The 281941-nt window shown below is 44.5% G+C and overlaps 8 protein-coding genes and 1 long non-coding RNA gene across 21 annotated transcripts in view; 4 read left to right on the forward strand and 5 right to left on the reverse strand.

The window, feature by feature from the left end:
* Dbnl (drebrin like) overlaps nucleotides 1-2889 on the reverse strand; it is a 13355-nt gene extending 10466 nt beyond the window's left edge. Inside the window, exon 1 of the mRNA XM_059275503.1 lies at nucleotides 2721-2889. Within this exon, the coding sequence (XP_059131486.1) occupies nucleotides 2721-2803 (83 nt within the window). The 5' untranslated portion in view covers nucleotides 2804-2889. The remainder of the gene's footprint in view (nucleotides 1-2720) is intronic.
* A 3356-nt stretch (nucleotides 2890-6245) lies between these two features.
* Ube2d4 (ubiquitin conjugating enzyme E2 D4 (putative)) lies at nucleotides 6246-25217 on the reverse strand. 9 transcript variants are annotated; one of them, XM_059275513.1, is made up of 8 exons: nucleotides 25104-25217; nucleotides 22083-22146; nucleotides 16346-16377; nucleotides 16174-16251; nucleotides 11107-11212; nucleotides 9230-9323; nucleotides 7065-7106; nucleotides 6246-6663 (listed from the first exon to the last, which is right to left on the reverse strand). In XM_059275513.1, the coding sequence occupies exons 1-8, from the start codon at nucleotides 25125-25127 to the stop codon at nucleotides 6540-6542; spliced, it is 564 nt and encodes a 187-aa protein (XP_059131496.1). In that variant the 5' UTR covers nucleotides 25128-25217; the 3' UTR covers nucleotides 6246-6539. The 9 variants fall into 9 exon arrangements, with proteins under 9 accessions (XP_059131496.1, XP_059131493.1, XP_059131494.1 ...); XM_059275510.1 differs by having other exon boundaries at nucleotides 21996-22146; XM_059275511.1 differs by having other exon boundaries at nucleotides 6539-6663; nucleotides 9151-9323; nucleotides 21996-22146.
* A 13-nt stretch (nucleotides 25218-25230) lies between these two features.
* Urgcp (upregulator of cell proliferation) lies at nucleotides 25231-73045 on the forward strand. Of its 4 annotated transcripts, XM_059275506.1 has the most exons (8): nucleotides 25231-25467; nucleotides 32317-32392; nucleotides 44535-44997; nucleotides 46048-46125; nucleotides 63994-64064; nucleotides 66307-66357; nucleotides 66602-66640; nucleotides 70230-73045. In XM_059275506.1, exons 6-8 carry the CDS (start codon nucleotides 66324-66326, stop codon nucleotides 72812-72814), a joined length of 2658 nt encoding a protein of 885 aa, XP_059131489.1. In that variant the 5' UTR covers nucleotides 25231-25467; nucleotides 32317-32392; nucleotides 44535-44997; nucleotides 46048-46125; nucleotides 63994-64064; nucleotides 66307-66323; the 3' UTR covers nucleotides 72815-73045. The 4 variants fall into 4 exon arrangements, with proteins under 4 accessions (XP_059131489.1, XP_059131490.1, XP_059131488.1 ...); XM_059275505.1 differs by lacking the exon at nucleotides 32317-32392 and having other exon boundaries at nucleotides 25232-25467; XM_059275507.1 differs by lacking the exons at nucleotides 32317-32392; nucleotides 44535-44997.
* A 7815-nt stretch (nucleotides 73046-80860) lies between these two features.
* On the forward strand, nucleotides 80861-85934 carry Mrps24 (mitochondrial ribosomal protein S24). Its single transcript, XM_059275519.1, has 4 exons — nucleotides 80861-80944; nucleotides 81018-81086; nucleotides 81171-81282; nucleotides 85530-85934. The coding sequence occupies exons 1-4, from the start codon at nucleotides 80906-80908 to the stop codon at nucleotides 85811-85813; spliced, it is 504 nt and encodes a 167-aa protein (XP_059131502.1). The 5' UTR covers nucleotides 80861-80905; the 3' UTR covers nucleotides 85814-85934.
* Nucleotides 85935-93896: 7962 nt separating this feature from the next.
* On the reverse strand, nucleotides 93897-230309 carry LOC131920884 (ankyrin repeat domain-containing protein 26-like). The gene is given in 33 exon segments (XM_059275347.1): nucleotides 93897-94280; nucleotides 94282-94431; nucleotides 96832-97023; nucleotides 102693-102822; nucleotides 108121-108224; nucleotides 114982-115075; nucleotides 115477-115547; nucleotides 121621-121795; nucleotides 123328-123538; nucleotides 129911-129992; nucleotides 132494-132527; nucleotides 138905-139077; nucleotides 142745-142966; nucleotides 145692-145765; nucleotides 147949-148042; nucleotides 149655-150716; nucleotides 157481-157568; nucleotides 159291-159327; nucleotides 162480-162541; nucleotides 164352-164458; nucleotides 175395-175452; nucleotides 183962-184056; nucleotides 184152-184274; nucleotides 202472-202538; nucleotides 206387-206423; nucleotides 208121-208179; nucleotides 215317-215420; nucleotides 219200-219272; nucleotides 221172-221309; nucleotides 223601-223707; nucleotides 226117-226290; nucleotides 226629-226743; nucleotides 229073-230309. Coding segments are annotated over 33 exon segments (4569 nt in total). The 5' UTR covers nucleotides 229282-230309; the 3' UTR covers nucleotides 93897-94232.
* A 6895-nt stretch (nucleotides 230310-237204) lies between these two features.
* LOC131920587 (uncharacterized) lies at nucleotides 237205-239199 on the reverse strand. The gene is made up of 2 exons (XR_009381713.1): nucleotides 238973-239199; nucleotides 237205-237646 (listed from the first exon to the last, which is right to left on the reverse strand). It is a non-coding gene; the product is annotated as an uncharacterized LOC131920587 (long non-coding RNA).
* Nucleotides 239200-247640: 8441 nt separating this feature from the next.
* LOC131920698 (protein FRG2-like-1) lies at nucleotides 247641-249723 on the forward strand. Its single transcript, XM_059275113.1, has 4 exons — nucleotides 247641-248006; nucleotides 248379-248453; nucleotides 248694-248759; nucleotides 249023-249723. The coding sequence occupies exons 1-4, from the start codon at nucleotides 247910-247912 to the stop codon at nucleotides 249472-249474; spliced, it is 690 nt and encodes a 229-aa protein (XP_059131096.1). The 5' UTR covers nucleotides 247641-247909; the 3' UTR covers nucleotides 249475-249723.
* Nucleotides 249724-254974: 5251 nt separating this feature from the next.
* Nucleotides 254975-267105, forward strand: Ccdc117 (coiled-coil domain containing 117). 2 transcript variants are annotated; one of them, XM_059275520.1, is made up of 5 exons: nucleotides 254975-255316; nucleotides 255760-255810; nucleotides 260157-260381; nucleotides 260752-260889; nucleotides 264384-267105. In XM_059275520.1, the coding sequence occupies exons 1-5, from the start codon at nucleotides 255135-255137 to the stop codon at nucleotides 264619-264621; spliced, it is 834 nt and encodes a 277-aa protein (XP_059131503.1). In that variant the 5' UTR covers nucleotides 254975-255134; the 3' UTR covers nucleotides 264622-267105. The 2 variants fall into 2 exon arrangements, with proteins under 2 accessions (XP_059131503.1, XP_059131504.1); XM_059275521.1 differs by lacking the exon at nucleotides 254975-255316 and adding an exon at nucleotides 255552-255616.
* Nucleotides 267106-270309: 3204 nt separating this feature from the next.
* Xbp1 (X-box binding protein 1) lies at nucleotides 270310-275845 on the reverse strand. Its single transcript, XM_059275523.1, is given in 6 exon segments — nucleotides 270310-271500; nucleotides 271784-271867; nucleotides 271870-271929; nucleotides 272908-273042; nucleotides 274803-274899; nucleotides 275617-275845. Coding segments are annotated over 6 exon segments (1140 nt in total). The 5' UTR covers nucleotides 275823-275845; the 3' UTR covers nucleotides 270310-270942.
* Nucleotides 275846-281941: the final 6096 nt, after the last annotated feature.

The following is a 281941-nucleotide window of genomic DNA, read 5'->3' on the forward strand; positions in this document are numbered from 1 at the left end:
GCTCTTCCAGAGGTCCTGAGTTCAATTCCCAGCAACCACATGGTGGCTCTCAACCATCCGTAAGGAGATCTGGTGCCCTCTTCTGGTTTGCAGACATACATGTAGGCAGAACACTATATACATAATAAATAAATCTTAAAAAAAAAAAATCTTAAAAAAATAATAATAAAGTAAGGCAGAGAGTGAGTGAGGAAGACTGACATTGATCTCTGGCCTCCACACACACATTCACATCCATTTGTACTTGTGAATACACGCGCGCGCACACACACACACACACAAATTTTCCAGTTCAGAGGCTTTTTCTTACCTCCGACAGAGTTCCACCCTTCTTTCAAATCAATGTGAAGATGCACAGTGCACTGGGCTTTGAACGATAAGAAAGCATCTTATCATCCAGTCCCTCTCCAGATGTGTGTACTGATATCAGAGCTGCAGCTATGAACACTCCCTGAAAGGTCCTCCCCATGGAATTCACCCTCCGACAGGAGAGACATTCATACACCTAATGCTAATGGGCTGTCAGGGAGTAAAGTATGCACAGGGTAAACTAGGAACCATATGAGCACAGGTCACACCAAGCTCACTGGGGAGGAAGCTGAAACTAGATTACTGATGGGGAACTACAGCTGTGGCTCTGACCTATAGTGCGATGGTACCAGCTCTGTGTGTAGCCTTTTGTGACTACCAAACTGAAGAGCATCTCTTTTTGACAGTCTATTTCTTTTTCTACATGGCTTAATCCATTCACCAAAAATGTAACAACTCATCACTGGGGACAGAAACAGGCCTACCCCACCACTTTAGGGAAGAGATAAAGACACACAGACACACACTCTGTGAAGGTTTCCAGCATGCATCTTATTTATATCACAAGGAAGTGAAACTGGGGGAGATGAAGAGGTGACTCTATCTTTAGTTTTGGGGGACCCCACAGCCTCTTCCAGATACTGAAGGCACCAGGCATATACGTGGTCCACATATGAGGAATCCTGGAGGCCTCCCTGAGAAGACAGCCTCAGTGCAGAGAGACGAAGGACAAGAAGCCATCAAGTGATGTGGAAGTATGCTCCATTCAGGGAAGCAGTGAGATAAAAGGCTGTGATGAGGAACGAGCTTGCAATTTTGAGGAAGAGAAAGACTTCGGTACGAGGGTGGTCAACAGGTGTGGCCAGCGTAGGAAGCAGGAGGGCAACAGGAACCAGGTCAGGCAGGGCAAGAGTCTGGGCTTTACTCAAAGTGCAACAGGAAGCCAGTGCAGTTATGGGCAGGGAAGTTGAGATGGCTGAGATATTTTCTCAGCGAGTGGGGACCTGCCACCCAATCTTGTGAGTAACTACTGAGATGGCTATGGCAGGGAGGGTGGAGGTCAGAGACTCGTTCAGCTGGAGTGGCAGTCTGCAGGGCTGTAGGAACCCTGGCAGTGACATGGCTGCTGGGCAGATGAACACTGTGAGGAAAGAGAAGTCTCTGCACCCTCAGAAGGGACAGCGAGTGGATGAGGCAGGGCAATGCCTGACCAAAGTGGAGCAGGTGATTCCAGTACGGGACGTAATGAGCACTTGGGAAACAGAGGCAGGTGAGCTCAAGGCCAACCTGGTCTACACAGTGAGTTCCGGGCCGGCCAGCGCTACACAGTGAGGCTTTGTCTCAAAAGCAACCAAGCTAGCTGGCTCAACGAAGCATGGGAGAGGAGCACTGCTAGCTAGGCTGGGCGTATCACTCCCAGAGACGGTTTCTGAGAAGACTGAAGGGCAGGGAGATTGAAGAGATACGAAGCAGTAGAAAGGAAGAGATCACAGGACCACGCAATAGGGGAAGTCTCCACGGAAGACTCAACCGGGCAGACTCAGTATGATGCCCCTCAGTGCTGACCACAGGGTAGTGGCGATTCTACCAGAACTCCAAGGTGCAGTTTGTCTTCCCCAGAATTTGTTCACCTTAACCTGCCATACTCAACATACTTCTCAGAAATACAAGCCCTATAAACTGACTAAGTGGGGAAAGTGAAAGAGAATTACCATATACAGATATGCATAAAGCTGAAGGCGGGGGTGGGGTGGTGGGGGGGGGGTGGAGGTGGAGGGGGTGTCAGCAGGGTCCCTCCTGAAACTCCCGATCCAAGCTCCCAGTACTGCAAAGCCCGAGTAAATTGCAGGATGAAACCTAAACACGGACAGCCTAGCAGAGGATGTCCTGGGGTGGTGGAGCCTTTCTCAAACAGGTGACAGTTTTCAGTCCCCTTCCTATAATTCAGAAATGTGATCGGTGAAGAGAACCAGGGACCCAGACCACTGACATCTCTGACTGAACCTTCACTGTGAGCTCATGACCTCAACCCCACCGTCGCACCGCTTCCAAGTCCTATTCCTGAATCAGGGTTTAAAAGGCCAGGGCGCCGCTTCCGCCCTCTAAGGAGCTGGGGAGCTGCGCGGGACCCCTTTGTCCAGGGAAGTCCCAAAAAAGGCAAGAGCCTGGCGGACAGCAATCACAACCAGGCAGAAACCTTTAAGAGACTCCCAGGGAAGAACCGACCACTAGGCGGCAGAGGAAAGGTCTGGGTGTATTCGCTGGGTCCAGCTGGGGGACAGCGGTGGCGAGGGCGGGGTAGCACCTCGCTAGAGTGCAGGGAGCCGGGCAGGTGATCCAGCAACACCACGGCCACGCCGCGCCCCGACCTTCCAGCTCCAGCGCCTCCCCGGACCCGGCTCGCTGCCTACCAGTCGGTCGGGGACTTCTCGGTGACTACGCGCACGTAGGCCTCCTGCAGCGCCGGCCCGTTCCGGCTCAGGTTCACCGCCATGGCACGCCCCACGGTCCCAGCGATGCCGCAGCCTCAGCTTTCCACCGGCCTCCGCGGACGACCGGAAGCTCCGCCCCGGGCGGCCGGAAGCCTTGCCTCGGACGTGCGGAAGCCGCGCCCAGGAGGCCGGAAGCGGAAGTAGAGAATTTGCGAGCTAGTTTGCCGGTAGAATTGAGGTGGAGTGGCTGTTGGAGAATTAGAATCCAGGAGAGGCGGGTGGGGCCTTGTGTCCTCGTCCGCAGTCCCCAGGGCGTGACCTCGAGTCAGAGCACCGGGCTTATTCTTTTCTCATTCTTGTTTTAGTGTATTTTGTTTGAGAGCAAGCTTAGACTCCCAAGTCTCTCCAGACGTGTACTCCTGAACCTGTGTGTGCACTCGCGCCTCAGAAATTTAATCTGATAGCTCGCCCGGTGGCGTACACCTTTAATCCTTGCACTCGGGAAGCAGAGGCAGGTGGATCTCCTAAATTCAGACTAGCTTGGTGTAGTGTACAGAGCAAGTTCCAGGACAGCCAGGGCTGCCCCGAGAAACCCTGTCTGGGGGCGCGGGGTGGAGGGGTGGGGGGTGGGGGAGAGACTGAAAAAGAAAAAAAATTAATCTGCGGTATCCGGCGTGGTGGTACCCGCCTGTGATCCTAGCACTCAGGAGGCAGAGGCAGAAACTTGAGTTCTAGGTCGGCTTGGGCATCATGTAGATCACCTAAAAGAAAAAAAAAAAAATAGCTCGATAGTGGGATAATGAAGAGAACCTGCTCTGTGCCTCAATTTTTCTTCAAAAATAGTTGACTGAACGTCCCTGTGATGGATCATAATCTGTAACTGTAAACTAAAATAAGCCCTTTCTTATATAAATTGCTTTTTGTCACGGTATTTTATCACAGCAAGAGAAATGAAAGTAAAAGTTACTACATTTAAAATGTTGCAAGAATGGGGCGCTGGTGGTTAAGAGCACTGGCTGCTTTTCCAGGAGACCCAGGTTCAATTCCCAGCACCGATACAGCAGCTCACAACCCTCTGTATCTCCAGTTCTACTGTGCCCGATGCCCTCTTCTTGTCTCTGCTGATACAATGCATGGACATGGTGCTCTTACACAATCACACAAATGTATAAAAATAAGATGGGTGTTGGGGAGGCAGAGGCAGGTAGGTCTCTTTGAGTTTGAGGCCAGCCTGGTCTACACAGTGAGTTTCTGGCTACAAGTGAGACCTTGTCTCAAAAAAAGTATTAAAAAGAAACTTAAACTCCATTTAGCAAACCCAAATCTTCCAAGAGAGGTAACATATTGTGTGTGTGGTACATGTACAGGTGGGGGTGTATGCATACTTGTGTGCTTTGTGGAGGCCAGAGGACAATGTCAAGTGTCCTGCTCTTTCATTCTCCACCTTATTCCTTAGAGGCAGGTCTCTTACTGAACCTGGAGCTAGGCTGGTGGCCAGCAAGTCATAGTGATCCTCCTGTCTCTGCCTCCCCATAGTACTGAAGTTATAGATGTACAGAGCCAAACCCAGCTTTTTAAGCAGGTACTGGGTGCTTGAGCTCAGGTCTTCAAGCTTGTGAAAAAGTGCTCTTTCCCACTGAGCCAGATCCTCAGCCCCAACAGGCATTTACTCTTCACAGATCATTTAAACCAGTGGTTCTCAACCTTCCTAACGCTGCAGCCCTTTAATATGGTTCCTCATGTTGTGGTGACCCCAACCATGAAATTATTTTGTTGCTACTTCATAACTGTAATTTTGCTACTCTTATAAATGGTAATGTAATTATCTGATGTGTGATCCCCAAAGGGTCCCCACCCACAGGTTGACAATCCCTGACTTAAACCCATGCATCTCTCTGATCGCTTACGGTCCTGGGGGGTGGGTGGGTCACATAATTCCACATTTGGCTTTACAGGATCTGCTGCTCAGTTACTGACCTAGGACTGGACGTGGGTGGCACATGACCAAACACACTATGGTTTATCTTCAAAATAAGGCTTTCCCAAAAGCCTACTCCCCAGGTTGACCAGAGCCCTGGGAGCATGACAAATAGGTGGGCTCCCGTCTCAGTGGCAGAGAATCCAAGGGATTTGCCTGAGCACAAGACTGTCCAAGTGGTCTGGCAGGTATGAAGCTCATTTTAGGTTTGCAATCAATTAGTAATTGGCACTGGTAACATCAAAGGGCCAATTTTACTTTTGCTACTATTCATTCTCCAGCAGAGGACTGGCTTGGGGATACTCTAGATCTAGAAATGTTTGCTTGGAGTTATAAACTACTAAGCTTGAACGACTAAAATATAGATGATCATAGCCCTAACACCATGTTGGGCCAGGACTTTGCTGTCTGCCTGCCTCTGATGTGAAACTATGTCCCTTTCCTGGCTGGATTATCATCTACAAAGTGCTGTGTTCTGCTGAGCTGAAGTGCATAACTTCACACAGCACACGGTGTTGCAGCTTGTGAGAGTGGTAACAGCCTTGCAGAACACTTCAGTAGGAACATTCTTTCCCCTAACATTTAAGAAACAGAAATTTAAAGAGCAACTCTCAACAGAGTGAGATGCAAAAAACTAAGTCTAAGAGCTCCAAAGACTGTAGTCCGAGATCCTAAATGACAGCAAATGCAGGACTTCCCTCCAGTGGTGGGAATGAGCTCAGAATCCTGTTGACACTGGCATTGGTTGACTTTTCCATTTTAGAGTCTTAAGTGGCTGAGGCTGGCCTTGAATCTCTTTACTCCACTTCCCCACCATGCTGGAATTACAGGTGTACACAGCCATGCCTGCCTACTTATTTTCAGAGCAAACCAATCTCCCTTGGCTGATCCTCAAGTGTTAGATCAGCACTTGTTCCTCCTTGCCCTCATAGGCCTCACCTGGTCTTTGGGTGGCAGTTTTTCTCTTCTCTCCCTGTTCTGGTTCACCAACCATTACTCCCTGAGAATAGACCAGCTTTATAACTAATTCAGAAGATTAAGTTAAAGCTAGGTGTCATGGATAACTGTTATCTCTTAGTGCTTAGGAGACCAGGACGAAGAGATCTCTAGTTTTAGAGTCCAGTCTGGACTATATTGTGAGAGCTCATCAACCCAAAACAAAACAACCCCAAAACACAAAGCACTCGCTAGAGAAACTCCTTAGTTCTCCTCCCACTTTGAAGACCTTTCTAGAAGTTTCTTTCTTAGGCAGCTGTGGTGGCAGATGTTAATAAGTCCAACTTTCAGAAGACTGAGACAGGAGGAACCAGAATTTAAGTCCAGATTGGGCTATGTAACAAAACTCTCTTCAAAAAAACACGTTCCACACACACTGATGCTGCTCTCAAAGCCCCGGACTTAAGAGCAAACCTTGCTCCGTCAGAAAGCCCACAGAGGAAGCCAAGCACTTAAAACCTAATCAAATCTCTGGAGAACCTGTTAAGTTTATTCTGAAAGAAGAAAAAAATGTCAATTGTCATTCATAGTTCTGAGGGAATTTCATTTTTTATTTGCATTTAAAGTCCCTCTCCTTCCTTATGTTCCCATCTGTGAATGGCTTATACTTGAACTTCCTGTTAAGTTCCCAGTGGGAGAAGAGTGGGGAAAGCCTCACCACATACAAAGCACAACCCCAATCTCTCCACGTCGATAATGACATCTTCTTTCTTGGGGAGTTACGTGCTTTATAGAACCTGATGTTTCCCAGCTGCTGTCTGGTGTGAGGAGAGAAACGCGGCATATAGCACTACAGAGGGTGGTGGAAGAGAGCAGAAGCACTTTCACGATGCTGTTCCAGTTCCCAGGAGCCTCCAGGATGCACTCGGACTCCTGAGGACATGGCTCTGTGGCAGACAGTACGAGGAAAGCCCACTCTGCCCTGGGCCCTCAGGACTGCACTGTGTTCTAAAGGCAAAGGGCATGTGGTTAGGGAGCAGACCAGGCCCCCTACAGTGCCATAGTGACTAGTGCACCATTTGAGGACAAGTAGGGGAGGCATGCATGGCTTGATTCCCCAGAGACAAGCAGAAAAGCTGGGGATAGACCAATTCTAGTGTAACAGGAAGACTGCAGATCATAACGATGGTTGCTGATTTGGCATCAAAGGTGTGATACTGTCAAGGCCACAATGGCTGAAAGTGGCACCACCAACATGCTGCAGCCAGAGAGTGAATGGCCGACACGTGTGTGAACGGAGGATGTTCTGTGAGTGCCTTAGCCAATAGCTCAGAGCTTCACAGGAAGGCCACTCTGCCTGGCAAGCTTCTCTTGGATACTGTCTCCCATGGAGCCTTCGAGGCACTTACATAGCATATTTCTGTGTCCACTCTCTTGCTAGTCTGTTGTATCTGGAAGAAAAAGCAGATGGAGTGACACCCTCACTTGGAATGTTATCCTTTCGATGTGGAGTAGGGAACATAAAGCTGTGCTGGGCAGGCCTGGGGACTGATGGGTGAGAGAGAGAGAGAGGCTTTCTTTGGAACAGAAGCACTTCAGTCATGGGGGTAACCCGTTAGCTTGGTGGTTCCTGTTGCTCCTCCATAACTACCTGTGGTGGAACATACACTGATGCAAACCCCATCTTTTCTCCCCTATGCCCTTCAGTATGAATGCAAGATGTGGAAAGAGTTCAGCTTGGAATATTCCAGCTGTCCGGCACACAAACTCCAGAACGCTGGCATAATCTGTGAATCCATATGACCTCTGTAGCTGGATCACCTCTCTGTGAATGGCTTATCACATCCCTTGACTGTTTACCATGAAACATAAAACACCATCTGCTTTGTGGGGCCGAGGGGAGGACTGGACAAGCCTGTGCAAATCTCAGGGGCCACACCTGGTATCTAGTGGGGCTCTGTAGGTATGTGCATTTGGCTTCATACTGTAATGAGAACTGATGCCATACATACAACAGTAAATTAGAAATGTGTAATTAGAGGATACTGAAAAAATAATTTTGTTCTATCTAAAATAGTTCCCACTAAATATTAAAATAAATACAGCTTCAGCTGGGCATGGTGGTGCACTACAATCCCAGCACTCAAGAGACAGAAGTAGGTGGATCTCCGAGTTTAAGGCCAGACAGGGTTACTCAGTGAGACCCTGTCTCAAACTTAACACCAACAAAACAAACAAGTAAAACCTTAAAGTCCAATCAGTTCAAACTCACTTTGACTGGTCTTGGTAAACTTCATTAAGGAAAACAGATTTATAAAGGCTTCAAGAAAAAAAGCTTGAAAAAAATCCTTTCTATCCTAATCTCTTCAGACAAAACTAACCGATGAGCTAAGACTTACTAATCTTTTTGTTTATTTGGTTTGCTTTTTTGAGACAGGGCTTCTCTGTGTAGCCCTGGCTGTACTGGACTCACTCTGTAGACCAGGCTGGCCTTGAACTCACAGAGATCTACCTGCCTCTGCCTCCTGAGTGCTGAGATTAAAGACGTGCGCCACTACTGCCCAGCTTTTTTGCTATTTTTTTAAAAATTAATTTATTTCATGTGTGTTGATGTTTTGCCTGCATATCTTGTGTGAAGGTGCCAGATCCTCTGGAACTGGAGTTACAGACAGTTGTGAGCTGCCATGTGGGTGCTGGGAATTAAAACTCTGTGTCAAAAAACCAAAACCAAACCAGACAAATAAACAAACAACCACCACAGAGCACTGGCTACTCTTTCTAGAGGATCCAGGTTCAATTCCCAGCACCTCCATGACAGCTAACAACCCTCTGTAACTCCAGTTCCAGGGGAGCCAATGCTATCTTCTTGCCTCTGTGGGCACCACATATGTACGTGGTACAGAGACATGTATACAGGCAAAATACCCACACACATAAAATTAAAAAAAAGACAAAGAAGATGCAGCTCTAGAGCCGCACCCGGGCCTGTACCATCAGTAGGTCTGCCACACTGGACCCAGCTCAGAGACTGACCCATGCTAGTGACTCCTGCGGATGCTTTAGCAACCCAGCTTCAGTATAAGGGAGGGAGTCCTATGATCTGGGTCTGGAAATTAGTCGTAAACAGCTGGCAGTGAGGGCTGGGTCTGCTGATCACACAGCCACACACTTTGGATTTCTAATTTGCACCAGCAAACTAACCTGGGCAGTGCTGCCCACCTTGACTGGTTCAGCCTCGTTCTGGGCTTTTCCAAGCAGACAACCCCTTATTTTCTGTCATAAACCTTCTAATTTAATGCAGAATTTTCTCGTCATAGTCTTCAGTCCTTTGCTGGCTGACCACTGACTTAAGCTTGACACTATTTTAGGATTCGGCAGTGGTAGCTGGTGAGCTATCCAGGAGGGCAAAGTGCTTTTATCCCTTCTCCCTCCTCTGAGTCAAAGGATGTGTTAGGAAGAGCCAGGAGGCTACGCCCAGGGCACACCACTGCATACATGGGCTTGGCTTGGGCAGGAAGATGTCCGTGGGAACCTGGGCAGCCGCACACAAAGCCAACCCAAAGAGGACGCATACTTCTCTCTGTCGGCCTTGTAGGTGTGGGCTATTTCTGGCACCAGAGGGTCATCAGGGTTGGGGTCGCAGAGCAGAGAGCAGATGGATAAGAGAACTAGGAAGAAAAGAAAGGGTCAGTCAGCGGAGGCCACGAGCCTGTGGGTCATCTGCGGGTCCAGTGAAGCTCCTCCACTGCACTGTTCCCTCAACACTCCAATGGAATGATTCTATCTGCTGCTAAAACACCAGCATGATGCACATCACAGTGTAGTTCCAGCACGCTGTTCTAGGACACCTCCCTCCTCTGTGTGGTCCTGGTCTTTACCTCCCTACTTCCTGGAAGCCCCTGAAGTCTTAGCTCTCGCACTCTTCCCAAACCCCCAGTCTGTGCCCATACCACATATCTTTAGTGCCCCAGAAGTCTTTGTTTACTGGTAAGAAGACAGGAATCAGAATATTGAAGTTCAAGTAAAATCTGAACCAGGACTGCAAAGCCAATGCATCCTCCTGCTTCTGTGCTCTCCTGTGTGGAGACAGTGCCAAAGGCCTTGAACAAAAGAAGTCATTTACCAGGGCTTGCCAAGGAGCGGGTGAAACTGTGAGAGCTGTATTTGTGCTTTGCCTTAAATCTACCATGACTCAAAACAAACTTGCTTCAGTGAGTCTGAAGTCCTGACAACAGTTTCCTACGGGTAAAGCTACCTGTGGGAAGGGCGGGTCCCCTTTAATGAAGAAACTCAATTCCAGTGTTCTGAAAGCCTGCCACTTGAGGGCTGTGGACCTCTCTCCATCCACTCAGGGCTGCCTGTCCTTTCTCAAGTGCCCCTTGCCGCCATTCTCCTCTCTGCCCTTTTCTGACTCCTTGTCTAAGACGCCACTGGCCCTGGGGGCTGGCAGACTCTGATGGCTGCTCCTGACTTGCTGGACAGTGGGAGAAGGCCGCCTACCTGAGGTACAACCCAGAGAAGAGACATTTTGACAGAATGTTGGCCTGTTTCCTAGATGTGTTAGTCTGACAGAGTGCACTGCGACCCTGCACAGGACAGAGGCAGTGCCTCTGTCCTGGATTACCATATCCACCTGCAGGCCTTTTCTGCCTTCCAAAGGCCACCCTGCCAGTTGTCCCAGGCAGTTTGGTGCCTCTCCCAATGCCCAAAGCTCTGCCATTTGCTTGCCTTATGTCCCACTTATAAGGGGGGGGGAGGGGCTTTTGTTGTCCCACCTACCCATACTGTACTCAATCTTAGTTCAGGAGCACCTATACTTCTGTAGCATAGTTTAGATTAGATTGTTTTGTTTTTTTGAGACAGGATTTCACTGTATAGTCCTAGCTGTCCTGTAGACCAGGCTGGTCTTGAACTCACAGAGATCTGCCTGTCTCTGCCTCCCAAGTGCTGGGATCAGAGGTGTGTGCCACCACACCCAGCTAAACTGAATTCTTAATCTCACTCACTGCAAGCTCATTATCACTTGTTTTGGGAAGGGAAAATGCCTTAACAGATTCTTGAGATCAAGAGATCTCAAGAGGTCCTGTGTCTGTCCTTTCAGAGATGACTCCCAGTCTGTGTTGGTCCTCCTTGGATCAATGAAGGAAGGAAGAGAAAAGTTGAATATTTGCCTTTTGACTTTTAGGTGAAAAATGCAAGTTGTCTTCTTGTACCCATTTGGCAGTTTTGAGCATCACACGGCATCTCAACTGACTGCTGAGAACTACTAGGACATAGGTGCTGTGCTTTACATGCTGTCTCCTTACAGTGTGGAGAGTGAGGTGGCACAAGACAGGGCAGGACTCTGTGATCTGGGGAAGTTGTCTGTTCTTCCTGAGCTTCCATGTACACTAGCCAGCAAAGGGGTAAAAGTACATGAGACAGACATGCTGAGAACATGTCAGTCTCTACCTTTGGACACAGTCAATGCTGGGGACCACTGTGACCTCAGGATGTCCAGGCAGATGCTGCCATTGCTGTTGATATTGGGGTGATAGATTTTGGTAGTGAAAGCAACCTGTGAAAATAAGATATCAAGTCAGATAAGCCACAAGGAACTCTGGAAACTAATCCAAGTGAAGAGCAGCTTCTGCTGAGCTGCCAGCAGTGCACCCACCCCAGCTCCTACAGGGCCCAGGCAGGCAACCCTAAGAGAGCAATGTTAGTATTCTGACCAGTTTCCAAGGGGTTAAGATTCTGACTCGCTCTCAGGCTCGAATGGGCGGGCCCCGGAGACCTATCCCCCCACATGCTGGTGATATAGCCAACTTGCCAGCCCATTTCATTGCCTGACTCACTTGTGGGCAGAGGCAACACACTCCTAGGCTGGGATAATGTAACAATAGTAATGCCTAAGAGATTTTAAATCTTTTTAAAATGCCATGTACTTCATTTTTTATATTGTAAGAAGACATTTGAGAGATCTTGAACCTTTCCTTGGGAGCAGTTTTTAGAAAGTGATTCAGGATATAAAAACCAGTTATACATACCTTTTAACACATATCTATAATTCTGCTAGGACTCAAGAGTATGAGTCTACTTCTACTGTTTTGCAGATACCCATTGTCTGCTCTTCTACGATATGGAGTTCAGTATTGATTGATAATACTAATTTATCTAAAACTTTTATTACCTTTTATAAGATCCACTTCACAGAGGTCAAATGAGCTCCAGATGAATGAGTTTTCAGTTTTCCCCACCCATCTATTCCTGAGGATGGTATTTTGCTCCCTCTTGGTCTCCCTTTCCCAATTACTAAGACCATGGGCCAAGAGGTTCCAAATAAATTCATAAATTTTCACTCTTGTCTCTAGTCTGTATCTGTTTCAGTGGGCTTCCATCTGGATGACTGACACATCCAGGCATCAAGCTACTGACTTCAACCTGTGAGACAACATGGACCTGCTGAAGGCTGATGTCAACCAGTCCAGCCAAACGTAATTATTTCCTGTCTCTACAGCTAGGCCAGATGACCACATGCCTGGGTTCCCTTCTTATCTTTAACTAGCCAGAGTTCTGACCACTTGTGCTCCATTTCTGCTTGAAGCAGCTATGGAGAATACATCATCCTATGCTCCCTGTTCTCAGGACAGGCTAGAGGGCTAGGTTAAGGATGGAACCCCTGGCATAGAGTCCACCAAGAGGGTCTTTTTCCTTTGCTCAGAGGGTCCTTTTCTCAGAGTTGGGCCGTACCCTGACTCACAAGCCCCTTTTCTCCTGTTTTCAGCCTTGGGATCTTTCCCCTGTCACTCTTCTTTGCCTTCTAAGGAGACAGTTTAAGAAATAATTATTTCTATAAAAGCCATTCAGGATTCTAGTCTGGCTGTACTCAGGGATCAGAACTATAGCTATAGGGCATTAAAAATGGTGGTGGATTCAGATATCACTGCCAATGGCTTAGAGAATGTCTCTCCTTACTCAGGATCTATTCAGGCTTAAGAATGTGAGCCTCCCTGTCCTTGCTGACTTCATTGGGCTGTGACCAACTGGGAAAACTGTATATTCAGATTTAATTTATATATGGTTTCAAAGTTAATTTAATTTATACTTTTAACAGATTTTGTTCCTCCAGTCATCAAACACCTGTAGAGATCTGAGAATATGGCATTTAATACAAAAGCTTTTGACGATAGCTGCTGGCAGCATCCTGTATCTCCTCCAAGAATACAGATGGCCACAGAAGAATTTCCACCCGGAAGCTCATGGCAAGGCTGGCCATGCAGAGAAAAGCTGAGATCCTGTCCAGGCTGTGAATAAGAGGAGCAATAGGGATCGGTTGTCCTCTCTGCCAAGACAGGTAGGATGACCTCCCCAAACTTCTACTTCACAGAAAAAAAATCTGTCAGATCTTCTGGGCTTATCAGCTGAACAAGTGCTGCCTTTGGGGCTTCTTTCCCCTCAATGACCACAGAGAGACTGGAAAGCTGTCTCACTTCTTAAATTTATCCTTCTCAGATCTGACGATGTTTGATGACTAGGATATCAGTTTAACTGCCCCTTTAGCTTTTTAACCCTTTTGCTATGATAAAAATCTATTCCAGCTGTCTTACAGATACTACAGGCTCCTGGAAAAGTTCGGCTACTGTATCAAGAAATCTGGTCTGATGAAAACTAACAGTCTCCAGAGCCCATTTTGACCTCACCCATTTTTGAGCATATTTTGCAGTTTCCCTCCTCTGCTTGGGCCAAGAGGCTCCCCAGACACGCCAGCCCCTGCAGCAGCTGATACCAGCTCTGAGGATGCCAACTGGGATAGATGCACCCCACCTCCTGAGAAATGGCAGATGTGATGGCTCCTACACTCCTAAAGAACACGTCATCCCTCAATTCACTGCTGGTACCACCTCTCCAGGCTCAGGCGGGCACCTGCCCAGCAACTGGAACCTGGTTTTCCAAGCTGTCCCAATAAAGGGCATATTCATTCACTCTCATGTTTCACTCATTCACCCTTGCCTCTTCTGTACTACCAGGGCACTTCTCTGTTCCATTCTCTCTGGCAGTTATCACTCTTCCCATGGCTAGCCCAGCTCATAAGGCCAATGATAATAATCTATTTTTTCTCCTAACAACCTCAAGGAACAGACGCCCGAGATCTCCTGCTGCCATGTGTAATTCCCGGCTTCCCCCTCCCCACTTCACCCCTTGTCAGCTTGAAGCAGTCTTGAGAATGCAGCACCCTTGTTCCCCCACTTGCTATCCATAACTCACCTTTTTATAAGAGTCAAAATGGAGGAATATTAATATTCTGATCCGCCCCTTGGAAACCAATGTATTCTGACCCACTCCTTGGTGCAACCCTGCGTCTGATGTAAAAGCCTCATTTTAAGGAAAACCCCCTCCCCTTCCTCCCTCTCTCTCTTCTGCCTTTCCTCCCATGAGGTGTGCACCTTTGACCCCCTCTGTAGGGAAAGGGGCTAAAGAAACCCACCCTGACTCTGGAGCCCAGAACCAGGGAAAGAAACACAGCCTGGGTTTGGGACTTGAGCCAGAGAAATGAACACTTCATCTCCAAACCCAGAACCAAGGAAACATGCCCTGACTCTGAAACTAGTACCAAAATAACACTCTTGGTCCCTAGAATCAGAGTCAATGAAAGAAATGTGCCCTGGCCTTAGAGGAAGTGTCAAAAAACCAAGAAAGGCCCGTGAAAGAAATACAGTTTGGCTCTGAAATCAGAGCCATCCCTGCTCCTAGCCCACAAAACTGACCAATCCCTGGGCAGACAAAAACTAACCAATCACTGGTTGACTCCGCCCCCAAGACATCCTATATAAACTGCCCTGGTCAGTTGTGGGCTGTTCTCTCCACCCCGGTAGAGGCAGCTACTCTCCTGGACTCCTCCTTCCCAAATAAATCTCTTTTTCAAGAGTTTTGGGTGTGAAGATCTTCATTCACTGGCATAGAGAAGAACCTTGCTGAGATGTCCCTCAGTGGATAAAGCAAGGGAGAGATGAAAAACTAACTTTTCTCATTTCTGCAGGGGTTTCCCCTTTTGCAGAGTGAAGCAAAAGAAGCAACATCTTAGGCTGGAGAAGCAGAGCTCTGCTAGGAAGCCCCCTTAAATGAGGGCTGATTTGCTCAGCTGTAGTGGCTCTCCAGGAGAGGAGCAGGATTGCTATATCCTGCAGTGAGACCATCCCCCACCACACCAGGTATAGCCTGACTCTCCTGAACAGTCAGGATACCCTTCCTGTCCTAGCAGCTCAGGCCTGACTCTCCGGAGCAGTCAGAATAACTTCCCCTCCAGGACAGAGCTGTCCTAAGTGGCTCCAGGTATCTGGGATACCTCACCCTCCAGGGCTGCAGTCTCATTGCAGCTCCAGCCATCACCTGACTCCCCAAGTGGTCAGGATACTTCTCTCCCAGAGTTGTAAAACTTACACCCTCTCTCTCTTTCTCTTTCTTCTCTCTCTCTTTCCTATCTTTCTCTTTGTCTATTAAAATAAACCATTTCTGTGCGGATGCAGTGTCTGGGTCGTGAATGAATGGCCACTGCCACTGCCACTGCCATGCCTATATGATATGTCCCGCCCACTGCCACATTTGTCCAGCGTGCCCACCATGTTTCCCTGCATGCGTGGGATACCCGCCTGGGTCAGCCCATTTCTTGCTGGATTCTCATTTTGAACATGGGGACTGATGGCAACTTTCCTAAGCACTGTGCTGTGAAGAGTAACAAGCAGGGTGGTAGAACCCCAAAACTCAAATATCTGCGCTAAAACCAACTTAATATCTGCGCTAAAACCAACTTAATTATGGTTGTGACGAGGAAGCAATCCTCACGAGAAACAGCCAGATAAAATTCACTCTCACTCTTTGCTTAGCTACTTTGGTCTGGGTGACTAGGATGAAGAAGAATTTGTCTGTTTATCAAGAAAGAGTGTTACTATGTAGCTCTGGCTGTCCTGGAACTCACTCTATAGACCAGGCTGGCCTTGAACTCAGATATCTGCCTGCCTTTGCAACAGAGTGCTGGGATTAAAGGCATGTACCACCACCACCACCACCTGGCTGTAGGGCATTTTCTTGATCAATGATTGGTGTAGGAAGACCCAGCTCACTGTGGATGGTGGCATTCTGGGGCCTGGGTTGTGTAAGAAAACAGTCTGAGCAAGCCATGAGAAGCCAGGCCAGTAAGCAGCACCCCTCCACAGTCTGCACATGTCCTGTCTCCAGGTTCGTGCTTGAGTTTCTTCCCTGACATTCTTTGCTGATGGAGTATAACCTAAGAGTCATAAGATGAAATAAACCCTTTTTTCTCCAAGGTGATTGGTCATGACATTTTATTACAGCAAGAGAGACCGTAAGACAAGGACTAATCGTGAATATCTGCAGTTTAATGTCCCAGCAGGTTGTAATCATTGATCTGGAATGGAAGCGCATTGGGAGAGGTACACATACAGCTATTTACTTGTGACACAGAAGGTCATTATAAGCTGTCCTTTTATCAAAACATTATGAGAGTTGGGGGCAGCTCACCTTTGGGGGCTTGAAAGGATAATCTGTAGGGAAGTGGATGGTCAGGAAAAAAACACCTCCTTGGTAAGGACTGTCATTCTGGAAGGCCAAGGCAGAGGAAGAAATCAGTGCCTACAAGAATCATGAAGTACTAGAAACAAACTAGAGCTGTGCATGCAGCAGCACTACCTACCGGGCCCATGATGGTGGCCTGCCAGTGGAACACTGCAAGACAAAAGAGAAGGGCATGTAAGAGACTCCTCAGTGAAGGGTGTCTGTTCTACCAAGAAGGTGCCACTAAGCTCAAGGCAGAAGGTCCACACAGAACCGCCTCATTTCTGACACTGACTACAGGTTTGGGGCTTTGAAAAGCGTGCTCCCCCCCTTCCCCCAGGGTTTCTCTGTGTAGTCCTGGCTGTCCTGGAACTCACTCTGTAGATCAGGCTGGCCTCAAACTCACAGAGATCCACCTGCCTCTGCCTCCCCAGTGCTGGGATTAAAGGCAGGTGCCATTGCCACCTGGCTGAAAAGCACTCTCAAGCTCCATAACTCACCAGGACTCCCAGGAATCCCTGGAAGCTACTGGATCCAGGGTTATAGTTACTAAAGTGACACAGATCCAAATTAAATTTCCTGGACACAGTCACTGCCCATCGGGAATGCTTACCAGGGCAGCAGTGTAAGACTCCACCGTGACATGACTGATGCTCATCAGTCTCAGAGACCGGGCTCAAAGATCTCAGATCTTTTTTGGTTAAGACTAATTCTTTTGTTTTTTTCAAGATTTATTTTTATTTGATGTGTATGGGTATTTTGCCTGCAGGTATGTATGTGTACCATGTATGTGCCTTGTGGTGAGAAGGCTATAACAGCGTTGGATCCCCAGGAACTGGAGTTGAAGACAGTTGTGGATGCAACATGGTGCTGGGAACTGGAATCAGGCTCTCTGAAAGAGCAGCAAGTGCTCTTAACTGCTGATCCCTTTCTCCAGCCTCATGACTAACTACACAGGTATAACTACTCTCTCTGCACAGAACTACACCTTAGCTAGTCTTTTGCCAATTTCCACGTTACTGTTGACAAGCTTTTCTGTCCCTACTTTTTCCCTTGATTCATTTTGAAGCCCTTTTGGAGAGACTCTCTCAGGCTGGGGACCTCTTGGTCCCTCACCTCATCTCAGGCTGGGGACCTCTTGGTCCCTCACCTCATCTCCCCCAGTGGCCCAAGCAGTGTTCTGAGGACACGATGACAAGTCAAGACGGAGCCTTCCTGTTCTTCTCAAGTTCCTGCTCTTCAGCAGCCAGACTTTGTTACCAACCCTCTGTTCTCTGCAGGGCCTTGGGCTGTCTTCACTGCTCTGCCTGTGCCCAGAGCGGCTCCTGTGTGTGTGCTCATCAAGGCTGCCCTGAATGCCCCAAATAGCCATATCCAAGGCTGCAGAGTACCTCAGGGCAGTAGACTCCAGAGCCTCTGTGGAAGCTGTCTTCTCACTCATGGGGTGGGCTTCCGAGTTTTTAGAGGTCTTCCTCTCAAGAAGATTCATCTCATACAAATCCATGACAGGTACTGAAGGTGGGCAAAGTCTAAGGCCTGGACCTGTCCTGGTTTTCCCGTCACCTGTCGGTCCATGGCAGGGACAACACTCATGTTTTGAACACAAGGACTAAAGAGAAGCTTCTGAAACTTTCTCCTTGGCTGCAGAAAGGCAGCCAAGCAGCTCACAGATCTTCCTCAATATTTCAATCAAATGCTCACTTACAGTTGCCTGAGCTAATGAAATATCACTTCTTTAAAGCATTTTAAACTGATTGTTGTTGTGTGTGGTGCCACAGTGCACATATAGAGGTCAGAAGATGACTCTGTGGAGTCGCCGCCTTCCTCTCATCTGTGAGTTCTGGGGACTGAACTCAGGCCATCAGACCACCTGCTGAGTCACTCCCGGCTTGAAAGTATCACTTCTTTTGCTTTTGACTGTTTTAATTCCATCTCATGCTAATTATTTGGTTCTTAAATTCTTATGTATTCTTATTGTGTATATGATGTCTGTGTAGGGCTGCTCATGTGCCATGGTGTGCATGTGGAAGTCAGAGGACAGTATTCTGTGGGGTCAGTTTTCTCCTTCCACTTTTACAAGCACTCTGGGGATCAATTCAAGTTGATCAACTCTCCAGTCCTTATAAAGTAATAGTAAAATATACATAACATAAAAATAATCATTTACAAGAGGCTCAAAATTTAAGGCTATTTACATGGTCTAAAAAAAAATTATGGGGCTAGGGAGATGACTGTGTGTGTGTGTGTGTGTGTGTGTGTGTGTGTGTGTGTGTGAGAGAGAGAGAGAGAGAGAGAGAGAGTGAGAGAGAGAGAGAGAGAGAGAGAATGTGTGCATTTAGATAGGTGCATCTTAGGGGCTAGGTAGTTAACTAGCCAGAGAGAGAGAGAGAGAGAGAGAGAGAGAGAGAGAGAGAGAGAGAGAGAGAGAATGTGTGCATTTAGATAGGTGCATCTTAGGGGCTAGGTAGTTAACTAGCCAGAGAGAGAGAGAGACAGAGAGAGACAGAGACAGAGACAGAGAGAGAGAGACAGTTTAGATAGGTGCATCTTAGGGGCTAGGTAGTTAACCAGTCTAGCCAAAAAGGTGAGTTCCAGGTTTAGTGAAAGACTCTGTCTCAGAAAATAAGATGAAGGGGCTGGAGAAACAGATTGGTGTTAAGAGCACTGACTGCTCTTCCAGAGCACCCAGGAGCAAGTCCCAGCACCCACACGGCAGCTCACAACTGCTGGTAACTCCACTTCCAGGATCTAATGTCCTCTTCTGGTTTTTGAAGGTACTGTTGTGAATAGACATACATGCAAATAAAATAATAAAGTATATATAAAATAATAATAAAATAATTAAAAAGTAAAGTGGGAAACATCTCTGGCCCCCACATGTACACACTTACACAATTTGTATAAATAGCTTTGTGTGCATGGGATTTACTTATATATTTATTTGGTTTTTCAAGACAGGGTTTCTCTGTGTAGCCCTGGCTGTCTTGGAATTTGCTCTATAGACCAGGCTGGCCTTGAACTCAAGAGATCTACCTGCCTCTGCCTCCTGAGTGCTGGGATTAAAGGCGTGTGCCACCACTGTCCAGCTTTGTGTTTTATGTTTTGAAACAAAGTCTACTATGTAACCCAGGCTGGCTTTGAACTTCTGAATCTCTTACTTCAACCTTCCAAGCGCTTGAATTACTGGTATACATCACTATGCCTGGCCATTTATACAACTTTTAATTGTATAATCCAGTGGCATTATATGCATTAATATTCTTTTTTTTGAAAGATTTATTTATTTATTATATATACAGTGTTCTGTCTGCATGTATCACTGCCCGCCAGAAGAGGGCACCAGATCTTGTTATAGATGGTTAATGAGCCACCATGTGGTTGCTGGGGATTGAACTCAGGACTTCTGGAAGAGCAGTCAGTGTTCTTAATCTCTGAGCCACCTCTCTAGCCTGTATTAACATTTTTTTTGTAAGATTTACTTTTATTTTCTGTGTGATTGTTTTGCCTGGATATATGTATGAGTACCACGTGCGTGTCTGATGCCTGCAGAGTCCAGAAGAGGGCTGGACTTGGAGTTAGGGGTGGTTGTGAGCCATCTTGTGAGTGCTGGCAATCAAACTGGGTCCACACTTTATCCATTCACCTGACAGGCACTGGAACTGTATTAGCTGCTGTCCACATCGCTGCAACAGAACACCTGAGAAAAGCAACCTAAGGAGGGAGGGGCTTACTACAGCCCACAGTTCTAGGGTACAGTCCATTATGGCAGAGAAGTCACGGCAGCAGGCGCTCCAGGCAGCTGACCACTGCCTCCCCAGTCAGGAAGCACAGACAGACCAATGCTGAAGCTCAGCTAGCTTTCTTCTCATTTATTCTGGGACTCCCACCCATGGAATGGTACCCCCACATTTAGGGTGGCTCTTCTCGCCTCAACCTAACCTAGAATTTCTTACAGGCAAGGCTGAGGTCTGTTTCTATAGCAATCCAATCCAGCCATAGCTATCATAGGGTGTCCACTGGATTAGACCAATCCAGCCATAGCTATCATAGGTGTCCACCTGATTAGACCAATCCAGCCACAGCTATCATAGGGTGTCCACTGGATTAGACCAATCCAGCCATAGCTATCATAGGGTGTCCACTGGATTAGACCAATCCAGCCATAGCTATCATAGGGTGTCCACTGGATTAGACCAATCCAGCCATAGCTATCATAGGTGTCCACCTGATTAGACCAATCCAGCCATAGCTATCATAGGTGTCCACTGGATTAGACCAATCCAGCCACAGCTATCATAGGGTGTCCACTGGATTAGACCAATCCAGCCATAGCTATCATAGGTGTCCACTGGATTAGACCAATCCAGCCACAGCTATCATAGGGTGTCCACTGGATTAGACCCCGCTCTTCAATTCTTTGCAGTGTGGAAGATTCCACCCTTCCTTACAGTCTTCCTTCACTGTGCAGTCACTGTGACCTCAGTCACTGTACAGTGAGGAGGACTGTCCAGAGGCCCAACAGCCCACAAGCTGAAGTGAGATGTGAGCAGGACAAGGGTTTGGAAACCCTAGTGGTGGGTGACTCAGCCTCCAGGCAGCCTGCTGTGAGGGTGGTGGAGGTCTGGCCAGAGCTGCTTCTCTAGTCTCCTTGTGGAGGAGCACAGAGGTGGAGAACAGTTACTCATGCTCTCCCCCGTGGCAGAGGCGTGTGGCAGCTACCACAGCCCTTGCCAGTCTCCTGCCAGCGTAGCTCACAGGGATAGTCCTCTTCAACCAGCTGGGGACCACTGTACTAGTAGCCCATGTCTGATCTGGGACAACCTGTCTTCCTTATGACTCAGTAGAAAAAGAATGACTTCTGACCCTGCAGGCTCCATTTGGAACGGAACCTGACCAGTCACACAGAGGTGAGCTCATGAGCCCCTGAAAAAGCAATTCCGGCAGTAGCCTTCAGATAGATCTTCACTGCTTAGCCTGCCCACTTTCCTGAGTTCGAAAACTTTCCCCTTCCTTCCTTTCTTATATATGTGTGTGTGTGTGTGTGTGTGTGTGTGTGTGTGTGTGTGTGTAATATATATATATATATTTATTTTGGTTTTTCAAGACAGCATTTCTTTGTGTAGTTTTGGTGCCTGTCCTAGATCTCGCTCTGTAGACCAGGCTGGCCTTGAACTCACAGAGATCCACTTGGCTCTGCCTCCTGAGTGCTGAGATTAAAGGCGTGCGCCACCACCGCCCGGCCCTTCCTTCCTTTCTGTCTTTTTGGATACTGGCCAAAATCCTAAGCATGCTCGAACTGCCTCTTCTCTGGACTTTCTCACCATGTCTCTGAAGAACCCAGTTTCCAACTTCATACAGAGGCTGAGCTACATTGCTGAACACACCTTTCATGAACTCTAACTTAATAGGCAACTATTTCTCCTCTTCTCCGTCTCTCTCCTCCTTGAAATTGATGAAATTTACAGCTCAGCTGTCCTGTTGTTATTGTTCTCAAATTCTATTATAAGGGATAATGTTTTTGAGCTTCAAAAACATCAAAACAAACAAACAAAAAACAAAGAAAAGAAAGAAAAGGAAAAGTAGTCCACACTAGACAAGGTGGCACACACTTATAATTCCAGCAATCTGGAAGATAAGACAGGAAAATTAATAGTTTGAGGCCAATTGGGCTACAATTATTTATTCCAGGCCAGCCTCAGCTGTCTCAAAAGAAAGCAAAAACAAACTAACAAAAAGCAATTTGTAAGCATGTGAAAGAAAACAATTAGATCTCTTAAAAACTACTCAACTGAGGAGAGTGGGAATGAAGTCTGGTCCCTGATAACACTGGAGGTTTTGGTTGCAAGCCTTCTGAAATCTTCTGGAAAAATACTTACAGTCATCACCTACAGGTCCTGCAGAACACTGAGCAGGAGGATCCCTCTGTAAGTCAGTCAGTTCCTAGAATACAAGAAAGGAGTTAGGTTGCTATATGGCTAGGGAGCTGCATTTATACACTGGTCGTCTGGCTATGACTAATTCTGCTGGCACAAGTCCTTCAGAGACAGCTGGAAGGAAGGCCAGGCAGGAGCCTACTTACAGAGGTGGATACAAATGGTAAAGAGTTCATGGTGACAGACTAGGGAGATGGCTCAGCACTTAAGAGCACTGGCTGCTCTTCCAGAAGACCAGAGTTCTGACCCCAGCACCCACTTCAAGGGGCTTCAGGGGATCCAACACCCTCTTCTGGCCTCCAAGGGCATCCTTCCACATGTGACATAGACATACACAAAGACACACAGACATATGAACAAAGTAAAAATATAGAGTTCAAGGTGAGCAATAGTTTGTACATAGGAACCAAAGAAAGATCAAACTGAGATCCAGATGACATCTTTTGGGGTTCCTGGTTACAACTTGTTATTTTGAATTTTTTTTTTTCAAGAGCTGAGGACCGAACCCAGGGCCTTGCGCTTGCTAGGCAAGTGCTCTATCACTGAGCTAAATCCCCAACCTCCCTGGTTACAACTTGTGAAGCCACCTATGATGGCTAACCTTGGTTGTCAACTTGACTATATCTGGAATCAATTAAAATGCAAGCAGCTAAACACACCTGTGAGAGATTTTCTTGACTGGATGATGTGAGGTGGGAAGACCCATGCTGGCCACACCACCTGGTGGCAGCCCACATAAAAGGACATGGGAGAAGGAGGCTTTTACTGTTTTCCTGCTTGACCTCACTCTTGCTGGCTCATCTATCCTGCAATCCTTTGCTAGTGGTAAAACCTACTTCTGTGGGATTCCAAGAGACAGAAGACTAGCTGAGACATCCAGCCTGGTGATTAAAACAACCACCAAATTCTTCACTTTTCCACACAGAGACAGTCACTGTTGGACTAGCCAGACCACAGCCTGTAAGCCACTCTAAGTCCCATAGATATTTTCCCATTCTATCAGTTCTGCTCCTCTAGAAAACCCCAGCTAATACACCATTGAGAGGAATGTCACACTGTGAGCCTAGCTAGTCCAACACCTATCAAATGGCCTAAAAGCACATCCTGGTATCACCATTGTGGAGTCAAGCCTTAGAGACCAGAGAGAAAAAACAGCCAAGGAGGAGCCTAATATTAGAATGCCCGTTCTTGTGAGTCTATCAAGGGATTCTAATGGACTCTGGACATTTTTTTTTTTTTTTTTTTTTTTTGTGGTTTTTCGAGACAGGGTTTCTCTGTGTAGCTTTGCGCCTTTCCTGGAACTCGCTTTGGAGACCAGGCTGGCCTTGAACTCACAGAGATCCGCCTGCCTCTGCCTCCCGAGTGCTGGGATTAAAGGCGTGCGCCACCACCGCCCGGCTGACTCTGGACATTTTAAAATGACCTCTTTTCTGTCTTCTTGGATGTCTGTCTAGAGCCTATAACCCTAAGATGTTATTCTAGCTCATGCCTGATCTTGGGGAACGGAATCATTTTCTCTGCCGAAAGGGCTCCAGTTTCACCTCTCCCTCATGTTTCTTTCCAGGCACTAGTCAAGAACTTCCTTTCCTCACTACATCCGACTGCTGTACAATGGGACCATTAGTATACTTTCAGGGTCCCCTAGATAGGGCCACTGGAAAGGTAACCCAACTGCCACACCTGATGACCCCAATCAGTTCAAAGAAGCCATCTAGACTGTCGTCCTAATTCCCTAATGATAGTTGGGGTTAATTCTTCAGGAGGGGGAAATGAGAGCAGGAAATAGCACTTGTTACTCTTACAGAGGATACAGGTTTGATTCCTAGCACCCAAATGGTGGTTCACAACTGTTCATACTCCAGTTCCTGGGGATCACATGTCCTTTCTTCCTTCCTTTCTTTTTTGTTTGGTTTTTCGAGACAGGGTTTCTCTGTGTAGTTTTGGTGCCTGTCCTGGATCTCGCTCTGTAGACCAGGCTGGCCTCCAACTCACAAGATCCGCCTGGCTCTGCCTCCCAAGTGCTGGGATTAAAGGTCCAGCTTTTCTTTTTTTAAAGATTTATTTATTTATTATTTATACAGTGTTTTGCAAGCAAAAAACCCATACACATAAACTAAAAATAAATACATCTTTTGTTTGGTTGGTTTTTTTGTTTGTTTTTTTCTTGACAGGGTTTCTCTGTGAAGCCCTGGCTGTCCTGGATCTCGCTCTGTAGACCAGTATGGTCTCGAACGCACAGAGATCCACCTGCCTCTGCCTCCCGAGTGCTGGGGCCACGTCTTTTTAAAAAAGGGGTTATAAATATTATTTTGCAGTATAGAAAATTAGAACTTTTAATGCTATGTGCACATGTGTATCACTAAGTACAGCATATCTTTATTCCCAGTTCTCTGGAGGTAGAGGCAACTCCGTGAGTTCAAGGTTGGCCTGGTCGACATAGCGAGTTCCAGGCTTGTTAGGACTGCATAGAGACCCTGTCTCGAAAAACAAACCAAAACAGAATTACAGCAATTTTTTTTTTTTTTTAAGGAACTGAAAAAAAACCGAAAAGTAGATATGTTAAAATGTTTACAAATGATAACGGGTGGTGAGGGGGAACAGAACTAGGTTTTATTTTATTTTTCTGCGATGCATCTCCCAAATTCTAGGTTAACGGACTAATAGCAGACTGTTACCTACAGGCTGAGGGACTCCAGCGCCTCACCCTCACTAGTTACCTTGCTAGGCATTCCCACGCCTCCCTGAACTCCAGCCCGCAGCTGCGCGCGCACGTGACACGGTCGCGTGACCCCGCCCCCGCGCGCCGCCCGCCTGCCCGGCGCACGCACCCACCTCCTAAATCCGCGCCGGCGGCGGTTCCGCCTCGCGCGGGGCAGGTGTCAACGCGCCCCGCCGCGGGTTTCTAGTCGCTGCGGCAGCCCGCGGAGTGGAAGGGCGGGAGGATCCCGTGTCCGCCACTCTTACCTTCTGGATCCGTTTCAGCGCCATGCTCCCGCTGCTCGGGCCCGGCCGGCCCCGCGGGGCTGCCTGAGGCGGCCGCCTGGGCCGCAGCGCTGCACGCCGGGAGCGGCGGACTGCGCGTGCGCGCCGCGGGGCACTGTGGGGCGGTTGTCGTACGCGCCGCGGGCCCGCGCCGGAGAACTCGGTGGCGCACGGTCAGTTACTCGGCCACTGTCACCGGGCCCTGTGGCGCTGGTTTCGGCTAAGCGAGGGCCTAGGCACCGGGACGTGCCTGACACCGCAGGTGCCACACGCAATGCTCTCTGCCCCCGCCTGGGCTCCTCCCCAGGCTGTCACATAACTCCTGAGCTTAGTGGTTCTCAGCTCTGTAAGTATTCACTCGCTTTTATACGCTTTCTGGGCAGAAGTGTTAGAGCTATTTCCGAATACGCGTAGGTGCTGAGTACAAATACATCTACATGTCTGGAGAGCTGCATTTTCAGTAGTACTTAGGTAGTTTTCACGCACTGCCGAGGTTGAGACTCAGTCTGAAAGAGCACACCCCAAGCGAAACTGTTTCCCCAAGACATCCGAGGTGTCGAAGACCGAATAGTTACAAACTAATCAGTATGTCACAAAATCAGCGTGTGATAGATTGTAGCAAAAAATCTTAAAAATGAAGTAGGATACAATAAAATACACTGTATCAGCGTATCTCATACAGTAAAGAATCGGGAAGGTTCTGTTACTGTGTCTGCAAATACCATATATTTATCTAGACATATACTTAATAGGGTATGTTAATACAATAACTCCAGGACCAAAGGTGTTCCAAGGTCAGCCTGGGCAACATAGTGAGTTTGAGGCTAGCCTAAATTGCAGAGTAAGAGCATGTTTTTAAAAAGGGGGGGAATGCCAAAAGGAATGTTTAAAACGCATTGGAGGAGTTGAGATGACTTAGTGAGGAAGAGTGCTTGCTGTGCAGGCTTGAGGACCTGAGTTCATGAGCACCCACATAAAAAGTGGAGCATGGCTGTTCATGCCTGTAATCGGAGGTGGTGGTGACAGGAGGATCCCCAGAACTAGCTTAGCCTAGACAGTGAGCTTCCAGTTAAGTGAGAGACCTTGCGTCAAAGGCAGTAATGTAGAGAGCAGTGGAGAGCGACGCCTGACCTTCTACTCTGGCCTCTTGTGTTCCTGCACCACATGCGTACAAACCCTGCCCCAAACGAAAACAATGTCTTGAACACTTAATGTGCTTTCCCAGCCAGGTCCCTGCAGTCCGTTCTCCTATTCCCCTAATCTGTCTTAAACACATGTCCTCCAAATGTAAGCTGTCCTCCAAATGTAAGCCTTGCCTAGCTTCATCCTCTTCCAAACCCATTAAGGAAGCCCCATGGCCTATAGGAATACATTTAGGGCTCTCTGTGATCCCTCAGGATCTAGTGTCCATGAGCTTTACTTCCTTACCTCTGGTTCTGCAATTTCTCTAGGGCCAGGCACTGGTGGCTCACACATTTAATCCTAGCACTCAGGAGGCAGAGGCAGGCAGATCTCTGAGTTCCAGGCCAGCCTGGTCTACAGAGTGAGTTCCAGGACAGCCAGGGCTACACAGAGAAACCCTGTCTTGAAAACACAGGAAGCGGAGGGAGGGTGGGTGGGGGGAATGGATGATGATTGATTTTTACAGGTACTTCTTTTGCATTATTTATTTGGAGACAGGGTCTCTCTACATAGCCCTGGCTGTCCTATAACTCACTCTGTAGACCAAATTGACCTCTAATTCACAGAGATCCACCCACCTCAGTGTCCTGAGTGCTGGGATTAAAGGCATGTGCTATCATGTCCTGCACCTTCTACATTTGAAAATCTTGGCTTACTTTTTTTTTTCTTTAGATTTATTTTATATGTATGAATGTTTTGCTTGTATGCTTGTATGTATGTGTCCACAGAGGTTTGAAGAAGATAGAAGGGTTGGATTTCCTAGAACTGGAGTTAAAGGTGGTTGTGTGCTGCCGTGAGCCACCATGTGGTCCTTGGTCCTTTGCAAGAACAAATGCTCTAAACCACTGAGCCATCTCCCTAGCACCTTGGCCTGCTTTCATCTTTTGTTTTTCTTGAGCAATCTTCCAAAGCCAGTTTGAGCATCACTCAAATGCTTAGGTAAAAGGTCTTCCTTTTCGAGTCATATTTTCACAGCACACATTTCCAGCTGGGTACAGTGGCTGTCACTTTTACTCCAGTGACTTTGGAAGCTGAGACAGGAATATTGTGAGTTGGGGGCCAACCTGGGCAGTGTATAAGAATCTATCATTTTAAAAAAATGTAAACAAATGTAATGGGGGTTGGTGCCTTGCGCCTGATATCCCAGCACTTAGGAGGCTGAGACAAAAGGATTGCTGTTAGTTCCAGGCCAGACTGGGCTACAAAGTGAAACCGTTTTTCAAAAAAACCAAAAAGAACCAGGCATGATGGCACACACCTATCACTTAGTCCTAGCACTTAGGAGGCGGAAGCAGATCTCTGTGAGTTTGAGGCTAGCCTGGTCTATATAGCACCAACCAGGGTTACATAGTGAGATATTGTCTCCCAAAAAGCAGGCAAGGAAACAACAATAAAACAACCCCTCCCCCAACGTTGGTCACCTTGCAGAGAATAAGAGACTTTGGAACACTCAGCCCTAAATAGGACATCTGTATACTGTCTCCTCAAAGTTCAGAGATCTATGTGGATGAGGGGCAGAAAGATTGTCAGAGCCTGAAGTGATGTATAACTTCAAGGGAAGAGCTTTTTCCAGACACGCCGGGCAGGTGCATGTGTGAGCTCACAGACTCACAAGGAGGCCAAGGCAGGCAGATCTCCGAGTTCCAGGCCAGCCAGGGCTACACAGAGAAACAAGACTCGCACAAGCTCAAGTCAGACAAGTCCAGCACTGAGAGCGGAAGTGGACACCCTAGCCAAGAAGCTCTTTGCAAGAGATCGCTGTTGGGAGAGGGAAGACCAGTTCCCTTCAGTGGAGTGACGCTGGGTATGTCAGCCACATTCAAGTCAGTCAACACAATTTGGACTTCATGTATGTGTGTGTGTGTGTGTGTGTGTGTATGTGTGTGTGTTTACATTCAAAAAGGGACAAATACTATAGAATTGTATTACATGAAATATATAAAATATACAAATTTATAGAGACAGAAAGATTAGACATTATCCCAAGATGGAGAAGAAAGGAGTATAGAGCAATGATTTCCTAAGTACAGAATCCCAGTCTTGTGTGATGGAAAAGTCCCACAAATGGACAGTAGTATCAGGACATAATATCATGAATGTAATAAATCAATACAATTAATGTAATTAATGAATATCAAATATAATTATTGAATACTGCGAATGTAATCAATGAATACCACAAATGTAATTAATATCATGAGTGTAATTAATGAATATCATGAGTGTAATTTTAAAAAAGCAAATAAATAAAATATTTAAAGAAAAAGAAAAAGAGGGCTGAAGAGATGGCTCAGTGATTAAGAGTACTGGTTGCTCTTCCAGAGGTTCTGAGTTCAATTCCCAGCAGCCACGTGGGATCTGATGACCTCTTCTGTCATGCTGTACAGGAAGACAGATCACAGATATACATAAATAAATAATTTTTTTTCTTTTTTCTTTTTTTTAAACATTTTTAACTATAACTTCTCTGCTTTGGGGGGAAGAAAGGGTTTATTTAGCTTACACTTGAGCATTGCTGTTCATATTGAAGGAAGTCAGGACAGGAACTCAAACAGGGCAGGAACTTGGAGACAGGAGCTGATGCAGAGGCCATTTAGGGGTGCTGTTTACTGGCTTGCTTCCCATGGCTTGCTCAGCCTGCTTCCTTAAAGAACCCAGGACTACCAGCCCAGGGATGGCCCTGCCCACCATGGGCTGGGCCCTCCCCCATTGATAACTAATTGGGAAAATGCCTTACAGCTGGATCTCCTGGAGGTATTTCCTCAACTGAGGCTCCTTCCTCTCTAATGACTCCAGCTTGTGTCAAGTTGACATACTAAACCTGCCAGTACAACTGACCCGTTGTCAACTTGACACACAAACCATCACTATTAAGTCACATCTCTTCCATTCTTACTCATCCCCAAGATCTCACATTAAAATCATAAATAATTTTAAAAGTCCCACAGTCTACAAATTCAAACACATTAAAACTTCAGTCTCTTTAAAACATCCAATCTCTTTTTAAAGTTCAAGTCTTTCATCTGTGGGCTCCTTTAAAAATCAAACTTAAATACCTTCTTCAAGTGGGAAGAACCAGGGCACCTTATCTGAACCAAGCAAAACAAAGCTCCAACAGTATAAATAACTCAATGTCCGATTATCTGGGATTTACTCACGATCTTCTGGATTCCTTTAAAGGGCTTGTATCACTTCTCTGGCTCTGCCCTCTGCAGCACACACAGCTCATCTTCTAGGCTCCAGCTGGCTCCACTGCACTGCTGCTGCTGTTCTTAGTGGTCATCCCATGGTACTGGCATCGCCAAAATGCTGGAGTCTTCTACTCAGACTGGGCTGCACTTCTATCAACAGCCTCTCATCGGCTCTTTTCATATTGCCAAGCCTCAACTTCTTTGCATGACCCCTTCAGTCCTGTGCCTTCAACTGCTACTAAGGCTGCACCTTCACCAATGGCCACTTCTGGTCTCTCATAGTGCCATATCTCAGCAACTCTCCATGATCCCTTCGTGCCTTCAAAACCAGTACCAACCACCTGGGTGACTCTACACATTACCAAGTCCTGCTGCCAGCATGAGGTACAACCTTGGCTATCCCTGGAATACAGCTTCTCTGTGCTTTCAGCAAACACTTCCCACAGGAGTTCACCTCAGTGATGCTGGGCTCTTCTTAATTACCACTAATTTCTTAGCTCCAGCTAACCAGCATCAATTGTCCTAGTAACGTAAAGGTTTCACTTCAGTAGTTCTGGTACCTTGTTAATCAGATTCATCTGGTTCTTCAGCCCCAGCTAACCAGAACCACAGAATCTTAAATCAAATTAGCAAACATCCCTGGTAGAGTCTTTAATATTTCCTCTGAAATTTCACAAGCCAGGCCTCCATCTTCTTCATTGCTCTCAATATTCTTACCTTCCAAGTTCCCACAGAGCTCTTTATACTCAATGGCTCTTCCAGCCCAAAGTTCCAGAGTCCTTCCACAATCCTCCCCAAAACATGGTCAGGTCTGTCAAAGCAATACCCCACTATGCTGGCACCAATTTGTCTTAGGGTTTCTATAGCTGTGATAAAACATCATGACCATAAAAGAAGTTGGGGAGGAAAGGGTTTATTTGGCTTACAGTTCAACATTGCTGTTCATCACTAAAGGAATCCAGGACAGTAACACAAACAAGGCAGGATCCCAGAGGCAGGAACTGATACAGAGGCCATGGACAGGTGCTGCTTACTAGCTTGCTTCTTTTTTAAAAAGAAAAAAAGACTGTGAAGTTGGATGTGTAGGGAGGTGGGGAGGTGGGGGAGGGGAAAGAATATGATCAAAATACAGTGTATGAAATTCTCAAAAAATAAAAATCATTTAAAAAAAAAAAGAAAAAGACCAGCTCACTCCTTGTAATCTTAAGTACTTGGGAAGCAGAGGCCAGAGGATAACTGGGTTTAAGGGCAGTTATGACTACACAGTGAGACCCTACCCAATAAAACAAAACCCTGGAATAAAAATAAATAAATGTTAGTTCATGGACCACCCATCCCATATTATTTAGCACCCCCTGCACATACCTTGGAACAACTGACTCCAAATTTTTGTAATAGTTGATATATTTGTCTGATAAAAGACGCCTAGTGAACCTGAGTGAATGATAGCTGTTCCTGGGTAGTGGCTTTATTAATGACTGATTTTCAAGGTCTTCTACAGAGAATTTGATTATTTTCATAATCCAGGAAAAAAAAACCAACCCAGACCTCCCTAGAATAAAAAAGGAAAACTTTGACTGCTACTTTCTGTTGGTGACTTAGCCCATAGCTGTCTAAACTTTTTATTATGCATATGCATAATATTTAATATTTTGCCCTCCGAAATAATGTTAGGTATATAGATGCATTGCAGAAATAACACAAAAGGCTAGGTATGGGCCTAGAGAGATGGATTAGTGATTAAGAGTACTGGTTGCTTTTGCAGAGGATCCAGGTTCTATTCCCAGCACTCCCATGTGGCTCACAACCATATGTAATTCCAGTTCCAAGGGATCCATGCCCTCTTTCTGGCCTCTGGGCACCAGGCATGCACATACTACACATACATGAATGCAGGCAAAACAGGCATAAAATAATCTAAAAAAAAAATTAAACAAGCCAGGCAAGATGGCTCAAACCAGTAATCCTAGCACTTAAGATGTAGAGGCAAACAGATCTGAAGTTCAAGGTCATTCTTGGCTGCATAGCAAATTTGAGGCCAGCCTGGGCTATATGAGACTCTATTTCAAACAAAATCCAATAACAACAAAACACCTGTGGGAAGGGGAGAGTTACTACTTTATTAGAGTTAACACATATATAAAGAAATCAGAAGACATACAAAGAGAAAAATATGGCCCATTCAGAAGGGGGGAAAAGTATATTCCTGAAAAAAGCCCCACAGCAGCTCTACATAACAAAAATTCAAGCAAAAACTGGCATTGTGGTGCAGATCTGTGACCTCAGCACGGAGGAGAGATGTGGGAGCAGGAGAAGCAGAAATCCAACATCATTCTTTGCTGTATAAGAAGTTAGTCGGGCCAAATGAGACCATGTCTCAAACAATAACAAGCTCAAAGATAGAGTTTTGGTGGCTGGAAAGATGGTTTAGTAGTTAAGGGTACTTGTTGCTCTTGCAGAGGACCCAGGTTTGGTTCTCAGCACTTACACAGAGGCTCACAGACATACTCATCTCCAGTTCCAGGGAATCCCAATGCTTTCTTCTGGCTTCCACGGTCACCAGGCATGTACATACATACATGCAGGCAAACATTTTTTTTTTTTTGAAAGATACATGATGTGGTAGTTTGATTGGGAGGTGATTGAAATAATTGGCCCCCACAAGCTCATAGGGAATGGCACTACTAGGAGGTGTGGCTTTATTGGAGTAGATATGGCCTTGTTGGAGGAAGTATGTCACTGTGGGGGTGGGCTTTGAGGTCTCATATATGCCCAAACCATGCCCAGTGTCACAGTCCATTTTCTGTTGCCTTCTGATCAAGATGTAGCCAGCACCATGTCTGCCTGCATGCCACCATGCTCCCCGCTGTGATGATAATGGACTGAACCTCTGAAACTGTAAGTGAACCACTCCAATTAAATGTTTTCCTTTATAGGAGTTGCCGTGGTTATGGTGTCTCTTTACAGCAATAGAAACCCTAAGACACATGAAAAACAGTTTCTTATGTGTATGTTATGTTTGTGTATCACATGTGTGTCTGGTGCCTGAGGAAACCAGAAAAGGATGTTGGATTTCCTGGAACTGGAGTTATAGATGGTTGTGAGCTACTCTGTGGGTACTGGGATTGTAACCCATGTCCTCTGCTGGAGCAGCCAGTGTTCTTAACTACTGAGCCATCTCATAGCTGCTAAAAAGATACATTTTTAAAATTACATTTTTTTGTGGGTGGATGTATGGGTAGGTATGTGAGACAGTTCTCTCTTCCCATCATGTGGGTCTTGGGGATTCAGTTTGGGTCATCAGGCTTGAATTTGGTTGGTGGCAAGTTCCTTTACCTATTGAGCTAGCTCATTAGCTCTCTCAAAGATAAATTCTTAAAGATGTTCAAAGAATTGATAATGTGGAAAAATTTAAGAAAAGTATGTGTGTATAAGATACCAAGTCGACTAAAGGGATTCAGATGCTGAAAAGAAGCCAGGGGTGGTGGGGCATGCTTGTCCTGGTTAGCTTTGACTATCAACTTGACACCGACTAGAATCACTTGAGAAGAGCTTCAGTTGAGAAGTTATCTAGATCAGTTTGGCCTGTGGCTATGTCTGTGGATATTGTCTCGATAATTGCTATAGGAAGGCCCAGCTCACTCTGGGCAACTCCATTCTCTAGTCAGGCGATCCTCAAGTCTCTAAGAAAGCTTAAGCATGAGCCTGTGTGGCAGCCAACCAGCAACCATGGTCCCTGCTTTATTTATCTCTTTGGGAAGTGAGTCCCATGGCTGGAGGTAATGCTGTGTGGGATAGCAAGCAGGCCTGCGTCCCATGCTGTCTTGACTTCCTTCAGTGATAAACTGTGACTTGGAGTTTTAAGTCAGTGAGCCTTTCCTAAATCACTTTTGGTCAGAGGGTTTCATCACTGAAATGAAATCACAACAATGCTTGGAAGCCTAGCACTTGAAGTGGAGGCATAGGGATCTTAAACTGGAGTTCAGCCTAGACTGTTAGGAGACCTGGTTTTTTTGTTTTTGTTTTTTGAGACAGGATTTCTCTCTGCGTAGCCCTGGGTGTCCTGGAACTCACTCTGTAGACCAGGCTGGCCTTGAACTCAGAGATCTGCCTACCTCTGTCTCCTGAGTGCTGTAATTAAAGGTGTGCGCCACCACCACCCAGCCGGGTTTTTTTTTTTTTTTTCTTTTCCCGAGACAGGGTTTGTCTGTGTAGCTTTGTGTCTTTCCTGGATCTCGCTCTGTAGACCAGGCTGGCCTCGAACTCACAGAGATCCGCCTGCCTCTGCCTCCCGAGTGCTGGGATCTTGTGCCACTACTGCCCGGCGGTTTTTGTTTTTTTAGTGTAGCTTTCACTTAATTCACAGTTCTAACAATTAGACACATAAGGTTGGATGGCTGTAACTGCTCAATTTCTCCTCATGGTGCTCCATGGTGAAAATCTCCAAGGTAAGCAATAGTGCAAAAAGACAAAGGTGCTGAACTCCTATGACTGTTAACTCATTCCCTCAAGAAAAGCATTCTAGAGCTAGAGAGATGGCTGTGCTCTAAGTCACCTATATTGTGTAAAATAGTGGCACAGCCTGTGGGTTGCCCTGAGAACATTTTATAAGCAGCCTTTGACTGGCTTTTGAAGTTGGAGGATCTTGCTCTGGATGCACAAGTAAATACCACCATCTGCCAACAATAGGGGTAGGTATCATCCACAGAGCACAGACTGATTAATGACTTACTCCTGGAAGAAGAGAGGGAGCTATTTTGTAAATTTACTGGGGCAAATGGAGACTTTGGGGGTATGTGGGCAGATTAAAATCATATCAAACAAATCAGGCCCAAGAACTTATCTGACATGCTAGCCACTAGCCTGGAGAAAGGGTGTAATTCCCTCAACCTGGACCTCAGAAAGTGGTAGATACCTAGTGGCAATGGCCCCATCTACCCTATCATCTGATCCTTGGGGTATGACAGATAGAGAACTCTAGACTACCCTTGGAGCCTCAGTTAGTCTTGGTCCACTACCGTTGACATGCTCTACCTGCTTGCTTCCTGTATACCTGAACTTGGCATTTCTTGCTCTTAGCCCTAGTTCTGCCTTTGACCTTGGAGCTGGAACGCTGCAGCTTTACTTTCAACCCTGTCAACAGCTTCTTCCATTGTCTTAGTCACTGTCCTACTGCTGTAAAGAGACACCATGACCAAAGCAACTCTTATAAGAGAAAGCATTTAATTGGGACTTGCTTACAGTTTCAGACGTTTAGTCCATTGTCATCATAGTGGGAGCATGGCAGCAGGAAGGCAGACATGGTGCTGGAGAAGTAGCTGAGAGTTCTACATCTTGAGCTGCAGGCAGGCAGGAGGAGAGAGACACTGACTGGGCTAGCTTGGGCTTTTGAAACCCCCAGACCCACCCCTAGTGACACACTTTCTCCAACAAGGTGCCACCTCCTAATCTTTCTCAAGTAGTGCCCCTCCCTGATGACTAAACATTCAAATATATGAGCCCTATGAGGGCCATTCTTAGTCAGACCACCACACCAGTGGTTGGTTTGGGTTCATTGTGTTAGCAATGTAGATTCTACTTGCATTTCTCTTAGTCTACTTGAACTCTAATGTAGCCTCCTTAACTTGTATTCTTTCTGTAAACCATGTATGTGCATGTATATAGGTATATTTACTCTTGTGCTATGTGATATGAGAGTTAGTAATGAAGATTGGAATAAAGGAGCTGAGGAGATGATCCAGTGGTTAAGTGCCTGATATTCAAGTGCAAAGACAGGAATTCAGATCTCCAGAACCAAGGTAAATGCCAAGTGGGTGTTGCAACTGTAATTTCAGCCTCAGAAGGCAGGGACAGATTGTGCACAGACAAGCTGACTAGGGAGACTAGCCATAGTGGCCTGAGCTCGGGGTTTGACTGACAGACTCTGCCTCCTTGAATAAAAATAATCGATGGTAACTGGACGGTGGTGGCACATATTTGTAATCCCAGCACTAGGGAGGGCAGTTCAAGGCCAGCCTGGTCTACAAAGCAAGTTCCAGAACAGCCAGAACTGTTACACAGAGAAACTGTGTCTTGAAAAACAAAAACAAACAAAAATGATGGTGATGATTTCCAACATCAGTGTCAGGATTCTACATGCACAAATGTATGCCCACACATGCATGCACCCAAGGAAAAAAATATTGTAATGAAAGGCTCTGCATTTGCCTTGGCCAGATTACCAAGGTAAATAGGATTATCTAGTTGCCACTGAAACCATTGAATCTTGTGAATTTACCCATAGTTGATAAATTCTGACACTGTAGAAAGATACATGTTTGACTGCGTTTCTAGCATAGTATGCTTAGCACTCACTATATAGAGGATGACCTTGAACTTTTTACTCTCCTGCCCCCTCTGAGTGCTGGGATTACAGGGTTTTGCTACCACATCCAGTGTTTTCCCATTTGTAAGCTTTTCTTTTTCTTCTGTAAATGGTTTTTGTATGTGTGTCTAATTGCCTTGATAGAATTTTTAGTCCTATTCTATAGTACTAACTCACTATAGAAGTGATTAAAATAGGCTTCTCTTCCTCTCTCTCCTTCCCTCTTTATTCCTCCCTCTCCTTCCTCTCTTCCCTCTTTTCCTCTTCTCCTTCTCCTTTCTCCCCATCTTTCCCTTCCTTTTCTTTTCTTTTTGTGACAGGGTCTCACTAGGAAGCTCAGACTTATCTCAAACTCACTAAGTATTGCCCTGGCTGGTTGTGAATTCAGTCCTCCTGCTTCAACCCCCTGAGTGCTGGGATTACTGATGTGAACCACCATTTAGTTCTGGAGACCTAACCCAGGCCGGCAGTGTCGGTGTTCTGTCTTAGGAGGATCGGTTGAAGAAAGAGGGTCACTACAGAATGTAATTCAGGCTTTCTGCAGTAGGGAGGAACCGTTTCTGTGAACTGAAACCTGAACAGCTGTGCAAAGGCGTATTTATTGACTGTTACACGAAAGTTGTTTTTTGGGTAAAACAAGATCTTCATACCCCTGATCTAATCTGTATGTTTTCTGAGTGAAAATATCACACCCTGCAACTTTAGTCCTTATTGTATACTGCTTGAAGTACCCAATAATGCAAGACATTCCAGGTGTGCCAGGACCATCTTATGACCAAAGTCATGCAAAGGCTGTAAAGCTCCTCCGGAAAAACAGCTCTATAGATAACAGAAAACAATCACTGATTTCCACAATGATTTCTTCAAGGTCTAGGTACTTAGAGAAAACAACTGTTTCATTCTAATGTTCACCCTAGATACAATGACTCTACTGTTTTTCCCTCTACAGGCGATCTACAAATTGAGTATATCCCCAGCCTAGTATACATCCCTTTAATATGCTGCTGGATTAGATTTGCCTGGGTTTTTTTTTCTTTTCTTTTCTTTTTTTGTTTTTTAAGAGTTTTCACTATGTAGCCCAGGCTGGCCTCAAATTTAGGATCCTTCTGCCTCCTTCTGAGTGCTAAGATTGTAGGCAAGCCGCTACTCTTGAAGAGAGGGTGGGGAGTGGGAGAGAGAAACTGAGACTGAACCCATAGCCTCACATATGGTAGGTATTCCAGCCTGTATTTATTTATTTATTTAAAAACTATGTGTATGTCTGTGTGGGTATGTGCACAAGTGCAGGTGCCCATGGAGGTCAGAAGGTGGCACTGATCCTCCAGATCTGTAGTTACAGGGGTTTGTGAGCCCCCAATATAGGTGTAGGGGGCCTCTGGAAAAATTGTGCTGTGCTCTTAACTGCTCAGCTCCAGCCCCTACCCAGGCCATTTTTAAAAACCACTTTTTCTTTCTTTCTTTCTTTTTTCTTTTTCTTTTCTTTTCTTTTTTTTTTTTTTTTTTTGAGCTAGGGTCTCACTATGTAGCTCTGGCTGTCATGTAACTCACAATATAGATCAGGCTGGCCTCAAACTAGCAGAGATCTACCTGCATCTGCCTCCCAAGTGCTGGGCATATGAGGATTTCTGTAGCTAAATTCTGAGGGATATCCGTCAGTAGGTTACTTTCTTTATCTAGTTTTATTTTATTTCAACTTCCCTCCCCTTTCTTTCCTGGACTTATTATTAGAGTAATGCTGGCCTTATGCAGTGAATTAGAAACCTATCTTTGTTTTAAAAATATAAGCGGCACTGGTTAACATGCGGAAAGGTCATGAGGCACGAGCCACGACAAAATCAGAGCTTTATTAGGAGGAAGGGGGGACAAAAGAACCAGGCCTGGGGAAGAAGCACATGCAGAGAGCAGAGAGAGAGATAGTGGGGGAGGAGAGAACAGAGAAGAGAGAGGAGGAGTCTGTGTCCTGCTTTTTAAGGATTCCTGTGTACATGCGCAAGTGGGCTTACTGAGCTATGCCAGGCATGTGCTGATTGCGTGACCGTGCTGCGTGCATTTGCGCAATCACACAGCACACGGATGACGTAAGACCTCTTGCTTAGCTCCTGAACTGCTCATGTGTGGTCATGCAGCTGGAGTGGTAGCAGAATCCTAACACCTATCCTTTCTCTTGTGTTTTTTAAGCAGGATTGGTGTTAGCTTTCTAAACACTTGGAAGAACTTACTAGTGAAGACATTTGGTCCTAGACTTTGGAAGTTTTTGATTAGTGATTCAATGTTTTTACTTCTTGCAGGATCATTTAGATTTTCAGGGTTTTTCTTTTATTTATACATGTGTCTGTGTGGGCATGTCCATGAAGGTCAGAAGACAGCTTATGGGGATTGGTTCTTTCCTTCCACCATGTGAGTTCTGGGGATCCAACTTGGGTCCTCAGCCATGGGAACAGGTACCTTTACCTGTTGAGCCATCTTGCATGCCCAGATGTTCAGGTTTTTGACTTGGTTTATGTTATAGTTTGAATGTGACATGTCCCCCATGGCTTATGTGTTTGCATACTAGGGACACTGTTTGGGGAGTTGTAGAACCTTTAGGAGATGGGGCCTGGCCTAGGTAGAGCAAATGGGTTATGAAGTTCCAAGGGACCTTATGGATTATAGCTTAGCTTAGCTTCTGGCCAGGCTCTGTGTCCTGATAGCCAATACAATGTAAGCAGCTGTCTCATGCTCCTGGCACCATGCCATGCATGCCATGATGGACTTACTTTTGAACTATAAGTCAAAACAAATTCTTCCCCTCTTAATCTTGCTGTAAGGTATTTTGTCACAGTGATAAGAAAAGTAACTAGTAACTTCAAAATAATTTATATTTCTGGGAATTTGCTCATTTCATCAGGATTATCTAATTTGTTGGTGTTCAACTCTTCTTTTCATTCTTTTTTCCATAAGATTAATAGCAATGTCTCCATTAATATTTCTGAATTTAGTTGTATATGCTTCCCCCCCTCTCCCCAGCCCCCGCTTTGTTAGTTTGGCAAATTGTTAACTTTTTTTTCCCCAAGAAACAAAACCTGTTGTTCAATTGTGTGTGTGTGTGTGTGTGTGTGTGTGTGTGTGTGTGTGTGTGTATACGTGCACATACATTTGGGTGCCCAAAGAGGCCAGAGGCACTGGCTCTTCCAAGAGCTGGAGTTGTTTCAGGCTGCTGTGAGCTGCCTGACATCGGTGCTGGGAACTGGACTCAGGTCCTCTGGAAGAGCAGTATGTGCCCTTATCTGAGCCATAGCTGGCCCCAGGAAACAACTTTGGGGGCTGGTAATACAGTTCAGCTGCTAGAATCTTGACTTAGCACACATAAATCTGTTGTGGTGGCACATTCTTGTAACCCCAGCACTGGGGAGGTGGAGGCAGGAAGATCAGAAGTTCGAAGTCATTCTTGACTTAGAGCAAGTTGGTAGGGCTGGATGATTAAAAAAAAAAAAAACAAAAAACCATTTGAGTCTAATAGCCGGGTGGCAGTGGTAGCACACACCTTTAATCCCAGCACTTGGGAGGCAAATGCAGGTGGATCTCTTGAGTTCGAGGCCAGCCTGGTCTACAGATCAAGTTCCAGGACAGCCAGGACTGTTACACAGAGAAACCTTGTTTTGAAAAACCAAAACAACCAAAATGAAACAAAAAATTTGGGTTTAAAGGGTTGGCTCTGTGGTTAAGAGCACTGTTGCTCTTCCAGAGGACCCAGGTTCAAGTCCCAGCACTCATATGGCAGCTCACAATGGCTTGTAACTCCAGTTCCAAGGGATCCATGTGGTATACAGATATGCATGCAGGTAAAACACTCATACACATAAAATAATACATCTTTTTAAAAAGTTTAATAAAACATTCATTGAGTTGTGCAGCAGCAGACTATTTGCTTAGCTTTCAAAAGGTCTTGGGTTCAATCTTACCACTACAAATTAAACAAATAAACTTTGTTGATTTTTTAAAATACTAATTCAAGTTAACTGAAATTATTTCTCACTGTAAGTTTTTGTGGGTTTTTTTTAACTTTTTATTTGTTTATTTGGGGTGGGGCAGAAACCCTGTGTGTGGGTGTGCAAGGTCCATGTGGAAAGGTCAGAGGACATCTTGTGGTAGTATATTCTCTTATACCATCACATAGGTCTTAGGGATTGAACTCAGGATGACAGGCATGGCAGCAGGTACCTTCACCCACTGATCCATCTCACCAGCTTCTTTTGAGACAGAGGCTTATGTAGCACGTAGTTCATGCTAGCATCAGACTCCTTATGTAGCAGAAGCTGGCCTTGAATTCCTGATTTTCCTTCCTCCATCTCCCAACAAGTGCTGATTATAGGTGTGTGCCCAGTTCCATCTTACCATAAATTTTAAAGCATTCTACAACGTGGAGAACTCTCATGTGTTTTACAAGTTTTCTGAGAATAAATATTGCTGTCAGTATTTTATTTTTTATAAAGAGCAAGGTCCATAAATGTCCTTTTAGTCAAGCATGGTAGCACAACACATCTGTGATCCTTGTACTTGGGAGGTAGGGGTAGACGATCAGGCGTTTGAGGCAAGTCTCATTTAGCTACATAGTGAGTTTTAGGCAAACCTATGCTACAAATGACCCTGTCTCAAAACATCAAAAACATTCTCTTTTTCTTTTTTTATTCCTCATGCATTCTTGGAGGTTGAAGCAGGAAGATAATGAGTTTGAAGAGGCCAGCCTGGGTTAAACAAGATCTTTCTTTAAAAAAAGAAAGAAGGGCGCTGGAGAGACGGCTCACAGGTTGAGCACTGGCTGCTCTTCCAGAGGTCCAGGGTTGAATTCCCAGCAACCACATGGTGGCTCACAGCCATCTATAATGGGATCTGATGTTCTCTTCTGGCATACAAGTGTACATGTTGATAGAGCACTATATACATAAATAAGTCTTTAAAAAATTATTTTAAAAAAAAAAAGGGCTGGGTAGTGGTGGCACATACCTTTAATCCCAGCACTCTGGGAGGCAGAGGCAGAGAGGAAACACTAGAATGTTCTAGACTAGATTCCTAACTTTAAACAGGACTCTATGACTTCCCTTTAAAGAGGTAACTTGTATTAAATAAAATCATAAGAGAAAGATTCTGATCTTATAGGGTAGGTGTCCTTATAAGAAAAGAAGATGCACTGGAAAGATGGGTTGGTGGTTAGAAGCTCTTGCTGCTGGTGGTTTGAATGAGAGTGGCCCCCATAGGCTCTTACGTTTTTGTTTTTTTTAATTTTTTTTTTTTTTCATTTTACAAACCAACCCCTGTTCCCTCTCCCTCCCTGGCTCACATGTTTTAATGCTTGGTCTCCAGTTGGTAGAACTGGTTAGGAAGGATTAGGAGGTGTGGCCTTGTTGGAGGAGGTGTGTCACTAGGGGTGGGCTTGGAGGATTCAGCAGACCATTCCCAGTCTCTCTCTGCCTCATGATTGTACCTCAAGATGTGAGCTCTCGGCTACTGCTTTAGGGCCATGTCCTCTGCTATGATGGTCATGGACAATATAAGCCTCAAATAAACTCTCTCCTATAAGTTGCGTTGGTCATGGTGTTTTATCACAACAATAGAAAATTAAGACAGAAGCTGGTAGCAGGGGTGGGATATTAATGGACAGGCTCAACTATGCTATTTTCGGAGGAATGTGGACATTCCTCCAAATGTGAGACTTTGGACAGGGAGAGTGATTGGAGCTGTAATGGGGCTTAACAGGCATAGTAGGAGCTTAGAAGATGACAATTTTGAGAGCCACGTGGACTGTGGAGGCCCACTTACAACATTTCAGAGGGGAACAGTATTAGCAACTGCTGGAGATCATTCTTGTGATATTTCAGCAAAGAATATGCTTTTTGCCTATGTCCTAAGAATCTGTCTTAGACTAAATTGAAATGTAATGAACTCATTTTTTTTTTCTTTTTGGTAGAGATTTCAAGACAGCCTAATATTGCCATTGTCATGTGGTTATTTGTAATCATTCTTATGCAGGTATACAATGAAAAGGACATACAAAATGTACAGTATAAGTTAAACAGAACACTTGGAAATTTAATGATAAAGGAAGTCGCGCCCTTAGGGCAGACCCTACCCAACTAAGCTTCTAACTTGTGAAAAAGAAAGGCCTGAGGAATTTTCACTCCTAAAAAGCAACAACAGCCGGGCGGTGGTGGCGCACGCCTTTAATCCCAGCACTCGGGAGGCAGAGCCAGGAGGATCTCTGTGAGTTCGAGGCCAGCCTGGGCTACCAAGTGAGTTCCAGGAGAGGCGCAAAGCTACACAGAGAAACCCTGTCTCGGAAAAAAAAAAAAAAAAAAAAAAAAAAAAAAAAAAAAAAAAAAGCAACAACAAATTGGAGCTTGAGGCTGCTCTTGTAGAGGATGAGGGTTTGTTTCCCAGCACTCCTATGGTACCTCACAACTGTATGACTCCAGTTCCAGGGAATCTGATGCCTTCTTCTGGCTTCCACAGGTACTTCACACATGTGATACAGTTCCATATCTATAAAAATCAAATGATGTGAGAAGCTAAAAAACGAAACACAAAGGCAGGAAGACATCTTAGAGAATGCCTGCTCTCATCCTCCCATGCATATGCAGAAGAGGCTCTACAGGGTACAAGAATCAACTATCCAATCAGAAAACAACCACAATAAACAGATCTTGGACCTCTAGCCATCCCAACATCAAGAAAATAAATTCCTGTTGTTTCTGGCACCCAGTCTGCTGATAGTTTTGGTAGTCTGAGCAGATAAACACAAAAAAATGAACCTTGAATACATTGTGCTAAGTGAAACTAGCTGGTCATGAAGTGCAGCTATGATCCCATTAAACAGATCCATAGAAAAAGAACATTCAAATAGCCACAACAGAATAGAGTTTATAAGGTAGGGAAAGTGGGAATGGAGAGTTACTGTCTAAAGGATAAGTTTCTGTTCCAGATGATGACAGAGTTCTAAAAATGAAAATGGTGATCGTTACTTAATGTTGTCAATTTACTTCATAGCACACTTGGATTAGCATGGTAAGGAATGGGTAAAAGTCTTTTTTTAAATTGATTTCCTTTCATTACAGATTATGTGTATCCATATTTAAGATGTTATACTTACTCAGAAATTACTTATTGTAAACTGACACAATTCACATATGAAGACTTCAAGTGAACTGAAATGTCAAAAAGAAACCATGGAAATATGAGACTGGGAATGGATAGCTAATATATTTGTAAATAATAGCATTTGTCAATTAAAATGAATACTACACTTTACCAAATACCAAGATATTTTTTCATTTTACTCTACATGAAGTGTATAAGATGGGATACTTTTTTCTCATATATGTCTCTGTTGTCTGGGCAATAGACGTAGCTCTGTCACCACTAAGAATGCAACACAGGGGGCTGGAGAGCAAGCTCAGCAGTTTAGAGCACTGGCTGCTTTTCCAGAGGACTTGGGGTGGGTTCCCAGCACCCATATGATTTCTCATATTTGTAACTCTAGTTCCAGGGAATCTAATGCTCTCTTTTGACCTTTGTGGACACTGCATACATATGGTAACACAGACATACATGCAGACAAAACACTCATCTGCATAAAAAAAATCTAGAAAAAATGCAACCAAAGGGCTTGAAAGACGAGATGCCTCAGCAGTTGAGAACACATACTCTCCTCGCAGAGCACCCAAGTTGTGTTTCCATGTCCACAGCTCTCAACCAATTCCCTGTGACTCCAGGTAAAGGGGCCACAGTACCTCTGGCTGTGTACATGCAGTCATGTGTACATGCCCATACACAGATACACGTACACTTAATTTAAAATAATTTTAAAATCCTGAAGGAAAATCTTAAAACAAAAACTGGGAGTGGTGGTGCATTCCTTCAATCCTAGCACTAAAGAAGGTAGAACCAGGCAGTTTAAACAAAGTTTAAAAATTAAGTTGAAAATATGATGCTGTGGGATGTTCTGTATGGCAAATGTGTTGCTAATTAGTCAATAAATAAAACACTGATTGGCCATTGGCTAGGCAGGAAGTGTAGGCGGGACAAGGAGGAGAATAAAGCTGGGAAGTGGAAGGCTGAGTCAGAGAGACACTGCCAGCCACCACGATGAGAAACAGCATGTGAAGATGCCGGTAAGCCACGAGTCATGTGGCAAGGTATAGACTTATAGAAATGGATTAATTTAAGCTATAAGAAAAGTTAGCAAGAAACCTGCCATGGCCATACAGTTTGTAAGCAATATAAGTCTCCGTGTTTACTTGGTTGTGTGGCTGTGGGACTGGCAGGTGAGAGAGATTTGTCCTGACTGTAGTCAGGCAAGAAAACTCTAGCTACAATATGAGGTGGTTTACTTATTTCTGTTATTTTGTTTTAGTTTTTGAGACAAGGGTCTCACTGTATAGCCCTGCCTAGTCTAGAGCTCACTATGTAGATCAGACTGTGTGGGGGTCTGTGCGACCTTCATGGCCAGCAGTGACAAGTTGAGGGAGTCAAGAAGGTAGTTCTGTTCAGCATGACTCAGTAGCCTGTGTCGGTTCAAACTTCTAGGGTCTGACTTCAAGTGGTTCATTTCAGGCATATATAAGCACAGCACAATTTGGTGAAAACTATCCTGGTGATTGATTAAGTGGAAGCTCTACCTTGGCTCCATCTCTTTTTCTCTAGACCCTGCCCAAGAAAGCCTACCAACTCTCTGAGGAAGTTGAAATTCTCTTGACCGCATCTAAAAAGAAAAAAGAAAACAAAAGCTAAATCATTATTGAGGGCTACAGAGTTTTCAGTGGTTGTGAACACTGACTACTCTTCCGAAGGATTCTCATTCGATTCACGGAATTCACCTGACTGCTCACGTGGCTGTGTGTAACTCCAGCTCCAGAGGCCTGAGATGAAAACACTCTACTCCTAAAACAAAATAAAAATTAAGATTTTTTTTAAAAAGTAAAAAAAAAAAAAAAAAAGAAAGCCTACCAAGCAGCGACTTCTCCGGAAGGCACTTAAGGCCCCTCCCTTGGAAGCAGCCTCATGATTTCCCCTCCTCCCCTGAGACCACCTGGGAATGCTTTGCTCAGATTAAAACCTGGACCAATTCAGCCTGATTTATTGCATTGGCGGAGAAACCAGTATTGGGGTAGGGAAACCTTTCGGTGATAATGAACTCAATCCTGTGTACACAACAAACCATACTTAGATCTCCTTGAGGAACAAACAAAGTAAAGCTAAATACAGATCAGACATGACTACATTGAAACTCTTTGTAAAGTTCATAAAGATAGGTTCTATAGATTGGCTAGGGGAGGGTCCAGTGCTGGGAAAAGTCTCTGGCCACGCATATAGCGAAGAGGTCACCAGGCTGGGAAGCATGTTGTTTCAGCCTTCTGACCAGGCAAAAGGTATTGCATCCCTTCTCTTGAAGGAACAATCCTGATGTTTAACATTCCAGGTTCCTCTAGTGCTCATCTGTGAGCATACAGACCTCCACGCCTCCTGTGAGGCTGTTCTTGAACTCACTTCTTCCTGTGCCTCCTGAGGGCTAGGATTTATGGTGTGCACCACCACACCCCACATTTTAAAAAATTTGTTTTAAAGAATTTCCTTTTGTAAATAAAATTGTAAACTCTGTGTGTGTGTGTGTGTGTGTGTGTGTGTGTGTGTGTACACGCGCACACATTATTTGGGCTTAGAGAGGAGAGAGAGGAATGCTGCTTTGGCTAAACCCAAGATTACATACATTGTAGTCCTAAGTAAACATAGTTGACTTCTTGTTTTGACCATCCTTACTTAAGAATCCCTAGGAGAAGGAGCATTATCAGCTTTCCTTTGTAGATCTTTAGATGTCTTCTGAACTCAGGCAGTAATTGTTAGCTTTGTTTTCCTGAAGAGGACAAGAAGGCCCAGAAGCACTGCATGGCTTCTCCTAGGATGGAAAGAGACCCTGTACCAAGCGAATATTCATTTAGTTAACTCTCACAGAGAAGAAGGGAATGAGGACCCATGGCCCTGGAGAGGTTCTGTCTTACCTGGGCAACTATAGTTAGTAGATTGTGGAGCCCAGTTTCCAGCCTAGATATTCTGGCAGCTGAACAAAGGTTTATCTATTTAGTGTTTGATATTCTTAGTGGTGAAAAGAATATTAATGTTGGGCCCTGCACTACATGGTGGTGCACACTTTTAATTTCAGCAGTCCGGAGGCAGAAGCAGGCAGACGGAATTCTGTGAGTTGAAGGCCATCCTAGTCTACACATCAGGTTTTTGGCAGGTCAGTATTACACAGTGAAAACTTGTCTCAATAAAAATAAAAGAACACAAAGTTAGAAAGGTGGGAGGATCTGGGAGGGGAAAGAATATGACCAAAATATATTGTATGAGAAAATTTTTAATAAACCCTTAATGCGATAACACAAAAATGCCACCAGAAATGGTTTGCATTGCATAGTCCAAAGCTTTTTATTAGGTATTTTCTCTTAGAAGATACTAGTTTTTGAAACTAATTTGGTAGGGACTGGAACCAAGGCTCAAAATTTTACGTGTCCAAGTATTCATAGCTTGTAGGTGAAGCTAGGAAATCCCACTGCACAAGTTCTAAACTCTGTACTTCTAAGTAATACAATATTCACACGTTTTTAAAAAGGGGGTAACCAGTTCTGAAGCCAAGCAGTACACCAAAACACCACTGGGAACTAGTAGCAGGGAAGACATTGTTTTCCTTAATAATAACAGTAATAACAATTTACACCCCAGAGCTAGAGAAAGTGCTTTTCTTACAGAAATTAAGGTCCGAATGCGGGGGTTGGGGGTGACGTCCCCCAGTCTGGCAGCCAGTCAGTGGCCCCGGGGCAGGTTTGGCTCTGCAGGTGAGTTCTAGCCTCCGGGCGGCGGGCCGGGCTAGAGGCTGCTGTCGCCAGTCCTCGGGGCCCTGGGCGTCCTCTCCCTCGCCCCAGGCGCCGGCCTGCCCTCCACCCGGAGCTCGGCCCACGGCGCCCGACGCCCTAGCGGAGCAGGCGGGGGCGGCCTGCAGGCCCCTCCCCGGCGCCCAGCGGCAGCCGCGCAAGCAGCGGAGGAGGCGGGAGCGCCCAGGCCGCTGCGCTCATGGCGTCGCCCGGGTGAGTGAGGCGCTCCGGCTGAGCAGGGGGCGCCTCTTGGGCGAGGGGCGGGCCGAGCCGTGCGTGTCCGCGACCCGGCGCCCCCTCTGCCTCAGCCTCGGCCAGACCCCGGTGACCCTGTCCCGCCAGGTGCCTGTCCGCGACCCGCGGCCTCCCCCGCCGACCTTGGGCGGTCGTGGCCGGGCCAGGGTCTCCCCGCGGGGTCGCGGGCGGGACCAGCCAGGACAGCGGCTGATCAGGGCCCGGGAGCCCAGGAGATGGAGCCTGGATCAGCGCCGCGGGGAGGCTGAGGGAGGAGGGGACTCGGGGTCCTAGGTCTCGGCTGAGGCCGCAGAGAGGCTTAGCAGGCCTGACGTGTGTTTCTGGCGTCTGTACTTGCTTGCGTTGGAAGTGGATGCTCGAGTTCACTGTCGTTAGGACATAGCTAGGATGTCTCACAATGTTAGGGTAAGGGGGAGGCAGCCGGACCCTTGTCCAGAGTCGGAAAGCGGATCCTGGAGCCAGGGCCCTCCCTGCCTGTGTTTGAGTGGGGGTGGGGGGACTCCTGTGGGATGGCTACACTTGTTCTGGTATTACCTCTTTTCTAGTGCCTTTTCTCTCTCCTTTTTAAAATAATGCTATTTCTTAGGAAATTACAGTGACACATAGAGTTTGTATTTATTTGATGAAAAACTACCTCAACAGTTCATTACTACCGTTGTGTTTGATTTTACTAGTTACGAGATCTGAAATGACATAATTAGACTAATGCTTTTATGTCACAGAAAGGAAAAAGGGACTCAAGGTCATAGCTTTAGTTGGTAAACATATTTTTTGACTGTACTCCATCATTCAGAGGATCTTAGATCCAGTAGTACTGGTAGTAATTCAAGCTGTGTATCTTTGCAGTTCACAGGGCTTACAGGTGCAGGAGGACTTTTAGGGTGGAGCCTGTAGAAGTTAAACCTCCTACAAAGGAGGTCTGCATTGTGCTATGGAGAGATTTGGCTCAGTACAGTGGTCTGAATGAAGGTGAATGAAGCAATCTGAACTTGATCCAGGCCTGCAGGCGCCAGCCAGATCCTGGGCAATTTCCACCTGCCTAATGCCTTTCTAGGCCTGAGGGCCAGCAGGCACTTCTGAGACCAGGCCTTTCCATTGCCAGCTGAGTATCTAGTACTTTGAGCTCATAAGGAGAATAAACAATGACCTGTCCTGGGAAGGCCAGGCTGATGGACCCAGAGGTTCAAGGTCCCCCTGCGTTCTTATCCTGCCTGTTAGGAAAGTGTAAGACAGGGCCTCTTGGAAGGAAGCAGTATGAAAATGCTGGAGCCTTTTGGGGGCTTCCATTAGGCTTGTAAGAAATCATAGCAAATTTCGTGTCTAAGCACACTGCTTTGTAGACGTGAGTCAGAGGAGGTTGGAGCAATAATTCTGTGGATCAGTAATGCCTGAACCGTGGTCTGTATAGTGGGTATTTAATGTTTGTGGTTCTAGTTGTGAATGTCATTTCCTAAGGGGTGTCTATTAACAAAACTGAGGTCACAAAATTTTTAATAGACTTAAAAACTCTGTGCTTACTTACTTTGATATGCATACACTTATTGCCTATAGTTCATATCGCTAGATTTTACACCCAAGTATCTTCTTTAATAGGCTTCTCTGGTAGGTGAGAGAATGCCTCCTGGACTCCTGACCTGTCACTCAGCTAGCTGTTTTTTTTTTTTTTTTTTCAGAGCTGAGGATCGAACCCAGGGCCTTGCACTTGCTAGGCAAGCACTCTACCACTGAGCTGAATCCCCAACCCCCCCCCCCTTTTTTTTTAAGCCAGGGTCTGGCTAATGTAGCCATGGCTGGGGCCTCAAGCTCACAGAGATGTACCTGCCTCCAGATGTTACCATTAAACCATCTTACTGCATGAGATGTTTTAGAGAGTAAATGCAGAGCAGTACATGGCAGAGATGGGAGGAGCTAGTCACAGGGTTGGTGGTGTGGGGGGTGGTGGGGTGGTGGTGGTGGTGGTGTCTCTAAATCTGTTGTTCTTTGCTAAGTGGCAATCTCAGTGATAGGATGATAAAGCTAGCGAGGAAAGAAAACAAATCTGAACCTGTTTTGAGGACCTTACAGATGTGCTAGTGGTATTAAAAGAAAAGATGTATTTGAGAAATGACCCATAACCCACTGTGTCTTGAACTAAGTGGAATCAAGACCAGAAGAGAAGGTGGGGACCATGGGCTCTGCCTGCCGCTACTGCTGTCAGCATCATCCCAGCTCTGGGAGAGTCCTGTAACAGCAGTGTAGGGGAGAGGGAGGGAGCGCAGACACGACACAGAGCTTGTCTGCTGCCATCTTGCCCATTCTGGACAGGCCTCCCTCCTGTTACTAGTCAGCTGGCTAGGCCCTTTGCTCTACTTGACTAGAGATCATCGACGGTGACTTGACTCTTCAAGGGTTAGTCTTCAGCAACTTTGATTTATGTTTGCTCACAGCAAATGGTAGCAGTTAGGACGGGGGGGGGGGGGGGGGGGCAGCAGGTGGGACCTTTTCGTGTTGGAGCCCTGGGCAAGCTTGAGGTGTTGGGACCCTTGTGCTTACGGCCACTTAGGCCTAGCTTCTGCTGTCGTTGCCGTGAGGACAGCTCCCTGGAACTCTGCTGGCCACCAGGGCCTGCTGCTTTCTCCTGACTTCCTAAGCCTTTTCATCCTTGTTCCGTCTTCACCTCTGCCGCTCTTGCTGCTCTGTCTGCTCTCCTGTCTGCCTGCTTCTTCATCTGCTGGGCAGCCGCCTTGCTCCCCAGGGTCCAGCTGACTGTTGAGGTGTCCCTGTCCGTGGAACCATTTCCTTGCTGTCACTGGTATTTATTCCTGTCACCAGCTCAGCCCAGACTATTGAAAGTGGGTAAGAAAAGAAAAATACTCAAGAGAAACCTTTTATTGAGCTTAATGTCCCAAATCAGGGAGGCCGCACTGGAGAGTGACTCTGACCACTAAGTGAGCCCGAGTAGCCTGTGTAAGGAAGAGGCTAACAACCACTACTTAAAGAGTCACACTGCCCCATCTCCCAGTGTCTTTATTTCCTTGAAAATGAAGGTGTGCTCACACGAACTTAAAGTGCTTTTGAGTAGGACTAGAGATACAGTTTGGTTGGTAGAAAGCTTCCCTGGCATGTACATAGTCCTGGGTTCAGTCCTCAGCAATGCATAAACTGGGCCTCGTGGCTCATGCTTCTAATTCTAGCACCCTGGAAGTAGAGGCAGGAGGCAAAAGTTCAAGGCCACCCTCTGTTAGGTCAGCCTAGAATACATGGGAACCTATCTTAAAATAAAAATGGGCTTTGGAATGAATGTTAATAGTGATTTTAACAGTGCTTACATTTGTCCACTGCCCAAAAGAGAGGTGGTTGGATATTTGCCAGTCTCTCTCTTTCCATCTCTTGTCTTCACCCCGTGTGGATTTCTGACCTACCTGGATCTTCCTGTCTTGTCAGGGGTGCCTTCCCGTTGATAGCTGGGGTGTCCTCGGGCTTTGTAGTCCATCTCTGCTAACCTCAACACATATATTCTGCATTGTCATGTCTTCCTGTGAGTTTAACTGTTGATTCATAATTCACATGTAAGTTTCTAGGAGTCTCTGTGTTCTCTGAAATTGGGTGCAGTATTGGGGTGGTCTATTTTTTGTTGTTGTTGTTTAGTTTAGTTGTTGTTTTGTTTTGTTTGTTGAGACAATTTTTCTGTGTAGCTTTGTTCCTTTCCTGGAACTCACTCTGTAGATCAGGCTGGCCTCAAACTCACAGAGATCCGCCTGCCTCTGCCTCCCGAGTGCTGGGATTAAAGGCATGCGCCTCCACTGCCTGGTGGGGTGATCTGTTTTTTCCTGGGATCAAAATCTAGTTATTGTGGGGTTCCAACAAGGTATGACTGTGTAGCTCAGGCAGGCCTTGGATTTATGATCCTCCAGCCTCGATCTCTGGAATGCTGGGACTACTGACCTTCCCTCTGTGCTCTACCCATCCTATTTTCAAAGACATTCTCACTCTTAACAGTGTTACAGCCATCCATCTGGAATTCCCGGGTTCTTCGTAATTTCTTTTTATTGTTATTTTCTGTTTGGGTGTGGGGTGTCTATGCCACACTTTTCATAGGAGTCAGAGGAGAACTTAGAGCCATCCTTTCCTTCCACCTTTCCATGAGTTCTGGAGTTGAACTCAGGGTGCCAAGTTTGCATACAAGCATCCTTCAACTTTTTGTAAGACTGTCTGTCTTAAAATAATAGTGTAGGGGCTGGAGAGATGGCTCAGTGGTTAGGAGCACTGACTGCGCTTCCAGAGGACCTGGGTTTAGTTCCTCGCACCTACATGGCAGCTCACAACTGTCTGTAACTCTAAGATCTGACACCTTCACACAGACATACATGCAGGCAAAACACCAATGCACATAAAATAAAAATAAATAAATTATAAAATACTAGTGTCAGTTTTCCCATTATCTTGAGAAGATTTCTTCCAAGAAACCCAGAAAATCTCTGAAACTGTGGCTAATATCAAACTGTTTGAGACAGGGTCTCATGCAGACTGGGCTGGTCTCAAACTCACTGTGTGCCTTAGGATGCCCTTGATGTCCTGATTCTCTTGCCTCTACCTCTTAAGTACTAGGATTACAGACATACACTATCACACCCAGCTAATACAGCAAACCTTTAAAAAAACTTTTCTTTTTAGATTTATTTGTGTATGAATGTTTTGCCTGCATATATGTATATGCACCACACGCATGCCTAATGCCTAAGGAAGTCAGAAGAGAGCTTCACAGTCCCTGGAACTGGAGTTATGGATGGTGTAAGTCACTGTGTGAGTGCTGGGACTTGAACCCAGGTCTTCTGCAAGAATAGTAAATGCTCTGAACCCCTGAGCCATCTCCCCAGCTCCTAGCAAATTCTTGTAGATGTTTTTTTCTTATACACAAACATCCCTTTGATAAAATTTAATTTGTAAATTAATAACTAGTAATAAAAATAGAACATTCATAACAGTATACTGTAGTAACAGTTTGTAGTTGGAGCCATTAGTAAGTAAAGTAAGAGTCACTTGGACACAAGCTGTGATACTGTGACAGTTGACCTAGTAATCAGGAAGATTTTTAAGTGACTAACAAGTTGGTGACATATATCAAGATATGCTAGCAAAAGGGATGATTCATGTCCTGGGTGTGACTGGACTGGAGACAGAAGACCTTCATGCTCTTCAGAACAATATGAACTTTGAAACTTAGCAATTCTTTATTTCTTTATTTTTCAGTTAGTATCTCTAGCATACAGTTGGCCACAAGTAACTAAAACTCTAGAAAGTACAACTACAGGGTGTGTGCGTGTGTGTGGTAGTTTATGTAGTCTGCTACACTCACAGCCTTGCAAATGAAATTAGATGTCTCCCTGTACCTCATCTGAGTTTGGGGATTACTCTACCAACTTTCCTTTGTTTTCATTGCTCGGTTGTTTTTTTTTTTTTTTTTTTTTTTTGGTGTGTGTGTGTGTGTGTGTGTGTGTGTGTGTGTGTTTTGTTTTTTGTTTTTTGAGAGGGGTTCTGGGGAACTGAACACATGGAAACTAAGTAAGCCCTCTATGTCTGAACTACATCTTACTTAGGTCTCTTTTTACTTTTTATTTTGAGACAGGGTCTCACTACATGTTCAGACTAGCCTTGAACTCACTCTGTAGCCTAGGCAGGCCTTGAATTTGTGATCCTCCTGTATCAGCTCTGGTGTGGCTGGGATTACAGGCTTATGCCACCCAGGCCTGCCTTTTAATCTGTCTGGACATAAGAGCATAATAGTGTCCATATTGTCATATTGTTCCATGCTCATTCTATTTGGCCACCAATATGTCTTTGTTTTTCAAGACAGGGTTTCTCTGTGTACCTCTGGCTGTCCTGGAACTCTAGATCAGGCTGGCCTCGATCTCAGAGATTCTCCTCTGCCTCTGCTGGGATTAAAGGCATGAACCACCACGCCTGGCTAACAATATGTCTTGGAATTCGTTCTATGACAAAAGAAACAGATACCTAAAAATTGACAGTTGTGTACTAGTCTGTGGCGTGGTTATAATACTCAGTTAAGATGGTTAATTTTGTCTGAGGTAATGCTGCCTGCCTGTATCCCTAGACGGTTCAAGAGCAGATGCAAAGAACTGTCCTTTCTGCCGAAATCTGGTGACAGGACAGCCTTCGTCCCAGCACTCTGGATGCTGAAGCAGGTCGATCTCTGAGAGTTTGAGGCCAGCTTGGTCTACAGAGTGAGTTCTAGGCCAACCAGGGCTACATAGTGAGACTTTATCTCATCCCACTCCTCACCCCCCCAAAAAGAGTTGACTTTCCTGGTTGGAGATCGTGGCCATTTCAAAATAGCTACACCAAAGTATCCTATAAATGGCACTATTTTGCCCTTTGCTGTTGATTTTACGAGTTCCTTAGACCTCCACACACGTAATAGCCTCCCTAAGAAGTAGGAGCTTCCTCCCTGGCCCCTTGTATTTCCTCAGTAATATTCAGTCCCAGTTTATTTGATCTGATTGGCAACATTGAATTCTAAGGGCTCACATTCCACAACACTTGATTTTTATGAAAGTGAACTCATACTCGTCAACTTTTGGTTTGGGCTGAGGTCATCACACACACTGAGAAAGGAAGATGTTCTGGCTGAGGGAGAAGCCAAGGATGTAGATGTCAGGGGTGCCAGGTTAGACAGGAGGAGGAGGCCTGGCCGAGTGGGGCTGTGGTGAGGAAACTTAGCAAAGGCAGGAAGGAGTGTGGCGCTCGGGGTGGAGGGGATCAGCAGTGGACAGGAATCCAAGGCTGGTGCCCGAGCCGGAAGGAACCTAAGCAGGGCTTCCTCCTCTGTCCCCTCTCCTTCCTTCCTTCCTTCCTTCCTTCCTTCCTTCCTTCCTTCCTTCCTTCCTTCCTTCCTTCCCTCCCTCCCTCTTCAGCCTTCTCTCTCTGCCTGTCTTTAGGAAAGGTCTGTTACTTGTTCTGTGTGTGTGAACATTTGCCTGCACTGCACCACAGGGAGGCAGATGAGGGTGGCAGATCCCCCGGAACTGGAGTTCATGGTTGCAAGCTGCCATGTGGGCGCTGTTCATCACTGGGCCAGCTCTCCACTCCTCCTCTGCCTTTCTTCTTCCTTCCTCTCTCGTCCTTTCTCCTCGCCTGCCTTCTCCCCTTCTTTCTCCTTACTGTCTTCTCAGGCTCCGATCTTACTTGATCTTCAGAATCTCAACTGGAGACCTCGTGTCTAAGTTGCTCACTCCCCCCAGGATATCCCCACTGCTTGGAATCCTCGGAGCAGTTAAAAGCAGTTGCACTAACATTTACTGACATTAAAAAGTAACTGAGGCTTTTTTTAATCTCTTGTGTTTCCTGAAGATCCTCAACACGCATCTGTGGGGTGGAAGGGCTTGTCTTTCCCACTGAAGTCTGGTCTGGACTGAGTGGGCCAGATACTGGGGGTTGGAGAAAGGAGAGAGACGAACTTGCCACACTTGGAGAAAACAGAACATTTGTCACGCTTTGAGGAAAATCTGACAGGAACACTTTGGTTGTGCAGCTGCTGCCATGGCCTCTGCATAAGGGGCACGGCTGGGTGAGCCTTCAGCACTCAGGCGCCAGGAGTCCAGGACACCCGGATGAGTGCACTTGGAGATCCAGCAGGGATCGTGTAGGCTGGAGTGTCCTGGCTCCGTGGGGTAGTTCTTCATCATCAGTCCTGCTGTTGACCTCTCTGTACCTAGAAACAAACCAGAATCTCTGAGTCAGGGACTTTCCAGGTCAGAGAGTGCTCTTAAATTTAGATCCGGCCCACTTCCAGCAAGTGTGCTGTCAAGCCCTGTTCTGAGTCTTGACTGTTTCATCTTCATAGCAAGCTTATGCAGTGGGTGCTGTTACGGTCCCCTTCCCACAGACCGGGAAATCAAGTCTACCAGAGCTTCAAGGTAAAATTTGATCCAAATGAATTTGCCTCTGTGTGTGTGTGTGTGTGTGTGTGTGTGTGTGTGTGTGTGTGTGTGTGATGTGTGCCTGTGTTCTGTGAAGGCCCACAGTTGGTACTGAGTGCCTTTCTTCAGTTGCTTTGTACCTTTATGTGTTGAGACAGCATCTCTCACTGAACCTGAAATTCATCCATTCAGCTAGGCTGGCTGGCCAGTGAACTTCAGGGATCTGCCTGTCTCAGCCCCCATTTCCCTCCAAGGCTGGAGTTGCAGGCATGTGCCTGATGGACAGACCAAAGAAGCGGGTTCACTCAAGTTTATTGGGTTAATTACAGGAACATGGGTAAGAGTTTACTTAGAGGAACATGGGTGATTCAAAAGCAGCTGTTCCACTGAAAGGCCACGGCAGCATGGGTGGTGACTCATAAAGCTGCATTGCTGGAGCCTCCTGCAGTTTGCAGGAGCTCCACTTGGCAGTCTCCTGGCTACTGCTTTTATTCTTACTTACTTTGTATTTTTATTGGTTTTGTATGGGGGCCCGCCACTCAGCTCCCCAATAAATCACACACGAAGGCTTATTCTTAATTATAAATGCCTGGCCTTAGCTTGGCTTATTTCTAGCCAGCTTTCCTTAACTTTAAATTATCCTGTCTATCGTTTGCCTCTGGGCTTTTATCTTTCTCTATTCCTGTATACCTTTGTTTCTTACTCCATGGCTTGCTGGGTGGCTGGCCCCTGATGTCCTCCTCCTTCCTCTTGTTCCTTCTTTCTTTGCTCCTCCCAGATTTCTCCTTTTATTTCCTCTCTCTGCCTGCCAGCCCTGCCTATCCTCTCTCCTCCCTCACTATTGGCCGTTCAGCTCTTTATTAGCCCATCAGGTGTTCTAGACAGGCACAGCAACACAGCTTCACAGAGTTAAACAAATGCAACATAAACAAAAGTAACACACCTTAAAATAGTATTCCCCAACAGTATGTATGTATGCATGAGTGTGTGTGTGGTGGTAGTGGGGGACATGCCACAGGACACACGTAGAGGTCAGAGGACAACTTGTGGAAGTTGCCTCTCTCTTTCCACTGTGTGAGTACCAGGGATCAACTCAGGTTATCATGCTTGACAGCAAGCACTTTTACCAGCTGAGCCATCTCAGTTGCCCCTTATTCTTACGCGCGCGCGCGCAGCGCGCGCGCACACACACACACACACATTCACATATGTATGTGGTATATGTGTTTGTGTGGTGTATACACATATATGTGGAGACTAGAGGTCCATACTGGGTGTTTCTTTAATCAATTAATTTTTAATTTTAATTTTTAATTGTGTATATATGGCTGGCAGAGTGTGGGTTTGTGCCCAAGTGCAATGCCTGAAGAGGCTAGAAAACCAGGGTCCCCTGGTTCTGAGGTTAAAGGTATTTGTGAGCCGCCCCATGTGGCACTGGGAACCTAACGCGGGTCTTCTGGAAGAGCACTATATGCCTTTAACCTTTGAGCCATCTCTCTAGCCTTCTCGATCACTTTTCACTGTATTTTATTAAGTCAGGATCTCTGACTGAACCTGGAGTTCAATGATTCAGCTAGACTGGTTAGCCACTGAGCCTCAGGGATCTGCCTGTCCGTGCTCTCATAGTGCAGGGGTTACAGATGTGCACTGCTGTGCCTCGTTTTCACATCAATACTTGTGTGGCAGGCACTTCTGGGCTTCCTGAGCCTTGTAAGCACCCCTTCCCTCCAGGAGAGAATGTCTCAATTTGGAGGAAATAGACACAACAAATGACTTCACCCCAGACTTAGTGCAGGTGCTGTCGTATGCTGAGTAATGTCCTCCCAATGAGGTATGTTGAAGTCGGAGCCCCTGTGAATGTGACTTTGGAAACTGGATCCTTGTAGATGTGATTAGTTAAAATGAGGCTTACACAGGATTAGGGCAGGCTCTGGACAGTATGACCATTGTTTTCATATGAAGCAGAAGAGAATCAGGCACATAGGCAGAAATCTGTAAAGACTGAGGTGAATGAGGTGACAGCTGCTGAGCCACACATACACTGTGCTAGTTCCCTTTGGCTGGTGTCACAAGGCACTACTGTTGTGTGATAGACTTTTCCTAGGGAGATGCAGCACACACATCTACTCACCCCATATCATGGAGCCCATGACAGACCAAGTATTGATACCATGGAAGTCTAATTTGATGAACCAGTCAGTTTTATTGGGGTTGCTTACAGGAGCAGAAATGACTCAAAGACAGCTGCATCACCAAAGTCCACCCCAGCATGAGTGACAGCTCTCAAAGCTGGGAACCTGGAGCGCACTCATAGCTGCAGAAAGCTCAGCAGATAAGACTGTCCTTTGCAGGTGCCTCAGCTGGTCTGAGCTCTTCCAGGAAGCTGGGTTTGCTCCCTGCTTCTTCCAGCTGCTGGGCTTGTCTCAGAGTCTTGTGTGCAGCGTGGCTCCTCAGAAAGTGGCTCCCAGCAGTCCTTTCTGTTTATTCTTGGGAGGGAGGGGCCCAGTGAATCATCTCAGTTTCAGGGACTTCCTGAATCTATTTTGGGTTGTTTACTTTTTGTCTTAAAGGAGCTTTTCTGAAGGATAGGGTGTTCCACCTGGTTCCAGAATATTCTCTTTTCCCTTTCTCTTTCCAACCATGCCTTAAGAAGTTTCCTTCCAAGATGGAAGGTTTTAATCTGGGAGGAAACTGCTGTACACCAACTACAGAGAGGTAATCTGGGAGGAAACTGCTGTACACCAACTACAGAGAGGTACCTGACAACATGTTTATTCTCTCACCGTTCTGGAGGCCTTAAAACCCCAAAGTTCTGATGGCTGCTGACAGTACTTGGCTTTTTTGAATTGCACGTGTGTCATTGCGGTCTCCACCCTGTTGCCATATGCCATCCTTCACGTGTGTCCAAGTCTCCCTCTCTTCACAAGGACAATGCCCATTGTATTAAGGGCCCACTTTACCCCATCATGAGTTACTCTTTTTTTTTTTTTTTTTTTTTTTGAGTCAAACTCTTACTCTATAGCTTAGGCTGGACTTGAACTCACTAGATAGTTCAGGCTGTCATCAAACTAGCCATAAACCCCTTGCCTCAGCTTCCTAAGAGCTTAGATTACAGACATGAGCCTCCTTACCTGACTGACCTTATTTTAATTTAGCTAATTAGGCTTGCAAGGATCCTGTTTCCAAGTAGGGTCACACACAGTTCAACCCACAACCCACATCCAGAGGGATTTTAAACATACATGTCTCATAAAGTAAGGCTTTGGAGGCAGAGCAAATGTCTTGGGATATTGTTTTGGTTTAGGATGAGGGTCCCCAGTAAGCACCCTAGGAGGAGAGGAACCTTGCCACTTTCTGGAAATGTAGGGCATAAGAGGAAGGGAACTTCAAAAATAAAGGTGTTCTTTATAATCCAAGGCAGTTAGTAACCTTGATGTTTACAGTTGATGAGTGGTTAGTTGTGCTTACGCTAAGTCAAGCTCCTTTGTTCGTTTGTGCCTACTGTGGGCTGATGGGTACACGTACACACTCACTGTGGGCTGATGGGTACACGTACTCACTCACTGTGGGCTGATGGGTACACGTACTCATTGTGGGCTGATGGGTACACGTACACACTCACTGTGGGCTGATGGGTACACGTACACACTCACTGTGGGCTGATGAGTACACATACACACTCAGTGTGGGCTGATGGGTACACGTACACACTCACTGTGGGCTGATGGGTACACGTACACACTCACTGTGGGCTGATGGGTACACGTACTCACTCACTGTGGGCTGATGGGTACACGTACTCACTGTGGGCTGATGGGTACACATACACACTCACTGTGGGCTGATGAGTACACGTACACACTCACTGTGGGCTGATGGGTACACGTGCACACTCACTGTGGGCTGATGGGTACACGTACTCACTGTGGGCTGATGGGTACACGTGCTCACTGTGGGCTGATGGGTACACGTACACACTCACTGTGGGCTGATGGGTACATGTGCTCACTGTGGGCTGATGGGTACACGTGCTCACTGTGGGCTGATGGGAACACGTACACACTCACTGTGGGCTTAAAAGCTGAAAAACTTTGCAAAATCATCAATAACGACGTGTACTAGAAAGGAAGTAGCTCATATTTGATGATGTGGACAGTCTTTATCCCACTTCTCTGAACCCTGCTTTCCACCTTGTAGTATGGGTTTGGGAGCCACGGGAGCTGCTCTAGGATACCATAAACTGGACGCATCAGTCACAGCCGTTGACTTTTCACGTAGATCTTGAGATAGCAGGTTAGGTTCATGGGATTTGGTTTCTGGTGGGGGCCTTTTCTCTGTGTCTTCAGGGGAGAGCGGCCCCCCCTTAGAGGTCACCAGTCCCATCACACGAAGGCCTCACCTTGTAGCCTTCTTTGATCTTAAGTTACTTATAGAACTCAAGTCCAAATATAATCACGTTGGTGAAGACTTTAGCATAAGAATTTTGAGGACACAATCAGTCCATTAAACTATTAGAAGGCATCATATATTTAGTGAAGCTGTAGGTTGAAGGCTGTAGCCACGAGCCTGGCTCTGCCTCCAGTTAAACCTGGTATTTCAGGAGCAGTGATGGATCCACAAGCCATGGTTTGTATATCTCAGTTGTGACGTGGTTTGCCAGTGAGAATGGAGCCCAGAGCTTGCCAACACACACTTTCCTGTGAGCGCGATTGCAAGGCCATCCTTTGCTGCTTGCTTACTGTTCCCTGTGTGGAACAGAAAGGGTGAAGTCAAATTTCTGTCTTGAGTACTGGCCAGAATACATGTCCTAGGGTGAGTGTCCAGCCTCGGAACATGGCTGGACCAAAGTCCTGAGCTGTAGAAACCTGTTGTCTGGTTCATCCCTGCTGAGATCCTCTGGCAGTGTCTTCGGGCCTCTGAGCCAGGCTCAGTTTCTGTTCTGAGGAACTATGTTTAACCAGACACACTTCTTTTATGTTTTAGTTATTTACTGTATTTGTGTGTGTACCTGCATGAGTGCATGTGTACTTGTGTGTTTACCTGTGTGCATGCAGGCATGTGGAAGTCAGGGGACAACTTGTTCTCTCCTTCCATTACGTGGATTGAAGGGCTTGAACTCAGATTGTCAGACCTGGCAGCAGGTACCTCAACCTGCTGAGCATCTCGCTGACCTACTTACTCTATTCCTTTTCTTCTTGGAGACAGGGTCTCACTCTGTAGTCCTGCTCTCACACCAGGGCTTTGTACATGCCATGCAGTGCACTCCATTGGCCTACATCCCAGCCAGGCTCTCCTTTTCGCCGAGGGCCTCTTTTGTAATTCAGTAATCCCATTCTTGAGAGTTTTTCTAATCGCCTTCCCAAAGCCCAGCTCCAAATACCATGACATTGGTTTTAGACTTTCAGCATACTGAACTTGGAGAGACCAAGTACATCCAGCCTGTAGGGAGAATCGGTTGCTGTCTTCCTGGTGTGTTCCCTTAAGCAATTCGGTGTCTGTTTCCTAAGAAACAAGATACCCTGTTATATAACCATAGCATAGTTACCGTTGATTAGACCCATATTTTTATTTCACCCCAAGATTTCTTCTTCAGGATATACTCTAGGATCAGCTGTTGTGTTTGGTTTTCTGGAATGTTTCCTTTGTCTTATGACATTTGAGATACTTTATCTCTCACCCTCTGGTATAATGTCATTTGTTTTCAGTTTGTTATGATGGCCCAGTTTTGCCTTCTTGACAGAACACTGCCAGGGTATTAGGTCCTTCCTTTGGAGACCACAGTGGGTACACACTAAGGCCTGACTTAATTATTAAGATTAGTGTGGATCAACTCAGGAAGTGTCACGTGAGCGCTGTTGAAATTACCGGTGGCTTTTCTTCCCTTCCTAGGGACACTCTAAGACTGGGTGAGCAGCTCGCTCCTCATGAGCCCTGTTGACCATTCACTTTGACTTGACTCCACTCTGATTTCAGCAGTTGAAGGGTCCTATTCTGTTTTGTTAGTTGGTTGGTTGGTTTTGGAGACAGGATTTCTCAGTGTAGTCCTGGCTGTCCTGGAACTCACTCTGTAGACCAGGCTGGTCTAGAAATCAGAGATCCACCTGCCTCTGCTTCCCAAATGCTAGGATTAAAGGTGTGTACCACCACCGCTGGGCTTGATGGCACAGTTAATGTCAAAACTCCTCCATATTTATTATTCTGTTGTGAGCAAGAGTGCTTGAGATTTTTTTAATATTTATTTATTTATTTATCTATTATCAGCTTGATACAGTATAAATCCTTGTCCTAATAGTGAAATGTTTTACTGAGGCTTACCCAGTAATTGAGTAAAACCAAAACTTATTATAAGCCACAGTCATCCTAGGGTCCCCCCTGCTATATAGAGTGCTTGAGCTATTTATTGCCTGTACGGACTGATTCTTTTCTGTGTTTTGTTTTTGGGTTCTCTTGTTTGTTTCACTGTGAAGCCCTAGGTGAACTCACAGAGATCTGCTTGCCTCTGCCTTCTGCATGCTGAGGTTAAAGGCGTGCACCACCACTACTGAACTGGTCTTTAGTGTTTTCTTTTTTAGATTTATTTATACATGCGCCACCACTACTGAACTGGTCTTTAGTGTTTTCTTTTTTAGATTTATTTATACATATGAGTGTTTTCCCTGCGTATGTGTCTTATATGCACCATATGCCTGTTTGGTGTTAGAAGAGGGCCCCCTGGAACTGGAGCACCATGTAGGTTTTGGGAATAGAACCCAGGTCCTCTACAAGAGCAGTGAGTGCTCCTGATCACTAAGCCATCAATCCAGCTCTGTCATTTTAATTACTGTATTTCATTCTTTTCCTGCTTGTGTTATTCCAGCTTTGGCCAGTGGGAGTCCCTTGAGCGACTGCATGAATCCAGAGATGTCCCCAAGACTTGGCAGAGTTTCTGTTGTTTACACCTAGACGCTCTGGTCCTTTTCTCCCCCTCAGTTGGGTGTTAGTCAGAATCTCCAGGGGTCCTGAGTTCTCCTGTGTGGAGTGACGTTAGAGGACACCACAGTGCCAGCATCTCCAGGGGTTCTGAGTTCTCCTGTGTGGAGGGACGTTAGAGGACACTACAGTGCTCTGCTCTGTCTTTGCTTGCCGCCTCTTTCAGCAGACACGGTTAGGAAACAGACACATATAGCAGACGTGCAGAGACATAGGCATGTGCACACACTTGAATATGAATGTAGAGGTCACAGTTCAACCCAGCGCCCTTGCAAGTTTTGTAAATTCTGCCCAGTATTTGTGTGTTCATCTTCAGTCAGAATCTTCACCTCAGGTTTGCTTGTTCCCACTTTTCTTTTCTTTTCTTTTCTTTTCTTTTCTTTTCTTTTCTTTTCTTTTCTTTTCTTTTCTTTTCTTTTCTCTCGTTTTCTTCTAAGTTTCTCTGTGTAGCCCTTGGCTGTTGTGGAACTCACTCTGTAGACCAGGCTGGCCTTGAACTCAGAGATCCACCTGCCTCTGCTTCTGTGTCCATGCCGCCTCTCGCCCGCCCCACTCTCCAGTGCTGGGATTAAAGGTGTGTAACACCATTGCCCGGCTACTTGCTCTCGTTTTTAAAAAATTGTGTGTGTGAATGCATGTATGCACTTGTGTTTATGTGTGTGTGCACGTATGCATGTATGTGTGCATGTGTGCTCATGTGGGTGGCCATGCATGAGTGTGTGTGTGTATGTATGTATGTACAGGCACTCTCATGCCACAGTGCTCATGTGGAAATCAGAGGACAGCTCTTCCAGAGTCTGCTTTCTTCTTCCATCTTGCTTTTGAGATGGGGTCTCTCCTCTGCTGTTTTGTTACCATAGACTGGCTGGCCTAGTCCCCTGTCTCTGCCTTAGATCTCACCTCTTGCCAGAGGACTTCTGGGGTGTAGGAATGTCGCTGCGTGGGTTGTCAGGATGGAACTCAAGTGTCAGGTTTGTGTGGCAAGCACTTTGACCTGCTGAGCCATCTCTCTGGCTCGTGTTTGTTATTTCTATGATAAAATTTTTATTTTATTTTTGGATACAAGGTCTATCTTTGTAGCCTTGTTTGGGCTTGGAACTCATAATTCTCCTTCCTCAGCTTCTATAGTGTTGGGTTGCGGGGGTTATAGATTAGTGGTAGAACATTTAACATGTGGATAGCCCTGGATTTGTACCCCAACAACACACATGCACACAAGGAAAACAAACAAGATCACCCCTTCTTGTCTGCACTGTGTGTTTGTTTGAGACAGGGTCTTGCTATGTCACCAGGCTGGCCTTGAAATTGAGATACTCCTGCCTCAGCCTTTTGAGTGCTGGGGTTACAGGTCTGTGCTACCACACATAGTTCACACTATAGACATGTTTGTTTGTGTTCCCTAGCTTGTGATGGACACACTTCTAGATCTCTCTCTAAACGTACGTCATTCAATCATACTTATATTACATTATTCTGTAACTTAGTCCCTACTAATTTGCATGCCTTTAGTGTCTTCCCATAATAGTTCATCTAAAATTGCTCTGCTCACAAAAAGAAGCCCAGAGAATGTTGTGTGCTGATTGCAGAACAGGACTGAGGTTCCTGCCACTGGACTTGGGCAGCTTTTGCTATTGCATGTCAAGCTCACAGCAGCCTCTTTGTAACTAAGTCTTCATTTTTCCCTTAGGATAGAAGTGGAATTACTGGTCAAAGGGTATGTATGCTTTTACGTCTCTCTGAGTGGCCAGCAGCCGTGGGTCTATTTCCAGGCTAGTGTGTCTCTATTGGGCTGTACATTGGAGTCCTAGAGAGTACTTCAGAAGCAGAGATGCCCAGGACCAGCTCTCAGGGGCTGATTCATGGATCTGGGATGGACCCAGAGTTTACAGTTTGAAAAGATTTTATTCTTATATGTGTATGTGTGGGTGTTGGGAACTGTAGAAGAGCAGTATGTGCTCTTTACCACTGAGCCATTTTAACAGCCTGAGTTTATAGTTTTTAAAGGTTTCCCAGAAGATTTTTCTATGCAGCCAGTTTGATTAGGTGAAAGTGGCAGTACATTATTTTAATGATCATTTTCTTCTGAAAAATTTTCAGGCATTCAGATCTGGGAGAAGTGGCCCCAGAAGTAAAGCCTTCCGAGAGCCAGACATCCGTGGCAATTGCAGGTAAACTCTGACTGGGGCCCGTTTTGAGACTGATAAGTTTCTTCTGTCTATTGGGATTCTGGAGTCTACACTCTTCCTGAGCTGGATTGTGGACCTCTCAAAGAAGCTTAAGGCTTTTCTTTTTCTCTCTATAAAAAGATTCCATCTCAAGATGCTCAAATCTTTGTATGCTTTTTATTGGCGTTATTGTTTCTTTTGTTATAAAGCTATTAAGTTCTGCAAATACTAACTAGACCTTTCCTGGAAACACAGATACATACTGTGTAAATGTTTTGTCCCATTGTGTTTACCACCCACCGTGCGTGCATGCGTGCGTGCGTGCGTGCGTGCGTGTGTGTGTGTGTGTGTGTGTGTGTGTGTGTGTAAATTCAGGATTTCTCTGTGTAGCTGTCTGTCCTGGAACTTGCTTGCTCTGTAGGCCAGGCTGGCCTTGAACTCAGCCATCCACCTGCCTCTGCCTCTGAGTGCTGGGATTAAAGGCGTGTGCCACTACCACCCAGCTTTGAGTTTCATGATGTTTAATTCTTACATTTAGATTATTTATCCATTTTAGGTTAATTTGTTGTGTATGGTGTGAGATAGGGGGACCATCTATGAGCTTTATTCTAACCAGTGCTAACAGCCTCAAGGTGTCACGTGGTAGATGTCCATTTACTGCTCAGTAACAAATGTCCTACACCTTGATGGACAACTAGTGAGTGTGTGTTGGGCACTAGAGTAAATCGGGAGGGAAAGATCACTTGGTTCTGGTGAAAATGCTTTAACGCTCCACCTGGGCTTGGGACAGTTCTTACAGGATGGCATTTCCGTGGTAGAGCCTGGGCCATACTCTGCCCTGTGCCCATTAAGACCTGATATGTACGACTCGTCACTGAGTCACATTCACACCCCCTCCTTGCCTTTTTTCAAGACGTTGTTAAAGTGTACATATTGGTCTGAAGCCCAGTGTAACCCAGTTGGTCCTTTAACTTGCTGCCTTCCTGATGGGCAGCCTAGGATTACAGACATGTGCCATCATGCCAGCCTCTTTTTTTAAATATATAATTTATTTTTATTTTATGTGCATTGGCATTTTGCCTGCATGTATGTCTGTGTGAGGGTGTCAGATCTTAGAGTTACAGACAGTTGTGAGCTGCCACGTGGGTGCTGGGAATTGAACATGGGTCCTCTGGAAGAGCAGTCAGTGCTCTTAACCGCTGAGCTATCTCTTCAGCCTCTCATGCCAGCCTCTTAAAAAAACTATCAACCTTGCATAGTGGTGCACACCTATAATCCCAATACTCAGGAGGCAGAGGCAAATGGGTCTTTGTGAGTTCAAGACCAGCCTTGCCTACATAGCAAGTTCTAGGACAGCCAGAGCTGCATAGAGACCCCTTCTCAGAAAAACAAAAACATCAAACAAAAACATCAAAACCAAAATTATGTAGATGAGTGTTTTGCCTGCATGTGTGTACACCACATGTGTGCAGTGCCCGCAGAGGCCAGAGGAGGCGTTGTACCCCTGGAACTGGGGTAACAGACAGTTATGAGCACCTTGTAGGTGTTGGAAATTGAACCTTGGTCTTCTCTGTAAGAGTATCAAGTGCTTTTAACCTCTGAGTTGACTTTCCAACCCCTATATTTGGCTGTTATTTTCTTCTCTAGTTATTTTTTCTCTTCACACTGCATTTTGAATTCTTTGGGAAAAAAATTTTTTTTAGAATCTTCTTTTCACTGAGTAAGTATGTTTTTAATTACTGGACATTGTGATTTGATTCTTGAGTCCTTTTGTGTTTTCACTCAAATCATCCTGCTTCCAAAAGCACCCCTCCATTTTTGTCTCTCTTGTCCCTATATTCATCTCCAGAAAACTCATCAAAAAAGACAGTTTAGAATGTTAGCTTTATCCAGCAATTGGGCGCCAGAGGCAAGTAGATCTCGGTGAGTTTGAGGCCAGCCTGGTCTTCCAGGACAGCCAGTGCTATGTAGAGAAACCCTGTCTCAAAAAAACAAACAAAAACATTTATCTATTAATTATGGGGGGAATCATAAGGTTGGTAAATAAAAAATATTATAGCTGTAGCTATATTTCCAGCCTTTGTGTTTGTTTAAACTTGGCTTATTCCAAAATCTAACCTGGAGACACTTGCGATCCTGAGTGCTCAACCTGTAGTACCAACAGTCAACAAAAGCCACTCCAGACTTCTTCGTGGAAAGGCTCTAACTTGCTGCTGAGGTGAAATGTCTGTACCTTTCTTTCTAGATTTGGAATGGAGAGAAATGGAAGGAGGTGACTGCGGGTTCCACTATGGAGGTAGAAACTATGGGACTTGGAACAAACTGGGTTGGGGAAGGAGAGGGTATAAGTACAAAGTGAAAAATAACTAGGACCTGATGGTTTTATATTTTTATATTGTTAAAATTTCAAGGAATTGCCATTTTGGTTTAAAAAAAGGGTTTGGGTTTGTTTCACTTAATTTACTTTTTGTCAGTCTATTTGACATTATTATCATATTATTAGATTAATTCTCTTTATTTTCCTTTGCTTTTTCTCATAGATGGTACAAACGAAGCTCAGGACAATGACTTCCCAACAGGTATACATTTTCTCTTTCTTTTTCAGCTTTCCATTCTACCGGAGGAGAGTACCGTATAGGTAGCTAGTTCTTAAACTTGACTGTATCAAATCATGTGGGTATTTGACTCTGACCCCTCTTGTCTATGACTATTAGTAATGTTGCTAAAAACCAAACCACTCAGGAACTTACTATGGAGTAACCATTTCTTCCTTTAACTTGTCTATACTGCCACTGTGAGTTACTGTCTTTGTGAGTGGAGGCTTTCCCATTATCTTATTTTTAACAAGTTCCTGAAGTGATTCTAATGCCTAGCTATCTAGATTTAGAAACTCTAGCAATAGCTTCGTTGGCATATTGGCAGACTTGGACCTAGAGTTGCTGAATGGTCTCCTATGGGCCAGATGCCAGATATGGATACATATGTAGAAAGAGGTTGTTTTTGTGGTTTTCCCAAGCGGCTTTGATAATCATGCTACTTAAACAGCAATGGTTGTTGTGTATCCCTGGCTTCATTTGGGCATAACAAGGAAACCTGAGGAAGAGCGATGTAGAATTTCTGCCATAGAGCAGTCCTCCTGTGTAGTTTTTCTTTATTTTTATAATTATATTTATTTGGGGCTGGAGAAATGACTCAGTGGTTAAGAGCACTTGTTGCTCTTGGAGAGGACCTGGGTTTGGTTTCTAGAACTCACTTGATGGCTAGTAACGCTGTTATTCCAGTTCCAGAAGGATCTGATGCCCTCTTCTGGCCTCCTTGGACACTGCATGCACATAATACAGGCAAAACACCCATTCATATATAGAGAAAATAAAACTAAATCTTTTTTAAAATTAAGGTTTTTTTATTTATGTGTGTGTGCGCATGTGGGGGTGTATAGAGGTTAGAGGACAATTTGGGGATCTGTTTTCTCCTTCTGCCATGTGGCTTCCAGGGATCAAACTCAGATCATCAGGTTTGGAGACAAATGGTTTACCTGCTGAACAATAATACCAGGCTAGTTGTTCTGTTTTAAAAACAATTTACAGGCCCCCTGTAACTTCTCAAGTGGTCCTTCTACCATATTGCTGTAGAACTTGGAGCCCTGAGCTGGCAAGATGCCTCAGAGGTAAAAATGCGAGCTACCAAGTTGGATCCCCAGGATTCCTACAGGTTTTTCTCTCACCTGTATTCATGTGCCATAGCTCATGTGTGCAAATAAGTTTAGAGTTCTGAGCCCTAGAACTAATGCTATTGGATACTTACAGTGTTGTATGCCTGTAGTCCCAAGGTAGAGGCGAAAGATTGAATCTGTTCACAGATTTGAGACAAGACTAGGGAACACCCTCACCTCCTCCCCACCTCCATCTTGAAAGAAGAAGAAAAAAGAGTTATGGATATAGCTCAGTGGTAAAGTACTGCCTAGCATGTGAGGTCTATTTCAGTACTGCAAAATAAATAAATACATAAATAAGAAGTGAACCACTTATGTTGGATATGAACATTGGTAAGATGCCAGGCCAAGATCTGGATACAGTTAGAACTTTTATGATCATTAACTTATAAAGTTTGCATTATATAGGGTGACATTTGAATATCTAAACATTCAGTGTGTACCAGGCATCAGTCAACACCAGATGTTTTGTTGTTACTGCATTAGTCAGGGATCTCTAGAGTAACAGAACTTACAGAATTATATATAGAAATGGTAGACAGCAAAACTTTCCTTCTTCCATGTCTTTATATAGGCTTCTAGCAGAAGGCATGGTCCAGATCGGATGTGGGTCTTCCCACCTCAAGAGATCTGGATTAAAGGTGTGTTTTACCACCTCAAAGATCTAGATTAGAAGTGGGTCTTCCCACTTAAAATTAAGCAAAAATCCCTTAAGGTGTGCCCCTCCATTTTTTGGTTTTAGTTAATTCCAGATGTAGTCAAGTTGACAACTAAGAATATTCTTCACAGTCACTAAAACTCAAGTAACTATACAGGGAGTGATAGTTTACAGGTACACTAATAATTTTGAGGTTAGTATGAGGTACATAGTGAGACTGTCTTAAAAATATCAAGAGCTCACTGGGTGTGGTGGTGTACACCTTTAATCCCAGTGCTCAGATAGATCTATAATTTTGAGGCCATCCTGGTCTACATAGATTAAGGATAGCTAGGGCTATATAGTGAGATCTAGGAGAGCTAGGGCTATATAGAACAATCTTGTTTCAAAACAAACAAAAATAAAACTTTAAAACTTAAGAATAAAAATGTAAATATATATATATGTTTATATATCTTGATACATGAATAAAGCTGGAGATATAGCTTCATGGTAGAGCATTTGCCTGGCATGCAGAGGGCTCCCCCATCTTCAGCACCACAAAAGTCCCAAATCACAACACAAGCCAGTCCAGTTTTGGTCTTGGATTTGCAAAAGGGTGCTGAGCAGTGGTTGCTCTTTTCCTTTAAAAATAGTCTCTAGTTTATTAACAAAGATAAAAACAAACACCCCCCCCCAAAAAAAAACCCCAAAAAAATCCCCAAAATCATTTACCGGCAACCCAGAGTGTAAATAGTGGTTGTTACCCTCATGGGAATTTCTTGGTGACATTTTTTTCCTCCAGATTTTGAGGCAATTTTTTGCTATGTATCCCATGCTCATCTTGAATTTGCATCAATCTTCCTGTTTCAACTTCTTGAGTGCTAGAGTTCCAGGCATGTTCCAACATGCCCCCCAGATTCCTGACTGGGCTAGAGCATGAGGGGTAGATGACCTTGTAGCTGGTTTGAGGTCTGAGAAGTGGAGAGGTCTGAGAAGTGGAGAAGGTCTAAGAAGTGGAGAAGGTCTGAGAAGTGGAGTTCAGCACCTAGAGAACATGTGCAGCTCATTTTAATTGCTTATGTTTGAGCTCAGAGTTAGATGTTGCAGCTATCTAGAAAAACTAAAAATCACTGCATTAACATGAACTCTCTTGACTTCTAAATATAACTCCTCAGTTTCTCTGTTCCCCCTCACTTCTCTCCCTCCCTTCCCACCCCATCTCTGTTTTTCTTTCTTTCTTTAAGATTGGGTCTTTCTGTTTGATCCTGGCTGGCCTGGGATGCTCTGCGAAGACTAGGCTAGCCTTGAATTTGTAAGAGATCTGTCTGCCTCTGCTTCCCTATAAAGACATGAATCATCATGCCTGGCTGTGGGTTAGTTTTAGTTATGTGTCTGGTTGTTTGTGTCTGTGTGGGGATGTGGATGTGGATGTCGGTGCCTGCAGAGGCTGTGGGATCCTTGGAGCTGGAGTTATAAGGAGGGTTAGCTACCTAAAGAGGGTGCTGAGAAATGAACTCTGGCCTTTTGCTTTGCTCTGGAGAAGCAGTATGTGCTTTAAACTACCCAGTCATCTTGCCAGCCTATCTTCCTTCCTATGTAGTTCATGTCTGATACATTTTAGTTAGGTGATTTTACCTTCTTATGTAGAGGGTTTTACCTTGTGCCCTGATTCCCAGCATATCCTGGTCCCCTGGACCTGCCTCCTATTCTGAGGAATGTCTTCTCCAACCCTTCCCTGCTAGGCTTTTCTCCAGCTCTACCTAGATCCTGACTTGAGAACAAAGGCTGAACATTGATGTCTTTGTTTTTCCTGCAGTGGACAGAAGCAGGCTTCAGGAAATGCTGTCCTTGTTGGGACTGGAGACATACCAGGTCCAGAAGCTCACCCTCCAGGACTCCCTGCAGATCAGCTTTGACAGCATGAAGAACTGGGCTCCTCAGGTCCCCAAGGACCTTCCCTGGCATTTCCTCAGGAAGCTGCAGGCCCTTAATGCCGAGGCCAGGAACACCACCATGGTGCTGGACATGCCTCCAGATGCCTGGCCGGCAGAGAAAGAGAGCCAGATGGAGGAGGAGATGATCTACTGGGACCCAGCTGAGGAGATTGCTGCCGATGACATCTACTCCTTTTCTGAGCTGCCCATGCCTGACACGCCTGTGAACCCCCTGGACCTCCTCTGCGCCCTCCTGCTGTCCTCAGACGCCTTCCTGCAGCAGGAGGTCCTGCTGAAGATGTCCCTCTGCCAGTTCGCCCTCCCGCTTGTGCTGCCCGACTCAGAAAACCACTACCACACCTTTCTGCTCTGGGCCCTGCGGGGGGTTGTGCGGACGTGGTGTTTCCAGCCCCCGCGGGGCCTGGGGAGTTTTCGAGAAGACAGTGCGGTCCTGTCCAGGGCGCCCACCTTTGCCTTCGTGCGCATGGATGTCAGCAGCAACTCCAAGTCCCAACTGCTCAATGCCATCCTCAGCCCGGCCCGCCGGCAGTGGGACTGCTTCTGGCATCGGGACCTCAATTTAGGCACCAATCCTCGAGAGATTGCCGATGGGTTAGTAGAAATCTCCTGGTTTTTCCCCAGTGGTAAGGAGGACCTGGATGTTTTCCCAGAGCCAATGGCCTTTCTGAACTTGAGAGGTGACATTGGGTCTCACTGGCTGCAGTTCAAGCTCTTGACAGAAGTCTCCTCCGCTGTGTTTATTTTGACTGACAACATCAGTAAGAAGGAATACAAACTGCTGTACTCCATGAAGGAGTCAACCACAAAGTACTACTTCATCCTGAGTCCCTACCGCGGGAAACGGAACACCAACCTGCGCTTCCTCAACAGGCTGATCCCTGTGCTCAAGATCGACCACTCTCACGTCCTCGTGAAGGTCAGCAGCACCGACAGCGAGAGCTTCGTGAGGCGGATCCGAGCGATCATATGCGGTGTGGCCCGCTCTCCCTGCAGGCGGGTGTCTGTGGAGGACATGGCACACGCGGCCCGGAAGTTGGGCCTCAGGGTTGACGAGGACTGTGAGGAGTGTCAGAAGGCCAAGGACCGGATGGAGAAGATCATCAGGAAGATCCAAGATGTGGATGCCTACAAGAGGGACGAGCTGAGGCTGCAGGGGGACCCTGCCAGGAAGGCAGCCCAAGTTGAAAGGGAGTTCTGCCAGCTCCAGTGGCTTTCGGAGCCCCCGGAGAAGCACCGGGCTGAGCTGAGACGGCGGGTCCTGGAGCTCCGGGTCCAGCAGAATGGCCAGGAGCCCACCTCAGGGGTGCGGGAGTTCATCCTGGGGATAAGCAGCCCCTCCCCGGGTGAGAGGCAGTACTTCCTGAGGTGGATGGAGTGGGGGCTAGCCCGACTAGGCTCACCTCGGCCACGACAGCCTCCAGAGACCCTCCTCACCCTGAGACCGAAACTTGGTGGGGCCTCAGACTTGAATGAGCCGCTCTGGCCTGAGCCCTTGGGAGTGGAGCACTTTCTGCGGGAGATGGGGCAGTTCTATGAGGCCGAGAGCTGCCTGGTGGAGGCAGGGAGGCTGCCTGCTGGCCAGAGGCGCTTTGCCCACTTCCCAGGCCTGGCTGTGGAACTGCTGCTGGGTGGGCTGCCTCTGGAGCTGGTCGATGGGGCCACCCTGAGCATCCCTGTTCGCTGGGTCACTGGGCTTCTCAAGGAGCTGCATGTTCGCCTAGACAGGAGATCTCGATTAGTGGTTCTCTCTGCTCTGGGGGTGCCAGGCACAGGGAAATCTACACTCCTTAACACCATGTTTGGCCTGCGGTTTGCCACAGGGAGGAGCTGTAGTCCCCGGGGGTCCTTCATGCAGCTCCTCCCTGTAGCTGAGGGCTTCAGCCAGGACCTGGGCTGTGACCAAATCCTGGTAATCGACTCTGGGGGTTTGATCAGTGGGGCCTTGGCCTCTGCTGGAGACAGGTTCGAACTGGAGGCTTCCTTGGCCACGCTGCTAATGGGGCTAAGTAATGTCACTGTGGTCAGTTTAGCTGAGACGAAGGACATTCCACCAGCTATTCTTCATGCTTTTCTAAGGTTAGAAAAAACGGGGCACATGCCCAACTATCAGTTTGTGTACCAGAACCTTCATGACTTCTCCGTCCCCAGTCCCAAGCCGAGAGACAGGAGGCAGCTCCTGGATCCGCCCAGCGACCTGAGCAGGGCTGCTACCCACATGGAGAAGCAGGGTGGTAGCTTCCGGACACTGGCAGGCCTGGCAGAGAGGCAGCACGTCTGGCACATCCCAGCCCTGTGGCATGGAGCACCACCCATGGCCGCTGTGAGCCTGGGCTACAGTGAGGCCATCTTTGAATTGAAGAGATGCCTGCTAGAAAACATCAGGAATGGCTTGTCCAACCAAAACAAAAACATCCAGCAGCTCATTGAGCTGGTGCGGAGGCTGTGAATGTCTTGAGGGTAGGGCCTCCTGCTGTGGCCTGTTGTGACAGCAGCCAGCAAGGCTGTATGTAATTGGCACCTGAGAAGGAAGACTAGTGACAGACAGGAATTAAGGGCCTCTCCACAGTGTTAAGAAGCAGTCTCAAACCCGCTCAGAAACACTGAGAATAGAGGCCCAGGGCCGGGTGGTACAAGCAGTGAGTTCTCTGTTCCTAGCCCATCAAGGCTCCTGGAAGTTGCCCCCTGGGTAGCTGCCCCTTCACTGGCCCCTGGAATTAGGGAACAGCTCCCTCAGTCACCGCAGGTGCTGGCAGGCAGGGATGCTGAGGGCTGTTCCTGGGAAGCAAAAGAGGCTTTGCTTCCATTCAGTCCCCAGGTCCTTTGTGGACCAGCCTTCAAGGTTTTGGTGATGTTGCGCCAAGGTGCAAGGCACTGCCATGGCACTGAGCTTGTCCCCGACCCTTGCCCAGGAAGTGTTCAGCAGTCACCCTGTGTGCTCCAGCACTCTGTCATCCTTCCTCCACACTTCATGGCACATTGTCACTTGTGTGTTTACTGTCTGCCCCTAGACTGTGAGCTGCTTGAGGGCAGGACCTAAGCACCGTACAGCTCTGGGTCCCTAGGACCTGGCACACATAGGCGCTTAATAAATGTTTGTTGAATTGATGAGTTGGGTGAATGCTCAAACGACAATAGTGTGTAGGTTTTGCCTGTCTGTGCCTTCATTGTCCTTGTACTCAGGACAACAGCCTCTGCCTGAGGAGGGTCTGGGGACAATGCCTTCAGCACTTCAGCACTTTGGTCCCTACCCATCTTGTGGTTGACAGAGAAGGAAGCCCCAGACCGCAGTACCTGCATGGCAGGGCATGAGTGGAGAGGACCTGCTGTGCATCCTCAGGTCTCCCAGCAAAGTGGCCACCGTGTGAGACAGATACTTGGTGAGGGCTTGAGCTTTCACCCTGCTGGCTCTTCAGCTGGAATCAGCCATCACTAAGTTTCAGAGCCCCACTCCACCTACATCTCAGGCCTAGGGGGTTCTGCTTAACTGTGCCTTGCTGAGGCTTTGGGGTTTCCTTTTGTCTATGTTTCTTGTCTTCAGAGAAGTCAGGCAGTGGCCTGAGAGAGGCCCCCCCCCCCCCCCCCCCCCCCCCCCGTGAGTCTTGTCCCTTTATTAGACCCAGCAAAGGTGCCCTTGGTCCCAGGGTACTCAGCCATCCTCTGGTCTGGAACCTTTTCTTGAACTGAAGGCCTGCTGTCTCTCTCCTGCTGGCCTGGCTCCCTGGGTGTCCTGGGATGACCCTTGGTGCCCTGTGATCTGGTAGTGGGACTGAACACATGGGAAGAGGGAAGCAATCCTGAAACTTCGCAAACCTGCTCTTAGACCAGGTTTGGAAAAGGGGAATCTGACTCTCAGATCTAGAAACTGTGATCTGCCTAGAGTGTTAAAATGACTCAACACGCTGATTCAGTTGGAAGTAACAAACCTTTCTTCTCCTTTTTAAAAATTTCACTTCTGCCAGCTGGGCGTGGTGATGCACACCTTAATCCCAGCACTCAGGAGGCAGAGGCAGGTGTATCTCTGTGGGTTTGAGTCCAGTATGGTGTACAGAGAGGGTGCCAGGACGACAAACAAACAAAAACAAAACCCAAACCAACCAAACAACAACGGTAAACACACACACACACACACACACACACACACACACACACTTTTCCTACCAGAGCCGCAGAAACTTCCCTGGCACCCTCCTGCATTGCAGGAATTTCACTCAGCATATTCCTAGCTCCAAGTTCAAGTTTGAGCACAGGAAATACCTCTTAGAATTGTTGCATGTAGAGCCTGTGAGATAGTTCAGTGGCTACAAGCACTTGGAGCAAAGCATGGCAACTTAAATTTGATCCCTGGAACTCACGTAAAATTGGAGGAAAGAATCAACTACAAAAAGCTGTCCATTGACCTCCACAATGCCATCCCATGCTGCCTCCCCTGTGTACACATCATAGGCACACACAATAATAATAAAACTAGGGTAGTTACCACCTCCACACAATGCTATCCCATGCTGCCTCCCCTGTGTACACATCATAGGCACACATGCTAATAATAAAACTAGGGTAGTTACCACCTCCACAATTCCATCCCATGCTGCCTCCCCTGTATACACATCATAGGCACACATGCTAATAATAAAACTAGGGTAGTTACCACCTCCACACAATGCCATCCCATGCTGCCTCCCCTGTGTACACATCATAGGCACACATGCTAATAATGAAACCTTCAGAGTCCCACTCTTAGAAGTTCAAGAGTTGTTGAATTTCAACCAGTATCCTTAAAGATTGTTTCATACTGTCCCTAAAATCTGGAACAAGGAAGGCAGGATTCATTACAGTTTAGAAAAAGATTCTTTAGCTGGGATTGCTGGTGCATAGCTGTTGTGCCAGTGCTTGAGAGACAAGGATCCAAAGTTCAGGGTCAGTCGGGCTATATAGCAAGACCCCCCCCCCATCTCCGAGAAGATAAAGGGTTTTTACATGAAGTCTCTCCACAGCCCAGAAATTAAATTCATTCTGGATTCCTAAGATTTAGATATATGCAGAGTTTGTAATTTTATAAATTTCATCGAAGTTTCAAGGGACACATAGGACAGCGTGTGGTAGGTAGCACATATTTGTATTCTGAGCATTTGAGAAACTGAGGAAAGAGGATAGTTCAAGGCCAGCTTGGGCCACATAGTGAGAACCTATCTAAAAATAGCTCAACCACTCAAGAGGCAGAGGCAGGGAACTTCTGACCCCTGTAAGTCCAAGGTCAATCTGGTCTACATAGTGAGCTCCAGACCCTGTCTCCAAATGAAACAAACGGCCAAACAGCAATAAACTCATTAATGAAGTTACTCCATATATCGTTAGGACCCATCCGCTTTATGTGTCAGCCTGGACAACAGGTGACTCTCGGTGAGATGTTGGGGAGGCTCCCCTGAAAGCAGGACATGTTAGAAGAATTCCGTGACTGTTAGAGTCAAGCTGAGACCATTGACACTTAGATTTAGGAACAGAAGAGGTCAGCCTGAGCTGGGTGACTTCCAGGAAGTCTCTTGCATGCTCACCATGCACATTTGAAGGGCTGATGTTTCTAGGCCAAGACCTATGAGGGTTTCAGATCTGCTCTTGACAGTCAAACTTCAGCTGGACTCAATGTGACTCCTTGGCTCTGATGTCGGTCAGGAGAGAGCATTCTCAGGGCCTCAGAGCTGAAGTCAACTGTAGTGTGCTAAGCCACACACTGGCCTCTTTTCCCTGTGCCTCCACAGGAGGAAGAAGGAGGAGGCTGGCTGCACAGCCTCCTGTGGCACTCCTTTAACTTGTGAGTTTCAGTGGTCAGCTTCTCAGGAAAAGCACTGGGTTGTTTACTGGCTGGGTAAGATGAATGACCAGGAAGCAGGTTGACAAAGTGAGTGTCAGCCCTTCTGAGTTGATTTAAGTCCGTTGTAAAGAGAAGCAGTGACTGGGTTTGATGGTGCACTTGGGAGGCCGAGGTGAAATGATACGAACTAGAGAGCAGATTGGACCACACTGGGAAAGTGAGAAGGACACCACAGAAGCTGTTGCCTCTGCTGACTGGATTCTAGTGATCCCAGGAAATACTCCCTGTGTTCCTGGCTGGATTGTTGGTTCTTGCACAAAGTCACTCCATAGCTCAGTCTTTGAACACTGTTGCACATGCAGAGATAGATAATTTTTAAGATGTCTAGACTACAGCTAGGGCCTTCCTCTACCTGGCGGACCAGGTAGAAGAGTGCCACAGTCTTTCCCTCAGGAAGGCCTGCAGATAGCGGTTTCGGGGTTTGGGACATCCTCCTAAAAAGATAAGTTAAGACTAGTTGATGGGCTGGAGAGATGGCCCTGTGGTCTGGAGCACTTGCTGCTGCAGAGCACATGGGTTCTGTTCCAGCACTTACATGGTGGCTCCTAACCAATGCTCATTTCTGGCCTCCCACCCAGTTACCAGGCACAGATGTGGTGGGTATACATACATGCAGGCAATAATCACACACATAAAATAGTAATCATCATCGTCATCACCATCTAACTAGTTCACAACTCAACTGCAAACTGTAATCTCTGAGGGGATTTCAAAAAGCACATGCACCTGCTTTCTCGCAGAGATGAGGCTGGTTGGGCTCTCGGAGTCTGGAACTTCGGACCATGTAGGCTACTTAGGCTCCTGTCATGTGGAAAACAAGAACTCACATCAGAGAAAGCAGTGCATACCTCCAGCTTGGCATTGGGCCTGGAGGGGTGTTGTGGCCATATGTGTGGGGATCGCTGCTGGCTGAGGCTGCTCCATACCCAGCAGCCACTCACCTAGCCACAAAAAGCCGGGATCACCCCCCTCATCCTACCATGGTTCTGAACTTTCACCCTACCAAAAGTGGTGCAGGAACTCCAGATACAGGAAGAGCATATGCTCTGACAAGGCCTGCACCTGGCTACTGTGAATCTGGAGACTCCATCGTCTCATCTGTAAAGCCTGGTTTTACTGCTTCAGCATGATGGATGGGAGCAACGGAGAGCAATAAAACAAGTGCATGCCATAGAGAAAAAATGTCTCCCTTAAAAAGTTCCCACCTGGACGTAGGGAAATGGCTCAGCAGTTAAGAGCACTTTCTGCTCTTCCAGAGGACCTGCACTTATAGCATCCATACCAGGCAGCTCACAACTCCCTAGCTCCAGGGGATCCTCTTCTGGCCTCCACCGCACCTGCACACACCTGGCATACACTCACAGACACACACAAAAATAAATGTTAAAAATGAAATTTCCACTGGTTGGGCTGGGGAGATGACTCAGTAGGTAAAGTGTTGGCTGTGTGTGAGGATCAGAATCGGGAGGCCTAAAATCCACACCAAAGCTTGTCATCCCATTGCTTAAGGGAGGGAGATGGGCCTGGCTCGGTGGTGCATGTCTTTAATCTCAGTATTTGGGAGGCAGAGGCAGATGGTCTTTGTAGGCCACTTAGAGCTTCACAGCCTCCTACAACGAACAAAAGACAAAAGTAAGAAGACGGGACCCCTGAAGCCAGCTGCCAAGCTAGACTAGCTGAATTGATGAGCTCTGCTCATGCTTCAGTTAATATAATGAGGAATGATCGAGGAAGACCCCCAGCATAATGTGGCTTCAATAGAGAGAACACATTTGATTGTGCTAATGTCTTTTGCTTGGAGGGGACACAGAACTTCAAGCAGTCTTCATGCCCTGCTCATTAGCTGGCCCCACCTCCTGCTGCCAGCTGAGCTGAGGGAGTCTATGACTTTGTCATTTCACCTTTTTGAGACTCAAGGGTAGCCCAAGGCTTTGTTCTTTCTCTTTTCACTTCAGAGGACCAATAAAACAAAAACAAGCAAAGGAAACAATAAGGCCCTAACCAACCAGCCAAACAAACCCAGACATTAAATTTCTCACTCTGGGAATATGGTTTTCACATTTTTCTTTAATTTTTCTATTTTATGTGCATTGGTGTTTTGCCTGCATGTATGTCTGTGTGAAGGTGTCAGATCCCCTGGAGGTGGAGTTACAGACAGTTGTGAGCTGCCTTGTGGGTGCTGGGAATTGAGCCCAGGCCCTCTGGAAGAGAAGTCAGTGCTCTTAACTGCTGAGCCATCTCTCCAGCCCCCACATTTTTTTTCAAGTGCTTGGGATGGAGCCCAAAGCCTTACATATGTGCGCTCCCACAGAGCTACACCCCCAGCCCCACCATTACTGACTCTATTTTACATATGAGGAAGCGTGCACAGAGGGAGGTTGTCATTGCTCGTGTTACACAGCTAGGAAGTGAGTTTGGATCCGGATAGTTCAGATGCTGGATACTCTCTCCCTCTCCCTCTCTCTCTCCCTCCATGTTGGAGCAAATTTGTATAATTTGTCAAACTATAAAATCATCACACTTTATGCCAACTTTTAAAAGGAAAACAGCTTAAAAGAATTATTTAGGAAAAATTACAAGATTTTACATTTGCAAGTATATGGATTTGAAAAAGGCCACATCCCTGTAAGTCCCCTTATCCAATATTTGGAACAGTTGGAGGCTGTAGTCTAAAAAAATTAAGAGTAAAACATTCCCAGTGAGGTCCAGATGAAGGACTCCAGATTCAAGTGGTCAAAGAAATTTCAACCCTCAAAACACAGATGGGAGCCAATAGACTGGTCACTCTGCCTCTGCAAGAACTAAGACCATCCACCTTTGTTTCCATTTCCCATGCCGTAGGTCTAATCTTCCTCCCTCAGGAAACACTAGGGTACTATTACCATCAGGTGACCCGTGCATATCCCAACAGGCAGATGGTGGCAGCTTCACAAGGTTCAGCAAATGGAACCAATACCAGCTGCCATTCACTAAATGCTCTCTTCTGTTTGTTTTTGAGACAGTCTCTCTATACACGAGGATAGCCTTGAACTCAAAGCAGTCCTCCTGCTTCAGCCTCCCAAGTGCTGGGATTATAGGAGTGAGCCACTATGCCTGACTATTAAAAGCCTTCCTCATCCTAACAGCTCAAAGAAGTGTTTTTTGTTTTGTTTTGTTTTTTAAAATTGTGTGTGTATGTGTGTGTGTGTGTGTGTGTGTGTGTGTGTGTGTGAACTCAAGGATGCATGTGGAGCTTTGTAGGGGAGTGTCTTAGTTACTGTTCTATGTGAAGAGTCACCATGACCAAGTCAACTGGGGGCTGGTTTACAGTTTCAGAGGTTTGCCATTATCATCATGGTGGGGAGCATGGCAACATGCAGTCAGAGAGGTGCAGGCATTGTGCTGGAGCAGTAGCTAAGAACTTACATCTGATCCCCCAGTTGGGGGTGGGTGGGTGGGGAGGCTGGTGTGGGCTTTTGAAACCTCTAAGCCCACTCCTAGTGACACACCTCCTTCAATCAGGCCACACCTCCTAATCCTTCCCCCACAATGCCACTCCCTGGTGATTGGAGCCTAAGGGGGCCATTCTCATTCATACCACCACAGGGAGGTCCTCTCCTTCCACCTTTACAAGGGCTCTGGGGATAGAACTCAGGGAAACAGGCTTTATCAGCTGAGCCGTCTCACTAGCCCTTTGGTGAGATGTTCGTTTTCTGTATAATGGAACTGAGGGTGAACTGTACAAATGTAACATTGTTTGCCTTTGGGTGAGTGCAAAGTCAAAATAAATATAGCCAAGACATAAAGGTTTTTCTTTTTTTAGACAGGATTTCTCTGTAGACCAGACTGGCCTCAAACTCAGAGATTTGCTTGCTTCTGCCTCTTGAGTGCTGGGATTAAAGGCTTATATCACCAACCCCGGAGGGAAAGGATGCCTTGAAGGTGCTATTTAAAAAGAGTTCACTTCTGAAGGCGCCTGTCATTCTTAGTAGATTTTGTTATCATGAGAGTCAGACTGTAGAGCCCATGTGCTTTCTTTAGTACAGTGAGTTCTAAAATAAAATATCCACGGTGCTAATTCCCTCCCCTGCCCCTCTCCCCTCCAGTAATCACTTCTAGATACTAATTACATCTGCATCGCTCTAGCTTGAGCATTAGCAGGCCCTGCCATAGCTTCATAAATTTCCTTGCCATTTAAAAATTTTCTTTCTCGGCTGGCTCTACCGCTGAGCTACATCCTCAATACATTGTCTCTCTTTCCCCTTACTTTAAAAGATTAGGAGCCAGCCCAGCAACCTCTTCTCTGGGATCTGTTCAGATGAAGGTCAACATCTGTATTCCCAGCCCAAGGGTGATTGATGCTGGAGTTTCAGGAAAAAAAGCTGGCGCAGGTGGGAGCGGGAGCTTGGAAGGGCAGGCTCTGAGGGCCGGCGCGTTTCCTCAATTCTCTGCAGGACGCGAAGCCTCTCCTCCTACCAGCTCCTTGAGGGTAAAAACCTCGCGTTTTACAGCACCACCAGGGAAATTGCGGGGCACCCGCCTCACCCCGCCCACGCCCCGCCCTCTCCCTCACCCACGCCCCGCCCTCCACATCTCGCCCCGCCCCCTGCCCGGGTTCCTATTCGTTCTTGCCCCGCGGCTCCTCCTTCCTGCGGCTGCGCGTTGACGCGTCCCGCGCTGCGCCGGTCCAACATGGCGTCGCCCGCGTCCGTCCGCGGGCTGGGGCTGCGGGTGAGTGGGCTGCGGGCGGGAGGGCTGGGGGCGCCGCGGGGTGTCCGCTCACGCACGTCCCGTCCCTCCGCAGGTGCTCGCGTGCAGCCGGGAGCTGCCTGGCGCCTGGCGCGCCCTGCACACCTCCGCGGTCTGCGCCAAGGTGAGTGCAGCGGGCCGCCCCGCAGGCGGGGGGGGGGGGGCCGCGCTGGGGACGGCTGCCCCACGATGGCCCTTTTGCTCCTAGAACCGGGCGGCGAGAGTCCGCGTGGCCAAAGGGGACAAGCCCGTGAGCTACGAGGAGGCGCACGCCCCGCACCACATCGCGCACCGAAAGGGCTGGCTGTCGCTGCACACAGGTGAGGGCACCTGGGAAGGACCACCACCCAGTCCGACTGAAACGTGGCACGGGTGACACTTTAACCTGCTCTTTAAGGCTGAGATCCGAATTTTTGGTTAGGGGCCTGGGCGTGATGGCGAACGCCTTTAATCCCAGCACTCAGGAGGCGGAACTCAAGTTTAAGGCCAGCCGGGGTTACGAAGTGAGACCATGTCGCAAAAAAGAAGATAATAAAAGACATTTAGTTATGGGGCTGGAAAGATGAGTAAGGATTAGTAAAGTGCAGTATCGCTTACTCATGCCAGCCCTCGCCAGCTCCCAAATGAAAACCTGGTGGGGCTGTAACCACTGCTCAGGGGTGCGAGGATGAAGGAGACAGGCCGTCCTGGGGTCACTGGACAGCTAGTCTTGAAAGAGCAGCTGCTTTGCCAAAAATAAATAAACAACAAGTAAATAAGTGGAAGTGGAGAGTGACAGAGGAACACGTTGGCTGTTCACTCCTGGTTTCCTCCATACATCCATTGAGGGAGCACACCCACAATTACAGTGTGACCCACAGATTAGGATGTTGGAAGGAATTTGAACATTCCTTGGTCTGTGAGAGTTAAAGTCTCAATTGGGCCTCCAGAGAACACGTTATTTACATGCCTACAAACCAGATTTGACATTGCTATGGTCAGCTGTAATTTACAGAGATGTGTAATAACTCAGCGGTAATGAGGGAGTGAAGTCTACATAGAATCCTAGACCAGGGAGGAGTGTGCCCTAAATAATGCAGCATTCACCAAAGCACAGACTCTGCACAAATGTTCCAAATTCAGCCTTCATTGCTCATAGAACCTGTATTTGCAGACTTCTATTTTCTCTTCCTCTCCTCACTAGTTTGTTTTTCTTATTCATTTACATTTCGTATGCATGGTGTGTTTGTGTGTGTATCTACAATTTGTCCGAGTCAGTTCTCTCCTACCATATAGGTCCCAGCAATCAAACAAGCACCCTTACCTGCAGAACCATCTTTAAGTGAGTGTGGCAGTATATCTCAGGCTGGCCTGGAGCTCACATACTTCTGCCTCATTTTTATCAGTGCTGTGAGTATAGGTGTACACCCTATCACCAGCCTATTTATTTTCTGAGATACTGGAGTTTCAACTCCCAATCTGTCTCTGTGTGTGTGTGTGTGTGTGTGTGTGTGTGTGTGTGTGTGTGTGTAATTTAATAATCTGTATATATGGTATTCATGTGTAAAATGTCTATACATGTTCATGTGTGAATGCAGATGTCCATGTATAACACTGCATGTATGTGAAAGTCAAGACATCCTCAGGCCAGTCCTTGCCTTCATCTTGTTTGAGACAGGTTTCTTTGTCACCACCTGTGTGTGCCAGGCTAGTTGGCATGCGAGCTTCTGGGGTTTCTCCTGCCTCTGTACTCCATCTCACAGTAGGAGCATGGGGATTGCAGATGCTGTTATCCACAGGTGAGACCTGTGTGTGAATCCTCATAATAGTACAGTAAACTGCCCACCAATGAGCCGCCTGCCCATGCAGTAGACTGTCCACCAGTGAGCCACCTGCCCATGCAGTAGACTGTCCACCAGTGAGCCATCTGCCCATGCAGTAGACTGTCCACCAATGAGCCGCCTGCCCATACAGTGGACTGTCCACCAGTGAGCCGCCTGCCCATGCAGTAGACTGTCCACCAGTGAGCCGCCTGCCCATGCAGTAGACTGTCCACCAGTGAGCCGCCTGCCCATGCAGTGGACTGTCCACCAGTGAGCCGCCTGCCCATGCAGTAGACTGTCCACCAGTGAGCCGCCTGCCCATGCAGTAGACTGTCCAGCAGTGAGCTGCCCGCCCATGCAGTAGACTGTCCACCAGTGAGCCGCCCGCCCATACAGTAGACTGTCCACCAATGAGCTGCCCGCCCATGCAGTAGACTGTCCACCAGTGAGCCACCTGCCCATACAGCAGACTGTCCACCAATGAGCCGCCTGCCCACACAGCAGACTGGCCACCAGTGAGCCACCTGCCCACACAGTAGACTGTCCACCAATGAGCCACCTGCCCACACAGTAGACTGCCCACCAATGAGCCGTCTGCCCATGCAGTAGACTGTCCACCAATGAGCCGCCTGCCCATGCAGTAGACTGTCCACCAGTGAGCCACCTGCCCATGCAGTAGACTGTCCACCAGTGAGCCATCTGCCCATGCAGTAGACTGTCCACCAATGAGCCGCCTGCCCATACAGTGGACTGTCCACCAGTGAGCCGCCTGCCCATGCAGTAGACTGTCCACCAGTGAGCCGCCTGCCCATGCAGTAGACTGTCCACCAGTGAGCCACCTGCCCATGCAGTAGACTGTCCACCAGTGAGCCACCTGCCCATGCAGTAGACTGTCCACCAGTGAGCCGCCTGCCCATACAGTGGACTGTCCACCAGTGAGCCGCCTGCCCATACAGTGGACTGTCCACCAGTGAGCCGCCTGCCCATGCAGTGGACTGTCCACCAGTGAGCCGCCTGCCCATGCAGTGGACTGTCCACCAGTGAGCCGCCTGCCCATGCAGTAGACTGTCCAGCAGTGAGCTGCCCGCCCATGCAGTAGACTGTCCACCAGTGAGCCGCCCGCCCATACAGCAGACTGTCCACCAATGAGCCGCCTGCCCACACAGCAGACTGGCCACCAGTGAGCCACCTGCCCACACAGTAGACTGTCCACCAATGAGCCACCTGCCCACACAGTAGACTGTCCACCAATGAGCCGCCTGCCCAGCTCAGCCCTTGCAGATTCTTACACTGATTAAAATTTATCTGTAACCTCAAAGTCACTCAAGGTCGTTCAGGGATGTGGGCAGAGTGAGGCTCACCTGTGGGTTCCCAACTGGGTAGAAGAAGCTCATGTAAGAAGTGCCCTTTTGGTAGTCTAGAGCCATATTTCAGACATTACTGTGCCCTGTGCTGGGGCTATGGCACTTTGGCCTTGAAATGCTGTCTAGTGTTCTGTGAGCTGAAGAAGACTGACATGCCTTATGGAGAAAGTTTTGTTAGATAAACTGTACTTGGGCCTGTGTTATCAGAGCTCAGTATTAATGAGTCAACCGTATATATTAATAGAAGGACACATAAAATTAGTTATGTGTTAATCTGTTGATAAAATATTGTGACTGTACAAACCTTGCTGTGCATTACCACAGGGAGCAGTGGCCCAGAACTCACTAGCTCAGTGTAGTGATGTAGACAACAACTGTTGTGAACCAATGAGGATCTGTATTTTTGTTCAGCATGTGAGCTCTCACCATAACATTCAATAGGATGCACATGTAAAACATTTAAAATACAGATTCTTGGGTTCAATGCCCAGCCCCTTCCTTCCCAAAAAGATGTTAAGATACAGCCGTGGGTTCCTGCGGTCAGAGTCTTGAAAATTCACTGCATGGCTGCAGGTACCCGGGGCTCAGACTGCAGATCCATCCACAGGTGGACGTGAAGTCTAACAGAGCTAGTTCAGAAGTAGATAGTGGCCTTGTCTGTCTGGCCGTGGGATTACTCACGCAGTTGAGGAAGATGGGAGGAGGCTAACTCTAGGTGGGGGGTTGTACCCAACTTTGTGCTCTGGCTTGTCTCAGCCTTTTGTAAAATGAGGATGGTGATACACTGACTTCAAAGGACTGATTGGGGAAATGATGTGGTGCTTTGAATTTTATTTCAATTTGTATTGTGTGCAAGTGCATGCCCCTATGTGCCATTGTCTCTGTGGAGGGCAAAGGGCAACTTTCAGGGGCCAGTTGTCTCTTTGCACCTTGTCGACAGGGTGTCTCTGTGTCTGCCTGCTGTGGTTTGTACTTCAGGCATCTGTTTGTTGAGGTCCTGGGCAATTCTTGTCTCCACCTGTCACCTCCCTGGGAAGAGTGCTGGCTGGGCTTACAGATGTGCGATTGCATCAGGCTTTCCTGTGGGAAGGTGTGGACTAGAGTTCAGTGGGATTACTCGTGGTCGAGAGCAGAGGGACCCAGCATTGGAAGTGCTGCTGGCTTCTTACGGTGTGCTGAGGGATTGAACTCGGGTCGTTAGACTGTCACAGCGAGCACTGTTACCTGCTGAGCCATCTTGGCATCCTTGTGCTTTGAATTTAAGATATTAGTCTTCCTCCATTAGAAGAAAAGGGAAATGGCTGTGGGCAAGGGATGGAATTGAGTGTCTAGTCCTGTTGAATGTGAGGTCTGGAGTCTGTGCAGCTCCCTTAGCCGACTCTTCTGTGACATCCTCTTCAGGTAACCTGGATGGAGAAGATCATGCTGCAGAGAGAACACTGGAAGATGTTTTCCTTCGGAAGTTCATGTTGGGCACCTTTCCAGGCTGCCTGGCTGACCAGATCGTTCTGAAGCGCCGGGCCAACCAGGTGGACATCTGTGCCGTGGTCCTGAGGCAGCTGCCAGCACACAAATTCTACTTTCTTGTGGGCTACAGTGAGACTCTGTTGTCACACTTGTACAAGTGTCCTGTGCGACTCCACCTTCAGACTGTGCCCTCCAAGGTCGTGTACAAGTACATATAAAAGGGTGCTCTTTCCTGTATCAGGCTGGAGCCTGCAAAGACCCGGAGAAGTGAAATGTCTGCTCTCAGAGGATGGAGGCATCAGTTCCAAGCTGCTGTTGAATAAAGAAAGACCCCGCTAATGTCTTGTCCCTCTGTGTTTGAAGATTTGACCTTTAATTATATGTGTGTTGGCAGGCCTGTGTGTATGTGCATGTAAGTGGAAGGCATCGGCTGTTCCTGGAGCTGGAGTCACAGGTGACTGAGCTGCCCGGCGTGGGTACTGTGTTGAGGTCTAGACTGGATTGGAGACCACCTGGAGGCCCTGATGTTGGGATGCAGGCATTTCGCCCCGCAGCTGGGGTGGTGCCAGCTGTGGACTGGTACCAGGGTCTGGGGGGGCTGTAGTGTGGGAACTGGCCCTTGACATTTCCCACCTATGTATGTGATCAGATGTTCCAGACACAGATGTGAAATGCTCCATTTGCTGTCCCATAGTGCACCTTGCTGAGGGGGAACCTGACATATCTAAGCTCTAATTCTGTCAGAAGCTCTTTACTGACTTTTCTGCTTCCTCGAGTGAGAGGTACGAAGAGCTGTGTCACTGGTAGCTCTCCTGACCCCAGCTTTTGACTCCTGTTACCTCTCTTTTTTTGGTCCCCCGTCCTCTCCCTGGGACTGTGTCTGGAACCCTGCTCCAGCTGGTCTGGACCAGTGCTGAGAACTGAACTGGGTCCTCTGCAATAGTCCTTAGCTGACATGATGAGCCATCTCTGCAGCCCTGCCTCCTTTTAGGGAGAGCATGAGTGAGGGTCTAGGAGGCGCTTCAGGGTTTGCAGGAACTTGAGTAAAGGGCTACACAATTCATCGACATCCTTGTGCAGATGCTTGACCTAAGCTTGTTTTCTGTCCAAATGAAAAGGTCCCCTTACCCAATAGCTCTTGCTGTTTTATTTATTTTTATTTTTTGGTTTTTCGAGACTGGGTTTCTTTGTGTAGCCTTGGCTGTCCTGGAACTAGCTCTGTATATCAGATCCACCTGCCTCTGCCTCTGCCTTCAGAGTGCTGGGATTAAAGGTGTGTCCACCACTGCCTGGCAACCCTTGCTTTTTTAATGAATGGATTTCTACAGTGGGGGCAAAAACCCCAAACCCTTAAAACCCCTAAAAGGCTTGGATGCTCTTTCTTTGGGGCCTTAAGGAGACAGTTTGTAGGTTCTGCAAAGTCTACTAAACTGAAGTCAAATATTAAATAGGTACGCTTCCACTATGAGTTGATTTCGACTATGTCTTGGGGAATGGGACCCAGCACACTGACAATAGGTGACAGTAACCTACAGGGTTGTGTGCTAGCCCGAGGGAACATTTAATTTTTAATTTTTGAGACAGGATTCAACTATATAGACCTGGCTGGCGTTGAACTAACCAGTCCTCCTGCCTCTGCCTCCCTAGTACTGGGACTAAAGGCTGGTGCCACCACACCTGGCTCTGGGATACGCTACTCCCTACTTTTTTTTTTTTTTTTTTTTTTAAAGATTTATTTATTTATTATGTATACAGCATGTATGACTGCAGGCCAGAAGAGGGCACCAGATCTCATTAAAGGTGGTTGTGAGCCACCATGTGGTTGCTGGGAATTGAACTCAGGACCTCTGGAAGAACAGTCACTGCTCTTAACCTCTGAGCCATCTCTCCAGCCCCCCTACTTTCTATCTTAAGCATCATTCCCTCCTGGAGAAGAGAGCAAATGTGTTTTTTGCATCTGCTTTAAGATGTTGTGTAACTTAAGACAGAATTGCTAGAAGAAGATGAGAAAAGCGGTCTTTCTTGGGTGTGAGTGGATGAGGGGTGTGCAGCCAGTACGGGTCATTCAGGGTCATTCGAAGCTCCAAGAAGCACTTAAGAGATCTGCACCTCAAAGACCAGGGAAAGCTGGGCAGATGGCAGAGGAGGGAGGAAGCTCCAGGCTATTGCCCAGGCTTATCGGAAAGACAGCAGAAAGATACAGGAAGGGAAGTGTGGCCACGTGGGTGTGCCCACATTGTTTTCACCGAAGGAAAGAAATTTCTCCGGTTAATTTTCTAGAAAGCCCTCCCAATGTGCTTGTCCCAGATATATTCCAGTGCCCACAAATAACAAAGTGTGGTGTTCAGTTTTCAAATATTGAGACTTCTAGAGATACATTTTTTTTGTTGAGTGTATCCCCCCCCCCCCCCCCCCCCGCCAAAAAAAAATTTTGAAGGCTGGGCAGTGGTGGCTCATTCCTTTAATCCCAGCACTTGGGAGGCAGAGGCAGGTGGATCTCTGTGAGTTAAGGCCAGCCTGGGCTACAGAGCCAGTTCCAGGACAGCCAGGACAGACAAGTTTTTTTTTTTTTTTTTGGAGACAGGGTCTTTGGATAACCCTGGCCAGCAGATAGGAAGCTCCCTGGTCAGTATCAACTTGATTTCTCCACATCCTGTGACCAAAGCATGTAGTCAGACATACTTTTTAATTTTTCTCTTACCACCACTTCCTCCTCTACCCACCCCCTTCCCTCCCCTCTCCCCATAACGACCCCTCTCTTGTGTGATAGATTTATGCAAGACTTATTTAGAGACAGGATCTTGTTTTTAGCCTAGGCTTGCCTGGAAAGACTTGAGACCCTCCTGCCTCCATCTCCTGAGCTGAGAGCCTGGATTACAGGCATGTGCTGTTTATAACCTTCCTTCCTCCCTTCCTCCCTTTTTCAGTGTGTGTGTGTGTGTACACATGTATGTGTTCAGTTGCCTGCAGAGACCAGAGAATTTCCTGGAGCTAGAGTGGCATGCAGTTTTGAGTCGCTGATACTGTTGGCTGAAGCTCGTATTTAAAGAGCCTGGATGTCACTCCCATCTTAGGAAAATATCATCCAAATGATGGTGAAACACTTCATTTTAAAAATGAGCAAAAAGGGCCGTGTTAGAAACATCACTTGACTTCAAGCTACAGTGCAGAGCCATGGTAAGAAACAAAAAAACCGAACCAGCATGGTACTGGCTCAGAAACAGACATGTAGACCAGTGGGATGGAAACCAGATGTTAGCCCACAGCAATACAGCTGTTTGAGGCTCAACAAAAGCACCTGGAACACACAATTGGAAAGAGGAGCAGGTGTGCTGGGAAAAGTGGAGACGTACAAGACTAAGATGAGATCCCTGTGATCCATGCTACACAAAAAGCATCTCGAAATGGAACAGATGTTAGTGTAAGATTGGACCAGTGGGAAGGCTTCACTGTAGAGGGAGAGACAACGCTGTTCTGGATAGGCTCTGAGGAGCTCAGGGAAGAGCAGCAAGAATCACCCAACCAGATTGTGTAAAATTTAAAAGCTCCCACATGGAGAAGGAAGGTGATTGACAGACTGAAGATGTACAAATGGGAGAAATATTTTCCAGATATTCAACAGAGGATTGAGACACAGCGCATATAAATAACTCAAAAACTTAAATGCCCAAAGAACAAACATTCCAATAAATACATGCACAAAACCAGAGAAACTTTTCAGGTGAGGATGTAGAAACTGCCAGCAAATGTAGGAAGAAATGTCCACTATTCTCAGCCACCAGGGAAATGCAAATCAGAGCTACATTGAGAGTCCATCTCTCCCATTCAGAACGGCTATCATCAGTAAAACCAAGTAACAGGGGCTGGAGAGATGGCTCAGAGGTTAAGAGCACTGGCTGCTCTTTCAGAGGTCCTGAGTTCAATTCCCAGCAACCACATGATGGCTCACAACCATCTGTAACGAGATCTAGTGCCCTCTTCTGGCCTGTACACATACATGCAGACAGAACACTGTATACATAATAAATAAATAAACCTTTAAAAAAAAAAACCAAGTAACAAACAACTATGAAAGCATTTGTTGGTGAGGAAGCAGGAAAAGATCTCTTCTACATACTTGGGGGAATGTACTTTGTTTCCTATGCAAATTACTGTGGAACACCCCTATGTATTTTATTACAATTACATATTATATAATAACCAGAGCTGGCGTTATGGTTTCCTGGTTAAGAGCACTGGCTGCTCTTGCAGAGGACCTACTTTCAATTCCCAGCTCCAATAAGATGGCTCACAGCCAGAGCCAAGAGATTCAATGCCCTCTTATTCCCTCCGCCGGCACTGCATACACAGGCTGCACAAACATATATACAGTCAAAACACCAATACTCATATAACGAACTCAATGAATAATAAGTAAATGAATATAGAACTATTGGCAGATACAGCTGTGCCTCTTCAGGGTGTGTACTAAAAGGAATAAAAGCTGAAGATACAAAATCTTGCTTGCATCTGTCTACAGTGGCACCAATCACAGGACTCAAGATACAGAATCAGCCTGGGTACCTGTCAACAGATTAATTGGTAACAAATACTATGTATGTGCATGATAAAAGTTTATTTTTCCAGAAATAAAAATGAAATCATGTGCTATTTATTTTTTGCAGGAAACAGAAAAAATTGACTGAGATCATTATCTTAAGTGAAATAAGCTACACCAATGAAGACATGTATTACAAGTTTTATTTCAAGTGTGAAATTTAGGTGTGTTGCTTGTGTGTGTGTGTGTGTGTGTGTGTGTGTGTGTGTAGGACAGTAAAGTAACAGAGGACTACTAAGGATGCAGAAGGGGAAAAGGATGAAGAGGAGGTATGAAAAGGTTAATACAGGGGTGGATATTGTCAGAGTGTCAAAGTTATGTGGTTGTATGATCATGTCATACTGTACCTCAGTTGTTTGTACAATTATAGATAAAATTCAAATATATGCTAACTCAGGTATCCAAATTCCACTACATCAACAATGAATGTGTACAGCAATGATTACAAAATGAGATAAAGTTGCAATAGCATAATATAGCAATTAATGATATACTTGTATTTAAAGAAACTGAAAAACAAATGTAAAAAGAATTTAGTTTTTTAATGTTATATGTGTTTTTTTACTTCATATAATACATTTATATCATTTTCATTTAAATTAAAACTGTGTGATTATATGTTTGGTTGGGAATCATTCACTTCTGATTGGGGTGTCAACCTTTCACGCTGCAGGAAAACTCTAAAGTGTTATGACTCACAGCCAACTTCAATTACGTGGAAGTCAACCTAAAGCATCATGCATTATACCGTTAACTAGAGGCAGTAATATTCATTTCCTTGAGCCAAATTTCACTGCAAGTTATAGCACTTGGTTTTCATTTATGAATAAAGTTAACATAATTATTTTTAAAATATTTTTAAAATTATTTCATTTTTCATTTATGTGTATGCATGGCTGTCTTCATGTGTGCACACACATGCATGAAGATGCCTGTGGAGACCAGAAGTGGGTGATAGACCCTTGGGAGCTGGAGTTACAGATGGTTATAAGACCACCTGATATGGGTGCTGGGATCCTCTGAAAGAGCAGCAAATGCTGTATTATTTAATTTTTTTCATAAAATATATTTTGATCATATTCTTTCCCCTTTCCCAGTTGCTTTCAGATCTTCCCCCTCCTCCCAATCCACCCAATTTCATGTTTTCTCTCTCTCTCTAAAAAAAAAACAAAAAACACCAAAAACAATAAAAACCAACCAATAAAAAAAAGCACAAACACAAAAACATGGAATTTGTTTTGTATTGGCCCTTGTATCATAAACTGGCTACTTACACACATACACACACACACACACACACACACACACACACACACATTATATATTCAACACAATTAAGATATCAACCTTTAGCTCTACATAAATGTGTATTAATGATTTGATTCATATGATCTAGAGTCAGTGGGAATGTGATGGCTAATGGAAATGCACTCTATGCTAGGCATCCATCTTGGTACTCACCAGCCAATCATCTCTGACTCTAGTCCCTAGAAGATAAGTTCCCAGCAACCTTGACTTAGTGATCCCACCCCAAATTGTACAGGCATGACCATCTACTTGCTATGACATGACTAACTGCTTTTTTGGTTTCTGTAACTTTCTTAAACAGATAACCAAAGATGGTTTTCGCCTTAACCGCTTAAACTTGGGCAGAACAGACCAGCTTTGGCTTGCTTGAACGTCTTCTTGTGGTTTTGCCCTTAAAAACTTTTCCCCAGGCCCCTCCTTCATGACATGCCCAAGATTCAGCTCTAAGGCTGTCATCTTGCTAGCAGCTAATCAATAAATCTTTTAACTCTAATTGGATTGAGTCTACAGTCTTTTCCCAGGGGTCACAAACTCCATAACAACATTACAAGGGCACTGAGGACAGGCTTCCCCTCAGAATACTTGGCCAACTTCTGTCCTACTGTTAAGCCACGGAGGTTGTGGACTGGCCACCTCCAGCCTCTCTCTAGTCGCAGGAAGACTGCAGACTGCAGAACGCAGCTCCTTCCCCAAGTGACTGTTTCCTAAAAGGAGTCATACAATTAAACAGAATTTCCATTCAGACAGTGCCTTAAAGGTGAAAATGCCACTGAACACATTATAGATTTAAAATTATTTTAAATAAACATTTCTAGAGGGATTCTGAACTAACTGGTGACTCTAACAAAGCAAGAGAGGCGATTTAACAGGAAGGTAATACTGACTTCTGGAAGGAAGGGATCCACCGACAACATTCTTGAAGATGGGGCTGGAGAGATGGGTCCAGAGTTAAGATCACATACTGCTCTTCCAGTGGACTCGAGTTCAATTCTCACCACCCACATCGAGTGTTCACAACCAATTGTAACTCCATCCCAGGGGGATCTGACTCCTCTGGTCTTTGAATACCTGATCTCATGTGCACATACCCACACATGTACACATAATTAAATTTAAAAAATCTTAGGTGGTGGTGGCACATGCCTTTAGTCCCGGCACCTGGGAGGCAGAGACAGGCAGATCTCTGTGAGTTCGAGGCTAGCCTGGTCTACAGATAGAGTTCTAGGACAGCCAGGGCTACACAGAGAAACCCTGTCTTGAACGCCCCCCCCCTCAAAAAAAAATCTTAATGATGCCATGAAAATGTTTGTATTAGGGATTTTTGTTCCTTTAATTTGTATGTGTACGGGTATTTTGTCTGTGTGTATATCCATGTACTATGTGCATGTAGTGCCCTGGGATGCCAGAAGAGGGCATTGGATCCCTTGGGACTGTAGCTATGGTCATGAGCGCCCTATGGATGCTGGGACTTGAACCTGGGTCCTCTGGAAGAGCAGCAAATGCTCTTAACCACTGAGCCATCTCTCAAGCCCTAATACTTGTTCTTTAAAGAGTAAAATTATGTGAATGATGGGTATAATAATCTGTTTAACTGCAAAAAACATCATGCTGTACATACATTTATTAATTATTGTGATCTTAAGTGTATTTAATTAAAAATAAAACTGAAAACCAATCTAGAAGTAACTTGTGTTTTGTAAATTGGCTTAGGACTTAAAAAACCCTTTCTTAAAGTCATTTCAAGGTTTTTGTTTGTTTGTTTGTTTTTTGTTTTTTGAGACAGGGTTTCTCTGTGTAGCTTTGGAGCCTGTCCTGGAACTTGCTTTGCAGACCAGGCTTTCCTGGAATTCACGGAGATCTACCTGCCTCTGCCTCCCAAGTGCTGGGATTAAGGTCATGCACCACCGTTGCCTGGCCATTTCAAAGTTTTGCTTTTACTAGCTGCACAATTCACCTGAAACCTGGGCTAAAGTCCTTTTTGACACCGGGGGATGATTGAGGGATGACAGCAACTCTGGGGGAGGAGGAAACAACTGGATTTGGTGATCATCGGGAGTGAGCGTGGCTGAAGTCCATTGTTGTGACATTACCAAGCCATCCAGGGTGGGGCCGTTCTTTCCGAGGTTCACACCCCTTCACACCAACCATGCAGTTATTCTGATGATTTTCTGAATTATCCTTTCCTTCATTTGTTTCTTTCCTGTGTCATAAGCATGTCTTAAACAGTCTCGAAAACCTGTCAGTGACAGCTTGTCAACAGGGACCCTTCCATAGGTGACACCAAAGATCCCAATCCAGGAAAGTCTGCCCCATGTCAGAACATGCCAGGGCAAGTCTGTCATTACTCCCTGTCCACCCCGTTCAAGTTGTAATACTTCCCAAATAGTTAACACATGTTAAGATTTCTATTAAAATGGCAAAGAGTAGTTTAATAAGCATATAAATGCCTTATATAGAAAGCTTTCGAATACTAATCTAAAAGACTCACGAATCAGGTTAGCTACATGAGAGCATTGGGGAGGGGCAAACGGGCACAGAAATCCAAACTGAAAAGGAAGAAACAAGAGCCTCCCTGAAGGGCAGGCAGTTCAAGTGCACATCCATTTTCTAACTCCGAGTCTGTTGTGCGATCTGTTCCCTGGTACCTGTCAGCCTGCCGCAGAGGTAAGCCGAGCTCCACTATTTCCGTGGACTCCGTGGACTCTGCCTGGCTTGCTCACTCAGCTCTTTTCTCAATGGCTGCGTCGGGCCACTCTCTTCTGCATAATGGTGCTCGGATTTCAGCCTTCCTCCTTCACGGAGACTTTGCTGAGCTCCCCTCGTGGCTAGCTGAGATTCCAAGTTTTTAATTCTGAGTTCCATCTGGCTTATCGTTACCACATCATTAGTGTCTCTTAAATCCTCAGTGTTGTTTTCATCTCTTGCTTGGGTCTAAAACAAAAAGTACAAAATTCCAAAATAATTAACCTTCGATCAGTCACTTTGCTCTTGTTCCCTTTCGTTAAGAATCGTCAACTCACAGGCAGTTGTAAATGTGTTAAATAAGATGCTGGGATTTACAATTTTTATTACTAGTGTCAACTGTATTACATTTAAAACATAAAGCCAGGCACATGGGAGGCAGAGGCAGATAGATCTCTGAATTTAAAGTCAGTCTGGTCTATAGAATGAACCCTTGTCTCAAACAAATTCAAACAAACAAAAAACAAAACCTGATTAAAAACTTTAAAACCTAAAATTAGTATATTGTTTTCCTTTGAATGGTGCTAGAGTTGAACCCGGGGTCCTGTGTTCGCTACCTCAGCTCTGCGTCACCCTCATGCCAGCTCCAATGCAGTTTCCTAAGTCACAGAACAAAAGAATCAACTCAAAAACATTTAAAAAACCTATCTGTAACGGAAGGAAATATTTAGGAGTATGTTTTAATTTTTCCTTTCCTCTCAATTGTCTTAAAATGCAAATGACTGTCTAATTAAAATATTGTGGAAGACCCTGCTCCTTTTAGCTACAGGCCATAAGTTACTGGAACAGGCCAGAAGTTTCTGAAACCAGTCAGTTCAGATTCCAGAAACCAGGAAGTGTAAAAGTACAGAGTTACAAGGTAGTCAGGAGGTAATGACTGCTGGAGTATGGACTGTCCTCTCCCTGGCCCCCTAGGCAACTGCTTGACCATAGAATGCCCCAACCCTAGTTTCCATAGTGACTGTGTAATCACCGGATGCCCCCATCTGGGGGCAGCCAATGAGAAATGGTGGCGGGCAACTACCTCCTTAGAAGGAAAATTGAATTGTGATTTCTGGAATTCCTAGATACAAGCCAATCAGAATTGTACCCGTACTAGCACCTCTAAATGATGTAACCTTGTGATTTTTCCCTTTAAAAACTGAGCTTGCAGATAGGTGGGCACTTCCTCCAGCCTCCATTGCATTGGATCTGTTGGACGAAGTCCCTGCCTAGGCTTATATTGCATTTGGATATCCCGAAATTAAACCTTGCTTTTGCATTCTGGGAAAAAAAATATTGTGGAAGACCATTTTTTTTTTTTTTTTTTTTTTTTTTTTGTCAACTTGATACTAACCTAGACATATCTGGGAAGAAGGAACCTCCCTTGAGGAATTTCCTCCATCAGATGGGCCTGTGGGCAAGTATATATGGCATTTCCTTGATTAGTGACTGATGTAGGAGGGCCCAGCCCAGCCCACTGTGGGCGGAGGCATTTCTGTGTTGTATAAGAAAGCAGACTGAGTGTGCCTGGAGGTCCAGCCAGGAAGTAGTGTGCCCCCACTTCTGCTTCCTCAGTTCCAGCCTTGGCTTCTCTCTGTGACGGCCTGTGAGCAGGACATGTGCGCCTATTACGAACACTTTCCTCCTGTCTTAGGGTTCCTATTGCTGTGATAAACACCATGACCAAAAGCAAGTTGTAGAGGAAAGGTCTATTTGGTTTACGATTCCAAGTCCATCACTGAAGGAAGTCAGGACAGGAACTCACACAGGACAGGAACCTGGAGGCAGGAGCTGATGCAGAGGCCATGGAGGGGTGCTGCTTACAGGCTTGCTCCCCATGGCTCGCTCTTATAGAACTCAGGACCACCAGCCCAGGGATGTCACCACCCATAATGGGGTGGGTCCTCTCCACCAATCACTAAGAAAGCCAGATCTTATGGAGGCATTTTCTTTGTTTTGGTTTGTTTGTTTTTCAAGACAGGGCTTCTCTGTGTAGCTCTGGCTGTCCTGAAACTCACTCTGTAGACCAAGCTGGCCTAGAACTCACAGAAATCTTCCTGCCTCTCCCTCCCTCTCTGCTGGGATTAAAGGTGTGCACCACCGCCTAGCTGGAGCCATTTTCTTGAGATTCCCTCCTCTTAGGTTACTTTAGCGTATGTCAAGTTAATGTGGAAGGAGCCGGTACACTCCCCTAGTTGTTCTTAGTCAGTGGTTTGTTTTTTTAAATTTATTTTTGTTTTTGTTTTTTACAGCCATAGAAAAGCAAACCAGAACAGTGACATACTTTAAACTTTAAAACATACTGAAAACTTTAAAGAAGGACGATGCCATTCAGAAATCTGCAGTCAGCCGCTATTGGAAGAGGAGGAAACACAAGGGATATAATCCACATTACCCGTTCAGAAATCTACAAAGTCAACTGCTATAGGAAGGGGAGGAAACGCAAGGGATAGAATCCGCATTACCGCTGTGCTGAAATGAATTCAAGCATGTTGCAGATTAATTAAAAAAAAAAAAAAAAAGGAAAAAGAAAAAGAAAAAAGCTCCCTGCAAATTGCCTGCTCTTCTCAGGCTCTGTTCGGGTTACATTGTTCTCATACCACCTACCACGTTCTCTCGCATCCAGCTTTTGAGGTGAAGAACTTCTTCTTCTAAGTCCTTGTGGTTCGTGAGTAGGTGTCCACACTTCTTTTGTTCTGTTTTTATTGCTATTAGCTCCTGCTCGATAAACTGAAGTTTTACAACCATGTGTAGATATTTGTAATATGTAGTTTCCCAATTTTCTTTCAGCTTGTACAACTGCATGAATAAAAAATATGGTTTCATGGTGAAGGATATGAACTGAGACTGGTCTAGCGTAAAGCCAACTGACAACTGATACCAGTTCAGCTGTAATAAGCTAAAGCCATACTCTACAGCAGACTACTAGAATGTACTCCATCGAATTATCCAGAAAATAAGCAAAGTTAAATCCAGCAGGAATGACACAAATGTGCTATTTACACACATCCTCTTTGTCAGACACACCTCAACCACGGCTGCTGTCATTTTTCCATGCCTAGTTCATTCCTTCCTCAATAACATGACGAGAAATCACATACCAGCAGAAGTCTCTGATCCTTTCCTCCCACGTTCAGTGCCTGTAATTTTTCTTTTTTCTTCTCTCTTTCTCTTTCTTCTTTCTTTTCTGTCCTTTCTTTCTTTCTTTCTTTCTTTTTTTTTTTTTTTTTTTTTTGTGTGTGTGTGTGTGTGTGTGTGTGTGTGTTTTGAGACAAGGTTTCTCCGTGTAGCCCCGGCTGTCCTGGAACTCACTCCGTAGCCTAGCTGTCCCTGAACTCAGAAATCTGCCTGCCTCTGCCTCCTGAGTGCTGGAGTTAAATGCATGCACCACTACCACCTGGATAGTAACATGATTTTTGTTTGTTTGTTTTTAAATATTCTGATTCAAGAGCATTGACTTGTAAACTTTTGACTCATTTCACAAAATACAAGAGCACATTCAACAACAATAGTGACCAAATTTAGCTGGCTGAATTGGGATGACTTCTCTTTAGTTATAATAGTTCTATGGTTGTGGTTTTAAAACACGGTTCCATTCTCCCATGGAACTCATCTCCTGAGTGTGAGCTTGTTTTGGTAACTAGTTTCTAGTATGGGTTTTGTTTAGACAGGGTCTCACTGTGTATCCCTCACTAGCCTGGAACTATTGGCCTGGCCTCGAACTCACAGAGATCCATTTGCTTTTGCTTCCCAAGTGTAGAAGAATGTTATTTTAAGGTGTGTTACTTTTGTTTATGCTGCATTTGTTTAACTCTGTGAAGCTGTGTTACTGTGCCTGTCTGAAACACCTGATGGTCTAATAAAGAACTGGCCAATAGCAAGGCGGGGCGGGGGTGGAGGTGGGGGGAAGGATAGGTGTGGCTGGCAGGCAAAGAGTAAATATAGAAGGAGAAAACTGGGAGGAGAGATCTAAGATCTAGGAGCCAGAGAAGGAGGAGGTCTCCAGGGGCCAGCCACCCAGCCACCCAGCCACCCAGCTATACAGCTACACAGCAAGTCCCAGAGTAAGAGTAAGATTTACAGAAGTTAGAGGATGGGAAAAGTTCAGAGGTTACAGGTAGATGGGATAATTTAAGGTAAGAACAGCTGGCTAGAAACTAAGCCAAGCTAAGGCCAGGCCTTCATAAGTAAGAGTAAGCCTCTGTGTGTGATTTATTTGGGAGCTGGGTGGCTGGCGCCCCAAACAAGTAAAAAAAACCCAACACCACCCAAGTGCTGGGATCAAGACTAAGTTTGACAGAGCTTGCACACAGACTTCTCTAGGGGAGCAATACTTAGTAAGTTACTGCTATGATCACAATTTCATTGCTGTGTTCCCTGGATGTTTAGAGGCTATGCTCTGGACATGGATTTCTTCTAATGGGCTGAGCTATTGCCCTGTGGATCTTGGGGTGGGCTGTGTACCTCTAGTGGTTTAGGTGCAGGGGGTGAATATAGGAACCGTGGTGTCTGAGAATCAAGTTTGTGCTGTGAAGAGGATCAACTTTGGTTCCAGCACAAAGTCAGATACCAGGTGTTGGTCTACTTCCTCCAAGCTGGAGCACCCCTTGCTGGAGGGAGAAAGAGGTTCCTGGGGCCCAGGAAGCTAGGGAAACCCACGGGCTTAGGAAACCCACTCAGGTTACTTGATGGGCAAGGCCTTTCCCAGAGTTGTGAAAGCAGTAATTACTGGGGAGCGGGTACTATCCAGCAGAGCTGCTGTCAAGCTGTGAGAACTCCTGGGGTGCGGCTTTCCTGAGTCATTACTCATGCTGAGACGGGCCTTTTGAGTCACCCAGGTTCACAACACACCCATTAGGCTTGGGTGGACTCATTTCTTTTTCTTTTCATTTTTGGTTTTTGAGATAGGGTCTTTCTGTTACGTAGCCACGTCTATCCAGGAACTCACTATGTAGACCAGGCTGGCCTCAAACTCACAGAGAACCACCTGTTAGGATCCTGTACTTGCGCAGCTCGGGGTCTTGCATCTTACATCATCAATGGGCACTGGCGACTACATACCCGCCTTAAAAAGCCAGATGTGGACCCCCACCCTCTCTCTGTGCTCTCTCTCTCTCTGTTCCCGTTCTGCTCCCGCCATCTTTCTTTCTCTCCAGGCCTGGCTCTCCTCCCTCCTATCCCTTCCTTCCTTCTAATAAAGCTCTTTGTAACTCTGGTAGTTGTGGCCATGGCCCGTGACTTTTCTGCCGGTAACCAGCGATACCACCAGCACCGTTTGTCATAACCGTCACCACCTGCTTCTGCTTCATGAGCGATGGGATTAAAGGTGTGCTCCACCATGCCCAGCTTTGGATTTGGTGGTTTTTTGGTTTTGATTTTGGTCTATCATCATACCCTGTCTTCCCAGAAAACTCACTCAGCACATCAAAAGAGACTCTCACTGCCAACAGTAAGATGACCATTGGTTTAATTTCCAATGAGACAAGCTGATGTCATGTCCCTTTTCTTAGTTGGCAAAAACACTGATGTGAGCTAAAATGAAGTGATAAAACTTAAATGCTGTCAGAAGTGAACTGGGTCAACAGATTCTGTGGCCACGATTTGAGGAAATGAGAGCAAGAGGAAGTACTAGGTGAGCGTCTGACTGTTTCAGAGCAGGAGGAGAAAACCAGCTGTCTCTGAAGGCCCCAGCTTACTGTGTTGTGGAACCAGCAAGGCGTAAGCGGCCACATTAACCCCCCCCCCCCCCCCCCCCCCCCCCCCCCGGATAAAGAGCTTCCCATTCCACATGGGATTCCCTGGGAGCAAAGGGACTGCAGGGGAGCTAACCCCTCCTCAGCTGCATGCAGGGGAGCTAACCCCTCCTCAGCTGCATGAAGGCCCAGGCTTTTGACAGTCAGAGCCCAGGTGGGACCAGGTTAGAAAAGTAATAGGAAACACCATAGCAACTGGAGCTGCTGATAACTTTTTGAGAGCTCTTCCTTGATTGGCCCCATTTCTAACCTTATTTGAGTGCCAATCAGGGCCCAGGGCCCATCATTTCTGATGTTCTGGGGCTGCAAGAACAGAAGCGTGAGAGCTCGGTAGAGGAGGAGGAGGAGGAAGACTGGCTCGCATGGCCGAACTTCTGCTCCCCGCACAGAGCGCTGACCGAAGCCTTCTGGATGCGCATGCGCTGCTACTGCACTGGTCTGTGACCGGCAGGCTTGCTCTGCAAGAGACTGTTCCTGGCTGGCACCAACGCCCTCTAAGAGCCTTCCAGCTGTGACACGTACAGTCACTTAGTTGGCACCTAGAAGCCTGCTGAGGGCTTACAGCTGGCATACTACCAACCGCTCTCTATGGGCATCCTGTTGCCGGGTCGTGGGGCTCTTACTTTCTCATTCATATTGTTATTCCCTCGTGGCAAATGCTGCCCTTAGTTTTCCTTTGCTGTCTTCCCCGCAGGGAAAGTGCAGGGAGGAGAGAGTCTGTTCCTTTAAGAAGGAGAAAGTCTGCACCGGAATGACGTTAACACAGCTGTCACAGAAGACGTCCTTTCCAGCAGCACTTGCTGGAAAGGAGTTCTCACCTGAGAAATCGATTTGATTTGGTCCTCGCTTTCAGGACCCAAACCAAACTCCCATGTTTATGATCAGTTGAATCTCAACAAAATGCTGCAAAATCGCTCTTCAGAGCATTTTTTTTTCAATAAGAAATGATCCAGGGGCAACTTGGTATCCACACGTGAAAAAACAAGTGTGGGTGACTACTAATCACCACCAATAAAATTCACTTAAAATGCAACATTAAAGTTTGAAATGAGACGCACAGATTCTAAGAAAAGGACATGGGCATTGGTCATCATGGCAAACTTGGTGTTAGGACATGAAAGCATAATGTGCCAGTGTACTTCAGAGACACTGTTCTGGAGTGCAAGGGCAAGCTGGTTAGAAGAATATTGGAACATTCGTGTGCCTGATAAAGAACTCATGTCCAAGATCTACAGGGGACTACAAATACCAGTGAGAAGTGAATCCAATTGAAAACTGGAGAAATAATCTAGATAGACCTTCTCTAAAGAGGTAGCTAATGGCCAATAGGCCCACAGAGACACCTGTGCTCCACACAGCAGGGGAATGCAGATGGAAACTCATGGGACCTACCCACCACTTCATGGAAACTTGGTTTAGTTAAAAAGATGAAAGAAGCCAGTGTGGTGGCCCACACCTTTAATCCCAGCCCTGCAGGGGCAGGGGCAGGCAGGGGCAGGAGCCGGACAGGTGGGTTTCTGCAAGTTCGAGGTCAGCCAGGGCTACATAGTGAGACCCTGTCTCAAAATAAACAAACAAAAATAAAAAGATGGAGTGAGTGTTGGCCACGAAGTGGAGAAGTTGTGGTGCCCCTGCAGGACTTGTGGACAGAGGACTGCAGCCACCAGAGAAGGCACACAAGGGGGTGGGGGCGGAGGGGCTCCTCAGAAGGGCAAGTATGCAGCTATCACGTGACTCATCCAGCCAAGAGAAATAAAGCCACTTCATTCAGGACTCGGGCCCGCACTGACAGAGCACTGTCAGTGATCAAAGTCCAAAGTGGACCACTCAGAGGTCCATCCATCGGTGAGCGTATAAATAAAACGTTCGGCTTACCCATGTAACAGGACACCAATCGGCAATGAGAGGAAAGGAAGAACTTACAAGGTGTTGGAACAGGCTGAACAATGAAAACACGCCCAACAAAAGGAGCCAGACACAAAGGCAGACAGAGGGCGGACTCTGTGAGTCTCTCCACACCAACTGTTCAGATAGACGAACCTGACAGCCGTTAAGTGTACGGGGTTCCTGAAGTCTCAGCATGAAAGAGCAAGGCTTAGGGCACATTTGGATGATGAAAATACTAAGAAATTGAGATGATATTTGTGTATCGTGAATATACGCAGTGTTACTAAATTGTAATGTATACTTCAACTGACTGGCTTTCACAGCCTGTCCACTACAGCCCGATAGTGCTGCTAGCTAACAGAACCGGCAGGGTGCTGATGATTTTGACATTGAAATGGTGGACTGTTTGTTAAGTCATCCGCCGGCATTAAGAGGAGCTGTGGGATGGCTCAGCAGTCAAGAGCCCTTGCTGCTTCCCAGGGGACCTGAGTTTGGTACCAAGTATCCACACGGTGGCTCACAACCATCTGTAACTCCAGTTCTGGGGCATCCAATGTCCTTTTCTGGCTTCTGCGGGCACTAGTCATGCATGGTATGCACACACATGCAGGCAAAGCACTCATACACATGAAATAAAAGAAATAAGTCTAAATAAATAAGATAAAGATTTAAAGAGAATCAGCATAATTCACCTTTAATAGAAAACATACACATTTTCATTGATTGCAAGTCAATTTTTTTTTGACTCTTTGTTTTACTGGCCAATGAATATATAGTTATATTTACCCAAAGCAAGAGCTATTGAAACTTGCAGATTATTGAAATTACCTCATGCCTTAGCGTAGTAATTGGAATGTGCATATCAAATTGGCTGGTTTTTAAATCTCCAGGACCACTAAGCTCTCGGTCTTCATGCTTATTTAACTTCTTTTTTGTCTCCTCAAAGAGCTTCTTAAATCTGTGAAAATGTACAGAATCGGCATATGAATGTCTTCAGCATCAATATTCAATAATTTAAGCAGATAATATGCAATATCATCAAAGGAACATAACTGTAAGGTATGAATGTCTCATTTGTCTCAACCTAAAATGAATTGAAAGTATTCTAATGAAATTATAATCTTTAAATACATTTTTTTTTTGTGTGTGAATGTTTTGTCTACATGTATGTATGTATGTATGTATGTGCACCACATGCATGCCTCATGTTCACGGAGGCCAAAAGAGGGCATCAAATCTCCAGGACCAGAGTTACAGACAGTTGTGAGCTGCCATGTGGTTGCTGGGAATTGAACCCAGGTCCTCTGCAAGAGCAGCCAGTGCTCTCAACCCCTGAGCCATCTCTCCAGCCTGGAATTACAATCTTTATTTTTTTATTTTTTTTTGAAATTAAAATAGAATTACATAATTTTTCTCCTTTCCCCCCTCCAACCCTCACCATGCACCCTCTTTCTCTCTCAACTTCATGGCTTCTGTTTCTTTAATTTTTTTTTTTTTTTTTTTTTTGGTTTTTCGAGACAGGGTTTCTCTGTGTAGCTTTGCGCCTTTCCTGGAACTCTCTCTGTAGACCAGGCTGGCCTCGAACTCACAGAGATCCACCTGCTTCTGCCTCCTGAGTGCTGGGATTAAAGGCGTGCGCCACCACCGCCCGCCCTCTGTTTCTTTAATTGTTGTTACATATATTTAGTTCTAAATGTATAAATACAACCTGTCAATCCATACAATGTTACTTGTATGTACACAATTTCAGGGCTGACCACTTGGTACTGGAAAACCAGTTGGAGGGCTCTTTGGGGTGGGGGACAACGGAGGGGGGACTGGGGGGGGGGACGGGACTGTTTCTTCCTCTCTCAGTGTTTCTTAGTTGCCTGCAGTTCTTTGTCTGGAGTTGAGGCCCCATGAGATTTCCCCCTTCCATGTCAGTGTCTGTTGGTGTCACCCTTGTTCAGTTTATGTTGATGAGATTTCCCCCTTCCATGTCAGTGTGTCTGTTGGTGTCACCCTTGTTCAGTTCGTGTGGATGAGATTTCCCCTTCCATGTCAGTGTGTCTGTTGGTGTCACCCTTGTTCAGTTCGTGTGGATGAGATTTCCCCTTCCATGTCAGTGTCTGTTGGTGTCACCCTTGTTCAGTTCGTGTGGATGAGATTTCCCCCTCCATGTTAGTGTGTCTGTTGGTGTCACCCTTGTTCAGTTCGTGTGGATGAGATTTCCCCCTTCCATGTCAGTGTGTCTGTTGGTGTCACCCTTGTTCAGTTCGTGTGGATGAGATTTCCCCTTCCATGTCAGTGTCTGTTGGTGTCACCCTTGTTCAGTTCGTGTGGATGAGATTTCCCCTTCCATGTCAGTGTCTGTTGGTGTCACCCTTGTTCAGTTCGTGTGGATGAGATTTCCCCTTCCATGTCAGTGTCTGTTGGTGTCACCCTTGTTCAGTTCGTGTGGATGAGATTTCATGGTTGCAGCTTCTTGACGTTTCTAGGGGACACAATCTCAGAGCAAACTTCATGTTCTTTGTCTCTTACAGCCTTTCCACCCTGCTGCTCTCATCCTTGAGTCTTAGGTGGGAGCTGAGTTGAGATGTATCAGCTGGAACTGGGCTCCACACAATCACTTGCTCTTTGCATTTTGATCAGTTGGGATTTTTTTTTTTTTTGGTAGTTTTCTCTGTTTATTGCAAAGAGATATTTCTTTGAAGAGGTGTGAGAGCTACACTTATTTGTGGATATAAGAAATATTTAGAATGTAGTTAGAAATTACATGGGTTTAGTAAAGTAGTGGTTGTAGGTGTTCCTCCAAGCCCCACGACTTCACCAGCCCTGAGTCACTGCCTAGGTGTCTGTGCCGGGTGTGGTTTCCCTTCCGTTGAGTGGGCCTTCAGAGAACTGTTGGTGTGCACGCCCCTGTTGCACTGTACGGCTGTTGCGCCATGCTGGTTGTTCTTGTAGTTCATGGGCATCACAGCTAGGTAGGATTAGTGTTGTTCCCCCCCCTTGAAATCTTGCATAGCACCTTCGGATACCAGAAAGGCTAGGGAGGAGGCATTCAGGTCAGTTCCAGCTCAGGAGTTCCTGGACCCTGTGTCTGAGTGCTGGGTGTTTTCCACAATAGGAACTTACTTTCAACCTCTGGCAAATATCCAAGGACAACATCAATAGCCTATACTGTTTGTTTTGTTTGGTTTTCTGAGACAGGGTTTCTCTGTGTAGCTTTGCGCCTTTCCTGGAACTCACTCTGTAGACCAGGCTGGCCTCGAACTCACAGAGATCCACCTGCCTCTGCCTCCCGAGTGCTGGGATTAAAGGCATGCGCCACCACCGCCTGGCAATAGGCTATACTATTTTTGGAGTCTCTTGGATAACTCTGACCAACAACTCAAAATTGGGCTTCCCATGTCTGGTGTTGGGATTTTTGTTAGTCAATGGCTCTTGGGTAAATTATAGACTTAATAAATAATATGAAGAAAAATTTTATGACGTTTATATCACATGAGGAACAAGTATTAGACCCACATTCAGATGTTTTATAATTATTATTATCCATTTTAGCATGCGACACTGACATATTATTAAAGGTTAGCTGTAACTCAGAGATTTCCTGGGGTGAAGCAGGAAAACATACTTATACATGAATGTCACTGAAAGACGCAAATATGCCTTGGTAGTTGTTTACTCGGGTACACAAGACGAGGAAGTGCATGCAGAGAGCACTCAGGGAGCACGGGAGCTTAAGCACAGTGGTAGAGTGAGTGCTTACCATTAACCGTTCAGTAGTGCTCTGTTCAGTACCCATATACTTGTCAAGGACCTGCCATTTTTCTTCCTATTGATTTTAAGTTTCATTTCATTATGATCCCAAAAGAATCAACAAATCCTTTTGATTTTTTTTTTTTTTTTTTTTTTGGTTTCTCGAGATAGGGTTTCTCTGTGTAGTTTTGCACCTTTCCTGGAACTCACTTTGGAGACCAGGCTGGCCTCGAACTCACAGAGATCCGCCTGCCTCTGCCTCCCGAGTGCTGGGATTAAAGGCGTGCACCACTACCGCCCGGCTTGATTTTTTTGTATTTATTAAGATTTTCTTTTTCGGCCTAAAATATTATTTATCTTTAGAATGTGATGTGGGCTTCTAGAAAATGTATTCCGCAGTTGTTAGTTGGAACCCTCTGTAGGAGTCTGGTAAGCCCATTTTGATCTATCCTTTGATTTAGCACTGCAAGTTTTAGGTTTATTTAAAATCCCGAGTCTGGACATTACATGTCTATTTACAAGTGCAATGCATTCTTGGAAGAATGTCCCATTTGTTAATTCACAGGGGACTTCGCCGTATCTTCAAGTCTTGTCTTAAATACCACTCAATCAGATGCGCACTTAGGTACTCCTAATGTTTTCAGCTTCCGTTTACCTGCTGTATCTCCTCATCCTTTCTCTCTCGGTGTGGGTATTTTACGGCACTGTGTTTCTTCCAGATGACAAAACGATTGCTATTCTTACTAAGGTCTCATTAGAAAGGGTCAAAGCTCTCCAAACTGGCCTTCACTGCAAAGTTATCACAGATCCACCTGGGAACGATCCCCCATAACCTCTATCTTTTATAGTAGTTCCCCCCAAGGGAACAGCCTTGACAGACAAAGAATGCCACACCAACTCTAGTGTTGTCTGTGTGACATGAACAATTATGTCAATAATAGCGGACGGGAGATACATGTCCCACAGGACTAAGCTCCCTGGAGGTCCCTGGCAGAGTGCCCGTGTTATGTTTTCTTTTCAAAGGAGACATGCTTCACGGATCATGAGCTCCCTGGGCTATGTGTTCTGTATAACTGTTTTTTTGATAATGTTCTAATTAATCTATGAAGCACAGCCAAAACTAATGAATGCTTGGGCTGTGAACTATGGAGGAAAGGGGAAGCTGGACATGGACCTTATTTAGATATAGCAGAATGAGCTATTTTTTAAGACCCTAAGCCACTAGATAATAGAAAGTATAATAGTTCAGGCACTTCTAGGGAATGAACACTCACCCACTAGGAATCCTTTAGGAAACCCAACTTAAGTGATTTATGGCAGAAAACATTATTTCACAGGAGGCAGATGGTGGGCCCCTCCATTGAGGAAGTTCAATATTGGAAACTTAAGGACTACAGCAGAACCCCTTCACCTTACAGGCGTAAAAGTATAAGAGTCCATATTTCAGCAGGTAAAAAGGTTTTATATTAAAAGAGATATATGATAAAGAACTGAAGAAAGACTTAGGGAGGATCTGCAGCATCCAAATTGGCTAAGTGGGTCATGAGAACCAAAAAAGTAGAAGTGCATAATAAACTAGCGAGCGGCTGAGATAAAGATGAAGGACACAGCTGCAAGAAGCCTACACAAGTCCAGGGACTGTACTAAGTTTAAAAAACACAGACTGCTCTTTGGGTCATAAAGTTCTTGTGGGTGAAGGGATGTCTAGCGCCGATTAATAACTGTGTGCTTGCTGTTTTTTTAAAGATGATGTAATTGAATTATTGCCAAGCTCTTGTTGTTCCTTGTATGACTTGATAGTTTTCTTTTCTGTATATAAACTACTGATTTGCAGAAGTAAAATTACAACAGATTCAAACCACTTCTGAGTGTGTTGTCTGTCTGTCATTCACCGAATCCTTACCTTCCTGACTACCCAAGCCCTGGTCCCCCTACGGTCGTGGTACCCCCGATGGGCCAGTCCATGGCAAAAGAATCTACAAGCAACTTGTAGACGAGCATCCAAAGAACCCAACACAGAAGTGACCGAGGGGCTGGAGAAATGACTCTGGGCTTAGAGTCTCCCTGCTCTTGCTTCCCAGCATCCACATAACAGCTCACAACTACCTGCAACTCCAGTTCCAGTGGATCCAACACCCTCTTCTGGTGGGCACCAGGCATGCATGTGGTGCACAGACATACATGCAGGCACAACACTCATGCACATAAAATCATAAAATAAATGACAATGAAGTTAGTTATACAGCACCAAGTGGTTATCCCTAAAATACATGCATAGGAGCAATCTGAAGTGGATCCAGTAGACTGTATGTATACGTTTACACACATAAATGTAACAATAGAAATGAAGGAAAACGAGGCTCTGAATTTGAGAGACAGTTGGGGGACATGAGAGGAGTCAGGGAGGGGAAATAAAGTAAATATAGCACTCATATATGAAATCCTCAAAAATATGAAATAATAAAAATTGCGATGCAACTAATGATTAAAAAGATTTAAAATATTAAAATCTTACCCAGTTAGTTCTGTCATCAATTCCTCATTTTTATCCATCTGTTTTTCCAAAGTACATTCTAGAGACTGTGTTTGCTGAATGAGTTTCTTTGTTTCATCTCCAAGCTTTAAAAAATTATAAAAATATTTAAAAATATCAGGAGTCATTCTTCTCTTTTTTTTAAGAGTTGGAAATTACTTTTTTATTTGTGAAATTACAGAAATTTGACTGAATAGGGCCTTAAAAAGGTACTTAGTATATCCAGTGTATAGCCTTAGCAAAATATAAAATCAAAGGAAGAACAAAAGAACCAAAAAATAACAAAACAGCAAAACAAAACCTAAATTCATGCAAACCCAAGACAAACCAAACTATTTACACTAAGAAAGAAGCATTCTCATCATGCAGAGTTAGAGCAATGTCCTACACTCTGTGGCTGGCTTTGGACACAAGTTGAAAGACAACCCTGAATTGAAATAACCTCTTCAAGACAAGTGTAATCATGCCACTTTGGGGCTTTTAGGTTAAGCCCTTGCCAAAGTTGATCTTATGCCATGTTGGCCACTATATAATTCTGTCACCCAAAATGTGTCTGTGTGCAGATTCAAGACCAAAAAAGAACATGAGGGAACATCTACTGCTCAAAGACATAAAAGCTCATGGTGGTATCCTTCCTAAGTAATTTCTCAGAACAATTCACTTCAGCATCACATATGCATGAAATTGAGTAGCTCCAGCACTGGACTGGAGTGAGAATATGATGCTTCCTCTGTGTGGTCTGTCTGGATAGCAGCATGACATCAACACAGTCTCTGCTGACATATCTCCCTCCACATATGAAGGGCTGAGGACTCAGTCAGCTAACAAAAGTTTGTAGCACTAAAGTTTCAGAGTAACTACAAGCAGAAACATTCTCTCTCCATGTTGTTGTGGCCCTCACTGGGACCACTTGCTGGTAGATATCAACTTTTTCTGCATACTTCTTGGTGTTTATTTTTTTGAATCTCAAGCATCTTCTTGATGGTTTCTTTATTCCATAACTAGTGAGTCAACAGACACATGGATCAGATTATGGAGGGACCGCCTGGAGGGCAGATGATATTTGCCTCACTGGTGATTTGACAACTAGTTGTACATGTCTTGTTTTGAGGAGGCCTTGATCAGAGAGTGGAAAATGTCAGGTGTTCTGGTTGACTATGGATTCCTTCAGCCCTCTCAGTTCTCATAAACGGTGTTGCTTATGACACTGCTCCTGCTGCAGCAGCCCTGTCGGCAGGAGGCTCTCATCCTGAGCTGTGGACTGTTCCAGCTCATGTTGGAGTTTTTCTGACCTCATCTGGGAGACAGTCAAATGATGCTGCAGCTTTATTGCCAAGTGTTTTTGCTGTGTGACCAGCTCCCTGCTTCAGCAAGCTCTGAGGTCTCTCCTCCATTCGATGCTGCTCCTGCTGTTGCTGGTTCTGGAGGCCACTGGTCTCTTCTTGGTCCTCACCGAGCACTTTCAAGTCACCCAAGTGGTGCTTCAGCAGGACTCAATCCTCCAGTAGTTTTTTCTTCTCTTGCCTCAGCAAGTCCAACTTCTTCAGCTGACTCTGATCCATCAGGAGCCGGCTCTGCAGATCACAAAGAAAGACTTTCTCCTTGGTCAGCTCACTGAGATTCTGTGAGGCCTCCATATTCTCATTCTCAAAATTCTGCAGGTCTGACATGATCTGCTGATGTTCCATTTGAGCATTTCACAGAAAGGATTTGTTTTTTTTGTTTTTTTTTTTGTTTTTTTTTGGTTTTTCGAGACAGGGTTTCTCTGTGTAGCTTTGCTCTTTTCCTGGAACTCACTTGGTAGCCCAGGCTGGCCTCGAACTCACAGAGATCCACCTGCCTCTGCCTCCCAAGTGCTGGGATTAAAGGCGTGCGCCACCACCGCCCGGCTCACAGAAAGGATTTGGCCTGTGGTATGGCCCGTTGTCCAAGGATCCTTCAGTTACTACATTCTTCTCTTCTAAAATCATTTCTTATAAGCTTATGAGTAGTATGCATTTGTACAACCTTGTAGCATTCCATTTAGGATAAAAAAGTAACTCCTTAAAACCAACTCTCATTTATTTATATATTAACCTTTAATTTTGAAGAAATTTATTTATTTGTGCCCGACCTCTGTGTGTGTGTGCATGTGTATGTATACATGCCACATGTGTGCAGGTGCCAACAGAAGTCAAAAGAGGGTGTCAGATGTACTGGAGCTGGAGTTACAGATGGTTGTAAGCCACCAGATGCGGTGCTGGGCACTGAACTTGGATCCTCTGGAAGATCAGCCAGTGTGTTAACTGATGAGCCACCTCTCAGGGCCCCTCATCATTAATTTTTCTAGAATTTACAGTCTTTAATTTGTTGAATCATTCTCACCTGATTTTAGAATGAGAAAAAATATTCATTCTCTGTAAGAATTCTCCTGGGAGTTTGAAATTTTCTTCTCCACTTACTATTTTTCTTTAAGGAGTGTCTTCATGCTAACACCACAAAGCATAACCCATGCCCGATTCTTCTGGATTCCCTACCATCCTGATTAAGCCCTCTCAGTGGGCTCCAATATTCCTTAATACGCAGTTCATCTAAAAATCTCTTTTCGTCACTTAGTACCTTCAATTAACTTAAAATCTGATTTTAAAAAGGATTTATTCTGTTTTATGTGCATGTGTGAGAGCATGCGTGTATGTACGTGTACCTGGTGCACATGGAAGCGAGATGAGGCCATCAGTCTCCCTGGAACTGGAGTTATAGATGTCCATGAGCCACCATGTGGGTGCTGGGGATGGAACCTGGGTCCTCTGCCAGAGCAATGCATGCTGAGACATCTCTCCAACCTCTTAAAAATCTACCATCGCTGAATGGATGATAATGGAATGAATTTCCTGTGGATTTTGATTGGTGCTACTTTGAAAGTCACATGACTTTTTCATGCACATATCACTGGTTGTTTCACTCTCTTTTCCTTTGCTGCCCTGACAACCTTGGGTAAATATTGTTCTGAAATTCCCTTTCAGATGGAGACTCAACTACATTGATGGAGGCTTGGGTAAGCCAGAGCTCCATTTTCTACCCACTTCAGACATTTTGCACAAAATTGTAAAATTGTATATGTAAAATACCTCAGCTCTGATAATCTCTGGCATATTGAGGACATTCTGGAGAAGTTACTGATTGAGCTGGGGGGTAAAAAGCTCTTATTTCTTTTTTGAGTCAGAGTGGGCCTCCAGGTGGCTGCTATTTCTATGCCTTATTCCTTATTCATTCCAGGGGGAACCTGTAAAATAGGCCTCCTTCTTTCTGAATAAGCTAAATAGGTTTGAAATCTTACCATACAGCTCTCAAGCTTTACTATTTCAAGTCAATACATTTCTGTATGACACTTAGTAAAAAGATGTCCTTGGCATTCTCACACGCAGAGGACGCTTCAACACATTCTCATTTTTGCCATGTGCGAAGGATGGAAGTAACACAGGATCAATTGCTAAGAAATCTAGAATTACTTTTCCGGCTCCTTCATGGTGTGGAGGAGACTAAGACCTCTGGTTTCTATGCTGTCTGTCGCCAGCAATGGAGCCCTACAGCGCCTGCTTTTGAGAGGTAACAGGTTACAGGGGCAGCCATGTCCTGGCTCCAGGTGGGTGTTCACACTGTAGACATCTGACTGTGATGTCTGGAATGCAGTGTGAGAATCAGGAGACTTCTGTTCTGTCTGGGGAGGAGCAGAGCTTTCACTATCCATCATTAAAGTGGAATCCTAAACTGTTGTTTTCTCTGAGAGTAGATGATGCATTCTGTTTTCTCTGAGCAGGACAGGAGCTTCTCTGTGGATTTGGAAGTGGGCTCCACCACGAAGCTTCTTTGGCCCCTCCCCTCGCCCTGCTTTGGTTCATCTTCCTGCCTTGTCCCTGCTGAGCTTCTGTGTAGAGAGCACAAAGGCCTTGTGCACACAGCACTGGAGAACCCGGGAAAGTTAAACACATTGTTCACCTCTTTAGTGGAATGAGGTGCGCAGCTGCTCTTCCTCGTACGCTAGAAATGATGTCGTTTTAAAACCTGGGGATCCTCTGCTGTTTGAAGAGACAGGCTCTGTCTGGATCTCCCAGAATTTGTGTTTTTACTTATCTCACTAAATCTTGAGCATTGCTTTTAGGCCATAAAACCCACTCTTAGGAGTGAGGTCACTTGTGCTTTACAACAGTCTAAGTGACTTCTGTGTCATCTTAGGGCCAGGCCAATCCTGACACCACAGGCCCTATGTTTACCTCAGTCAAGCTCCCTGGACCCTAGATCTTGGGCACTATCTCTGAGTCAACAGGACCCATTCTTGTAAAAGAAGCCAGATGTACTTTGTAAGGAATCTCAATGTAAACATGTCTTAAATTGTTGTGCACTTGGGACTGAGTTAATGGTTATCCGAATACTTTTTTCCAAACTTGTGCTGTGCTTAAATACAGCTAAAGTAAACTGATCTGGGCCAGACTCTACAAGTCCTGGTCCAGTGCTGGTTATAGTACAATCGGGCTGAGCCGAGTTTCATTCTTGTCTCTTTGCGGACCATTTCCCCCTGCCTGCTGTAAGCCTCCAGAGGGATCATCACACTTCCATGCCTGTGATCCATTCCTGTGACAGCCACAGCTTCTGCCACTGAGCTTTCCTGCAGACACTGGCCTTTCGCTGCGGGACAGGGGGACAGGGGGAGGGGGGGCGGGGGGGGGCGGCGCACGGGCGGGAGATTGGACAGCAATTCCCCAGGGCAGCCATGCTGAGGCCAAGTAGAGGACTGTGTTCTTAGAAAGTTGGTGGACACGATGAATAGCAAAACAGTTTCTTCAGTTCTTTAAGGTCCCACTAAACAAAACATTTCCTTTATGAAGTCAATGGTGTTGCCTTTTTTTCGAAAAATACACAGGAAAACGTTCCTTGGTGGAAATGTTTGTATAATGACAAAACAGTCATTCTTCAAAAAACATTTTTTCAATACCTATTTGATGTGTGTGAGTGTTTTGCCTGCATGTATGCCTGTGTACCATGTGCATGATGGTGTCTGTGGAGGTCAGAGGAGGACATCAGAGATCCCTTGGAACTGGAGTTACAGATGGTTGTGTGGCACCATGTGGGTGCTGGGAACTGAACCTGGGTCCTCTGCAAGAGCAACAAGTGCTCCTAAGTGCTAAGTCCTCTTTCTAGCAAGTGTCTGTTCTTAATTAGAATTGGAAGTTATAATTCATCCATTCTCAAAACTTCACTGAAGGCTTCTGGTAACAGACTTGGAACTCTGGACCAGGTATCTATGGAATAGTCTTAGAATGGTAAGACCTTCCCAGTGATGACGACAGCTGCACACTACATCCACAGCAACCCTTCCACAGCAACCATGAGGTGCAAATAATCCACAAGTCCGTTAATCAACTAATGGAGAAACAAAATGATGTATTCTAAAGCATAATATGTTATGTATCACAATATTTAAAACTTTATATTAATTATAATATATAAAATTATAAAACATTCATTTTATAAAAATCTTGTTTAGTAAAATCTTTTTTTTTCCAAGACAGGGTTTCTCTGTGTAGCCTTGGCTGTCCTGGAACTTGCTATGTAGGCCAGGCTGGCCTTCAACTCAGAAGTCCACTTGTCTCCTGAATACTTGGATTAAAGGTGTTTACCACCATGCCTAGTGAATTCTTAATTTAAAAAAATAATTTCTTTTCACTTATGTGTATCTGTACATATGCCACATGTGTACAGGTGCCCACAGAAGTCAGAAGAGGGTATTAGATCCTCTGGAGCTGGACTTCCAGGTGGTTGTGAGCTATCTGATATGGGTGCTGGGAACCAAATTCTGGTCCTCTACAAGAACAGCACATGCTCTCAACCGCTGAGCCATCTCTCCAGCTCCTTGTTTAGTTAAGTTTTGCTACCAAAGTCCCTAATTTTTAACATTTCAATGAACTTCTATAAAATCAAGAGGATGTATACACACACACACACACACACACACACACACACACACACACACACCAGTCTCAACTACGTAGCCCTGGCTGGTCTGGAACTCACAGAGATTCATCTGTCTTGGCCTGAGTGCTGGGATTAAAGGCATTTTGCCACCATGGCCCAGACACATGATATGTGTGTGTTTCAAGACAGGGTTTCTCCGTGTAGCTTTGCACCTTTCCTGGAACTCACTCTGTAGCCCAGGCTGGCCTCAAACTCACAGAGATCAGCCTGCCTCTGCCTCCTGAGTGCTGGGATTAAAGGTGTGCACCACCACCGCCCTGCTCCAGGAAATATTTTTTATCAATGGCATTTTTCATATATTCTAAAATATTCCCATATAATTGTAGTGATATGTAAAGTAAAGCCTTTGTGTCTGGCTCTGAGTAAAATGTTTCAGCAAAGCCTTTTCTATGTTTGGGTTAATCAGTAGAGGCTGAGAAGCTGTTTCTGAACCTCAGAGAGTCTGTACTTGGTGCTACATGAGAGCTTGGTCCTAAGACACTTCTGGCAGACCTGGACTTCTTACTTTAGCTTATGGCTTGCCACGGTCAAAAGGGACAGAGATTTGTGTGGGGTGTCTGCTCGCAAGGCAGCAAGAGCGAGATGACTCTGGTAGTTGGAGCCTTTCCTAGCCCCAATGAGCCCTGTACATGTTTGAATAAAGGAACTGGAGTGAGTTAGCTGGGTGTCGGTCTTTTCCAAGAAGGCTGTACCCCTCTGCTCCTTCAGAAAATGAAGGCTTAGCATCTTGGAGAGCTTCTCTCTCTACTGCGGCACCTAGGACCCACATCAACAGTATGTAACCCCACAAGGGGAGAAAACATCTCTAGTATGGCAGAAAGAAACAAGACTCACCAAACCTTCGTGTAGCAGTTGAGTCTGAATCTGTTCAATTTTTGCTGATTGCTCTTTCAGTGTAATTTTTAACTTGGAAAGTCGAACTTCAAGCCTAAAATGTATTTGATTATGATTCACATATAGAGTTTTAAAAAACATTACCACAATTTCTGGACTAACATCTGAAAGAAACATTTCATTATTAACGTTTGAAAAGCACGTGGTTTGGAAATTTTCATTTTCTTCCTGCCGTGTTTTGTGGATAGTGTACATAATAGTGTAAAATATTACACATTTATTTTTTGCAGGGTTTGGGACCAAACTTTTCACTTGGTACACACAGAGATCATGCCCTGTCCAACTGAACTACATCCAAGACTTAAACAATTAGCATAATTCTGAAAGTTCCTTGGCTTTCCGGAAGGGTATTCATTATTATAACGGTAGATTTTCTATGCTGTACTATTCTTTTTACCAAACTCATGATACTCTGTGTGCCACTCTACTTTGTACCTTTGTAAGATGGCGTGTGTCTTCTCAGAACTCTGCACTGTCTCTGAGAGTTGATCCTGTGGTCCTTGTAACTAAATTGAGCAATGAAAAGGAAGTTGTTAATATCATTCAGTCTACCCTTTACCCATTTTCATGCTGGGATTCTGTGAGAACATGGCTGTGCCCCTCACCTGGGTATTGTCTATGGGAACTTTTGTTCTGCAACTGTAGAATTAGCTGAGCTGTTACAACAGGACTTTTATTTCCAGCATACCTAAAATAATATTATCTGCCATCTACAGAAAATTCACTGATGTTTACTCTAACACCGAGGCACATATTATTGGATCCACAAATTGATAGAACTGGTAAAATGTGGAAATTTGTGTGTCAGAATTTCCAGAAATACCTCAAAACCCATAATTTGAAATTTTGATTTTATATATACATAGATGAATCATCACAGGGATATATATGCCAGTGATGATGAAAATTAACATGATATTTTAGGTGAAAACTAGATGTTTTAAGAAATGGTTGGAAACTGGGCGGTGGTGGTGCACGCCTTTAATCCCAGCACTCGAGAGGCAGAGCCAGGCGGATCTCTGTGAGTTCGAGGCCAGCCTGGGCTACCAAGTGAGTTCCAGGAAAGGCGCAAAGCTACACAGAGAAACCCTGTCTCGAAAAACCAAAAAAAAAAAAAAAAAAAAAGAAAAGAAATGGTTGGAGAGATGTTATTTTTTAGCTATTGTTTGGGATAACCATTAAAATTTAATCTTCCTACTTTGTGGCCTTCTTCTAGGTATGCAATCTTTCTTTTTAAGCTTTTTTTTTTTTTAAAAAAAATTGAAACATTAATTTTTCATATGGTATATTTTAATTATATTTTTCTCCTCCTCCATTTCCTTCCAGATTCTTCCCTGTCTTTATCCACTGAACCTGTTGTTCTTTTCTTCTCTCTCTTCTCAAAACAAAGACAGAAAACCAAGAAACACCCCCTCTCACATAAACAGAAATCAAAATAAACAAGCTAAAGGCCAATCAGACAAAAAACCCAAACAAAGCAAAGTGAGGTAAAAGAGACACTGGATTTCACAGCTGCCATGGTGGTCTGGATCCCAGCGCAGTCATTCAGGTGTGGTGTCAGCCTGAGTAATCGATTTTCCACACCTTGGTGTCTTCACCTGTGAGATGGAGCTAAAGTACAGGGCCTACCACACTGCACCAGCAGGATTTAGACTTGGGAGTATCCATGAAGCAGTATACACATACATTGTAGAGCTGCATTCGATATTTGCTATTACATTAGTGTTTTGATTTATTTTATGCTCTAATGAAATCTGTTATTTCACATGGTTAGTATGCCAGTAAAAGTTGTCCCTATGTAGGACCAGGGGAGACCCAAGGAGGGGCATCAAGATGTGGAGGGGAGAACTAGCTGGGAGTGTGCTGACATGTGGGTAGTGTCTGTTCAGGCAGACAGGAGCAGACTCCCAAGAGAAAACTAGGAATGGACACTGCAGCCTTCCATACCAGTTCCACAGAAGAAAATGTCCCCATTCCTTTACAACTTAATACTCTTCTGAATATTTGCATGCCTACAGTAAAAGAATAAAGGTGACTTAAACAGACAAACAAACAAAAGAGACTCAGTTAACAAACTACTTCAGACATGCAAATCCCAGCATAGATATATAAGGAACACAAAAAGTTACCACAACATGTTCCTTCCCACAATTACTAATTCTGTTGTAATGAACTCCAATGAGAATTATGTGGCAGATCTTTCAGACAAAGAATTCAAGAGAATTACTATAACTGTCCTCAGACAACTCATAGAGGATAGGAATATACTCAGAGAAGAACAAAGACCTGAATGAAATGCAGAACTGAATTTAAAACATGAAAATTAATTCAATAAAGAGAATTGCTGAAAAAATCCAAATTTAAATGATCCTGAAAATAAAAAAAAAAAAACAAAGATCAATGGGAAATCTCACCAAAAGAATAAATCACATGCAAACCAGAGTGTCCAGACTAGAAGACAAAGTAGAGGAAATGGATTACTCAGTATAAGTCAGTGAGAAATTAAAAATCAAACATGGGAGAACTTTGTGATACAGTGAAATAACCCAACCTTACAATTATGGGCATAAAGGAAGAAGAACACCATAGTGAAGATGTGGAGAGTATTTTAAATAAAATCATAGAAGAAAATTTCTCAAACCAAGAGAAAGAGTTGCCCACCCACATATAAGAGGCCTTCGGGACACCAAATAGACAAGACCAGAAAAGAAACTCCCCATGACATATTATAGCTAAAATATTAAAAACACAGAATAAAGGGAGGGGGTATTGAAAGCTCCAAGAGTGGAGAGTCAAGTAGTTTAGGACACATCAGAATGACAGCTGCTTATTTGACAGAAAAATTAAAAGCTAGAAGTATTTGGAAAGATACATTCCAGGTTCTGAAAGGCTAAAACCACCAACCCAGATTATTATACCCAGAAAAACTATCTTTAAAAGTGAAGGAGAGCCTGGTGATGGTGGTGCATCTATTGGCATTTCTTTTTTCTTTTTTTTTTTTTTTTTTTTGGTTTTTTCGAGACAGGGTTTCTCTGTGTAGCTTTGCGCCTTTCCTGGAACTCACTTGGTAGCCCAGGCTGGCCTCGAACTCACAGAGATCCGCCTGGCTCTGCCTCCCAAGTGCTGGGATTAAAGGCGTGCGCCACCACCGCCCGGCTTCTATTGGCATTTCTATGATAATATTTTATTTATCCTGAACTGTGATTTTACTTGTATGTTAATAAATAAAAGTGCCTAGGGGTCAAAGCTAATAGCAAGCCATTTAGCAGAAGTCTGGCAGTGGTAGCACATGCCCCTAATCCCGATCACATGACAGGCAGATCTCTGTGTGTTCAAGGATACAGCCAGCATGGAGACAAATGCCTTTAATCTCAATACCAACCGTAGAGACCTGGAGGTCTGTATAGACAGGCAGTGACGAGGAGGTCATGTGGTTGGGTTTACAATGAGAAGGCAGAACAGAAAGTCAATAAAAAGACAGATACACAGGAAGTAGCTCTCTTTCTGAGGGGAAGGACGACAGTGGACAGCGAGGGGTAAGAAGGTGGTCTTGGTCTTAGCTCTTGGCTGCTACTCAGTCTCTGGGCTTTTAACTCTGTATTTGGCTCTGTGTTTCTTATTAAATAAGACCGTTCAGAATTACATCTACACATTTCTGTACAAGTTATTTTGAAATTCACAAAGTAAGATATATAGATCTAGGGCTGAGGATGCGACAGAAGAATATTTGCTAAATAATCACAGTCTTCTTAAAGGGAGGGAATGTTCTTGAAAAATGGATCTCTGCTGGCTTTATTTTTTCTCCTTACATGGTGGTTGAAGTATTAAAATTGCACAGAAATCTCCATAATAGCACATGAAGCTCAAATCACTGTCCCAAACTAGAAACTCTACTGTCTGTAGATGGGTTTGAAATCAAAGAATGACCTATTTCTATGAAAAACATGGAAAGCCTTTTCTTTGGATTGGCCTATTATAATGTCATGACTCAGACAAACAGAGCTAAATTAAGAACATTACTGTAACTTGGGAAATAGAAGTAGGATGATCAAGAATTCAAGACCAGACTTGGCTATGCATACAGAGCAAAGATTACTCAATCCAACGGTGCCACAACCTCTCCCCAGACATGTACATTATATGCATAAATGTAAGGCTTAAATTCTCTGCCTTTTCCATGATACAAGTACACACTGGAAAATGCCTCAAGCATCTTAAACCTCCTCTGTGCTTTGTGTAATTACTATCAAATCTTATTGCATGGATGATTTTCCCCAATCCTATCTTATAAGATGATGACATTTCGTTCTTGAGAAACTTGCAGTTGGGGCTCTTTTTGGTCCTTAAATCACCAGAGAATATTTCATTAAGGGTTCAGTCATGTGTAAGCACCCACACTTCAAAAACAGCACAAAAAGAACCTTAAAACAAAGCACAGAAAGCCGGGCAGTGGTGGCACACACCTTCAATCCCAGCACTTGAGAGGCAGAGGTAGGCAGATCTCTGTGATTTCAAGGACAGCCTGGTCTACAGAATGAGTTCCAGGACAGCCAGGGCTACAAAGAGAAATCCTGTCTTGAAGAAACAAAACAAAACAAACTAATCCCCCCAAAACACCCAAACAACAAACAACAACAAACCCAAAGCACCAAAAGAGTGTGACCTTCTCAAAGATGGTTAGCCCACACCAATCACTTTAATTGCATGAATAACCAAAATTTTCAAAGAGCAAAAGCAGCTGTAAAGACAGGTGTGAATAAAACTGTTACTTTATAAAAGACATAGCAAGATATATTACAGATCCAAATATGGATACCTCATTGTAGGGGCTGGCTAAAAAAATCCACCCTGACCCTGGAGTCTAGAACTAGGGAAAGATGGCTTAGATAAGGCCAGTGAAAGAAATACAGTTTGGCTCAAATCAGAGCCATCTCTGCCACTGGCCAACTGACTTGTGAAACCAACCAATCATAGAGCAGGACAGTAGCACCCTGGCCCTGGGACCCAGGACTAGGGAAAGAAACACAGCCTGGGTTTGGGAACTGAGCCAGAGAAATGAACACTTTATCCCCAAATCCAGAACAAAGGAAACATGCCCTGACTCTGAAACTAGTGCCAAAATAACACTCTTGGTTCCTAGAATCAGGGTCAGTAAAAGAAATGTGCCCTGGCCTTAGAGGCAGTGTCAAAAAGCCAAGAAAGGCCAGTGAAAGAAACACAGTTTGGCTCTGAAATCAGAGCCATCTCTGTCCCTAGCCCACAAAACTGGCCAATCCCTGGGCAGAAAAAAACACAACTAACCACTCACTGGTTGACTCCACCCCCAAGACATCCTATATAAACCACCTTGGTCAGTTGTGGGCTATTCTCTCCACCTTGGTAGAGGCAGCTACTCTCCTGGACTCCTCCTTCCTGAATAAATCTCTTTCTCAAAAGAGTTTTGGGGGTGTGAAGATCTTCACTCACTGGTGTAGAGAAGAGCCTTGTTGAGATGTCCCTCAGTGGACAAAGCAAGGGAGAGCTGAAAGAGCTGAAAAATTAATATTTTTCTCTGGAGCCCGAGGAGATTGCCAGAGGCTGGAGGAGCAGAGCTCTGCTAGGAAGCCCCCTTAAGTGGGGAGGAGCAGGATTGCTATATCCTGCAGGGAGATCATCCTCCATCACACTAGTTATAGCCTGCTTCTCCTGAACATCCAGGATACCCTTCCAGCTGAAGCAGTTCCAGGCCTGACTTTCCCAAACAGTCAGGATACCCTTTCCTGCTGAAGCAGTTCCAGGCCTGACTCTCCTAAGCAGTCAGAAAAATTTCCCTTTCAGGGCTGAGCTGTCTCTTTGCAGCTCCAGTTGTCAGAGCTGTCCTAAGCAGCTCCAGATATCTAAGACACCTCCAGGGTAGAGCTGCTCTGAGCAGCTTGAGGTGTTCAGGATACTTCGCCCTTCAGGGTTGAGCTGTCTCTTTTGCAGCTCCAGCCATCAGAGCTGTCCTAAGCAGCTCAAGGTTTTTCCTGACTCCCCAAGTAGTCAGAATACCTTTCCTAGAGTTGCAAAACTCACATTTTGGTGCCAAAACCTGGGACCAACCCACAGAGTTGCAACAAGTTTACTCACACCCATGTTCTAACATAAAACTCCAAATGGTTACCCAGGTGGAGGCCATTGGCTAAAACATCAGAGACCCTTTAGTTCTTCATGCAGGAAACATGGTGAGTACCATTAGATACCAAGATTTATAATTTGCAAACTTAGCTATAAATGTCTTAATTTTTAACTTAAGAATGAGGTATCATTTTGTCTAAGTAATTCAAGAATGAATGGCATAACAACATTTAGGTCAACAATAGACTAGATACACAGTGTCCACAGTGCTCCATAGATAATACTGTCAAGTGATGAGTGCATGTCTCAAGTTTGTGTAATTGTATGCTTTCATGATTTCACAGTAATGAATTGGCAGCTAATACATTTTTTCTGATCGTTTTCTGTTAGTTACATGTATTTATCTAAAAACATACAAAATTGAGGTGATCCAACTAATATCAAACCATCAGAAACACGAAATTTTACTCACAACCAATTTACCTGTCTGAGATCATTTTCTATGGCCTTTACATCTGTAATCACTGTCCTGATTTCAGGGTATTGAGTCCATTCCACATTTTCACCATATTGCTCCTCTTTCCTGCTTAACCGCACCCTTTGTTGTTGAAACACAGACTCAGCATTTTCTTGTTTCTCGTCTTGTTTTAAGGGTAATCTGAAGTATTAAGACATATTACAACTCATTTTTAGGGAAAATGTTCATTGTGGGATGTGATTTCATTGCACTAGCAGATCAACTTCTTGATTTATTACCCTTCCAAACAACTGAGTAAGTTGACATGAAATAAAATTTCATCACCATAAGATGTGCAGATGTGCCTCAAAATGATTGGCATTGCAAAGGAGAACTTCCAGATGTTCACACAGCAGGATCTGTCCATAGCTATAACCCAAGACCTGAAGAAGGAATCTGTTAGCTCTCATTCTGTTTGCTCTTAACACTTCAAGCATATCCCAATATTGTTTATTACATAAGAAGCTTGATGGTCTTTTGTGAACAACACATGATCTGATCATTCAACAGAAATGAGTAGTTCTTTAACATAGAAATATAACTTAATTTTATCAATGCATGAAAGAGACATATTGAATAGGTTAATCAGTGATCTCTATTTTCTTTTTATTTCATTTGTGTTAACCAAAGTACAGATGGAGGTCAAGCTCATCAGCCTCTAGAGGGCATGTCAGTCGTGACTACTTTTGTTGGATCCCTAGCAATGTAAATGAGTAATTAATTCAAGAGTACAATTGTATAAGTTTAAAAATATTTGAGTTGAGAGATAATGATCCTTTCATACTCTTTGGATGGAGCTATCAATGAATGTTAAGCTTTCTTTAGAACAATTAAGATGTATTGATCTAAAGCTTTTAAAAACTATTCCTATATTTTGAACAAGTAATTGTATACAGATGATTTTTTTTCCAAAATATTTAGAAATTCAGAAAACAGCTTGGTGGCGGTGGCACATGCTTTTAATTCCAGCTCTCAGGAGGCAGAGGCAGGTGGACCTCTGTGAGTTCAAGGCCAGCCTGGTCTACAGAGTGAGTTCCAGGAAAGGCACAAAGCTACACAGAGAAACCTTGTCTGAAGGGGGGTGGGGGAGGGGAAGAAATTCAGAAAACAAAGTCCAAATGTTATTTCTTGCTGCATCAACTGTAACAGAAAAATTTGAGAATGATCATAAATTCTTATTCCTAAGTGAATAATAGAACTCAGCATAAGCATTTGAATTCTAGTTTTAAAGATTATGAATTTACTTATTTAAAATGCTCATACCTAAATGAGGTAGTTACACTTTCTCCAATAATTCCATACTCCACAGGACTGAAAATGTTCTTTCCCTCTAGGGCACTAGACCATAAGCCAGCAATTATGAAAACCCCACTGCAGATCTATAATATAATATGATGGTTCAAGTGTTTCTTCAAAACTAAGATGTCATGGGGCTGGAGAAAGGGCTCAGTGGTGAAAAGCCCTGGCTGCTCTTGCACAGGACCTGGGTTGGAATCCTAGCACCCATATGGCGGCTCTCAGTCATCTCTCACTCTAGTTCCAGGCAATCTGATGTCCTCTTCTGGCCGCTGAGGGCACTTGCATGCATGTGGTATACAGACACACATGTAGGAAGACACACATACATATAAAATGAAAATAAAAAAATAAAAAAACCAACTAAGATATCATGCCTCAAGGTGCAGAGTTCTTCCCCTTCCATTCCTTTATGCTGTAGGCAGGATTTTATTTTCTTCATTTCTGTCTGTTCTCTCTGTGCTCCATTGGCCTCACTTTCCATGTTTTCAAGTTTCCTTGTGAGTAGTTCATAGTGACTATTTTTAAGCTCTGTTAGTCTTTCATATGAATGAATCATGTCCCAGAATTCCAACAGGCTACTAGAATCTGTATGAGAGAGGATAGCATGGGAATAAGTTATGCATGAGCATATTTTGTACACAGCGACTATGTTTTCACAGTCAATAAAGCATACACTGAACAATAAAGCACTATGTGCCTATGATGAGGAATGTAGTGTTAAATTCTGCAGATAAAACAAATGAGACCTTGTGTGATGACTCTTCTTGGTTGTCAACTTGACTACATCTGGGATTAACTAAAACCCAAATGGCTAGGCACACCTGTAAGGGTTTTTTTTTTCTTAATTAAATAATTTGAAGTGGGAATACTCATTTCTAATCTAGATCCAGAGGTGGGAAGGTCCACCTTTAATCCAGATCTTTTGAGGTGGGAAGATCCACCTTTAATCTGGACCATACCTTCCACTGGCAGGTCATATAAAGAACATCTAAGAAGGAAGCTCTCTCTCTTTGCCTGTTTGCTCTCTAGCAAGTCCATTCCTTCATTGGCATTAGAGCCTGCTTCTTCTTCAGGATTCAGCATATACTGAGGGCCAGCTGAGACATCTAGCCTCATGGACTGAACAACTACTGGACTCTTGGACCTCTGTTGGCAGACAGCCATTGTTGAACTAGCTGGGCCACAGTCTGTAAGCCACTCTAATAAACCCCCTTTATTTAAATATATTCATTCTATAAGTTCTATTACTCTAAAGAACCTTGACTTAATACACCTTGCTTTTGTTTAGGTTCAAATCTAGAGGAGAAAAGATATAAAATGAGATTTATATATTCAGATAAATGAGCATTATACATTCAGATAAACACTGTAAGAGACCGTCCTATGATCACCCATGAGAATTGGTGATCTAAAATGGCTCAAGGCAGATTGTTCCAAAGAGGAAAAAGCACACTGAGAAATGGAGGATGAGCTGGAATCAGTCACACACAGAAGGTGAAGAACTCTAGCTGGTCCATTCATTTATGGAGACTCCATTGCAATCAACTTCCATCCAAGATATAAGAGGTACTGATTTCACTTCAACATGAAGCAACAAGAAAACCAAAACAGCCAAAATATTTTCATTGACGATTATTAAGATAATAGGTTATGAAGATAATGATCTATGATTGACAGAAAACAGATGAAAAGGTCTCCCAGTGTCGTATCTTCCTGTGAAGAGAGGGTCCAGGCCGGAAAACAAGGAACTGATGTGGAGCCTTCTGGACTCTATGGTGAGGAAGGTGAATTTGGTAAAATGTGGCTTGCAGAGACCACAGGACAGAACACTGGAGGGAATGGAGCAGTGTGGCAGAACACTGCAGATCTGCTGAGACCCCTTCAACACAGGGTATGACAAAACGCTGGTGCAGGAAGGCATCTTTAACTAATGGAAAGACCTGGAGAGCTTCCAAGGAACTGCAGTGCTCACAGAATGCCAGGAGGCATGCTCATTCCCAGCAGGTCGCTGGATAAACTCTTAAGTCAGGGTACAATGGGTTAGCAGAGAGGTTCTGCCTAACACTGCCGAGAACTGGAGGCTGTCTGAACAGGACTAGGAAGGGTCGAGATGGTTAATGTATCTTAAATATATCAATCTTAGTTATTTCTCTATTGCTGTGATAAAACGCCATGCTCAAGCCAACTTATACAATTTTAATTAGGGGCTTGCTTTCAGAGGGTGAGTCTCTTGACCATCATGGCTGTGAGCACAGCAGGAGGCAGGAGGCAGGCCGGCATTGTGCTGGAGCAGTATCTGAGGACTCACATCTTGAAACATAACCAAGAGGCAGAACAAAAGACACACTCTGGGAACAGCACAGCACGAGTCTTTCTAAACTTCAAAGCCTTCTGGACTCTCTATGGTGAGGAAGGTGAATCTGGTAAAATGCAGCTTGCAGAGACCACAGGACAGAACGCCAGAGGGAATGGAGCAGTGACACACCTCCTCCAACAGGGCCACACCTCCTAGTCCTTCCCAAACAGTTCGACCAACTGGGGGCAAGGCAACTATTCCAATATATGAGCCTGTGGGGACCATTCTCATCCAAACTACCACATTCCATTCCCTGGGCCCCACAGGATCATGGTCATATCATAATGCAAAAGTCCCAATGGTCTTCCAGAAAGGTCTTGCCCAACCCTGGGCGTCAGGGGGGAGTGCAGGCTGTCGTAAGAGCAGAAGGAAGTGTTGACGTGTTTGATGTGACTTAAATATATCCCATATTGAAATTCAAAGAGAGGTAGACTCATGAGAACTACCTTTTTAAAAATTTAATGTTTGCTCAAACAAATCCAAATCAATATGAACTAAACAGCACAATGGTGGACAAATTTAACTACAGCTTACCCTCGAACAAGGCATATTCGAACAGTGTCAGTCCATGTTTACATTGTGTTTTTTGAATTGTATTGTGCTTTCACATAATCTGAAAAGTTCACAGAACCACATACCATAGGTATATTGAAAAAAAAAACTCCATAAGATGTTTGTTATGAATGTATAAAATATACATACAAAATAGTCTATTTTATAATCTGTTAATAAAAGAAAACACAGGAGGCCATTAAAAAGCAGTTTATCAGAGTTATGAACATACTTCTGTCCCTAAGTGGTATGACCTGAAGCCAAGACAAATATAAACTAAGGTTAAAAAAAAAAGCCACGTTCTACAGCCACACAGCTTCTTAACCACACTGTGGATGCCAGCCATCTCTAGCAGGCCAGTTTGACTCTCAGATATACTGGTGATTGCAATTCAAATGTAAAAAGGACATGAGTGCTGTGTGGTTAAGCAGATGCCCTCACATGGGCATCTAGCAGGAAAAGTAGGAGGCGATTGTTAGGTTGCTGCAGGAGTTCTGTATCAGAAGTCAAAAGATGCTTGTAAATTTTAGATTGTCAGGGGTTATTACTCCTATGTCCAATAAAATGTTACTGAAGAGTCAATAGACTCTGAGTACTTATGTAGAATGAACATGATTGAAAACTTCAGGTGAAGGACAGATTGTCAGGTTAAATAAAAAGCAAGCTACAACTACACCCTGCAACAACAAAAACAACAACAACCAACAAGCAACAACAACCACCTAAGGGCTAGAGAGATGTTCAGAGGTTCAGACTACTGGCTGATCTTGCAGAAGACCTGAACTGGACTCCCAGCACACACATGGTGGCTCAAACTACCTGTAACTCCAGTTTCAGGGGATCTGATGCCCTCTTTTGACCTCTGCGGTACTGCACACACATGGTGAACATGCACACATTCAGGCCAACACACAGACACATAAAATACAGGTTAAAAATGCAGCGTGACACAGGGCCACTGCACCCATGAACTCACAGCGCCCCTGGCTATCTGCGTAAGACCTGAAGAGGACCAAGACAGTCAACGTTGCATCATGGAAGGGGAGGACACAACAGGAGATTGCATGCTGCCCAGTTTGTGCACCCAGTGACAGTTTACAAATACAAGACACAAAATTTGTTCACAGCGCCCGAAGAAATTCACAGACACCATCTGAAATTCCAAACCCACCTACTCAGTAAGGGATGGGGCAGACAGTCAGTGGGATAGTGGGCAGCATAAGCATGCTTCATCACGTCAATACACATGCTAAGATCCGAAGTAAACCTGCATAGGATTACTAAGTCAGAACAATTTAAGCAACAAGAATTGTGTCCCCTGATGATAAAGAAATCAAATTGGAGTTTAATGATTAAAATTTAATAAATATTGACAAAAGTATCAAAAAAGACAGTTTATTAATGAAGATATAGAATTCAGGCCTAGCGTGTGGTTAGTTTTTACAGTCAACTTCATATAACCAGGGAAGAGGGAACCTCAGCTAAGCAATCAGATTGGCCTGTGGGCATTCTGTGGAGCATGGCCTTGGTTGCTAATTGGCACAGGAAGGCATAGCCTGCTGTGGGTTGCGCTAGCTGTGTAAGAGAAGCTAGCTGAGTGTGAACCTACGAGTCAGCTGGTGAGTCAGCAACACTGTTCTCCCGTGGCTCCTGACTCCAGGTACCTGCCTCGACTTCTCTCTTGTGATCTGGAAGTCTGAGCTGAATTAAACCCAGGTTGCTTTCATTTGCCAGGGTTTTCAAAGTGACAAGGGGAACCTAGAACACCCAGTGGCACAGGTCTGTAATCCCAGCCACCTAGGAGGCTGAGGCAGGAGTATCAAAGGCCACTTAGTACCTGAGCCACATCGAGAGTTCAAGGCCAGCTGAGGAATTTACCAAGACTCTTTCAAAGTAAAAAAGTAGCCGAGAGTTGGAGACACAGCTCAATCTTACAGCATGTGCTTAGTGTGCACACACAAACACCATTCAAACAGAAAACAAGCACACGGAAGAAGCTGATCATTGACTTTACAAATAACACTCAATGGGGGGACCGAACCCAACTAGACACCCCGTGCTGGCATAAAGATCCCCGTATCCGGAACAGGTTACCTCTTTTTGAGTTGTTGGCCAATGGGGTCACATGACACTATTGCCAATACTCTTGGTAACTCTCCAGAGCTTGTCAGTAAGACCCTCTTGCTGAAGACAGCACAAACTTCAGTACCAGAACACGGAAAAATCAAGCCGGTATTCACCTGGAGGCCACATCCCTACTGGCTGGCTTTCATGGCACTGGAGGGCGCTATGCATCCCTACTGGCTGGCTTTCATGGCACTGGAGGGCGCTATGCATGCTACCGGAGGAGAGAAGTACTCATCAGTTTTCCCCAGACGGGACCCCTGCAAACTGCAATGACTGGCCTGACAAGATATACGCCCACTGGAGAAATAGTAGCAGAAATGTCACGGGATTAGCCAATCACTTTCTGATTGGATCTGAGGTCTGCACCAAGAGATGGAATTCATACCTAGCACTGTTAAAATGGCCAAGAATCTGTGGCTAAAGAGGACAGAGGCCCTAGAGAAGGATCTAAAACTATTATTCTGCTAAATGGATGCAGCACTAAAATGACCCCTAATGACTTGCTCTATACACATAAATCAGAACATCTCTCAACCTCATTAGAGAAGCTCCTCCTTGTTGTAGATGGTGATTAATAAAGATTCTCAAAGAGTCAACGTGTAGAGAAGAGACTGTGGAGTGCTCAGCCCCAAATGCGATATACAAATCACACCCCTCCCTAAGGCCCAGGGATCTTCGAGAAAGAGGGGTTGGAAAATTCTAAGAGGCAGAGATTGTGATCACACCAAGGCACAGCAGGGCAGTTACACATGAAATCACAGTAGCTGTTATGGTATGCAAAGGACATGCACGAGCTCAAACAGAAAAAACCTGAGCATTGGATGGGGAGGTGGGCATAAAATCCCACACCCGGCTCAGGAGCCATCAGCATTTGAGGGAGAAAGACCCCTGGTAGGTCACACACATGCCAGGGCAGGCTCCATCCCCAAGACTAACTGGGCAACACACTGGACTGCATGGGGTAGAGGGGACAAAACTCAGGGCTGGGGGGAATGGAGAGGAGCATGGGGAAGGGAGGGTAATATGACCAAAATACATCATATGAAATCATCAAGTAAGTACTGAAAATATTGTTTAAAAAAAACCAACACTGATCTATACACTAGCACTTACTAGAATGGCGGAAATGAAAAAGGCCCATGATAATACTATGTACAAACACAGAGGACCTGGACACTATGAGTCTATGTACTGGTAATGGGAGTGGAAAATGGTTCAAGTGCTTTTCAAGATGAATTCGTAGCTTCTTAATGGGAATACAAGACAAAACAACTGTGGAGGAAGATCTATTGTTACCCACGTTGACGTTGGTGGTGAAGTATGTGTTTAAACACTCAGACACCTAGCACATGATGGCACATTTTACATACATGTGATTTATTTTGGTCAAGAAGATCTCAGCAGAATTACTGAAACACATGGTTCTGTTAGGGTGACATATGTCTAAGGAGTGTCAGGCTGAAAAGAGACCCACGGACAGCTAGAGCAGCCAGGGAGAGCGAGCTCCCGCAGTGAGAAGTGACAGCAGGGATCTGGAGGGCAGAGGAACATGACAGGGTCTGAATGTTCAAAACAGATGGTTCTAGGGACAGAAGTGATCGAGGTTTGAGGAGGTGGAGTTCTAAGGTTACTACAGCAAGATGAACCGGCTGTGAATGCCTCTCATGTCGGGTGCAGCGCAGCGGGAGTCCCCAGAGCCCTCTGGCTGGGAGTTGAAGTTGTTCTCTGTCTAGCTTGGTATAGAGGGCATCTCCTGTGGGCCCAGAACCTGAGCACTTCAGCATTCTGTGACTCAGGCCTGAGGGATGGACGAAGGGACCCAGACGCAGCAGAGGCTCCTGTTCACCGGCGCCCTGTCTCACGCTCCTTCAGGGTGCGCACTCAGCTGCAGATGGACTCACAGCAAGGACAGGGCAACTCACCATTGCCTGAGGCTGTCTCAGAAGGCTGACTTCGGCCACTGGCTTCTTCCATTTCGTTGACTTGATGTACTTGGGTTTCCATCTGTAAAACAGCACTATTTCAAAATGTCTCCCAAATTTACATACCATGTAGTAAGTGCACAGAAGCAGTGGTTTTTAAACTTTAATAAAACACATAAGTAGAAATGGAATTCTAGATAAAATTGATTTTGTCAAAGGAAGCCCTGATTAACATCTCTTGTTTATTAATAATTAATTTTGAGACAGAATTTTATTATGGCCTAGAATTTTCTATGAGACCAAACTGGCCATGAACTCACAGAGATTTGTCTCGGGATTAAAGGTGTGTGCCACCACACCTAGCCCTTATGTCTCCTGTTTCTTAATTTCTTTTTCAAAACATACTCCTTTACAAAAATCTTTTTACTTTTATTTCCATAATATATTTCAGTTGATACAACATCATATTGTCTTGGATAACATATCTTAATAAAATGATGTTTTGATACTTACTTACTTATAACTAAGACTAATATTAATAGTTGTTTGCAGTTATTTTAAATTAAAATATTTATTACTGTATGTAATAATAAAGCTGCCACACGGTGCATGTGGAGTGTGTTCTTCCCTTCCTCCTTTACTCAGGTGCCTGGGATCCAGCTTGGCCAGCTGGCTTTTTGTAGCAAGCATGGCTTACTCCCTGAGCCTCCTCACCAGCACCAGACACTTACTTAAAAAGTCAGCTTAAGGGCTGGAGAGATGGCTCAGAGGTTAAGCGCATCAGCTGCTCTTCCAGTAGGTCCTGAGTTCAATTCCTAGCAACCACATGGTGGCTCACAACCATCGATAATGAGATCTAGTGCCCTCTTCTGGCCTGCAGGCAGACATGCAGGCAAAACACTGTATACTTAAATAATTCTTTTTAAAAAAGTCAACTTAACGCTGGGTGGTGGTGGCGCACGCCTTTAATCCCAGCACTTGGGAGGCAGAGCCAGGCAGATCTCTGTGAGTTTGAGGAAAGCCTGGTCTACAGAGCAAGATCCAGGACAGGCACCAAAACTACACAGAGAAACCCTGTCTTGAAAAACAAAACAAAACAAAAAAATCAACTTAGATATTTATTGTAAGTCAGGATTAAGTATAAATAATCAAATCTCACAGCATATAGAGAAAGCAGTTATCTCTAGTTATCTGGCTAACAGAAGGCCAGCACTGTGGCTCCATGTCTGTTTTCCTTTGTTGCTGCTGGGATCTCAGTTCACCTTGACCGAGAGAGGACGTTTGCAGAGGGTGAGGCTGCCTTTGCCTAGCCTGCCAGCCAAGCCTGCAGAGCTGGTGAACGGGCTTTTTACTCTGCATCATCCCTGGTTTGGGGATCTCTGGGCATCTGTGCTGGTAACTGAAGTTTCAACAGGATGGACTTTGGGATGGCTACCAACTCAAGGTCTCACTTGACTCTCCTCATCCTCTCCACTGCCTTCCTCTGTCTCAGGAAAGGAGGAAGCTCCTGTAGAATCATGGCCTACAGCCCAGGTACACACTTGGTCTTCCTGTTTAGCTTGTTCCTCTGTACCCTGGTTCACAGCACCCCTCTATCGCTCATCCGTGCACAGGGGGCTGGGATGCTGCAGTGGACATCCATACAGTCACCAGATGCAGATACTGGGACACTGCAATGGACGTCATAGGGTCACGAGATGCAGACACTGGGATGCTGTAGTGGACATCCATACAGTCACCAGATGCAAACGCTGAGATGCTGTAGTGGATGTCCACAGGGTCATCAGACACAGACACTGAGATGCTGTAGTGGACGTGATAAGGCCACCAGATGCAGACATTGGGATGCTGTAGTGGATGTCCATACAGTCACCAGACACAGACACTGGGATGCTGTAGTGGATGTCCACAGGGTCACCAGATGTAGACACTATAAACCTTTGCCTGACTTTGGGCCTTTACGGCCTCATTCAGCCAACTTCAGGAACATTCTCCAACTCCTCATTCTTCCCCCTGCAAGCTCATGATTCTGCTAATGTTGTAGGGAAATTGTGTGAAGGATCCTGGGCCATGGACAGTCTCTAGAATGGGTAAGATCTGCTATGTATTTACTGCCTTGAACTGAAACCACCAGGACCTGGAAATCTGCATCTTCCATCCCCCTTCCTTCCTCAGCATCAGTCTCCATCACCGTCAGGGAGGAGTGACTTCCTGGGTCACTCTTTTTGGCAGCCCGGCACACAGAAGCATTGTTCTGTTCCTCTGGCTGAAACTCCTATTTTCACATAATAAAACCTAGTGTTGTTTCCAAACCTTTCTTGCTACGACTATGTCTGTAGGACAGACACTACCCTTGTGAAGGCTCACAGACCTGACTCCCTACCAGATACCCATGGTGCAGGCTTGGGGTGGGCAGCACCAGGGATGGGCACTGGGAGGCTGCAGGTTCGCATCCTCGGTGCTCATGGTTATGGTGATGCTGATGGCTGTGTGATGTCACTCAGCCTGCAGCCCAGGTCCCCCGGGGTCTGCTTTACTCCTACAACCGATCAAACTATGCTTCTGATTATTCACTTACAGTACCTTGTGCTTTTCTTCAGCTTGTCTCTTTGTCAGCCTTAAAAAAAAATAAATCTTTTTAGGCAAATGTTAAACATGTAAAACACAAACACTGTCTTTTTTTAAAATAACAATCTCTGCAGTAATTTACTTCACATGTCCATAATAATTATATTTAATTTAAAGTACAATGCTTTCTTATAAAGCAGATTCAACTATAAACAGAACTTAAGGGACAAAGAATAATAGAACTTGTGATAGTTCTAATTGTCAACTTGACATAACCAGGAGTCACCTGAGAAGAGAATCTCAGTGGGGGATTTCTAGATCAGGTTGGCCTGAGGTCATGTCCATAGTGGACTGTCTTGATTGTACATTAAATAGTGTGGGAAAACTCAGCCCATGGTGGGCGGCACCATTCCCCATGCAGTGGCTCCTGTAACTGGGGTTAGTGCTCTCTATCTACTGTGCAGTTGGGGCACGGTACTCTAAGCACTCTGTGTGTCACGACTGTTCTTTCCCTCACAATTGGTGTGATAATGTACTAGATAACCTGTAAAGGAAGGATGGGGACAAGGGAAGGGCAAACCACCGTGTGAGTGCATACAGGGAGCTGACTGGTTCAGAACTGAACTTCGGAACGGCTGGGGTTGGATGATGTTGTTTAAATCATAAATGGCACATGCCATGACACCCTGTGAAAACAACATGAACTGTGAAGTGATAGAACAGCAAATGAATCCATGTTTGCACGTCCTCTGTGGACATACACAAACAGTAGCTTCAGAATCTCGCAGTTTACAAAAAAGGCTGAACTCTGCATGGTGTCGTAGGCTTGTAAGCTCAGCTGCACACGGCAGCGTGATGTCCAGGTCAGCCTGGGAGGTTCAGACAGTTTGATGGCTTTAAAAAAAGTGACAGAAACCTGGGGTGGCGCTCAGTGCAGAGTGCTTGCTTGGCTGGCATGAGGGCCTAGGCTCAGTACTGTCATTAAAGCTTGAAGAACACAGATAAACGGACAGAATCTAGAAAAAGGGGGAGGGGTCAAAGCTGTCATTCCACTTTCAGTGAAATTAAGTTACATTAAAAAATTCTTCAACATGTGTCTTATCAGTTGAGCTAACTGCTCATCACCCCTTAGACACCTGGTCAGCGCTCAATGCGCAGCAACAGCACTGATGGAACTGTTGTAAGCAGGAAGACAGTTCCGTATGTTGGGACTTTATTATCCAACAATAATCTCTGCCACACTGTTGACAGTTTACTTAGCTACTGCACACGAGGAAAATCTCCGTCATCTCCAGAATGCATACAACAACCTCTAAATCAAAAAACCTCACATTCAAGGGTGGCCTACAAAACCTTAGTTACTCATCATGATCCTTAAAACACACTGGAGATGATTAAGTTCGTAGTATGCCTTGAGTGTCTTAATACTCTGTTATTTTATAAAAGAGTTATTTTACAGTTGTTTTATAACTTTATAACCTTATTTTTAACATTCGATTTTCAAATTAAATTAAAATTTAAATTATATATTCAATTACATATATGTGTATATATATATGTATATATATATAATGTATGTGTGTGCACATGTGTGTGCATGTCTACGTGGAGTGTGTGCACCTGAGTGCAGGTGTCCAATGAGGTCAGAGGAAGGTACCTGACACCCTGGAACAGGAGTTGTTGTAAGCTGCCTGTGTGGGTTCTGGGACCCAAACTTGGGTTCCTTACATGAGCAGTCACTCTTAACCACTGAGCCGTCTCTACAGCCCACAGCTTAGTTTATGTCGTCATTCCAATTGACAAATAGAACAGTATTCCATTTCTGATCCATTTTCACATAAACAATTTCTCTCCTCTCTCTCTCTCTCTCCCTCTCTCCTCTCTCTCCTCTCTCTCTCTCTCTCTCTCTCTCTCTCTCTCTCTCTCTCTCTCTTTCTGTGCATGCACATGTGTTCACATTTATACAAGCTCAAATTACAGTTTACTATTAGCCTGATATAATATATAATATAATATAATATAATGTATCAAGATTTCAAATACTTTGTCATACAACAATTTCAATTGCATTCACTGCCCGCTCATGCAACTATCTCCTAAAAAAGCTCCGTTTTAAGAGGAAAAAGAAATGCTTTTCAACTCCACTCCCTTCTTTTCTGTTGTCACCCACTCCTCTGTTGCTTTTCTGAGACAACGTTCTCCAGGGACCTGTGTGTCCTGTGCACTGCCCGCTTTGTAACAGATGCTTACTGAGGAGCCACTGAGGATAGTACACCGTCCCCATTTATACCCATGTGCTGTGTCAGTAGCTGGACAAATTGGTACTAACAGGGGTGAAACATGCGATACCAATCCACAAGCCGGACAGCCCACAGAAAGATGCCAAAGGGGGAAAACTGGAGCAGGGCGATGAACGTGGAGGTGTTCCTGGAACGCTGTCAGTGTGGCCCGAGCTGATCTCGAAAGGTGCTGCACAAAGCCGATGCTGTGGAGTGCTCTCTCCGCATGCACAAAGCCAGTGCTGTGGAGTGCTCTCTCCGCATGCACAAAGCCAGTGCTGTGGAGTGCTCTCTCAGCATGCATGAAGCCAGTGCTGTGGAGTGCTCTCTCCGCATGCACAAAGCCGATGCTGTGGAGTGCTCTCTCAGCATGCACAAAGCCAGTGCTGTGGAGTGCTCTCTCAGCATGCACAAAGCCAGTGCTGTGGAGTGCTCTCTCAGCATGCACAAAGCCAGTGCTGTGGAGTGCTCTCTCAGCATGCACAAAGCCAGTGCTGTGGAGTGCTCTCTCAGCATGCACAAAGCCAGTGCTGTGGAGTGCTCCTTCAGCTTGCACAAAGCCGATGCAGTCCTTGAGATGTCAACGTGTTGTAAGTCTGTAGTTCCAGCCTTGGCTACATGTGACCAGTTTCAGAGAGGCAGAAGGAGAGAAAGTAGCAACGGACCCCCACATTTTAGGAGAACAGTCACAAAGTACCCCAAACCAGCAGCAGAAAGGGAGTGATGAAGTTTAGGACATAAATTAATGGAATGGAGATGAAAAGACTATGAAGATCCAATGACATACAATTGTTTCTTTGAAATGATGAACAATACTGACAAGCCATTAGGCAAACCAACCAATAGAAATAGGAAGAAACCAAATTCTTAAAACCGAGGTAGTGGAAAGTAACATTGCAATAGACACCAAGAAAATACAGGATGACCAGCAAATACTTTGGAATTCTATATTGCTGGCAATTGAGAAGAAATGCAAAACCCCTAGACCGCAGGACCTACCAACGTCAAGTCAAGACCATGAACAGAGTGACAGTGAGTAAAGAGGCTGGTGGGGTTAGCGAAGGGTCTCTCAGCAGGTGGTCACTCAGTGCCAGATCAGGGTACACTCCAGCAAGCTGGGCTGAGATATATGGGGTGTGTCCAAAGGTCAGTCCTGACGGCTGGGGAAGCGGTGGGTCCCAGGCCAAACCCAGGAGTCTAGAGGGCAAGCTCCAGGTTCAGATCTTGGGCCTCATGTTAAAGCTGTGAAATAAACGGGGCAGAATATCAGCCTAAAGAAGCCTGCAACTGCGTTTCAGTGAATGGATGAGGTGTGGATTTTAGTAATAGTTCTGGCATGCATTGCAAAAACTGCAATAAAATACTGGGAAAAATAAACAAAAATCAAAATTATAGATCAATTGTCCTGATGAACATAGACACAAAAATTCTCAGTAAAAATACTTGCAAAAAACCCCCAACATATTAAAATATACAGTTATCAAGTTAGTTTCATTTCAGCTATGCAAGGATGGTTCAACACACACAAATCAACAAACGTAATACATCCCAAGATACCCAGAGACAGAATTCACCTGATCATCTCAATAGATGCAGCAGCCCTCTGTCAAGTTCAACATCCTTCACGATAAAGGCCCTGAAGGAATGTACCTTAACACAATAAAAACTGTATTTGAACATCATTCCACAAAATGGGGAAAACTTGAGTGCATTTCCCTGTAGTCAGCAACCGTTTTAGTTAACATAATCCTTGAATTTAGACAGAATAATGTAGCAAGCCAGACATAAGAGCTAGAGACAGGAGAGGAAGAGGGCAAATCATTTCAATTTGTAGACTAAGTAATCATCTTAAAAGATTCTTTATATCCCAACAGAAACCTTTTAGATACAATAACATTTCCAGAAAGTGTCAGGACACAAAATCAACATAAAAATCAGTAGCTTCCTACAGTAGTTCACCAAGAAAATAAACACGTTGAAAAAGAAATCAGAAAAACAATCCCATTCTAGTTGCCTCAATATCTTTTCAATGAGATGAGAGACATAGGAAGGAAATTAAACATGAAAGAAGATGGAAAGGTACAGGAGAAATGGAGAGTGATAAGTTGATGTTAAAAGGATCCACTAAACTTGCTTAGGAAATGGTGACTCACACAAAGTGGAACTGGCTAAAGGAGCACTCCCAGTTCTCCTATCAGTATGATTCTGCTGGGCAGCAGGGAGGACCCTGGTCAACAGCTGGGCAGCAAGGAGGACCCTGGTCAACAGCTGGACAGGAGGGAGGACCCTGGTTAACAGCTGGGCAGCAGGAAGGACCCTGGTTAACAGCTGGGCAGCAGGGAGGCCCCTGGTTAACAGCTGGGCAGCAGGGAGGACCCTGGTCAACAGCTGGGCAGCAGGGAGGACCCTGGTCAACAGCTGGGCAGCAGGGAGGACCCTGGTCAACAGCTGGGCAGGAGGGAGGATCCTGGTTAACAGCTAGGCAGCAGGGAGGACCCTGGTTAGCAGCTGGGCAGGAAAAACAGCCCTGGTCTGTCTTGGGATGACCATGGCAATATTTTTACATTGTAAGTTTTATCCAAACAACCAAACTGAAATTTCTGTCTCTGTAAAACTCAAAGTATAACTTGGGGCCATGAAACCACATAAGCTGATGGGGGTTTCTGTTAGGGCTGGTTCATTTTGTGTGTTAGGCAGATCTAGCTGTGCATGATTATTAGAGGTTTTCCTTTATTGATCTCTAGGCTGTGGAGTGATTTCTCATTGGGAAGGCATATGAATTCCATAACAGAAAGCCCCCTTGTATACCTGGTTGACAGTAATAATATTGTGAAAAGGGCTGTATTACAACAATAACAGTAAAAATATATAGATTTGATACAATCTCAATACAAATTTTAAGACGTTCTTCACAGAAACAGACAAAAGTTTAAAATGATGGGGAACTGGGAAAGACCCCGGAATAATAAAATCCTGAACAGAAAAGGTGATGCAGAAGGCGTCACAAAACATGCCATAGAGCCACAGGAACAGAAAAAGCACCACCCTGACAATGAAAAAGGAAGATAAACCCCTGGGATGGAATGGAGGACCAGAAGAAAACCCTTAGCTACTGCCGCCTGAGTGTTGACAAAGGTACCCAAAGTACACATGGGAGAAAGGAAGTTTGTTCAGTAAATAGTGCTGGGACAAGTGGATTTCAGCACAGGGGAAGGAAACTAGATGCCCAAGTCTCACCCTGTACAACATGCAGTTAAAGTGAAGAGTTCTGTAGAGTTACTGTGAGGCCTGGGATGTGTGAGTCAGCTTGACAACTCATTTTAGTTTATGTGTGTAGGTGCTTGGCCTGCATGTCGGTCTGTATACCACTTGTGTGCCTGGTTACTGTGAATGCCAGGATGCTGTGTCCTCCGGAACTGAAGTTACAAACAGTTGTGAGCTGCTGTGTGGGTGCTGGGACTTGAACCCAGGTCCACTGCAAGAGTTGCTGAGCCGTCTCTCTGGGCCAGAGCTCATTCCTTAAATGGTTACATATTACAGTATTTTGTGGACATAAAATATAAATACATCCTTATTGATAAGCACACTCTGAACTAACAATTCTAGCATAAGTACCCATCCATACTTATGGATATGTAAAATATTTATATAAACATTTTAATAATATGTCTTTGTGTTCACATTATATAATGACTATGTATTCACCTATTTGTGTTGCATATGATATGTAATAAATGTCCTTCACATATGGTTTTTATGTGTTTCCAAGCCATGTTTTCCTGTCTCAGAAGGATCCCACTCTAGAAATGAAGATTTTAGCTTCAAAGGAGGACACCAAAGAAAATGTTGGTACGTACACGCTCTACTCAACCAATCACCCTCAGTTACTCTGCTCAGCAGGGTCGTTAAACAACAGTGCACTGGAAGGATCATCACTTCACATGAGTCAACCCGTACTACTTAAAAAATACTTATCAATTTAATTGGATAAATAGTATCAAATTACTTACATACTTCTGATAACCGTGCAGAACCTGAATAGTCCTAGCAGAAGTGTAAAATTTGTTAATTGTGCATATTAGCCCGAATCAGGATTAATTTTTAGGACAGAGTGATGATTGACTTTGAACTATTCCTACAATCTTACTTAGCAAGTTCATCTTCCTCCTCAGGAGGAAGCAGCTTCTTCGTCCTTCCACTTTTCCTTTTGACAATCAACCCATTGTCATTATAGTCAGTGACTGTAAGACACAGGTTCTCCGAGACTCCCAATTCCAGACTCCACTGCTTTTTGCTCATTTCTTCAACCTTTGAAGTAAGCTGGAGGCAAGGATAAACGTTACTGTTCAAGAAAACTAACTTTTATTGTTCTCATCACTCGGTTCTTACCGCATGATTTTAGTGCATAAAAAGATTTCTGGAGGGCTGGAGAGATGGCGCAGGGGTTGAGAGCATTTACTGCTCTTGTGGAGGTCTTTGGTTCAGTTCCCAGCACCAACACACATGGCAGCTCACAAAGTCTGTAACCCTAGTCCCAGGGCATCCAACACCCTCTTCTGTCCTCTGAGGGCATCACACACACCAAGTGCAATACATACATACATACAGGCAAAATATTTATAAAGTAAAAATAGACACATCTTTTAAAAACATTTTTGCGGCCGGGCAGTGGTGGCGCATGCCTTTAATCCCAGCACTCGCAGCACTCGGGAGGCTGAGGCAGGTGGATCTTTGTGAGTTCGAGGCCAGCCTGGTCTACAGAGTGAGATCCAGGAAAAGGCGCAAAGCTACACAGACAAACACTGTCTCGAAAAAAAAAAACCAAAAAAACATTTTTGCTTTGTTTAATTTTAGCATTAGAGATTTGAATATTTTGTGTGAATTCTGCTTTATTTCTGTTTGATCTAAAAAAGCAGAGTTCTATAAACTTCAAAAATGGGTATTCTTTTTTTTTTTTTTTTTTTTTTTTTTGGTTTTTCGAGACAGGGTTTCTCTGTGTAGCTTTGCGCCTCTCCTGGAACTCACTTGGTAGCCCAGGCTGGCCTCGAACTCACAGAGATCCGCCTGGCTCTGCCTCCCGAGTGCTGGGATTAAAGGCGGTGCGGGTATTCTTAAGTCTGGGTCTTTTTGCGTTCACTCTTAGCCATCTAGCATTTTCACTGCCTGTTTGATGGAAGGGGAGGAGAAAACACGTCGTCACCTTCAGGATTTGCTGCCAGGGTTGCTCATGAGACTGTCAGATTCCAAGAACGTGCCATCGTGGGTATTAGGAGCAGAAATGAGTGTCTCCTCCATGCACAGCCGTTCTCTCCCCCTTTAACGGTGACAACTTTTTTTTAAATAACTTGGATACCAGGTCATCAAAAAAAGTGAAGGTGCTCACTGAAAACGAAGTGCCCAGTCTTGCTGCTGAGCAGCAGGCGACGCTGCTGAGCCGATTGTTTCAGACTCTGGACAGGAGATGCCTCCCCAACGGGACAGGCACCAACTATTTCACAAGTGAGACGTACCCAAGTCATTCCTGCTTTGGCCGCACCCATCCACTCAAAGCTCTTAGGGGCCGTTAGGTAGCATTTCACGACACCACAAGACACAATGCAATCCCACAATGCTCGGTCAGAGAAGTGACCCAACAACTCCGTTAGTCAGTTGCATTAAAGAGCTGTGAATTTGTGTGAGGAGTGGAGGAAGCCCTGAGTGAATGAAATCCCGAGTGGATTTGTGTTGTTGACACTGGTGAATGTGTTTTGTAGACACTGACATGCCATGTCCAGGACTCCAGTGCCTCAGCCCCATGGGAGTGACAAGCTTCCCTGGGTTAGGCTCAGAAGGATGGCAAAGCCTTCCTAAGGAAACTGTGTGTGAATGTTGACAGAGTGTACACAAAATATCCTCCATAGCTTTCTCCCCCTCTGATGGCCTGGAGACTGCTCCCTGCAAAGTCTGCTCCTACTGAGGCAGCTAAACCTGCTTCCTTGGTCCATCTGTGACCCACAACCCTGGCTCCTGGTTTATCTGACGTCAGCCGCATGCAATAATCCTGCCTCCCTGTTCAGCTGTCATTGTAAACACACTAAGCATCTAGTGCTCCGGCCTCTCCACCCAAGAGCCATCGCCCGACCACAGCTTTCCCATCAGTCTTTTCTTCATTCCCCTCTCTGCCCCACTCAGGTCAACCTGGAGCAGCAAATCTGCAAAATATTTTAATGTTTTCTTAGGAGGGAAAATGTCTCATCTACCTTTGTGTTTTTTCCAATATATCTCTAGATTTTCATGAATCTTAACAATTCAATGTATCTCAGAACTTAGCTTTTTCATCTGGATCAAATATATTTTTTGGTTGATGATGTATATTCTTATATACTATAAAAATCACCTGGTCTACAGAGCAAGATCCAGGAAAAGCACAGAGCTACACAGAGAAACCCTGTCTCGAAAAACCAAAAAAAAAAAAAAAAAAAAAACCAAAAAAAACAAAGACAGTTTTTTGATTAGTGTTAAACTGTGGAAGTGTATATACCTGCTCTCAAAGTTTCACCGAGTAGTTCTGTGGGAATTACAGCTTCCAACGGTCTGAACGGAAAATGTCCAGTTTGCACACAGCAAAGCTCAAAGATTGTGAGTGTGTTGGTTTGAATTTGTCAAACTTGGAGACATTTTTATTTCTTCTCCTTCACGGCTTAGTTCCCATCAATAGCTCAACCCGCCTCCTGGGTCCACCTGTCCACGTAATTTATCCTTTAGCCAAGGCAAGTACATCTATCAAAAGCTGATAGTTTAAACATAAACTCCTCTATGTTTATCTTAAGTCAAAAGATCACATGACATGGAATAAATTTATTTTCTAGGTCATGTGCTACTGGGAAAGAAAGATTGGAATTGATTAGTGAAAAATCATCCTGAAAATATTTTCCTTAACTTTTATTATTTAGACAGTAGAAACCATCTCTCCCTAGAAGCAGTTTCATACATGGATAATCCCACTGTTTAGGGAAACTTTTTGTTTGGTTTGTTTGAGACACAGTCTCTCTATGTAGCCCTTGATATCCTGGAACTTGATATGCAGACCAGGCTGGCCTCATACTCACAGAGATTGTCTACCTCTGCCTTCCATGTGCTGGGATTAAAGGCATGGAAGCTTTTCATCAGCAAAAATTAGTGAAATTGATTTTGAAAACAAGAATAGCAGCATCTTTTTGAAAGTGAAATTTTCTTTCTTTTTCTTTTTTGAGACAGGGTCTCACTGTGCAGCCCTGGCTGGACTTGAACTCACAGAGATCCACTCGCCACTGCATCCATTGGGCAATCCCTGGATTAGTTATATTATCAATGTCTTTAGTTGCAGAAACACTGTGATTAAAATTGTTATGCTATGTGTACGGGTATTATGCATATTTATTCCTTGTATGTGTGTCTATGTACCACATGTCTAACACCCAAGCAGGCCAGAAGAAGGCGTTAGATCCTCAAGATGTGGGTGCTGGGAATTGAACCTTCATCCTCTAAAAGAACAGCCAGTGCTCTTAACCACTGAGCCATCTCTACAGCCTCTGTGTTTTGTTTAATTTCAGCCACAGAATTTATTTCTTTGAAGTATGTAAGCCCCTGCCCTTTAGTTTACTAGGCTTGGGCTCTGTCCAATAGCTAATTTCCAGTTCCTACCTTTAGCATGCCAGTATCAAGCATGTTACTTCCTTACATTTCCGTTCTAATACTTCTGGGGACTTTATAATCTTGTCTTCTGAATCACAAGCAAACCCTTGTTTGTGTGCAAAGTGTGTTCACAGTTTGCCTTAATCACTCAGCAAACACACAGGATGGCTGGCAAGCGCGTGCTCAGACCAAGAGCGTAGAGGAGATGGAGAACACGCTGTGTTCCTTTTCTCACGTTTGGGGAAGTCCATGTGACCTCAGACATGCACTCCAGACACACCTTTACTTTACCCTCACATCAGGCAGATTATTTGCTGAGGTTACAGGTAATTACCTTGAACTGAGTTCTTCCCCTATAGCTACCCAGAAGTGGTTCTTTGTCAGGACAGATGTTTGCAGACACATCCCCAGCTGTGTGCTGTAACTCTCGATTATTCCCTGTTACATCTTGAGTGAGAGACATTTTCTCATGCGCTCTCACTGAAGGAACTTCTGGGTGTACAGGTGCACACTCTCCATCACATTTCTTGTTTATTTTGGGGTCTTCAGACATTTTCTGCAGATGCAAAGGCGGAGGGTAGCTATGTTTGCTTTCCTTCTGAGACTGAGGGTTTGTTGGCCTAGCTGGATCTGCAAATGTGTTTTGTGTTTGGGGGCATGTCTTTGAGAGGCCTTTATCCTTCAGGAGCCACAGGATATAGATGAAAAAATAGTTAGAAATAAATTTATATTTTGCATTTAAATTTCTTAATATATGTTTAGATGTCAGAAATCACTTGGGCAGCAATTTTTTTAAAAAGTTGTAGCTGGAGTTTTTTCCAGTCCTGCCCAGGCCCGCAGCCACTCAGACTCAAATAAACACACAGAGGTTTATATTAATTAAAACTGTATGGCCTAATGGCTCAGGCTTCTTGCTAGCTAGATCTTACATCTTAAATTAACCCATTTCTATAAATCTATACCTTGTCATGTGGCTCATGGCTTACTGGTATCTTTACATCTTGCTTCCTCTGTGTCTGGCTGGTGACTCCTGACTCAGCCTTCCTGTTCCCAGAATTCTCCTCTCTCTTTGTCCTGCCTATACTTCCTGCCTGGCTACTGGCCAATCAGCACTTTATTTATTAACCAATCAGAGCAACACATTCACAGCATACAGAGTGATATCCACAGCAAACAATAATTAAAAAATAATTGACTTAATCAATATGAACTGGAAAAGTCAGGTTAGTCACTGTTGTTTGGACAAAACAATAAATTATGAGTTAATTATTATAATTAAAAATTATAATTAAAAATAATTATGAGTTAATTATTAATTAATCCTCTGTGTGTTAACTTACCAAAGATGAATTAGTTATTTTTAACATTACAAATTTGCCCTTATGTAAAAATATTTGACCTCACTGGCCTCAAAAAGTGAGCCATGCCTGTGAGCTTCATCCATTATCTGTGAAGAACTAGGGCGACTGAAACTATTAAAAGACAAACCCAAAGTTTTACATCACCAACAGCCAGAGCACTAACACCAGTCACACAAAAATTAATTGCTAAGTTGTAATTTAAATCACATAGCAACACACTTGTCCATCTATACGGATTCTGGGTGTTAAGGTTTAATGTACTCTAACATCCACAGTGGGTCACACAGTATCAACCTCATTCTGAATATCTATGCTACCCTTGGACAAAGCAACTCTCAGCCTTAGTCAGAGGAGCCTGTCCTCACAATGAACAGTGGTGAATGCAAAGGTTTCCCAAGATGCTGAATGCAAGTGAGTGCTGAGTGCTCGGCCTTAAACAAGACACTCATAATGCCCCCTTCAAGGCTCAGAGGACACCATGAAAAAAGGGGCAGACAGAATGTAAGACTGACAGACAGGGTGATGACTATGAAGTGTCATCCTAGACTCAACACAACCAATGCAGTCGGTAACTTGCAACAGCTGGGCCGTCTGCATTGGGTTCACACAAGACTGGCCTGTCAATAATCAGTCATGGAGGGGGAGGGACTCAGGGCGTCCACCTTTTACTGCTAACTATTGGGAAAAGGGAAACTGTGGTTTTCAGTTGTGAACCCACAGCTAAGCCCACAGGGAATCAACAGTAGCTCGGGAAACATGGTCAAGCAGAGGCTCCTTGTAAAACTCAGTGGGTCACAAAACAACATGACTAGACATGGATGTGAGAGAGATTTTTGGGAAGGGAGGTAGATTGGGGGTGGTAGGGAGGGGGTGAGGTGAGGGGGCAATGTGCATTTTGAACATGCAGGAAATGTTCTAAGAACAGATTTAATTAATAAAAAAGCTCTGTAGCATGTATCAATTCACAACCCTGAAATTGAACCACACAGAAAGTGACTGTTTTTACAGTTCATACACTTGACTACAGTTGAGGTTTCTCCCAGCAGGCATGGGCTTATCTTTATGTCTACTATCTCCTTCAATACAGATGCTGAAGGCAATTATTGACTAAGGGACAGTATTAACTCTTTGAATTTCCCACTAGCCATTGCAGATATGAATCAGTGAGTTTAAGCCACATGGCCTGATCTCCGACAGTGGACATCACTGTTAGGTGTGTGTTACACAGGTCTACAAGGTCCTATACAGGTCTACACAGGTCCACACAGGTCTACACAAGTCCACACAGGTCCACACAGGTCTACACAGGTCTACACAGGTCTACAAGGTCCACACAGGGCTACACAGGTCCACACAGGGCTACACAGGTCCACACAGGTCCACACAGGTCTACACAAGTCCACACAGGTCCACACAGGTCCACACAGGTTCACACAGGTCTACACAGGTCCACACAGGTCCACACAGGTCTACACAGGTCTACACAGGTTGATGGCTCAGAGCTGACCTCTCTCTATCCTGAGAAGAATCTAAACATGGCAAAAGGGAAAATGCTCAGAAAAATGTCTGCACTCAAGCAACAAACTTTACTCACTACAGCTTCTAACAGTACACTGTTTTAGAACTAATTAAAATGTTAAAAAATTAAATGTCAAATATGATCTAAAATTGCTTCTGAGTCAGGCAGTCATGGCACATACCTTTAATCCCAGCACTCAGCAGGCAGCGGTAGGAGGATTTCTGTGAGTTCCAGGCCAGGACAGCCAGGGCTACATAAAGAAACCTTGTGTTGAAAAACAAAAACAAACAAACAAACAAACATTGCTTTCAGAAAGGTTATTATGAAAATGCTCTTTGGAGTGTGGCACATTATTAACACAAAGGAAACACTAATGAGAACTTATATTAAGTTGTGCATACTTGCAGCTGGGAATTTTTACTGCCATCAAGACTCTTGTGTTCTGACTGGGTTGTCACCTCAAAGTCCGATTCCTCTGTAACAAATATACATTTCTCTTAAAAACCACTCACTTAGAAGAGCAGCACTTAAAACAGATGAGAAGAATGACACTCTAAAAGAATAATGGTTGTTTTCAATTTCCAAATTAAAAATTTAAATCAAGCTTAGTACGCAGGTATTATTAGAAAATATTTTATAAGCCGGCTACTCTACACACACACACACACACACACACACACACACACACAACCACACATACACAGATACCCACATATACACATGTGCTCTCTCTCTCTCTCTCTCTTTCTCTCTCTCTCTCTCTCACTCACACACACACACACACACACACACACACACACACACAACCACACATACACAGATACCCACATATACACATGTGCTCTCTCTCTCTCTCTCTCTCTCTCTCTCTCTCTCTCTCTCTCTCTCACTCACTCACACACACACACACAGAGAGACATCCACACATCCACATGTGTGCACATACACACACACACACACACACACACATATGCACAATCTTGGGCTTGATGAAGCCTTCCCCTACGTGGGGAAAACTGTGACTCCCACTCTTGACAACAGCTCTTCAGGTGAGAGCAGCTTCTTGTCATCTGTGTTGGAAAGATTCTACAAACCCAAAGGCCTGACTTTGTGCACAAGATCCTCAGGAAACATGGAAGCAGGAGAGAGGGAAGCCAATGCAACCACACCATTTTTTTTTTTTTTTTGCCTCATAACAATACATTTTAGACAACCATGTTATTAATTAGGATGTTTTTACACATTTATATGTGAATACCCTATTCCTTACATCACAAGTGTTTTTGTTCATTTTGTGACAAATTCCCTTCCTCCGATGTAGCCGAGTTCCTCACTGATGGGGACTACACAGACGTGTTTCACTGGCATGGGGACTTGTGTTTCAGAGTGTGAGGTGGCCATTTTCACAGAGACAGAGCGTAGCACTGTTGAGAGGCAGAGGTGAGGGGCCTGTGATGTTTAGATGGCAATAGCATGCTAGTGATGTAGGCCTGAAATGAAGGAAAACCCCCAGAAAGTTAAAATACACAGGTGCACAGCAGAGAACCAAGTTTTATGAAACAAATGTACAAGTCTGTGCACTTGGAAAACTGGATATGGTTCAGTTCATCACAAAAACAAACAAAACCCCATGACTTTTATATGCAAGGTCTTTTAGATGTACAGCTTGCTCTCTCTGCTTCTGGAGAAAGTTGATAGCAATGCACAAAGTAACAAGGGTCCCAAGTGTAAGTGGAAAGTGCCCTCAGGCTTCACATGAAGGCGCTGAATTAACAGATACCTGGATGGATGCAGTAAATGTAGCTAAGCAGATTGGGTGTCAGAGAAGAGCCCAAACTGACTGACAGTACAGCCCCACATCTGCTGGTCTGCATGTGCATGCCCTCACGGTTCAGCCTGGTGACTCCAGAGACTGGCAACCTTGTTTTACAATAGCCTGCTTCCAAAGTGTTCACCGCTCCCTTTGGACTCGGACCTCAAGTTGCCCTAATCTGACAACTCACATTAAGATTGTCAAAGGAATCTTAAACTCTGGTAACATTTCTAAAGACCTATGTCTTTTTTTATGTCTTTATGGCAAATCCTACTTTTTCTTCTTTCAAGCTTTTGAAATAATGTGAAATAACATTTTCCCCGACATTAAACTGTATACCCATGTGGCTGACCACACACATTTAAATTTGTTTATTATTAAAATGTAACACAGCTGTGTGTGACCTGGCACCTTAGGTCTCTGGGGGAGACAGGAGTGAGAGAACTTCGTTCTGGTTGAAACCGGAGACTGTCTCCCAGCTCTTCCGGAGTTTCCAAGCACTGGTCTTTGTCTTTGTGAAGAAGGGTTCCAATTCCCTGCCCTTCCCTGGGCAGTAAAGCCTCGTGCCCTGCATCCACACCTGCACTATTGGCCTTTCCTGTCTCCCCTCCCCCGTCTCTAAGTCCCACCTTTCCTCAGATCTTAGCATGTCTTGACACGGAACTAATAATGAGTATTTAGAGGTGCTCTCGCTTGTCCTAGAGTGACAGACACCCGATTCCCACTTTTCTTGTCCTTTCCTTTCTATGCATCTAGTTGGCACATTTCTTTGGCTGTAGGTCACATTTCTGTCACTCAGTGACTGAATGCTATTTCCAGTGACTTTCAGGACAGGTTGCTCTTACCTCCTGTGTCTTCGTTTTCTAGATAGTTCCTCTTTGGATCCGTGGCATCAGATGAAATCCCCTCACACTTGTTCAGCAGATCCTCAGAGACACTCTGAAAAAAATTAATGTCCATAATTAGCCTGCAAAGACCCAATCATTTCATAAGAAGGTATCTGAAGTTTTCCTGTTTACTCTTTCTTTATTTTTTACTTTGTTATTTAAAAAAACCTTGGAAATAAAAACATCACACACCAAATTTAACCAGATCCAAAGACAATACACATTAATAACTTCTTAATGAAGTTCCTATTTCAAAAGCCATCATTTTAAAATTAAGTGCATATTGAGTTCCAGAACATCTCTATGGAGCATCTTTTGTATGGTTTCTAGATGCAGCCAATCCTTTTTCTTCATATGGTAACCAAGCCTTGTATGTTGATCGTGGGGTCCATGGTCATCATAGAGATGAACCAAAACTGGATGGCATGTGCATCTCAACAAGGAACTACACTTAGGTTCCCTGCCTCTGATTTGTATTTGCACTGAAATTAAATGTCTATATAAAAAATTTAAATAAAATTTTATATGTATACTGCCCTTAATACAGATGAGGGCCGAAAAAAGTTCCATGTCTTTGAGACATTATCTTTCTATGTAGCTCAGGCTGACTTCAAACACGATGTGTAGAGGTTGGTGGCCTCATCACATTGCACTCTTGCCTCACCCCTACCAAGTGCTGGGGTTACTAACCTGTCAACCATACCCAGAGAACACCTGGACTGCTTCTCATGACTATGCTTTGGTAGTTCAGCTCCATATTTGCCATGATGAGAAGTGCTAGATTCTTGGTGAACATAGGCACAGGATGGTAGACCTTCATTTAGGTAAACAAGAGCTTAGACAATCCAGATGTGTAGTGGAAAAATTACTGATGGGAGGTGGTTGACTAAAATGTGAAAGTAGTAAGAAAACCTTTCATGTAATATTAAAAACCCCTAAGAGGGACTCGAGAGATGGCTCAGTGGTTAAGAGCTCTGGCCAGTCTTCCAGGAGACCCAGGTTCAATTCCCAGCACCCACGTGGTAGCTCACACCCTTCTGTAACTTCAATTAAACATATGTGTAGGCAAAAACACACACTAAAAATAAAACCTAAACCACCATGCAAATATACCTGCCATAGCATTTTTTTTCTTCATTACATAAAGACCACAAAGTATTTCAAATCTAGAGAAAAAGGAATGTTAAGAAGAGTTACTGATACAGAACATGGTGGCGCATGCCTTTAATCCCAGCACTCAGGAGGCAGAAGCAGTTGGATCTCTATGAGTTCGAGGCCAGCCTGGTCTACAAAGTGAGGACAGTTCCGGGAAACTGTTCCAGGACAGCCAGGGCTACAGAGAAAACCTGTCTCAAAAAAAACAAAAAACAAAAAACCAACCAAACACAACAACAACAACAACAACAACAACAACAACAACAAGTTACTTATTAAATGTTTACAAAATGCCAGGAGCTCATCCACACCTTCTCTTCCTAGTATCTCAAATGACACTGAAGGTGGTTTAAGGAGCTGATGTTATGGCATTATGTTCCATTGCTTAGGAAACAGAGCAGTCTACATGGCTACGCAGTATCACGCACACATAACCCAATTTTTACTAGGAAACAGTTTTCACTAACAGAAAATCGGAACGAAACTCAAGGCAGCAAAAGAGCAACTACCTCGTTTTGGAGGTGGACTTTCTCCCAGGCCAGGATCTCTTCCTCCAATACGTGGAACTCATAATTGGACAGTGAGTCCTGAAGATCTTCATCTGCCAAAGTGCTTGCTGTCCTGCCACCCGGAGGCGCGACACGGGCGGTTCCCACGGTGCGCGGCGGGGGTTCGCAGTTGCTGTGCAGTGGCTTCTGGGTAAAGTCCCATGCGCCTTTACTTTTCTTGTAAGTGTCTGGAAGGGTAGAATCACCCCAACCTTTTAATTCGCTCACGTGAGTCTTTTCTTTGAAGTCTGAAAGCCCTTTGTGTTCCCTGGCCTTGGGCATGTGTCTGATCTCGAACTGCCAGGCCATGCGTTTTGGTTTCATAGTGTTTTGCAGCTGGCCCTTGAACTCACGGCCTCCTTGCTTTTCACCCGTACACACGTCTGGGCATGCACCATCTACCTTTCCACTTTCTGGTGTTTTAGATTTCTCCTTACTTTTATGAAGGGGTTCTTCCATTTCGGACTTGTTATTTTCACAGTCTAATTTATTTTCCATTAAGGGAAATTTAGTAACTGACTGGCCACTGTTTCCCACGACCTGAGAGGATGAGGGAGATGGAAAGACATCTCCAAGGCCACCTTCCTCCCATCCGGGAAAGGTCTGCAGTGTGACAGAGACTGGCGCTGCAGCTCCATCTCTGTCCTCACAACCAAGCCTGTCACAGGCCGGTGTAGGGGAGGCCGACTTCAGGGGTGTTTTTCCTGTACAGTCATCACGTGGTCGCTCTTCCTCGTGGTGAACACTAATTTTGACAGCTTCGCAAATCTCTCCAGGCTTCTGGCTTAGCTTGTTTGCGACAAGTCGTAGAGCATCTTTACCCTCCGGTTTTTCTCCTTCTAGCGACATTCCCCTGAGCACTTGCCCCTCGGCAGATCTGGAAGGTCCAGACGTGTCTTCTCCATCAGAAGCCGCGTTCATCTCTGGCTCCTCCGCTTGCCCTTGGAGTTGTAAAGGTGCAGGGCTCGGCGGGGCTTGATGCGGGGATGCTCTCTGTGCCAAGAGACGTTTCTCTAACTTATCCTTGGAAATCATAGGACATGAGCAAAAAAACATTAAAGAAGATTTAACGTGTACCATTTTGTTTTTCATAATCTATATTTAGTTACACAAAAATCGCACGAGCAAAATTAACAGATCAAACTAGTTTGGGCGGTGAGATGGCTCAGAGGGTAAATAGAAGTGCTTGCCACCAAAGACTGACAGTCCAAGGTCAACCCCAGAATCCACCTGGTGGAAAGAGACAGCCAACTCCTCCAAGTTGTTCTGTAATCCTCACTGGGTGCTGAGACGTGTGCATGCTCCCATACACACACTAAATAAATGCAAAAAATCCTTCATTTACAGTCCTCCCAGGAGAGAACATGACCCAGGAGGCTTAACGCATCCTCACTTTAGACAAACCCTCACTTGGTATGTGTTAGGTAATTTTAAATACTACAAGAACATTCTCACATTAAAAGGTTTTATTTCACCATTCTTTAAATACCAAGCCCTGATGTTCACTGACATTTAGTCTCTGAAAATCAGTAACTGAATAGTAGGACAGCTAAGATATTTACTTCCAAAATGGTGACACCATGTGTGCAAAAACAATTAACATTAGAAGAAAACAGGTTTTTTTTTTTTTTTTTTTTTTTTGGTTTTTCAAGACAGGGTTTCTCTGTGTAGCTTTGCACCTTTCCTGGATCTCACTCTGTAGTCCAGGCTGGCCTCGAACTCACAGAGATCTGCCTGCCTCTGCCTCCCGAGTGCTGAGATTAAAGGCGTGCGCCACCACCACCCGGCAGAAGAAAACAGTTTTAATATGCTGTTCAAATAGCCTGCAAATATGATAGTCTCCTAGATTTTCCCGGGTGAGGTACAGCTTCAGGAAGTATGCATGCCTTAACAAGAACAGAAGCTGGAGAACACTGATGATAACTATCTAAAACATGCCAGGTCCTCTCTGTGCTTTTAGTTATGAGAAGAAAATGACTTTGGAGGTGATTGTCCTACTGATGTCTTCCCTGCCATTTCAGGATATTAAGAGGCAAACTGTGGAAGGCTGGAGAGATGGCTCAGTGGTTAAGAGCACTGGCTGCTCTTCCAGAGGACCCAGGTTCAATTCCCAGCATCCTCACTGTGACTTACAACCATATGTAACCCCAGTTCCAGGGAATCCAATGCCCTCTGCTGGCCTCCATGGGCACTTCATGCGTGTAGTACACAGACATGCAAACACCCATAGACATAAAATAAATAAAACTGGTGATAGTCTGAACTTCCTTTCTGAATCTCACTAGGACTTTTACACATCAAAATATGCCAAAGAATCATAGGGGACATCAAATAACCTGGAATCATTCTTCAGATTTTAGATGTTAGTCACAGCTCATAGTGTTCCTTGTAGCTTCTACAACTGCATGCATTTCTGTACCATATATATATTATAACACACGTCATAACAGCTTTATTAAAATGAGCCTTACAAAGTAGCAGAATTGTACTAATGATCAGTATGAAGCACCAAGAACCAACCACTAGTACTGAGGTAGTAAGCACACAACTACCTTTTTAATTCTGCATGGGGACTGTGAGGAAATAATTCTGGGCAGGCATATGCAGAAGTCTCACTCCATGTGTCCTAGGCTGACTGCCTCAGCCCTGTGTGGTGGGATTACAGGCACACAGCAGCACACTTGGCTCCCTTTCACACTGTAACATCACTTGATGCTTATTTAAAAGTAAAGAAAATACTTCAAAATCTCAAGGCAATTCTTCATCTGTCTCCTTGACTAATCCTAACGTACATGTGATAGCTATAGAATGTAGTCACAGGTCCATGAATTACAACAATTATTACTGTGATTTGAAAAACATATACGTCTAGCTCCAGTTATCTCAATGAAATGATAGTAACAGCAAAAGAAGACCAGGGATTTGAAACACTTCAGAAAGAAGGTCACTTTACAAACGAAGGTATCAAAGGAAGCATGCAGAGAGATGGGCCATGTTGTCACTAGTTTGCCTGTCCTTTGAATGATCGTGTCCTTTGAAACATGGAAGCTTTTCAGTTTCAAGAGGCTCCATTTTATGCCTCTGTTGCTGGTGTCTAGTTCCATGTCAATAAGTTCAAGTCTATTCCTCACAGTCTCTCCTGTCAGACTCAGTGTATCTGCCCTCATGTTGAGGTCCTTGACCCACTTGGAGTTGAGTTTTTGCGGGTGATGAATGTGGGTCTATTTGCATTCTTCTACATGCAGCTGTCCAGTTTGATGAGCACCATTTGTTGAAGAGGCTGTCTTTTCTCCAGGGTGTATTTTTGGCTTTTTCTTTTTATCAAAAATCAGGTACCTGAAGGTATGTGGACTTGTTATGTTTGGTTCTTTGTTTTGATTCCATTGATAAGAGTGTATGTTTTTAGGTCAATACCATGCTGTTTTTATTACTATAATACAATTTGAAATCGGAGATGTGATTTCTCCAACAGTCCTTTTATTATTCAGAGTGTTTTAGCTATCCTGTGTGTGTGTGTGTGTGTGTGTGTGTGTGTGTGTGTATGTTTCCATATTAAACCAAAGATTATTTCTTCAATTTCTGTGAAGAACTGTGTTGGAATTGGGGTGGGAATTGCCCTGAAGCTGTAGACTGTTTCTGGTAGGATGTCCACTTTCATTATATTAATTCTAATGACCCAGGAGCATGGAAGCTCCTCTCATCTTCTGATGTCTTTAACTTCTTTCTTCACTATCTTAAAGTTTTTATTGTACAAGTCTTTCATTTGCTTGGCTAGAGTAAATTCCAAGATACACATTTTTGAAATTGTTCAGTTTCCAGGAGCTTACATACTTTCTGCTGTTTCTGTTGTTGATATCCCGCTTTGATCCATGGTAGTTAGATAGGATGCAGGGTGACTTCAATTTTCTTGTGTCTATTGAGACTTGATTTGTGTCTCAGTATGTGGTCACTTTCGGGGAAAATTCCATAGCTGAGAAGAAGGTATATTTTTTTGTGTTTGGGTAAAATGTGCTATAAGTATCCGTTAGGGCCATTGGTGTATGACGTCATTTGTTTCAGCATTTCTGTGTTAAGTTTTTGTCTGGATGACCTGTCTATTGGTGAGAGTGAGATATTGATGTTACCAACTATCAAAATATGTGATTTTAGCTATAGTAGTGTTTATGAACCTGGATGCCCTTGCATTCAGAGCATAACTATTTATAATTGCAATATCTTCTTGGTGGATTTTTCCTTTGATGAGTATGTAAGTATCATCATTATAATAGCACCTGACTTCTCAATGGAGACTTTGAAAGCTGGAAGGGCCTGGACAAATGTTTTACAAACTCAGAGATGCCTGACCAGAATACTATACCCAGCAAGACTATCAGTCATAACCAACAGAGAAAAAAATATTCCACAATAAAAAAAGTAGTTTCTATCAATCCAGTTCTACAGAAGCGTTAGAAGGAAAACATCAGTCAGAAAAGTTTAATCACACCCAAGAAAACACAAGGAATAAACAATCGTAAGCAAGTAAATCAAAAGAAGGGAAATTCCCACAATAAAAAACAAAAACAGGAATCAATAAAAAATGCTTCCCTATCCCTTATGTTCAGTATTGGTTTGAAGTCTATTATGTCAGATATTAAAATGGTGACATCTGCTTGCTTCTTGGGTCTATTTGCTGGAAATACCTTTTTCCATCTCTTTACTCTGAGGTGATATATATCCTTGTTGGTGAGGTGTGTTTCCTGGATGCAGCAGAAAGGTGGATCCTGTTTTCTAATACAATCTGTTAGTCTGTGTCATTTTTGTGGGGGAATTGAGACCAATTATAATGAAAATTATTAATGGGCATTGTTTATTGATTCCTGTTTTCCTGTATGTTTTGTATCTGGATGTTTTTAGATTAAACTTTTCTTTAAATGGGCTAGCTAGTTCTTCTATCTTGTCTTCAATGCCTGAGATTCTCTCTTCTATGTCTTTGAATCTGTTGGTGAGGCCTTACCTCTGAGCTTCTTGTTTGACATGCTAAGTTTTTCATTTTGAGTTTTATTTCAGTTTGGGTTTTCTTAATGATACTGCTGTTAAATTCTACTTCCATGTCTGGTATTGTTTTTATTATTTCTTTTAACTGTTTATTTGCATTTCTATGGTCTCCATTAAGGTATTTATTAATATCCTCTTTAAGGTCTTGAATATATACATAATTGCTATTTTCGAAGTCCTTGCCTTGTGCCTGAGCTAAATTGCTTTTCTCAGGACCTATCACAATAGGGTTGCTGGCTTCTGGAGCAGGCGTATTGCCTCGACTGTTCCTGTTTGTGTTTTTGTGCTGGGATCTAGGCATCTGGAGTTGTGATGTTTGAGGTTTTCCTTGGTGTCGCTGTCTGGCCTCATTTTGGTTGGTTGAGTGTTTGATTCAGTGAGCTGTTGCTCACCCTGGATCCTAGGCAAGTGTGATGGCTGTGGGATCTATGTGTTTGTTTCTGTGGGTTTGTGGGTGCTGTAAAGGCATGGAGATGAGCAAGAAGGAAAGGGTGAGGGGCAGCAGGAAAGAGCTAGAGGACCCTGGGTCTCCACAAAGAGGTGGAGTCCCCAAGAAATGGAGGTAAGGTGGGAGGAGGGTTTCTGCTGCACAGGTCTACGAATAAGTCTGGAGAGAGGAGAATGAGAGCTAGGGGGACTCTGGGTCTGCCAATTTGTGTATTTTAAAGTATCACTGTGATGTTAGAAATGTGAAACCCTATTTTAGAATCACCCTGGTTTTCCTAATTCTGTATCGACAGGAGACACATAGTTCTTCCTTTCTAGCTTTTCCATATGCTGTGGAAGTTAAAAATTAGACAAAAAGCTAATAAGATCATAAATCTATCACTATTCAGATCTTATATTTATAAGCTTTCAAATACTTTCCAGATACTGTTCAAATATTGGAAACTTAGACCCAACACCGACACACTGTACAGTTACACACTCAGCTGTGTTCACAGTTGCTAAATCTTTACACGTGGATTCTTCTGGGGTGTTGGAAGAATATAATCCTGAGGATTCCTGAGTTTCAAAGTTGAAGGAAGTTTTATGTTAATATTTACCCGTCACTATTGAGGTGGGGTAGCCATGTGGTGGAGCACTGATTACATACACTTGGATCTGGGCTCAAACAGTCCAGTTAAAAGGAGGGAAAAGCAATAAATACTAATGTCAGTCATGCCTTCTGTGAGTGCTACCAAGGGATTTTATTAGAAGGGATACTTGAAAATACCGACAGGTGGTATCCAGAGAGGGTTTTGTTGATTCTGTAGCTCATCTTGCTTTTCATTCTTTGATGACAGACCCTGACTCTTAGAACATACCATGACCGTTAAGTGGCTCACTGGATGTGCCAACGTGTGTTTCTGTAACATGGTGACATTATTATGAGAGGATAAATCTGAACTGCACAGAGAAATGCAATCTCTACATTTTAAAATGTTCTTTCTTTCTAATTGTCACAGATGAAGAATCCTCTCCAGTGCTGAGAGTGTGGCTCAGTAGACGGACTTCCCACCACACGTATGACACTTGGTTTGATAACCAACACCCCAAAGAAAGGATGCAGGAATACAGCTGACATCTTCATTACTACGCTGCAAATAATGCTTGTTTTTCTTGTGATATAATTAATTTTCTTAAAGTACCACAGTGCGGGCTGGGAAGATGGACTGGGAAGTTAAGAGCACTGTATCCACACCAGGCAGCTCCCACAACCCACACAACTGCCTAACTCCAGCTCCAGAGGACCCAACCCCTCTCTCACCTCCATGGGCAAGAGCACACGGGTGTACATATGCGCACTTGCACACACACACACACACACACACACACACACACAAATGATAGCATACATCTTTTAAAAACTCTACATGATAATAAAACAAAAATCACTGAAGGAATAAAAATCTACATGTCTCGTTAGGTAGTTAGAACCATGGGACACCAGGAAATTCTTTGATCACTATGTTGTGACTATATTAAAAATTTTAAATTTATTTTATGTGTATAAGTGTTTTGCCTGCATGCATGCCTGTGCACTATATGTGTGCCTGATTCCTATAGAAGTCAGAAAAAGGTTGCTGGGTGGTGGTAATGCATGCTTTTAATCCAAGCACTCAGGAGGCAGAGACAGGTGAACTTCTGAAGTCAAGGCCAGCCTGGGCTACAGAGTGAGTTCCAGAACAGTCAGGGCTACACAGAGAAACCCTGCCTCAAAAAATCAAAGAAAGGAAGGAAAGAAGGAAGGAAGGAAGGAAGAAGGAAGGAAGGGAGGAAGGAAGGGCTGGGCATCTGAATCCCTGGAACTGGACTTACAGATGGTTGTGAGCCACCGTGTGGTACTGGGAACCAAATCCAGTTCTTCTACAAAAGCAGAAAGTGTTCTTAACCACTGAACAACTCTCCAGCACTGTGACTAGATATTTTGTAAGTATGAGTATAATAAAAGTTGTATTGGTGTCATTTAAAAAGTGACTCAAAGGTATATTTGTCCCATAAATCCCCCCAAATTTAACTTTATTGTGGGGCAAGTTTACCTAGTTTAAGATTCACATCACCATGTTTTTCTTCCCGTTTCTTCATTCAGCCCCTGCTGTGTCAGAGTACTTCCTATCCCTTTGGGAGGGGTCAAAGGACAAACCATTGACTAATTCTAATTGTGTCGGATGTTTTCTCTGACCAACTTTCAGTATAAAAGGATAATAAGTAGATTATTATTGAATTTAAGAATAAATGCTAAAACAATCCACACTCAGAACAAGATTAACCTCGAAGGATTTTACCTTTGTATTAAAATTACATTGGTCCTTTCTTGCTGTGCTCTCAGGGTCACTACGATCAGGTTTGATGGAGAACCTTCAGAATAAAAATATATAATAACGAATGAGTTCTGCTGTTTTAAAAACTGCCTCGCCTCATCTGTGATTGCGTCGGGCACACTGAAACTGTGCTATGTAGAAAACCTACTTCTCTATATTGAGGTTCAACAATTCATTTTATTCTGTCTACTTTTCTCAGAGAGAAGCTAGCAATGTTTTTGTACTGGTCTTATGAAGAACATTTGTGATTTGGATGTTTATCAATGACAGTCTTAATCCATTTTAAGCTAAACACATATAAAAAACAATTCTCTTTAATAAATGCACAGGCTAAAAACAATCAATTTTGTAATTTTTCATAGGAACCAGAGGATGCTATACTAATAATATTATTATCAAATCATTATGAGTATATTATTTGATTAAAGTCAAATTTGTTTGGTTAGGAAATGTAAGAGATAGAAGTGCAATATTTAGGAGTTTGAGAAGTGTTATCAAGTGCAGGAGACTATATCAAATTTAGTAAATATGTCCCAAATTCCTGTATCATCATGACTATGATGCTATAGACCCCAGATATTCTAAACTCATCAGCATTACCAAAAGCAATCTAACCTTCTAAAACCGCCTCACTTCGAGACAACTCTGTCCTTAGAAACTACCATGAATCTGCCTTTTAATTCCACTCTCATCTTCAATGGACTTCCATAGTCTTACACACTTCATCTTTAAAACACTGGCCTCCAGAACGATAAATAAAGGTTACTGTCCTAAGGAACATGAGGTCAAATTACATTGCTGCCACTTAGTGTGTTCAGGTAAGTCCCTAAAATCCTGACACTGTGTGGACTTCCATCAGGGTCTACACAAGCAAAGGGATATGTAGCCGTAGGAAATGAAGATAAAGTAATGCAGGAAAATAACAGCAGCAAGTGTGCTCAGTGTCGATGAGAACAGACTAGACGAAATTTAACGAAGTGGGCAGCAGTAGTAGCTCAAGGGAGAACTAATAGGGAGTCAGGAAAAAAAAAAAAAAAAAAAAAGCAAGGGTGGTGATGGCGCACACCTTTAACCCCAGGACTTGGGAGACAGAGGCAGGTGGATTTCTGAGTTTGAGTCCAACCTGGTCTACAGAGGGAGTTCCAGGATGGCCAGAGCTACCCTGTCTTGAAAAAAAAGCAATTCAAATAGTTTCTGGACAGGCTTAAACACTGTTAGCTGAACATTCTCCACATGTAGAAATGGTTTGCTTCCAGAAAAATCATTTCTCTCCAGCAGTTGCATGATTTTGTTATGTATGAAATTGATGGTACTGTGGCCACAGGTTGAGATCTGCCCTAAATCCTTCACTGGTGAAAACAGGCATTGGTTCTGACTGCCGCTGTAAAGTTATTAAGACCATGATTAGAGAACCACCACGCTTGCTGGGAACACTCTGCACATGAGCTCACACGTGCCTGGACTTTGTGAATTAGGTTATATGAAGCAGTTTCTTGGGTCTATCAATTACGCAGAAGAGCAGGAAAACACACTGTAGTGCACAGGCCTGGGTCAGCTTCCTGACAATTAAAGGATTGTGGGCCCCTCAGTGAGAGCCACCTACTGGGGAAAATGGGTGATGACGGACATCGTGCATACTTTGCCAACAAGCTGTGAGGACTGTGAGGTGGCAAGTGCCCGGCACACCATGTGGCTGTGAGCCAGAGACCACTACCAAACACCAGTTCATTTTTTCTGTACTTAATCTTTAAAACCCTACCTTAGTACAGAGCAGGATTCAGTACTTTCAGCTGCTTCTAAACGTAGAGGAAAAATATGTTGTTAATCAGCAGTATCAAATACTAGAAAAGAGCTAAGTATGATGTATTAAAACTGTATAACTGATGATTGTTTGGTAGTATGAATAAATTTGGAGCCATGCATCAAGAGAGTTCTTGTGGTAGGCAATCCACTCTTCAAAAGCTCATACTTCCACTAGTTTGTGTCTTTCAAATCAAAAGAAGAAACTTGTCAAAACTGAATACATGAACATAAACTGCCGTGCACAATGACCATGACTGTAGCTGTACACCATCAGACTGATGGAAAATGATGTTATTAGAAGAATCAGTGGGAGAGGCTGACAGTGTCCAACAAGTAGTGTGACTCTCAGGTAACGGCACTGGGAGCAGTGCTAAGGCGTGTGCTCACTTTTATTTTTAGATATTTTTTCATTTTTATTTTACCTGTGTGGATGTTCTGCCCACATGCAAGTCTGTGCACCGACTGTACGTCTGGTGCTTGTAGAGGCCTGAAGAGAGCACTGGATCTCCTGGAACTTGAATTTCAGATGGTTTTGAACCATCATGTGGGTGATGGGACTGAACCTGGGTCCTCTGGAAGAGCAGCCAGAGTCGCGACCTAGTCACTTCTCCTTTCTGTGAACTTACTTTGTTAAGGCACAACACAACTCCTGCAGGGTTTCAGAGGAAACTTCCCCACTTCAGATAAAAACCTGCCATGAGCAACATCAGTGAACGACCGTGGTCCTGTGTGGCTTTGCAAAACATAATGTCCGAGCAATGGGGGAGCAAGATCTTTTTCAGTCTTCAGACTCCAGCAGAAGAAAAGATGGAGAGGCATCAAGATGTTTGCTCTTGCTACGAAACGCTAATAACCTCTCTCAGTTCTGGCTCTGTTCTCTACCTCATGTGTGATTCAAATGGCTCACTTTGTCTCCCATGGAACCATTTCATGGGAAGAACATTTCTGGATGATTTATCTATGCTTTACCATACTTATAGCCAGAAATAGGCTTGAAATAAACCACTGAGGGAAAAAAATTGCTATCTGATATGAAAAATGTGGAAATGAAATCATCTTTTCTCTCAAGCTTCAGAATGGGTCAACACAGGGCTCTCTGTATATAAGGAAAACTTTCTTTATCTCATCTAAAGCATGAAAACAAGTAGTGGAACTCTCTTAGGTATTTCCCAGGACAGACAATCTACAATACTCATAGAAAAGTGCTCTGGGATGTTCTGTATGGCAAATGTGTTGCTGATTAGTCAATAAATAAAACACTGATTGGCCATTGGCTAGGCAGGAAGTGTAGGCAGGACAAGGAGGAGAATAAAGCTGGGAAGTGGAAGGCTGAGTCAGAGAGACACTGCCAGCCGCCACGATGACAAACAGCATGTGAAGATGCCGGTAAGCCATGAGCCATGTGGCAAGGTATAGATTTATAGAAATGGATTAATTTAAGCTGTAAGAACAGTTAGCAAGAAGCCTGCCACGGCCATACAGTTTGTAAGCAATATAAGTCTCTGTGTTTACTTGGTCGGGTCTGAGCGGCTGTGGGACTGGCGGGTGAGAGAGATTTGTCCTGACTGTGGGCAAGGCAGGAAAACTCTAGCTACAGAAAAGTAAGGTAATGTACATAGCAGAGTGCATTGTGTGTGTATGCGTGCGTGCGTGCGTGCGTGCATGTGTGCGTGTGTGTGTGTGTGTGTGTGCGTGTGTGTGTGCGTGTGTGTGAAGTATGGCTTCCTTAGAGTGTTAGCAACTGTGGTGGTTTGAATGAGAATGGCCCCCATCAGCTCATATGTTGAACACTTGGTGTCCAGTTGGTGGAACTGTTTGGGAAGGATGAAGAAGTGTGTCTTTGTTAGAGGAGGTGTGTCACTGGGGGCTGGCTTTGAGGTTTCAAAAGCCCATGCCATTCCTACCTAGTTCTCTCTGCTTCATGCTTGTGAATCAAGATGTAACCTTTCAGCTATGCTCCAATATCATGCCTCCCTGCCTGCCCTCATGTCCCCTGCTATGATGGTCATAGACTCTAACCTTCTGAAACTGTAAGCCCCAAACAAACTTTTTCTTCTATAAATTGCCTTGGTCATGGTGTCTCTTCACATCAATAAAAAGTGACTAATACAGAAGTGTTAGGTCCAAGGCCCATCACTAAGAAATAAAACAAAGATGTTAAAATGTAATGATTTCCAAAAGGAACTTTATTAGGTTATAAACTTACAGACTGTGCTCATGGTCATCCCTTGTGTTCTTTCATGTGTAACAGAGTGTCTCTTATTCAGATTTGTACTAGTGAGTATCAACTAGAAGACACAACCTAGAATCTTCTAAAGGAGTCTCAATTGAGGAATTGCTTACATCAGATTGGCCTGTGGCCACGTCTGTGAGAGATTGTCTTGACTGATGATTGATGTTGGAGGGCCCAGCTCACTGTGGGTGGCACCATACCTAGGCAGGTGGGCCTGGGCTGTTTAAGGAAGCTAGCTGAGTATGAGTCAGTGAGTGAGCCAGTAAACAGTGTTCCTCCATAGTTTCTGCTTGAGTTCCAGAAAAGCAAACTAGAACAAGACTCTAGTCTTATTTCCAATGGCAAGGTAGGTATGAAAGTCATTGTGATGGCCATTTTAAAAAGTATGAATTCTTGAGAATGTATCCTCCCATTTTGCAAATGTCTGTCTGGATGTAATTGAGCAGGATGGCCATGTTTCTCCTGGGTATTACAGCATAATGACATTCCCCTCAGCCATTCTCATTCTATTGCATATCTCCAAATAAATTTAGTTCTTTATATGAACTTCTACATATGAAAAGCATTCCATCAGAGCTTACACCCATAAACAATAAGAAAAGAAACTCTAGAATACAGGTGTATTTCAGTGGGAGAGCATTTATCCAGAACTGGGGAAGCCCTAGTTTCAACCTCAAGACCACAAAAGGAAAATAATTTTTTTTTCAGGTTACACTATTTCAGAAAGCAAAATATATTTAATGATTAACCCATTAAACAGCTCTGATTCTAGACAAATAAGTAATTTAAAACTACAAAATCATTTTACAAGTTCACTTTGTAAACATCACTTTCATGATTTGACTTAATTACTACTTTTTTTTTTAAAACAAAGAAAGGATTATCTAGAATAACTCCTAGTCCAGGTCTTACCTAGACTGCTGCTTTCTTGACAAGTTTCCAGTCCCATTTCTTCATATCCTAAAACACCTTGTCTTTTTCCATAAATGAAAAAAATGATAAACATTAATTACTATTTTAGTAGAACTATGAAAACATTTAACAAAGACTTAAATTCTTTAAAGAATGTTTCATTAAATACAAGAAAAGTTGTCACATATACTTCAAATGTACAAACTTTTAAAGTTTTGTGGCATTTGCAATTAAACAAGCAAATAAACACATAAAGACAAGAATAAAACTAAGTGATACAACCATTAACCAATGTCTCAAGGTCACATACCTAGCAAGTATGAAATCTAGGTATTAAATGCACTCTTGTGTGAATCTAAAACCTATTTATTAGGGAATATTATTTTAAAGTGTGTTGCTTTTTTCCTATTGTTTTTGTTAACAATTCAAAAATATGTTTCATTAAATAAAATTAACCTGTGAGCAGGAGGCTGAGTCAGCAAGTAGCTGACAGGAAGTGTCAAGGAGGAACCACGTGTAGCAAGGGTTTTTTAAGTGAGGGCTGAGAGAAGGATGCTGGGTTTTTTGGAAGACACCAGCAAAGGGAGAAGGTTATCTACTTGCTATTCAGCCTCCCGAGTGAGCAGAATTCCACCTAAACCATTGAATCATAAATTCTTTAGATTTAGATAAATTCTCCCTTAGTAGCTTTGAAAGAGTCAGTGCCTGAGGGAACAGAATCCCCTCAGGCTGCGGCCCTTGCAGCCCAAGTTGCAATCTCTGACTAGAATTGCTTAAGGGGCAGCCATTGTTGCTAATAAAAAACAGATAACAATACCTACTTGTGTTCTTGTTATCATCCACCTATTACCTATGTTCATTAAAGAATTGTTAATGTAAATAAAGACAGTTTGCCCCAACTTCCTGTGCTCACTACATGCAAAGTCTAAGACACTATAAAACAAACAAACAAACAAACAAACATAAAAAGACCTAAATGGATTCTGGTAGTCACAATCAACAGTCCCTCATAAATGCCATCAGGTGAACATTCCTCAGAGATAGCAATCTGAAGCATGGCCATCCAAACGAGAAAGTCATTTTCAATTCCTGTTGTGTTTAACAATGTACTTTCACAAAACATGTGCATTAGAAGCAGCGATGAAAAAGAAAACAAGATATTTGTGCTCAATGTTGAATAAAATATGCACAAGTCTATATTTTACAAAATCAGTAAAACTAATGTGGATTCTTTTAGCCTCATGTAACATAAGACCAGATTGTGAATAACGAGTACTATGCATCATTGAGGTGGCATATCAATTCTTTTTAATATTTCTTTTTTTGTGCCTGCACTGAATAGTTCATTTCTAAATTACTTATGCTTTGTGTGGTAGTTTGAATGTAATTGGCCCCCATAAGCTCATAGGGAGTGGCATTATTAGGAGGTATGGCTTTGCTGGAGTAGGTGAGGCCTTGTTGGAGGAAGTGTGTCACTATGGGCATGGGCTTAAGGGACTCATATATGCTCAAGCCATGCCCATTGTCTCAGTTTACTTCCTGGTGCCTGTGGATCAAGATGAGAACTCTCAGCTCCAGCACCATGTCTGCCTGCATGTCACCATGCCCCACCATGATGATAATGGGTTGAACCTCTGAACTGTAAGTAAGCCACTCCAATTAAATGTTTTCCTTTGTAAGAGTTGCTGTGGTCATGGTGTCTCTTCATAGCAATAGAAACCCTAACTAAGACACTTTGTTTTGATAACTATATCTCATAAACTAGAATTGAAATTTGTTTCTCGCCATTGAAATTTTCAGATCTCAGCACTGACTGTAACCACCCAGAGCACAGTAAGGCTGGTCCTCAGAGAAAGGAGGAAATGGGGGCACCTCTCCAGCTTGACATCTGTCTGTAACTTGGCAACTTCAGTTACTGAAAATTCTTTCATCTGTGGTTTGTATTCCTCCAGAGGAGCTAAAAGTGATACCAGGTCATCCTGTACAAAACCAAAAAAACAGTAACTCAATATGACACATATTCAACATAGTTAAAAATCTCCTATCAAGCCAGGCGGTGGTGGCACACGCCTTTAATCTCAGCACTCAGGAGTCAGAGGCAGGTGGATCTCTATGAGTTTTGAGGCCAGCCTGGACTACAGAGTGAGTTCCAGGAAAGGCGCAAAGCTACACAGAGAAACCCTGTCTCAAAAAACCAAATAAATAAATAAATAAATAGATAGATAGATAGATAGATAAATAAAAACTCCTATCACTCTGTTAACATGGTTGTGTAAGGCAGATGGGAACTAAATGGTGTCTTTCCCCTCCACTGGGCCTTCTCCTGTACAGTTCTTCCCTGTTCCCCAACTGGATCTGTCACACCAGCCACCCTCTAAACTCAGTTCATGAAAGAGAGCTGGAGTGAGAACAATGGGCTGTATCTCCAGTAGAGGGAGGATGCCACCAGTCACCAAGTGGAAGGAGAAACAAAGAGCAGCAGAGAAGTAAGTGAATTCTGTTCCCCGTGGAGGGAAGGGAAGCAGGCGCCAGATCCAGAAGGCACAAACCATGGTCCTCACCAGCTCAAACCCAGTGGAGGATGTGGGTGAAGCTGAGACTTTTCTATGGACACAGGTCAGTTAGTGATGAAGAGAAATCACGTGTGCTGTCACTACATGAAGCATGGAAAGGCAAGGCAACATGACTCCTTCAACAGATCATAGCCCCTTAGGCAGAAATCAAAGATACTCAGATGTGTAGACTATCAGGAGATTGTAACAGTTTTCTGGTAAAGATGATTGATGACCTGAAAAAGAACATGAATGAGCAGATGAGTTCTACCAGTAGCTCACAGGAAGTAGTTAGCAAGATGGCCGAGAAAGTCAGATGTGTGGATGACAGGGTCACCAACACGGACGTACAACTCAGCAAGGAAGTTGAGATTTTTTTTTCCACTAGAAAACACTGAGTGAGGCTTGATAAACATTTTTTTTTTTTTTTTGGTTTTTTGAGACAGGGTTTCTCTGTGTAGCTTTGCGCCTTTCCTGGGACTCACTTGGTAGCCCAGGCTGGCCTCGAACTCACAGAGATCCGCCTGGCTCTGCCTCCCGAGTGCTGGGATTAAAGGCGTGCGCCACCACCGCCCGGCTTTGATAAACATTTTCAGCAAATTATCAGGATACAAAGTCAACATGTAAAACTCAGTAGCTTTCCTACATGCCAATAACAAACCAGCCAAGAAAGAATTAAGTGAGAAAAAAAAATTCATTCACAATTGCTTAAAAGACAAAATACCTAAAAATAAACCCAACAAAGGAGATTAAGAGTTTTATAAGGGGCTGGAGAGATGGCTCAGCCGTTAAAGGCTAGGCTCACAACCAAAAATATAAGAGTTTTATAAGGAAAGGAAGACCCAGAAGAAGGGAATTGAAGAAGACAATAGAACATGGAAAGAACTGCCATGCTCATGATTGGCAAATTGAACATTATGAAAACTGGTTTATCACCAAAAGTGACCTACAGATTCAATACGATCCACATCAAAATTCCAACGTCATTCATCACAGTATTAGAAGAAACTGCTAAAAATTCATATGGGCCCCCAATAAACAAAGCAATCCTTAGAAAGAAAAATCCCCAAAGTATTACAATGACTAATCTCAATTTCTGTTACAGAATCACATTAACAAAACCAACATTACGGCATAGAGACAGACATATGAGATCTGGAGAAATGCCTCAATAGTTAAGAGAACTTGCTGCTCTTGTAAAGGACCCAGGCTCAGGTCCCAGCAGCCACAGGGCAGCTTACAACTATCAACTCCAGGTCTGTGTAAGCCAGTGTCCTCTTCTGGCCTCTAGAGGGCACTGCATGTGGTGCCCTTAGATGCGGGCAAAAACCCACACACGTAAAAATAAACAGAACACAAACATGTGAAATAATGGACTAGAATACAGGATGCACATATAAACCCAAGCACTTAAACACAGGGTTTTTTTTTAATTTTTTTTCTTATGAAGTTGACAAAAACACACACTGGAGAAAAGACAGCCCCTGACCAATGGTGCTCAGAGCAATGACTCCACATTCAGAAGCCATGAATTAAGATCCACACATCTCACTCAACACAATCATCAATTCAAAACAGATCAAAGGCCTTAGTGAAAAACTGTAAAATGTTTAAGGAAATCCTTCAAAGCCATGTTAGTATTAATATGGATTTTCTTTCCACAAAGGACTCTAGTACTACAGAAAATAATAGATGTGTAGAATTGGGATTGTGTGCTATTAGAATTGTGGACAGTGAAGAAGACAGAGTGAAGAGACATCCTACAGAAGGTTTAAAACAATTTTTGCCAACTATGCATTGGCATTGACTTAATATCTAGGATATATAAAGAACTGCAAAAATTAAACATCAATAAACCAATCATTGCGGTGGAATGTCATTCTGTATGCTGTGAATATGTGTTGCTCTGATTGGTTGATAAGTAAAATGCTGACTGATCAATAGCCAGGCAGGAAGTACAGGTGGGACAAGCAGACAAGGAGAATTCTGGAAAGAGGAAGGCTGAGTTAGGGGTGCCAGGCAGACAAAGAGGAAGCAAGATGACAAAGCAGAACTGAGAAAAGATACCAAGCCTTGGTACCTATGGCTAAACATAAATAAGAATTATGGGTTAATTTAAGTGTAAGAGCTAGTCAGAAATAGGCCTGAGCTAATGGCTGAGCAGTTATAATTAATATTAAGCCTCTGTGTGATTATTTTATAAAAGGCTGCAGGACTGTGGGTGAGAGATTTGTCCCAACCACAGGCCAGGCAGGACACATGAAAACTTCCAACTACAAATCATCAACTCTATCAATAGACTGACAAATTGAGTAGATAGTTCTCAAAAGAAGACACACAAATGACTAATAGACTCTTGGAAATGTGATCAATATTCTTAGCTGAGATGGCTGGTTTTTCATTGTCAGCCTGACTTCATTCAGAAGCATCACTGGAACACAGCTCTACCTGTTGATGGTGTCTCAGGTAGGTGAGAAGGCCAACACTGAATGTGGGCATCCTCCTCCTGTGGGCTGCAATTTCAGGATAACTGAGTTGGAGAAAAAAAATTGAGATCCAGCCTTCATTCCTGAGCTTCCTGACAGCTGATATAATGTGACCAGCTTACTCACATTCTTGTTGCCATGGCTTCTACCATGGTGGGCTAGCCTCAACCATGGTGAGCTAGCCTCAGACCAGGGGCTGATATTAACCTTTCTCCATTTAGTTGCCTCTGTCAGGTATTTGTCTACAGCAATCAGAAGGACAGTAATATTAAAACTACTTTTGAGATTCCATCTCACCTCGTCAGAATGGCCATCCTTGAGGATAGTCAACAATGGTGAGGATGTGGAGGCTGCTGTCATCCTGACAGGAATGTAAATGGGGAGCCCCTATAGAAATCAGCATCAAGGTTCCTTATAAAATGAAAGACAGAGCTACTATAGAATCCAGCTATGCCCACTCCTGAGTATACACCCTCAAGCTCTAAGAGAAAACCACCAAGATACTTGCATTGATTTCTTCACTATTTATGGTAGGCAGGAAATGGAACCAGCCTAGATCTCCATCATAAGATTAATGTATAAAAATGTGGTACTATACCAATGGGAATTTGTATAGCCATAAAGAAAAATGAAATCATGTCATTTGCAGGAAATGGGATTAAATTAGAAATCACTATGTTAAAGAAATAACCCAAACTCAGACAAAACTTCATGTTTTCTCTTATATATAAATTGTAGATTTAAAATTCATAGATAGTCATATATGTATTTGTGTCTATCTAGAAAGGGAGCTTAAAGAAGGTTGGAAATAACAAGTGTAACTTAATACATGTAGTAAGAGAGCAGAAAGGGGACTGGTTGGGGAAAATAAAGGAGCCAGGAACACAGAGTATCAGGAGAGTGGAATGAAGGAGAAGAAAAATGAGAATCTAATGTAATGTCACTTATGCATGAAGATACCCTGACTAAAACATATTTGCTTACCAACCCAAGACAATAACAGTAAGGGATCATCTCAAGGCCTCGAGGTGTCAGGCAGCAGTAGACAGCTTTCTTACCAAGTTTGGGACTCTAGTTTGATATACACAATGTATGCAATGGCTCTAACTGATATACAGACACCTGGGTCAGTATATTGCCGATAAGACTACTTTTCTTGCTCTACAATTCCATTTTAAAAGCACTACAATCACACAGCATATTACTATATAAGGGGAGGAGATAGATGCAGGTGGTATGAAGGTAGAAAGGGAGATAATTGATTAAAAAGGGTTAAGTGGGGGTGTGGGATGGCAGGGCAGAGCAGAGGAGGGAGTATAGGGAAGGATGCAAAGACTCTTGAAGAAGCATGGAAGCCTGCTGTGGAAGTGTCTTCCAATATCCACACATAAAAAGACTTTAAATTGTTACTGTATAATGGACGAGAGCAATACCTCTCTCAGACAGCACAGACTATCAAATGAAAAGTTCAGTGCCAAGAATGGGTGCTCTTGCCGGGCGGTGGTGGTGTACACCTTTAATCCCAGCACTTGGGAGGCAGAGGCAGGCGGATCTCTGTGAGTTTGAGGCCAGCCCGGGCTACAGAGTGAGTTCCAGGAAAGACACAAAGCTACACAGAGAAACCCTGTCTTGAAAAACAAAACAAAACAAAAATGTGATGGGTGCTCTCTCTCTCTGAGTTGTTGGTCAGTGGGATCATCAACAGTCTTATCCAGTGTGAACCCTGCAAGCTACAATGATGAGTGGCCTGGCCAGATGTGCCTACAGGTGCAACAGTAGCATGGATGTTACTGGAGTAACCAACCACTTTTTGGTTGGATTTAAGGCCCATTTCACAAGCAGGAACTCAGGCCTCACACTGCTAATGGAGCCAAGAACCTGAGGGGTCCCTGCAGGTGTCCAGGTAGAGAAGGGAACCGCAGAGAGGGAGAAGGAAAACTCAGTTCAGATTGACTTCGCCAACCTGGATCAGACTGGGCAGTCTGATGCCAGGCGGTTCACTGTCAGCATATTTAAAACACAGGGCATTTGGGGGGAAAAGTTTCCAGGCAACAACCATTCCCATCCCAGGTTTCCAGGCAACAACCATTCCCATCCCAGGTTTCCAGGCAACAACCATTCCCATGCCAGGTTTCTAGGCAACAACCATTCCCATCCCAGGTTTCCAGGCAACAACCATTCCCATCCCAGGTTTCCAGGCAACAACCATTCCCATCCCAGGTTTCCAGGCAACAACCATTCCCATCCCAGGTTTCCAGGCAACAACCAGTTCAATTCTAGGTGCACAATAAAACTTAAGTGTGACTACTTAGAAACTTCTTTACAAAGTACATGTGACCATGACAGTGGGTTCTGTAGCTAAAGTTCCTAGACTCCAGTGTGGTCTCTGACTGAGACAGCATAGAGGTCAGCAGGCTATAAAGTACATGTGACATTCCTCCAAAGGTTGGGTTCTATTAACTGGGAGCTGGAGAGTGAGAGGCAGATAAGCATTCTGGGGGATTTGAGTGAGGTCTGCCTCTACAGCAGTAGGTGGGTGAGGTCTGCCTCTGCAGATAGCAAAGAGGTCACCAGGTTGTTAATGTTAATATTCTGATCTGCCCCTTAAAATCCCACCCCTTGGTGCCGCCCTGTGTCCTGATGTAAAGGCCTCATTCTAAGGAAAAGCTCCTCCCCTTCCTCTCTCTCTTCTGCTTTTCCTCCCATGAGGTGTGTACCCCTTGACCTCTCTCTCTCCTCTCTCTCTCTCTCTCTCTCTCTCTCTCTCTCTCTCTTTCCTATCTTTCTTTTCATCTCTCTATTATAATAAACCATTTCCTCACAGATGCTGAATTACTGAATTCCTGGCCGCCACCACTGCCATGCCCACATGGTGTGCATCTGCCCAGCCCACCACTGCATCTGCCCGTGCAGATGTGTGGGCTACCCTCCGGGGTCCCCCCACACAATAATTCATAACACTTTCTGGGCAGGAAAACAGGTATTTTATCTTCCCCGTTGAGGAGAGGCACCTGAATGTTTAACATTCCTGGTTTCCCTAGTGATCTGTGGGCAAAAAGACCTTGCCTTAGGTTCTTTTGAGGGGTAGAACCTAAGGCAATGTAGGTTATAGGCCCGAGGGGAGAGCCTATCACTATTATTTGGCTAAATTATTAAAATGGCTCCTAAAGATGTATCATTATACCCATAAAATGGTGCATCTTTCAACCCTTATCAAAGAAGCTTCTTTTTGCAGTAGATGGTGATGAGCATAGAGACCTACAACTGGTCAACTGTTAGAACACAAGAGACTGCAGAGTCTCAGCCCTCATGGGACATCCATACCACACCGCATCCTCCCAAGGTTGACGAGAGCCAGGGGCAGTGGGAACTATAGTGACAGTGTTCTCTGGACACAACAGGGCAGTTTCAGTGTGAATTTATAGTGGCTGTGACCATATGCATAAGGCCTAAGCAAGACGTAGTCACACAGAAGCCCAGCATAGAGGGGTGAGGGAGTCAGGAATGATTGGCACCTGATAATGCTGGGGGAGAGAGAGTGGGTTTTCTTCAGGGATGCAGCCCTGAGAGGCCACCCATGTTCCAGTCAATGCTCCTACACCTATACATATACTGACAATGCTAAGTGGATTTCATGGGTTTTAAAGGAGAGAGAAAGGCAGGGTGGTGGTGGTGCACACCTTTAATCCCAGTACTCAGGAGGCAGAGGCAGGTGAATCTCTGTGAGTTCGAGGCCAGCCTGGTCTATAAAGTGAGTTCTAGGACAGGCTCCAAAAGCTACACAGAGAAACCCTGTCCCAAAAAAACCAGAGAGAGAGAGAGAGAGAGAGAGAGAGAGAGAGAGAGAGAGAGAGAGAGAGAGAGAACACATGAAATTAGGAGATAAAGGGGTAGGAGGAGACAGGGAATAGGGAGGAACTGGAAGAGAAGGAATGAGAAGTGGACTTGATTAAAACATGTTACATGCATGTATGAAATTCTCAAAAAATAAAAAGGCATTTCCCATTTTGGAAAAGAAATAATTGAGTCAGCTAATCACAGCTATATGTGCCTACTTGAAAGTCTTAACATTTCAAATAGAAAGACAAACAGCAAGAAATATTCTCTTGATTTGTCACTTAATTAGTAATCAGAAATCTAGAAAGATGTAGAGCGTGAAAAGATGATGAATAAAAATGAGGGGTGCCTGAAGACTTTAGAGAAGTTCCAGAACCTTCAGTCTACTTTCATGAAGGGGGAGGGTCACTGGGATGAATTGTAAACTGTCTTTCCTATTTCATACATTTCCCTCCTTTTTAGCCCTAACATAGCTCCTAGAGAAAAATCACCCAGAATTACAAATCCTAATAGATAATAAATTAATAGCCTGTGTTTAAAATTTCAGCATGTGAAATTGAGGCCAGACTTGTCTACATAGAGAGTTCTGGGCCAGTCAGGGCTATACAGTGAGACCCTGTCTCAAAATTTTATTTTTTTTAAAAAAAAATGAAATTTAACATATAATTACTAGTGATGTAATTCCTTGATGGTATATTGCTTGTAAAATTACATCACAAAAATCCATATGCAGCCGGGGGGTGGTGGCACACGCCTTTAATCCCAGCACTCAGGAGGCAGAGCCAGGCAGATCTTTGTGAGTTCGAGACCAGCAAGGTCTACAGAGCAAGATCCAGGAAAGGCACAAAGCTACACAGAGAAACCCTGTCTCGAAAAAAAAAATCCATATGCATGTTCATTAATTTATATTTAAAAACATTAAAATGTGTCTTTCATACAAAATATATTCTAGGTGTTCCAGGCAACAAAGAAGTAAATTTCCATTTGTTTGTTTTTGGAATTGAGTCTCACTATGTGGCCCTGGCTGACCTGGAACTTGTAATGTAGACCAGGATAGACTCAGAGTCCCACCTGCCTTGGCCTCCTGTGTACCACCGCTCCCGGAGTAAGTAGGTCTCTTAACCTTCTGCACATGAAGTGATAAAGAAGCATTAAGGTATGATCTAAATAACAGAGTAAAAGGCTTCTGAAATATGAAATACTGAAATGAGATCAAGAAATTGGTTGAATATGTTTTTGAACACTGTAATAGAAATAAATATAGAAATTAAAGATTTACTTTAATTACTTAATAATGGAGTTACTGTACCTCTCTTTTATGAATTGGTTATTATTGAGGTAAAATACGTTATTCAGACTCAAACATATTCCTTTAAAATATTTTTATTAATTCTTTGAGAATTTCAAACAATGTATTTGGTCATCTCTATCTCCAACTCTTCCCCAGTTCCTCCCAGATCCAACCTTACCCCCAAACACACATTTCATTTAAAAAAAACAAAACACCACACTAACTCTAACTTGTGCTACCCGTATACTCCTGGGTATGAGGTAACCCACTGGAACACGGTTGTCCTACCAGGGGCCACATGCTTAAAGAAAACCGACTCTCTCTTCCTCAGGAGCTATTAACTCTATTAACTATCAATACATCCCTAGTTATGAGTTTGGGGGGTGCATCATGAGCCCCTTCTCTCCCCATGCGAGAATATTGACTGGCAGGATCTTGTGCAAGTCTTATCCAGATAATCACTGCTGCTTGAGTTCATGAGTTCAGTCCTGTCACGTCTAGAAGTCAGTTTCACTCTGGTCCTCCCACACCCGTGGCTCCTAACCACCCGCTTCTGCACTGGCCCCTAAGCCTTGGGGACAGGGTGTGGTATGGATGTCTCACATGAGCACTCCACAGATGCCCATTCTCTGCACTTTAACCAGCTGCATTAACCACCACCAACTGCACAAAGAAACTTCTCGGATAGCATCTGAGAGCTTCACTCATCTATGGATGTAGAGAGATATGGATCTGGAGGGTAATTTAATACTACGCTCACTTAAAATAATAATAGTAGGACCACTCCTGGGGCCTGTGAGCTCCCACACACAGATTCTTAGTCAAATTTATAATACTAGGCATGTGTTTCCTCGTGTGGAGCAGAACTTAAATTCAATCAGAAAGGAGTTGGTTTCCCCCTTACTTTCCCCCATTGTTGCAGACATAGGCTTATCTTGCCTCAGTGGTCATTACTGTAGTTCATAGGGTTCACAGCTAGGTAAGATGTCAAATGTATTTTTAACTGAATAACTTAGAAAACATAGTATACTTCTTTTGTAATGCAAATATTGATAAGCTGTGTATACACACGTATGTTTCCACAATGTTAGGATTAGTCCAAAAGTAGCATCAAAGATAGAAATAGGGAATGAGTGCTCTTCAAACTAAAATAAAAAATGCTATAGGAAAATACACCCATAGGCTCTTTGCTGCATAGCTTTATTGCAGACAGAGGTGTATTCCTTGATTATTATGATAATTTGATACATATTTTAGGCATGAATATAGGATTAATATTTACTTATCCCAATAATCTTTGCTTAAATTTCACTTTTACTCTACTATGGTATGGTGGTTTGAATGAGAATAGCCCCCATAGGCTCATATATTTGAATGATTGATCCCTAGTTGGTAGAACTGTTTGGGAAGGATTAGGAGGTGTGGCCTTGTTGGAGGAGGTGTGTCATGGGGAAGAGGGTAGGTTCTGAAAATATAAAAGCCCACGCCATTCTCAGTTAGCTCTCTCTGCCTTCTGCTTGTGGACCAATATGTAAGCTCTCAGCTACTGCTCCAGCACCATACCTGCCTGCCTGCTGCCATGCTCCCTGTCTAGATGCTCATGGACTCTAACTCTCTAGAATTATGAGGTCCAAATTAAATGCTTTCCCTTATAAGTTGCTTTGGTATGGTGCTTTGTCACAGAAATTGAAAAAATTAACTAAGATGTGTCAGTCAGTAAACCACTTCCGATAGAATTTCCCTGTCACTGGTATCTCTAGGCCATTGTTTCGACTCCCAATGGCTTTCAAGTAGTCACCATCTCTTTGGCTTTTACCAAAGTTTTACATTATTCACTACAAGCCAGGTGTGGTGGCACACACTTTTAACTCCAGCACTGGGAAAACAGAGGCAGGAGGATCTCTGTGAGTTTGAGGCCAGCCTGGTTTTATAGTGAGCTCTAGGACATCCATGACTACATAGAGCAGTAGTTCTCAATCTTCCTAATGCTACGACCCTTTAACACAGTTCCTCATGTTGTGGTGACCCCAACCAGAAAATTATTTTTGCTACTTTATAACTGTAATTTTGCTACCATTATGATTTGTAATATAAATATCTGATTGCAGGATATTTGATATGTGACCCATGAAAGTATTGTTCAACCCAAAGGGGTTGTGACCCACAGGTTGAGAACTGCTGATATAGAAGACCCTATTTTAAAAACAAAAAACAAGCTGGGCGGTGGTGGCGCATGCCTTTAACCCCAGCACTCGGGAGGCAGAGCCAGGCGGATCTCTGTGAGTTCGAGGCCAGCCTGGGCTACCAAGTGAGTTCCAGGAAAGGCACAAAGCTACACAAAGAAACCCTGTCTTGAAAAAAACCAAAAGAAAAAAAAAAACAAAAAAAAACAAAAAAACAAAACAACTCAACTACACAAAACTGTATAAGAAAGTTTTCTCTGACAAACTCTCCACATAAAAATAATAGGAAGGTAGCCGGGCGGTGGTGGCGCACGCCTTTAATCCCAGCACTTGGGAGGCAGAGCCAGGCGGATCTCTGTGAGTTCGAGGCCAGCCTGGGCTACCAAGTGAGTTCCAGGAAAGGCGCAAAGCTACACAGAGAAACCCTGTCTCGGAAAAAATAATAATAATAATAATAATAATAATAATAATAATAATAATAATAGGAAGGTACTGCATAACTTGAGATAAATACTGAAAAAGCTGAATTTAGAACAAAAAATTAATCTAATAAAGTAGCATTTTACCTTAGCATTCTCTTTTTCTGTAGGATCAGAATCATTAGCACCAGGTTCCTTGGAAACCCTTCAGAGTGAAAACATACAATAAGACATGAGTTTGGCTCTTTGAAAAATCCTGGAGCATGATCAACTCCGTATATTAAATATATTTTTATTTGTATACTTCAAAGTTAATCTTTGTTTTTTAAAAAAGCAAAGCTTTTAGTTACTTCCTCTGCCTCCGCTGCTCTCATCAATGAGTGACAGACAGCCAAAAAATTCTCAGGGGTTAAGAATGATTAGACACTGTGTAGGCAAAATTCCTCTCTCCAAAGCTGAACTAAAAAATCAATTACTGATTCTCATGATTTTTGCTACATGAAGTGAGTGATTCTAACATGATAATAGGAAGCAAGGTGTAGAGACACACGGTCTCATCTTCATTGTCTATCACTGATTAAACAGTAAGCTATGCAATTAAAGATAGCAATGTTGGTTCTCAAGCATAGAAACAACATATTTGAAAGACCCCATTGCTCATCTTTAGCCCTAAATAACATAGGACATCCCTAAGACTAAAGTATTGGAAAACTGTGCTGGCTAGTTTTATGTCAAGTTGACACAAGGTAGAATCATCAAAGAGGAGGGAGCCATAATTGAGAAAATGCCTCTATGAGATCAGGCTTTTAGCAAGCCTGGATCATTTTCTTGATCCAGTCCATCCTCGGTGTTGCCATCATCCTTGGGCTCGTGGTCCTGGGTTCTATAAGAAAACAGGCTGGGAAAGCCATGAGGAGCAAGCCAGCAAGCAGCACCCCTCTATGGCTTCTGCATCAGTTCCTGCCTCCAGGTTCCTGCCCTGCTTGAGTTCCTGTTCTGACTTCCTTCAGTGATGAACAGTGATTTGCAAGTATAAGCTAAATAAAGCCTTTCCTCCCCAATGTGCTTCTGTCATGGTGTTTCATCCCAGCTGTAGTAACCCTAACTAAGTCAGCCATCATCTATAGCTATAACTTGAGTTTCTATTACAGATTCTTTTCTCACAACTGTCTGAAATGACCTGACTAAGCAAGTGTGTGATACACTGTTTACACTGTGATACACGGATACCTGACTAAGCAAGTGTGTGATACACTGTTTACACTGTGATACACGGATACCTGACTAAGCAAGTGTGTGATACACTGTTTTACACTGTCATACATGGATACCTGACTAAGCAAGTGTGTGATACACTGTTTTACACTGTCATACATGGATACCTGACTAAGCAAGTGTGTGATACACTGTTTTACACTGTGATACACAGATACTAACTTCTGTACTCCTAAAAATCAGAATATTATTTGCATTGATTTGGAAATGAAATGTGCCCTTTAATTTGAGCCCGCATGTGGAGCGTAAAACTTGGCTTCCCTTTACATCTTGAGCTAGCTTTCTTGGAATTCTCTTTCGAGTAATGTTCAACAGCAATTATATATGGATCCTTACTCAGTCTTTGGAAAGTTTAATCGGAGCTGCCACTGCCGATGAGCCAGCTCTGGGCTTTCAAGACTGGAAAATATGCAGTGAGACCCAAATAGTCATTTGTATGGAGCTTGGTTCTATGACAGGCCAGAAACAAACCCATGACCCGAGGGGCTGTGGGTGCCCTGGGAGGCCGTGGGCAGGGAGGGAAGTTGATCTCAAGGACGTTACTCACAGGCCTGTGGTGAGTTCAGACAGAGGGAGCCAAAAAGTAAGAGAAAATCACTGAAGTCCTTTTTCTATGTCATTCCAGGTCCAACGGGACCTTCTTGTGTAGATGAGAAGGGGAAGGTGAGAAAAACAATGAAGTATGCAGCTTTACTGCCTGCTCCATGGTGACCATGTACCTCTTTCTAAAGGAAGATGGAGGAACAAAGATGTCTGCCAGGCTGTGCAGGCCCCGGGCTAGGGTGAAGTGTTTGTTTTTGGAACTGTAGTTTACTCATTTTTTATTTTCTTCATTCCTTTCTTCTCCCTTCCTCCCTCCTTCCCTCCCTCCCTCCCTCCCACCATCACTGGATTCCTTCCTTCCTCTCATCCCTCCCTCCCTGTTTTCTTTCCTTCTTTTTATTCCTCCCTCTGTCCCTCCCTCCCTCTCTCTCCTCCCTTCCTCTCTCTCTCTCTCTCTCTCTCTCTCTCTCTCTCTCTCTCCCTCATTTCTTCTCTTCCCTCCTTCCTGCAGTGCTGGGGTAGATTGCAGGCACTTTCTAATGTAAGGCCAATGTACTACCAATGATCCACACTCCAGCCCTGGGATTTTTGAGACAGGATCTGGCTATGTAGCTCAGGCTGGCCTTAAATTCATGATTGCTTCCCCCTTCAGAGTGCTGGGTTTACAGGCATGTCTCACCATGCCTGCTGCACAGATGTAGTTTTCTGGGGTATGGGAAAATGAATCAAGCAGATGTGCAGGCCTTATGTGCTGTTAGAAGGTGCAGAAGACTCACACAGGCTGCTGGGAACCAGTTAATGTTAGCAGGATAGAGCTCTGAGCACATGAGTGAGACCAGATAGACACCACCTCCCATCAGCCACCTGGGCCTCTATGTAGACACAAGGGAAATGAATCAGCAATTTTCCTAACACTTCCTTGTGTTAGTAGGGTGAGTAGGTAAGGCAGAGGGTGACAGTTTATAGATCCCCTATAGTAGAAGACCTGTCAAAGAGGAGGGTGGGGTGCTGGCCCTCTGTCCTCTTTCTTTACCCCTAACTTACTATTATACAAGGAACCCCAAACCATGGAGTCGACCAACAGTGAAAAGTCACCGAATATATAGAATTCCACTTTACCACGAGAGAACACGTGTCTACAGGATGACTTACTAATGCAAACTTCATGAAGTTTAAACACACTTCAAATTGAAAACCCCAGTGCTGGAACAGGTCTGAGGTCTCAAGAATCTGACCACATGGTCCAAAGGATTTTGGCAAGGCAAATGGTTTTCTTCCTGTGGAAGTCGGCTTTGCTTTGCTGGATAAGGCCAGCAAGCATGCCCACTGAGTCCTGCTGAGTTTTAGTCCTGAGGCATCCCATGTCTCACTGAGTGGTCAGGGCTCAGGCTCACGTTTCTACATGGTGGGATAATTCACAGCTTGCAGCAGATAAGGAAAGAGACTGTGAGTGCAGGTGGAAACCTCCATCACATGGCTTGATCTTAGGAAAATGTTGACTGGGGAGGGAGTTTTTCAAGATGGCATCTTTATACAAATTTCTTTACAGGAACTCCCCTTTTCTCACTTAACGCTGTGATAGGGAAGACAGTACATTTGATTTACATTGTCCACACCAGTAAGAGTCTAAAAGATGTAGGCAATACGGGAAGGACTAGGGAAGATGTACCGAGGACCTAAACAGCATATGTGGTAGCACACGGCAAGTTTGCTCTTAGGGAAGAGATAGTAACGGAAGTTGAGTATAACAAATATTAGGAGTTAAAACAAGCCTCTAATGTATTTATCAAAATATAGCAATATAAAAATACTAACAACAGTCCGAAATTCTAGATTATTCCAATGTGAGTGGCGGAAAGAAGCCAGTGCACTTCCCACTGAACCCTCTCCAAGGCCAATGAACTACTGACTGGACATCCAGTGTGTATGGAGAGACTGAAGTGGGCTACTTCCCCCCAGTTGACAGCCATTCCTCACCAGCTCTGTGTCTGACCTAATATCTTTGTGACTCTGAAGTGACACCATTGGAATGTAACTTAGCCAGCCACTGCCTTCCACCAACCCAAAAGTCAAGATATCATCAGACCGCACCCCAGATAGCAGGGCTCCCACCTGGTTGTAACCCACCCAGCTGCTGATCTGATAGGGCATTCAAAAAATGCCTCGATTTATGACTTTCTTCATTCTGCTACTACAAGATTTTCATGAAACTGCTGTACTGTGGAATATTTAACTATGCAAAGATGTGTTACATTTGTTTATGCTGTAGAATATTACATTAATTGTATAAAGATGTTACTTTTGGTTATGCTTTTGTTTATGCTGCATTTGTTTAACTATGCAAAGATGTGTTACATTTGTTTTAGCTGTGTAAAGGTGTGTTACTTTTGTTTATACTGTATTTGTTTAGTTATGTGAAGATGTGTTGCATTTGTTTCACCTTGCCTGCCGAAGGCACCTGACTGGTCTAATAAAGAGCTGACTGGGCAATAGCTAATCAAGAGAGGGATAGCTGGGGCTGGCAGGCAGAGAGAATAAGTAGGAGGAGAAATCTAGAATGAGAGAAGAGAGAAGAGAATGAGGAGAAAGAGGAGGACATGCTCAGGGCAAGAAGCCAGGCAGCCACCAGCCAGCCAAACATGAGAAGTGTGAAAGTAAGATACACAGAAGGAAAAAAAATAAAAAGTCCCAAGGCAAACGGTAGATATAGAGAAACAGGTTAATTTAAGTTAAAAGAGCTAGCCAGAAATAAGCCTAATCTAGGCTGAGCATTCATAACTAATAAGAAGTCTTCGTGTTATGATTTTGGAGCTGGTTGGTAGCCCAAAAGAAAAAGCCTGCTGTATTGCTGCTACATTGGAATATTGAATTTGGGGTGACCCTTCCAAACATTATAGGCTATTGCTATTATTCTTGGTTGCCCACCAGAACCTGAAGATAAGATCCCATTGCTGAAGACACCACATACTTCTGTCACAGGACTTGGGGAAATCAAACTGGTATTGAACTAGATGCTTTCTCCTTGATAGCCAGCTTTCCTAGTACAAAAGGTAGTAGGAAGATGGAAGGCAAAAGGTACCAGCAGTCCTGCCCAGTTCTAAACACTGACAATTACAATAACAACTTTCCAGGCAAGATATGCCCATTGGTGAAACAGTGGTATTACTGTTATGGGGGAAACCAACTACTTTTTTAAAAAAAAAATCAGATTTAAAGCCTATTCAACAGGAGGGACTCATGCCTGGTACTAGAAACCTGTCCAAGGACCTGTGGCTAGAGAGGTCATAAGCCCTCTAGCATATTACTGTGATTTTGTTAAATTAGTAACATATCTAGCTGCCTTCTAAATACTTATCTTTGTACCCACAGGTTAGTACAGCTTAGACCCCTCAGGAGGGAGGCTTCTTTTGCAGTGGAGAGGTTAACATAGAGAACCACACGTTATCAGGGTGCTGAGAGTGAGTGTGGAGTGCTCATCCCCAAAGGGGACATCTAATTCCCACTCCTTCACCTTCAGCTACGGGAGGGTCATGGAAGAGGGGCGCAGAAAGTCTGTAAGAGCCAGGGGTCTTCTGTGAAGCAGTGTCTTCTAGACATGGCAGGCAGTTGTACTTATGAGCTCTTGACAGATATGCTGGCTACACATGACCTGCACGAGATAGAGCCAGTCAATATTATAGAAGATCAGGAGGCTCACAAGGCCCTGCTTCTTGTTGAGAAGCTACAGGTAGTTGACTACTGATATATGTATAGATATCATATCTATCTATGTACTGATATATGTATCCTACTGATTTTATATATATATGTATATGTATATAATATATGTACGTGATGTTGCAAGGAGAATATTGGTAGAAAGACCTAAAAGAGGATTTGATCAAAATAAAATGCATTCATGTACAAAGGGAAAATAAATTAAAAATAAAAAATTAAATGAATATTTATAAAATACAATAATTATTTTACTACATATGTCCTGCATTTTCAGAGCCACATAAACTAGCAAGCACTTCAGAACCTTCATAGGCACTTAAGACAATCCCAAGGAGAGGCTGGCAGAAGGGCAGGGCCCTGCGGGTGTGCCTGTTTCCCTATGAGGTACCAGGATATCTTTCTTCCTATGAACTAACTGCCAGTCCTAAGTCCCTCTTCAGGAGCACTCAAAGGGATCTTCCATAAAAATCTGAAGTCTATGATGCAGGCGCCCCTGGAACAGAGACGGACTCAAATGATCAAATGCATGACTTCTATTTTCTTGCTCCTGGGAAAAAAAACCAATGAGTCTGGTATTGAACTAGGCACTTCCTCCATGATAGCCAGCTTTCCTAGCGCCAAAAGGTAATAGGCAGATGGAAGGCAAAAGGCACCAACAGTCCTACCCAGTTCTGAACACTGACAATTACAATAACAACTTTCCAGGTAAGATATGCCTATTGGCACAGCACCTACCCTCAATATAGGCACTATTGAACATACAGGACTCTGGCGTCTGTCAGTCCTAACCCTTCCATACCCCAGATGGACATGGAAGGACTTGTGCAAACAGGTGCAGCTGAGGAGACACCTGCTCCAGCACAGAGAACTAATTTCTGGTCTCCTACTTCCTTAGGGTCCCTGGGCTGACTAGTTTTAGTCAACACGACACAAGCTAGAGACTCATCTGCAAAGAGGGAATCTTTTTTGTTGTTTTTGGTTTTTTGAGACAGGGTTTCTCTGTGTAGGTTTTTGCTCTGTAGACCAGGCCGCCCTCGAACTCACAGAGATCCCCCTGGCTCTGCCTCCTGAGTGCTGGGATTTTTTCTTTTCTGGTTCTTCAAGACAGGGTTTCTCTGTGTAGCTTTGGTGCTTGTCCTGGATCAAGCTCTGTAGACCAGGCTGGCATGGAACTCACAGAGATCCTCCTGGCTCTGTCTCCCGAGTGCTGGGATTTTTTTTTTTTTCTGGTTTTTCAAGACAGGGTTTCTCTGTGTAGCTTTGGTGCTTGTCCTGGATCTTGCTGTGTAACCCTGGCTGTCCTGGATCGAGCTCTGTAGACCAGGCTGGCCTCGAACTCACAGAGATCCACCTGGCTCTGTCTCCTGAGTGCTGGGATTAAAGGCATGCACCACCACCGCCCAGCCAAAGAGGGAATCTTAACTGAGACAATGCCTCCATAAGACTGACCTGTGGGCAGGTCTGTGGGGCATTTTCTTGACTAATGATTGATGAGGGAGGGCCCAGCCCACTGTGAATGGTGCCACCGCTGGGCAGGTGGTCCTGGGAGCTATAAGAAAGCAGTTGAGCAAGCCATGAGGAGCAAGCTGGTAAGCAGCAATCCCTCATGGCCTTTGCTTGTTTCTGCCTCCAGGTACGTGACCTGCTGGAGTTCCTGCCCAGACTTCCCTCAGTTAGCTGTTATCTGGAAGTGTAGTTGAAATCAATGGTTTCCTCCCCAAGTTGGCTTTGGTCATGGTGTTTTGTCACAGCATTAGAAACCCTAAGGCACTGTAAACCAAGATGTGGGTAGATGACAGCACAGTGCCCTCAGCTGCAGAGACGCTTCTGTATTGCTGGAATTATTTGAGCGCCTTTAACTCCAACTTTGATGTATGTCACAATTTAAACGAAGAATTTAGTATTTCTCTCCAATTCTGATTTCAATATATTATGACATATATATTCATCAGGTAGAAGTTAAACATGTAAAATCCTTTTGCATAAAAATGATAATTTTAATCACAACAATTATTAGTCATAGTAATTCAATTAACAATGTGAATGAGATTGAGGTAGACACTGAACTAAATGTAAATTTACATATTAAATAATAATCTTGGCTATACCATATTCCTTTTCACATTAGAGGAAAGACAGTTGATGACAAGTAATATTTCCAAGATGACACATAAGCAGGTCCAGAGGCTGGCATTCAACCCCAGAGAATGTGACTCTGAAACCTAATTCTCTTCAACACACACTTGACTGGTCTTCACTGAGGAAAATTTATTCACAGAAAGCTATTGTATCCACACTTTCCAAGCCAAATAAAATGGGAACCTTCAAAATTCACTACTGCGGAAGAGGTGAGAAATACTGACTGGAGATTGTCAGTCACAATGAACGGTCATTCAGAGATCAAGTGACATGAATAACCTTCAAAGACAGTGACTCACAGCAGGGCTATACTGATAGAAATTCCCACCATGCCCAGCGGGACACTTAGTCATTTCCGCCTACTCATTTCCGGGTCATACGTCCTGTGTGACCCATGACCCTGTGGCTGCGTGGTTGCTAAAGCTCAGTGCAACCACGTGATCTATGCGCAGTAACCACGTGGGCCTGTGTGCGCAGGTGCGGCTTGGCCTTTAAAAGCCGGCCCCCATGTTCCCTGTCCCCTCCACACACGTGTCCTTTCAGCAAGCCTGATCACATCTATCCTTTTCTCCTCATCTTAATAAAACTCTTGTTAGTGGATTCTGTCGTGTTTTGTGACTTTTCCTCGCAGGGTAAGAGCGCCGCAAAAAACCAACACGTATGATGAAAAAGTATATTCAGCGCCAATTGGTATTTAATGACTCAGTTTTTTTATAAATATCAATGTCAATTAAATTTGGATTTAATTTATAGGAAAATGTACATTAGAAGCTGGGAGGCAAAAAACAACACACACACATACACAAAACAACTTAGGCCAATGTGGAATCGGACATAAAACTGCAAACTCTTTACAAAGCAGGAAATTAATCTGAACAATTATCTTTTCTATTGATTTAGCTTTGTTTTGATAATTCGCACTACACTCTCATTACTGTGTGTTAAACTTCTCCTATAAATCTAATATGCCCGATGCCCGTGGCTCTCACCCTTCTGATCGCCACTACGCTGGCTCTTCTCAGAGAAATGAATGCCTGTACCTGGCTGGCCACGCATGGGTCTGTGCATTTCCCAACAACACTGACGCCGGGTGTTTGCTTTCCGCTAGAGAAACGGACTGGGATTCCATGTCTTCCTGTATTAAAAAAGAAAAAAAGTTTAACTTATTTTAAAAACACAATATTACATGCTTTTCAGCTAAGCGTAAAGTCTTTTTAAAGCCAGCTTTACCCTCCATTCGATTGGGTTGTAGACCGCTGGTTGCCTGGAGAACTTAATGGGTTCCGGCCAATCTGCTGGATACCCAATCCAGAGGCTGGATTCGGTGAACATGGGTGACTGGATCACTGGAGTCTGTAGAGAGAAGAAGTGTGGTCTTGAGTCTGAGAGGACTGACACCCTGGCACCCACTTGCCATCCCCACCACTGCTTGAGGAGCTACACTGGATCCCAGGAAGTACACGGAGTGTCCCGACACCACAAAAGATGAACGCAGGTGAGTGAGCCTTCTACACCATTTAGAACCACGGTCTCAGAAACTGTTGTGCAGACAGACAAATGCCCCAGACACCAAAGGTAAACTGCCGATTTGCAGGTCTGCATCCTCAGACCTGGGACATCAGCAGAAAGAACACTTTGGTCACAGAACTCTTTCTCAACTGGGAGGGTGCACTGACTTGTGATCAGGCCACGTCTCTACCTGCACATCTGGAAACAAACGAAAAGGAAGAGGAAGGCAGTCTCCCTAGTGCGAACAAACGCTGACTGTAGCCATAACACCATCTTTCACTTTGATTGCTTATTTTCATTTTAATCTTTTCTACTTTAACTTTTTAGAATTTATACATTTGGACTTTGTTTCATGTTGTGTCTTAATGACTGTGGTAGTTTGAACAGGTATGGCCCCCATAGACTCAAGTGTTTGAATGCATGGCCCATAGGGAGTGGCACTATTAGGAGGTGTGACCTTGTTGGATAGGTGAGGCCTTGATGAAGGAAGTATGTTACTGTGGGGGCGCGCTTTGAGGTCTCATATGCTCAAGCTAAGCTCAGTGTAGGACTCAGTCTGCTTCTGCTGCCTGCAGATCAATATATAGGACTCTCAGCTCCTTCTCCAGCACCATGTCCCACCATGATAATAACAGACCAAACCCCTGAAACTGTAAGCCAGCCCCAATTAAATGTTTCCCTTTATAAGAGTTTCCATGGTCATGGTGTCTCTTCACAGAAACAAAACCCTAAGTAAGACACTAGCCATCCTAAACATGCCCCAGGACATCAGTGATGACCACTGAGTGTCTGGCATCCCCACTCTGTCTTGTGGGGGTGGGGAAAATGCACCCCACCACAGCCTTCTGTGGCCACAGTGGACTCCCTTGGATGGCTGGGCAGGCACATTTTGTTCAGGTTGGCTTGGTTGGCAGGTTTCCTTTTGCTTTTGCTGGCTAGTCCACTGGAGTCTCAGGTCTGCTCCTAACTGTCTGAAAATCCTGTTGGCAGGCCCTAGATTTCTCCTTGGACAAGTGTCTCTCTCTTGGTGAGCTTGGGTAATGACCCCTCCCTCCTAGAGACCCCTCTATCTGACATGTGAGAACCTGGGGGACACGCTTGGCTCTGGACCTTGGCTCCCAGTCACCACTCGCAAAGGGGATCAGCTCTTTCCTTTCTGACTGATACACCTCTGGGATGTCTCCTAAAGACTCCAATGCACACCCAACATTACTGGTGTATCTTAGCACTCAAAAATGGTCCTTATACTCCCCTAGATAATCAAACAAAATTACAACCTTTACAATTTTGTGGGCACATGGACCAACAGAAGGGGATACCCCTCCCTCCCTGCCCCCTCTCCGAAAATTGCCTATGTTTCCACCTGCTTCCCCCATCCCCAAGCTTTCCCTTGCACTCTCTGTTACCCATCTCACCTACTATTGGCCATCAAAACCTCCTCTGCATGGCTGACTGACGGCTCAGTGCTCTGGGTCCACCCCTCAGCGGGTCACCAGCCCCCCAATGTCTCCCTGCCACCCACATGCAATGTTGCTGTCGCCACAACTGCCACAGCCATGCAGCTCTGGGAGTGTGATGATATTTTGTTTGTGATCTAACAAATAAAGCTTCCCTGGAGATCAGAGAGACAAAGGATCAAGCCACAGCCACCACTTCTTACCTCGACAACTCCTCAGTGTGAAAGAGACTGAGCTCCTGTCTCCTCCTGCCTTATATTCCTCTCTCCATGCAGTCATAACACGTCCACATCCCACCTCCCTAGCACTGGGATCAAAGGTGTGAGATCCCAAATGCTGAAATAAAGGTGTGTGCCACCACCGCCTGGCCTCTATGGCTAACTAGTGGCTTAGCTTCACACTCTGATCTTCAGGCAAGCTTTATTTGTTAGATCACAAACAAAATATCACCTCTCCAAAAGCCCTCCCCTGCTGCTGTTCCCTGCTGTCCCTGCTGCACAGTGACAAAAGTCCACTGCCAGAGCCCATGGTCACCCGAAGCTGCCTCCCTCCCCTTCCTGTCCTGAAGCCAAATTCTCCACCTTTGATAAGCCCCTCCTTACCCAATCCCTAGCAACTCTCAATCACTGGCCTTTTCAGATCCCACCTTCCACCTGCCTCCACTTCCACTCAACCAGTTTCCATCTCCCTGGGAACTGCAGTCCTGCCTGGCCTGCGAACTGTGCTATCTCTCAGCTCTCGCCTGCATCTGCCCAGCCTGCTCCTGCTCACAGCTCCCTCCTAGGAGCTGCCTGCTCCATCTTTTCCCCTGGTGGAGCTCCTCCTAAAGCTCACACAGGACCCCCAAATTTCTTATGTCTTCCTCTCTTCTATGCTTCCTAAAGTCTCTTATCTCTGCTTATAGACTCTTAAGGTTAAGCCTAAAATCAGACCTGCTAGATAGATGGTCCTCTTCACAGATCTGCTGAATACAGCATTTGAAATATTTAAACTTCCCATTATAGAGACATGCCAGCTCCTCACAAAAACCTTTTAATCTCCAAAGAAGATAGGACATGATGACTATTCCACCTGAATTATAGTAGCACTAACCACTCAAAGAAACTGCCTCATGTCTCACCTGCCAGGGTTCTGCACAAACTAAACACTTTGGGGTTGATTGCCTTACTCTTATTGGATGTAGGCTGGAGGTAAATAGGCAGAAAATACTTCAGGATGTATGCTTGCCCCTGATTGAACCTGATGGGAAATACTTAAGCCCTGGCAAACTATGACTTGGGGACATTTTCTGAGAAACCAGAGATGGACCTGGCCAGAGAGTCCATCCACCTGGCCAATATTTAATTAAACTTTGCTTCAAATTTGACTTTAAACTGTGGCAGTGGTCTTATTTTTGACTGGTGGCATTAACATTTTCTGGAGGCCCCAGCAAGATTCCCATTGCCCATCCAAACTCTAAAGCTGGACCTTCACTCTGCAACTCCAGGGCTGAGGGACCACCTCAGGAGGCACATGCCTTGAGGTGTTCCAAGGCTCAAAGGCTGCCATACCGTGGCTACCAGAGTGAACTGCCATACCGAGAAATACATCAAGGATCTACAGAGACCTCCTGGTTAGTCATAGCCTGGTTCTGTTTTGTGGGATCCTTCTCTGAGATGTGGAGGGGGTTTGACAGGACCCCAATATTCTCCTGTCCAGAGCAAATAGTGAGACGTCACTTGCCCACCTGGTTCTGGTTGGTTGGAAAGTTTTGTCTGTTTCCTATAGGAATTTTTGTCTCTCTTGTTGCAAAGTTTTGTCTGTTTCTCAAGGAAGTTGTGTCTGCCTGGTTTCTTGGAAAGTTTTGTCTTCTCTGTTTTCTGGTGTGTCTGTAAGTGTTGTTTAAACATGGTATTGAGACAGAAATGGGTCATATATTTTTGCTGTCTCTGTGGCCACCAGCCACCAGCCACCACTGCTGCCATGCTGCTTCTATGGCCAAGGCTCAGAATGTATCTCTGAGCTCTCTGATCACTGGATTTGGGTTAGCAGGAGTTCAGATGCCTGTTTTTGGTCTGGATAACATTAAAGTTGTTTTTTGCTCTTCTCCTTTATTGGAAAGCTGGCTCTAGAGCTGGGTTATGGTTCTCCCTTCTCTAGACCCAAGCATATGTGAAAGTTTCCTCTATGTCCTGTGTCCGTAGATCTACCTGACACTGTGACAAGGAAAAGAAAGCAAAAGAACAGCCAAAACAATTAGCCTTGGTTTATGTGAACATTCTGTACCTCAAGTTTTATAAGTTTATTTTTTGAATACGGTTAAAAATCTGCAAAATCTGTGAAAAAAAAGTTAACTTAAAAACTCATAATATGGGGGTGATAGTTAAAAATCTATTCATAGGTAATCTTAAAGGAACCATATGGCATGATTCCATTTGGGAATATAAGCAACATGTGGATTGCCACCATTTTTAGACAACCACATGGCTGGCAGCCATCTTTGCTAGGATTGGAGAAGGCAGATGTCATGTGACTTCACCACCATCTTGATTAAAGGTGACCATGTGGTATAGACCTACCAAGGAGGCAACAGCAGGTCTCCAAGATATTTTGGATTAGGATGGATTTTTGTATGATAATTCATGTCCTGTCCTGAAAACAAGGTTGATGAAATACAGCATTTAAACACAATTCTTGTTTAATAAGGTATTAAAGCTGTACCTCCCTGCTTTCATATGCAAGAATGTACCTTGTGCTGGCAGCCAAACTTTGTGATATAAGAGTCACCCAGGTGAACGGTTTCAAAGATGTGAAGGGGTCATGGGGAACATCTGAGGCTTGCGAATATGCAGCATGGCTAGAGTTCCTACAGAGTCCAGTGGCAATGGTGGACCCTAGCAATTTTGGAAATAACTGTGCCATGTGATAGTCACCAGAAGCACCAGCCACAGTGAAATGGAGCAGGCTGGAATCTAGAAGGCAGGCTATGTATGTGCTGCTGAGGGTGAGGCCAGAGAGGTGAGTCATGCCCTTTGAGAAAACCCAAAGGATTGTGAATAAATCCCAGATACTGAGCTATGGATTCTTTGCACTGTTGGAACTTGGTTTTGCCTTATGCTGGTTGTGTTTATGCCCTGTTTTCTACTTCTTGAAGTAAAAAAAAAAATACTTTATTTTTTTTGATATTGCAGGAGCACACAGTTGAGAGATTTTTAACTTTTTTAAGAGGAAATTTTGGAACTTTACAGAAAACTTAATAAAAACACTGGATTTTGTGGTGATATTTTATTTGTACTCTAACAAATAAAATTTGCCTGAAGATCAGAGGACAGAGACAGCCACTAGATTAAACATAGAAGTCAGGCAGTGGTGGCACACACACCTTTAATCCTAGCACTCAGGAGGCAGAGATCCTCTGGATCTCTGTGATTTCAAAGCTAACCTGGACTACACAAGTTTAATCCAGTCTAAAAGAGAAATAGAGCCAGGCAGTGGTAATACACTCCTTTAAGCCCCATACTTGGGAGTCACCCCAGCACTAGGAAGGTTGAGACAGGAAGTGATATGGCAGAAAAAGTGACTGGGCAGAAAAAGGAATATAAGGCAGGAGGAGACAGGAGTTTGGTGTCCTTTCAGCTGAGGACTCAGTGGCATTCAGTCTAAGGATTTGTGGAGACAGGATCTTGTCTCCCTTTCAGCCTGAGGATTTGGTAGTGGTGAGAAGTTTCTCTAGGGGCTTGTTCCTTTGTCTCTCTGATCTTTCAGCATTTACCCCAATAACTGGCTCTGGGGCTTTTATTATAAGACCAATTAGGATTCGTGCAACAGATATTTTTTAAGGAATAGTTTTTAAGATATTTAAATTTGTAAGGCTATGAGACATTTTAAGTTTATAAATTGTTTTATATTGTTAATATTTTAACTTAAAAATAAACAAAAAGGTTAAAAATTAGGGCCACAGCTATGAGCACCAAATACTAGACAGCAGAAACTGGGATATTCTTATAATACAGCAAGACAATGACCTAAGCAGTCTGGCAAAGGGCTTGGAGCAGCTTCTCAACCTATGAGTCTCGACACTTTGGGGGTTGAAAGGCCTTTTTACAGGGGTAGCCTAGGACATAGCCTTGGGTGTTTGCACTGACATTCATAACAGTGACAAAATTGCAGTTGTGGAATATCAGTGGGAGTGATTTGTGTGGTTGAGGGGTCACCACAACATGGGGAACTGTGTTGAAGGATCAGAGCATTGGGAAAGCTGAGAACCGAGAACCACTGGCTCAGAGAATGTCTCTCCTTACCTAAGGTCTACTCATGCCTAAGAATGTATGTCTAGTCTCCTTGTCCTTGCTAACTTTGTTAAGCTTAAGCTATTTTGAGAAACTGAGTCATATAAGAAACTGTTACATTCTTTAATGGTGTACTATAAAAGGATCAGGAAATTTCCCAGTCTCTCTATGGACTGTGTTTATGAGTTAAAAGTTTTACTTTGACACTAAAAAAAGCTTCAATTCAGATTTTTATTTATTTATTTATTTATTTATTTATTTATTTATTTATTTATTATTTATTTATTTATTTATTGGTTTTCCAAGACAGGGTTTCTCTGTGTAGCTTTGCGCCTTTCCTGGATCTCGCTCTGTAGACCAGGCTGGCCTCGAACTCAAAAAGATACGCCTGCCTCTGCCTCCCGAGTGCTGGGATTAAAGGCATGTGCCACCACCACTTGGCAGAAATTGTCATTTTTTAAGGCTAACTTGTTGTAAACTGTTAAAGATGATTAAGACATGAAAGTAAATAGTCACCTCATAAAGATCAAATTCTTTATCATACTTAGGAGTCATGCTAAGTACCAATGTAATTAGTTACAGGAAAAAGATTATTTAGCCTCATATATGCATTTTTAAGGTAAAGTCTAGGTTTGCTCAGATATACTTAACAGACAGTGGCCCTCAAAATTGTCAGAGATCTGATGAATATGGCATTTATTAAAATAAGGCAGATCTTAGCAATGATCTCAAGGTCTCCAAAGAAGATGATGGGGCACCACGATGACTCTACTTGGATTGTGGTAACACTAACCACTGGGCAAGACTGCCCCAATGTTGTACCTGCCACCAGGACCCTTCCCAATCTGTGGACAAGCAGGACACTGGAGAATTGATTGTCCCACTTTTGCTAGACAAAGTAAGGTCAGTCCCTACCATGTTCCTCCTCCACAAGGAAGCCTCTCATCTTCTAGACCTGATGGTCAAAGACTGATGCTGTCATGGTACCTCTGCCCCCCAACACCATGGAGACCACAGGACCCTGGGATGACTGTCTAGGTAATGAACCAGTCTCTGTCATTTTAATTGATACGTAGGCCATTTGGATTATACTTCCTGCTATACTTTATCCTTCTCAGATCTCTGATGGTATTGATGGCTAGGATAAGAGCTTTGTCAGCTTAGCAGCAGCAGGCAACCAGGTTCTTCCCCAAGGCTGCAGCCACCTTGTTAGCTCATTTCATATGCAAAAATTAGGCCTTGCTTTTTCTAGAGCTACTAGGTCTCCTGTTGAGAAAAGGAAGACAGGTTTGTCTTGCTAACAGGCTTCATATTAAATGATAAAAAGATGTCAGATGTAACTGTCCACTAAAGGAACATGATTTACAATGATGTTTCACATGATACATTGTTTTCAGTAATAACTACATGTGTCTCTAGTAAATGATTAGATGGAAAGAAAAAGGGTTAAAGTCTATGCAAGTTTTGAGGGTATAAGAAAATGTTTTAAGATATATAAAGGTCTAAGGATGTGAAGGCTTAAGTAAGTTCTGATATATAAATGCAAGTTGTAAGGTATAAGTAAGTGATTTAAGGTATGTAAAATGAAAATGTTTCAGATTTCTTTCCCTTTCTATTCTATTGTTACACTAAGATTTCAAAAGTTCAGAGTTTTAACATTGATCAGTAGAGTTCTGATAAGCTGGTATGCACTGACTACTTACTGTCCAGTCACAAGCTCAAGATTTTAAATTTCCTTTGGTTGTCTTCTGAGTATAGAATTAAAGGTGCTTTTATTGGGCTAAAGACATCTCTGTCCAATCTATATCTGGCTCTCTGTGAGTCTACTCGAGCTGTTTTACAGACACCTGTTACCTGCTTTTTCTTTTTTTCTTTTTTTTTTTTTTCCTTGTATTTTTTGGTTTTTCGAGACAGGGTTTCTCTGTGTAGCTTTGGAGCCTATCCTGGAACTCACTCTGTAGCCTAGGCTGGCCTCAAACTCACAGAGCTCCACCTGCCTCTGCCTCCCGAGTGCTGGGATTAAAGGCATGCGCCACCACTGCCCGGCTTTTTTTTTCTTTTTTTCTGCTTTTTCTACAATGTGGATATCAGTACAGATTTCAGTACTAATGCTAAAATATCTAAAACTTTTATGTCTTTTTGTAAACTAAAATATAAAACAATCATGTAAGCTTCAAAGAATCTAGGGAGTCGTAAGACTTGGATCCACCTCTCACAGGTCAAAAAGACTCCATATAAGAACAGCCTAAGTTTCCCCACCTGTCTATTCCTAAGGATGTTATCTCTCTCCTGGTCTTGGGACTCCTCCCTTCCCCCAACTACTAGGACTATGGGCCTGAAAGTTCCAAATGTAAGATTTTCCTTTACATTCCTAAATTTTAACTTGTGTCTAGTGTATATCTGTCTCAGCAGATTTCCACTTCTTTGACAGACACTATCCAAGTATGGCAGGCTTTCTTGGACTGCCAGCCCCCAAATCATGACATGGAGACTTATTATCTTAGGCATGTTTCTAGCTAGCTTTTTTTTTTTTTTTTAACTTAAATCAACCCATTTCTATTAATCTACGTGCTAACCCAATGCTTGTTTAGGACAAGGACAGTTCATCTATGTGCTGTCCATCCTGCTTTCCTGCATCCCCCAAGTCTGGGTGGCTGATCTCTGGCTGGCTGGCTCCTCTTTTCTCTCTGTCCACCATCTATCCCTCCTCTACCTAGCTATTGGCCGTTTAGCTTTTCATCAGACCAATCAGGTGCCGTAGGCAGGCAAAGTGAAACAGCAACACATCTTGACATAGTTAAACAAATGCAGCATAGACAAACACATCTTTACACAGTTAAATATTCTATTCCACAACATCCAAGCATCAGCTGCTGACTACAGCCTGCTCCAAATGACTGTGAGTAGAGGGCTGGAGAGATGGCTCAGTGGCTAAGATTGCCTGCTGCACAACCAGCTAGAGCAGAGTTCAAGTCCCATCACCTTGTAAATAACATGCTTAGAGTCCAGCAAGTGCCTGAACTCAGCTGCTGTGTTCAACACCTTCTTCTGCTTTTGTGTTTGAAGGTATACCCATCCACCCACCCATACAAGTATGTGTGCACTCACACAGATACACACAGACATATACACACTCACACAGATACACACGCCCACACAAGATATATACAGACACTCACAGATACTCACACAAATACTGACACATAGACACTCAGACACACTCACACAGATACACATACCCACACTCACACAGATACAAAACACACTCATACACACATACACGGACAACTCAAACACACACACTCACTGACACACACTCACACATACACACTCAAGCACATAAATAAATGATTGTTTCAAAAACAATGTAGATGAGGCAGGGGAGGTTGTACAGTGGGCACATGCTTGCCTCACAGACACTAGAACCTGTGATGAAAGAACCCATGTACCAGATGGTGCAGCATGCATTTGTACTGCATTCCAGAAATCCATGGGGAGACAAACAGGATGCTCCCCAGAGCTTGCGAGGCAGACAGTCTAGTCAAGTGGGAAAAACTCTGGGTTCACAGTTCAACACAATAAGGCCAGGTGTGACTGCAGAAAACTCCCCAAATCAACCTCAGGTTTCCACGTGTAAAACACACACACTCACACACACACACACACACACACACACACACACACACGTACACCCCTCCCCCAAGTGTGGTAACTAGCCTTGAAAACCCTGATTTCAGCTTGGAGATGGATCAGTTGCAAAGTGCTTACTGGACCAACCTGAAGACCTGAGTTCAGACCTTAGCACCCACCCGAAAGCCACGTGAAAAGACATGGAAGCGGGCATCTGCCACCCCAGTGCTGGGGGTGTGGAAACACAAAGATCCTTGGGGCCAGCTGGCCTGCCAGGCTAGCTGACACAGTGAGCCCCAGTTCACTGACAGACAGTGGCTCAAAGGATAATGGAGAGCAATGGAAGACAGTCAACACTGCCCTGTCTCTGCACACACACACACACACACACACACACACACACACACACACGACCACACTCAGTTGCACACACACTTATACACTATATATATACACAAAACAAAGAATAACCACTGTGAAGGACCAGAACTCAGCTGTCAGTTGTTTATAAGAAATACAAAGCACAGCTAAAGACACCCCAAAACTCAACCAGTGAGGATCAAGCTATTAAGCAAGTGGACTCCCCACAGCATCAGTGTGACTACTCTCACGGTAGGTAAGAGGAGTGCAAGTCACAGCTCACCAGAGGCGGGTAGAACGGGCTGGCAGTGATTCCTCAAGGTGATGTAAAATCCATGTTTAGATGAGAATGTTAGGTCCCCCATTGTCATAGAAACAAACGCTAACGGCATGGAAGAACAGGTAGGTACCAATCCATCAATAGTGAGAAACTTCAACACCTGACTTTCGTCTTTAGATAGAACTTCTAAACTAAAAATAAGAAATTCCAGACTGAAATCATACACAAATTGATTGCACTTAATAGATATCTAAAGAATATCCCATCTGACCAGTAGGGGATGCACATTCTTCTTGGTGACTAATGGGCCTGTACAAAGTAAGCCATTTTCAAATAAAAACACAAATGGCCAATGAACATTTTAAAATGTGTTCAGCTTCCTTAGCCATTAGAGAAATAAACTTTAAAACTGTTTTGAGATCCCATCTCATGCTAGTCCGAATATCTAGCATCAGGGAAACAGTGACTAGAAATGCTGGCAAGGATGTGGGGAAGGAAGAACTTTAAGGATGCTGGGGGGAGTAAAGTATGCAGCCACAATATGTAGTATATTATATATTATATAGAAACAGCAGTACAGAGGTTTCTCAAAGTCCCACAGCAGAACCACACATGATCCAGGAATCTTTTTTTTATTAAATTTTTTTATTATTTTACATACCAACCACAATTTCCCCTCCCTCCTCTCTTCCCCTTCCCTTCCCCCACCTCCCATCTACCCCCTCATCTATTCCTCCTCCCATGGGAGTCAACAAAGCATGACATATCACGTTGAGGCAGGACCAAGCTCCTCCCCCTGCATCAAGGCTGGCCAAGGCATCCCATCATAGGGAATAGGTTCCAAAAAGCCAGCTCATGCGCCAGGGACAGGTCCTGGTCCCATTGCTAGGGGTCCCACAGACAGACCAATATATACAACTGTCATCCACATGCAGAGGGAGGGCCTAGGTCGGTCCCGTGCAGGCTCCCTGGCTGTAGGTCTAGAGTCTGTGAGCTCCCACGAACTCAGGTCAGCTGTCTCTGTGGGTTCCCCTTCATGACCTTGACCCTCCTTGCCCATACAACCCCTCCTCCCTCTCTCCAATGCCTGGTGTTTGGCTGTGGATGATCCAGGAGTCTCAATCCTGGATATGCACACAAAGGGCAGTAGGTCTCAGGGTTAGGGAAACAGCAGAGAAAAATTTGTACATCTGTGTTTACTCTGGTCTCAAGACCTAGGAAATGGATTCAGTCTTGATGACCAACAGCATGGGAATGGATAAAGTGAACTGGACATGGTACCAGCTAGACTTTTAATCCCAGAACTTAGGAGGCAGAGAGAGGTCTCCGAGTTTGAGGCCAGCCTAGTCTACATAGAGTTCCAGGCCAGCTAGAGCTACATAGTGAGACTCTGTCTCAAAAAAAAAAAAAAAAAAAAAAAAAGAAAAGAAAAGAAAAGGAAAACTAAAGTGAAGTACATATATAAGAAAATTTAACTATGAGGGAAAATGAAATCTTTTTTCAGAAAAAAATCAATAAAACTAGAAATTATTACTTTAAGCAATGCAATCCAGACCAAGAAATTACTTCATGCTTCTTTGCATATGGTCTTAGATCTTAATTTATATATAATGTTAATTGCATTTAACAGAAATCCAAGGAATATTTGCGCATGTGTGTCTGGGTCTCTGTGTGTGTCTGTGTAGTGTGTGTGCTGAACAGGAAGATAAATCATATCAGAAAGGACCAATGATGGGGGTGGGGAAAGAGTTCATAAAGATGATTATGGGTAGGAAACTCATAAGACAGTCCAACAGAATCCCTATGAAATTGGAGCATCAGGTGACCAGGTTGGGGGGTGGGGGGAAGAGCCCCAATTAGTGGGAAAGACAACCAAAAGCCACACTGTAGTCGAATGAGAATGTCCCCATAGTCTCTGGCAGCTGAACACATGGTCCCCAGTAGGTGGCTCTTTGGGCAGGTTGGGGTGTACAGCCTTGCTGGAAGAAATGTATCACTGAGCTGGGCTTTGAGATGTAAAAGTGCCCACGGCTTTCAGTTGGCTCCCTCCCCCGGCTTTGTGCCCTGGTTCAAGAAGTGAGCCGCCATGCCTGCGGCTTGTACCTCAGCTCCACCATAATGGACTCATCTCTCTGGCACCTTAAGCCAACAACCCCCTTAATCTGTCTTTGGCCATGGTGTTTTATCACAGCAACAGAAAACTAGTACGAAAGTACACACAACAATCCTATAAGAAAATGCACTGGCTTGTGTACTAATATAAAAAAAACTTAGAAAACAAAACAATTCTCACTATAAAAGACCCTGTGCCTATAAACATGCAATGTACAGAGGGAATCACTGAGAGTTTGAGTTCTTCCTTCTCCTCATGGTTCTCTCCACCCCGCTGCCCCTTGACAGCCCCCTTGGGCTGCACCACCCTCTCCATATCTCCCGCCACATGTTTACTGGTTCCGAGAACCTGTGTCTCTGTCACAGTGTTGATCATGTGGTTTTGGGGTCCTGATTGTTTTTCCATGTAACAAAAGGCTTCCTGAGGGAAATGGCTCTCTCTTGACCTCCAGGGTTGCTAACTTCAGCTCGTGAAGATGGAGGTTTTGAATAGTTTATTAAATTAATAAGCTCGGTCGTCTTGACCGCAGAGTATCTCAATGTGTCATCCAAAGCACATTTCTGTCTCTTAAAGTGACATGTCCTGCAAAGAACATTCCATGCTCATCTGTTTGAGAAATGACACAAAACTATGCAGCAAAGGTCTACTACTATAGAGCCTGGGTAACTCAGTCCATATGTGACAAGGCATTTTTGTGACAAGCACTTACATTTGAGGGAGTAGAGTCTCGGGACATGGTGTACAGAGCTTTCCAATTACACGGGCATCCCTCTTGTCTGTGGTAGGCACTCTTGGTTTCTTCTGTCTGTGTTGTCTGCATCCCTGGTCCCAAGGCCAAGAGCTCACTTCCCATAGCTCACTGAGGGATCTGCTATCTGCCTGCTGTGTTTGCGTGAATGATTTCTTGAGGGAAAGTGTATGAGTTTGCCTCTTAGTAACACCTCCTTGGATGCACTGGGTTCATAACACACATAGGGTGTTGCTTCTCAGTGTATAAAGAGTTAAGACAAACGATAACATGAATTCCTCTCTTCCTAAAGAGACAAAAGACAACAACTAACTAACTGGGACAAAAGTCAATGAAGAAAGCTACATAAAGTTAGTGAACAAAACATCATAAATAAGTAAGCGAAGATTTGACACAAAGATGGACCAAAAGACACTAATAAGGAAAAGAATTGAGACCAGTGGCAATCATTTTTTCAAAAAGAAGGGGGAGAAACAGAAAAAAAAAAAAGACAAACAAAACAAAACAAAACATTCCCTAAAGAAGATAAACCAGAAGTCACATGAAGTCCTGAGCTTACCACACTTCACAGACCATGTGGGCATGTGGCTGTTGTAATGAATGCAGCTCTAATGTATAGCAATGATCACTAAAAAAAGTGGTGATATTTGCGATGTTCCTGAGTTGAAATAACCGTTGTTCCACTCCTAAAGCCACCGGTGCCATCCTGCAGAGTCTCATGCTCTCAACAGCCAGGAGTCTGGACCCTGGGAATCCATCTATTCTCCCCATCAACTGAGCCAGACAGGAAAGGCCAGGTTTGTTGCTAGGGGAGGGCTTTATTGCTGGGGGAAGGGCTTTGTTGCTAGGGGAAGGGCTTTGTTGCTAGGGAAGGGCTTTGTTGCTAGGGGAAGGGCTTTGTTGCTGGGGGTGGGTGAGTGGCTTTGTTGCTAGGGGAAGGGCTTTGTTGCTGGGGGAGGGATTTGTTGCTAGGGGGAGGGATTTGTTGCTAGGGGGAGGGCTGGCGTTCAGGGCTTCGCCAGCTTCAGCTTTTCAGTATAGTTTACTGAATGCTATTTTTCTTAGGGTGGGAAAAGGGACACAGAGTTAGGAAAGCCAAGAAGTGGTAAGGTTCAGTGTCTTCAGCTCCTGTTGTGTGACATTTGAATCACAGACGACTTAGAAAATACAAGTGAATACTTCCATTTGGAAGAGGAAATGAAATTACTTGAAAAGCATATGGGTTTAAGAACACTGATTTTCACCGGGCGGTGGTGGCACAGGCCTTTAATCCCAGCACTTGGGAGGCAGAGGCAGGTGGATTTCTGAGTTCAAGGCCAGCCTGGTCTACAGAGCAAGTTCCTGGATGGCCAAGGAATACACAGAGAAACCCTGTCCCGAAAAACCAACCAACCAACAAAACAAACAAACAAAACACTGATTTGCAAAATATATTCAACTGAAAAAAATTAAAAACACAACCAAAAAAAAAAAAAAACCAACAACAAACAGGTCTATAGATCAAGATCCAGGATAGGTACCAAAACAACACAGAGAAGCCCTGTCTCGAAAAAAAACAAACAAGAAAGAAAAGAAAAGAAAAATGAAATAACACAAACCTACATAAAACTAAATTTAAAAAATGAAATAAGAAGGTCGGAAGACAGCGCTGTCAGTTACGCAATTACATACACAATATACCGAGGGCATAAAATGTACATTTATAATAATATATGCAAGTCATTTCCCTCATATGAATGTGCATTGGTACACGGAATTAAAAGAAGTCAATAGAAAACAAAAATGGAAAATATTACAAAACTACATTTTTTTTTTTTTAAAGAAAATGTTACAGGAAAGCTCCTTTTGAAAATAATTCCTAAGTGTTTACATCGTGAGCCGAGGCTGGTGCTGTGCTCTTGGAGTCCAAGCCGTCTGGATGTGAGCAGGAAGGTCATTTGAGCCAAATGGATTTTCTGATTTTAAAGATTTAAAGTGTTTTAAACTTTATGTGAATGAGTGTTTTTGCCTGCAGGTATGTCTGCTGCGGTAGAGGCCGGAAGAGGGCCCCGGATCCCCTGGAGCTGGAGTTACCGACACTGTGAGTGGCCACACGGTTCGGGGAAACGAACAGCAAGTACTCTAAACCGCTGAGCCGCGCATCTCCCCAGCCTTGAGCCAGTCTAAGGAAAATATGGTCAACATATTGAGAACCTGCCTTAGATAATTTTAAAATATAAACTTATATGATAGTACAATTAAGCTTTTAAAAAGAAAAAACACAAAGAAAAAACAAAAACCTATTTTAAAATTATCCTGGTTTTCCTATGCCTAATCAGCATCCTGATGGATCACATTTCCTACTTGAACCACACGCAAATGTAGTTTAAAACTGGACAAATAATCTAATAAATAGCATATATTTACTACTGTTAAAATTGCAGACATTAGTTTTTGCATACTTAGCAAATCCTTAGCAGTTTGGATCCAGTAGCCATACGAAGAGTGAACAATGTGGGGGGAATCTGGTGGACGGACTTTTGGCAAATGTAGTACTGGGTTGACACCAGAATAAAAGCATGTCATGCGTACAACTGACCCATGCATTTATATATTGCTAATAATATTTATTTTATTTCCTTTTTTCTTTTTTTCTGTTTTTTTGTCTTTTCAAGACAGGGTTTCTCTGGGTTGCCTCAGCTGTCCTGGAACTCACTCTGTAGACCAGGTTGGCCTTGAACTCGTAGAGATTCCTAGAGATGCGCCCCCAGTGCTGGGATTAAAGGTGTGCACCACCACTGCCTGGCATCAATTGTTTTTCTTAAGCTAAGACTACTTTTGTAAATACTGCAATGATAAAAGTTTCATTTTATTACTATGAAATGAGAAATAGAATTAGGGGACCAAAACTGTCTACTCCAGAATGAAAACTAGACCATTTCTAATAGAGAGAAAGACAAGTTGGAAAAATAAGTATTGTTTCAGCTTTTTCTTTCTTAAAAAAGATTTACTTATTTATTATTAATTAATTTATTTATTTATTCTGTATGTATGTATGCCTGCAGCCTTCAAGAGGGCACCAGATCTCATTATAGATGGCTGTGAGCCACCATGTAGTTCCTGGGAATCTGGAAGAGCAGCCAGTGCTCTTAACCTCTGAGCCATCTTTCCAGCCCCTTTGCTTCAGCTTTTTTTTTTTTTCGGTTTTTCGAGACAGGGTTTCTCTGTGCAGCTTTGCGCCTTTCCTGGAACTTGCTTTGGAGACCAGGCTGGCCTCGAACTCACAGAGATCTGCCTGGCTCTGCCTCCCGAGTGCTGGGATTAAAGGCGTGCGCCACCACTACCTGGCTGCTTCAGCTTTTAATCAAGAGAAATAATTGGTCCTTAGAATGCTAGACAGCAATGCACAACATGAAGACACTTAATGAAAAGACACTCGTGTAAAACCCCAATCTAAAGGTACAGCTGGAAGACGCTGAGGACCCAGCAAACCTTCGCTAGTTACGGCCCTCCTCTAAGTTGTTCCCTTTTCATTTATGACCGAGCTCCTTAAAGAAAATCACCCCAGAGTACACATCTTAAACACATATTAATATAAGGAAAATGAATTTAAGGTACATTTAAAATATTCAATATAGTTAATTGCTAGTATTTTCCTATTTTTTCTTCACATTGAAATATATTAAAATGTTGTTCATGTGCAAAACTTTATTCTAGGTACTAAACGTGACCCATCATCAGGTAGGTTTCTTACCTTCTGCTAGCTCTTAGTGTGCAGGAAACTTAAGATGAATATTTAAGTGAGTAAGTAAAAGCCTTCTAAAATTTAAAACATTAAATGTGAAACTCAGAATGTGAGCTAAGCACAAAAACTCAGAAATTATATTTCTACTCCTTGGTTGAATCTCTACTTGTGCAGCTTGTAACTATTTGGGCAAAAAAAATGTATTATTTAATTCTACAGACTTTATTACTTTATTAAAAGTAGATTCTTCTCTCCATACAATACATCCCTACCACAGTTTCCTCTCCTTCCATTCCTCCCAGTCTTGCCCTCTCCCCAAGATACACTCCTCCTCTTTGCTTCAGAAAAGAGCAGGTCTCCAAGAAACAACAACCAGACAGCCCACAACAAGATACAATAAGACAAGGCAAAAGCCCTGATACTGAAGCTGGACAAGGCAAGTCAATGGGAGGAAAAGAGTCCCAAGAGCAGGCGGAAGAGTCAGAGACAAACCCCCTCTCACCGTTAGGAGTCCCACAAAACCACCAAGCTAACAGTAACAACATATGCAAAGGACCTGGTGCAGATCCTTACAGGCCCTGTACTTGTGTTCACTTAAGTAAATCAATGTGAAAAATACAGGGCAATCTCTAGTATAAATTTTGATGGGCTTTAATTGTAATTCCCCATAATTTCTTATGTTATTCAATACAGAAACAAAGGTCAAAACCAAGAACACATTCTGTCAAAAACAATAAAAAAATGAATCCAAAGTTTTGGAGGAGAAAGAAACTATATCCAAGGATTGTTCTGAAATCAGAGGCCCACCCATCAGCTGTTGGATAAGTTTTCAGTTTCCTTATAACTTTGAAACATGAATATAATAAAAGTCACACCATTTTCTTCATTTTTAAATCTTTTTACTTTTATTTTTTATTTTGTGTGTAGAGTGCTTGCTTGCACGTCTGAATGTGCACACGTGTGTGCAGTGCCTGTGGAGGTCAGAAGACGTCGTCAGATCCCAGGGGACTGGAGTTACAGATGTTTGTGAGCCTGGGTACTGGGAACCGAACCTGGGTCCTCTGCAAGAGCAACACGTGCTCTTAACCACTGAGCCATCTCTCTAGCCCCCAGTAAAATAAATTAAACCACAACAATGTATATTTATCCCAAAGTTCCTGGCTCAAATTTCAGATTTGCTCTATCGTGAAAACCAGGCCTTATAAAATTCTTTCTGTTATGTATTTTCCGTACCTGAATCCAACCCCCACTACTTCAGAGTATTTACTGCCTCTGGCATTTCTCAAAATAAAACAAACAAGCAGGCTCCAAACCAAAAACCCAACTGGTCATAACTATACAAAAGTTTTTCTCTGGTCAACTTTTGAGATGCAATGATATAGACCATTGCTGAGTTTAAGAATAAATAATAAGAAATCCAGATTCAGAGAGAGAAAACTAATCTCACAAGGGGCATTTTACCTTGGAGCTGAAGCTGCACTCATTGTCTTCTGTTGTAGGCGTGGGAGTTCTAGGTCTGTGGGCGAGGCTGAAGAATAAAAAATGAACAAGAAGAGGGTGTTTCAGTGATCAGTTATCTGTATACTAGATGCCATTTTATTAGAGACATTTAAATTTGATCTCTGTTTAAAACAAGGGAACAAGCAATTGTTCTGCTTCAACTCTCCCTATTGTTTATGGAGACTCGTTCATTTATCCATGACAAAGAATGGTAGACCATACATTGGCAGAGTCCCAAAATAACCTGTCTTCACAAATTTCCTCTATTGAAGACAGAAATGAAAACCCACCTATTGGCACCCATATATTTTAGCTGTCAGAATTGAAAAAAAAAATACAAAACCAGGCTCAAATATATAGTGTTCCTTCCTTGCTGTCTCCCATTTAGTGACTGTAATTCAAAGTTGGACATCTTGATTCTTCATAGCTGAAACCACAGACTGAAAGATGCCAGTGTTTTGCATCACCTTAGAACAGCACAGAATCTCCCCAGATGGAACCACTGAAATATTGGAAAGGCGACGGGCAATAATTAAAAATCATATGTCTACACCGTTACTGACAATACTCTCTTCCGAAAGATTAAAATATTAAAAATTATAAACACCAAGGGCATCAAGAGCATGGTGGAGGAATCTACAGAGACAACCAAACCAAGCTAGTGAGAACTCAGGAACTTTAGACCAACAGCTGCGGAGCTTACACGGGACCAGACCAGACCCTCTACATAGGGGAGGCAATTGTGAAGCTTGGTCTGTTTAAGAAGCCCCTGGCAGTGGGATCAGGATCTATCCCTGGTACATGACCTGGCTTTTTGGAGCCCATTACCTGTGGTGGGACACCTTGCACAGCCTTGATGGGAGTTGGGGGCGCTTGGGCCTGCCTCAACTGAATGGACCAGGCTTTGCTGATTCCTTGTGGGAGGCCTTCCCTTTTTGGAGGAGGGGATGGGGGGTGGGGTGGGGGAGGAAGGCTGGGGGAGCAGGAGGAGGGAAGAGAGGGGAATCTGTGGTTGGTATGTAAAATGAATAAAAAGTCTCTTAATAAGAAAAAATTATAAAAACCAATTTGTTTCCTTCAGATGGCCTTCATTTTCAGTTCTTCACAAACCAGCAAACAATAAAAACCCCTCGGGCACATCTTCACTAGAGGGAGACTGTGGGGAAGTAGAACCATGGTGGAGCCTCTAACTCCCCAGGCATATATTCCCTCCTAAGCACTCACACTCCAAGATCCTCTTTCTTCAGGGCTCAGTCACAGTCTCTGTGGCAAAGCATCGTGATAAAAATGTCCCTTGCATTCTGAAAGACTGGAACTTCTGCTGGACCTCATAGCCAGAGTTAATAATATACCTTGAGGTCACCTAAGCACTAAGACTGCTGTCCTACTGTGTGCTCAGCCTTTGTTTAACCTGCTTTTAAAAAGAGCCCTGGGCTGGAGAGATGGCTCAGCGGTTAAGAGCACTGGCTTCTCTTCCAGAGGTCCCGGGTTCAATCCCCAGCACCCATATGGCAGCTCACAACTGTCTGTAACTCCAGTTCCAGGAGAGCTGATGGCCTCCTCTAGCCTCCACAGGAACTAGGCACAGACATACATGCAGGCAAATCATCCACACACATAAAATAACAACAAATAAATCTTAAAAAAAAAAAAAAAAGAACCATGTAACAATCACCCTCATTTGGCTTGGGTTTCCCATATTATCAACGTTTACAACCTACGCTAATGCATAACTGTAATCTTAAATTATTTACTACTCCATGCCCCTGCCCCAGGTAATACATGTGTATCATTTGCTGAAAGCAACAAATACAGAGGTTAAAGGCAATCTTCGAAAGCGAATAGTCACCATAAATGTTAAACTGACATGTGGATAACGGGTTGGTAAACAATGATGTCTGTAGTGCTGATTGTTGTCTGAGTCAGTCAGAGTCAATGACTCAATCCCCTGTAAAACCCTGTTAAAGATTTTTTGTAAACTATCCCACCCCATGTGATGCGTTCTGTGTTGTTCAATAAAGACTCAAATATGGACTTGTTCTTGCCTAAATGTCTCCAAGGGAAGCACTTTTCTTTCTTTCCTCAAAGGAACATCAATGCATTACTGGTGACTCAGAGTCCATCCCCAATGCATTTAATCCACACGTTCTCTGACCTTAAACCTCAGTCCTGTGAAAGCATAGATTCCTGAGGTAAGGATCGACTCAGATGTTAAGATTACAGGCCGTATTTCCTGAGCCTGCTAAACACCCTGGGTCTCAGCACCCGGCCTCAGGTTGACCTGATGTGACTTCTCTCGGCCATCGATTCAATTTGCATTTTCCGAGGTGACCATCAATAAATTACCACTCAAGTGAGTGAGAGAAGAACGCTACCTGGTAGAGACTCATTGAGTACCTGAAATCACTTTAGCATCATTTAACAGAAATCTTGAGTTTTGTCTGTTTCTACAGTCTAACAAAAAAGAGCCTTTCCCCTGAACTCTTTTGAAGTCTTTATTATAACATGGTCTTCTAGATTCTCCAGCGTTCTGTATCAAGAATTTCCACGTTATTTTTACCACATGTGATACAATCCCCTGAAGTGCTCATGTCTTTCCTAAAATCGTGAACAGCGCCCATAACATTTTCCTTACAAAGCCCATTCTGTTAATTCTGTTGGTAAAGCCCAGAGTGAACTCATGGTTATTTCCATCCTGATCCTCTTCACCCACCATCTTACTAAAATACTCATCACCAGTGAGGGGGCTACTGGCCATAGACTGAAGGGTCACAAGTCTCATTGCTGCCTCTTAGTATATCCAAAGAAGTCATTTCAGAATCTTTTGGTTCCAGGTTCTCCAACAGAGCAGTCATGTGGGGAAGATTCTAAACACAGGTTCAAGTACCTGGGGGTAGTTTGATTAGTCTCCAGCGCTCCCTAAAGTTATGAAACTGTACAAGCAAAGGAATACTTAGCAGCCAGACATAAAATAATGAAAGAGAAGCCAAAAGAAATAATCATCATGAAGGTAGTATATTCATTGGAAAAGAAAATAGACTAGAAAAAAAAGTGGCTGAGGAACTAGACTGAAATGGCAGCTCGTGTCAGTAAGTAGAAGAGTCAATGAAAATACCTTCCAAAGAGATTTTTGAATATTACTTATACAACATTTAAATATTCTTCACTTCTACTAGAATAATTATGTGTCAACACTATGTACTATGGCCACATGTTAGTGAGAGCTTCTCTAAAATCTGTAACTGCTAAAAACAAGGCAATGCTTACCAACACAGCACACATTAAAATACTGGATTATGATGAAGCATGGAAGAAAAACTCAACACTATGTCTAAATTTGACCTTCTGAATTGGTGTTATATAGAGCTGTATTTTTGTCCTTTCAATCTCTGCAGAGGAAGAGAGGACAGCATTGTAGAGCTAGGCAGGCAGGCAGTCAAATCATGGGTCAGGTACACGTCAATGACAGGATTATGAACCAGCTGCCTTCAAATAAGAGTAGCCAATTATGGGGAGACGTGGTGGGTTTGTTTGTTTGTTTGTTTGTTTGTTTGTTTGTTTGTTCTGGAGACAGAGTTTCTCTCTGTAGCCTTGGCTGTTCTGAAACTCACTCTGTAGACCAGGCTGGCCTCAGACTCACAGAAATCCACCTGCCTCTGCCTCCAGAGTGCTGGGATTAGAGGCGTGCACCACCACTGTTCAGAATGAGCAGTACGTTTAAATTGGACACTTTACATACATTCTGTGATTTCTCTGAGATGGCAACTAGTATGTACATCATATAGAGTCTAGCCCAGAGAATACACAACAAATATTAGTTTCTTTTCTGTGCATTCACTTAAGACTGCCTTACACAATTAAATAATCAAATCTTACCTTGTTTTAGAGTAACATTCAGGACATGTATCTGCTTCTGAAGATAGAGGAAAACTATATTTTAAATCAACAAAATGAATAGAAAGAAGAAAATGGGGAAATACAATCTTTACATTAAATGGCATCTTTTGTAGCGTGATTCTTCTTAGAACCACACCTGGCTGAGTGTTCTACCAGGAAGAACAATTAGATCAGTGGCTGGAGGCTAATGCATTGGGAGCTCTTAAATTAACTTCTTATATGTTTCCAATGAAAGGTGGAAGAGAGAAACGTCTCAAAATGTAATCCATGAAAGTAAATGTCCCTGCCCAACCCCACAGTCACAAGGGAACCCTGCCAGACTGAAAGCAAACTGTGCGGCCTGCAAAAGCAGAAACTGCTTTGTCTTAATGGTTCTGTGGTCTTCTGAACCAACAACACTAGGGACAATTCTGTTCATATTTTGTTATTACAAGACATGGCTTCTCCAGATTTTCATTCAAAACCGTGCTGTGTAAGATGAAGAGTGAGGCCACAGGAAGGCTGGTTTGTGGGCACTGTGTGGCATGGCAGGGGGAAGGGTCTCTCTGGAGTCTCTCTCTCCCTGGGGCTGTCCCGGGAAGATGCTAACAGCCTCTTCCATTTTGCCTCCAATGGAAAGATCTCATGGAAAGAGCATCCCTTTATATCTTTATCTATTCTTAACCATAACCAATAGACAGAGGCCTAGAAAGGCACTGTAGAGATTCAAGAAAGTTGGCATATGATAGGAAAACTGTAGAAATAAAACTATTGGAGCTGGAAGGGTGGCTCAGCAATTGAGAGCACTGACTGCTCCTCCAGAGGACCTGAGCTCAGTTCTCAGAACCCACATGGCAGTTTAGAACCATCTGTAATCCAGTTCCAGGGACTCTGGCGCCCTCTTCTGGCCTCTGGGAGCATATGGTACACCAGCATCTATGCAGGCAAGGCACCCATAAACATTAATTTAAGATAAAATTTTAAAAAACTATTATCTTGATTAAGCTTTCAGATTGTAGCAGTAATTGTGTGATGGTGGCTTTTAATTGTCAACTTGACACAGTTGGTGGGGTATCTCAGTGAGGGATTGTCTAGATTAGCTTGTCCTGTGGTCACATCTGGGGATTACCTTTGCTTTGTTAACTGGGGTGGGAAGACACTGCCACCGTGGGCGGCACCATTCCCCATGCAGCAGATCCTGAGCTCTGCAACAATGGACAAGGAGCTAACACAAGCACGCACACATCTGCTGCTCTCTTCTGACCACAGACCTGATGTGACCAGTTACCTCAAGCTCTGGCTGCTGCCAACTCCCTGCTAAGAAGGACATGCAAGCTAAAATGAAGACTTTCTCCCCTAATTTGCTTTTTTCAGGGTAATTTTAATCACAGCAACAGGAAATGAAACTAATTCAAATGGGATCTCTATAGTCAGAGAATGTTTTCCCCTCTTACTTTACTTAAGGAAAACAAATATTTGGGCTTTATTAGGTATTTCCCCAGAACAGAGAAATCTACTATAAAAGGAAGGTGAAAGATTTAGGTCAATGCAGAGTAACACACACACACACACACACACACACACACACACACACACACACACACACCCCTGCACATAAATACTCAATTTGTATGCTGATTTCATAAACGTTACTTTTTTGGTCAGTCTTTCTTACTCCTATTTATCTTATCAAGAAGAGGTGGGTCTGAGTTAATCCACTATCAGGGGACTTACTTGGATTGCAGTCTTCACAAATTTCAAGGTCCTTCTCTTGGTCTTCTAAGGCAACTTGGCTTTTGCCATGTGTGATAAAAGGAAAAACAAAATCAATATTTTAGTAGTTACATGAAAAAATTAAACAAGGACATTAAATAGAGGAAGGCTCAGTTTATAAATTATGGGAGTGAGTATTATGAGGCTAAGCACCAAAAGTTCCTTCCTAAGTTTCCAATCAAAGAAGAAAATGTAAAGATGTGGATGGAATGGTCACCAGTCAAAGGTAATGCAGCGCAGACCAGAAACTGGATTAGTTTAACATCATAGAAAGTACTCAAGACTGTTTTCCTAACACACAAGTTCCTTTTCTTATGCTCAACTACTTCTAAAAAAATCAGAATCTAATCGGCTTACTTTATCAAGGAATTTTCAAGACTTGAGATGCTAAAGAAGGTGAACAGAGAATTAATAAAATTACAGTATATCTTGTTCTCTACGGTTGAACGAGCTAGAATCCCAAAGATGAGTTATATCCCAGGTCCAAACAACAAATGGCTACACTTGGGAGAGATACTGTCTTAAATCAGGTTATTACCTGTTTTATTTTTGTGACAGGTAATTCAGAGGAGATAAGATAATCATTTGTAACCATAAATTCTCTTTACCTTAACGTGATTGTCAGTAATTATAGCACTAACGAATCACAACTGTGCAGGCCAAGCCCCGAGTCAGACTGCTTACCAGTGTTCCTTCATACTTAACCACATTGTTTGGTTTGGTTGGTCAGCTGGCTGGTTCTTTTGAGAAAGGGTCTCACTTTGTAGCCGGGCTGGGAACTCACAGAGATCTGGCGGCCTTTGCCTCAGAAGAGTGCTGGGGTCTTTAATCTTCTAGCATGTACTGTCATGCCAAGTCTCTAACCAAGTTCTTGACACACACAGCACATCACCCACAGATTGACGCCTAATCTCCACGACAGTGAGGGAAGTGCCCTGGGAGATTCATTGCCATGTACAACACATTTGAGGGACCAGATTTGGCAATTGCCTTGGAGAAGGGCACAATGGCAACTTCCACCATCTGAGACTTAAGGGGCTCTGAACCTCTCAGGTTTATAATGGCAAAGGAATCCCCCAAAGGCTGTCACCATGGATGAATAGGCTAATGTGGATTCCACAAAGCTTGGGATCTGGAGAACAACGATTTTGTGTGCCGTGTGTGTGGTGACATCTGGGAGACCTAGCTAGCTGCTCAGAGTCTGGCTCCTGATCCTATTTCTACTGCTATGATAAACACCATGACCAAGGCAGCTTATAAAAGGAAGTGTTTAATGGGGCTTATGGATTCAGAGGGTTAGGGCTCACGACAGCATAAAGGCATATGAAAAGGGCTTTTCCCATCCACTTAGGCATGTCCATTGGTGTTGTCCTTGTTCAGCTCATGTTTGGGCAGTCATGTTGGCGAGACTTTATGGATGTGGCTTCTGACATTACTAGTAGACACAATCTCACCGCAAACTCCCTCTTCTTCTGGCTCTTACAATCTTTCCTTTTCCTCTTCTACAGTGTACCTGAGCGCATCGGGACTGAGCTCCACAACTCTGCATTTTGATTAGTTGTGGTTTTCTGTAGTTACAAAGGGAAATGTCCTTGATGAGGGATGAAGAGTATACTTATCTGTTGGTAGAAGGACGAATATTTATATATGGTTGTCAAGAACTGTGCTGGTTTAGTAAAGCAGTGGTTGTAGGTTCTTCTCCAAGATCCATAACTTCACTAGCATTGAGTAGGTTTCCAGTAGCAGACATGCTTTCCCTCTTGTTGAGTGGGTCTCAGTTATAGAGCTGTGGGTTACACCAAGGCATGTGTGCCCTACTACATCACTAAGGTTATTGTGCCGTGCTGGTGATTGATATGATTCACAGGCATCAGAGCTGGGTAGGACTGTTGGTTCTCTCTCTCTCTCTCTCCTGTGGAAGCTTGCATAATGCCTTCTGGTTTTGTGAAAGCTATTGCTCAGGGAGGAGGCTCTCGAGTCAGTTTTTTTTTTTTTTTTAAGATTTATTTATTTATTATGTATACAGTGTTCTGTCTGCAGGCCAGAAGAGGGCACCAGATCTCATCACAGATGGTTGTGAGCCACCATGTGGTTGCTGGGAATTGAACTCAGGACCTCTGGAAGAGCAGTCAGTGCTCTTAACCTCTGAGCCATCTCTCCAGCCCCCTCGAGTCAGTTCTAGCTCAAGGATCTCCGAGCTCTGATTCTGAAGTGCATGGTGTCTTCGGTAATAAGGACTTACCTTCCACCTCTGGGGAACAATCAGGGACAGCAGCAATAAACTATGTTTGGGGATTTTCTTGGACATCCCTGGCTAAAAACTCAAAAGAGGGCTTCTTATGTTTGGTATTGGGGTCTTTGGTTGGTGGACTTTGGCTCTTGGAGGGTGCACCATCAACCCAGATGAGAAAAGTTCTTTAAAACTGTAAATTAGTATAGTTATATACTGAATTATATGTATTATAGGGTTTTTTGGTAAAACATTATCATTCCTTGCGGCCTTTTTAGACAGTCTTCTGTATTATCACCTTCCCCTCTCCTGGAAGACCCCTCCTTTCACTGTTCCCAATGAGAGCACTTGAATCTTGCTGTTCCTCTCACTATTATTCCCCAAACCCTTTTCCTGGGAATGGTCCTGTTTTACTGTCCTTGTTTCTGTAGTAACTACAGGCTATGAACTCACATCTGAAGATTTGGAACTCGGCACCTCCAATGAGAGAAAACTTACAACATTTATCTTTCTGGGTCTAGATTACCTCACTCAATATGATCTTTCCTAGTTCCATCCACTTACCTACAAAGTTCACAATTTCATTTTTATTTACAGCAGGATAGTAGTCCACAAAATGTACCACGTTTTCATTGTTCATTCATTGGTTGAAGGACATTTGGGTTGTTTCTATTTCCTGATTGTTGTGAATATAACAGCAATGGACATGGATGAGCAAATGTCTGTGTAGTAGGATGTTGAGTCCTTTGGGTATATGCCCAAGAGTGGTATATCTGAATCTTGAGGCAGATCTATTCCCAGCCTCCTGAGAAACTGCCACATTGGTTTCCATAGTGGATGTACAAGTTTTCACTCCCACCAGCAATAAATAAATGTTCCCCTTCCCCACATCTTTGCCAGCATGGGCTGTCATTTATTTTATGATCTTAGCCATTCTGACTGATGGAAGAATGAGTCTCAAAGTAGTTTTATTTTGTATTTCCCTGATGACTATGGATGCTGAACATTTCTTTAAATGTTTCTCAGCCATTTGTGTTTCATCTTTTGAGAACTCTCTGCACTGCTCTGTATCCCATTTTTAAATTGGGTTATTTGTTTTCTTGATGCCACGGTTTTTTGTTTGTTTTTAGCTCTTTATGTATTTTAGATGTCAGCCTTCTATCAGACATGTAGTTGGTAGAGATTTCTCCCTCACCCCGTTCTTTAGCCTGCCACTTTGTGTGACTGACAGTGTCCTTTGCCTTACAGGAGCTTTTCAGTTTCATGGGGTCCCATTTATTAAATGTTGCCCTTAGTGCCTGTGCTATCAGTGTTCTGTTCAGAAAGTCGTCTCCTGTACCACTGCGTTCAAGACTATTTCCCACTTTCTCTCCTACCAGATTCATGTGTCTGGCCTTACGTTGAGGTCCTTGATCCATTTGGAGTTTTGTGCGGGGTGATATATTTCGAGTTGTACTGTTCTACATGCAGCTATTCAGTTTGAGCAGCAGCATTTGTTGAAAATGCTGTCTTTTTCCCAGTGTGTATTTTTTTTTTAATTTATTTATTTATTATGTATACAGTGTTCTGCCTGCAGGCCAGAAGAGGGCACCAGATCTCATTATAGATGGTTGTGAGCCACCATGTGGTTGCTGGGAATTGAATTCAGGACCTCTGGAAGAACAGCCAGTGCTCTTAACCTCTGAGCCAACCCTCCAGCCCCAGTGTGTATTTTTGGTTTTGTCAAAACTCAGGTGAGTAGACTTATGTCTGGTTCCTTGATCCAATTCCATTGATCAACATGTCTGTTTTAATGCAAATGCCATGCTATTTTTTATTGCTGTATCTTGTAGTACAACTTGAAATGTGGAATGGTGATACCTTCAGCAGTTCTTTATTATTCAAAATTGTTTTAGCAATCCTGTTTGTGTGTGTGTGTTTGTGTGTGTGTGTGTGTGTGTGTGTGTGTGTGTGTGCGTATGTGTGTGTGTATTTTCATCTGAAGCTGAAAGTTGTTTTTTCAGTTTCTGTGAAGAACTGTGTTAGAATCTGGAGAGGACGGTGTTGAATCTGTAGACTGCTTTTGGTAGGATGACCGTTTTCATTATATTGATTTTACTGATGAATGAGCATGGGAGATCTTTCTATCTTCTGGTGTCTTCTTCAATTTCTTCAATGTCTTGAAGTTTTTATTAGACAAGTCTTTCACTTGCATGGTTAGAGTTGCCCCAAAATATTTTTGAGGCTGTTATTAAATATACTGTTTCCAATTTTTCAGTCCATTTGTCATTTGTAGACAGGAAGGTGTGCCAGCTAGTCCGCTGTCAACTGGACACACAAACTAAAGTTATCTGAAAGGAAGGAACCTTAACTGAGAACATGTCTCCACTAGATCTGGCTGTAGAGCACTCTCTTAATTAGTGATCGGTGGGGGAAGGCCCAGCCCACAGTGGTGGTTCCATCCCTGGGTTGGTGGTTCTGGGTTCTACAAGAAAGCAGACTGAGCAAGCCATGAGGAGCAAGCCAATAAGCAGCATTCCTCCAAGACCTCTGCATCAACTCCTGCCTCCAGGTTCCTGTCCTGTTTGAGTTCCTGTCCTGACTTCCTTTGATGATGAACAGCAATGTGGAAGTGTAAGGCAAATAAACCCTTTCCTCCCCAACTTGCTTTATGGTCATGGTGTTTCACCATAGCAATAGAAACTCTGACTAAAATAGAAGGCTACTGATTTTTTGTGTTAATTTTGTGTCCAGCTGCTTTGCTGTGTTTATCAGCTGTAAAAATTCCCTGGTGAAATTTTTAGGCTCTTTTACGTATAAAGTCATACTAAGTGCAAATATACTTTAACTTCTTCCTTTCCTATTTGTATCCAGTTGATCTCCATCAGTTATCTGACTGCTCTAAGACTTCAAGCACCTTATTGAATGGGTATGGAGACAGGAGAGAACCTTGCTTTGTTCCTAATTTTAGTGGAAATGCTTTGAGTTTCTCTCCATTTAGGTTTATGTTGGCTGTGGGATTGCTGTAAATTGTCTTTATTATGTTGAGATATGCCCACCATTGTTGTGTGATATTTTGTTTGTGTTCTGACAAATAAAGCTTGCCTGGAGATCAGAGGGTGGAGCTAGCCATTAGCTAAGTGTAGAGGTTTGGAGGTCTGTACAGACAGGAGGCAGGAAGTGATAAGGCTGGGCAGAGAGAGGAAGTGATAAGGTGGGCAGAGACAGGATCTTGGCCCTTTTAGTGGGAGAATTCAGAGAGGTAAGAACTCTCTGGTGGCCGGGCGGTGGTGGCGCACGCCTTTAATCCCAGCACTCGGGAGGCAGAGCCAGGCGGATCTCTGTGAGTTCGAGGCCAGCCTGGACTACCAAGTGAGTTCCAGGAAAGGTGCAAAGCTACACAGAGAAACCCTGTCTCGAAAAACCAAAAAAAAAAAAAAAAAAAAAAAAAAAAGAACTCTCTGGTGGCTGCTGCTCTGCCTCTCTGATCTTTCAGCTTTTACCCCAATATCTGACTCCTGGTTTTTATTGATAAGACTAATTAGGATCACAATTCACACTGTATCTCTAATCTCTCCAGGACTTTTATCATGAAGGGGCATTGGATTTTGTCAAAGACATTTTCTGCATCTAATGGGATCAACATGTGGTTTTTGTCTTTCAGTCTCTTCATGTGGTAGTATATTTTGGTATATTTGGTATCTTAGCTGTCCCAATAGAATTAAAAATTTATATATAGGAACAGAATGAATAACTTGGGAGCTTAAGTATTCATTCTTACAAATTATCTTCAAAGCTATAAACAGAAATAGATTTTTTTAAAAATCGCCTCTTGGCTCACCATGGTATTACAACTTACTTTGTATTCATCAGAAGGCTTTCCATGGATAGTAATTCTGCTAAAGCTATTCTACATGTGATCATTGTGCATTCGTGTGTGTGTGTGTGTGTGTGTGTGTGTGTGTGTGTGTGTATGTGTGTGTGTGTGTGTGTGTGTCTAAGTTGACTAGAACAGCCATAGCATGACCATTACGTTTACAAGTTTTCAAGTTCTCCACACTAGTCACTGGTGCAGGGATGGCAGCCAGCACTGCAATAGAAAGCTGTGTGATGAAATGTGCTGGATGTCAGCTAAAGGTCAAAGAAGTAAAACCTATTTGCATGAAAACCACTAATAAGGGATCTAGGGTTGGTATGCAAAACTAATTTAAAAAAATTTAAAGAAAAACCACTAATAACAATAACAGAGTAGTTAAGTGAACGGCACTGATAATCTGGAAGTCAGCACTGAATGAGGCAATGGCTTCTTGCAGCACCTGCTAGTATGCATCACACTCCTGTGTCAGGAAATAGTTATAAACGGTCCCAAGTCACATACCTATGACTTTTTTATCCAGTCAAAGGATTTTCTCCCCACAAATACACCTCAGAGGGGAAAAGTAAAGAAACACCTAATCTAATTGAATGACCTCAACTGGTCGCCACTCACCAACAATATAGTGTCAACATTTTGTTTAAAATGACTTCAAGCATAGACATCCCAGAACATTTCAACTCTAATTCATATTTAATATGACACCTGTAGCGGTGTGCGTGTGACAGAAGTCAAGGAAATGAGACCCAGAGCTGCAGTTCAATGCCGAATCAAAAAGTCAGTGCACATCTGTTCTTTAACAACCAACACAATGCAACTCTTGGAATCCCTTTTCGCCTGTCTAAGCTCATATGACCAGTCAGGCTGCAATGGCAAATATTTGGCAGTTTTAAAGGGAGCATAAATAAATAATTGCTGTTATAATTAACCTATGCTTTGTCGATTTGGTTTTCAGTAACTACCAATACTTGCGAATTAGTTTCTTCTTATCAGTTTAAAATGACTGAGTCACAGCGACCATCCCATAACACCCTTGAGCTTGTGTTAACTAAAGGAATGTACAAGCAGCTATACCTCTCCAGTCTGTCAACTGTGTCTGTGTTTTCCTCTTCCTTTGCTGACAACTGTTCCATTCTATCCTTGTCCTGGGTGGGGTGTGTACACGGTGTGCAGTTGTCCTGTTAAAAAAGAGAAAAAGCCAAGAACTCAACAAGGTACATGTTTCCCAACTGCACCGGCATCTTAGGAACGGACCTGTGACAAGAGCATGGGGCACAGGTGTAGCAGGAATCTTAGAAGGTCTTATTAATAAAATCAAACCTGAGGCCAGGTATTGGGGTGAATGCAGGAAGATCAGAGAAGCAGAACAAGCCACAGCTACCTCACCTCGCCAGTTCCTCAGCTGATCCTGTTTCCTCAGACTGGAAGTCCTCATATTCAAATGGATCTCAGCTGAACTGCTGCTCGAAAGCCTGAAAGCTTAACCAGCCAAATGCTGCTAGTTTCTGGTCCTCACGCCTTATATATCTTTCTGCTTTCTGCCATCACTCCCTTTAGGCTCGCTTTCTGAGATTAAAGGCATGAGTCACCATGCTTGGCTGTATCCTTGAACACACAGAGATCCAGATGGATTTCTGCCTCTGGAGTGCTAGGATTAAAGGCATGTGATACCACTGCCTAACCTCTATGTTTAATATTGTGGCTGTTCTGTCTCTGACTCCAGATAAGTTTATTAGGGTGCACAATATTTTGGGGAACACAATACCACCACACACAGGGTAGATAAATGGTCCCTCCTCCCTCTAGATGCTGCCCCTACTGTGAAAGGCCCCCTTACTGACCAGCACCACACAGGCTCCCCCCGAACTCCTTTCATGCCTCCCCTGTTTCTGGGACCTTCGCTTCCATCACATTTACTGCATTTATCATGACGCTTGTTTCCCTTTACAACAGGTGCTTGCTGAGCTGGGGCTCTTTGATTCCACAGACTAAAACTCTAGTATTTAGATGGAATGTTTATTGAATTCATAAAGCTCTTCACTTCTAGAGCAGGCTTTCTCAATTTCTGTCCCAAAGTGTTTGAGAACATTATAAAACTATGCATTGTGCAGGAAAAAAAAAAAAACTATTTCAAGTTCATATCTAGTCAACAGGAAAGCAACTGGCAAGCCTCAGTGACAGCTTCTTCCTCGTCAGTCCTGTTGACAAGGACATCCCTACATGGTCACTACATCTGTTCCTCAGGGGTGGCCACCCCCTTGTCTGCTGTGGCTTGCCATCCAGGGTTGATGACAGATTCTTGCAGTTGGTAACATGGTGGTGATAGCCTGGCCTCTAGGGTATTCCCTTCTGGATGAGAGAACCATGCTAGCCCATGTGCTTCAACAGGCTGTTAGAAGAGCCAGGCAATAGCTGGCGGCCTTTTGGAGATCCTGCTCCAAGACTGCCTCCAGGGTGAAAAAAAAATCCATGAATGCAGTGAGGGGTAGACTTTTCTATCTGAGGGGTAAATAAGGAAGCACACACTTTCTGATGGTAACTTTCTCTTCTACTTCATCTCAAAAAAATCTCTTTCTGGAAAACCTGTCTCCACACAGCTACATTCTTTACATACAGCTACATATCTCTTTACATACAAACATCTCTCTCCTGCACAGCCACACATCTCTATATGCAGTTACATCTCTTTCTACAGAGCTCTACATCTCTCTCTATACACATCTCTCTTGTATACACACTTCTTTCTATGCTACATTCCTTCACATACTACTACATCATTCACTCACTCTTTACTCATTCACTCACTCACTGTCCTCTACACACACACTTCTGACCTACATACATTTCTCTGTCTCTACAGCAAAAACCCTGGACAAACATGAGTTACATTTTCAGGGTCACAAAGCATTTCTTGAGTAAACAGTAAGAGACAGAGCCATTCTGACACGCATAAGGAATCACACAGTTTCTCTCAGGCTTGAGAGGTCGAGCTGACTGGGCACGGTGAATAAAGCAGGCACGTATCTCTGAGTGGTTAGCTGTTGTGTGATTGTGTTCTGACAAATAAAGCTTGCCTGGAGATCAGAGGGCAGAGCTAGCCAAGTTAACCATAGAGGCCAGACCATGGTTAGCATTCCCAGACAGAGAGTAACACTGAAATTCAGGAATTAATAAAGAGTTAGTTGGCTCAACTTTGAGGTTACGAGTATGGGCAGAAAGTCAACTGCTGCAGGGAGTTTATGTTTTAATGTTATCTGACAGGCTCTTTTCAAGAAACAGATACCTGGAAACTTGCCCTTGTACAATTTGTCTCCAGAGGCAACTGGTCTATTTTGGATTTGCTCTAAAGTCTAAAATCAGCTAAATGTGTAAAAAGTTGTCTTTGTTCTAGTATTATTTCTATTCATCAAAATTATACAGCTTAAGTAGAAATCATCTTCCTGACCATCCACAGCTAATATGTGTGCCCAAAGATGGAATATTTTCATGAGATAAACACACAGCCAGTGGGAAAAATACCCATAGCTGTTTTTAGGGAATATAATGGCACATGAGAGAAATTACAGACAGAAGAAACCGGTTTTCAGAGTCTGTGGTCCAGTAAGCCTTGCTTAACGGGATTCCTCCATCAGAGGGTTATTCATCTGGCGGGTGGACACCTGAACTATCAATTGCCATCTGCTGCATATTCCCATGGCCTCCAGCACTAAACAGATATGAGTTTCCAGTTTACTCTTACTGTATCCCAGCTGTTAACCTGCAACTCTGAGAATCTCAGTTTCATGAACTTCATTTAAGGTCAAAGTATATTTGTCAACTCCCTGTGACCTCATACAGTAGGGATTCCTTTGACCTTGTGACTTAGGGTGTTTTCTTTTTTTTTCAAGACAGGGTTTCTCTGTGTAGCTTTGTGCCTTTCCTGGAACTCACTTGGTAGCCCAGGCTGGCCTCGAACTCACAGAGATCCACCTGGCTCTGCCTCCCGAGTGCTGGGATCAAAGGCGTGCGCCACCACAGCCCGGCAAGGGTGTTTTCTTATCAGCCTCAAATCCTGCCCAGTTCACACCCAGGAGCCATTTGCTCAAGATCTCATTTACAAAAGATGGGGAAAATGTTCCTTACCAACTGCCTTACTTAGGGTTTCTTTTGCTGTAAAAAACACACCAAGACCAGAATCAACTTGGAGAGGAAAGTTCATTTCATCTTACAGCTTCCAGGGAAGCCAGGGCAGGAGTTCAGGACCGGGAGGCAGGAACTGAAGCTGAGACCATGGAAGAGTGCTGCTTGCTAGCTTGCTCATCCTGGCATGCTCCCTTCATTTTCTTACATACCTCAGGACCACTTGCTCAGAGGTAGCACCACCCACAATGGGCTGGGCCCTCCCACATCAATCATCAATCAGGAAAACGCCCCACAGACTTGCCTACAGGCGATTTTATGGAGGCATTTTCTCAATTAAAATTCTCTCTTCCCAGATAAGTCTAGGCTTGTGTCAAATTGACAAAAAACCAACCAGCACACCAAACCCCTGAACAATGTTACCTCAAAAGCCACCAAGATTGTATATAGGGCTATTTATAAAACAAATAAGTATGACTCTTCACTGAGAAGCTCACACCCATGTTTTCAGAATATTGTTCCTTTTCCTAACTGAGCCCCTCTTTGTCTTAATGCTTGTGCATAAAAATCTGTTAAAGCCTTTTCTTAACTTCAACTTTGCTATTAGAGTACAAAAAAGAAAGAAAGGAAAGAGAGAAAGGAAGAAAGAGAAAAGAGGGAGGGAGGAAGGGAAAAATAAAGAAAGAAAGGAAGGAAAACAAATTCAGAGCACATTTTCCCCCTCGGAGGAGCTGAGGACCAAATCTAGCCCTTGTACTAGCTAGGAAAGCACCCCACCACTGAGCTAAATCCCCAAAGCCCCAGATCAAAAAGTCAGCATCACAAGTGAGTTTTTTACCTTGTCATCAAAATTTTGTTCATCCATTTCTGATGTAGGCTCAAGATGACTGGAACTTGGTCCTTTGGAAAGCCTACAGAGTAAAAATACAGTGAGAGATGAGTTTGATTTCTTTTAAAGTCCTAAGAAAGTTAAGCCATCTAGTTTTTGTTTTGGTTTGCTTTGCTTTGGTTTATTTGAGACAGGGTTTCCCTGGCTGTCCAGGAACTCACTGTGTAGACCAGGCTGGCCTCCAACTCTGAGATCCACCTGCCTCTTCCTCTTGAGTGCTGGGATTAAAGGCCTGTGCCACCGCCACCTGGCTGCCATCTAGATATTAAATGGCGTTTTAAAAAGACTTTTTAATTTTTAGTTTTAAATTATGTTGCAGAGGGATACATGATGTGAGCGTTAAGTGCCCATAAAGGTCCAACAAGGACATCAGAACCCCTGGAGCTAGTTACAGTAGTTGTGAGCTGCTGGGAGTGTAGCTCATAGCTACACCAGACTCAGCTACTCCTCAAGAGCAGGATGCATTCTCAACTGCTGAGTCAGCCCTCAGGATGCATTCTTAATGGCTGAGTCAGCCCTCAGAATGCATTCTTAACAGTTGAGTCAGCCCTCAGGATGCATTCTCAACTGCTGAGTCAGCCCTCGGGATGCATTCTTAACAGTTAGTTGAGTCAGCCCTTGGGATGCATTTTCAACTGCTGAGTCAGCCCTCAGGATGCATTCTCGACTGCTGAGTCAGCTCTCAGCCTCTTTTCTTTCTTTTCTTTTTCTTTCTTTCTTAAGACAGTCTAACTATATATCCTTGGCTGACCTGGAACTCTATGTTGTCCAGACTGACCCCAAATTCACAGAGATCCACCTGCCTCTGCCCTGAGTGCTGGGAGATTAGAGGTGTGCTGTGCGCCGCCACAGGCAGCCACACGGCAGTTTTCATTTGTTTCTATGTCAACTTGTGAAACCACCAAGCCTGCAGCTTCCTCTTTCTGCTTCTGCCTCTTTTGGCCTAAGAAATGTCCACTGAGCCCACCCCCTCGGATGCCACGGCCAAGGGCAACAGCCAGTGCACAACTAGGGCCTGAGGATAATTTATGTGCACAAACGTCTCTTTAAGGATGGGCTGAGGAGCCGATTACCGGTTCTTGTAGCTTTTGCTACCTGAGAAAACCCTTAACACAACCAGAAGTCTGAATGTCGAAAAGCCAAAGGAAAGTCTGTATATTGTTATCGGCATGTCTTCCCAGAAAGAGTCAAACATTAAAAAACCCTAAAAGCCAGGGCTGGAGAGCGGGCTCAGTGGTGAAGAGCACTGGCTGCTTTTGCAGAGGACCCAGATTTGATTCTAACAGTCACCCAGCAGCTCACAACTGCGTGTAACTCCAGTTCCAGACCATCAGACACCCTCTTCCGGCCTCTGCAGGCATCAGTCATTCAAGAGATTCATAGACATACGTGCAGGCAAAACACCCATACACATAAAAATAATTAAAAAAAAGAACAATGTTGAGGGAGACAACTCATGAGAAGATAACCACACTTTCTGCTAAATTTGACATTAAAAAACCCAAATAAGCAATTAGACAACTTAGAGGCGGGACACTAGTTATATCCCCGTGTGGGTCTTGTAATTGGAATGAAAGGGTGGTGCTCTGATCCTAAGACAGAGGACTTAACATTCCTGAGATAGGGGCTGGGAGGACATCTCAGTGGCAGACTATACCTAGCTTATGTGAATCCCAGCTCAAGTGCCAGCACTGCCAAAGTAAAAGTCCTAAGACACAGAACTCTGTACCTGTCGCCACCCCAACCCAGCCTAGAGCTTTGCTCGGTTTTGTTTCTGGTCTGTGAAGTCAACAAACTCACGGCCATTCCAAGATTTCCCAGACTGGACTGTGAAATCTCATTGCATATACAAGTATGGGGTGGTTGTAACTACTAAAAATATCCATTTGAAGTTAACCAATATTGTAATATGAACACTTACACTTGAAAGGTTTCAAAAACAGTGTAACTTTGTGCAGTGGCTCCATAGACATCCACCAAAGATACATCAGCACCTTGCTGGAGAAGAAGGCTGATCATGTTTTTAAACTGAGCTCTCACAGCATGTATGAGGGGGGACCTAAAAGAACAAATGTAACATCATCATGACACGCTTTATTTGTTTGTTTGTTTGTTTGTTTGTTTGTTTGTTTGTTTTTGAGACAGGATCTCTCTACATAGCCCTGGCTGTCCTGGTCCTCACTAGGTAGACCAGGCAAGTGCCACCACACTGGGCTTCCTGACACACTTTAATAAAGTCATGTAAACACCTATTCAAGTTCCTCTCTTGCCTGTGTGTTACAGTGGCCATTAGCAGTTAAGACCAGACAAACGCATTGGGGGATGTCATTCACTCATCTTTGTCACCTCTAATGCTGAAAAGGAAGAACCCAGAGCCCTCCTGGGCCGCTGCTGTACTCAGCAGAATCCATGCCATGCAATGGACAGTACTGTGCCTTGATCATTTACCTGCAGTGGGTGAAATTAAGAAATGAAGAAGTTTCCATTACTTCCCTGGCCTGATGTAATATACTGTAATTCATAGTCAGCAACAGGCCAAATAAGGAAAATCTTCTGTATTGTTTCAAAAGTTATTAATATAAAATAGTAGTAGTAAAGGTAATAGCAGGTTGGAGAAATGACTCAGTAGTTAAGAGTACTTGTTTGTTCTTGCGGAGGACCTGGGTTCGGTTCTCAGCACCCACATGGTGGCTCATAACCATCAATAACTCCAGCTCAGAGGATCTGACACCATCTTCTGATTTCGTTGGGTACCAGACATGTATGTGGTACATAGACATATATGCAGACAAAACATTCATAAACATAAAAAAATCAAATACATCTTTAAAAATTATAGATAATTTTTAGTAACTGATTTAGTAGTTAACGGGGTGACTACCTTGTGCTAGGTGCTAATATAAATGCTATATATATGATCTGAAAACCTCTTCAAGAATATTCTCCTTATCTTGGCAAACTGGAGAGGCAGCTCGGGAGTTAAGAGCACTCCATGCTCTTGTAGAGAAGATCCAGTTTCAGTTTCACAACTGTCTGTGACCCCAATTCCAGAGGATCTGATGCCCTCCTTCCATCTCTACGAGCACCAGACAGACAAATGGTGCACATATATACATACAAGCAAAACATCCCTACATACAAATAAGAGAAATGTTCTTAAATGATTAAAAAGGAATAGTATCCTTATTTTCATATCAGAAAATATATTTGGTGACAAGCAATATTCCTGAGGTCAAGCATTAATCAGAAAGGCACACATAAACCCAGTCTTGTGTGAAGGAAGCCAAGCCACCCCTTTATCAGTCTCCTCGCCCACTTTCACTACATTTGTTCCTCTGGGCCCGCCAGGTCAATGAGTAGACGTCTATTGCGGTTTTAAGCATCGAGTAACTGGCTTGTGCTGGTTGTACCAATGAGGTGACTGGATCACATGGGCGCTAACATCATCACTATAGTCATTCATTCGTGAGGTCAGAGATAACTTGTCAATTAGGATAGGATGTGGGTCCTAGGTGGAGGACCTGACGAATGTCCTTTGAAGGGTGCGCCTTGTCAAGGGAACCTTCCATTTTTCTGCATCATGGCTTCAAGGAGATGAGACCCTCCTCTGCCTCCTGCCCCCACTTCCTGTCATAGTCTACCTTCCCTCTGGCTCCAAGATAAGTCTAGCCCATCGTGGATTGGAACCTGTGAAACAAATAAATCTTTCCTCTATTAAATGATTTCTTCTCTGTACTTGGTCAGACTAGTGAATAGCCGAACACATCAACATAAAGCATAGAAGGATGGGGAGACACTGAGCAATATCTAATGATATATAGTCATTTAGAGATAATCTGATATCAATATTCTTCAAACAAAGCAACTTAAAGCAAAGAGCCATCAAAGATACAAAGCGATTTTCAAAAGTAGTTCTCACTAATATAGTATTTTAAAGGAAATGTATACAAGAGATGGAGGTGGGAAATATTGTAAAATTGTTAAGAGTTTCATTGGAATCTTAAACTAGCAGTCTACACTTCTAAAGATAAGACTAATATGAAACTATTTTAGTTAATATAAAATCACATGACTTAAAAAAATCAACTCGAAGTAACAAAGATCAGTCAATATTAAAAGGAGATGTGAGCCCTGAACTTTGTGTGTGTGTGTGTGTGTTTGTGTGTGTGTGTGTGTGTGTGTGTGTGTGTGTGTGTGTGTGTGAGAGAGAGAGAGAGAGAGAGAGAGAGAGAGAGAGAGAGAGAGAGAGAGAGAGACTAAGGTGTTCATTTGTTTTAATGGCTTAAATTTAGTGCTGATGTTTTAAATGACCAGAACGCTGGAAGGATTTAGCAGAGTTTTGAAAGATACCTCTTGCAGTTATCCAGGGCGTTTATATCTGCCGCGGCCTGTAACAACAGTTCCACCATCCCCTCTTTGTTTTCCAGCACAGCGAGTATAAGAGGCGTGTAGCCATTCTGTGAAAACAAAAACAATTTACAATTCATTCAGAGGAAAGCACCTTGCCTCCGCTGAGGAAATACCTCCACGAGATCCAGCTGTAAGGCATTTTCTCAATTAGTGATCAACGGGGAAGGGCCCAGCCCATGGTGAGTGGTGCCATCCCTGGGCTGCTGGTCCTTGGTGCTATAAGAAGGTGGGCTGAGGACGCCATGGGGAGCAAGCCAGTAAGTTGCTCCCCTCCATGGCCTCTGCATCAGCTCCTGCCTCTGGGATCCTGCCCTGTCTGAGTTCCTGTCCTGACTTCTTCAGTGAGGAACAGCAATGCTGAAGTGTAAGCCAAATAAACCCTTTCCTCTCCAACTTGCTGTTGGTCCTGGTGTTTTGTCACAGCAATAGAAACCCTAACAAAAACAGTGACTGTCCCTCTCCAATTGCCTATTTCCCCAAACCCAGCCAGAGTTGTTCCTGTCAGGACTGCGCACATCATGTACGGCTGTGCGGAGTAAGTCAGGAGCTGCCCGAGGATGGGGGCTGTCTTCACAGTGCCAGGAGGTGTAGTGATAAAGGATCAAAGAACTTTTCTCAAATGAATTAAGATTATCCTCTCTGTAGCAGTTTTTACTCTTCAAAAAACCCAGCCCAGCAGACAACACTGTAATTGCGTTTGGAGAACGCTGCAGGGCTCTGTGTTACAGACCCTGCAAGAAGAGATCGTCTGTATTTTTAATAATTCCTACTTGTCGAAGAATGCAACACATTGTTTAGAGTGTTCCAATAATACATTTCCACCAAGTCACAGGAGAGACACATTTGATCCTTCCAAAGTCATGTGATGCTCCTCCAACATGGGCCACCAGAGCTCTGCATTAAAGTCTGCAGGCTTCTGATGGAGTTTAATCACTCAGTACAGGGTGAAAGGTTGGCCAGAGTAAGTCCGGTTCATTTGGCCTCACACAGAACTAGAACACAGTACCCCTGAAAATGCACTAGTTAAACTTCTCCGTGGTCCTAGTTCTATCTTAGACACCATTGTTATTTCTAAGAGATTAACAAAGTACAGGTATATATTCTCTTTATTCATTCACAGAAACAGTGTTGGAAACCATGCAATCTTGTTAATGCTATGCTGATGCAAACTTCAGTACACACAGATGAAAATTCGGTGACATGATGAAACGCCCAGGGGTCCCTAACAAGCTGGAGAACACATGGACGTTTTATATAAGTGATGTCTTGTCCATAGGCTCACAGGGAGTGGGATTCAGCTGATCTTCCCTGCAGTTTTCCCTGTCTCCACCACTGAGCCAGCTTGCATTTGCCCCTGAGTCCAAACACTGACCATGCTTGGAGCTCAACCGTTTCCTTCTCAGGTAAGAAGGAGGGGTACAGTTTTCTAAACACACAAAAGGACAGAATTAAACACTGGACTCTCCTCACTGTTTCCCCAAGGTCCCTAATTTCCAATTTGTCCTTCATATTCAAGATGATTTTCTATTCACCATTTTTTCCTGATTCAGCCTCACACCAGAGAGAAACCACTTTCAAATGTCAACGGCAATACGATTTTTCGTTTACTGAAAATTGCTTTTGTTTGAGTTTTGAGGTGAAATCTGACTCTAGATAGTTGTTTGTTTTTAGGGACTGGGTCTCACTAAGCTTCTGGTTGGCCTATACAAGCTGGACTTGAACTCACAGAGATCTGCCTGCCCCTGCCTCCCAAGTGCTGGGATTAAAGGTGTGTGCCACTATACCTGGCCAGATTCTGGAGAAATTTGGTTTTCACGTCTTGTTTTACTCTCATTAGGAAAACCTGGTAAAAATATTTAAATTATATTAATGCGGTGGTTTGAAAGAAAATGGCCCCCATAGGCTCATAGAAAGTGGCACTATTAGGAGGTGTGGCCTTGTTGGAGTAGGTCTGGCTTTGTTGGAGGAAGTGCATGACTAGGGGGTGGGCTTTGAGGTCCTAAATGGTCAAGCTATGTCTAGTGACATTCATTCATTTCCTGTTGCCCGCCAGCTCCTTCTAAAGCACCATGTCTGCCTGCATGCATCATATCCCACCGTGATAGTAACACACTAAACCTCTGAAACTGTAAGTCACCACCTCAATTAAATGTTGTCCTTTATAAGAGTTTCTGTGGCCATGGTGTCTCTTCACAGCAATAGAAACCCTAAGACAGTCAAAAAAGAAACTGTTGGCGACATATTTGAAGAGCACGCAGCTCTTAACTTATATTAAGACCATCTTCTCAAATATTTTTATGGATCCATAAAATAAAGTTGTGTACTATGAAACTCCTTTGTCAACTTATTCCAAACCACGTTTAGTCAAGGAATGCTCGCATCAGCTTCCGCATGTGGGAACGGTTCCAGGTAAACGCCTTTAAGGTACTTGAGAGAGAAAGTCGGGTGCTTGTTACCTTCGCCTTGATTTCGGTGTCTGCATTGAACGCCAGGAGTTTGGAAGCTATGGCGGGGTCGTTGTTGAGGACCGCGTAGTGCAGAGCAGTGTTTCGATAGGTGTCGACGGCGTTTGAGTCGGCGCCATTGTCCAGGAGAATCCTGACACATTCCTCATGCTGGCGTTGTGTGGCCTGCGGGATTGTCCCAAGGGGACAGACTGTCAAAGAAATCCCAGATAATCTTCCCACAAGTTTCACCAAATAGTTACACTTCAATGCCAGAAAATCATTTTTATTAGAGTTTAAAAAAAATTTTTTTGAGACTGTGCTTTCTCATATATCCCAGGCTGTAAAGAAACTTGCACATCCCGGGCTTGTGGGGCGTCATAGCCCTCATGCCTCCGCCTCCAGTGAGGAAGGATACAGGTCCCACGTCTGCCTCCCATGGGATGGGGTGCAGGCCTCCCACACCAGAAGGTCCGGGAGTTAGACTAATCCATCCACTGCTGCCCCTGTTGGCTCCTAATTACCTTGATCAGAGCTGTGCTGTCCTCACAGTCTCGGGCTTCAATGTTGCAGTCGTACCACAGCAAGAGGGACACCATTTCTGACTGGCCATGAGCACAGGCGTAGTGCAGAGCAGTCCTGTGAGAGAGAGTGGGCCAAAGAGCTACTGTACAGTGGTACAACGAGGTAGCTGTGCAGGGACTGACTGCATCCACTTCTCCTCAGAAGTAGCCTACTGGAATTTCTTTCTTTCTACTTAGCTGTAGACGAATTTCCAAATGGTCTTGTTAAATAAAAAACATGGAGCCAAATATAGGGGTGAAAGCCTTAGAGAGATTAGGGAAATTGGCAAAGCCACCAGCCAACCTCACCTCACCAACTCTGCAGCTTCCAAAGAGAGCGACTTCCTGTCTACCCACGTCTATATGCCTCGCTGTTCTGCCTTCTGATTTGCTGTCTATCTAGTACATCACTTCCTCTTTCTGGCCAGCTGTAAGGAACACATGTAAGGCCTAGGGTGAACAACCCTGGTCAGGAGTGATAAGCAATAGAATGATGTAAGTAAACCACAAATGGAGTAGTGATAAGCTATAAGCTATGTGTGGAAGTAGGGATAAGACTAGAAACCTAGCCAGGAAAGAATATAAAAGATGAAGCCCCAGACCCGACCAACAGAGCTCGTCAGGCCCTCGGCGCGCGCGAGACGACTCTTCTCTGCCAGAGACGTGAGATCCTGTCCCCAGTGCAGACGTGGCTGACCTGAGGAAGGCTGACCCAAGATCCAGAGGAACAGACGTGGCGAGTCCGGACCTGTATACCCGGAGAGGTACTCCTGCTTCCATTTGGAAGACAGGATGAATATTGCTTGTAATCTTACTGTGTGAATCAATGAGTGTTATACCAAGTCTGAATCAAGAGTGAACATTCCTCCCCTGTAACTGGGGTATGTGCTCGCTACACCAGCTCTGTCACTTCCTGTCTGTAAAGGCCTCCAGACCTCTATGGTTGGTACTGGGATTAAAGGCATGTGTCAGCAGCTTGGCTCTGTTCCCTGGTGTGGCCTTGAACACACAGAGATCCTGCCTGCTAAGTGATAGGATTAAGGGAGTGTACTACCGCTGCCTGACTTCTTTGTTTACTTAAAATGGCTTGCTATTTCCTCTGCTCTCCAGGCAAACTTTATGTATTAAAGCACAAGTAAAATATCACCACATTTCAGCACAAATAAAATATCACCACACTTAGCAGTGCTAGGAACAGAGCACAGTCAAACCTGGATGTGGTGATATTTTGTTTGTGCTCGAACAAATAAAGCTTGCCTGGAGATCAGAGTGCAGAGCTAGGCACAAGTTAACCATAGAGGCCAGGCAGTGGTGGCACAGCCTTTAATCCAGCACTTTAATCCCAGGGAGGAGGAAACAGGAAGTGAAATGGCTGGGCTGAGAGAGGAATATAAGGCGGGCAGAGACAGGAGCTCCGCCCCCTTTCAGGCTGATTTGTTGGCAAGGTAAAAAGTAGCTGTGGCTGGCTCCTTTGCCTCTCTGACCTTTCAGCATTTATCCCAATATCTGGCTCTGGGTTTTTATTAAGACCAATTAGGATTTGTGCTTCACCTGGATGATCTCAAAGGGGATGACACTGTGACAGAGACAATGGACGATTCTGCTAGGGAGATTTGGAATCTGTTGTTGACTGAGGTCTGCCTGAAGCAGGGACCACACTGGGAAGCACCATGGTTTTGATGGTCTCAAAGATGAGAGAGCCTCCAGTGAACCATCTGCTCCAGCATCAAGGAAGCAACGGAAGCTAATGAAGTGCTTGTGGGAAGTTCAGAGCTTCACACACCTTGAGATGAAGACCGCTGTCAATCAAACTACACCACTTGGGGCCAGAAGAACTCATTGCTGAATCGGCATGTGGTAAGTGAAGAGAGCCACCCTGAATAACCAACGGTGAAGAAAAACCATGGAGCTATCTTCACCCTTCAGCTTCCATGTAAGGTCCCTCAGGAAAGAACATGTATTCTTTGGTTCCCATGAAATAAAATGAATATGGGATTTCATTGAATGAATTTTTGCCCTGGGACCCATAGCATTAGCAATTTTTTTCATGTGCACCTTTAAAGAAAACACTGTGTGCCTCAACTTTGTGGGTTAAATCACATTTAAATTGCCAATAAAGTGCTCTGAAAGCAAAAATATATGGGGGTTGGGAACCAACTAAGGTTTAGTTTTTGCTTTGTGTCTCATGAAGAACGCCTAGGCTCCAGACCCATCCAGGGTGTGCAGGTTTGAGGTACTGAGGAGTCTGGTGGAAAGCCCAGCATCCCTGTGAGAGCAGGCCTCAGACTCCCTTCTCCATTCCCCTGAGGCCAAGACCAGGAAGGTGGTGTTTCATCTCCTTAGGCCCTGCTGCCTGCCACTCACTCACCCCTGTTCCAAGCCACCCCCACCCCGTGCCCTCTGACCTTTTCTTCCGGTCTGTAATGTTCACGTCAACATGCCCAAATTCGAGCATCCTCTGCACTTCGGTTATGTCCCCAACACTTGCAGCTTTGTGGATCTTCTTCATAGGCATGTACCCAGTGAGGTACCTGGGTGGTTCTTGGTTCTCGGTGCTGACATGCCTAAAGCTAAGGAAGCCCCAAGGCGAATGGCCCCTGAAGATCTTCTTCATGGCTCAGACTATGGCCCTTCACCCTAGACTCTTGTTTATATTGCTTTACTTCCTTCCCATTAACAGCCTCTGTGCTCACAGTAACCAGGTTCCTCCAGGTCCCAATCTTAGCCACTGTCAGTCCCAATGCAGAGCCAACCAAGTCTGGGAATCTCGCCAGGATGCGCCCACAGAGAAGCCCCAAGGTTTAACATCCCTCCACCTCTTAGGCAGTTGGCAGGACTGTCGTTGCCCAGCAACGCCATGTGCGCATGCTCCAGAGGGGACCCCCGGGCGCCAATCACCTCAGGCAACCAACAGTGCTCAGCGCACATGTCAGGCTCGTGATCTACTGGGTCTTCAAGTGTCAAACATGTCCACCACTAGGAGGAGGATCCAGATGCTATGTCTGCTCAAGGCCTGCCTCGCAATCTTGGAATGTAACTCCCTCAGAACAGATCTTTAGGCTGCTGAAGACTAGTCACCAAGATAACCTTCCTCAGAATTCTAACTTTGAGTGCCCAGGATCTTGAGTGCCCAGCCAGCCTGGGTGACATAGGGAGATCCTTTCTCAACAAGCGAACAAATCCTCTCAGAATTTCTGTACAGGCTGTTTATGCCTCCCCATGCCCACCAGCAGTTGCAACTACAAAACGCTGCTTTCGTGATTTCATAGACAGTGACGGTATGTGTCATCGAGTGTAAGCCGATGAGGAGGAAACTGCACATTCTCCAGATAAAATGAAGACATACTTCTGCTGCCTCCTACCTCGATCACTAGGCCCTCGGGAGCAAGGTCTCTGTGCTCATTTTTCCTCTTTAAATCTGCAGGGTTTATTTGGATCATAGTGTAATATTAGAACTTTACCTTTTGACTGACTGTCCCAGAAATGTCTTTCCTAATTATGTTAGAATGCCACTTTAAGTAGCTGGGTCCTGCTGTCTCAGTCTTGCCTCATTGCCTATGTCCTCGTCTCTCTCCCTCCTCTTCTGTAAACATTGCTGCTCAGATGGAAAGGGATCTTGGCAGTTGGGAGCCAAGGAATACCACAAAGTCACCGCAAGCACAGCGGTTTACAGTTCTACTCCAGGAAAAGGTTTCCCCAATGTAACAATTCCGCTCCTGCAGGGGAAGCGATTCTTAGGGGCAGAGTTTTTCCAGGGTGAAGCTTTTCCGGGTGGGAATTGGTCAGATTTCAATCCCTGAGCTTGGACAAGCCCAGAGATTGGCTGGATTTCGAGCTCAAGGATTGGTTGGTTTTTGTGCTCAGTTGGTCAAGGGGCAGAGTGTACTTCTTTGGCTCTGGTTTTAGGGCCAAAGTGTGTTTCTTTCACTGGCCCTTTTTAAACTTTTTGGCTCTGGTCTCAGGGTCAGGGTGTATTTCCTTGGCTCTGGTCTCAGGGTCAGGGTGTATTTCCTTGGTTCTGGTCTCAGGGTCAGGGTGTATTTCCTTGGCTCTGGTCTCAGGGTCAGGGTGTATTTCCTTGGCTCTGGTCTCAGGATCAGGGTGTATTTCCTTGGCTCTGGTCTCAGGATCAGGGTGTATTTCCTTGGCTCTGGTCTCAGCTTCAGGGTGTGTTTCTTTGGCTCTGGTCTCGGGGGTCAGAGAGTGTTTCTTTGGCTCTGGTCTCAGGGTCAGGGTGTGTTTCCTTGGCTCTGGTCTCAGGGTCAGGGTGTGTTTCTTCGGCTCTGGTCTCAGGGTCAGGGTGTGTTTCCTTGGCTCTGGTCTCAGGGTCAGGGTGTATTTCCTTGTCTGGCCCCTTTACCGTACATCTTCCTCTTTCTCCATGTTCTCTTCCTTCTTTCTCTTCTTCCTTCTCCTCTCCTCCCTCCTCTTCCTCTTCATCTTCATCCTTTTCTCTACTTCCTTCACCTCTTTTTCTCCTCCTCCTCCTCCTCCTCCTCCTCCTCCTCCTCCTCTTCATCCTCTTCCCCTTCTCCTCTTGTTTCTACACTTTCTCTCTGGCCACTACACACCAACTTTTCATGTAAGCCTATCAGTAGCAGTTTCTAGCCAGGATTTGACTGAATCTCTAATTCTCTGTGTAAGCCTCTTTAGGCACATTGTGGCCAGGACCCTCCAACTGCCAGGTTCCACCCACAGAACATTCTAACAGCCCTAGGGCTGGACCCAGCCCCACCCATTTTCTACAGAGAAAATGCATAAGTTCTGGACTTGAAATTCCACCAATCCCCATCCTGGAAAGCTCTGCCCCACCCCCACCCCCAAGAGAAGCACTATGACCCTGTCTTCTGTTCTGTTTGTGCTGTTTCTTGCCTGAACAGAGGCAGCCACCCTCCTGGTTTTTTCCCTTCCAATCAATCTTTTGTGTGAGGTTTGTTGTGCGATGTGACTTTGTGGTATTCCGTGGCTCCCAACTTCTGGGATACCTTTCCATCCGAGCTGTAACATTTACACTCTGTGCTAGTTCTTTGACCAGTGTCTTCTCCACACCCTTTATTCCTTACTTGGTGTATATCTTCTGTTTCCACATCTCCCTGCAAGGTCCTGTTGTCTGCCTGGGCCCTGTCTCACAATTCCCAAGTGTCATCAACTAAGGAAACCTAACCCCAACACACTGCTGCCCCTAGCCCCAACCCTTGCTGACCATCCATGTTGTTGCCCAAAAACCCAGCAGGGACCAGGAGGACAAAGCAGAGTGTAACACACACCCAGCTCTGCATCCATTCTGCCACACAAAGAAATACCCAAGAGCAATGGAGGGATAGCCTACGTTAACACTGTGAAAGAGGCCCAGCCTCAGAGGAAGAGGTCCAGACCCTGCCAGTAGTCCTCTCCTTGTGAGAAGTAAGTGTACCACTGTATGAATGAGCATGCACAGCGTGAGCATCATGGCCATTCCAAGAAGGCCAAAGGCCTCAGATTCACAGGACTGGCAAGGCCTTCCCCCGTCCAAGTATAGACATTGACAGTATGTACAGAAAGTCTCAACCACAGCTTCCTCCTTCCAGATGATTGTAGTCTGAGATGGCTCCCAATCAGAGACTCCCCTATCTAACGAGACTATCTAACCTGCCTCCTTGTTCAGCTACTTGTAATAAACATTCTGAGTGTTTGTTTGTTTGTTTGTTTTTCGAGACAGGGTTTCTCTGTGTAGCTTTGCACCTTTCCTGGAACTCGCTTTGGAGACCAGGCTGGGCCTTGAACTTGCAAAGATCCACCTGGCTCTGCCTCCCGAGTGCTGGGGTTAAAGGTGTGCGCCACTGCCACCACCCGACAGTGCTGAGTGTCTCAGTCACCTCTGGCTCTTATAATCTTTCCTCCTCTTCTTCCACATAGATCTCTGAACCCTGAGGGGCGGGGTTTGATGAAGACTGAGTACTCCAAAGTTTCCTACTCTACACATTGTCGAGTTGTGGGTCTCTATGTTAACTGCTTCATACTTCTCTGATGAAGGCTAAGAAGGCACTGATCCTCTGTCAGATGTGCAAAGAAAGGGCTTGCTGCTCTTGCACAGGACTGGAATCCAGTCCCCAGCACCCATGTTGGACCGCTCACAAGCACCTGTAATTCCAGCTCCAGAGGATACAATGCCTTCCTCAGGTTACACAGGAACCCATACATGTACACTTAGACACACACCAACATATACCTACACAGCTAAAAATTAAAAATAAAGTATATTAAACATGAAAAATAACATGTAAAGGCTGAAGTTCTGCTTTTAGACCAACTGCTTCCTCCAGAGAACTAGAGCACCCCATCTCTAGCAGAGAGCACCCATGGTCCAAGTGTAGCTCCTTCTTGCAGATTTATCGTTCTTTGCTCATAATTTTTATCTGAAAAAGGAAATGAAGAGTAATAAAACATCCCTCTTTGCCAAAAGCTGGAGCTCATAGGAAAATCCATTCCAAATGTGCAGGTGGGTTCTGTGATTGCAGGATTCTGTCTACGTGAAGACATTAGTTGCTGTAGTAAAGTAATATTCTTCAGGTAGTAGGTAATAATTGACTTGTGCAAGTATTATTGTCTTAATTTGCTTTCTAATGTTATAATAAATACCATGACCAAAGCAACTTGGGGAGGGAAGGGTTTATTTTGGCTTCTATGTCTTGATCTGTCACTGAAGGAAGCCAACTCGGAAACGCAAACAAGGCAGGAACCTGGAGACAGGAACTGAAGACCGTGAAGCGCTGCGTGCTGGCCTGCTTAGTTTTTCTCTTTTTGTTTTTTTGTTTTTGTTTTGGCTTTCTTTAGCAAAGTCTCTCTATGCAGTCCTGACCATTCTAGAACTTGCTAGGGTAGAGACCAGGCTGGCCTCTGCCTTCCCAACGATGGGATTAAAGGCGTACAACACCAGTTTGCTTTCTTATAAAACCCAGGACCTCTTGCCTAGGGGTGTCAACACCCACAGTGGGCTTTTCCATAACAATCATTAGTCAAGAAAATATTCTACAGGCTTGCCTATAGACTACTCTTAAGAAGGGATTTTCTTAGTTGAGGTTCCCTCTTTCAGATGACTCTAGCCTGTATCAGGTTGACATAAAACTAGCCAGCACAGCTTTCAAAGTGAATAGGCAAATATCTGAGTGTCTTGGTTACTGTTCTACTGTTATGAAGAGACACCATGACCAAGGAAAGTCTTAAAAAAGAAAGCTTTTTAGGGGGAGGAGTGGCTTGCTTACAGCTTCAGAGGGTAATCCATGATCATCATGGTGGGAAGCAGACAGGCATGGCACTGGAGTTTTACTTCCTGATTTGCAGGCAGCAGGCAGGGAAGAGACCCTGGGTCTGATGTGGGCTTTTGAAACCTGGAAGCCCACCCCCAATGACACACCTATTCCAACAAGGCCACAACTAACAAGGTCACACCTCCTAATCCTTCCCACACCATTCCACTCACTGGTGACCAAGCACTCAAATACAAGAAGGAGCCTATGGGGGCCATTCTCATTCAGACCATTCAACCCTCTGACCCCTATTCTTTAAACTTTTTTGTCTCCTTGAGCACAAGACTTGGCTTCAACATTACATTTCTCAGTATCCATTTTCTCCTCAAACTGTACATCTTGCATTTCTCTTTGCCCTGCCTGCTCCTTTTCATTGTAGATCTGCATAAGAGTGATCACTAATAAGCAAGTGACACAGTCAATACAAGATTGTCCTGAAATCTCCTCTGCCAATGACTTTAGTCCAAAAATCTTCAGTTTAGCCTCAGGAAGATTCTTAGGACAAGAGCAAAAAGCAGCTACTTAATTTGCCAAAATATCGCAAGAATGGTCTTGAGCCCAGTTGCTAATATTCTTTCCCTCTGAAACCTGAGCTAGGTCTACACAGTACAAATCACCCTCAGCACTACTATCTTTTATGCTCCGATTAAAATGGCCCATTAAGCTCCACTGTAGAGAAATTTCTAAATGGTCTTAATAAATAAAATAAATAAATAAATAAATAAATAAAAAACACGGACCCAGAAATTTGGGTTAAAGCCCGAGAGAAAGATCAGAGGAATAGGACAAACCATGAGCTAACTTCACCCCACCAACTCTGCAGCTTCCAAAGAAAGCTTCTTCCTGTATACTCACGTTTATATGCCTTTTCTGTTTACTTATGATGGCTGGTCTTTTTCCTCTGATCTCCAGGCAAGCTTTATTTATTAAAGCACAAATAAAATATCACCACATTTCAGCACAAATAAAATATCACCACACTCCACTTAAAGTGTTCAACCACTTTTCTAGTCCAAAGTCCCAAAGTCTTCCATATTCCTCCTACAAACAGCACGGTCAGGTCTATCACAGAAATACTCTTCTCCCTGGTACCAACTTCTGTCTTAGTCACTGTTCTATTGATGTGAAGAGACATCATTACTGAGGCAATTCTTATAAAAGGAATCATTTAATAGGAGGCTTACTTATAGTTTTAGAGGGCTAGTCCATGATTATCATGGTGAGAAGCATTCATGTTCCAAAAGGGACTCCAGGGAACAGCAAGGAACTGTCAAACCAAATCGAGACTGAAACCTAATAGGAAAAACATCAAACCATGTTTACTCTGGGATTATATGTTGGATGTATTTAGTTTTTCTTTTATAGGACCTCACAGATAGGAGATTGCTTTAAGTCTCAAATGAGAATTAAATGTTGGATTTATGTGGAATGGTAGAATTGTTAGTGACTTGGACACTTTTGAAGTTGGATGTTAAGGGACAGCTGACACTTTCTTTTTAGTTAAACAATGTTGGACTTTGATCATGTCCTCAGCTAGAGGTCAACTTGGTTTGTTTGTTTGTTTGTTTTGTTTTCATTCTTCCTCAATAATATTGTGAATTACACATTGTAAATTGTTTCCATTGTTCCGAGAATTGACTGACCATAAAATATTTCATGATATGTTAACTGTCTTAACATAAACCCATAACACATATCTTTCCCATGTTCATAAAAATAACTGCAAAATTCCACTTTTAATTACTTGCTCACTTGGTATAAAGAGGCTACTCTGCTTTTAATCTGGGCCGTTTTCATCCTCCTACTATGGGAAACTGAAAATTTGGCTCAGCTATTAATAAATTTTTACCCTGCAACATCTCAGTGTTAGTTCCTGGTTTTCAGCACTATAACATTGGACTGAATGTATTTTTTCAATGTAAAATGGCCATGAGGACATTTTACATTGAAAATATGGGGGCAAAGGGTGGAAAGTTATGTCTTAAAAGATAAAGGGGTTAGGTGTCAAATGACATTTCAAAAATATGGGGACAAAAGGTGGAAGGTTATGATTTAAAAGGTGATGGGTTAGATGTCAGGTTGACAAGAGGTAAATTTGTAATGGTTAGTATTGATTGTCAAGTTGACTGGATCTGAAATCAGCTAGGAGAAAGGCTTCTATGCATGCCTGGGATTATTTAGATTAGGTTAGCTTCTGGGCATACCAAGGAGGGATTATCTTGATAGGGTACTTGAGGTGAAAAGACTTGCCCTAAGGAAAGGTGGCACCATTCCTCAGACATGTACTTTAGACTACAGAAAGAAGAAGCTGGCTGAGTACAGGCCGCACTGCCCTCTGCTTCCTGACTACAGATGCAAACAGCTGTCTTGAGCTTCTGCCACCAGGAATTTCCTGCTATGGTAGCTTGTACCCTGAACTGTGACAAATTCCACATACTCCCTTACGATGCTTTTGTTGGGCATTTTATCATAGTGGCAGGAAAGGCAATTAGTACAGTGGTATTCCCAAGAACTGGCTTAAGATTGATCCATGGACTTTCAAAAATAACACAAAAACTTCCTTTCCTTTGGCCCCCATACACTCCCTCAGATGAAGAACGTGGGCTTCCACATTAAGCTATAACTCCTCCTGCCATTAGAGATCTCTTTTGTCAAAATGTAGGAAGGGACTTGTGAATTTTTTGTTGTTGTTAGAGTAATTTTTTTTTAATTTTATTTTATGGTGTTTTGCCTGCATCAGCACTCTCATTCTGGTGTCCACAGATTCCCTGAAACCGGAGTTACAGAGTTACACCATGTGGGCTCTGAGAATTGAAACTGAGTCCCCTGGAATAACAACAAGTCGTCTTACTGAGGCAGATGGACCAGCCTGACTTAATATTAAAATCAGAGGCCAAAAATAAGCTTGTTTCTGTTTATCATAAAAACTTAATTTTCTGTTTCCTGGAATAGGACTTGCTCCACAGACTGACCATATGATGGCTTAATTCAACACCTTGATCATGCCTTAACCAACACCCTCACAAAACCACAGGATGTTCTGTCGAGTAAATTTAAACTGTTACCTGCTTCTGTATTTTGCTTGCTAAATTCCTTTGGAATTCCCCCAAGGCTTGTGATTTTTTGAGCTATAAAAATCTCATATCCCCTATGTTTGAGGCTGTTCTCTCAAATCCAGCTTTTGGGAGAGACAGCCACAAAATCAGCTTTCCTGGGCACAGAAATAAAGCTTGCTTTAATTTAACACATAATTTGGGTCAGTTGTCTTTATTCCCAATTTGTGGAATTAACATTTGGAAGCCCCAGTGAGATTAAATCTCAACCCAACCTCAGGGACTGCTTCCCAGGGGGACTCACCTTGAGGAAATTTAAAGGCTTCAGGTTGGGCTTTCAGTTTTGTATACTACTGTGGTGAACAGCTGAAACAAAAATAAACCAGCAAGCACCTGTCTGGGGAGGCCTCCAATGATAGTCATAGCAGAGCATCTCCTTCTATGACATCTGGTACTAGTTCCAGAGGAATCACTTCTGGGGATAGTGAGGAGTCTGACAAGGCACATGAAGTCCTGTCCAAGGCTCTAGTGAGGCATTGCACTGCTACCTTGGCTCTTCAGCACCTGGTTCTTGGTCCCCTGTATCTTGTTCTGTGTTTTGATTGTCCCTCATAATTCTCTGTTGCAAGTCTTCTAAGGTCTGGATGGGTAATAGGACAAGTAAGCCTGACACACATCTAAGTTATGTCTTGAGAAATTTTGATAAACTAATCCCCCTATAATTAAGCAGGATTATGATTGCTCTATCACCTACAAAAATTACCTCTGATCCTTCTATAGCTAGAATTGCCTATGTTCAGAGTCAAATGGCCCCCTGAACACAAGGTGGCATGTGCTTTAGCCAATGTCACCCTTAGCAATCCAGGCCACCAAATCAGATTGGGTGTATTCTACCCTGGAGAGAGGCAACATTAAATCTACCCCCATGGATGAAGGTTTCTATGGTCTGGAATGGACAGGGTGGCTATGCCTTGGTAATTTCAAAGATGACCACACACACACACACACACACACACACACACACACACACACACAAGGGCCAAGCAATTATCTGATTCTCAGGTTCAGAGGAGATGCCCAAGTTGCATCTAGGGAACCTAGCCAAAGCCCTGACCATTAGCTGCCCTTTGAGAGAGGAATACACCTCCTCCAAGGACTGACCTAAGCCCCAGAGGGTGAAACAAAGAAGTAAATGATCAGATAATGTTCCTGTTGTCTGGGATGAGGATAATTCCCCTGACTTTGCAAAAAATGTGCTCCCAGTCATAGTACAACTGACCTCAGTGGCCATGCCCATCCAAGTCAAACAGTACTGCATCACCTTAGTGGATAAAGAAGGGATCAGGAACCATATCAGACAACTCCTTGAGGCAGGCATATTTACCTCATGCTATTTAACCTGGAACACTCCCTTATTACCAGTTCAAAACCTGGAACCCGGGCTGGAGAGATGGCTCAGAGGTTAAGAGCACTGACCGCTTTTCCAGAGGTCCTGAGTTCAATTCCCAGCAACCACATGGTGGCTCACAACCATCTGTAATGAGATCTGGTGCCCTCTTCTGGCATGCAGTCATATATGCTGTATACATAATAAATAAATAAATCTTAAAAAAAAAAAAAAAAAAAAAAAAGAACCCAAGACTATTGACTAGTACAGGATATAAGGAGGTGAACAAGTGGATAGAAACTGTTTACCCAACTTCCACCAATCCTTATTCTCTTCTCAGCACGCTGCCACTGAGCATAAGGTCTATACTCAGCTGGATCTAAAAGATGCATTCTTCTCCTATGCCTTGTCAAAAACAAGTCAGCCCAGCTTTGCATTCAAATGGGCTTCTCCTGAACCAGGAACTGAGCTGGACTCCATTACCTCAGGGATTCAAGAATTCCCCTTCCATCTTCAATGAACCCCTTTAACCAAGACATAAGTTGCTTCCTCATTTCCTCAAAAATACACAAAAGTCACCTTACTCCAATATGCGGATGAGCTGTTATTAGGCCTAGGAGACAGGTGGACTTAGGTGCATAACCTCTTTTTTCGTGCAAATGAAGCTCAGACCCTCCTTTCTCTCACAGCCCAAGTGACATTCCGGAGCAGTTGACTCAGAACCAAAGGGCTTTTTGCATGCCAGGTGCAGTGAAGCCATGAGGCAGGTTTCCTAGCTCAGAGCAGAGTTACCTCACCAGACCAGAAGGCAGAGTTTGCAGATTGTAGGGGTATTGAGACTGGGTCACGGGAAGAGGAAAGGGAAGGAACGAGGATGGAGAACAAAGATGAAGATGAGGACAAAGACGGAAAAAACTTAGAGTTATGAGAGAACAGGCGGAGAAGGGACAGAGAGGAGCTAACGTATGAATTGAAGTACAGAACTGAAGCTCCCTTTCTCCTCTTTATGAGGTAAGCCTTCTGTAGAATGATACTTTGTTTGTGTTCTGGCAAATAAAGCTTGCCTGGAGATCAGAGGGCAGAGCTAGCCACTAGTTAACCATAGAGGCCAGGCAGTGGTCGCACACACCTTTAATCCCAGCACTTGGGAGGAAGAAGCAGGAAGATCAAGAATTCAAGGCCACCCTGGGCTACAGGAGATTGATCCAGTCTAAAAGAGAAACAGAGCTGGCCAGTGGTGGTACAGGCCTTTAAGCCCAGCATATGGGAGGCTCAAGCCTTTGATCCCAACATGAGGTAGATGTTGGTTAAACAGCGCGCGCGTGCCTCTTGGCTGCCCGCTGCCCGCAGCGGCCATGCCGGCGGAGGAGAGTGCTGGAGGAGAGTCAGGAGCCATGGTTACCTTTTTTGAGCTTTATTGGGAGGGGGGGAAAGAGAGAGGAAGAGAGGGAGAGAGGGGGTGGGGAGGGAGAGAGGGGGGCCGACAGAGGAAGGAGCGGAAAGGAGAGAGAGAGGGGAGCACAGAGGGCACCCGCTTTTTAGGCTGGGACGCCGCCGTGGAAGGCTGATGACGTAATTAAAGACCAAATTCTTACGTCAGATGGAGACAGGAATGAATATAAGGCGGGTGGAGACAGGATCTCACCCTCATTCAGTCTGAGGATTCGTAGAGACAGGGCCCCCATTCAGTCAGAGATTTCAAAGACGGAGAAGTCTCTGGTGGCTGCTGCTCTGCCTCTCTGATCTTTCGGCTTTCACCCTCAATATCTGACTCCGGGATTTGATTGTTAAGACTAATTAGGGTTGCACATCATATGGCACCCCAACATGGGGCAAGAATTTCCACATAAAGCCTGAAAAAGCTTTAAAAAGGATTCTAAACACACAAAAAACAGAATCAAGCTCAGTTTCTTGGTAACTGCCTTTTCTTGGGTAGGCTGTTTGCTAGTGGCAAGCAGAGGCGTGGCTCCTTTAAGAGACGGCTTCCTGACTCAGTGCTGGTGACAAAATACACATGGCTCTGTTAAGAGGCCCTGCTGCCAAACACTTAAATGGGGTTTATGAGCAGTGTGCAGAGCAGTGTGCAGCTTGCTGCTCGATGGCAGCGTGGACCCAGAAGCTACCCAGAGTTGTGGAGGTGAACAGGGGTCTCCCTAATGTCTCCACCACGAAGCTGGGCTCTTAAGAAAACTGGCAGGGCAGAGCCAGTAGCCAGGGCAAAGGTGGAGGTCAATTCCCAGCAGCCACATGGTGGCTCACAACCATCTATAATGGGATCTGGCGCTCTCTTCTGGCCTGCAGGCAAACGTGAAGGCAGAACACTACACATAATAAATAAAAAAATTTTTTTTTAAAAAAATTAAGTTTAAGCCTTTTTAATTTTGTAGGATTATTTCTGCAAGGGAACTTAACTGCTGTTTTAATACCTTTGGGTTCTGATCAACCTGTCTATTTTAGAAAGCATCAGAAGAGGCATATTTAGTTAAGCCATTGATAAATGCCCACCAAGTAGTCTCAGGGGCTTAGTAATATTGTTCTTGTCCAGATGAATTAAACCATAAGGCAGAACAGCAGGCATCAGAATATGAGGAAGTGTACAGGTTAAAACTTTTGGATATTAGACAAGTTCTAGTCCCTTATAAATCATTTAATGTTAATTTGGGCTGCCCCTAGTCACAGTGAGTTTTGTCAGTCGATGGGCTGACAATCTAACCAGAAATCCTGGTTGATTTCTGGCTGGGAATGATTAATTCTATCCTCAGGATCCTTTCCTGTGGTGTAGGGTCTGATTCCCCAGGTTTTCCAAAAGCCAGAATTTTTTTAAAGGAATTTTTTAATAAGCCTCACTTTTACAACCCCAATTTTTGTAACAGAAACTCCTGTGTTTCTGGCAACCACGGGGCCCAGCCACTGGGCATGCATAGAATTATAAACTCTATATCCCTATCACAGAAGACGAACTCTCATGTCCTCTCCCCCCCCCCCGCCCCCAATACACCCAGATAGGTAAAATGGGCTTCAGTGAGCAAAGGTCGAGATGAACATGGGTTGCTGGTCTGTATCACACTAGCTGATCTCTTCCCTGTATCTGTTTTCTTAGTTCCCAGGTCCAGGCCTGAGGACAGTGGGGGTTGGGCCGGAGCCCTGTATTCATACTAAAAACACATCTCAGGAGGAGGTAGAGGGGCAGGGAGTAGACAGACCCAGGGGCCCAATGAAACCTTAATGTTAATGGGTCCACAGTTCAAAGACAGCCCACTTGGCAGCCCCCGTGGCTTCCACTCTCTTGGCCTGGGTGTGGTGAATCCGTGGTGTAATGCCAGCTGCCTTCACAGTCGTTGGAGTGCAGAGAATGACCGTGTAAAGTCCTTTCCAAGTTGGTTTCAGTGCCCCTGTGGCTACCTGCCTGCCCCAGACGGTCTCACTGGATTGGAACAAGGGGAAACTGGTGGTGGACTCGAGGTCAGCTGGGTCTCTCGGACAGTCCGTTGAATAGCCTGTATGGAGGACTGGAGGGCCTGTAGTGCCTTGAGAACGGAATGCTTGGAGAGTTCTGCCAACTGCTGCTCTCTGAACCTGGGAAGCAGTGGGGAGGTCTTCCAAACATAATCTCATAAGGGGAAGGCGTAAGTCCCTCCCTATATGAGGTGCAGTGGGCCTAAGTAAGGCAAAGGAAGGGGGCCTATCCATCCTTTGGTGGACTCTAATGAGAATATTGTTAAAGTTTCTTTTAATGTCCTGTTTATTCTTTTTACCTGGCCAGACTCAGAGGTCTATATATAAAAAAACAATGTTTTACACACACACACACACACACACACACACACACACACACACACACACATATATATAAAACAATAGAGTTTTCAATCTATATCTAAAGCTTTAGCTCATAAATTGAGAGATTTTGGCTGTAAAAGCCAGGCCATTGTTGGACTAAATTGCTAGGGGGAGGCCAAATCAGGGACCAGTTTCTGGAGGAGTAGCTAAAAAGCTACTATTTGAGCCATTTCAATCGTGGTGGGAAATGCTTCAAACCCGCCCCCCCCCCACCCCCCGAAAAAGTATGTAGTATGTATAAAACTAGCAAGCACTTGTGTCTTCTCCTGGCAGGCAGGATCTCAGTGAAGACAGTTTCCCAGCATTTGCCAGGGTGCTGGCTTCTCATACAGACCCCTTTCTGGGTCAAGATCCTCTGTTTTGGATTTACTTGAGCAACAGACCTGGCATCTGGCTGAGACATCTTACACCAGGCTGTCCAGTGTAGGTTTACCTTGGTCTGAGCAACTCATAAAGTTTTGTGGACCCCAGATGAGTGCCCTGGTGAAGGTCAGTTACCAGAGTCCTGCCAATTGTTTCTAGGAGAATGATCTTTCCCACTGGTGTCCTCCACCAACCTGTGGGCTCCAACTGTCCATTCCTTCTTTGGCATCTTCTAATTCCTCTTGGTTACACCACGGAGACCCAGGCAGCACTGGGTCCAGGTATGTCATCAGAATATTATAGGCCCCACTGGCTTTAGGGCCTTTTGTTGGGCACCCAGGTCAGCATCCCAGGAGGAGAGGAAGCCATTTGTAGGGGAAGCCAAAAAGCCTCTAGGAGACCAAGATGTTTTAATCTCCTTTTTCCCAGTAGTGACAAGTCCTCTTTCTTTACAGATCCTGCCATGGACATGCCCAGTAGTAAAAGCATACCGACTGGCAGTCCATGTAGATGGTGGTGGCCTTTCTTTTTCCCCTGTCTGAGAGCCTGGGTCAGATGAATCAGTTCTGCTCTCCGGCCAAGGTGCCTGGCTTGGTCCCAAATTGTTTGGGTTAAAGTAACTACTGTATGTTCCATGTACCTGGTTTCATCTCTCATCTTGTGACAGTCATGGACAAGCCCTGGGTCATCAGGCAAGAGGGCAGCTGAACTGATGGCGGGGTTTCTCAAACCAGACTCAAGGGTGGGCACCATGGTTTGATACACTCTATTTTGCTTCTGCCCCGGCTTTAGACTCATCATACTGACGGCCATCTGTGACCTGCTGGAGCATGGCAGTGGGTGTGGGGAGGAAGCAGGGCAGTCCTGTGGACCCAGGGCTGCAACAGGATGTCCAGGAAGAGTCCCAGTGAGGGCCCAGCATCGATGGTGCGGCAGAGACGGGGCTGGAACCAGACCAATGATTCTTTTCCATAAATGGCTGCATGTAAGGATAAAGGGGTTTACTGCGTGACTCGCTGTGTCACACTGCAGCTTCCATGATGAGATTTCCCCCTTATTCCTTTTTTCTTTCCTTTTTTCCCCCTCTTTTTCTCTTTAATTTTATTTTGTTTTATTTTGAGGTGGGGAGGGAGATGGGTGGGATTGGGAGGCATGATGTAAAAGACACAAAGAATAAATTTTTTAAAGTCATTTATGTAGCACGAATCTTAGAAGGTTTTATTGGTAAAAACAAACCTGGAGCCAGGTATTGGGGTGAACGCTGAATGATCAGAGAAGTAGAACAAGCCCCAGCCACCTCACCTCGCCAATCCCTCAGCTGATCCTGTTTCCTCAGACTGGAAGCCTCTCAGTCCTCATCCAGAATGAATCCCAGCTGAACTGCTGCTCAAAAGCCTAAAAGCTTAACCCTTAGTTCCTGGTTTTCACGCCTTATATATCTTTCTGCTTTCTGCCATCACTTCCTGGAATTAAAGGCTCACTTCCTGGGATTAAAGGAGTGAGTCACCATGCCTGGCTGTTTCCAGTGTGGCTTTAAACTCACTGCCTCCCAAGTGATAGGATTAAAGGCGTGTGCTACCACTGCCTAACCTCTATGTTTAATATTGTGGCTGCTCTGTTCTCTGACCCCAGATAAGTTTATTAGAGTGTACAATATTTTGGGGAACACAATACCACCACGTATTTATTTGTAATTTATTTAAATAAAAATTTATAAGTTTTATTTTATAATTTTTTATTTAAATAAAAGATATTTAAATTTTTTAAAATTAATTTTCCATTCTTACTTTCATTCAGGTATACAAGGTGTCATTGTCATTCCCACCCTCACTAATTCTCTCCATCTGCCATTCCCCACATAGCATCTCCCTCTGAACTTCATGTCTTTTTAAAAAAGATTCAATTTTATTTTTATGTTTGTGTCTGTGTGCCTGTGCCTGTGTATGTCATGAGTGTTGAGGGGGTTTGCAAGGCCAGAAGAGGGTGCAGGATCCCTAGTGTTGGAGTTACAGGTAGTCGAGAGCTGTCCAATGTGAACGCTGGAAACTGAATTCTCATCCTCTAGAAGAGCTCCATTCACTCTTAACCATCTCTGCAGCCCCACTTTGCTTGTTTGGTTTTTGATAACCCACTAAGTCCAGCCAGTGCATCGTTGTGGGTGTCATCCAGTGTGGGTTAGGCAACCTCTCACTGCCCCTTCCCAATAAAGACGACGCTGCCCCTCCAAGCTGTTAACCTCCATTAGCTCCTCAGCTCAGAATGGGCATTGGGAGTCCCACTCCTCTATTCTGGAATGCTTTTCAAGATTAATTCTTATTATTTTTATGTGTGTCTGTGAGTGTACGTCAATACGTGCAAGTGCTTAAGGAGTGCAGAAGAGCCAGAGTTACAGGTGGCTGTAGGCTGCCACATGCCTCTTGGGAACAGAACTCAAATCCTCAAAGTGCCACAAGCGCTCTTACGCACTGAGCCCTCTCCCCAGCCTCATGCTGGATTTTTAAAAATTGACACTTGGTATTTCTATGTAGCCCAGGCTGTCCTGGAACTTGCTATGTAGACCAGGCTGGCCTCCAAAACACCGAGATCTGCCTGCCTCTGCCTCCCAGTGCTGGGATTAAAGGGTTGTGCGACAAGGCCGAGCTCCCATGCTGGGATTGTTAACTCTCTTGCTCTTGTGGAGGTCTTGTGGGCATAACCACAGCTGCTATGAGTGTGTGCATTTGTGGATCAGCCATGTCCTGCCCAGAAGCCAGCCTCTGACAGAGTTTTTGTCCATCCTCCAGCTCCCACAATTCTTCCACCCTCACTTCCTTGTTCCCTGAGCCTTGTCAGGAGGGAGGTGGGTGTTACTGTTCCATCCACAGCTGAGCAGTCTCTTTTCTCAGCATTTGAACAGCATTGACTCTGCATCGACCAAACTTACCCTCTGCAGTAAGTTTCTCTGATCAAGGGTGGGAACTGCACAGATCTATGGAGACAAATAAATGGTTAGAAAGGAGTTTAAAAACACCACCTCTAGCAAAACAACAAAATACTTAGACTTCATAGGTCTATGCATGATTTAAAGTGATCAAATAAATGCTAGGAAATCACACTCAGGGATAGAAAAATCACACACAGTAAAAGAAATCCTGATAGTTATCTCTCTGAGACTAGCCAGTCATGTGTGATTATCCCCATGCATGATGTGATTATCCCCAGCGCCACCCATTTTTTGTAGCAGGACATGAAGTCGTTCTTCTTCATGGGTGGGAAGGATTTCATTGTGCTACATATCGCATTTTCATTGTGCATTTCCATCTCCTGAGACAGCTGGATGGGCCCACGACATAGTTATGGTGAGCAGCTCTGCAGTAACATCTGTGTGTATTCACCACTACAGTGGAACATCTAGGAGGCTTTGCGGTCAATGCTGTAGTGGTATGGGTGGGTCTCATGGTTTCAGGTTCTAAAGTTTCTTCACTGGAGCCCAAATCATGGAGAAATTAAAGTCATCTCTATACTTAATGGGGCAAAATCTGGTTCACACTACAATCACTACCGAAGACCTAAACATTTAAAATCTGCCTGGGTTGACGGGGAATGTGGTTGGTTACCAAGTAGATACCACAAACTATACAAAGGACAGGTTTGAAGATTGGGAATTAATTTCTGCAACAAGACAGACAAGTGGTCCGTGAAGTGTCTGGAGACGAATGTCGAAGTGCTTACATTCAAAATGTGTTTTCAGCCTAAAGGACCAAAGGCATCAGATGAAAAACTCCTGGAGAAGTGTGAACACAGATGGCAGGACCCTACCACAAGATGTGGGACATGGGGCTCCCAGAACACCGTGGAGGGTGGAGCTGAGCTGAGGGGAAGTGTTCCTCTTCCCTTGACTCACTGACTGAGCTCCTTCCTTTCTCCTTTTCTCTTGAAATTGTGTCCTGCTATGTAGCCCAGGCTCACCTCAGTTTGTGGTTGTTCAACCTCTGCAACGTTTCTGCCTGAGTTTTGGTGTCCAGTCCTCAGTATTTGGTGAGGTCTTTATGATGGCTGACTTAATTTAATGCACTCCCATTGGATCTAATCATCTCCAGTCGTTTCAACGTGGGGAGTGTGGGCTGGGAGTGCTGGTGGAGGTCTATAATCCTACCCCTCAGGAGGCAGAGACCCAGGAAACTGAGTTTCAGACCAGCCTGGTTCAGAGAGTGAGTTCCAGGCCCACTGAGGCTACACAGTGAGACTCTGTTTCAGAAAAGAGTGGGTCCCTTCACATTTATATTCACCCCTGTATTTTTACATTATCATATCCATGTGTTTAAAACATCCTTCTGCAACCTTCTGTGTGTCATTGCTAAGTGTATGAGAAATTTAAAACGTGTCTACAATTTGAATATGTGCAAAGGACTGCTATGGAGATGATCCTCTTGGACAGAACATTCATATACTTGTCGGTAGAATGATGATTTGATTCATATATTAAAAGACTTGGCTCTCACTTCCTATCTCTCGGTGGAAAGAGGAGAAAGAATGAGTGTGAACCACTGAGTTTCTGTCCCCTGTCCCTGGGTTTCTGGCTTTGCTATCCATCTTGTGTCATCAGGTAATGACACCACAAAAACCTCATCATTTTCTGAGACTCAAGTCCAACAAAAATAGGTGCTTCCTTAGGCAAGGCCTCAAGAGTGATAGGAATGAGGGAGCTTCACAGCCAATGAGGGAGCACTGCCCAAGAAGGGGACTTACAAAAGGCACCTGAAGCAGGCTAACTGTCATGGCTATTTGAATCTGCAATTCAATAAAAGCCAAAACTGGCTGGCACACCTGTGAGGGATTTTTTCCTAATTAAATCAGGGAAGTGGGAAGGTCGACTTCTCCTGTGAATCTCTGAGGTGGTAAGACACACCTTTAATCCAGATCTTTGGAGGTGGAAGCCCCTCCTCTAATCCAGGCCACACCTTCTGCTGGAAGCCTATAAAGAACTCTGGAGAAGCAAGTGTCTCTATTTGGATGCTTACCTCTGCTTGCTAGCAAGTCACTTTCTTCACTGGACTCAGCCTACTTGTTCGGGATTTCAGCACATACTGAAGAGCACCTGAGACATCCAGCCTTGAGCAGTGAACAGATACTAGATTCTTGGACCTCACATTCACAGGCAGCCATCACTGGATTAGCTGGACCACAGCCTGTAAGTCATTCTAATGGATTTCCTTTCTATATGTAGAGAGAGGTTCATTCTGGAAGTTCTGTTGCTCTAGAGATTCCTGACAAGTACACTAACCCACATTCTTTCTGTTCAGGGAAGAGGGAAATTCTACCTTTCACTTCAACATGAGCGTGGAATCAGGAAGCCCTGACCCAGACCCTTCCTGCCCTCCACTGCACCCACCTACAGATGAACAGGTCACTTTTGAAAGCAGCACCTCAGGTGAGGAGAACCAACTGAGAGAAAAGGGGAGAACCTGGCTTCTCATTGCAGTGAGACCTGTGAACAAAGCACAGATGTTGGGGGCCAGTCCCATGGGAGGGGATGGAGGGCAGTGTCACAGCCACAGAGCTGGGAGGGTTGACAGGGATTGGTAGGAAGGGAGGGGGAAGATTGGGTGGGAGGGTGGATTGGGTGGGAGGGCAGGACTGAACAGTGGTCATCTGAAGCAAATTTACGTAAGTCCCTAATTCCCTTGGGACTGGCAGAAAATTCTGAGTTTACAGAAGGAGTGATAAACCTGGTGGTTCAGTCACAGGCTCGGGGACTGTTGGGGACAAGGCAGCCTGCGACCTAAACTCTCTCTGGCTTTAGGATCACAGCCAAGTGAGACTGAGGGGAAGTCCAGCGAGTCAGAGAACAGTTCCAGAGAGCACACTGATGGATCAGGTAGGTTTTGCCTCTTCTAGGGTGAGGGTGACAAGTGGGGAGGTCGGAGTTCTCCTTACATGGCCCCAAGAGCTATTAGGCTTCCTGGTCCCTAGACTTGCTGGCTCTGGACAACGGCTGGGCAGCAAGTGCTTGGGGGCCATGCTCAGCTTCTTGTGTGTTCAGGATGGGCTAGCCATGTGGGGTGTGTAGCTAAAGGTTTTTCCTGACACTCGCTTTATCCACACAATCAATTTTCAGCTCAGATGATGGAAAACACCAGGAAGAGGAAACACTGTTCCAAGGACTCCACGCAGGTCAAAATGGGTAAGTGCTTCCTTTCCCCAAAGGGTCAACCCCCATGTGCTTTACATAAGGCTCAGACTAGAAAGTGGCTGGATGCCTCTGAGCACCTAAGAGAGGCTGGGTTCTCAGAGCATGTAGGATGTGAAAAAAGGTTCAGCTCTGCTTGCCACAGAGGGAAGGAGCAGACAGCCACCCCTGGGTTCTGAGGGCTCTAGAGGAGGTTCTGGAACAAGGGTGGGTGGGAACTTCTCTGGTGGTTCTCTCATGCTCATGGTTTTCCATAGAAAATGAGGGTACCTCCCACTCAGAAAAGAGACAAAAGACGCCAGGCAAGAACACTGAGCCAGAAGCCGATGGCCACCAAGGAGGATTAGCCCGCTGCCCAGAACCTCCGCACACAAGTCCACCACCACTTCGAAAGAGCCTGGTGCTCTCTCTTCGGGCAATGTCTGAGGCTGTTTGTGGAGACATAGCTCAGCTGCAGGCCCAGCAGCGTCATTCCCTGCTCACCCAGGAGCAACTCTCTAAGCTCACACAGCTCTCAGGGTCTCTGAGTGCCATGGTGCAGACCTTCTACAGCCTGGCCAACCAAGCTGGCTTTGCCTTCCCAGCTGAGGGCTGGCTTGTCCCAGCCCTCACAGCTGAACCCCAGGAGCTGACTAGGAATGACTCTCAGAGTTCTTCACTGGAGGAAGGACAGATCACGGATACTGCCAGCCCATCAGACAAGTCCTGAGCCTAGGCCATGAGACCCTTCTCAGCAGGGGTGACACTTCTGGACAACAAGGGACTTCTCCATCTCCCTGCCCACCACAGCCTGGAGCGTTCCCACACTGTGAACCAATAACAAGCACAGTGGTGGCAGGAGGAATCTGAAATTCTTCCTCAGCTCATGGAGCGAGTTTCCTAAGAACTAGGACTCCAGGGCGGCATTTGCAGTAGACACTTGCCCTCTCTGTATATCTGCCTGAAGAGAGATTTGTGTGTTTAGAGTGTGATGAATAAATATTGATTTACCAAAAACTGCCGGAGCCATTCCCTCCTCCTTTTGTAGTCCGATGAGGGCAGATGCCCAGAAATCTAGGAGTGTATCCCCTGTAGCCTACATTCATCCTTCCCATCTTCTGCCTTGAGTCTCCCTCCTCCTGTCTCCCCTCTGTCAGCCCCCTCCTAATTTAATATGAAGTATGGCTTTATTGTTGAAAAGGTAATGCCATGTCTTGAATAATACGTAGGTGGCGTATGAGTGTCCAAAACTGCTTGCCTCGGTATTCTGGGATATAGAGAGGATGTTTGAGATAAAGATGTTCTGTACATATTAACACAGCGAACAAGCCATCAACAAGATACAATAGGCTAGGTGCTGAGGTGACTAAGGTAATGCCATCTCGTCCTGACTTTCCTTGTGTTTGCTTAGCTCTCACCCTCACAATGTCTGTCTTTACCTCACACTTGATATTCCATGTATTTTACCAGGGTCCATTTGTATTTACCAAAGAACTAAGGCTCATACAAACTTACAATGTGTAATACCTGAAGGTATGTCAAAAATAATTGTCATGCTATATCTAAAATAATTGCTATGTTCTGCCAGAAACCAACGATTCAAGGTTACTCTGACCCTCAACTAATTTATGTAAAGGATGATTTTTGTGGATTTTTCCTTTAAAACCCCTGTACCCCTGACCTTCTGCACCAAGAAACTTTGAGGCATAAGCCCCCCTTAGGCGCTGTCTAGCACAGGACTCATGCACTTTTAATTCGCTTAATTGGTTGTCTGTATATTTCTTGAGTAGACTATTTTAGTGCATTGGCACATATCTTTAATCCCTGAACTCAGGAGGTAGATACAGACAGATCTCTGTCAGTTCAAGTCCAGTCTGGCCTACATAGTGTGTTCTAAGACAATCAGGCTACATAGTAAGATCCTATCTTTAAAAAAATATATCATGGGGGCTGGAGAGATGGCTCAGAGGTTAAGAGCACTGGCTGCTCTTCCAGAGGTCCTGAGTTCAATTCCCAGCAACCACATGGTAGCTCACAACCATCTGTAATGAGATCTGGTGCCCTCTTCTGGCCTTCAGGCATACATGCAGACAGAACACTATATATACAATAAATAAATAAATCTAAAACAAAAACAAAAAAAAATATATCATACAGAGAGAGAGAGAGAGAGAGAGAGAGAGCTTTACACAAGAAAAAACACCAAAATATTAAATAATAAAAACAGAAAAACTACTGAAAATCAGAGGATTGAGACATTAATAGTGACTCCAATATCTTAATCTTATCAGTACATTAGACCAACTTTTGCTTTAAAAAAAAATCAATAACAAACCCTGGCATAGCGGCTTGGGCCTTTAATCTAAGCACTTGAGCCAAGTTGATGCATGTGAGTTCAAAACTAGCCTGGTCTACATAGTTTGTTCTAGGACCTCCAGGGCTATAGAGTGACTCTTTCTCCAAAAAAAAGAAAAAAAAAATCATCAAAGAAAAGCCGGGCGGTCGTGGCGCACGCCTTTAATCCCAGCACTTGGGAGGCAGAGCCAGGCAGATCTCTGTGAGTTCGAGGCCAGCCTGGTCTCCAAAGCGAGTTCCAGGAAAGGCACAAAGCTACGCAAAGAAACCCTGTCTTGAAAAATCAAAAAAAAAAAAAAAAAATCAAAGAAACAGCAAAACTTCACAGGCCTGGAGACATAGTTCTGTGGTTAAGAATATTAGCTGCACTTTCAGACAACCTGGGTTCAGTTCCCAGGACCCTCACATAGGCTTACAATAACTGCCTGTAACTCCAGTTCCAGGCCATCCAACACCCTCTTTTGGCTCCATGGGCACCAGGCAGTATGTTGTTCACAGACAGACATTCAAGCAAACCTCTGTACTCATAAAAATTTTTTTAATTTCTACAAAAATAACAACCAAAGTCTATTGGAGATAAAATGTAATTAATAGACATCTACCAAATGTCCAATTCAATAGTTTTGGCATAGATAATTTTCTCAGCAGACCATGGAAGGCTCCCTAAAATACACCAAATTTTAGGTTGTGAAACAAAAATTAACAAATACAAAAAGTGAAATAATCTATTGTAGCTTATCATTGCCTCATTTTACATTTAACATCCACAATAGTAGAGATGAATGGTGTGAGGTATCCACCAGAGAAGACTACTCAGACACAGGTTAAAGTCAATAGAAAGTTTTTTTAGCCAGCCAGCGACTACACTGGGTGTTTGGGATCCCAGTGTAGCCCCCAACCTTTCTCCAGGTGAGCTTTTAAGCATAGAAAACACATCCTGGGTTGACATACTTCAGATAATAATAAGAATAGTTAGCCAGAAGCAGAACTACAGAAGCCAAAAAGCAAGGTTAGTAGATGTGGTTGGAAAGAAAATGGCCCCCAAAGGAAGTGGCACTGTTAGGAGGTGTGGCCTTGTTGGGGGAAGTGTATGACGGTGTGGGCGGGCTTAGAGGTCTCTTTGCTCTGTGTAATAGTCAGTTGACTTCCTGTTGCCTGCAAGATGTAGGATGCTTCAGCACCATGTCAGCCTATATACCACCATGCTCCCCATCATGATGATAATAAACTGAACCTCTGAAACTGTAGAGCCACCCCAATTAAATGTTTTCTTTATAAGAGTTGCTGTGGTCCTGGTGTCTCTTCACAGAAATAAAGACCTAAACTAAGACAATGCATTTAGAGATTTCCCAGAACTACAGATTTTGATGGAATAGATCTTTGTTCTCCTTCTGGCAAATGTTGCTGCCTACGTGCTGGGTTCCAAGGCCTAAATGGTACTTCCATCATGGTGTCAGTTATGCTAAGGTCTGGGGACCTGTTATAATGAACAGAATATTAATCACATTTATATAGGTGAGCAAAATTTATGTTGATTTGGGCAAAGGTCACTGTTGTATGAATCCTAAATGGTCTTATAATTAAAAACAGGAGCCAGATATCAGGGTGAAAGCTGAAAGATCAGAGAAGCAGCGCTAGCCACCACCTCTTACCTCACCAACTCCTCATCCTGAAAGAACATAAGTTCCTGTCTCCTCCCACCTTATATTCCTTTCTCTGCCCAGCCATATCATTTCCTGTTTCAACCTTCTTAGTGCTGGAATTAAAGGTGTGTGATCCCAAGTGCTGGAATTAAAGGTGTGTGCCACCACTGCCTGGCTCTGTTTCTCTTTTAGACTAGATTAATCTTGTGTAGCCCAGTGTGGCCTTGAACTCACAGAGATCCATACAGACTTCTGCCTCTGCCTCCTGGGTGCTAGGATTAAAGGTGTGTGCCACTACAGCCTGACCTCTATGTGAATTAAGTCCATGGCTAGCTCTGACCTCTGATCTTCAGGTAAGCTTTATTTGTTCAAAATATCACCACACTTATCTTCTAAGGAAAAAACATAATCCAAATATCCAGTCATAAGTGCCTTTAATCCCAGCACTTGGGAGGCAGAGGCAGGCGGATCTCTGTGAGTTCAAGGCCAGTCTGGTCTCCAAAGCGAGGTCCAGGAAAGGCGCAAAGCTACACAGAGAAACCCTGTCTCGAAAAAACAAAACAATAGTCTTAATAGTCTTTGGCTCAGTGGCATTGACAGTGGCATAAGCAACTCAGATTGGATCATTCTTTGAGGTGGAAAAAATGAGGAATGGCCAGTAATGGGTTTGACTAATGCTACCCTGTTTGTTCAACCTAAGCAGGAGACATTGTTAACCAGGGATGGATATGCCAGGATGCATTTTATTTTTCCCACCCCTAGTTGTTCTACCAATCTCTGTGAGGATTTTATTAATTGTCCATGGGATCCAGTAACTTCATTTGTGCTAAAACACAGAAAGAAATAAAAGACAGTATTAAGTGTGTATGCATGTATGGTAGACAGTTTTCTAAGCTTTGACTGATCTCAAACAATTCTCCTGCCTCAGTCTGCCCATTGCTGGGGTCACAGGTGTGTGTCCTCACATCCAGCTACTTTACTTAAATTTTTGTGGTGTTGTACTGTTATGCTCAGATCACTGAGGCCCCCAAGACTACTACGGAGACTGAGTCCTGCATGTAAAAGCAAAGAGCCTTTATTCTCTACAAGCTCTGAGATTGATCTCTCTATCTGAAGCATCGGTGAGAGCAGAGAGCCCTGAGCTCAGGTAGGGCAGAGTTTTTATCATAGCAGAGGTTGGGGTGAGGGGATTTCCAGGGTCCAGGACCCTGATTGACTGACAGTTGTCTAGGGGTGTCTATAAAACAAAAATAGGTGTGTGCTAGCCTCAAGGACATCTAGCCACCTTATCTAATGGTTGGAACGTTTGGGATGTTAGGTACTTCCTCATCCCTGGGTGGTATCAGCTTAAGGCTTTTTCTGGATCTGGGTGTTGCCTGCCAGTAAGCCGGTCAGAGAAGCTGTGTCTAGGCCCCTAAGCCTGTCATGGCTGCTGTGTGGTCAAGCTGTTTTGGGACCCCTCCACTCAGTCCTACCACTGAGCCACACCTCACTCCCAGATTTTTATTGACTTTTAATTTTCTATTTATTATTATTGTATGTGTGCATGAGAGTGAATGTGTGTACCTCTGGGTGGAAGCTAGAGAACAACTTTTTAATAGTATTCCAGTTGTCAGGTCCCACTCCTAGACATTTTTTGTTTTGTTTTAAGACAGGGTCTCTCTATGTAACCGTGGCTGCCTGGAACTCGCTATAAAAACCAGAGTGACCTCGAACTCACAGAGATCCTCCTGCCTCTGCCCTGGGACTGCTGGAATTAAAGACATGTGCCACTCCACCTCAGATTTTTTAATTCATTAACTTCACACTTCAACTCTGAAAACACTTTCATTATCCTGTTTTACTACAGAAGAAACAGAGGCATATAACCTTTTTTTTTTTGGGGGGGGGGGTTGAGGGGGCACAGAGTCCCAGAGTCTCATGTAGACCAGGCTGGCCTAGACCATGCAACATAATCAAAGGTTGGCCTCGAACGTTTGAACATCCTGTCTCCACCATATAACGTTTGAACATCCTGTCTCCACCATATAAGCGCTGGGAAGATAGTCATGAGCCACCACGCAGAGCTTGTATCGGGAATTGTGATTCGATCAGCCTAGGGACCTGTCGGGGCGACATGATCTCCAGCGATTCGCTGAGTACACCGCCAGCCATCTTGCTTGTAGTCCTCCAGAACCACAACTCCCAGCATGCCTCGCGACAGCGGCCCTATATACACAACAAATCCCGACGTGTCTCTGGGCGGTCCGGAGTGGAGGGTTCTAGAAGGCGTGACGTGGGGGGTCGAAGCGGGCTCGGAGGCGGGTTCTCGTGGGCAGCGGCGGTGGCCGCCACTGCGGGAGCTGGGGACACACTAGCGACTGGGGCGGCGGACGCAGCCTTGTCTCAAGCCATGGCGGCGCTCGGCCGGCCCTTCAGCGGCCTCCCTCTGAGCGGCAGCGCGGACTTCCTGCAGCCGCCGCCGGCCTTCGCGGGTCGGGCCTTCCCGCCAGGAGCCACCGGCCCTGACCTGGCCCCGCGGCCGGGCGCCCGCCTTGCGCCAAGCAGCCCGGGCGGGAGAGCAGCGCGCGGACGGTGAGGAGCAGGTGGGGCGGGCCGGTTAACCCCGCGGGACGTTAACCGTGCGTCCCGGGTCGCACGGCCGGCGACCCGCCGAGGGTCCTTCGGCCTGGCCGCTCCCTCTGCACGCGCGGCCGCCGGCCCGGACAACTTTGAGAGCCTCTGGGACACGGCGGTTCCTCGTCGGCAGTGTGGGGACAGAGATGGGTCCTGGAGCGAGTGCTCAACTGTCACTGCCCCGACAGAGTGACAACTTCAGATTTCCCTGTCTGGTTGTTTGGAGTCCTCCGCTAGACGTGACCGATCTCGGGAATGGTGCCGGTCCCTCACGGCCAGAGAAGGGATATGCAGTTTGTGGCGGGAGATGCCCATATGTAGAGCGAGAACGACGAGCTGCAGAAATCTTAAATTTAAGTTCCTGCCTTGGTTGACTGATTTGTTTTTGTTTGTTCCAACAGTGTTTCCATTCACTGTAGAAAGAAACACAAGCGGTTGGCGGAGGATGATGAGTAAGTTTCGGGACCGTTTGTCCCCTTTGTGATCGCTGTTAGTTTAACGCGTGTGTCCTATTTTAAGTGAACAAGGTGAAGCATGTGTATCTCTTTAAACAAGTGACATTGTTTGCCTTTTAGGGGCAGGAACTGGGTGGCAGGCAGGTAGAGGGAAACTCACTCTGTAGCCAATGTAATGTTTGAATTTTAAACTGTGTCGTTATAGACACAGCTAAGAAGAAAAATCAAAGGATATGTATTGGAAAGGGTTCGTGTTATTGACAGAGGTAACCTTGTAGCCCGTTTCTTACTTCTCCTTAGGAAAATAGTCCAGTTTATGGCTGTGTGTGCTTCAGTGTTGACTTTTGTAGCTAGATACCTGTTCACACTGCAATGCATGGGGTTTTTGTTATTTGTTTTCTTTTACTGTCTTAGAGCTTAATCCAAATAAGTGCATGCGAGGTCTACCTGTTGGTTTTTGTTTTGTTTTAAAAGACAGCCTCACTATGTAACCCTGCCTAGTCAGGAACGCACTATGTAGTGCCTGCTGGCCTTGAACTTAGAGATCTGCTTGCCTCTGCCTGTTGAGATTAAATGCCACCATGCTTCAACACCTGCTTTCTTACTCATTACCCATGTGCACAAATGCTATCGTGGGTATGTGGAAGGTAGAGGACAACATTTGGAAGCTGCTTCTGAGAATGATGTCTCACTCCAGTAATCCCAGCCAGCCCTGGACTCTATAAAACAAACAAAAAGCCAGTAATCTCAGCTTTTGGAGGAAGGTGGAGGATCAGATGTTCAGAGCCTTCCTCAATAACATACTAACTTGCGGCCAGCTTGGGATATATGAGACCCTGGCTTAAAAAGAATTAAAAGAAACTTTGAACTGGCAAATTTGTTGATGCTTAGACTCATAATTTAAAAAAAAAAAAAAAAAAAAGCAATGCTTGCAGGTTACCTTGTTTTGTGACTGGGTGAGTGAATGAAGGTAGGCTTGGGGGAGGGGAAGCACTTCTGCTTTTATCAATCTTGGATGTCCTGAGTATCATCCACCCTCTTTGTTTTGAGGCAGAGTCTCACTATGCTGTCAAGTCGCTCTTCCTGTTATATTTTGAGGCAGGGTATCTCACTTGATGATCCCAGAACTTGCATTTCAACTTGCTTTGTGAATCCCCTGTTTACTCCTGAGCCCTATAATTACAGTGGGCTACTATGCCTGCCTGTCATTAACAAGTATACTCTTTTTCATTCTGGTCAGCGTGTGCTTTTAGCCACTGCGCCATCTCTCTAGCTGCCCACCTGGGTTTTTTTTTTGGGGTTTTTTTTTTTTTTTTTTTTTTTGGTTTTTCGAGACAGGGTTTCTCTGTGTAGCTTTGCGCCTTTTCCTGGAACTCACTTGGTAGCCCAGGCTGGCCTCGAACTCACAGAGATCCACCTGGCTCTGCCTCCCGAGTGCTGGGATTAAAGGCCTGCGCCACCACCGCCTGGTTTTTGAGGCAAGGTTTCTCACTGGCTTGGAGTTCACTATGTAAGCTGAGGTGAGGTGGTCCAGCAGAGCCCAGGGATATTCCTATCACTGCTTCTCTGCTGCTAGTATTATGAGTCACCATTCTTGGCTTTTTTAATGTTGGTTCTGGGGATTGAACCCAGGTCATACTTTTCATGACAAGCACTCTTCCCACCAGCTGTTTACCCCAGTCCAAAGAATTGCCTTAAATTAAAAACACCTACCTAGATCAGGGGAGTTTTTGCCTTAGGGTTGCCATAGAAAACACAAGAACGTTTTTTGTCTTTGTTTGTTTTGTTTTGTTTTTCGAGACAGGGTTTCTCTGTGTAGCTTTGCACCTTTCCTGGATCTCGCTGTAGACCAGGCTGGCCTCGAACTCACAAAGATATCTAGAAGCCTTTCTTTAAAATTCCGTTTTGGTTTTTGGTTGTTATTGTTGTTGGGTTTTGTTTGTTTATTTGTTTCCGAGACAGGGTTTTTCTGTGTAGCTTTGAAGCCTGTCCTGGAACTCACTCTGTGGACCAGGCTGGCCTCGAGAACGAACTCTTAGAGATCCACCCGCCTCTGTCTCCCAGTACTAGGATTAAAGGCGTGTGCCACCACCACCTAGCTCTAACATGCATTCACACATGTATGCTGATAGTCAGAGCCCAGAAGGTGTTGGATCCCCTGGAACTGGAGTTGGGTGGTTATGAGCCACCTGATGTGGGTGCTGGGAACTGAACTTGGGTCTTGCAAAAGCAGTGCATGCTCTTAACTGATAGGGCCATCTCTCCAGCTCCTGGAAGCCTTTTAATTCACATTTTCTTTAGCATTTAATCACTATTGCTCTTCAGTTATTAGCAAAATAAACTTACAGGCATGAGATAACCCAAAAATCAAAGAACTGTTTCATAGATGAATTGTTAGGTGCTCTGGGATATTGCCCCTTCTCTCTTGATTTATGCTTTTCCTTAGCTGGTGTTTCACAGGCATGTATCACCACACCCAGTTTAAAGCTTTTTTGGGGGGGTCAGAATTTCATGTAGCTCAGGCTGTCCTAATAGAACTTCTGTATGGCTGATTCTGGCCCTAAACTCCAGATCCTCCTGCCTCTTTTCTCCTAGATATTTCTAGTACTTTCTAATGAGGTAAAACTCTAAAGCAAACATATATAGTGGATTCTGATTTCTTTTTAAATAAATACAGGTTTAAGAGGGCATTATTCTCAGATTTTATATTCCAGAAACTTTAATAATTGATTTTCACAGTGTTAATGTGGATTAAAATTTTCCCTTATAAACATGTTCATTCATTTCCTTTGACCCGTTAAATTCTTCCCTTATGAACATGTTCATTCATGTCCTTTGACCATCAGTTTAGAGAATCTGAAGTGAGAATAAAGAATGGGCGTTTTGGTTACATGGCTGTGATCGATGCTGTACCCACTGCTCTCTACCATGCAGTAGAGAGCCTGTAGTCTAGACACTTGTTTAAAAAAGGAAAACAAGGCAGCCAGCTGTCTTCCTTGCTGCTTTCTGCTGTTAGCCAGCAGTGTGCGCATTGTAGTCCTGATACATAGGAGCTCGTGGTAAGTGTTCAACAGTTAACTTCCTCTCTAATATCATAGTGGCAGAACTCAGAGTCTCTGGCTCTACTCCTCAGCATTCAGCTTTCCTTTGTGCAGACACTTTGGAAGGTCAGTTTCTTGGTCCTATTTGCCAAGTATCTCCAAAAGGAAGAAGCTGGGTTTGAATTCTCAAGTCTCTCTTAAGTACTAATATAGCCAGGAAGCAGATGGGGTGTGTTATACTAGGAGAAAGGCAGATCCCATTATTAGTCAGGACAGCTAGCCAAAGACAAGAGGTTTGTGCTAATGGCCTGTTCTTGTGGTACTTGAAGCGTACTCTAGTAGATAGGTGTTTGCTGTAAGGAGATACAGGGTGATAGCCAGACACTTGTCCTGTGGGTCAGGGAATAACGTAATGCAGCAGTGAAAACATGCAGCTGGGGCAGACTTGCTGCTTTGTCTTTTTACTGTGTGGTGGTCTGCCAGTGTGTGTGTCTGTGCACTGACCAGGTATGTGCCTGGTCCCTTAGAGGCCAGGACAGTGTAGAATTCCCTGGACTGGAATTACAGACATTTGTGGCTACTGGGACTCGAACCTGTGTCCTCTGGAAGAGCAGCCAGTGCTCTTGACTGCTGAGTCATCTCTCCAGCTCTACTTGGTCTTTGATTGCTTTGATTTCCACTTGATCTTTCCTACAGATCTTTTCCTTTAATCTAAAAGGTTAAAGTCTTGGAGGTGCTGCATAAATTGGTAAAAAATAGAAGAAAATTTCTCAGGGAAGCTATGAGTGAAAAAGACATGACGTTCTAGCTGTAGAAAAAACTAGAGATGTTTGTATTTAAGAATTTGATTTCAAAAGAATAATAATAAATTGGGGCTGGAGAGATGGCTCAGCAGTTAAAAGCATTGTTCTTGCAGAAGACCCTCAGGTCCAATTCCAGACACCTACATGGTCTCTCACATAACTCCAGTTCCAGGGGATTTGAGACCTCTTCTGACCTCCACAGACACACACGTGGTACACATACATGCAGGCAGAACACTCAAATGTAAAATAAATAGATCTTTTTAAAACAAATAAATTTGAGCTGGGCATGGTAACATGTATCCTTAATCCCAGCACTCTAGGCAGAGGCAGGCAGAACTCTGTAAATGAGGCCAACTAAGGATACGTAGTGAGACTTTGTCTCAAGAAAAAAGAATTATTTTTTAATTGACTAGAGAAATGACTTAAATTTCATCTGTAATGGGGGTTTTAATTTTTTCTCCTTCCCTTCCTACTGCTTTCCACTTCTTCCTTCTAGGTGTCCAATAAGAAAGAAGCGATTGACTGAAGCTGAATTCTCTGCAGTTGCTAACGAATGGGTTCTTGACACACACCAGGGGATAGACGGTCACGGGGTGAATGAGTGTCCTGGTGGCCTTCCTGTGCCCAGCATGCTAGATGCTGTCTGTGAAGAGATGGATCAGACAACTGCAGAACCACAGTGTGAAGTTGCCCGCCGGAGGCTTCAGGAGATTGAGGACAGGTACTGAGTGTGTGTTGCAAGGCTTCATGCTGCTCCTATGTCACAGCTCGCTCTTAAGCTGGTCAGGAGAATCATTTGGAAGTGGTAAAGCGAGCTCTTACAGCTCAGTTCAGCATTTTACTGACAACATCAGGGTCAGTTCTCCAGGACACATTCCAAATCGTTTGTGTTAAGTGAATCACTGCAGAGCTCTTCCCCCCCAGGAGGAGAAAAGTGGCCTCCTGGTCACTGTGCTCTGAGGTATACCTTGCTTGGTCTCTTACAATGGTGCCTGTGACTTTACTCTCTGAGTCTGAAACTTTGTTCATTCAAATGAACAAATTTGGCTAATTCTTTTTCTTTCTCTGCTTCTGCTTCATTATTTATTTAGGATAATTGACGATGATGAAGAGGTTGAAAGTGACAGGAATGTTAGCCACCTCCCAAGTCTTGTCCTTTCTGACACCATGAAAACGGGTTTGAAGAGGGAATTCGATGAAGTCTTCACAAAGAAGATGATTGAGTCCATGTAAGTATGGGGCATAACATTTCCCCTTTGTGGGGGACCCACCACCACCTTCCCCCAGGGCACTCTTGAGGAGTGAGGGATAAGAGATTTAGATAGAAATATAGAGGAGAAAGAGACAGAAACACAGGATAGCCTCGGGAGGGCCTAGATCCTTATCCACCAGCCCCTTCTGTCTCTTCTAAAGGGCTTTTTAGCCTGGCGGTGGTGGCGCACGCCTTTAATCCCAGCACTCAGGAGGCAGAGGCAGGCAGATCTTTGTGAGTTCGAGGCCAGCCTGATCTACAGAGCGAGATCCAGGAAAGGCGCAAAACTATACAGAAAGAAACCCTGTCTCGAAGAGAAAAAAAAAAAAAAGTGTGTGGGGGGGGGCTTTTTAAAGAATGCCAAGAGATGGAGCAAAAGACCTCCCCCTAGCTCAGCCAAGTGCAGACCCTTCCAAACACACGGTAACCACACACATGGTCAGTCCATCCCCTTATGCAGCCCTGCTGTGTAAGCAAGCTCAGATCTCACTAGGAAACCTCTGTGGGCTCCCACACCACTTACCTGGTCCAATAGCTGGGAAAGGGTCTGTGTCAGAAGCCCATCTCTTAAATTCTTAAGGAGGAATAGAAACCACATTTTAAAAACCTCTGGTTTGTTGTTTTTTGTTGTTGTTGTTTTGTTTTGTTTTGTTTTTTAATTAATTTAATTGTATGTGCATTGGTGTGATGGTGTTAGATCCCCTGAAACTGGAGTTACAGACAATTGTGAGCTGCCATGTGGGTGCTGGGAATCGGACCCAGGTCCTCTGAAAGAGCAGCCAGTGCTCTTAACCTCTGAGCCATCTCTCCAGTCCCTTCTTTTCCTTTTAGTTACTCAGACGTAGCATGGAGGCCTAAGAAAATGACGTGTCAAATGAGTAACAATTGAAGTAGTTATCCCAAAGCCCACAAACCATAGCACAGCCTTTTGGGGCCATTTTAGAACATTTAGCTTGTTTTGTTTTGGGGAGTGGGAGGTTACTGTGTTGTAGCCCAGGCTAGGTTCAGATTTACAGTCTTCCTGCCCAACTTCTTTTGCTGTTGATTTAAAGCATAATTTAAGATAGGCATTGTGGCAGCACTCAAGAGGCAGAGGTATTAGTTTTCAGCCTATCTGATCTCCAAGTGAATCTCAGGCCAGCCAAGGCTACATGGTGAGATTTGTCTCAATAAAAGGAAAAAAGAAAGACTGACAAAACGTAACACAGTTTTAAGATGAATGTGATGGAGTCAAGCCAGACTAAGCTATGTACTGAGACTGTATCAAAAACAAAGAATAGGATCAGGGAAGTGACTCATGCTGGAGGAAAGCCCTGGGTACCATCCCCAGCACCCACCACAAGAAGAAAAACGGAAAATAAGCCCGTAGTTCAATGAGCTCGGCTAATTGCTTTGTTATATTGTCGGAGTAGAAACACAGAGCAGTAGGTGAGAAAACAGGCCGAGTAGTGACTAAGGGGAGAGGTTCAGGGAGGAAACAGGACGGACGGCAAAGAGGGCTCCCGGTCCCAGACCTCATAGTGCTGGGCAGAGGCGGAGTGGGGTCAGTTCAGCTCCTTACTGCTTGGGAGATCCAGAAAGCTTTCAGTCAGGCCCTAGCTCAAGTTTATAATTAACTACTCAGCCCTGAGGGTGTGTAAATAGTGTAGCCACTATGTATGCAGGTCACATTGCCCTCCTGCTCAAAATAGTGTCTGCTGCTCTTAGAGTAGCTTGCCAGAACTGGGCCTTTGAGAATATTCTTCATTGTAGTTTTTTGGTTTTTTGTTGTTGTTGTTTTGTTTTGTTTTGTTTTGTTTTTTCTTATTTACTTCTGGGTCCCAGAAGATTTCCCTATACCAAAGGTAAGGAACCTTTTTTCTCATGTAGCCCAGGCTAGCCTAGAACTTCTGGCCCTCCTGCCTGCACCACCCAAGTGCTGGGATTGCAGGCACTATCCCAGCTGGGGTTGGGAAAATACATGATTATGCATACCTAGTATAATTGTTTAACTGCAAAGCATTCTACTTCATAACTATGTGAAACAAAAGGCATCAAAAATTAATGTGCTGGTCCAGGATTTCATTTTTTTTTTTTTTATTTTATAATGATTTAATATACAACAGTCACCCACAGGGCTAGGGAAATAGTGTAGTACTTCAACTGCACAGCTTATATGAGACTCGGTACCACAAATCAAAACAAAAAAACTAGTTATACAAATCTGCTCATTAAAAACATGTCTGTGTGTATGCATCTTTATAGCTAGTGATGTAACTCAGTGGTCCTCAGTATATATGGGGCCTTAGTTCCAGCATCCCTACTTCAAATTGTAGTTTTAAATTAAATCTGGGGACCTAGTTGTTTCCTTCCTTCCTTTCTTTTTTGTTGTTGTTTGAGACAGGGTCTCTGTATACAGCCCTGGCTATCTTAGAACTCGATATGTAGACCTGGCTAGCCTTGAACTCGCAGAAGACTGCCTGCCTCTATCGCCTGAGTCCTGGAACTAAAAGCATGTACCATTACTCCTGGCTCAGGGGCCCTGGTTTTCACCTGCATGTTTATAGTGCTGCTGTTCATGGTTTAACATATAAATAGGGCTGGTGAGATCACTAAGAAGTAGAGCACTCACACATGTGTGAGTCCTGACTTCACTCTCCAGCACATCCGAGAAAAAGAATTATGTGTGAAACTGTGAAACTCTGTATTTGAGGACCTGGGAATAATGCTCAACCTTAGAGGACATACTGCTCTTGCAGAGGACTAGAGTTTGATTCCTGACACCCACATCAGGTGGCTCACGCTGCCTGTAATTTCAGCTCCGGGGGAATTTAAACTTCTCGGGGGGCCTACTGCACACATTTTCACATCCCTGTACAGACACAGACACATGTGCGCATCATTTTTTTTTTAAGTCCAGTTTGAATTCTAAATTATCTCTAGCTCTTTTTTTTTTTTTTTTTTTTTTTTTTGGTTTTTCGAGACAGGGTTTCTCTTTGTAGCTTTGCGCCTTTCCTGGAACTCTCTTTGGAGACCAGGTTGGCCTCAAACTCATAGAGATCCACCTGCCTCTGCCTCCCGAGTGCTGGGATTAAAGGCGTGTGCCACCACCACCCGGCTCTAGCTCTCTTTTAAAACAAAACAAAACAAAACATGGATAGCTTCATGAATTTGTATATCCTTGTACGGTGGCTATGCTAATCTATATCATTCCAAGTTTAGTGTATCTGCTGCTGAAGTGAACACTTATTTTTTAATTAAAAGATTAAAATTTATATATTGAGAACTGATGAGAGACATCAAGATCAAAATAACAGTGAAACTGTGGCAGTAATTAAATGGGTAGAGATATAAAAGAACAGCAGACTGGCACTGTGAAGACCATTAGCTCTTAATTGGAAGGTCCTTGAGTAGTGAACAGGAGTTTGTTGACAGATTGCATGTCCTAAAGGTGTTTTTTTTTTTAATTGAAATCTGTATTTTACATCCCAGGAGCCGTCCTTCTATGGAGCTTGTGCTCTGGAAACCTCTCCCTGAACTCCTTCCTGAGAAGCCAAAGCCATCCTCTAACCCTAAGAACTACGCAGGAGAGAGCCAAAGGAAGTGTGCAGCTGCCGCCACTGCCTTTCCACAGAGAACTGAACTGTTGCTGGAACCCCAGCACACAGACACGCCACTTTACCATAGTCTGGAGACCGCTGCTAACACAGAGGAAGAGATGGAGCTCTAGAGACCAGTTTCTGCTCCAGCTTGGCAAGTTCTAGAAGGCTCCTGTGTTCAGTAATAGCCTGCCTGTATAGTATAGGGACCTGAAAGTTTTATGAAACGGGTGTAATATCTCCACCTGTGATTTGGGGTGGGAATGTCATTGTGGGTAGCCATTTATTGAATTCAACTTTTTGCCAAGGAAGCTTATCTCAAGGGAAATGCAGTTTTCTAAAGCAGGCTTATCCAAGAAATGTTACAGTCTCTTTAAAGACAACCATAGACGCTGGATGTGTTATGGTGACCATCTGTCACACTGCTGAAGCCATTCATCCTTAAGATGATTATAAAGAGGAATGCTCCTAATTGCCACTGCACCCTGACAGCTGAGTCCTGTATCGAGCTTGTAGTGGTAACTGTGCTTGGGGAGCAGGAGAAGAAAGTAGTAGTTCAGTCTCTTGCGAAGGAACTGAACAGGCAAGGAAACCAGTGTTGGCGTCAGGTCGGTGTAGCCGTTATTCCTCAAGCAGTAGCCCTGGTCTCCTTTAATGACTGATGAGCTCAGTTGGTCAGTAATGTTTACACCTCAGTTAACTAAGTAATTGATTAAAAGTGCAAGGGAACCCTTTTGTAAACTGCCTGTGAGAGAAGTGTCTTTTCCTGAATCCTGAGGACATGCAGTGTCAGCTAACCCAGCATTGATAGCTTCTAGAGTTTAAAAAGGGAAGGTTGGATGTGTGTTAGCAAGTTGAGGTTTTTAATGTTGGTTTTGAAAACAATGAATTAGCTGAGAATAAATGGGCAAGCATCTTTAAGGAGAGTTACTGAAATAGCTCATTGTCCGGTGCTTAAGCTATTGTACAATAAGCATAAAAGTTAATGGAAGATGGCCTCCTGCCAACAGTATATCTTTAATCTTCGAGTACCCGAACCAGGCTCAAGGTGTTCTTTGGGAATAACCAGGGTTAAAGTTTTTCATTTCTCAGGAAGAGCTCTTCAGCATGGCAGGTCGTGTAATGGAAGACTTGGCAATCCTTCAGCGCTGTAGAGAGTCTGTAAGATGGGGTGAGTGTGCTGGCCCTTTTCAACAGCAGAACACCTCAGTTCCGTTTTCATTGTCTGGGTTTCTTCTCCCTTTGTAGGAGAAAAAAGAAAAGGTTTATGCCAAGCAGAGGTGAATTTTTAGAAACTAGCTTCCAGGCATTTTCACAACCCATGCTGAAATCCCTCCTGTGGATGGCATAGGAGTCCCAAGTCTGTGCAGTGGACTGTCTCTTCTCTCGTCTATTGTTCTTGCTCTCTCTATTTCTGTCTGGATGTCAGGAAAAGGTTCAATGTTTAATATTTAAACAAAATATTTATGTCTACACAATAAAATTACTCAAGCTTCAAACCAGTGTTGAAACCAGTTGGAAACCAGCTAATTGTTTCTTCATCTCAGACTCAGAGGTGAATGAAATCTGTCTTCTGTTGAAATGTGCAAGGTTTGACTCATGTCATTTGAAAACTCCTGCCTTGTTTAATGGGACCAACTCGCAAAGTTTATAGCCTTAAAAAAATCTCTCTGCTAAGAAGTTTAGTACAATTTAGAAGCATGCAGGGACTGCACGGAGTTTGGAGTTAGCTAGCCAGTGTGAGTGGGAAGGAAGTGGCAGCTTTCCAAAGGGCACAGAACACCAGGACTGCCTCTTCTCCAAGGCCTGAAACGGCTTTGATGCGTTTGGTAACCACTGGAAAATAGAGGTGGCTTTAAACGAAGATGCAAACAGACTTTTCAGGAGTCCTTATCTGACATGGTCCTTATTTCTGCAGGAAAGTTGATGTTCATGCTCCTTTTTGGACTTTATCTTCTTGCACATGTTTGTACAGAAATCATCTTCATCCTTGTGGTGCTGACTCATCTGACTGTCTCCACAGCCCCGATGCCTCTGCGTTCTGTTTTCTTTTCTAGCATAAGGCTTTTGCTTTGCCTTAAGGTTTTCCTAAGAAATGAACAGTCTTTTCTTCGTCTTATATAGTTTTTGAAGCATGGATCAAACATTGGCTCAGTATGCTAATGTGTTAAGGTCAGCAGTTCTCTAAAGCAGGTGAGCTTCAGTGAACAAATGGGTATTTCTCTGAGTTTGAGTTGGGGGGGGGTGTTTTGTTTCTTTTTGGGTTCTTGGTTTGGGGGTTGGTTTTTTGTTGTTGTTGTTGTTCTTAATATGAAGAAATAATATGAGAATCCAGTTCTTATAATTTAAATCGGTTAAGAACTGCTCATTCTTGAAAAGATAAAAATGTAAAATTTAAGAACAAGTAGGACAGGACTTCAAATAACCACAGGGGAACATTAACTAGCAGGTTCATTTGCTACTCTGCATCTGGACCTTGACTTTAATAGTGACAAGAATGGTACAGTACTAAGAATGTTCTGGATGATGCTGTCAATTTTGCTTTAAGAATGAGAATCTGGTTTTTCTGTATTTTGTTATTTACAATAAACCACAAGTGTTTTGAACTTTCTAAAGTATCTGTAATCCTGTACATATGGAAATGAAAGATTTTTTTTCTTGCTTTCCTTTAAATTTTAATTAAGGCAGGATTCCTATCAGTGAAAACTTATTTGTCCTGAAATTTGATACTTTCGGGTTAAGAGTGAGCTGTTTCCAGAGTAGGCAGGCTGTTTTACCTTCTTAAATGTGCCAGCAGCCCTCTTCTGCCTGGGCAGGTCACTGCTGGGCACCATCTGATGCTGACCCTCATGACTGACCCTTCAGTGTTCATATGTGGAGTTTGAGGGCTTGGAATCTAGAGATAGAGACTAGGCAAAGTCTGTGATGTTGGTGCATAGTGGTCCTCTGCTAAGAGCTGACAGGTCACTGGGTGGCAGTATTGCCTGCATAGTTACAGTTCTTTGATAACCAGATCTCTGACTGGTGAGGAGGGAGTGTTATCTTTGGGTTGCAGTTGCAGAAAACAAGATGCTGTTTTATTTTAACCAAATTTTGAGAACCATGGTAAAAGTTATCCAACATAACAGGTGGGAAACTAAGATTAGAGTAGATGGTGACAGTTCAATATCTAACCGGCTCATTGGGCCAGGGTTTGCGTACAAGATGAATAGATACTCAGGAAATGCAGGTTTGTGTGTATTGGTTTGGTTCTGTTAGTCCCCTAGTTCTTAGACTAGCAGTGGCATTTTAGAGTGGCATTTTGAACAGTGCTGAAACTCAGACTTTGTGCATGACACTGCTGTTGACTCTTCTGTACTGGTTTGAGGGTAATCTACTCACCTTACTTCATGAATGATAGTCAAGAGGGTTGCTAGGAAAGGGAGAGTCGTTTTCTTGTGTGGTGTGGCCTCTGGTAAGTTGCCCACCGCCCACCCATACTCGCATAAACAACCTAATTAAACTCAGTGGGACACATGCATACAAGATAGAAGGGAGGTTATTGGGAAGAGAGGGTTCATTGGGAGGGAGATGAAGATAATGGGGTGAATATGATTAAAACACATAAATAGGAGGTTGTCAAAGAATAAAAATTTAAGTCAGAAGAGTAAAACATGTGAGGTGATACAGTCCTGTATAATCCTAGCATTTGGGGAGGCGGATGAAGGAAGATCCCAAATTCAGAATCATTGTCTGCTCCATATTGAGTTTGAACTCAGCCCGAGCTGCATGAGACCCTATCTCAAACAAACAGGGTCTGAGGGTGGTAGGTCAGTCAGTAAAGTGCTTGGCTTGCAAGCAGGATGACCTCAGTTCAGATCCCTACCACTCATTTTAAAGGGGTGGAGGATACATATCTGTCATCCCAGCACTTGGGAAGGCAGAGACAGGTGGATCCCTGAGATGGTTGGCTAACTAGTCTACCTGAATTTGTGAGCCCCAGGTTCATTTTGAGAGCTTGTGTCAAGAAATAAGGTAGATACTGATTGCACCAGATATGCTGACCCCTGGCCCAACACGGGTGGGTACCCATGAGAATGCATACCTATACATGGACATGTATACAAAAATACTAAAGTCACAAGAGTAAAGACAGTTTCTCAAGTTCCTAGACAACAAGAATTGAACTGATATTTTGAAGTGCTCCTGGAGTAGGTCATGTGTCTGTTAAGTTCCATCTCATCTACTGGAAAAGCAAGGAGGCAGATGCATAGCTGTTTTGTGAGTCCCAGGGTCTTTGCCTGTAGCCATTACTTCACCTTTGGTCTGAATTTTGGAATAACACTACATTTAATAGAGTATTTGGTTTCATAGAAAAAATGTTAATTTTTGGATCTAGCCAGTTTGGTGTTTAAATATGGAAAATGCCCTTGAAAACCAGGTGTTTTCTCAAAACCGATGGCATTTTTGGCCATCTGTGCAGGAAATGAAACCGAAATCTTCGCTCTGTTCTGTCCTGTTGACACAGCAGCAACTTCTTCGATGTGATGCTATTAAATGTGAATGACTGAGTCTTAACCTACAAATATTTGTGCTCTTGTGGGTGGAGGCACACATGTCTGCCTGTATAAACCTTAAATAGATTCTTGGTCCTTAAATATTCCAGAGTGAAGGAGGTGAGATAGTTTTCAGTCACAGGCCAGCTGCAGGTGGTCCTTATGTTCACAACACTCTGGTACTCAGCCTAAGTGAGCTTGTGTTGCTGAGCACTGGATTGGGCAGCCAGGTCCTATCCAGACATGCCCTCGAGTGTGCATGTGGAAACCCCTCCTGTCATAGCAGTCAACACATGACCTTGTATTTGTCTACAGCTGTAGCCTGCTTGACCCTGCTGACTAGACTCAGAATTCTTCCTTCTATCTGTAGGTTTACTTTGATCACCCCAAAGAACCTTAATAGGGAAGATATATTTAAATGCTAAATGGAGGTGAAGTGAGTTCATCTGCTTATATGGATGAAATGAAGTTTGCCATCTTTTTAAGATTCCCCAGGACAGAATGCACACACCATAAAGGATGATGTCACTGTCTCTGGAGTTTGGTAGCTCATTTATATACACCCTTAGGCCTTTTCTTCCTAATTAGATTTGCTCATTTGTTTTGGTTGTAGAGATGGAACCAAGGCCTCATGCGTGCTAGACAAGCACTGTACTGAGCTACACCCCCAGCCCAATCTTGTGAAATAAGCCCCTATACGGAGATTCCATGAGGACTTAAAACCTTTCAAAGTGTATCATGAGATAAAACTGAACTTCCCAGTGCCTAGGATGACACCTGTCAGATGTGAGGTACATATAACTCAAGTCTTGTTCAGTCTTTAGAGTCCATCTTTCCAAGTTGTAATTGATTATCTGTCCCCCTGGGTTACTCGGGTGAAAAGTGTCAAGAGTTGAAATCAAGGAGTATGCCCTGATTGTGGCAAATCTGGATATTTCATGGCAAAACAGTAGTTAAGGAGGCTGGGCTGTATCTCAATGGTGTAACACTTGCCTAGCATGCAGAGATCTTAGGTTTAATAAGCCAGTACTGCCCACCCACCACTAAAAAAACCCAGTGGGTAGGGTTCTACCTCTGCCACTTAGTAGCTGTGATACTGGTCAAGTGTCCTGAAGAAACTGTAAGACTGAGGCATTTATGACAGTCAGGAGTGGTAGCAGTAATCTAAATGGAAAGGCTTTCGGTGACTTTACAGTGCTACACTCGCTTCAGGTGGATAAATGACTTTCCCCTAGCAAACAATGAAGAGAAAATACAACAACCTTAGAAATCACAGAACAAGGATGCTGCACTGCTTTTTTAATTGCATGGGTAGTTTTAAATAAATGGAGAAAGCACCTTCCAGAAGCTACACTAGCAAGAAGATTCCATCAGGCATTTACATAGTAAATTTCTGTAATTTTAACAAAGATTCTTGATCTTCACTTGGACTGTACATAAGGAAAACCAAGCCTCTCAGGTTGTTGTTTGCTTGTAGAAGTAAACTAAAAAACCTGGGAAGCCAAGAGCAGGGAAGAGAAATGATCAAAGGCCATTCATAAACCCCAAGTCCACTTTCGGACATGTCAGGAGGCAGGTGTGGAGGTGTACACCTGCATAAACCCAGCACTTGGGAGGTGGAGGCAGGAGGGTCGGGAGTTCCAGCCTAGCCTCAGCTACATACTTTGAAGCCAGCCTGGGGATAACTGTCAAATGACCCTCTCCTGTATTGTGGGGCACACTGCCACCTTTAAGATCTCTCAAAAGCTGTAGTGCAGAATTAGGATATTTTTGAATACCTTAGACGGCTGGGTGTCAAAAGACAATACTTGGAAGTCGTCTATGAAGTTGAAAAGAATACTTTAGAGGAACTCTTTCTCTGCTATCCTCTAAGGCAGTGTAATGGTCAAGGAAAGGGGCCCAGTGCTGGGTGGCTCTTTAGACACTAATCAGCTGGGGAAAGAGTTCATTGGCAAAAGTGTCCTCCCAAGAATGGTCTGTACCAAGTGGAGAAGACATGTCACTGAAGGGAGAAGGGGAGCCCTCATATCCACAGTCACTGTAAGCATCCAGCAGGCAAGAAGATGGTTTCAGACTGTGGCTGGATGAAAGCAGGGTTGAGATGCCCAGCTCTGGAATGAGGTCTTCTTCCAAAGGTTCTTTCTTCACTGAGACAATGAATTCAGGGGGATCCTCCTCTGGAGAGCTGAGAGGTGCTTCCTCAATTTTCACTACCACATTAGTTTGGCTCTCTGTCTCAGAGGGGATCTCTAAGACTAGAGGCTTGGTGTATACATGGTCAAAACGAATGAGTTCATTAATGGCTTCCAGCTTGGCTGATGAGGTCCCCACTGACAGAGAAAGGGAGGCTGGTAAGGAACTAGGTCCTTCTGGGTAGACCTCTGGGAGTTCCTCCAGATTGGCAGACTCTGGGGATGGACACTTGAAAAACATGACAGGGTCCAACTTGTCCAGAATGCCCAAAAGGATATCAGACTGCAAAAGGTAAAACAAAAGACTTCACTGTTAGAATGAATTGACAGTCTCCCAGGAACACTTACTGAGTTCCAAAATGGCAGTTAGGCCTTAGGCTCTCAGATCACAGGACCCACCCACAGCTGCTCCCCACTTCATGGAGATTCGGAAGTGACTGATGCTCCCCCCAACCCTACCAACACTAACTTCTCCATTTGCCTGGGTAGGCACGTCACACATCATACAGCTACTACAGAATGAGCCATTCTCATATAGCACTTCAGCAAGGCAGAATGAGCGCTACCTCAGAGTCTGAAGAGTCAACAGCGTCAGAATCCATGGGAAGATGTTCCGGGGAGGTGACAGCTGGGCCTGCACCTGCTGCAGAGGTGCACGTAGTCTGAGTGCTGCGGACTCAGCAGACCCGGCCACCGGCCGTACTCCATCTCCCTAGAAGGAAAGACCAGAGTGAGGAGACAGCCAAAAGTCTCCAGGGAAATGCATACCAGGCAACTCAAGTCTCTGCTCGTCAAAGCCCTAGGAAGGAGCTGGGGAGGTGGTTCAGAGCATAAGCCTGCTTGCCATGTCAGCGTGATGACCTGAGTTCAGCACCAGTGTGAAAGTGGAGCAGGCCAATTGTGCCTGTAACCCCAACACGGAGGGAGGCCGAGACAAGAGGATCAGCAGGGTTTGCTGGCCACCAGCCTAGCTCCAGATTCAGTGAGATACTCCGCTTCAAAGGAATAAGGTGAAGAGTGATAGGACAAGCTATGCAACATGTGCACAAACCCACACTCGTGTGCAGACACCATGTCTACATGACTACACCAAATAAAGTAACATATGCCTGTAATCTCGGAAAGGGGAGACAAGAAGATTATCGGCTACATACCAAGTCTGAGGCCAACCTGGGCTACAAGAGACTATCTCCAAAAAGAAAAAGTCCAGGAAACAAGCCACTTGTAGTAGCTCATGCCTATAATCCCAGCACTTGGGAGGCTAAGAGACAGGAGTTCAAGGCCAACCTGGGTTACATACAGAGACTTTATCCCAACAAAAGAAGACCAAAACCCCACCAATCTGACTAGCCCTTGCAGTCTCGTTCTATTTGGTGCTTGCATGGTACAGCTTGCTGGCTGTTGGTGGTTGTTAGCACTTGTTCTGAGAGCCCTGTAAATCACTTGTATTCTTAGGGCCTAGTAGCCCTTCATTACACACTCAAAGAATGCTGCCTGATGGGAATGTGGAGAAACTTTCAGAACTGATCAGCTAGGCATGGTGGCACATGCCTGAAGTTCCACTACTTTGGAGGCGGATGCAGGATAACTGATGCAGGTTCAAGACCAGCCAAAATAAAGAGCTTAAGACACTGTCTCAAAAAGGAAAGTACAATCCACTCATGTCACAGCGAGTTCTCACAAGAGTTACCTTGGACTCTGTCTCTGGAGCCTCTTCAGTAGCCAGGACATCCATTCCCAAGCGAGTTCGTAACTCCTGGTTCTCAATCACAAGGCCATGAGTTTTCTCTCGTAAAAGCTGGTTTTCTAACAGAAGCTTTTGGTTCTGTAAGAAAATCCAGAAGAGGCTATTAAAATGTGATTTGCTGCAATTGGTGTCCTCGTTGAACTGGGAAACTACGCTTATGCAGTTGTTCTAATTACTGTACCACTGGAGGCTGATGGTATAGATCAGTTGGTAGAGTGCTTGCCCTACACCACCTGAAGCCCTGGGTTCAACCTCCAGCTCTGCATAAAACTAGCGTGGGTGGTTCATGCCTGCAATCCCAGCACTTGGGAGATATCAGCAGGAGGAACAGAAATTCAGGGACATCCTTGGCTACACAGCAAGTAGCCCAGCCTGGGACACTTGAAATGGTCTCCAAAAAAAAAGCCACTGATCCCTCAGCAGGTAGAGGCCAGAAGAGCTGTTGTTCAAGGCCAGTTTCTGAAGAAAACAAAAGTGTTATCAATGGTGTCAGAAACAACGTAATTCCTACAACTACTCCTTCCAGGTTTGGGGTGGGGTGGGGGGGAATGACTTGCAGCTTTAATTCACATATGTGTTAATACACTATTTAAAAAAAAAAAGTATGACAAGGTGGTCCATGCCTGTAATATCAGCATGCTGAGACAGGAGGCTTGCCATGATTTGCAGGCCAACCTGAGATCCTATCTCAAAATAATCTTTTTTTATTATTAAATTATTATTAATACCAGTACTTGGTAGGCAGAGCCAGGTGGATCTCTGTGAGTTCGAGGCCAGCCTGGTCTACAGAGTGAGTTCCAGAACAGGCACCAAAACTACACAGAGAAACCCTGTCTCGAAACCCCCCCCCCCCAAAAAAAAAAAACCACAAAATTTAAAAATCCACTATCCTGTCTTGAACTGACAGGTGTTAATACAAGTGGTAGTGGTCCAATAGCAAAGAAATGGAGGCAGCCTAGATGCCCATCAACAGATGATCAATGAAACATGAAAATGTACATACACACAGTGAATGTTACTTAACTGTAAAGAAAACGGAAATTGTCAGGAAAATGTACAGGTTTGTCAAGTCTTTTAAGTGAGGTGGCCCAAACACAGAAAGAACCAAGAGTTCTCTTGCATATGTAGATCTTAACATGTTTGTGTGTTTGTGTGTGTATGCGCGGGTGCACGTGCATATAAATGGATGTAAATGTGTGTAATGCCTAAAAAAAAAAAAAAAAAACTAGAAAGAAGTCCTAGAGAAGGTAAAAGGATGCTGGGATGGAGAACACGTGCCCTGAAAGTCGAAGAATACTGGGGGTGGGAGGGGGTGGGGAAAACAGCCGGGAAGAACAGTCAGTCAACTACAACAAACTGTTTGAAAATGTCCTAATGATACCTAATACTCTGCATGCTGAGTATAAAATAAAGTGGGGCTGGTGAGCGATACCAAACAAAATAGTTTTGTTGTTTTTTTTTTTTTAACTGCTACTGATATGACCCACATTTCATTTAAGAGCCAGCTGATTAAAACTTTGAAAAGCACAATGGCCCTTGCTCAGATTAGATAACAAGAGAACCCTAGAAGGAAGGGCAGCTCTAGTGAGCCTTTGGCGAGCCAGGAGTGCCGAAGGTTAAGCAATGCTCTATCTGACCCAGCTAATCTCTGAGCAGTCTATATCGATAGCATCTAGCTGCCAGGAGTGAGTCACATCTGCCTTCGCCGCCTATCTGCTAGGCTAGTTAAACTTTAAATGGCACTGAGAGTTGGATTCTAAAGCGCTGCAGCTTAGGATGGGCAGGGAACCCCCAGGGGCTGATATGGAAGGGAAGAAAGCATGGCCCGAAGGCGTTACCTCTTCTTCCAAATCCACCACTTGCTGCTCCAGCTCGCTCATCCGGGCTTTCTTTCGATCTCGGGCAGTCTGCGCTGCTACTCTGTTTTTCAGTTTCCTTTAGGAAGACAAGGAACAGAACGAACTGGGTCATCTCCAGCTCTCCTGCATCTTCACTTGTAAATGTGGCCAGCTGGTGCTTTCGTTGACTTTACAGAATAAGGCTAAACAGTGGTAAACACACTTTGAGGCTCCTCTCAAAAAGACAAAAAAAAAAAAAACAACACAGCTTTCTGTCGGTGGGCCTGGAAGATCTGCTGATTCTCTCCCGTGTGGCTTTCCACTCGGGTCTCATTTTACCACCGGGCTGACACATTCCCGTTGCGTCATAAGCATCTTCCCTCCACCCCCGCGGCTTTCTGCTTCCAATTCCGCCCCACAGGCTCCGTGCAGGGGCGACATCCGTGGAGGAAGGCGGCGGGGGCGCTTACCAACCGTCCCTCCCCCAAGCTCAACTCGGGCTGCCCGAGGCTGGTGACTCGGGTCCCAGGCTTGAGTCCCCAAGCGGCTGCAATGACAGCCGGAGCGGTCCCTGCCCGGGGACCACCAAGAGCAAGCATTCGCAGAGGACGGGGCGCCAGGCACGTTCTGACCAGGGTCGGCTTCCCCCGACACAGACTGCGCTGGAGCAGCCCTTCAGAGGGGCTGCCACCTCGGCCCCGCGCCTCCCTCCAGGAATCGAGGCCACCCTCCCGCGCTCTCCCGACGGGCACACCGAGGGAGTCCCATGCCCGGCCCTGCGGCCCCGCGCCCCCGCCCCGCCGGCCGGGCCCACCTCCGCAGCGCCTTCTCCTCCGGGCTCAGGTGCGTCAGGCGCTGCCGCTTGCGAGCCTGCGGCGCCCCGCCCGCCTCGGACCCCGCTGCCCGAGAGCCCGACACCATGAGTGGCAGCGCCCGGCCGCCCGCCGAGGGCTGGCCCGATAGGAGCAGGACTTTGGGGGCCGCCGCGGCCGCGTTCGGCGCCGCTGCCACCACCACCATGGCCAGGAAGCGTCTACGCCAGCGCCGCCACCGCCCCGTGGCCGCTCGCCGCGCCCAGCCTTTCTAGGGTCGTGGCCGTCTGCGATAGGCCCGCGCCGCGTGACGCGCGGCTATTCTCAGCGCCCATTGGTCCTACAGGCCCGGGGGGCGGGCCCAGCGCGGGCGGGGCGGGTGGCCAGCGTGGCTGCACAGCTGTCCTCCTCTTGACGTGCTGGGCCTGAGGGCCAGTGGACCACGGAGACCGGGTTGCAGGAGCCCGGGGTCCTCCGCAAACGCGTCCCCAACCCCCCGACGCTGGGAATGCCAGGCTTTTCTCGCTGGCCAGATTTCCAGACTGGAATCTTAAAGATCCTTACTCCAGCCCGACCACATTTTAATGTCCTGCGCCACGTTGGCCACTAGAGCAGCGGTGGCATATCCGGTTTGGAGTTAGCGGACACACACACACACCCTCCCCGCCACACACACACACACACACACACACACACACACACACACACACACACACACACCTCCCCGCCACACACACACACACACACACACACACCCTCCCCGCCACACACACACACACACACACACACACACACACCCTCCCCGCCACACACACACACACACACACACACATACACACGCGCGCACACACACCTGGAGAAATATTGCAAAATGAGTCTTTAGGAAATGAGATAATTTCAAAACTAAATGTGGTCGGGCGTGGTGGTGCTCGCCCACAGTAATCTCAGCACTTTGTTGCCAGTTTGAGGACAGCCTGGGCTACACAGGGAGGTCTAGGCCAGCTGGAGCTATTTTAAAAAAAAAAAAAAAAAAAAAGGACAAAGTAAGTTAAAAAGAAAACATGAGAACACTGTTTAGCACATAGTAAGGGACTGATAAATAATGTCTGCATAGTGGGAATACATGTGGTTTCATTTTTCTTTGCATTTCTGAATTCCCTGGTAGGAGCTCATATCACCGTGGTTGTCTTTGTTTTGCTGTGCTGGAGCCTGAACCCAGAACCTAGTGTTCTGCCCTCAACTCTTCTTCAGCCCCACTGTATCTGTGAAATTACAGATTAGAGAGGCCACTGAGTTGTTGTCCCCACCCTTGACATTAGTGTTTCTTTCCTTGGGGGCTGCGGGGGTGGGGGCTGGGGAGGAGACGGGTTGCAGGGGGTGTTAGGTGTCCTCCTTTGTTGCTCTCAGCCTTATTCTCTCTAGACAGTGTGTCCCACTGTACTTGAAGCTTGCCCTGGGAGCTGTGCTGGCTGGCCATCAAGCCTGGTGATCTGCCTGCCTGCCTTTGCCCTCCAACACCGGTGTTACAGGCAGCTTCAGCCATGCATACTTTTCACCTGGGTGCTGGGATTCGAACCCCAGTCTTCATCTTTGTGCAGGAGCATTCTTACCCACTGAGCCATCTGTCCAGCCACTACATTAGTATTACTTTATGAGGAGAAAATAAAATGTTCTATGTGAAAACAGAGTTGGGCTTTATGTACCCTTTATGTATCCATTGGCCTGTGGGAAAGTCAGTTGGGTGGCCAGAACTTGTATTTTTCCCACTTTTAGACTAGTAGTGTTTGGTGTTACCCTCCTAGGTCTCTGGGCTATCTAGTCTCTGGTGCTTGGCCACCCAAGCCAGGTGGCTATAACTTAAGGAGGAGAAGCCAGGTTCCTGTGGAAGAGGAGTCACCGGGCAGCAGCAAGAGCAATTTAGACTCAGGATTATTGACTACAGAGAAACGTGAGACGACTCGCAGACACATGCTCCTTTTCTGGAAGCAACTACAAGTGTCAGGTTCCCTGGATTACAAAACAAAACCTTTGCACCTAGGCACTACTTCCTGCTCAGTACCTGGCACATCTCTGGTTCTAGGGGTGCAAAGGTGAGGAAAGTTGGTAGTTGGCAACTGGAAATTACGCCAAACCTCAAAGAGTTCTACGGAAAGGTTCAGGGGTGTGACATCAGATTAGCTCTTCCCAACAATAAATATACTCCCCCAGGGAGGAAAACCAAAAGCAAGGTCTCTTCCATCCACCCTTTAACACAGTGGTTCTCAACCTTTCTAAAGCTGTGACCCTTTAATACAGTTCCTCATGTTGTGATGACCCCAAACAACAAAATTATTTTCCTTGCTGCATCATGACTGTTATTTTGCTACTGTAATGAATTATCATGTAAATAGCTGATATGCAGGATATCTGATATTCGACCCTTGTGAAAGGGTCGTTTAACACACACACACACACACACACACACACACACACACACACACACGCGCACACACACACACACCACACACCACACACCCCAGGAGGGGTCACGGCCCACAGGTTGAGAAACACTGCTTTAAAGAACCACAGTTTTTGTTATTCCCGGAACTAGACTATGAGCCTTCTGGCATCCATTTTCTCTGCCCATGCTGACGAGGGGAAACCAATGGCCATTCCTTTAACAGGCAGGTCCAGCTCAGGATCTGCACAGCCCGTGTCTGTGGGTTTGTAGAAGCGAGTAATCAAAGTTTCTGTGGGAAGAGAAACCTGCATCTCTTGGGCTGTGAGCTGCTGGGTCCTAAAGTGTCTCCAATGACAGGGGCTCACTGCTACCTGTGGGCTCTTTCCAGAGAAGTCTTTGGAGGGGTCTCCTGGTAGAGATCCATGTGAAAGGACCTTGAAAATCTGTGAGAGGCTCTGAGGAAAGTCGTATAACTATGGCATACACTCTTCTATTTATTAGGATTCATTAATGCCGAGAGAATGTCTGGTACTGTGCTAGAAATCCCAGAGGAACATTTGAAAGGACCAAGCAGATGCCATAACAGGCTGTTCAGTCTTCTCTCAGAGATCAGGCCTCAATTTTAGTTACCTGAGACTTGAGCAAGCAGTTTCTGGGAGAGCCATAAACAAAAGACATAGTCCTTGCGGTAGCTCCCTTTCTGCATGTACTCTGACCCCTCAAGGTTCAGCCAATTGTTTACTGTCTGGGACCCTTCACCAGCTTAGAGCTATCTCTGTGCATGAGTCAAGGACAGAGCCTGGGCCACTGGGTCAGTCCCCACAGTCAGTACATGCTAGGCCAGCCAGCCTCTGTGGCAGCTTAAGGACAAATCCTGGAACTTGTCCTGGCTTGCCCAAAAATGATAACTGTAACCTCTAACTAACCCTAGCCAATTAAAAATTACTAACAAAGCCGGGAGGTGGTGGCGCACGCCTTTAATCCCAGCACTCAGGAGGCAGAGGCAGGCAGATCTTTGTGAGTTCCAGGCCAGCCTGCTCTACAGAGCGAGATCCAGGAAAGGTACAAAGCTACACAGAGAAACCCTGTCTCTAAAAACCAAATAAAAAGAAGAAGAAGAAGAAGAAGAAGAAGAAGAAGAAGAAGAAGAAGAAGAAGAAGAAGAAGGAAAGAAAAGAAAAAGAAAAAACATAAATAAATTAATTAATTAATTAATTAAAAAAATAAAAATTACTAACATGGTTGCCACTTGTATAAACCAATCCTGAGTCCGTTCCTATGTAGTTTGTAGACCCCCAAGCCCCCCTTGCTTTAAAAATCCTGCCCCAAAGCTACTCAGGGTCTCTCCCGCTCTGCTGCTGTGTCAGATGGACAGAGAGTCCTGAGTTAACTCGTAATAGTACAAAGACTCTGTTTTTGCATCAGATTTGGTCTCTTGGTGATCTTTGGGGGACTCTGGGTACAACACATTGACCTTCACAGCATTGGGGAGTTATAGAGATAACTTAGTCAAGGCCTTCGCTCCTGAGAGATAGAGCTCTGAGCTGTTGGCTGGAAGCCACACAAAGGTGGGGGGAGAGAAGCAATTCCACAGTTGACCTCCAACACACAGGCTGTCGTGTACGTGCCTAGTCCCATCATGTGTCCACACACACAAACACACCGGTGACGACGACGAGGACGAGGACGATGATGATGATGATGATGATGATGATGATGATGATAATAAGAACCATTAGACAGAAGAAATGCAGGGTTGGGGATGTAGTTCTGTGGTAGAGCATTTGCCGAGCAATCATGGAACACTGCATTCAGTTCCTAACACTGCCAGGAGTGGGGGGGGGGGAGGGTTAACTGAAAGAAAGCAGGGGAGGGAAGGAGGAAGAAACAAGAGAAAAAGAAGAGGGATGTGAGCGATTCCTTCAGGGCAAAGTGAGTAATTCTGTGGGTGGACAAAGTACAAGATGTGGGACAGAGGAGAAAATTTCAGTGCCTTGTATTTTGGTCTTGGTTAATGAGGTAGAAGTGGAATGTTGGTTTTCACTCCCATGGATGTTCTTCAAGGCTTTTTATCTTCCTGGCAAGCATTTCAAATCATACTGAAAACAGTAACTGCAGACCGCTGTTGGTGAAATCTTCAACAGTTGAGTGCAGACACTTGCGTGGTTTCATATCCTCTGCAGGATTAACTAGATAACTCTTGCATAAGAGACCATTAATGTTTTGAAACATCCACAGGACACAATTGATATAAACTAGACAAACTGCAGAGTCCCCAGTCTCTGTGATAGGAAAGAATCAGTGATGAAGAAGTAAAACGTGGAGTCAGAAGACAAGTCTGAGGGAAGGCTGGAGGTGGGGTCACTTACCTGAACTACAGTGGAGCAGCTGTTTTGTAGACCTTGGACAAGGCACTCGACATGTGGCTGGCTGCTCTGAGGACGCTTCCCTGCACCCTAGGAAGTAGCTAATGCCACCCAACTGTAGGTTTAGAGATATTGAAAATGCTAAATTGTCTATGTATCTTACTGCGATTACAAAAATAAGCCAAAGCCAAGTGTGGTGGCGCATACCTATAATCCCAGCACTCAGGAGGCAGAGGCAGGCGGATCTCCTGAGTTCCAGGCCAGCCTGGGCTACAGAGCAAGTTCCAGGGCAGTCATGGCTGATAACATCAAGGAACTCCGTCTTGAAAAAACAAACAAACAAGCAAGTCAGAAGAGTGTGGCCTAGATAGGGGATGTAGTTCAGTAGGAACAATGAGCACTTATCTACCAGGAACAAAGCCCTGGGCTCCTGCCTCATCTGGGGAGAAGTTTAATCCCAGACCCTATTTACATAAATAAATGTGTTTATAATTTCATCCATTTCTTCATACTTCACTGTTTAATGGAGTGCTCTTAGAACAAGGTTTCAATCAGGTGGCATGGCTCCTGTGGAAACTGAGGCTGGACGATCCCTTGCTCCCAGAACTCCAGGCCAGCCTGCACCACACAGAGAGCCTATTTCTAAAACTAAACAAAGCCAAGGATGCGTGTACCCTCTGCACAGAGCCACGTGTGCCTGCAGATAAGCTCTTCCCAAGAGTCAGGTGCCTGGAAGAATGAAGCAATTCCTCCCACTCGCTCACAGAGCCAGTTCAAACACCCCACTGAGAAAAGACCTCTTCAGCCACGCTTCTGTCTGAGGAACTGCATTCTAAGGCAGAAAGCTCTCCAGACATAGATCCTGTCACTGTAGGTGACTGAGTAGAGAAAGCAAACCACCTCATTCCTGGGACCATTCCTTCCCCACCTCACATACTTTCGTCATCTCAGTGAGGTTAATGGAAGACAAAGTTGAATTCTCAGCTCTGCTGGTGGATCATTATGTGACTCAGCTTCTCACAAGAAAGGCATTCAAAGGACACTACCATGTCATGATCTTCAAAGCCTGACAACGATGGGATCTCCCAAGTGCTGGGATTATAGACACAAGTAACCATTTCTGGCTGGAAGTCCCTTCTTGGAGTATGGAGTTTATATATATATTTTATTTAATTTTTAAACTTACCAACATTTTTTAACTTATTTTTATTTTGTAAATTTTACTTATTTGAGACAAGGTCTCACTGTGTGGCCCAGACTGGCCTGAAACTAGCTATGTAGACCCACCTGGCCTCGAACTCACAGAAATCCCCCTGCCTCTGCGCCCCCAAGTGCTCAGATTAAGATCACGACTCTCAGCCATTACTTTTATTTATGTGTATGAAATTTTGGCCTGCTTGTACGTATGTGCACCACATGCACACAATGCAGAGGAGGCTAGAAGAGGCAGCGTATCCGCTAGAGCTAGAGTTACAGGTGGTTGTGAGCAGTCCTGTGTGTGCTGGAAACTGAATGTCCCCT

Source organism: Peromyscus eremicus, chromosome 10, assembly GCF_949786415.1.
Source record: "Peromyscus eremicus chromosome 10, PerEre_H2_v1, whole genome shotgun sequence".
NCBI lineage: Eukaryota > Metazoa > Chordata > Mammalia > Rodentia > Cricetidae > Peromyscus > Peromyscus eremicus.

Bases quoted from the DNA above. Each gene is read 5' to 3' on its own strand.
- LOC131920698 (XM_059275113.1), top strand. From the start codon at position 247,910: ATGAGCGTGGAATCAGGAAGCCCTGACCCAGACCCTTCCTGCCCTCCA. The intron at 248,454-248,693 runs GTAGGTTTTGCC...ATCAATTTTCAG, and splicing joins AGAGCACACTGATGGATCAG to CTCAGATGATGGAAAACACC. The intron at 248,760-249,022 runs GTAAGTGCTTCC...GGTTTTCCATAG, and splicing joins CTCCACGCAGGTCAAAATGG to AAAATGAGGGTACCTCCCAC.
- Ccdc117 (XM_059275520.1), top strand. From the start codon at position 255,135: ATGGCGGCGCTCGGCCGGCCCTTCAGCGGCCTCCCTCTGAGCGGCAGC. The intron at 255,811-260,156 runs GTAAGTTTCGGG...TCTTCCTTCTAG, and splicing joins CGGTTGGCGGAGGATGATGA to GTGTCCAATAAGAAAGAAGC. The intron at 260,382-260,751 runs GTACTGAGTGTG...TTATTTATTTAG, and splicing joins CTTCAGGAGATTGAGGACAG to GATAATTGACGATGATGAAG.
- Mrps24 (XM_059275519.1), top strand. From the start codon at position 80,906: ATGGCGTCGCCCGCGTCCGTCCGCGGGCTGGGGCTGCGG. The intron at 81,087-81,170 runs GTGAGTGCAGCG...TTTTGCTCCTAG, and splicing joins CCTCCGCGGTCTGCGCCAAG to AACCGGGCGGCGAGAGTCCG. The intron at 81,283-85,529 runs GTGAGGGCACCT...CATCCTCTTCAG, and splicing joins CTGGCTGTCGCTGCACACAG to GTAACCTGGATGGAGAAGAT.
- Ube2d4 (XM_059275509.1), bottom strand. From the start codon at position 25,127: ATGGCGCTGAAACGGATCCAGAAG. The intron at 22,147-25,103 runs GTAAGAGTGGCG...CTTGTATTCTAG, and splicing joins CGCTGAAACGGATCCAGAAG to GAACTGACTGACTTACAGAG. The intron at 16,378-21,995 runs GTTGAGTAGTTT...TTTGTCTTGCAG, and splicing joins CTTCATTCCCACTCTCCTCA to TGTTCCACTGGCAGGCCACC.
- Urgcp (XM_059275506.1), top strand. From the start codon at position 66,324: ATGGAAGGAGGTGACTGCGGGTTCCACTATGGAG. The intron at 66,358-66,601 runs GTAGAAACTATG...TTTTTCTCATAG, and splicing joins CTGCGGGTTCCACTATGGAG to ATGGTACAAACGAAGCTCAG. The intron at 66,641-70,229 runs GTATACATTTTC...TTTTTCCTGCAG, and splicing joins GGACAATGACTTCCCAACAG to TGGACAGAAGCAGGCTTCAG.